Consider the following 235,767-nt stretch of genomic DNA (forward strand, 5'->3'; position numbering starts at 1 on the left):
TCAATTTATGTCATTTCAGGTTAATTGTCATCAACTTTTGACAGATCTTGTCGTTGTCGATTGTCACTTGATATTAATTAATGTCCTTTGATATTTAAAAACATCGATTCACCTCAATTTATGTCATTTGAGGCCAGTTGTCGTCTGCTTTTGTTAGATCTTGTCGATAAGCAATCAATTGATATCGGTTGACACTTGATATTGATTGTCTTTCGATATCTAATAACATCGATTTTTATCGATTCCCGTCAATTTATGTCATTCGAGGTTAATGGTCATCAACTTTTGACAGATCTTGTCGTTGTCGATGGTCACTTGATATTAATTGATGTCCTTTGATATTTAATAACATCGATTCACCTCAATTTATGTCATTTGAGGACAGTTGTCGTCTGCTTTTGTTAGATCTTGTCGATAAGCAATCAATTGATATCGGTTGACACTTGATATTGATTGTCTTTCGATATCTAATAACATCGATTTTTATCGATTCCCGTCAATTTATGTCATTTGAGGTTAATTGTCATCAACTTTTGACAGATCTTGTCGTTGTCGATTGTCACTTGATATTAATTGATATCCTTTGATATTTAATAACATCGATTCACCTCAATTTATGTCATTTGAGGCCAGTTGTCGTCTGCTTTTGTTAGATCTTGTCGATAAGCAATCAATTGATATCGGTTGACACTTGATATTGATTGATGTCTTTCGTTATCTAATCACATCGATTTTTATCGATTCACGTCAATTTATGTCATTTGAGGTTAATTTTCGTCTACTATTGACAGATCTTGTCGATATCGATTGTCACTTGATATTAATTGATGTCTTTCGATATCTAATAACATCGATTGTTATCGATTCACGTCAATTTATGTCATTTGTTGTTAATTTTCGTCTACTATTGACAGATCTTGTCGATGTCGATTGTCACTTGATATTAATTGATGTCTTTCGATATCTAATAACATCGATTGTTATCGATTCACGTCAATTTATGTGATTTTAGGTTAATTTTCGTCTACTTTTGACAGATCTTGTCGATGTCGATTGTCACTCTTGATATTAATTTATGTCTTTCGATAGCTAATAACATCGATTGTTATCGATTCACGTCAATTTATCTCATTTGAATTTAATTGTCATCTACTTTTGACAGATCTTGTCACTTGATATTAGTTGATGTCTTTCGATATCTAATAACATCGATTGTTATCGATTCACATCAATTCATATCATTCCAGGTCGATTGTCGTCCACGGTAAGAAAAGGTAACTGTAAATCATCTTTCGATATTGTTTTGCAGATTTTGTTTGAAGGTATCTTAAAATCTGAATGTCGAAGGTTATAGTCGATATTAACAAATAAGCTCCGAGTTTCATATACTGTAATAAAAGAAAATATAATAAATTATGTCGAAAGAGAATTGAAAGCCAATTCTACCAACACAATATGAAAGGAAAAACATTGTAAAGATAATATGGGCGGGTTGTTTTGAAAAGAACAATAGTAACTAGGTTTTCGCAATTATCTAACTATAATTAAACCCATGCCGAGTAATTAACGAAACAAATAACTTTCTTTTATCTCGAAGTCGAAATGCGTGATTTATAACTTGCTGTTAATAGAGAAAGAGGATCTTGGATGAGTTTCTGGGTACATTTATGAACCGAGAGAAAGAAAAATCATTCGAGAACGAAAATGGAAAAAGCTTTTTATGTACGAATTTATCTAGGAAATAAGATTTTATGAATATCTAGAAGAAAATAGATAAATTTTCATAAACACTCACCATATTCTCAAGTTTTTGGCACAAAAACGCAACATATTTTGAAAATTTATGACTTAGTTATATGAAAAAATTAAAATTTCCTAGCCTATATGAAATATTGATTATTTTTTAGCATTAATCGATGAAAAAAGAATGTGTCCAACTGTATGTGTGAATTTGGTTCCAACAATTCCATATTTGCACGAATTATACAAGTGGATCTCAATATAAAAATTTTTATGATTCATAATTCTGGAATAAAAACATTGTTATATGAAAAAATTAATAGAAAAATGTGGATACTATCATAAAAAAATTGAATGAGCTTCCTGGTGATTATACAAAGTGAGTTACGAAACATCGAATTTGAACTTTCGAAAAAAAATTTGTAAACGAGAAAATTTGTTCTATGATTGTAATGAAATTTCACAAATAAAAATTTTTCGATATGGGGATCCAGAAAAGTACTTCGAAAAATAAGATTTTAAATGTAAAATTGAGAATTCCTCATGAAAACTGTATTTTCCAGAAAACTATAGATTATTGATTGATTAGAAAACTGATTTCATATTTGCTTCAATTATACAGGGTGAAATTATCGTTAATCGATGATAAAAGAATGTTTGATCTCCATAATTTCATAATTGTATTAATTATACAGGGTGGAACTTGAAAAACGAATTTATCTGACAACTCAGAATATAAAAATTTCTATGATTCATAATTCTGGAATAAAAACATTGTTATATGAAAAAATTAATAGAAAAATGTGGATACTATCATAAAAAAATTGAATGAGCTTCTTGGTGATCATACAAAGTGAGTTATGAAACATCGAATTTGAACTTTCGAAAAAAAAGTTTGTAAACGAGAAAATTTGTTCTATGATTGTAATGAAATTTCACAAATAAAAATTTTTCGATACGGGGATCCAGAAAAGTACTTCGAAAAATAAGATTTTAAATGTAAAATTGAGAAAACCTCATGAAAACTGTATTTTCCAGAAAACTATAGATTATTGATTGATTAGAAAACTGATTTCATATTTCATAAAAAAAATGAAACAGCTTCTTTGTGATTATACAAATCTAGTTGTAAAAAAATCAAATTTAAACTTTCGAAACGAAGCTTGTTATTTCAAAGGATAACTTTGGTTGGTAAATAAAAACTAAAAACTATATATTACCACATAAACTTTCACATACCTTCGCAATATGCCAGTTTTTGAAAAAACGCTGAATATTCATAAAAATTTCTGACATGCTTATATAAAAAATTCAATATTTCCCAAACTATACGAAAAGTTAACTATTTTCTACCAGTAATCAATGAAGAAAATTTGTATCTAATGTGTGTATAATTTCACTTTTTCAGCTTTAAGAAGCGTTGCCAAATATCTATATATTTCAATAGTTCTAGCAATCTTGTGAATGTTTAGTTTTCTATAAACGTGTTTCTCAACAAATTTTACGCTTTTGAAATGACATTAACCGTTACAAATAACTTCCCAAGTCCACTATGTTATGCATGAAAAAATGATATACTTATACAATCTCATCAGTCTGGATAAACATTGTTTAGATGTTATTATAGTCGTAAAATCACCAAATTTGACAGAGATGTTGCGGGGATATCAAATTCCATATGTGATGAGATGAATTTTGTATAAAACGTGATCACGAATAGGGGACATTTTTCTTTTTGAATCTGTAATATCGTAAATTACGTTTTTTTATTATATCACAATGTAATTCGAAATGTATCTCTGATAAACTATTCGTTTTGGTGAGTTGACCGTTTTGAAATACTACCTTCTCGCTTCAATTATAGATCACTATTGGTGATAAAAGTACTTCAATCTTCAGACAAACAGTACTGCAAACCTATTACCTCGTCAGCTTCTTCTTAAGTGTTAATTTTAATGTCTTATGTTGGTCAGTGTGGTTCAATTTATGAATGGCATTTTAGGATCTGTATCTATGGAACTTCAACAACTAAAGTTTCTTCATCAGTTTCGTAAGCTTTTGTATATTTTCTCTTATAATTATTGTTTCTTGTTATCAGCAATCTCTTGGTCAAACGCCAAGCAGTACTTTGGTTATTTGCAGTATTTAAGTACTTTCCACTGAACAAAGCTTCATGTTGATTCTAAGCAAGTTTTCTTATCAACTTTTTGTCGTAATTGTCATATAAAACGCACATGAAGTTACAATTCAAGTTTTTTAGCGCTTAGTGTTTTCTAGTTCTTTGGAAAATTCCGGAAAGTCTTCTCGTTTCAATAAGGTGATTGTTTGGTCCTCAAGAAAAGTTCGAATTCAAGTATCTTGTTGTGAGTTGATTCAGGTTCAAGAATCTTTTTAATTTTCTAATTCGTTTATTGTTTTTCTGTAACCTTCTGTATGTTCTTCCGTTTTTATGATAAGAATCGTCCAGCTCGTCAATTCAAACTTTAATTCATCAATTTTGGTCATTCTAATCCAAATGAGGCCATTTTTGCTCAATTTCTTCGCTTAAATGATGCAATAAGTTGATAGTTTTTCGTTTTCGTATCTAGTCAATGAAAATTATTCCACACGTATCTCAAAAAATCGATGCCATGACCTTGTCTGCAGATGGAACGGTCTTTGGGCCAAGTTCTCCCTTTTTAGTTTATTGTTTTGATTGATGTTTTATTTCGGATGTGAAATGATGGATCCACGTTTCATCTATGATTATGAAACACTCGATGGAAACATCTTCACGACGCTGTTTCTGTTCCATTGTGAGCAAACGCGGCACCCATCTTGGGCACAGCTTTTTCATGTCAAAATTCACAGTTAATAAGCGATGTACCGCACTTTTTGAAATGTCTAATAAGCCTGCCAGCTCGAGAACATTCAGTCGACGATCATCCAGTACCTCTTTGTCGATTTTCTTGAACATTTCTGGGGTCGTAAGCTCATTTGAACTCTCCTACCCAATATTTTACTGTTACTAGTAGAATCTAGTTCAACTTCTATCTTTTTTGGGCTAATGCCATTCAAATAAAGTATTTTATCATATAACGATGACCAATTCTTTCCATGTTTACAAATTCACTGAAAACATTCACTAAACAAGATGGCGTCTTCAAACTTGAAACATACGCTATATAGATTGTATTTCAAACAACTACCGCCATCTCTAGGTCAGATCAGGTATTTCTAGAAACATTTTCGTACAATAAAATAAAATTTCTGATAGGAGGCTTTTATTTCTAAAATCTCGAATTTTTCTAGCAGTTCTTTTAAGGTGTACAAAAGCTAATGATATAAATTTAATAAACCTACTCAAACACATAGTTTCAAAAAAAATTTATGAGATTAGAGGTAAAAAACGTCAACTCTTAGAGCTACTATAATGTGTTGTAGAAATCTAATTTCCTACTATTCGACTTCAATTACATTTACCCGATAAATTTCGGGAACGAGCGACCCTTATGATTTAATTTTCACTTGTCCTTCGGACTAGAATTTGTATTCTTTCCATTCCATATCAAACCATGTAAATAACAAAGTAATTAACAACAAATAATCATATTCCTTATAAAAAAAAATGAATCTTGCAACTAATTTCTTTATTCTTTATTGTTATTTGTCGATATAAAACTATAAAACGACTAATATCAAAGACATCCTGTATATAATTCGTGACTCTACCATTAAAAGTAAATAATTTGAAACGGGTCAAATGTGAAGAACTGGGTGGTATAACAAAAAAAGGAGTCGAAACAAAGCAAACCAGATTTGTGATACGGCGAATTCCCAAATACCCTAAACCGAATTGTACGTCCTATGAATGTGGCCCCATTTTCAGGATTTATTGTGATAGCCTCTCCTCCGCCAAAGCCACAATCGGATTTGGTGACACCGCGCGGCGCTGAGCCGGGCCGTGAAAGGACGATCAAGTTTATATCAACAGGATCGTATTCCAAAGGATATATCTAATATTTATGATTATGGTTCTAATTCGTCTCGATTTTAGGGATGTTCTGTTATAAAATTAGATTGTATTCTTCAATTTCTTAAAGACAGATAAAACTTTGACGTTTTGACTACTTTCAGTCTTTTCCAACTAAACTAACCTAAACAAGTTGCACAATTATGGTTCAAAATAATTTATGTTTGGAACTTTTGTTGTATCCTGTATAACGTGTTCTTTTTTATGACTTATATTTTCACTTTGTAGATTCAGCTAACATTTTAGACCAAAATTTTCGACATATTTTTCATCATCGTTTTTATAAAATATGACAGGGACACCAGGATATTCTTATCTTTACAAAAAAACATGAAACCCAACAAGTTTATATCTTTTTTGAGGTTATGTCCAATGAATTGAGTAAATTCAAATGCGGAAACCATGACAGTACATCTGTCAACCAAAAACGATCTACGAAAAAATACATTATAGTGAAAGGACTGATGAAAGATTGTAGACAAAGGAATTCAAGATCTTTTCGTGTTTCAACTGAATAAGATTGTCATTTGTATTCACATAACTTCACACGAGTAAATTATCTTAATTCAAGGTTTGCAGAAAAAACAAATCCATCCAAAATCAACTTACTACTACAAAAAAAACATGAAACCCAACGAGTTTATATCTTTTTTGAGGTTATGTCCAGTGAATTGAGTAAAATCAAAAGCGGAAGCCATGACAGTTTACCTGTCAACAAAAAACAATCTATGAAAGAAGACATTATACTGAAAGGACTAGTGAAAGATGGAACGCAACGAGTTCATATCTTTTTTGAGGTTATGTCCAATGAATTGAGTAAATTCAAATGCGGAAGCCATGACAGTATACCTGTCAGCAAAAAACGATCTACGAAAGAAGACATTATATTGAAAGGACTAGTGAAAGATTGTAGACAAAGAAATTCAAGATTCTTTCGTGTTTCAACTGAATAAGATTGTCATTTGTATTCACATAACTTCACACGAGTAAATTATCTTAATTCAAGGTTTGCAGAAAAAACAAATCCATCCAAAATCAACTTACTACTACAAAAAAAACATGAAACCCAACGAGTTTATATCTTTTTTGAGGTTATGTCCAGTGAATTGAGTAAAATCAAAAGCGGAAGCCATGACAGTTTACCTGTTAACAAAAAACAATCTATGAAAGAAGACATTATACTGAAAGGACTAGTGAAAGATGGAACGCAACGAGTTCATATCTTTTTTGAGGTTATGTCCAATGAATTGAGTAAATTCAAATGCGGAAGCCATGACAGTATACCTGTCAGCAAAAAACGATCTACGAAAGAAGACATTATATTGAAAGGACTAGTGAAAGATTGTAGACAAAGAAATTCAAGATTCTTTCGTGTTTCAGCTGAATAAGATAGTCATTTGTATTCATATAACTTCACACGAGTAAATTATCTTAATTCAAGGATTGCAGAAAAAACAAATCCATCCAAAATCAATTTATTCCGATATAAAAAAAAACATGAAACCCAACGAATTTATATCTTTTTTGAGGTTATGTCCAGTGAATTGAGTAAAATCAAAAGCGGAAGCCATGACAGTATACATGTCAGCAAAAAACAATCTATGAAAGAAGACATTATATTGAAAGGACTAGTAAAAGATGGAACGCAACGAGTTTATATCTTTTTTGAGGTTATGTCCAATGAATTATCATCAGTGTCTTATTGAGCTGCGACAGAGGACAAAAATTCGTTTAAATTTGTATTATACACAGAAGAATCCACTTCCCACAATAATGATCCAATGAATAATCATATCTTTCACTACTGTGACTCTAAAAATAGATATTTTTCCATATTTTCCATGCTGTGAACTATCAGAATCTATGGAGCATCAATGTGTTTGGTGGGGTTACTTCCTATATTCACCTGTATGAACAATAATTTACTATCTCTAGAAGAATATCTCTCTAAATACTAAACCAAAAATGTGGCTGCAGCTAGATAGTACAGAGGCTGTAAGAAATAGGAAGGAAGTGGTAGTTGGCTACCAAGATATCCAGATTCAATTTTGATAGACTTATTTTCAAGATAACACGCGAAACATATTTCCAATCACAAAAAGATTGGAACTAAGACTTTGAAAGACCTTTGTGAGCAGCCTAAAATCCTGCTTGGCGATCGAAAAGGAAGACCATGTCATCTTCTACTCGAACAAGGTAATTGAAGTCTCATCCTTTAAGAGATGTCAGAGGAAACAAGAGGAAAAACAGCTTTTCCTACCTTAGAAAGTTAGAAAAATGGAGCTAGCAGCTCCTCTAACTAGAACTATGTATATTTTATGAGGAGATCAGAATAGAATTAGGATTCATCTTATGTAATGTTTACGTAGAAACAGGTTTGAAATCTCAACCAGGTTTAAGAAAAAGTCGCTTATGGTACAGCTGCTTAATCATTTATTTATTCATTATATCATCCCCTATAATATTTTGTAATTATGGAAAACGAGTCCTGTCCTGTTCGAGCTTAGTTGCCAGTTATATTGCCGTGCCCATATTCAAAAATTGCTTTTATTCCACGTTTTATTTCGCCCTTTCCGAGACATTGTAGACGGCACATAGTCCAATCGCCATGGAAAATGAAATCACTGCGGATAACTTCCTGTTCGATATAAAGAAAAGTGCCGATCTGAAATATGAGTTTTTTTTCACAAATCTTTCTGGAAATGTTATAAAAGCTTAGATGAATCTTATTTTCGTAACGGCGCTATAAATATAATCTAATAATATCAAGTCTATCAATAAAAAAATTTATTGTCGCCAACTACTATTTTATATCGATTTGATATATACAGTGATACAAAAAAGCTTCAGGACTTGAGATGTATCTATAATATGCGATTGGTATTACTTGAAATAATTATGTTTATTTTGTTTTTTTCTCATACTAATTTTACTTAATTCTCGTAAACAAACTTGGGATTCATATTTTTTGTTATAATAAGTTTATATACAGGGATGGTTAGGTATATATATATATAGCCATTAACTGCCGACATTATTGTTGGAAAATCTTTGACCGCCGAGCTATTTTTTTAAGTCTAGGGACAGAAAATAATCCGAGGGGCTAAATCTGGCGAATGGAAGCATCTTCACGACGTTATTTTTGTTCCATTGTGAGAAAACACGACGTCCATTTTGCACACAGCTTTTTCATGTCAAATTCTGGAGTTGTCGCCTCATTTGGTCAACTAATTTTACTCAAAGTAGAATCTAGTTCAACTTTTATCTTGTTTCGGCTAAGGTCTTTCAAATGAAAGTATTATATCACATAACGATGACCAATTCTTTCCATGTTTACAAATTCATTGAGAACGTTCACTATTGATGACTGTCAAATAAATACTAAACAAGATGGCGTCAGTAGTATTTTCAAGCTACCGCCATCTCTAGGTCAGACCAGGTACTTTTGTACTATTTATAACTAAATTAAAATTGGTGTGTAGGTAACTCAGAACCAGGGATAGATCAAAGGATACTTTTTATCCTAATTTATACATGATTAGATTAGAAATAGTTTCAAATTTTGACAACCGCCTTCGTTTATTCTTCTGGAAAAAATATTCGCAATTATATTTAATCAAACCGGATCTGCTCTTTTCATTTTAGAACCTCTGAAACGTCTAACTAAGTTTTTAATAAAAATTATTCCATCACGAAAAAGAAAGCTGCAACAATTTTAATAATAATCCGATTCCGATCTGCCTCTTTTTAGTTAAACGTGGATAATTCTCTATTAAACTGGATAATTTAATATTCCTCATGGAAAAATTCAACGACCGAAAACCGACATTCGTTCACGGTATAAAGCTATATGTTAGAATTAAATGCAACACATATATTTACATAATAATGGTTTACATGGTAGCAATTACATAACTATACAATGGAAAACGTCCTTTGAGTGTTTTAATGACTTAATGTCACGTGAGCATGTGAAATATGGATACACCCACTTCTTTGATGTTATGTTGGGATTCTATAAATTTTAAACCATATATGTAAACATTTAGACGTAAAAAATTCATAAGCTAACGAAAATTTTGGTTTTTTATTCAAAAGAGTTGCATTAGAAAATGATTCGACGCTAATTTTCTATCCAGTTAACATATTCTTGAAGTCTAGGAACACGAAAAAGTCACTGGGGGGTAAATCTGTAGAATACGAAGCCTGATCATGCTATTTTATCAAAATTTCAACTGATTAGGGACACTATGTAATGTCTTGATGAAACAGAACTTTTTTCTTGTTTAAATGGGTCCGTGTTCTACAATTGCATCTTTCAAAAGCATCTAATATCCCTACAAAAGAGTCGCTGTGATTTTTCCATTTCAAAGACAGTTAATGAATATTTTAAATAATATTAATAATACACCACATTAAAATAAATCTAATGGTGTCAAATCACACGATATAGGAGGCTAATTCTGATCAGAGAAACGAGAGGGGCACAACATGGAAATGTCTCATGAAGTATTTGGTCAGCTATATGGCATGTGGCACCGTCTTCACAGTTGACGAAGAAAAAACACTATTCCCATCATATTTTATATGAAATTTTCGAACTACAACCACTAAACGTTTTTTATTTTTTAAATATTTCTAACCCTAAGCTGTCAGCTGTCAATTTTACTGCATAAATGGCGGGAAATTTAATTTGCGCGTTAGTTTTGGGACATTCTTTACTATGCGCATCTTAAAATACTGATGACATAACCTTGCCAATCCACTTTCTAGTCTTTCCAGTTGGTTCATCACGTACAGTCCACACAGCTGACTGTCGATTGGACGGGAGCGAAATCCATCCTAATCGATGAAAAAATTCGGGTTTACTGTTAACAAAACAATTAGCACAAAGGTAGAGAAACTACTAGACGCTAAAATTATTGATTCTTTGGTAAAAAAATGGTTTTGTGATAGTTCATCCATTTTTCCAAAAATTTCTTGAGATAGATTTGGCGGATTTTGATTCTAGGCACCTCAGATCAAAAGTTTTTCCCAATCCTATAGTTTGCGTGACATAAAACAAAGAATAAAACTACAGTCTGTAATTTTTACATATTTATATTCTTGATTCATCGATTTAATCCCTTCTTGTTTTTGTTACTCGTTTAAAGGTAACGTGAGCTGGATTTAGACCGTTTTCAGAAGGTTAATTTTACCCTTCTGCAAAATTTTGGAGTTCTGTGTAACAATTTTGGCAAATAATCGTCGACCTTTTGGTTCCAGGATATTCCAAAACTGTGAAGTGGTGTGACCTGCTTTCTGACTTATTGTCCAATTTATTCCACATCAACTCAATCGGGATTCTTTGTACAGCTTCGAAAAATGCATTGGATCATTGACAATAGTTTGCGTGATTTAAAACAATGAATAAAACTACAATCTATAATTTTTACATATTTGAATTCTTGATTCATCGATTTAATCCCTTCTTGCTTTTATTACTCGTTTAAAGGTAACGTGAGCTGGATTTAGACCGTTTTCAGAAGGTTAATTTTACCCTTCTGCAAAATTTTGGAGTTCTGTGTAACAATTTTGGCAAATAATCGTCGACCTTTTGGTTCCAGGATATTCCAAAACTGTGAAGTGGTGTGACCTGCTTTCTGACTTATTGTCCAATTTATTCCACATCAACTCAATCGGGATTCTTTGTACAGCTTCGAAAAATGCATTGGATCATTGACAATAGTTTGCGTGATTTAAAACAATGAATAAAACTACAATCTATAATTTTTACATATTTGAATTCTTGATTCATCGATTTAATCCCTTCTTGCTTTTATTACTCGTTTAAAGGGAACGTGAGCTGGGTTTAGACCGTCTTCAGAAGGTTAATTTTACCCTTCTGCACAATTTTGGAATTCTGTGTAACAATTTTGGCAAATAATCGTCGACCTTTTGGTTCCAGGATATTCCAAAACTGTGAAGTGGTGTGACCTGCTTTCTGACTTCCCTGTCCATTTTATTCCACATCAACTCAATCGGGATTCTTTGAACAGCTTCGTAAAATGCATTGGATCATTGACAATAGTTTGCGTGATATAAAACAATGAATAAAACTACAATCTATAATTTTTACATATTTGAATTCTTGATTCATCGATTTAATCCCTTCTTGCTTTTATTACTCGTTTAAAGGGAACGTGAGCTGGGTTTAGACCGTCTTCAGAAGGTTAATTTTACCCTTCTGCACAATTTTGGAATTCTGTGTAACAATTTTGGCAAATAATCGTCGACCTTTTGGTTCCAGGATATTCCAAAACTGTGAAGTGGTGTGACCTGCTTTCTGACTTCCCTGTCCATTTTATTCCACATCAACTCAATCGGGATTCTTTGAACAGCTTCGAAAAATGCATTGTATCATTGACAATAGTTTGCGTGATTTAAAACAATGAATAAAACTACAATCTATAATTTTTACATATTTGAATTCTTGATTCATCGATTTAATCCCTTCTTGCTTTTATTACTCGTTTAAAGGGAACGTGAGCTATGCTTAGATCGTCTTCAGAAGGTTAATTTTACCCTACTGCACAATTTTGGAATTCTGTGTAACAATTTTGGCAAATAATCGTCGACCTTTTGGTTCCAGGATATTCCAAAACTGTGAAGTGGTGTGACCTGCTTTCTGACTTCCCTGTCCATTTTATTCCACATCAACTCAATCGGGATTCTTTGAACAGCTTCGTAAAATGCATTGGATCATTGACAATAGTTTGCGTGATATAAAACAATGAATAAAACTACAATCTATAATTTTTACATATTTGAATTCTTGATTCATCGATTTAATCCCTTCTTGCTTTTATTACTCGTTTAAAGGGAACGTGAGCTGGGTTTAGACCGTCTTCAGAAGGTTAATTTTACCCTACTGCACAATTTTGGAGTTCTGTGTAACAATTTTGGCAAATAATCGTCGACCTTTTGGTTCCAGGATATTCCAAAGCTGTGAAGTGGTGTGACCTGCTTTCTGACTTCCCTGTCCAATTTATTCCACATCAAATCAATCGGGATTCTTTGTACAGCTTCGTAAAATGCATTGGATCATTGACAATAGTTTGCGTGATATAAAACAATGAATAAAACTACAATCTATAATTTTTACATATTTGAATTCTTGATTCATCGATTTAATCCCTTCTTGCTTTTATTACTCGTTTAAAGGGAACGTGAGCTGGGTTTAGACCGTCTTCAGAAGGTTAATTTTACCCTACTGCACAATTTTGGAGTTCTGTGTAACAATTTTGGCAAATAATCGTCGACCTTTTGGTTCCAGGTTATTCCAAAGCTGTGAAGTGGTGTGACCTGCTTTCTGACTTCCCTGTCCAATTTATTCCACATCAACTCAATCGGGATTCTTTGTACAGCTTCGAAAAATGCATTGGATCATTGACAATAGTTTGCGTGATATAAAACAATGAATAAAACTACAATCTATAATTTTTACATATTTGAATTCTTGATTCATCGATTTAATCCCTTCTTGCTTTTATTACTCGTTTAAAGGGAACGTGAGCTGGGTTTAGACCGTCTTCAGAAGGTTAATTTTACCCTACTGCACAATTTTGGAATTCTGTGTAACAATTTTGGCAAATAATCGTCGACCTTTTGGTTCCAGGATATTCCAAAGCTGTGAAGTGGTGTGAACTGCTTTCTGACTTCCCTGTCCAATTTATCCCACATCAACTCAATCCGGTTGTAATTTTCACATATTTAATTTTTTTATTAATCGACTCGTTCAAAGGGAACGTGAGCTGGGCTTAGACCGTCGTGAGACAGGTTAGTTAAAATTCGGGTTTATTATGATGAGCTCCAAACACTGTTTTGACTCTCTATTCCATTAATGATTTTTCGAACAGAGCTTTCGCATTTCCAAATATTCATTCACGATTTGTCCAAATATGTTTCTAGCAATATCTATCTTGAACAACGTATCAAGTTTTATTAAAAAAATTTCAAACGAGCTCACTAGATATTAGATTGTATCCATTCAAACTTATTCACCAGACTTAGCACCATGCGATTTCTTTTACTATTTTCATATTTGTTTGTGTTTCGAAATCTAAAAAGTGCTCTGAACGTTCATTGGAAAACTAAGCAAATATTTTTCTCATTAATACAAAGATAAAAGTTTTTTTCACACACAAACTTGTATTATACTATTGTAAATATTTCTTAACGGTTTCCCATTTTTCTATTTTTCGTACTTATTCACATAACGCCATATAATTTCCAAAGTTTACAACTCAAAACAAATCCCTTCGATATCGTGGAACGTTTACCCTATATAATAACCACCCAGTCGGTATTATCCGTTTTTTGTAGAAAACTCACATGTCAGTGTGAAATATACATCGTAATTAAACAACTCCGCTTCGAAATATAAATCACGAAGTTTTTTTTTACCAGAATTCACCTGTGGAATATATATGGATGGATCATTTCCTGAAATCGTAATTTACAGTTGGAAATCACTACGAGATCACGAAACGCTGCTGGAAACGTTTTCTGTTATTTATTACTGAATCAAAAAGAACGTTAAAACTTATCGTATTTCTCTTCTGTGTTCTCTTTTTCTAGATTTCAATTAATTCCTCAATATTTATTGCGAAAACTACGAATTTGTCCTGTATTTACAGTTTTCATCACAAAACATATCCAAAGTCAATCTCATGCAAATTTCGGCAACACAAATATAGTTCTGCCAGTTCTGACAAAGTAGCTAGAGTATACAGTAGACATTCTCGGTCGTAAATTTAAATGAACCGAGAAAATAAATTAGTACAATCGGATATCCGTCATGTTGTTTTCACTGAATAACAACTAAGTTTGCATTTCTAATTAGGGTATGTTCTGTGGTTCTCATCGTTCAGATCTCGTACACTCCGTCTTCCTCATTTTTTGTCCTCTTGGGAGATCCAGTTCGTTGGTTTTTTCTGGCATTATTTCGTCCCCTATCTTTTGCATTAGCTCGTACCAAATCAATTGCTTCTTCTCAATATGTTGCTTTAGGTTAATTTACTCTCGTTTGTGACACGATCTAGTCTTGACGTTCTATTTGTTCTTCTTGAGGCGTCCATGTCCTTGGCTTCTAATTTTTTTCTTTATTTTCCATATACTAACGCACTACTAATATTTTCTTGTATCATCTGCATCTTCTTTGTCAAAATTAACTGGATATTTATAGTTCTCAAGTATAGTTCTCTAATTCAAGTCCAAAGTGACATTTATTCAGCTTTCCTCGCCAAAAATTCAACTTTATTTTAGTTGAATAAGTTTCTAAATGTAAAATAGCTTCGGTAACTCAATGGTTCGTGAACATAGCTTACCGACCTAGATCGAATCTTGTATGCATGGCTAGAAACCAATTTTTCTCTTGTAGATTCCAACTTCTCAGCGTCGAAAATTTACGTCATTATTTGAAAAGTGCTATTTAGACTATTTTCGTTTTCCAGTGTCCCACAAAAATAAATCCTGGATTTCACAAGAATCTAGATATTCGCGTTTTGGTATACCAATGATTCGGGTGGAACCAAAAGATTATGTAAGATCATAATGCCAAATTGCCTGCGCCGAAGCCTCCAAATCAAGCAGAAAATCAGGATTCTCTTTCTAGTCCGGAATTTGTTCTTAGTCAACCCGATAAGGTATCCCAAGATATGAGCTGACAAATCAGATTTCACCATGGCATTTCGTTAATAGAAAAGCGCGATCAAGGTAAAAAAAGTCCAGGAACGCCTGCAGATTACTGGTAAGACTTAAGAGGGACGTACCAGAAGCCAAACATTAACGAAAATCATTGTACATTAAGGAATATTTATTCAAATCAATAATTTTTGTACTTTTTATAAAATATAATGTGATTTGTCTATTTTTTTTCATTGATTGTTATTGTTTGGTGGTCATGTACATTAAAAATTTGATATAAGTTTTCGTGTAACAAAAAATTTTGTTGATCACTCTAATTACGATCTCTCTTGAACAATAATGTTTTATGTACCCAAAATGTAGCTTATTAATTTGATTTTTAGTTTATTAAGCTTTATTAAAATAATTATCCATGAAGAAATATTTCCGAACTATGTATTTGAATGCTCAAATATAATTACATGGAAAGTTTAATAAATATTAAACTGACATTTCATATACATTGTGCTGGTTTATCTGGTTTACATAAATAATTATTTATTCGCCATTAATATTAACTAGCTTTATTGAAATGGTTTCCTGGCATTGCAGCATAATTTTGAAAGTCTGCGGTGTAGTTTAAATTCTGTTTGCAGTTAACGCAATTGATTATCATAGAATGAGACTAAATTTATTTCCCGATATTTTCTTGATAATAATATACACTGAAATTATGAAAATTGTAGTTGCTTTGTTTGATTCTTCACCTACTTTTCGCATTCTCGTCTTTATTTATCATAGTTCGTCATCAGTATTCTGTTTAGTTAGATCTGTGTTCAAAGCTGGTTAGATTTTTATTAAGCAGCACTATATAATATCACTTGTAGAGAATATGAAGCTGCAATATCCGTCCAAAGGCAGTTACGCCATTTTCACTTTCAAAATCCGCCAAATCCAAATCTGCCAAAGGGAGAGCCTAGTGACTACCCATAATCCTCTGCCAGTTGTTTACCCTTCATGCTTTATTTTCCACATGGTGTCTGGATTGATTGAGAAAAATTTGAAAGAGAAGGACACTATTCTAAAGCCAGAAGAAGTTCTGGGGAAACATGGAACAGTTCATCATGTTGGAGACACTGTCCCGCTTAAAGACTTGTGGCGCTTCAAGTTCAATCCATCAATCCTCTAAAAAAGAGCAAGAATTAAAATAACATTCTGGTCCAGGGTGAAGTATTTTATAAAACTGAAACTTGTCAAGCAAAATCTGTCACAAAACCACAGTTTAATATGTCTCTGATGAACCCCAAACTCATCAACAACGGGGTTAACATTAAAGCTGCAAAAATAAAGAATGTTTGCGGAACTGTTAACAAAGAACTTTCGACGAGGGCGGAAAAACTACTAGACGCTAAAATTATTGATTTTTTGATAAAAAAATCAATAGTTTCTTATGATTGGTCTTTTTGTGACAGTTCATCCATTTTTCCAAAATTTTCTTGAGATATATTTGGCGGATTTTGATTCTAGGCACCTCAGATCAAAAGTTTTTCCCAATCCTATAGTTTGCGTGATATAAAACAAAGAATAAAACTACACTCTGTAATTTTTACATATTTAAATTCTTGATTCATCGATTTAATCCCTTCTTGCTTTTATTACTCGTTTAAAGAGAACGTGAGCTGGGTTTAGATCGTCTTCAGAAGGTTAATTTTACCCTTATGCACAATTCTGGAATTCTGTCTAACAATTTTGGCAAATAATCGTCGACCTTTTGGTTCCAGGATATTCCAAAGCTGTGAAGTGGTGTCAACTGCTTTCTGACTTCCCTGTCCAATTTATTCCACATCAACTTAATCGGGATTCTTTGGACAGCTTCGAAAAATGCATTGGATCATTGATAATAGTTTGCGTGACATAAAACAAAGAATAAAACTACAATCTATAATTTTTACATATTTAAATTCTTGATTCATCGATTTAATCCCTTCTTGCTTTTATTACTCGTTTAAAGAGAACGTGAGTTGGGTTTAGACCGTCTTCAGAAGGTTAATTTTACCCTTCTGCACAATTCTGGAATTCTGTCTAACAATTTTGGCAAATAATCGTCGACCTTTTGGTTCCAGGATATTCCAAAGCTGTGAAGTGGTGTGACCTGCTTTCTGACTTCCCTGTCCAATTTATTCCACATCAACTTAATCAGGATTCTTTGGACAGCTTCGAAAAAAGCATTGGATCATTGACAATAGTTTGCGTGGCATAAAATAAAGAATAAAACTACAGTCTGTAATTTTTATATATTTAAATTCTTGATTCATCGATTCAATCCCTTCTTGCTTTTATTACTCGTTTAAAGGGAACGTGAGCTATGCTTAGATCATCTTCAGAAGGTTAATTTTACCCTACTGCACAATTTTGGGATTCTGTCTAACAATTTTGGCAAATAATCGTCGACCTTTTGGTTCCAGGATATTCCAAAGCTGTGAAGTGGTGTGAACTGCTTTCTGACTTCCCTGTCCAATTTATTCCACATCAACTCAATGGGGTTGAGGTCAGGCGACGGTGACGGCCAAATTATTACTTTGTGGTACGAAAAACTTTCAGCCGGGTCGATAAGGATAATTCAGTTTCTATTAAAAGAAGATTCAAAATTTTGTTAAAAATATTATGTCATATGATGAAGTGTTAAAAAGTATTACGCAAAACTAATTGCTGTCAGATGTTGCTTATTTGTGAATATTAAATCTTAAAAACACAGCTCGTTCTGTGCTGCTTATGTTAGAAACCAATTTATAACCAATTGATAAAATAATACTAACAATATATCACAAATAAACTAATTTAAACTTTAAACGTTTAGTTAACATGATAGATAGTCCTTAAAAACCTTATTTCGTATTTTAAAATAATAAATTACCGCACATTAAAAGTCTTGCACGTATTTTCATCTAAAAATAATAACTGTATCTGCGTTAAAACGAAGAAGGGAACTTCGTTCGTAACGCATTCTCCTACATAAACGTCTGAAGAATACAAGTGAAGCACGCTATTGGTTATTTATGTAGAAAAGTCAGACGTCAAGGCTGTGAAACTGATAACAAACGTTGTAACTGTGTTCGTGATAGGACCAGATGAAAATTCTGTGAGTTATGACGACTCTTATCTCTCTTGTCAGTTATCCGTCGAGGTCTGTTAGGCCAGTCTTTTCGAGGGTTGAATACACTCGTTAGCAACAAAATCGACACAAGCAACACTACTGTAATCGCTAGTAAACTACAAAATGCAATTTTTTGAGATAAATGATCGGATGTTTATTTCATTATAAAGAGGAAGGTATGCCGTTAATAATGGAACACAACATCAGTCAAATGGCCGCCACGACTGCGCTTACAGGGTTCATATACTTTTCATGAAATTTTCCGTAACCAAATTGCAAAGCGGCTGCCCTATGTCCTCGATAGCCTCACGAATTCCATCTTCGAGGTCTTGAATCGATGCTGGACTGTTGGCGTAGACCTTATCTTTCACGTGGCCCCAAAGGAAAAAGTCGCAAGGTGTTAAATCACAAGATCTCGGTGGCCAATTGTGATCACCTCTTCGAGAGATAACACGGTCCGGAAATTTTTCCCGTAAAAAATCGATGGTTTCGTTGCTTGTGTGGCACGTAGCGCCACAGTCTTGTTGAAAGTAAACGTTGTCCAAATCAATACCATCCAATTCCGGCCATAAAAAATCATTAATCATCTCTCGATAGCGCAATCCATTCACCGTAACTGTTGCTCCAGCCTCATTTTCGAAAAAGTAAGGTCCAATGACACCTCCAGACCATAAACCGCACCAAACAGACACGCGTTGAGGATGGAGAAGATTTTCAACAATAACTCTTGGGTTTTCCGAGCCCCAGATTCGACAATTTTGTTTATTGACGTAATCAGCAAAGACACGACGTTGTTGATGATCGGCCGGGTTGAGTCTCGTGTTAACTGAACTTTATAGACCCTTAAGACCCAAGTCTTTATGCAAAATACGGTGTAATGACGTTTGTGCAATGGCTAATTCCAAAGAACGACGAGGAATGGACAAACCTGGGTTTTCTTCAACACTTTGGGCTACAGCAGCAATATTCTCAGTTGTTCTTGAGCGACGTGCACGGGTTTTATTCTTCACATCACTAACTTATCCCAACAGCTCAAATTTTTCCACCAATTTCTGTTTTGCGGTCCGAGAAGGTGCTTCACGTCGACCCAAAAATGTTTTAGTTTGACGAACCGTCTCTACCAAACTTTCACCATTTTTATAGTGAATTTTAATAATTTCAATGCGTTGTTGAGGCGTGTATCGTTCCATTTTCATTAATGGCGTAGTTTCTACTTGTCAAATGTCAAAAAATGGCAGCTTCAAAAGTGACATTTACCGAAATAGCGGGCTATTCAAAATAACACCTCTTATTGGAAAACCCTTTATGATCTTAAATCTTAAAGATCGGTAACTACCCTTCTTATGCTTGTTCACAATAGTGCTAATTATGGGTGACTGATCCTTCATCAACCTAACCCACCATTATCATTTAGCCATCAAACGTCAATCGGTACACATCTCCGTTAACAACAAACAAGAACTCTATCTGAAAATGGACATTATCAATTGACTGGTAACTTCCATTAAAAACGCGGTTAATGAAGAGAAAGGTGCACATCGAATAGAGATGATCGATTCATTATCAGCATTGAGAAATCAGAAGTGAATGGCTAAACAATCAGAAGAAAAGCTAACTTTGAGTCAAGAAGACCAGGTACTGACCCCAGTCCGTGCGACTTGAGTCGATTTTTTTGCTCACGAGTGTACTATCTACAAACTGTCTGTTCTTGCTATTATTTTTCTTCAAGTATATTATCAATTATCTTGTTATTTTGCTCAATTTTCCTCTCCCAACTCTCTTCACTGGTCTTGAATCTTCCATTCTTTGTGAATGTATATTCTGAACCAAGAAAGTTTTAACTTAGAGTGAATGCGTAAAGGTTTTCGGCAGAATGGAATAACCACCTCGTTACCAACGCAATGTCCGGAAGTACCATACTGAAATGGCCAGCGCAATCACCTGATTTTACATTATTGCGTTTTTTTCATGGGGATACATAAAAGGCATTGTATACAAAACTAAACCTTTCGATATAAAGACCAAATAAGACCTGATTTGTTAAATGAGGTTAGAAGACTAATTTATTCAAGATTAAGATGTTGTTAAATGTTCTCGATGTAAATTTTAAACATCTAGTTCATTAAAATTCATAGTTTTTGTTAGTGTTTCACATTTTATTAGATAATACCTATACTAGGCCATTTCCTGTAATAAACTTCATCTATTCCTACTAAAATTGCAAAAAAATATTTTTGTTTTGTCCTCAATACGTCCTCAAGACACGACATCAAACGTCTGTTTGAATCTAATAAATATTTTAGTGATGAAGAACTGGCCTAATGGATATAAATGGAATTGAAATTCTACGTACGCAAAATTTCTGCTTTATGGTAACCCTCCAATTTTGATGTTCTGTATATTTATCCATCCAATCAGGAGATTAACTCTTTTCATTTTGATCCAATTATACGGCTTAGCTCGAAAAAAAAACCAGTTTCATCCACCATTAGTGATTTGTTTCACAATTAATAATGTTTTCAACTTTAAATGAAATTTCAAACAGCAAGGGCATAAAAAGAAATAAATATTTCGATAAATTTAATGAAATCTTTTTGAGGTACTCCATTCCAAGATACTCAAACTTAGTCACATCCCTGATCAAATGGGATTAAGTCGGGCTGTCTAAGTGGCCAGAATATACGTTTGAAGACGCAGGCAGAAGGCAACATGGAAAATCAAGAATATTTGGAAGAAACAATAAGAAGATTGCACATTAAATCTAGAGGAAATAAAAACTATAATGTAAGGCACTGGATAATGGACAAAGTTACAATAAAAGAAATAAGCTACGTTGATAACGTGTTCAAAATTGCAGAGGACCTAGGAAGACAAAATTAATTCAGTATAATGAACACAGATAGAACCAAGACGTTGATCATGAGTGCGGCTCAAGTTAAACGAGTCGTATTATAATTACCAGATACCCAAACATACAACTAAAATAAGTTTGAACCTACTAAAATAGCTCAACTCAATTCAGCTCTATTTTTTCTACAGTTAGAGACGACGCTGGGTTGTAATAGTTTTAAGAACAGTTAAACCTATTTTAAAAATGATTTTCCGACATCTGAATTCATCGGAAAGTTTAATGATAATGCACTTTTCTATTCTTTTCTATTCGAGAACAAATTACAATCGTTGAAATGGAATTTTTCCTTACGCCAGTTCCACATACTTCGATTAAATAGTAGTCTTATCTGGGAAATACGATTTTTGACTCCATTGATGCAATCAATTGAACAGACGGATCGAGATAGGCAATTGGAACAAGTTCAAAGATTTAATAGGAATTGCAGCTATGGCTCCATAAAATTGATTCAACACTGGGCAGTTTTAATGTTTTGTATTCATGACTATTTTACTGTATGCCACGTTTTGTTCAATATAATACTGGAATTGATATGGTTGTTAACCTAAACAGATGATATGAGGATCATAATAGCTGGAAAATAATTGAAAGAGGCGCGCAGGGCGTTTCATAGAAGCGGTAAAAGTGACCAGCCTAAGAGTAAGCGAAAATAAATCCAAATTGATTAAAATGACACATGAAACAAAAAGGCTTCTTAGAGCAAATTGGTAAAAGATATAAATTTGGCAGGAACACGGGAAAAAAAGGATGTGCGGAGATCCAAGGAGACTTCTTTGGTTTTCCATAACTACATAATCATCATTTACATAATCCTCTCTAGTGGTACGTCCAGTTTTCGATTGTAAAAATCCTCCCAACCAGTTTAGGGTTTCCTTTTGCCAACTCCTTTGGCAACTACGATCCTCACCAAAATTGAATCTTTGCACAATTTGATCCACTCACTACAGTCTTTGTACAAGGTTTTTATTTAGACATATCCTTCTCTTAGATTCATTAAAATGTTTTATAGAAGATTAAATTTTTTGCTTCAAATCCTTCGTCATCGTTCAAGTTTGCAAATTGCACATTCGAAACAAAAGAACAATCAAAACAATGGACTGATAAAGGGAAACGGCTACAAAGAAGACAAAGACTGCTCCATCTGCAAACAAGATCATAGCGTCGATTTTTTGATATGTTTGTCGTATGATTTTCATTGGCTGTAGTCTGTGGAGCTAAAAGGAGATTACGTTGAGAAATAAATATATTTTTGTTCAAAATGTTTGTGCTTTTTTTGTAATGCCAGATACTTCTGGAACCATCCTCTTGAAATCTTGAATCAGTATATGGCAAATGCGTTCTTTTGATATGCCCAAAGCCTTTTCTATCTCTATAACCTCAATCCGACGCTTGCACCAATTGGCGAGCTGATTTTTTCACATTAATGCAGGATACTTTTCTAAATAGGATAATTTCCTCACCATTCCTTTTCAATATTAATTGTACTATTCATAATAAACATACTGTCGTATTTCAATAGATCCTTACGAATGTATTTCATCAAACGAAAATAACCTGCTAAAACCGATCCATCAAACACGCCCTATTCTCAGCCGATCGCGAAAAACGTTTCGGCTTTCTCATCATCAATCTCACTAAAAGCGTCGTCTGCTGTTAATGCTCGTTCCCGACCATGGAAAATTAATCCATAACGTATATATCTGATTTCCGAAGGCGTGTTTGACAAATGCGGAAATCTAGCTACCCCAAGCTACAACAAATCCGAAAACGAACACTCTCAAACAGCATTGATTGATCCAAAAATGATTCAACAGGTTAAAGTTTGTTTGTTGCATAAGGATTCGTACACCGCCTGTTTAATTTAATCGTCGCTATTCAATATTTCACTTCTTAAATCAGCCTTCAGCTTTGTGAATCAAAAATAGCCCAACGGAGCCAGTTCAGGACTGAAAGGTGGGTGTTCAATATCACATTCGTGTACAGTAATCTTGGAAAGCGAACCAGTGTAAACTAGAACATTGCCATGAACATCTCGACTGAGCAACTGCCTTTCAAACCCAGAGGAATATCCAGCATTCAAGGTTGTATTTTATTCCTTAAATCGAACCAAAAAGATACCCTCGCACTACCAAATAACTTTTTCGGCGCTTCTCGTGACTTGGATTACATTTTCTTTGTCTTCTAAAAACCGCACAGCGCTAATAATTCAAGGCACTCATCTTGCACCAAGTTTCGTCATATTCAAATGCTTATATAAGAACCTTAGGATACTTGTTTTGAAAATACCGGTGGTTTAAAACAATTCCTTTTACTAATTTAATTTCTGGTCCCCTGGGATTGCCAGAAGATAAACATAAATCTCCGAGCAGATAAAGGTTAACAATAATTCGCTAAAAATGTCTAAGGTAATACGAAAAACTCGACTCGAGACACACAAACTATGTTTAAATTTCATTGAGATTTGTCATAAAGATGTTTGAAAACGCACTCTACTGAACGAGACCAAGAACTTTTAGAACGCACTATGTATATTATCGAAACAAAATCACACTATCTACCCAATCATCCGAGCAATTAATTGAACAAAAGTACGCTCATCACGATATAGAAAAGAGTGGTGGAAACCGTAGATCTATCAAAGGGTATCACGCAGGCCATCTGATGGAAGTTGGCACGAGATAGCGGTACATACCGACGGCGGCGGTGATTTACAACTTCGTATTTTCTCGAGAATCCATCACATACGCGTGGAGAAGCCGCCCACTAAACATTGTCATGTCGGCGTTGCCGATTTCGTATCAGTAAACGCAATCTCTTCTATTCAAGTAATTATGTATTAGATATGAAGACGCCTTCAAATTCTATTTACAGGAACTTACAGAACAACTTTTAGAAAATTAACTATGCAGGTAAATAATTCGTGCGAAACAAAGCAGCTTGATCAATTATATAGGAATAAGTTTTACAACTTATAACCCAGATTTAACATTCAGTGACTACTACAAGCGTGTCACGATCGTGCTATGCTTAAAATAGTTTATTTTCTATTTTTGTTTTTCCGCACTTCAGTTGGTATTTCCATAATGTTTTACAATACTTACAAAAAACTAGCTACAATCTTTTTTATTTCACATGTAATTGACATGGGAAATCTTCCCTGGGTAAAACATACATCGAAAAACATAAAAAACATATCCAGAGAAACAAATAGCTATTATCTTGGTCCTTTTCCGAAGTGTCCCCTTGTCACGTCGTCCAGAAATTGAACTGGACCCGTTGTACGTTCTTTTAACGAGAACAGGGAACTAGATTAAATTTTTCATGAGCAGATATTCCGCACCCAAAAATGCAGTGACGGATGCAAACATAACACGAAATAAAAGTTTAAAGACATACACAAATAGATATTTGGTGATACCATTTTGTTAATAAATCAACTAGATTTCTAATCATTCACTTAAATTCACACAGAAGCCGAAAGGAATCCACTTTTGCGGATGTAAAGGGACTATCCTTGTCCGCAAATCACTTTTTCTCGTAACAGGGTCTGTCCAATCGATTACTGCAGAATTCATATGCCTCAAAGTACTTAGAAATCAATCAGTACACTCAAAGTAGCAAAAAATGGATCCATTGATTGTTAATAAATCGAAAAACACACATTTGAGTGAAAACGTCAATTAAAACCTCCCTGTTTTAAACCTACCCTAAAGATCCTCATTTTTGCAGCCTTAAGATAAGGTTTCGATTAGAAAAGAGTTTCAAAACGATGTACTCTTGACTAGAATTGAAGTGCAAGTCCTACAAGAGCTGGTGAATGACGACAGCAAGGTCTAGTTCGAGCAATGACGAAACGGACTCGCTCGCTTGATTGGGATCAGCATATCCACCATTGGATCCAGAACACATCCTTAATTCATTCTAATATAACGTTACTCAAAGGTCTGCTTGCAAGGCTTCCCACGGAGATGGTTAGAAACCAATCTTTCTTATCAATCAACTGCTCTACTCACGAAATTCGACTGGTGACTAAACTTGTAAACGTGCACGGTCATATAAGATGGTATCTCCATGCTATGGACATCACGGAACTGCCCTCTAGTGTATATAGAAAGAATAAATTGCGATCCACGTCATCTGTGAGTGCCCAGCACTTGAATAGGAGGCGATGTTCAAACACTTGGACACAAGTCTCGGTTTGCCTAGTGACATATAAAGGTTGATCCAAAGTATTTGATTGGATTTTTAATGGACAGTAGTCTTTGAAGGAGCAAAAATAGATTTTATGTATCTTTCAAGAGCAATACAATCATTTTACGTGCTTGTGAAAAATAATTTGTATTTTGCCTCAAAATAGACTTCAGTTTCAGCAACTGATTCTCCATTTGAGCGAGCGCGCATTTTTTTGAGATAAGTTAATAGCCAATAGTTACAAGGGGCTAGATCTGGACTATACGGTGGATAAGGCAGCAATTCGTTTAATTTAATTATCGTAACCATCGACTTGTGAATCGGTGCATCGCCTTGGTGACATATGAAGTCGTTTTTCTTTGATTTTTGCATTCAAACGATCCAACAATTCTATGTAGTATTAGCTATTGATTATCTCCCCCTTTTGGAAATAGTCTATGGATAATATTTCATGCGCATCACAAAATAATGAAGCTATAACCTTCCCAGCTGACTATTGTGCCTTTGGACGCTTCTGACTCGGTTCACGGCCTGCAGTCCACTCAGATAATGATCGTTTCGATTCCAAAGTGAAGTAATGGATCCATGTTTCATCCATTGTCACATATCTGATTTATTATATGTAAGACTGACCAAACACTGCTCTGAATCATTAATCCCGTTGTTGTTTTTGATCTACTTTGAGTAAACGCGACACCCACTTTGAAAAAAGCTTTCTCATGGTCAGTAAGAAGATTTCTGTATAGAATAGAAGTGAAAAAAAGAACAAAAATAATCTCGCGAAAGTGCAGAGGATCACCAAAACAACTGCTATGTTAGTGCCTCAATTTCATATAAAAAGACACGATAGATTGTTTAAAATGAATAACAGAATTAGAAATATAAAAAATAAGCTATAAAGCTTTGGTTAAGTTACCAAATGGTGGAAAATGGAGGTGAACATAATGGGTTTGAAAAACTAGAAATGAATCACGATCAATCTAGGTAGCAACCTAACCTAATTGGTTTTCAAGAGACCACAAACGTTTAATATAAATAAAAATTTGATAAAAAATTACAATGAATTGTATGAAATATTTCTTTTAAGTAACGCCACTGAAATTTGTATAAGTGTTTGATCGAGAGGGTGAAAAACTGAAAGAGAAAAAAGCAATACACAAGTCAAATGGGTGAGGGAAGCAACAAGCAAAATAGTTATTGCACGCTTGGGATGTCGTCTCTTCTGATCAAAACAAACATGCCATGAGTCGATGTGAATTTTGATTCTCTAGTTGACGTATTACGAAAAAAATCTCAGAATTAAATTGAGAGAAAAACACTAATGGAAATTCAGATTTTATTGCATGCATTTTTATTGCGTGAGAAATCTAGTTACTTGAACAGTCAAATGTCATATGTCACTAACGTCAATCAAATAATCAAAATAAATTTTAGAGGATTGACATTATGTTAGTTCGATGTTAATAATATTTTACAGATTTCTGTAGCTTTGTACATCAACCAAAGTTCGATAGATGTCGTGATTCAAATAAATATTTGTTTCGTGTTTTTATCACACTAAATAAATCAACACGTGTTTTATTAAACAAACATCGATAAATATAAGAGTTTTGAAAATAAAGCAAAATTTATTACAGATTTATTTTCAGTGTATTTTCGCCAAGAAATGGAAATGGTGGTAGTCGTTGCCAAAAACCTCAGCGGACCATTTTACATTTATAAAAACAGGGTTAGAATGCAAAATCTGTTTCACTATATCAACTTGACGTAGATAAATACTTCTGCAATTTGCGCATTTCCGCAAACATGTAGATGGCAATAAACAACTTTGTATGAAGAGTATGAGCTTTTAGAAAGTTTTTTGGCTGATGAAAGTATGTTGAGTATGGAGAAAATAAACTATATACGAGGATGATCCCAGAAGTACCTCACACAACAAAGAAAACACTAAAATTTTGGGGAAAAACATATTTATTTTCCAACGTAATCTCATTTTAGCTCCATACGGTTTTCCCAGCGATGTTCAATAAGTTCTATACCATTTTTAAAATAAGAATCGTTAAGGGAACAGAAAATAATCCAAGGAGGCTAAATCTGGCCAATATGGTGCATTAGGTAGCAATTCATACTTTAATTCAATAATTTTTTACATGTTTACAAATTCATTGAAAACGTTCACTATTAATGGCTGCCAAACAAATACTAAACAAGATGGCGTCTTCAAACTTTAAACATATGCTGTATAGATTGTGTACTTTCTAATACATTGGTAATTTTGAAGCCACTACCGCCATCTCTAGATTAAGCCAGATACTTCTGGGAAAATCCTCGTATAAATAAAACATTATAGAATTAGCAAATTAAAAATCGAATTGTAACATTCTGACATCGTACCGTCTCCTCAACGTAACTTGCTATAGTCGATTCGGTAAATAAAGCAGGTCAGGGTTATACAGGGTTAATCATAAATTTTTGCAAACTTGAATTATCATGAAAATCTTTATTATATCATATTCAAACAAAGGTTTATTCAATATAAAACATAAAATTAGTTCTACATAAATGTTGTAATGAGTTTGAGACTAAGTTAGGTTGATTCAAACAAGAACTGAACAAGGTATAATGCCGGTCATCAAATTTTTTACAAAAAGAGATAAGAGACGCCCCACTGTGAACTGAATAGTAAACAACTTGTCCAAGTCCGCGTTACAATATTTAATTTTCAGAATCAGTTAATCATTCAAAAGTATAGATAAACAACATTTATTAGTGGTTTCCCATTCACAGTCAAAAGTTAGCTATACAAGTATGCGATGTATTGATCATCAAATAAAAGTTTTGTGAACACAAAGTATGTGGCAACCGTGGATTCAAGATCAACAATCAATTAGTCGATTTGCTGATTCGCTAAACGTCCTACACGTTGAGATACCAAAGAAATGAGCCGGCAACATCTATCGACGACTGCTCAAAAAGAGATTTTAATTGATTTCAAGGAATGTTCAAAAGAGATGCTATCCAGAAAACACTGATTTTGACAAATACTTCTTAGACATGGGGAATACTCCATTTCGGATTTTTGTGGATCACACCTGATATTCCAATAGCACCTCTCACGGCTTAGAAGAACGAATTAAGGCAATTAACAGAGGTACAAACGCCTCTGATATGTCATAATATTCTAAATAACCTATAAATAATTCAGAATACGCGACCTAAGTTCTCAACTTTAAACGGCGATTAATTAGAGCAGTTGGTGGTTTAACGCTCGGTTTTAATAAAAAACATGCTGAGGGATTCCATCTGGTACTATGGTACTTAAACTTATAAAGTAATACCAACAAGAGCAATTAAACTAATCTCAAGTATATAGCGAAATTTCGGTATTAGCAATTTACGTCGTTTCATAACTAAGACTAATCCTCACAAATATATATATGTACGATTTAAGTGGAGTCAATGGTCCATAGAAATTAGGATGCGCAGAGTTGTCGTTTGCCAACGTTTAACTCATCAATTATTGGTTAGCGACGCCTACGGGAATCTCTTGTGTACCTATGTAAATTGCTGTTGTATATGGTGTTAAAGCCATGCGACATTTACACGTCAAGGTTAGAAATACATGGTGGAAACAAAACATAACCTCAATCGTATATAGACGATAAGTTTACGAAGGTAAAATATAACAAGTGTTCTACAACATTGTCGCGTTATTTAAACACGAAATTTATACAAACGTAATTCATTCATTTTCAACGGATTCTATCCTTGATCAAATTTAAAAAAAAAAATTGACAATAATAACCATCTGTCACCTCTATTATGTCATATGTCATCGCAAGCATTTCGTATGTCACCGCAATCACGTCAAATGTCAATTGAATAACGGCAATTGTCACTTCAATTACATCATACGCGACGTTTATCGTTATAAAACAAAATGGCAGTTAATATGATGTGAAAATCAAGACATTTTCAACTGAAACGAACTACGAACTCAAAAAATATGTGGAGGTTTGTTCATTATACAGAATCGTTTGTTCATTATACAGAGTCGTGTTTAACAATTATATAGTGTCGAAGTTGATTATTATACAGGGTAGTGTTTGTTCGTTGAATAGAATTGTTTGTTTATTATACAGTGTCGTACATTCATCGTATATAGACGATAAGCTTACAGATGCAAAATATAACAGTTGTTCTACATCGTCGCGTTATTTAAAGACGAAATTCATACAAACGGTACATCTTACTTACATAACTAATTTATTTTCAACTGTAACGGAATATATCTTACCAAATTAGAAAAAAAATTGACAATGATAACCATATATCACCTCATCACCCACGACATATGTCATTGCAAGCATGTCGTATGTCAATTGAATAACGACATATGTCACTTCAATCACATCATACGTGACGTTTATCGTTGAAAAACAAAATGGCAGTTAATGTTTTTTTATTATACAGGGTCATAAATTCATTATACAGGGTCGTGTTTATCAATTATATAAGGTCGAAGTTGATTATTATACAGGGTAGAGTTTGTTTGTTGAATAGAATTGTTTGTTTATTATACAGTGTCATACATTAATCGTATATAGACGATAAGTTTACAAATGTACATCTACATCGTTGTCGCGTTATTTTAACACGAAATTTATACACACTGTACATTTTACTTACATAATTCATTTATTTTCAGCTATAACGGATTATATCCTTGATCAAATTAGAAAAAAATTTGACAATGATAACCATATGTCACCTCTATCACGTCATATGTCACTGCAAGGATGCCTTTGTCATATATTCATTCTACAGGGTCGTGGGTTTATTATACAGGGACGTTTATTCATTATATGGGATCGTTTGTTTATTATACAGGGTTATAAAGGTTAGTTTATTATACAGGGTCGTATATTGTTATGAGTGAGTATAAAACAGTGTTCTAATGTTTTTGTCTTTGATTGTTGAAGTTTTGAAACGTTTACATTCTGATTTTAATTTATAAAGTATAAGTCAAACGATGTTTGACGTTTTTTTTTTCGTAGATTTGCAGCCGATACAAATAAATCTGCAATATTTTTTTTTGTATTGTTAATGTACCATTTCATTTACTTAAAACGAGTTGACGGAATTCAATCTACAATAAAAGTTTGATTATAGTCAAAAAAGCAAATAAAATTGCATCGAAATTCGATTATACATGCATCTATATCCATTTGGTGAATAATAATTGCTACGCGATATCCGTAAAGGGTTATCGGAACAATTACGTTCCCCTAAATTCCCTTGATTATTGTAAATATAACATGTGGCGAGAATTTCGTTAACGACACTCCATTATATTAACATTTAAATGTTCCCGGAGGCGGAAGGACCTTGGGCTGGATCATGTTAATGTACAAGCTAAGTTACATAAATGTAAAGGAAGCAAGGAATGTTTCCCAATTTAAATCTGTTGGTAGGAACTTCAAACATTAAAACAAATACAATGCTCAACATTTTCTCCCGAAATTATAAACACGTCATGTTAATTATGACGTTTAATATATTCTGTGACTATTATCGTGACGTTTAATGTATTCTGTGACTATTATCCTGACATTTAATGTATTCTGTGACTCTTATCATGACGTTTAACAAATGAAATTGATAAATGAATTTAGAGAATAAGAAATAAGTATGTTAGTGTATTTAATATGAGTTCAAGTTCACTCCAATCTTTAATTTAACACTTTATAGAACTCTTTTCAAAATAACGTAAATGTTGTGAAATACGCCGTATATGCAGAAATTACAAGTCTAGGTGTAAAGGAATAAACAATGCGGAGTTAACTACAATGCTTCATTGATGTTGCAAGCTGCGTCACGTTACTAATTACCTTCTCTAATTAAAACACGCTCTAGTAGCGACTTTATTAACAATACACACTCGCGTTCTACATTCTTCTGACATTAGCATATGTGATTTCAAGGACGAAACTTGGAATTAAAATAGTATCCTTCACTTTATTTTATATGAAATAAAAGGTGAAAAAGTTATTTCTTTTAATAAGTGTACTATGATTTGTAATCTATTTTACTTAAAATGAACGAGACTGTTTATAAAAAAGAAGAATCTTCTATTAGTTTCACTTTCCTCATAACAAACATTACAATACACAAACTTTTCATATTCTATCTTTTTCTATTAACAGTATATTTATATTAATCATTGTTCATACATCTTTCAAGTGATAACAAACTATAAATTTATAGAGTTAAGAAGAGATAGCGATAAACAATATTAATTACATTCTATTCGTTCTGACCTCTTCTGACAGCTGTCATTTTTAAAAATCTTCATGTTATAAACCATTCAGTGGTTTCAAAATACTTTATAAGTTATTGAAATCTTTCTGTTCCTTCGTTTTTACGTTGCTTAACATATTTACTCTTTATTTTAAACATAAGATTATATATTATTACCAACACTTTTATATTCGTTCAAATTTATTGTCTAACCTTCCATGTAACGTAAATATTGTGTAAGTAAAACTGAAAATATTTTAAATACACCAAGAAAATGGGAAGATTAATTGAGTCAACTATAATTGTAAATTAACGTTCGTTTATTTTATTGTAAATTAATAATAGTAACAAAATAATTTTTATTGAATACCAAAACTATATACTATCTTTTATCTAAATTCTTCATTTTATGAAAAAAATTAAGTGAAACAATGCAATTGAAATTATATCAACTAATACGATGTAATTTTATCAAAAAATATTCGGTGAAAATATTTACACATACGTTAAAGTAGTAGTAGCCATTTCAGCATTTTATGACGTTGGGTGTATAGATAACAAACTTTGAAAATAGTATTAAGTTTAAGGTCATTTTAAACATTTTTTGTTCTTGTTTGAAGAACAGTTTTTTAATAATAATATTAATAAAAATAAATGTAATTTTGATTTTTGCAACGAATTACTAATGTATATGTATAAAAATGTCTCATTGTATGAATAAAATTTCCAACTGACAACTGACGCTCATAGATCTTCAATCGGTAAAACCGATACGTCATTAGTGACGTACACGCATCAATTTTCGTGATTCATGACCTAAATTTCTGTATAAATTCTGTGTTTTCATTTTTTTTTAACAATATTTTTGTTTATTGCAACTAGTTTGTAAGATATTGTAGATAGATCGTTTTAAAATGAATACAGTGTATGCGCTCGTCTGTGTATGCAAACAAAATTATTTTTCAAACCATTCAAAATGACTGACGACCCAATAAAAATGAAATGTCGCCCTTTATGCTATATTTATATCTCTTTGGAAATAAATTGAAATATCACTGAACCCGAATATTCATGGAGGCTGCTTGTTCAATTGTTTTTTGATGACTGGTTTTTATTTCAACGAATTCTCATTGTGTTGACCCGACGTTCTCTTTTAAAATGGAAATAATACTCGTTCGAAATTCAACAAAATAAAAACCGTACATATGTGTTAGGTTTTCATGCTACCATATTTTTTATTAGATTTGTTTTTTTCAGAACATGCCATTTTATACTGGTATAAAATCACATAATTTACTTTTGTTTGTGTCACAATCAAGTGATTTAAAACAACGACATCTATGTTATAATAATCAAATTAATTCTGATGAATCGAATATGTAGTTTATCTATGGTTAAATTATATTATGTCAAAGTTATACAAAACGCTATTAGGTTAAAGGAATTGAATTATTTTATTATTATAGAATCTCAATACATTCAAATACCTAGAATGTTTCATATGAAAGACAATAAATCAATTGGAAACTGTGAATAATTTTAATGAATAAACATTCAAGGTCAAGTATGTCAAAAATACATTATAAAAATTAGAATCTGTACCTACATTGTCAAAAAACGTCAATTGCTATAATTGATATAATTATTCAAATTATTTGTTTTATTTATATTCAATTAATTTTAATATTATTAATTGGATCGATTTTGTATTCAAACAAGTGATAACGGAATCCCTTTATGAGAAATCGAGTAGGTATCTGGATATACAAATAAAAACAATGATAACATGTTCGGTTTATACAGAACGTCATAAAACTTTTATCCAATTAAGATACAAAGACAAAGCGGTAACAAACCAGGCCGAGCGAGAGTTAAAAACATAAGCAACCAACGTACATGACATTTCCATCAGTAAAATTAAAGCTCTTTTGTCTGGGGAGGCGGTGTAAAAACTTAGCGAAAACGAAAACTCGTTTTCACAATTAAATTTGTTGTCGTTTCAAATCTCCAATTGTTGTTTTTGTTTGTTTCGGACGAATAACGTCAGTCCCGAATCAGCTGTCAGTCGCAGCAACAAGAGAATACGTTGAGAATCGACTGCTCAAAATAACCGCAAATCCCGGAACAATTAATCACGGTAGTACGAAGTTTGTTTTTTTTTACATACATTAAGTTATAATTGACTAATTATTTTGTGAATAATTCCGGAATGTATTAAATATTAAACATCGAAGTTAATTCAAAATACGAGGGAAATACTGTTAGTTTCATAAATATAAAAAGAAATTTAAACTTGTTGAGTGTGTTTATTACTGCATAATTGATAGTTCAACAATAAAATACTTCCTCGTTGTCTTTCAAAATTAATGTAGATATTGTTATGTCTCTGTATATTTTTTACTCTTATCTAATGAACAATAAGTCATTGATTGTACACATTTGTACATATATCGATCAGCTGATCCGAATGACATTTGACTTTAAACCAAAAATAACTAGATTTTTCACTAGAATTGTATCCTGCATGTGTGATTCATTCAGTTAAGCTTTAACTGCGCCTGCTTTAAATAAAGATATATATTATATCTGTCATTAATATTAATGCAGTTTACACTTTCAACATACGGAGCTACTGATTTGAAACTAATCATTGACGCGAATCATCAACTAGTTCCCGTTGAATAACTATCAATGTTATTCAATGGAACATAACAGATGGCCCTACTAGCTACTACCGTTAGTAACTAGTAGCACCGTCTGTTATGTCTAGATTCGTCATAGAAAAGGCCTAATTCGTACTTTAAGGTTTGTAGTTAGAACCAACTTTATTAATGCTTAGTTAACAAAGTTAGCTGGTAAATAGGTTACAAGAGATAAAATATTAAACAAGTTTGTAATAGCTTTAGTGAAAGAAAGAGAAGAATAAATCAGTGTTGTATCTGTCACGAAAAGTTTAGGGATGTCATTAAGTTAAAGTGAATGGGGTTATTTCTAGTTAGTCGCCAAAAACTAGCTAGTACTGAAATGTCATATTCATTAATCTTTGACATGTGTCGTAATTATGATAGAAGTACATGTTGAATTAAAAAATAAAGACATATGTTTAATACAAGAATAGTTCACCAATAGGATTGATCAATCCCATAAGACGTACATACGCCAATTCTTGAGCCAAGGTCAAGTGATGCTTACGTCACCTGCAGACCTCGAAGGCTTGTTTACCATTTATGCTGTGCGGTATTGCTTGTGTTTTTGTTAATTCGAAAAGGTCGTACAAGTGATTGAAGAGTTGGAAATTCGTTTTTTACTTAGTTCTACGTTTTAAAAACTATTATTTGTGTGTATTATATATGTGGAGAATAGTGAACAAAGACAATATTATTGTTTAAGGCAAAATAATCTTGTGAGACTTTCAAGGGTAGGTAAAAATGTTTTGTTATATTAAAGCTGGATTTAAATAGCAAAATAAAAATTAAAATCCAAGTCAGTTACTGGCTGAAAGAAAACCAGCTGAGCAGAAATGACAATTTAATTGGCTTATTTAAATTTCTATTCTTTATACACCACAATAAAAAATTAAAAAAATGGGCGAATCATAACAGCGTTTTTGGTCGGTTGGTTTGCATTTGTCCAGCAACTAATCTAGATTTTTATTTTACTTTTTTTTGCTAAATGAAACTTTGTTTGTTTGATTTTAGTGCATGTAGTATATGTCCAAAAATCAAAATGCCTGGTACACGTTGTGCTGTGTATGGTTGTGGTAATACCTATAAAACAAGGCAGCAAGAACATGAATATTTTATATTTCATCGGTTTCCCAAAGCTAAAGATCTTGTTTCCCAAACTATGAGAAAAGAATGGATATTACGATGCAAACGGGAAGATAAATTTAACCCTGATACTAGCTACATCTGCTCAGTTCATTTCACAGAAAAGGATTATGAAAGAGACTTACAGAATGAATTATTAGGTTGGTGAATTATTTAATTGTTTAGTGTAATAGTTTATAGCTTTCAAAGTCTATACTGTCCCAAAATGATTTTGGTAATGAAATTTAGTAACTCAATTTGTTCATAAATATATATAATATGTATATGTATTTTAGGTTTACCACTACGAAAAATATTGAAAAAAACCGCTGTTCCTACTTTGGGATTGTATTCAAAAAAATCAACAAGTGAAGCTAGTAGTTCAAGCATCAGTTCCAGAGAAGAAAGACTGGCCAAACGAAATGCAAAGGAGGAAGTGAACAAACTTTTAAAAGTAGCCACGTTAACAGCTCCTATTAATACTTTTTCTGATGATACCGAAGACCATAATCCTAAATCTTTTGGAAGTATTCAGTTTGAAGAGCATGTACCAGAGCCTTCCACTTCATCAACCCCCAACTTTGTCCCGGAAAACTATGATTATAAGGCTTTGTACAATGAGTCTGTAGAGAAATATGAAAAGTTAGAAAGACAGTATGCTCTTTTAAAATCCAGAAGTAATATAAAAAGCACAAATATCAAAAAACTTAATGAACAATTGAAATATTTCAAAAATAAATGCTATAAATCTAGTCCCAAGTCCCCAAAAAGTTAAAACTTGGAACACTTATTTTGAAAGCCATCATGGAGAATCGTTCAGAAAAGGGCCAGGTGTTGTTTTTAATTTAGCAAAGAAAATCTTTAAAAAAGATTCGAACTATCCATTTAAAATAATTAAGGCTTTTTGTAAATTAAGGACTATAATCAGAATAAATTTTAGAAATCTAAAAGCTAAATTTGAAAGCACGAATTTGAAGAGAAAGTCTGTAAAAGGGGATGAAGATGACGGCAGAAAAACTGGAAAAAAAATGTTCAAAATTACTCATTGACAGATTTCTACCTATCTCTTTATTTTATATATATCTGATATTTTATTATTTTTCTTAAATTTAATAATTTAGATTATTATTAGAAATATTTTTCATAAATCAGTTTAAATCATTTCATTTGTTTTTACTTTTTAATGTTTAGTTTAAAGTTTGTTAATGGCTTCTGTTTTACTAATTATAAAATACAGATCATTTTAAAAAATAATTCATTTTCTTTAATTTCTTTTCTTCATTGTATACCTATTATAAATGGAACTTAAAATTAACTGAATAATTGGAAATTGGATTTTAAATTAATATTAATTCATAATAATGAATAAAACTTAAAAAAATAACTGTATTTTTGTTAAAATTGGCCTTTAAACTCATCAAATAGTCTAGCTCAACAAAGAGTTAAGACCGGTCGAGGTCTGCAGGTGACGTCACGTATGGCGTTTTTTCGCACGCACATGGCAGACACATTCAGTTTATTGAGCAATCCTATTGGTGAACTATTCTTGTGTTTAATATAATTATTATTTCACACTATATATCAACATATAAGATTTCAAAAATGAAGCTGGGATTAAAAATAATACTTTACTACATGTGTTCAAAGCACCTTTTCATAGGTCATTATAAAGTTTTTTTCAACATTTCTTCGAATTTGGAGTACTTTTAAGAAAAATCCATAAAAGTTCATCCAATATTAGATAATAAGCATCAATTTTATTCTGAAATCAACAGGTTAAAGTTCTAGCGTTAGTCGCGAAAAACTAGCTAATACGAATATGTCATTGTCATTAATCATTGACATTTATTATTGGTAATATTTCGTAGTAATTTTGATTAAAGTAACAAGTTTAATTAAAAAATAAAGACTTTTTTAATAAAATTGTTATTTCATTACCCGTAATACTCAATTCAAAGACTGAAGCTTTTTGGGGTGAAAAGGAAGCAAATTTTAATATTGTAGTATAGTAATTATATCTATTTAGTACACTTTGGGGAAGTCTCGAGGTAAAAACTCATTTTTGAACTTTTATTAGGACAAAAGTGGTCATTAATTAAGTATACATGGAACCAAAACGACGCTGTTTATTTTATTATAGTATTATAGTACAACTAATGTGGAAATAAGTTTTTTCATGAGATTATGAAACGTTTGAAATATAGCTTTAATTCATGTTGTTCACTATACTTTTCCAATATCTTGATGTTTTATCCTACAAACTAGTCTAGAAAATTATGTAGTCTCTATACATATTAAATAAAATCCTATTTGGAGCGTTAAATTGTGATTGTCAAAAAAATTGAAAAACCATTCATGCTTTACAAACAAGTAAAGAAGAATTACATTTGAAGAAGTACTATTATATTAAGGTCGTAATATCGTATAAAATCTTTGATTGTGATATTTTTCTTAAATCTATCTTAAAATTTATCTTTTTGCAAAAGAAGTAATTGAAATTGGATGATTTTTTGATTTACTAGAGTCATCCCCATCCCTTCCAGGTTTAGAGGAAACCCTATTAAATACAAATTAAACACAATCGATAATAAAACTGAATTTTATTTTGTCATCAACAAAAACAAACCTAAAAGACGCAATTTCCAAATACAAAAAGTATTTTCTTTATGTAATCACCGGACACTTCAATCAAAAACTTTTCACACCGAAGTACAAAAAGTAAACAATCACATAAAAACATTTTTTTTCCACTATTTAAGAAAATATTTTTTGATGAAGGTCACCTAAACGTTGATAATAAAAAAGAAACTACTACTCGCATCTAAAATCCTCAAGCTTGAGGTTGCGGACAAGGCGGTTCCTTCAATTTTTCCTTATTCCAATCCCTCAAACCTTCTGGAAGCGTTGTATCTTCCTCTAACGAACCGGTTCCTTCCACAAACTCTTCGTAAGTCGATTTTTCCGGAAAAGGTCGTTTTCCCAACAATTCAATCATATCCTCCCTACTGATTATCTCTTTTTTCAATAAACGTTCAGCTACTTTAGCTACTAGTTCTTTACGTTCAGTGAGTAAAGCCGTAGTCTTCTTATGGGCCCCATCGATTAATTTCCTAACCTAAAATATTAATTTCAAATATATATATTTTTTTCAATGATATTTCTTTTAATTATTACCTCTATATCGATCATTTGGGCCGTACTTTCCGAATAGGGCTTCTCCATAACCATTTCACCCTCTCTGGGCATATCGAAACTGACATTACCAACTTTATCGTTCATTCCGTAATGTACAACTTGAGCGTAAGCGCTTTGGGTGACTTTTTTGAGATCGTCTTGCGCCCCTGTCGTTATCCTGTTGAAAAATATTTCTTCGGACACCCTTCCGCCCAACGTCATACACATCCTATCAAACAGTTGTTCTTTACTATACAAATACTGATCTTTCGGTAAATATTGAGCATAACCCAATCCTTTTCCTCTAGGTATTATAGAAACCTGAAATATAATTTATACAGGGTGAAATTTAATTGAAAATACTCAAATCTGTTACCTTTAATAATGGATCGGCGTGTTGTAGGAACCATCCGGCTACGGCGTGTCCTGCTTCGTGGTAAGCTACGGTTTTCTTTTCTTCGGGTGATAGAACGTTAGTTTTTTTCTCCATGCCGGCTACAACTCTTTCGATTGCTTGTTCGAAATTTTTCATTGTAATCGAATCGTTTAAATCTCTAGCTGCTATTAAAGCGGCTTCGTTACAAACGTTGGCTATATCAGCGCCGGTGAAACCGGGTGTTAAAGCGGCCATTTTTCTGGATAATTCGCTTTTATCGAGATTAGTTTTGAGAGGACCTGTGGATATTGTTATATCGAAATTATTATTAAAAAACCTGATACATTTAGATATGAGGATAGGGGATTGATTAATTTTCGAAAAATGAAGGGTTGAAAAGTTTTTTTTCAAAATCTAGTTATGCCATCTTAAAGAGCATGAAATTACCTACAATTTTTATATTTATAAGCTTTTTTGTAGGAACTAAAATAAAAACATAAACAAAGTTTCAAATTTTTTTATTAATTTTTGAAAATTTAAGGGTTGGAAATAATTTTTTTCGAAATTTATTTCTCCCATGTCGTTGAAGATTTTCTACAATTTTGTTATCTATTACTTTTTTTTGTAGGAATAAAAATAGAAAAGATAGTGTAAATTAGGTTTTTAAAATATTTTGTTGTTAGAGGGTTAAAAAATTAAGTGAATGAAATTTTGGAAGTTTTTTCGATATTTTGTTTCAAACTACAACCCTTTTTCTGTAAATTACAACAAACTGTATCCCAAAATTGTTAATATTAATAGAATAAACAGGGGTTGAAGAAAATATATATAAATTCAGTTTATGCTGCCGCCATTTTGAATATTTCAAATTTGTTAAAACTAAATTTTTTAGAAATATTTCCTCTATATTTTCATATAATATCAATTTGATCAAATTATTTTCACTATATATTCTGCTTAAATAAAAAAGTTTGAATTTTTTCTCAATTTTCGAAAATTTTGGCGTTGAAAAAAGGTTTTTTCCACAATTTAGTTATACCATCTTTTAGAACATAAAATTCCCTACAATCTAATCATCCATAATAGTTTCATGATATCAGGTCTCAGAATTTGCGCACCAGTTTTAAAAAATACAAGGGTTGAAGAAGATATTTTTCAAAATCTAGTTTTACCATTTTACAGGGCATGAAATTCCTTACAGTTTTGATATGTATAAACAAAAATAAGGGAGATATCAATATAAAAGTCTCATAATATCCTGTCTCAGAATTATCGTATCAATTTTAGAAAATATAACTGTTGAAGGAGATATTTATTAAAATCTAACTGGACAATCTTATAAGATATGAAATTCCCTACAATTTTGATATGTATAATTTTTTTTGTACGAACAAAAATAAAGGAGATATCAGTATAAAAGGATCATAATACCCTGTCTCAGAAATTTTTTATCAATTTTCGAAAATTAAAATGCCAAAGGAAAAATTTTGAAAAATCTAGTTTCGCCATCTTATAGGGCACAAAATTTCCTACAATTTTAATATGTATAATTTTTTTGTACTAACAAAAATAAAGAAGATATCAGTATAAAACTCTCAAGATATCCTGTCTAGGAAAACATTTGCGACTTCCCCGGACAATGCAGTGGAAAAGTATCAATTTTTTGGTAAAAAAATATAGAAGTAACCAGGGCAGCAATTAATGTAGAGTTTTAGATCCAAAAACTTAAAAAAAAAATGAAAAAGAACAAACAAAATCTCCCGAAGAAAAATTATCTTTTTAAATATCTAAAATTTAAAAAAAATATATTAAATATTGGTTCAAAACGTGTCATTAATGATAATTCATGTTTAAATTTCCAAAAAACTTACCTAAATGTACTTTAAAAATACTAGCTCTTCCTTTAATATCAGGTGCCGGTACAAATATCTGTCTATCGAATCTACCAGGTCTAAGAAGCGCCTTATCTAATATATCGACCCTATTAGTAGCTGCTAGAACGACGACATTAGTGGTCGTATTGAAACCATCCATTTCAACCAACAACTGATTAAGGGTATTTTCTTGTTCTGAATGTCCACCGAAACCTAAAATGAATTTTCCCAATTTGAAAACCGGTTTCCCTAATCTCAATTAACTATAATTACTTCTTCCGCCTCTCTTTCTACCAACTGCATCTATTTCATCGATAAACAGGATACAAGGCGCGTGTTTCCTAGCCATGGAAAAAAGATCTCTAACCCTAGAAGGACCGACACCCACAAACATTTCCAAAAATTCTGATCCTGATACTGTAATGAAAGGCACGTTCGCTTCACCTGCTGTAGCTTTGGCTAAAAGGGTTTTACCAGTTCCGGGTGGACCTAAATTTATATAAAACCAAAATAATTTAAACATACACTGGAAAAAGGGGGATTATCTCACCTGTCAACATGGCTCCTTTGGGTATTTTAGCACCTAGATCTATATATTGTTGAGGATTTTTTAAAAAATTTACAAATTCCATTATTTCTATTTTTGCTTCTTCGCAACCAGCCACATCTCTAAAAAAATCATGGAAACGGTATTTATTACCTTGTTTTGATGGTGATGAACGTTACTGATACCATAAAATGATAATTTAACACATTCACTGCCATGTGTAGTACAACTGATACAAAATGTGTATCCAGTACACTAAAGCTATCAAGTGGTGGTTTGAAACTTTTTTAATTTCCAAATAGGTCCATTGCTGGTTCTTATACAATTAGATACATTTTTTTTTTTGAAAATTAAAAATAATGGTGAGCACGATTTTTAAAAACATTTTCCTGAAAAAATCGTTTATATCACTAGGAATATGGTCTAATAGGTTCAAAATTTCAGTTAAGGGTGTTTTCAAAATCAAAGAAGGTCGAGATAAGGGATACGAGGAACTAGGGATTTTGTTATAAAAATTTATGTGAACCTGATACATTTAGATAAGGGAGGATAAGGGATGAATCAAGTTTCGAAAAATTAAGGGTTAAAAAGTTTTTTTCAGAATTTAGTTATGCCATCTTAGAGAGCATGAAATTACGTACAATTTTTATATCTATAATTTTTAACATATATATATATATATATATATATATATATATATGTTTCTCATTCAAAACCGTAATTTGTATGCATCATCTTATAACTTTTGGGAGACCCTATATAATTTAAGCAAGCGAGACACTGTTTTTTTATGTTCTTCAACTAAACAAACTTGAAAATTAATTAAAACACTTTTAATTATTAAAATATTTATTTTGATGACTTAATTGAAGATTTGTTACCTGAATTTTACTCCGATATCACTAGAATTTATTAATTTAGCTGTGCTTTCCATAACGCCTCCGAATAGACCTCCGCCTCGTTTGCCTCGTTTACCACCCATCATTTCAGCGGATCTTCTCATCATATAAATAAGGAAAGCTATAACCAAAATTGTTGGTAGCATACCAGATAAACTTGCTGCTTCTATCTCCGTCTTATAAATAACAGGAATAAAATTAGCTGGTTCCATATTCATATCCATCTGCGCATTTTCCAGATTCCTTTCAAACGAATCTACACTTCCAATATTGAACCATAAAACATTCTCAAATCAAAAAAAAAATATAAAATTAAGGATAAATCAGTGAGGAAATTTTATATTACTTACAGCTCCTTCGATTGTATTTCCTGGTAATAATTTAACTCGTACCCATTTCTTATTTACTACTTCTAGTCGTTCTACTATTCCCCTTTGTAAATAACTATAATAAAATAATATTTTTGTTACATGTAAAAAATCTATTTCATTCTTTATCAAAACACTTTGAAACTTCAATCTTTTTTTGTTAAATCTAATTTTCAATCAGAAAAGACTTAAAATCCAGATAATTTAGCAACAAAAAAATCTAAAAGGGCCTGGGAAATAAGAAATTAAAGGAATTAAAAAAATGCATGAAAAGATATTGAAATATTTTAAAAGTACATTACCTTTGAACAAATTCTTTCCAGCTTATCTCTTTATAGCCCATTTCCCACATAGTCACTGTAGCTAGGAACGCTACAGCAGCAGCTGCTCCTAGGACATACCATTTATCTCTTTCACTATCACCAAATGGTTTGCCACCACTACCTCTGATAATATAAAAATGATTCTGAAAATAATAGTGAAGAAATTTTAAAAACTTACCCTCGTCCTGTTCCTCCAAATAATCCAAAAGACCATTGTTCATAAGGTTTTGAACTCGTACTAGGGCCCGTACTCTTACTAGGAGGAGGTTTTGGAGCTTCTTTTTCAGGCTTAGCTTTACCATCTTTACCTTTCACTTCTTTTGCTTCTTTTGTAGGTTCCTTTGCACTACCTTGTTTAAAATACTTTTCGAAACCTTTTGGAGGTTTCTCGCAAAATAATCGCCATTCAGTTAAAACAGCTTTTTTTAATGAAAAATTGCTCTAAAATTATGACGTTAGTTTTTTAATTTGTTATGAAATACTTTGTAAGAAGTTATCATACCTGAGAAGCATTTACATTGCACTGTTTAAAAGTTTTCCACACTAAATTTTCTAATCCTCTGTAACCTGTTAAAAGCCGATGTGCCATTATATACTTTTTATATATATTGAAATATCCAAAAAGTCAACATCACATAACTTCAAAATTTTCAAATATTCTAACCCAACTAATTTGATTTGTTCTTGTACCAATCCGGATTTGAAGTTAAGAGCACAAGTACGTTTTTTATTAAATTCTAGAAAGTGTACAAAAATTTTATGTAAAAACTGGCATTTAAATCAAACAAAAACTGTAATTTATTCTCCGATCAATAAAAATTAGTACAAATATTTTATTTTTATTAAAAATAATTTATTCTACAAACCATAGATAAAGTATAAAACCATAAAGTTAATTCTTCTTTTTTAATTGTAGTCTAGCCTTTAATTAATTCTTAACATCTCATTCTGTTTTCAAAGAACCAACAATAAATCCCGGACACCCGGATTGGTCCGGAAGTGGGTAATTAGGGTTATTTTGATGTTTTAAGCATACAGTTAATTCTTATTTTGTTATGTAACTTTAGTTTAAGTTTATTTTGGAATGTAAATATAATTATTAAAATATCTATTATTTTGAAAGCAATAATTTTATTTCACAAGGTGAGTAAGCTTTTTTATTTTTAGGTTATTCAATACAAAAATTAGCATAATATTAAGATAAAAATAGTACATTAATCAATTGAAAATATATTCTCACTGTAATTTGTGTATTCGAAATCTACTGTGATAAAAACGCAATTAAATAATTTCAAGTCTGATTGTATTTTATAGTAAAATGGCAACAACGGAACAGTTTTCATTAAGATGGAATAATTTCCATTCAAACATGACTTCGGGGTTTCACGATCTTTTAGAAGCGGCCGAAATGGTAGATGTAACTTTAGCTGTTGACGGTCATTTTTTGCAAGCACATAAAATAGTTCTCTCAATATGTAGCCCATATTTTAAACAAATGTTCAAAATTAATCCTTGTAAACATCCTATTGTGATATTAAAAGATATCAGTCACGAAAATATGAAAGATATTCTACAATTTATGTATATGGGTGAAGTTAGTGTACTAAGAGAGAATTTAACTCAATTTCTAAAAATCGCCGAACTTCTTCAAGTAAAAGGACTAACAGGAGATGATTCTGTGAGTACTAACTTCGTTTATAGTAAAATATTCACATTTTTTTTCAATTTAGAGTGAAGATACTTCATCAACTAAGGAAGCTAAAATAGAATATACCAATGATATCGAAGAAAACGAAATTTATAATGATTTTATTGAAAATAACGTAGAAATACCAAAATTTACTCATTCTCCTGTTACTCAATGTTCTACGGCCACTAAACGAACAAAAAATACAACAAATGGAAGTACAAATTCTAAACGAACTCAGGTAAATTATAGATAAAATTATATTTCAAAAAATTATTTTTTTTCCTTCTTCAGATTGAATCTTATCAGTCTCAATCAAAATTGATAAAATCCGAATTTGAGCCAGCAAAATCGAAAAATGATTCGATTATAAATAATAATACTACTAGTCAACAAAATACAACTGATAATATACTCAAACTCGGTACTGAATTAGAAGACATCAAAGAACCGATGAACTTGAAGACAATGTGGAATTTTAGTACGTCTTCGTCTCCGGAATTTGTCAATGCAGATCAAGGTGAGTACTTAATTAATATAATGCATGATATTGTTTTTTTTCTTGATTACAGAATGTATAAAAACTAATAATAAGGAAGTTTTCAAATGAAAGTGATTTTGTTTAGGCATAAAATACAAGTTAATATTATTTATTTATTGAACTTCTCATGTAATTTATGTATTTTCTACTACATAATTTGTCGATAATAACAATTCACCTTACCAGGGATAGTTGATTATTACATGTAGAAACACTATGACACCAAGATAGCGGCGCTATTTTTGCTTACTACTACTATAATTTATGGGAAATGCTAATGGAGTGAACTGGCAGAATTTTCAATGATATCTATTATTTTACCTGGGTTGATTGGATATTCAGTGATAAGGCCAAGATGGTGGCACTAGTTTCGCATACTACCACAATATGGTAAAATTTCAACTATTTCTTGAACCTTTCTCGTAATTTATGTGTTTTTTTTTCTATATAATTTGTGGGCAATAATAATAGAATCAATTGGAAGAATTTTCAAAAATAGGGGAAAACGACGGCACTAGTTTCGTCCAATACCGCGATATGCGATTAATTTGTTTTGAGATTGAAGTTAACATTATGACAACACTGGCAAAATTTTCAATTATACTTCTTATTTACCAGGGTTTCTGGATATTCGGTATAGGAACAATATGAGGCCAAGATGGCGGCGGTAGTTTCGCCCAATACCGTGATATGTCATAATTTTGACTATTTCTTGAATTTCCCTCGTTATTTATGTGTTCTTTCTGCTAGATAATTAATGTGTATTAAAAATGGGTCAACCACTATATTTTGCAAAAACTGACAGGATTTTCAATTGCAGTTATCATTTTATTAGGGTTGTTGAATATACGTCAAGATGGCCGACTACAGCAATACTTCAAAGCCACAACTATTACCTGAGTTTCCCTCGTAATTTATGTTCCTTTGATGCTATATAATTAATGTATTTTGAAAATGGAGTCTACTGCTTCCACATTTTGAAAATACTGGCAAAATTCTTAATTATAACTCTCATTTTACCAGGGGTTGTTGAATATTCATAAGAAGGTGGCGATAGTTCCACCCACTAGCGCGACAACGAAGCGTCAACTTTTTAGTTAATATTTTACTTATCTACAAATTATATACGCAAACAGAAACACAATTCTAAGAATGTGTTATGGAGATATAAATGTATACAAATTAATTGTAATTTATTAATGTCTCATTCCTTATCATATATCGTTCTAATAATTTGTTTTTCAATTAGATTTGAATTTTCTATACAAAGTTTTTTTAGAAATAGAAATATCATATTTATTGCGAGTATTTGTTGTACATACATTTAGAAAAGGATTAACTTTTTTTCTAAAAGTTAAAATTCAACTTTGAACTTTTACTTTCTTTCTAATTTTTTTCAATATTCGCCACTTTTATGTATTACTTTCTTTATATTTCTCCAAAAACAATTTTTATCCGCAAAAGTCGCTGCGTATAAAACGATTATCTATGGTTCATATCTCAATTTTCTCACTGGCACATTATGGCATCCTTACTACTATTCATGGTACTAGTGTATATTTCGGAAAATAAATTAGGTAATTATAACTCGTATTTTCATCTGATATCAATTTGTTTAAGCTTTAAAATTATTATAACAAGATATGCATTTTTTTTTCTAGTAGTTAAAATATAAATGAAGTTTTTATATTTTGGAACACGTGGTCGTTTAAAAATGGCGATCTAACGTCATCGCTAACTTCAAAATCTTGTCAACTGTCAAATAAGATTTAATAAACAAATATATTAGTTTTATTATTACATTTAGTAATCAAGAATATACGCAGTATTTATTGTTTTCGAATATTGATTATATTTATTATTTTGTACAGTTTTTGCGCCGTTTCTTTTACGTTTTTTACTTTTGTTGTGAGTTGTTGTGTGTTTCTTTATTTTGTTTTTGTTTGAAATATTTGCATGGTAAGTAGACTGCTTTCGTAACCAACCTATTAACATTTTAAATATAGCAATTACTAATAATTTTCTAGCAAAATATCCGACTTGAGAAGAGGAGATTCAGTGATTCAATATTTATTGTGATAAGTTTTATAAGGGGTTTATTGTTACGGGAGGAATACGCGAAATTCTGTAGATATTTGCAGTTATAGGGATTTTATTCATTCTGTTGACACATATGAATAAATCTCGAATGTATTCGTTTATTTTATGAGAAAAATTTATTTATAAAAATGTATTTAGAGAATATTGTGCTGTTTATATATAGTATTCTGAAGAAATATATACTATAATACGTAGGTCGTTATCTAGTTTATTTTTTTATTCTATAGTAAAAGCAATCAGTATCTAGCTCTATTAAGCTATTTTTTTACACTTAGTAAACGTAAAAGTTTATAATTTATTTAGATTTTTCAAGTCCAAACTCAAAAATAAGAAAAAAGTAAATAAAAGTATTAAAATTTTCTTACTGCCTACGTAGATATCAACTTCAGGATAGTATTAAATTTATACGATCGTATGTTTGAATATATAGTGTTGGACTAACATCGGTTGTGTTTTTTTATTGCCTAAAAGGATGGCTTATCTAACCTCAATCTATTAGAATGAATGACTTTAATAACGATTATTAAAATTTAGGCAAGCCCGAAAAACATCCGAACAAGAATCAGTATCAGTGCGGACAGTGCTTGAAAAAATTTTCTAGAAGGGATCATTTGAGGACGCACGAGAAGAACATCCACGGAGAGTTCGCGGGGCCTTTTAAATGCGTCATATGTTCGCAATTGTACAAAAATACTGAGAGTTTAAGGAAACACATCGCCAAATTTCATTTTTCAACTATTAACGATACGATACAAAGAATTGAAGTTAACGCGTAACAAATGATTCAATAACTAGATATGTGTTAATCTATTTCTTCTTCATAGGTTATGTGATGTTATTTCTTCATCCACTTTCATTCTAATAACATAAAAAAAATATTTTGTTTAATTTTCTTCTTATAAGTTTGAGAAAACTGATTTTTCATCAAGAAATCCTCCTCTTCTTGTTATAAGGGCGAGGATGGACCACGATTACGAACGTTCCTACAAAAGTTCAATGGAATTGAGATCGGGGATCTGAGAAGGCTAAATCTCGTATCTATTTCTTTCCCAAATACCGTCTGCATAATTTAGAATTATGCTTGGGATCATTGTAAGTGTGCGGTGGATTGTATATACACCTTTTTTCGTGGGATTCAATCAGTATATAATAGTTTCAATTCATTAATGGACTTTTCTCGTAATAATCTACGTAGAAACGATTGCGTAAAAGTTTTTTATTGGTAATTCCTACTTTTCAATGGCAATTACTGTATGTCGTTAATTGCATATTGTATAATCGTACTTAAACGACAAAAAGTTGTGGTTGAGGTTATGTCCAACAATGTAAAGTTCATACCGGAAATATGGATAACATTTAGAGGCAGTGTTGCCAATAAAACTTCCAAGGTGTTGTCTAGGTACTGAAATGATTTAGGGACTTTCTTGTATTGGTACTACTACGTGACTTTAGAAAATTAACATTATCTAGTTGTAAATCGATGACGAATTTTGTTACCAAAATATTGCGTTAAATTTGTGACCTTGATGCCTTTATACAATATAAAATATTGGGTATTACTTTTGTTGGTGGATTCTACTGAAGATATTTAAGATCGTGGAATACGTAATTAGATATTACTCGATGGATTTTGTACCGAATTTATAGGTTACACCGATATTAGTCTTCCAAATATTCTGTCTTCAAAATCTAACCTCAAACTTACGGTTTTTGATATAAATTTTGATAAAATAAATATATTAGTAATTAGTTTTTATTATTTTATATATTTAAGTTAACTGCATGGACAATTATGTTATACCAAAGTTTATTGCCATAATATAATTAGTTTTTAAAAGGGAATAGATTTTCTCGTGCCTATTATACCGACATTTTTTTTACCAAATGTCTTCATGTGCCATAGTAGATACAAATTAATTATAAACAGCCAGGAAATGACATTTTCATACCGTCTCAGTGGATTGTTTATTAATTTAATTATATTTAATATAATTCCAGTGATTTCGTTAGTTTCTTGTTAAAACTGTGATCAGTATCGTTACCGCAATAGAACGAGAGTTTGGAAATGTCATTTGTCACGTCAAATGTCAATGTTTATTTGTTGCGTTTTTCCACACACGAGTTTATTTAAAGCAGTATTTTTAGACGCGTGATAACAAACTTTGACAGTTCAAAATCGTTAATCCATTCCATTGGTGAGTAGTGCAATCAATTCTGTTGTTAGCGTTGATATTTACTTTGAGTGATTTCCCGCCATCATTCAATAAAATAATACATCTTCAGTCATTCTGGTTTGCACTAGTAATTTCAAGTTCGAAAATTTCAATTTCCTATAAACTTAACTCAATCTCTATGATTTCATCCTTTCTTCCACTTTTAAGAAATTTATTTCACTTGATGTGGAACTATAGATAATGAAATATCATGTTGCAATTCTTTGGAATACTGTTGAGTGATAAATAATTCGAACTGTCGAAGCTGTTTTCAGAATCGGGGAGCGAACTCTCACACCAAGGGTCCATTACTGAAAAACCACACATGACAGGGCCAAAACGGACTATTTTTTTGGAAAAAAACATCTAGATACTTTTTTTGTAAGAATTATTGTTATTGGCGAAATTCTATTTTAATTTTTCCGGTGGTTTTCCCCATTTTCCATGACCGCTCGCGTGCCGAACATTTTTTTTTCCTTGAAGTGCTATATAAAACAATTTGTGTTCCAAAAATCGTTACTATTGGTTATAGTGTCAGTTTTTTAGTAAAATTTTGACTACAGCGCCTGGACTATTAATTGCAAATATTTTTTATCTCGTCTGTATAATTTTTTTAATGAGACGGTAGAAGAAGCTATACCTACTTATTTTCTAGACTCACGTTTTTCTAGTTGTGATAAAATAACCAAAATTTCAGTTCCATATTATTAAATTAATCTTTAAAGTTAATTTTTACAATAATTGTAATTTTATTAATTGTTAATTGGTTATAGTTAATTATCTACTGATAAAAGTCTTTTGTATAAGAGCAATTAAAAGTTTTATATGAATTCAATGGTTTTTTATTAATATACCACAGCCTTTTACATTATTCATTATTATTTTTTGATAACACACAAAGCAATCGATATTGTGCCAATTTGACAGCTTACATTGTCATAACTGTCTAATTTTCTAGTTCTAAATTAGTCCCAACTACAGCACTATTATTTGTAATTTTTTCACTTACCTCGTATAAACATGATGTAAAAATTCCAGTTTGGTAAAATCAAAGGAGAAAAAATTTTATTGATAAAACGATTCATCTTTTTTTGTTCAAACAATTATAAAATTCTTAGACACCAATGTAGAATTTCTTCTTTTAAAAAACATGCTATTTTAGTGAGAAGATTGATAAAATGCACTTTCTCACTATTTTGCGTTTATCTATGTACAAGTTGTCAAAATTTTACTTTCTATTTCCGGTCTATTTCCGTTCACGCGTAAATAGACCTTACGGTAGAATAACGGAGAAACTGTTTTCGCTTGTGCATAGAAATAAGACAAATCTTTATTGCTTAGACACAAAACACAAGGATCTTTGACAATGACATGTTCACGGGATTATAATAAGAAATTAGGATAAATAATTAAAGTATTTTTAAAATAAATCCTGTTAGTTGTATACACATAATACGAAAAATTCTTCATTCCTCGACTTTTAACAGATCAGTGGCGTGCAATGATATTTGTTTACAAAAAAAATAAAGCAGTAATAAATTCACATTAGACAGGACCGCATTTAGGATTAATTTGTATTAGAAAAAATATACTATCTATTTTCTGTATATCTTTATTTGAGATTTAGAACATTGTTGATTGAAAATAATTTGATTTATTTAAATTATTTAATTAAAATAAAATATCTAACTTTCTTAGATATACATACTAATAGTGAATACTCACATTAAACAGTGGTGACGGCATACATTTAAATATTAGAGGGAGATTAAGGTAAATCGGCATTTATTTTAGTGTCTACTCATTCTATTTCGGTTTTTTTCCAGATTACCAAACGTTCCAGAGGGACGTTAAGGGTAAGGTATACTGTCCATATTGTTGTAGAAAATTTGTGAATCGTTACAACTTGAAAGTACACGTAAGGGATAAACATGAAGCAAACGCAAAGGACATGGACTGTCAAATTTGCGGTAAGACTATGCGAAATCAAAGTTGTTTGAGGGTACATTTATATCATCATCGTAAACAAAATGTGGATAACTTAGATATAGCCGCGTCGTTAAGTTGATTTTTTTTTTTAATATTAAGTATGTCATTTCATGTTTCTATCAGGGGTAAGGTCTTCGAAGGTCTCAAAATACAAAAATTGTGTCCGAATATATTACAAAAAACTACTTTTCAAGCAAATTAGTCGCTCAAAACGTAGATTTATAGAGAATTTTATAACCTATAAGTTTATAAATGTCTTCAGCCCTCTATTTTTAAAAGGGCAACGTTTAAAGGGTTCGAAAATGGTATCAGGTTAAGGTACGATTTGTAAGTTCATATCTCAATTACAAAAAATTTGAAAGAAATAAAATATTTGTCAAAAAAAATACTTTTGTTTCTTATCAATTTTTATGTATATCATTTTATAGCTTTTTGAAAGTAATTTTCGTTATTCGTCGTTGAATTTTCGTTCGATAAAAATATTCAACCTTCAATAAATCATAACTCGATTTATAATATGCCTAAAGCAAATTTTGAAAAAACAATCTCTTTGTTTTTTCATAAGCTTCATTTTTGTTTCCCACACTTTTTCCGATAAAATCAAAAATATTTGAGATATTCATCAAAAATCGATTAAAAACGTGGTTTTTTTTCAAGAAAAATTTTTTCAATCGCGCATAATTAGAAAACTATTGATTTTTCAAAAAAAATTTTTTTAACACAACCCCTTACTTGGGGTGGAACTGACCCCTAGTGCAAAAGCACACATCGGCGTAGGGTAGATTTTACTTTTCGACGTATTCCCTACCTGCTGTCATTAATTTAATTAAAATCAATGCAGGTTGATGGAAATCGGTAAAACCTTCGGTAGCCTGTCGGTTTTTATTTACATAATGTGAATACTTATTATTCTATTTGAAATTTTTATTAGCGGGAAAAAAATTACAACGTGGCAACGATGTAAAACATCTATCACGACACATGCAAACTTACAATCAAGACCGTTTATAACCTATACGTGTAGCGGAGACTATAAAATAAAATAGATAGTAGATAAAATGTCTGGTTTCACTGCGTCGTAAATAAACATTTTTAACGATAAGGCTTTACCTAAGAAACAAAGGATCAAATTTTGTTTTTGTTGTGTTTTTTCTTAAATATTTCTGGTTCATAATTACATGAACGATTAAACAAAAAATGGGTGGTTTAGTTGTATAAATAGCAATATAAAAGATATTATTGTACATCACAATATAATACGAGGTAATTTGTAAGTTTACAATTTTTGTTAAACGCAATTTCCATTTGTGATATACGAATTATTGCCTATAGATACAAAAATATTTTTTGCGTGATGCATTTATTACTACTGTGATATAAAACGCAGCTCAATTATCATAATTAGTTGTTAGATTAGATTTATATTTTCAAAACTTTCGCAATAAAAGACGTTAAAATGAACATACATTTTACCCGACAAGCATTTCTACTTTTCATACAAAAAATGAGGTTATGCTCGAAATACTTTCAGTTGTTTTCATAAGGTTAATATTAAATATATCTAGTACAGACTGCGCATGCTTCAGAATGCGCAGAACCTCTAAGGATTAAGAATGATTTTTACTATTAATTTTATGGTAAATAAATCGCCAGCTGTATCGATATTAATAATCGATTAATAAAATTCAATCATTCATTTCAATAGAGAATGTTATTTTTTCCCTCCAGTTCATTTTATGAAGTATTTGACCTTGTGGGTAAATGTAATGTTACCGGGTGAATAGCGAAAGTAGTTACGGGCTCTCAAATAATCGAATAATTATTCAATGATCAATTATTTCTTTAATAATTCTACAATAGCAATACTTATCACAGACATGATCGAAAAATTTTTATTTTTTTTATTGTACCAAAGTTTTTAAAACGTTTACTTGTTATGTTCACCAAAGTTTATTAACAATATAAGTGGGATTTTGTATATCTAAATATATATTTAAATTGTTAATTTTACCAGTGTATATTTTTTATAGTAAAAAATTAAGTGAGTTTGTTATTTTTATTAGAACCTTTTCCTTTTTATATATAACGATGCTTTAAATTGACGACATCTTGAAAAATCTAGGTAAGTATATCAACCATAATGGATAAACTGTCAAAAATCAAAAATTCGATATTAACTAAGCGGAATCATTTTGCAACAAATCGAATTTAAAACATTAAAATTTATACGATTTCGTGGTTTTATTATCACAGGAAAATACAACGGAAACAGATGATTACATTAGATACACGTATTTAGGATTTTTTTCAACTCTTTTAATAACCACAGTCATATTTTTACACTGTTGTCAGATTTCATCATCAAAAAAATTTGTTGTTTCATACCATAGAAATACAATCGTTTTATAGTGGAACTACATGGAGAATATAATTTAAAAAGATTTCTCGGTTTCCCTAATTAAACTCCATATTCAATGAACAAAATTGAAAAAAATGTATCATACACCACTTAATTAAGTTGTGTAGTTTTGAAAAAGTCTACTTAGAATATAACATCGGAAAACCAATTTTTTATGTGCAATAAATATATACAGGGTGTCTCGCATGAGAATCAACACATAAAAGACTCGTATAGAGGAGCCCAAAATATGACAATTGGGGATAATTTACCAAGTTGCATTCCTGAAGAGTTATAGGGGTTCAAAATTTCGAAGCAAGTTGATTTCTTTGCTTCTTACTTAAATATATGGTACACGATGCTCGAGGATGTCCTAACCTTAAAATTTCTTCTCTAATCTATCAGTTGATTTCACTCTCACTTTTTTAGACATCAAATTTGACAGTCTTTCTTTCAACATTAGTTTCTTTGTGAAGAACCAAAATTTTACAGTTTCCTTCATTTATACATAACTACAATAACATCAAATTATTCGCTAAATGAGAATTTGCCACTTATTTAAAAAATTACAACAATTTTACTACTAGAAGAACTGAGTTGCTAATTCTCCTCGAGGATGTAATACGGTATAGAGGTATAATGCCCCTAATCGCCATATTTTGGACTCCCCTATACGCCTCTGCTCTGTGTAAGTTCTTTTACACCCAGTATCGGTTCTTTAAATAAAAATTTGATGTGGCAACATAGTAGGTATGATTTATGACCATGTGTTTATAGAATTTACTTTAGATATTCGGGTTAAAATATTTCGTATTAAATCTGTAGTTAGTTGAGATGTGGTTCGATCTGGGTAGACGTGAAGGTTTTCCCACACAATATGGATCAAACAAAACTCCCGTCACTGTGGATGTTTTAGACGCCGGTTTTATTGCCGCAGGAATCATTTTAGGAATATCATTTTGTTGTGCTTTACCCACTCCAAAACTCAAAGAGGTAAGTTTTTTAAATTAAAACTGATTATTAATACGATTAATATATCTAAAAATTTTTGTTTTTCATAATTTTATCTAATCCCCGCGTTTTTCTAATGATTTTACATTTCTTCAATATTTCTCGTTGATTATTGATTCCGAATCGATTCTAGCGCAGTTATTTATAATCGATGCTACCCACGAACAACGCTTTTTGTGTTTTATTATACGTTGTTGCCAGATTCTATAAAGTTTAAAAGTATTACTACGATTTCAATCTATTCAAACGATAAATTTGTTATTATGTTTGGAATTTACTTAAATTGTTCTAATGTCACATCCAATTAAATATTAATTTCTGATAATTCATATAGAAATTAATAATAAATACTTGCAGAATCATTTTGATTTATCGGTTGGCCGCAATGTGATAATTCATAACCTAACCTAACCCGCTTGAATTTAACTGTAATATAATTAATTGTAATAAAGTTGTTAGAAAATAAAACTCGAAATGCAAAAGATACTTACAAAAACTAATTCAAATCTTATTCATAAAACGTTAAGAATTTAATTCAATTTTGTTCATATCCGACAGCCATCTTGTGAAATGTTAATAATATACATATAAATAAATGGATTACATCACACGTCAACACAAAATTATTTCTTTTTGTATCATTTTTGTCCACTTGATTTTCCATTTACTGTTGGAACCGTTTAGGGCTCTAAATAGTAAATTAAAATATCAATTTGCCCTTGAGACATCTGAGTAAACCGTTAGGTGGTTTCTGATTTGAAGAAATAGTTTTTTTTTTTGTATCTATCCAAGTTCCCACATGTTTTTATCGATATTAGGTTTTTAAACGAATATTTTTAATACTGTAAATTGTTTCATTCGCAATTTAGTCATCAATGTAAGTAGAAATTTTTACCTAAATACAAGTTTCACAAAGTTGTGATGTATTTTTAAGATACTTTCGTGATCATTGTTTTTTTTTGGCTTTCGTGAAATCATTTTTTTTACTTCGTTTTAGAATTCGATTGTTTTTATAAGAGTTGGTGTAACCATCATCATAGGAACGCTTTTATTAAGTAAGTACTGCAATATATAACCTCAAACTAAGCTAAAACTTTCTAAAATTATGTACCAGGTGTGATGAAAACAAAGTGAATTATTTTATTAAGCACAAATTAGCAGTGGTTGTATGTATGTATATAAATCTAGATTGAACTGAACACATACTTAATTTCTGCTTGAAAAATTTCAGCGACTACGCTCCAAAGAAAGGAGACCAGTGAAATTGACGTTCTGGACTTACTAAGTGTTCGTCGGCTATGTTTGCCTGTCTAGTAGGTCTTGCAGATACTGCTCTATATTCTGAGCTTTCCAGGTTCATGGTCAACTCTGAATCGCCTATATAAGTCGAATTGCTCTCTTCTGTATTGATTCGAGCATCCTAGGTGCGAGCAATAATCCAGATACGAACGAATCTGGGCCTTGTAGAGGATTAGAAGCTGTTGTGGAGTTCAGTGTTAAAGAGGGCTTCAAGTTTTTGTGAAATTGACTTAGATTATTCGGCCATGTCAGGACATATTGCTACCAACCCAACAAGCGAATTTTCGGTGATTGTGATATTTTATATCCAGACAGGACCAAATCCTGAAAGGCAGTGCCAACCTTCAGATTGCTTCTGCTTCATCCCTTGAATGTTTTCAATATCTTGGGTAAACAGTGAAGATTTCCCATATTTTTCTATAGCTTTAGTCCTTACGGAGATCCCAGGTTGATCTATATTTATTGATGACCTTAATGATGGCTGGGACTGAAACAATCGGACACGATAGTTGTTGGGAACCGTCTTTTTTTTTCTTTTTTTGGTATGGGTTGAACTCGAGCAAGTTTCCAATCTGGGCCAGTTCAGAGATCTGAATTTTGAAATATTTTGGTCTAGAAGGTGCCACCATGCCAACGATGACGTGGTATCTCTTCACGCGATGCGTGTGGTCTACATCTACCAACCTAAGGATCGTCATCATCAGTTCTAACCAAACTATTCAATTTCAGTAAATAACTTTGGTCAAGAATGGGAAGTTGGACATATATTCACAAAAACTCCTTATAAAGCAGGATCCGGAGAAGAAATAAACGCTTCCATATCTCTAAAAATCGGACTTCGTAGTCTAAATGTAACTTTGAAGGCGAATTCGTCCGAAAGTAGTACATTAAAGTATGAGATAATTAATTACAACGAAAGATTTGAATGGACTTGGGATCAAGGAGTATTTGGATTCGGACCGTATGGTAAAAATGGGATAAAATATGATAATTTTGGGTTATTTGTTATGAAATTTCAGCTGGAAAGTTACAAAGAGAATATAGACAAGCTCAATATCGAGGTGTGCCCCACCCAATTTTATGGGTAGTTGAATATTTTATAATAGACGGTGAAGGTTTCAGATACGGTCGTTTTTATAGAACTGCCGGTTGGTACACGCACATTTTAATGTGGACGGCATTTCCCTGCTGGATTTTGTCTTTAATATTATTCAGATCAGGTATATATTTAAAAAACATATTTTGATAAAAGAAAACATGATATTCTGTCATCGTATTTCAGTGATTAGATACGGAGCATATTTTCTTGGAATATGCGGAGGCCTACTATTATTCGGTAATTTTATATACCTAGTAATACGTAATCCTAATCCACTAAAAATACATTTCGAAGACGACATACTGACTACGAAATTTGGATTTCACTATTGGTGTACTTTTGCTTTAGGTACTAATCAAATTATTACAATCTTATGTACATATCCTCTCGTTTAAAACATTTTTTTAGGAATATTTTGCATTATATTATCCTTAACGGTAATATTTATGGAATATAAATATGATCAACAAATTTGCAGTTTCTTTGGAGTCAATCCGCTTAATAGTTATGATGCAGTAGCATATTTGAGTAAGTAGCGACTACTTATTCAAATATCTGTTTAAAAAACGTAGCATTATTCCAGCTAAAGAAGAACGATTACTTTTGAGACATAAATCTACTAAATATATCAAAACTAACGTCGATATACCTTTAGTTGATATGGAAACTGCACCGAATGAAGACGATGACGATGTTGATTACGTTCCTGTTTATTTAAAACGACGAAATATTACGTCTGTATCAGCTCCTGTTGTTAATAGAACAGTGAAACCAAACAGACATAAATTACCTTTACCACCACCACCTGAATCCAGTAGTAATTAATATTTGTTTATATATTTCAATATTTTACTAAATATATATATATATATCTCATTTTTAATAGCTTTTTTTGTATTTACTACGACAATAATAAATATTATATACTAAAAAAATTGCACATAACCTTATATTATTCCTTACTCGTATTTGATGCAGCTAATCTAACCTCTCTTGTGATGATAGTTAATAAATAAACATTTTTTTTGTCCTGTTTTAGCATTATTTTTAATAATTCTATAAAAATAACACACGCGGGTACTTTTGTTAATTGTACTTCACACGCTTAAATAATTGGAAATATTACACGGTACTTTTACTATACATCAGTTGCACACTTTATCTGTGGTTGTGTCTAATAGTCACAAAGCGCTCTATTTATTCCTTATATACTGAAGAAATTTTGTCGATTAAACATTAAGTATCAATATAACTGGTATTTATATTTATTATTATTATTTTTAAGTTTATGAAAGAAAGTTATAAACGACTCAACTATTATTTTTTCAAATATAATATGACAGATGTTGTACATCATTGCCACGTTGTATTTAACACTAAAATATAATAAGGTAATATCGTATTTTGAATAATATTTATCACTTAATACTGCGACGTAATGTACTTAACTTCGAAATAAAGTTGAGTTGAATTATTCAATTTAATTTTTTTTGTAAAAATGAATTTGGTTCAAATCATCATCATGACAACTTTTGTTTATTTTTTCTATTCAATGAATGTAGTTCACACTCGGGAAATTTAGATTTCGTTTAGTGGCTGCAATGATCATACAAATGTCAAAATTGCCAAACTTAAATTTTAGTAAAGAAACCGTGTAAATTACCGATTTTGAAGTACTAAAAAGTTATTGGAATTTTTGTTTCTTTGTAAGTAAACTTTTAAAAATAATATATGATAACTTAAATCGGATAGGCTGTTGGTAATTAAAAAAACTCATTTTTTCGAAATGACTATAATGAATAAAATATTTTACAATGGCTCATATTCAGTTAGAAAATACAAATAAATAATTAAGAAAGATGTGTGTAATATTAAAAGTGAAAACATCACAATACACATGTACATATATTTTCTTAGATAAAAAAATTTAGATGATATAAAATAGAATAAACTATGATTTCGTACAGGCCTGTATCGATGTAGAAAGCTATCAGAATAAACGACGAATTACTACAGACAATTATTAATTTAGCTATGTATCGAAACACATTAATACGTAGAAAACTCTAATTTTGGATGAATCGCAACTAATATACAGAGCTTTTTAATTTTAATGGAAATTGCCCAAATAATCTGATTTACGTTAGGAGGGGTAAACAATGGATTATTGTATAAAAACGTTACTTCTTTTAGTTTTTTATTCAATAGTGAAATTTGTTTTATGGTATATCCATAGATACTTTTTAAATCAATTTTTGTGTTTCTAATACAGCAGAAACTGAGTATTTTTGCAGTTTTTTCGCGAGTCTGCAAGTAATATAGAGAATTTAGTAAACTTCTTGTTTTATGTTTGAATTACGCTAGTTTTTTAGACATTAGTTTTCACTGTTGCCTTTAAATTTTGATAATGAGTTTATCAAAAGTGATTGGATACCTTTTAAGGTTGTAAGGTGATAACCCGATGAGAGCTCAAAGATATAAGAACAAACTTATAACTTTAGTTGAAATTGACCCTTATTTACCACATGGAAAGAGTTTTAGTCAAACTCTTGTTCGTTTTCTATCAGTTTCCAATATGGAGATTGGTTTTAACAACTAGTTTCTACACCAAAACACAAATACAAGCATTTGAAAGATTTTAAAGTTGGATTTGTAATCGTCCAATCTTTTAATGACTATTTATTTGCTTATTTCTCTGCCGGTACCATTAAAGCAGTGTTTTTGGGAGGAAATTTGACACTTCTTCAAGCAGCAACTCCTCACAAAGCCAATAAAATTGAAAATTATAAATCCAGCAAATAACATGATAAACCTCAAAGAAATTTTGGGCAAAAGCATTTATAACAGAAGTCAAGATGGCTGGATGATATCGAAGAGGATCTTTGGTAATTAGTTGTGAGGTGGTGGAGACGTGATGTTTGGAGGAATGTAGTGGACGAGGCCAAGGCTCTTTGAGGGCCGTGGTAGTAGTATTAGTAGGTTCCCCTGATTAGCTTCAGCTTATTCTTCTCATTTCTTAAAATTGTTTTCCTCCAGTTTCTCCTTTTAAACATCATTTTATCCATTGAAGAATAATAAAAACAGTTTAAGGAATAGAAAGCAGTTGATTATCTATAGAGAGATCAAGTTAGAAAAGTTATGGACAAGAAGACAGTAAAAATGAAGTTAGTTTTTCTATTCTGTATTGAAACTTTCACCAATTTTAGTATTTTTTTGGTTCCTTTTTAATTTTATCTCCTTTTTCCTATTCAATTTTCTATTATCGAGTCCAAAACATAAGAATTGAACATGTTGTCTGAATAATGTATTTTTTTGATAGAAAAAACATATTAGCAGTAAATATACAGGGTATTTCACAATAGGCTGAATTGATTCCTATTTTTATGCAACTCATTTCAGTCGACTACGATTTGTATTTAAACCCGAAGTGAATTCCAACTTTTATTTATTTATTTATTTATTAATGTCTCAGGAAACGAATAGAAACTAGACAAAAATCATCAGCATTTTTCCACAATAAATTATACAGGGTGCTCAGAAATTGGTGACAAAAATCGTGTGATCCAGTTTTTTAAAAGAAAACGCAATTTTTCTCAACTGCAGTGGGTTCCACGCTGAAAATAAGTGTAATTTGTGCTTAAAACCCTATATCTGAAATTAATTTATGGGGGTAGTGAGTAAGATTTGGTCCCTGGATATCGCCGAGAGGGGGTTTTATATTTTATTTCGATAACCATGTCAAAAATAGTCATGTAACTCAGTTACTCAGTATAAGTGACATAAGTGGAATTTGTGCTTACAACCCTATATTTACATTAATTTTGGGGGTGGATATTGCGGAGGAAAGGTTTTACATATTATTTCAATAACAATGTCAAATTTTCAATAAGTAATTGAAGTAAATAGTTTGGTGATATTTTTAGGTTCTAATAAATGTCAGCAGAAACACCCCTATTTTATAAGTAGAATCCACTATCATTGGAAAAAAATGGGGTTGTGAACATAATAATATAGAAAAGTTTTCAATATTTAGGAAGTTTCAGGCATTTTTAAGATCCCAATGTTTTCAAAAAACAATTTTATTGAAATATGTCAAAATTTTCAAAAAATTATATGATAAAGTTTTTCACAAATTGGTACAGAAAGTCGTGTAACTTAGTTTTATAAATGGCCACGCCATTTCTACCAACTTCGATGGATTCTACGCTGATATTAAGTGGAATTTGTGTTTACAACCCTATATTTAAATTAATTTTGGGGCTGGGTATCGCGGAGGGAAGGTTTTACATATTATTTCAATAACCATGTCAAATTTTCAATAAATAAACAAATTGAATTCTAGAGGTTTCTGAAAATTGTCAATATAGGGTTGTAAGCATTGAGATACTGAAATTGTGATGGAACTTTCTCATATTTTGAAATCTTTAGAAATTTTTAGACCCCATTGGTTTTGAAAAAATTTTTTTACAAAAAAATTCATGTCAAAAGTCAGAAAATATGTTCTAAATTGCGATTTTAAATATGTAATGAAAAAAATAACAAAATTAGATTCGTAGACAGCTGAAACGACCTTTCAGGAAAACTTTCCATTGTAAAAATGTTACCAGTGGGGTGGAAAAGGGATTTCATAAAGGAAATGGGAGAAAATATAATTGGTAAGATTAAGGAGCTCAAATTAGGATAAAAAAATAATATTTTTATACGTGTGTTAGTAAAATCTATTATAATATATAAAATTACACGCATATTTTCCAAAAAAAAATTTAAAAAGCTCCTGGATACGTAAATCCTACCGGCCTATATTTTACATTAATTATCATTGTTAACATCAAATTAGTAATTAAATATTCTTTGGCAGTTTATTCCTACGCGACAAGAGGAATGGTAAAAAATTTACAACTGTGAATGACGTAGTTTTTTTTATTAAAAAATTAAATTGTACGATAACTTTTACGAAAAGTTGGTAACTAACCCAAATCGATTAACCCTAACGTAAATATTGTTCATAGTACAATTTATTTTTTTAAAAATTGATAATTAGATTGACTTAATCTACTACAATAATTCTATAAACCCAACCGAAGCTACGCTTGGTCTAAAAGAAACTCTGTAAATATTAAAAAAAAATTATTGGTCATTAAGTCGCACAAAACTTCCATTAAAAAAATAAATAACATGGCACGTTTATAGAGAATATGAAAAAATTAGTAAGGAAAGCATATTTCCTTCTCACTCTATTAGCTACGCGCAAACGCACGTGAACTGATAGTTGCGATCATTAATAGAACGTTCTGGGCATGCGTATATGATTCAAAGTAACAAACGTACTCCTAACTATTAGTTTATGTCCTCCAACATCATCAGAAATATAGAATGAGATGAAGCGATTTTGTTTAATGTAAAAAAGTATGTGGGATGATAAAAAAAGAACTTTAAGGGCATTTTTACTATATGAAAAGTCAAAAATAGAAGTAAACATCTTCCATTTATCTGCAATCTACTCGATTACCTATGCGCAAACACAAAACTCTGATCGTTATTATCAATAAAACGTTCTAGGTTAAGTCCTGTATCTGCGCATACGATTCAAAGTGCCAAATATACTCCTGTACGTCAATTTACGTTATTGTCTAGTTCTTCAACAACGTACTAAATATAAAAATAGCTTCATAGGCATTTTGACCATATGAAATGTCAATTCACTGGTGTGTCAAAATTAGAAGAAAAAAAGAGATTGGATTTTGATTTTATTATACGTCAAAATTTGACAGAAAGAATTGAAACATCATATATATGAAATGAAGTTTTTATTTTTTTTATTATATATTATCATAGTTTATAGTTTTCATCATATTTATAGTTTTCAAAACCGATTTTTTCAATTATTCTCTGAATTATTGGAAATAACGGATATTTTGTGCGACAATATTATTTATTTACATATAGATTTAGTATTCAGCATATCCACAGTTGAGAACTTTGAGCAACGTTTGCAAATTATCAGTACTTATAAATATTCACAACTTGCTCTATTTATATATTATAAAATATAATAGAAAGAACCCAAATAATACCGGAATTTATATGTTTATTGCTCAGATAAACCATAAAATTCTTAATAACAATTTAAATCGATATTAATATCAATAATCGTTACACGTCAATAGTGCCATTGGTATTACGTCACGATGTTACCAAAAATTTTTTTTGTTAAACGCTTTATTCTTCACCATGAAAAGATTATTATTTTTATACGTGCAGTATTAAAAAAAATAAATTTTAATTTAGATTAATTTTTATATTCTGTAAGACCCATAGATGTGATACCATTTCTTTTATATCTATGGTACGCCACTGGAACTCTTCTTTTGTTTACTGGTTTGCTAATATATCAAAGGCCATTCAAGTCGTTTATTTAGATTATGTCAATAATTTGATTGTCACTATTTTCTATGTATTGCTGTATTTTTATTAGTACTTTTTGTGATATCTTTTTTCCCGTTTTTATTAATATTTGTGTAATAATAACTTTTTTCCATTTTTATAAGTATTTTTTGTGATAACGTTTTTTTTCTCGCTAAAAAACTAGTAGTTCAAAAAACCTGTGTATCCATCAAAACGAAAAAGTACCAATATTGTGAAAAATGTAAGTTAAATATGATTATTTTCCATTAGTTCATTGAATTTAAAACTAATTAATCCTTTAGAAACATAGATGTGGTTAAAATACATGTTTTTACCGCAAATAAATCCTTACATTGCCTCACATGTTCCTTTTTTCATTTCCTTGAAATTTTTGTGTGAAAAATCTTTTTTACGTACATTTTCCGCAATAAACTTTGTTTTTGTTACACGGCAATGAAATTATGTATGGTATTTTACCCAGAAATAAAAATGTCTAGAATACGTTTCCTGTTTATATTCTACCTCCACAGTTATCAAAAAAGAAGTCAAAATGGCAGTTGAAAGACGAAGTTTTGGATATAAACGATTTTTTTTTCAAATTTTAAAACAGTTAAAACATACCCAGTGCTTATGTTAATCCAGCAGAAGTTAATAAAGCTTACAGGGTGAGGAAACAATCATCGAAATCTATATTGAATGGAAAGTATAAGAAAACCTGTATAAGTCAAAGAAAAATCTTCATAGGGACTGGTTGAAATATACAGGATATATATGAAAATCGATACTAGTTAAACTGATAGTTGGAATTTTATGTGAAAAGGCAATTTCTGACTAAAAACATACAGAGTAACCCAAAATTTTAGTATATTCACAAATTAATCATTTTTCATTAGATTTCTTTGAAATTCTGTTGTGAGACTTTCCCTACACTGACATTCATGATATAGCAGCTTTAATTCATTATAAGGGCCTGTTAAAATATACAGGACGAACTCATCAAAAGAGATGTTAGTGAACTTGATAACCAAAACTTCATATAAATTCAGAAAAATTTAGAATAAAAACATACAAAGTAACCCAAAATTTCAGTATACTCACAAATTAATCATTTTTCATTTGATTTCTTCGAAATTTTGTTTTGAAACGTTCCTACACTGACATTCATGATATAGCAGCTTTAATTCATTATAAGGGCCTATTAAAATATACGGGATGAACCAATACTCATCGAAATCGATGTTAGTGAACTTGATAGCTGAAACTTGATATAAATTCGGCATAAAAATATACAGAGCAATTCAAAAATTCAATCAAAGACTAATGTATAGTATATTATTCGTATTCTGAACAATAAACAGTGACAATTACAATGATTATATGGGTATTCATCAAATCTAATGTCAGTTAATCTCATTTGTCAATTAGAGAGTGTTAATTACAATTTTTTAAAACTAAGATAATAAAAAATCACAATTAGAAAAAGTGTATAAAATGTATATTTATAAAAAGTGGTAATTTTTGGTAATAATAGAAATTGCTCGACCGGTATATGTTCAGGTATATGTTCCATTTGAAACCGGTAAATAAACTTATTCGAAATAGGAACCAGTCTATAATTTTTATATGGAATGCTTTTGAGTTGGTAACGTTACGATTTTTTTATAATTTCCAAATAAATATACAGGATATTCATAAAGTATTAATATGTATCAATCAAATTGTGCTGAAATAGTTTTGTATACGAACGAAATTGATTTTTAGGATGGGAACTAAATTGGTTCAAGGGTGGTCCGAGACTGAAACATAATAATACTAATAATTACGTGTTAATACATAATTGAGGCCTTTATTCCATATCAATAGTATTATATAAAAAAACATCCTGTATATGGAAATAATTAAAATTATTATTGAGCATTGAATATACGCAGCGAAAAAAAATTATTTGAAACGAAATTAATAGAATAAAATTTGTATCTGTCCTTATCTTAGTTTTTTTTTTCAAAATCGAGATTTTTTTTAAATTCTACTTATACGTCATAATTATAAACAGGCCTAGGCACCTTAAAAAATTAAGTCTTAACATTTCTTAATTATTGAAATTATTTTGCTTTTTGTGTTGTACTTAAATTATTTTAGAGCGATCAAGATGCAAAAGTTTTGATTTATACAGGGAGATGAGGATAGTACCTATTTTTTTTTTTGGAAAAAATGAACTTAGTTCAATTACACAATTATTTTGGATTATTTTTTTTAATAACTAGATTTAGATCGCTCTATTTACCTTTTAATGAGATTACATCGAGTTACAATGACTAATTTCTACAATCAGCGTATAAAGTTTTAACATTTAGTCTATAGATTTAAAATATTTTGCAATATACACTGGTTCTGTACAAAAAATGATCTTTTTCGAACGGTTGGTTTGATGGGTCGATGCAAACCTTTCCGGAACTGATAAAAAATATAAATTTGAATCTATTTATAGGAAATATTCTTAATTATAAGTTTTCTTTTAAATATTGTGTCATTTTTGTTCAACGGGCTTCTCAAACTTCATAATTCAACATACAAATAGTAATAAAATATAAGGTAATCTCTGAAGATGATTTGGTTGCCGAAACAGTCAGACAGTGTAATTGTGAGTGTCGGTGTAGTAGCAGCATAAACAGTGTGTTCTGTATGATTGTTAAGAAGGCCCTGATTCCAAAAGGACCATAAGGTTGGTTAAAGAAGAAGATAACATTAATTAGGCCTGAGATTTTCGTTTATCCATATGAAAAGAGTGGGATTAGAAATAGATCCACCAAGGAGAATGTATTGTTGTTATAATTACCTTTCGTAGGCCATAGTTGAACGAAAAGTATATTGAAGCAGATGTTTTGGAAAAAATGACAAAATATGATACTTTATACGCATAGAGTCAAAATCATATCATTTATAAATTTCTAAAAGGTTTGCATAAGTCCATCAAACACACTGTATAAGAAAAAGTTATCATACATAATTAGTCCATTAAAATGAATATTCTAATTAATTTCAGGAAATGTTTCAACAATTTATAAATTTTCAAAAAGAAATAATTTTCTATCTAAAGGAAATTCAACATTTTCACCTATAAATCCTCCAAATTTAAAATACAGGTTCGTATTTAGAATTTTAATTTGAATTTTCATTTTATTGAACCATATTTCCAAATAAAAATCTATCATACACTTTTATTACTATTTTATCTCAAAAATAATTGTCTTAAATATAAAACATTCATTTCAATTTCTCTGCAGGGCATAATAAATAAAATTCCATTTATGTAAATAATCCTATTTTAATAATTAATGTCAAAAAATGAAATTTGTCCTACAAATAAAAAAATAAGTTATTTTTTTTGAAAATTTTCATAATTGTTTTAAATAAATTCGCTATATATAAATTACCTTCATATATTTATAAAACAACGTACTTGAAATCCGCCCCTGTCTAATAGAATATCATAAAACGTTTTTTACATGAATCAAAAAACTTAATCATATAAATACTCGACGACTAGACAGTTTGTACAGCAATGCACTAAATGAAACCATTCCAATATAAAAAATCACCCTGTATAAAAATATCCCAATCTCCCTTAACAAAATCACCGCAACGAACTTTTTCTCTCCCCAAGAGTTCCCAGTAGTTACTAGGATAACTCGAATCGCTAACAGTGAATTGTATAGTGACTAGTGCATTTAAAATATAAATTAGTGTTTAGTGAAGTTGTGAGTGGCAAGAAAATACACCGTATGTTCAAATTTATCGGTTTGACCAAGAGTGTAGAATAAAAATGCATTTAAATAATTTTTTCTACTATCATAAGATAACCCAGTTCATCAAAAGAAAAATTTTCCTTTTTAGAATCATATATATCCCACATAAAAATGTCCCAATCGAATAAAATTATCCCAGAGAGCTTCTTTTTCTCTCCCTAGAACTCCCAGTAGTTATTAAGACAACTTGAATAACGAACAGAGAATTGGATAGTGAATAGTGCATTTAAAATATAAATTAGTGTTTAGTGAAGTTGTAAGTGGCAAGAAAATACATCGTATGTTAAAATTTATCGGTTTAACTATGAGTATAGAATAAAAAAAAAACATTGAAATAATTCTTTCTACTATCAAAAAGTAACAAAAATTATTGTCTAATTAACAAGATGTAACTAATAAATTGATTTATTTTTAATTTTGTTTAGTCGATAGAAATCGAGCAGAACAAAAAATATTATTTTATCAAACTGCTCACTATACAGGAAGAAATCAAAATTATAAATGAAATTCCATTTATAATAACCCCAAAATATGAAATGAATGTTTCGAAATATATACGACGATGAATGAAGCGAAAAAAATAACAAATCTCGAAATAATAATAAAAAAACAACTATTGTCACTCTGCCTGCATTTCCCAAGAAGAAACGAAAAACTTACAATTCGGTAACAGCATACAATTGACGTTCACTTTCGCTATTGGCGTACAACACCTCGCCCTGTGTTTGATCCTGAACTTTGGCCGGTCTAAATTGGGCGCCTGTTGTCCTTTGCAACGATCTAAATTGCACGTTGGGCTGGAAGGAACTGGGGGCGTCCTGCCACGCGCCTCTCTGTAGAGACCTAAAGTTCGCCGGATTCAGGGGTGTTTCTACGCTTTGGGAGATCGTGGGTGGTACCCTCGGTACTGGCGGTTGTTTCCTGGCCTTCTCGTCCGGTGTTTGTGGTAGAGGTCGACGACCTAGCGAACTGTATTTTTGTATATTGGCCGTTCGCTGGTTGTCGGGATGTTGGGGAACGTTCTGTTGTTGCTGATTCGATAACTTAAAACCTTTGAAGCTTGGGAAGTCCTTGCAGGCAGACCTGGTTAGAAAGGGGAGTTAATAAGGATATTGAAGAAAAATAATTTATATCGAACCTGTCTCAGTAGAAATCTGAACTTTCTAACGTCTTGCACTGTTTGCTTAAAGTCGCGTACTTTCCGTTGTTTGGTCCAGGGAGTACTGGTTCGTGATGGTGGGAGGGTAATCTACCCAATGTGTGTCCCCGAAGGTGAGACATATGGGCACTGTTCCTGTGGTGTTCCGAGGGACGCATATCGCATCCATCTCTGTAAGAAAAATCATTAAATTCCATTTATTTCATTTTTTTATAAAATAATTTGTAGGTTTTATAAAAGAAAAACAAAACAATCCTAAAAACTGATTTTCTCCAAATAATTTTCAAATATCGGAAAAAATGGGTGAGTAAAAGATATACTAAAGAAAAAGGTTAATCGGTTAAATAACAACAGTTATAACAATAAAAAGGCATAAATGTCAAAATATTGTGCAATATCCATAATAAATGAAGAATTACTCACAATAGATAACGTAAAAGTGAAAAAACTGTTCAGTAATCACAATAAATGAAAAAAAGATCATGTAACTGAGGCAAAGGGAAAATATATAACAAATGGAGTAATAAAATGATGCAGTAGTCAGCGACAAAGTGAAAATATTGCTCAATAATCATAATAAATGAAGAAATGGTCGCATTAGACAAAGCTGAAGTTAAAATATTGATCAATAGTTATAATAAATGAAGATAGAGTCATTTGATTGGGCCTAGCAGGGGGATATACATGAAATCAGGCGATAAAAAGGCCCAACGACAAAGAAAAAATAAAAAGATTGTTCAATATCTATAATAAACGAAGAAGTACTTATAATAAACAATGCTGAAGTAAAAATATTATTCAATAGTCATAAGAAAAGAAGAAAGGGTCATGTAATAGAGTTGAGTAGAGAATCGACAAGAAATTAGTCAATAAAAAGGCACAATACACAGTAAAGAAATAAAAATATTATAATGTGGAAAATTGTAATGGAATAAAGCAAAAGAGGTAACCTACTACAAATAGAGCAATAAAAAGTCACAATAGACAATTATTTGAAGGTATAATGCGGTAGACACAATGAATGTGAATATGACGCTGATTCGCTAGTAAACATAACCTTAAAATGGCATGTGTATAAAGAAATTCGATGATCCAACGATTTTAATATATTTGTAATGTACATTTGTCACAGCGATATGAAATAAATCCAGATGAACATACAAGAATGAATGAATTATATGATCCACTTTTAAAATCAACAAAACAATCAATAAAAAAACCTGATTGTCGATTAGATCAGAAAGTTAATTTTCAAATCAGGAAATCATTCCCTATATTTTGCCAAATTTTAATTTTCTTGAATCTAACCAATTGTTGAATCAGTGTCTGCAACTACAAACTACAATAGAAAAGTGAAGTTATGTTTTTGACGTTAGCGCGTTAAAAGTTGGTTATTACAATTTCTCAACTAACTGAATTATCTTATGACATTTATGAACGTCTAGTGCGCGTCAACTAGGCTTCATTTTGTTTATCGCTAAAAAATACAGAAAAAGTCTTATAATACGAGTCAAGTAAGAAATATACGAAAATTGATGCTCTAAATATACATAATAGTAGTTGAATATGAACAAAATTTTGAAATAATTTTTTATTTGACGTTTTCAAAGTTCAGTACCTGATGTGAGCAACTACTAACATATTTGTGTATCATTTTCAACTATTTCTCGAATTATATAATTTTTCAGTATCAGAATTGTAAACTTTTATAAAACCACAAATTTTTCACATAATCCATTGTTATACTAATTCTACTGGTACTACAATTTAAAGAAATTTCCACCATGAACAAAACTGAGGGAAGAATTTAAAAGTTGCATCTACTGACAGTAGAAATAGACAAAAATAAGTGGAAAATAACCTAAAAATTGGACATAACGTAAAACACGCCAAGTTACACCCCATATCATGTAAGAAAATCTGGCAACAACGGAAAGTTTACATGACATGAAAATTTAGTTTTCGAAAATATTTTACATGCAATTCTACAGGGTGTAAAATATATTTAATAATAAAAGTTTGCCCACCATATAACGCTTTTTGGTAACTCACTCCCTATTTTTTTTTCATATATGGTCATCACGCCCCTCGTGAAAAAAATTATTGATAAAACCACCGTAATAGTGGAATTTGGAATTAAAACTTCAATCAAAAATTCTTACAGAAACCATGGAAGTTTTGAGAAAAGAATGAAAACAGAAAATTATAGTTTTCCTATAGATCGAAGAAAATAAAATAGTTGAGAACAAGGAAGAAGATTAGGAATGTTTAAATAAAACTAAAAAGTCAAAAATGATTTACTTCTATCGACTAATGATTCAAATACAAAAAAATAATATAAATAAATTTAGCTCTTAAATGATAACTTTAAATATTATTTTTTTTTATTTTTTACTTTTTGCGTTTTTTTTCAATGAAATATACCCAAAAAAATTTATACACGGTGTCCACGAAAATGAAATATACCAAAAAAAATTTATACACGGTCTCCACGAAAATGAAATAAAAAGAAAATGGATCCGAATGTATTCGAAAAAAAATCTGGAGGGAATTATATGGCGGGCAGACGGCTTAAAAAAGTAGAAAATAAAAAAAAAAGAAAAAAACTAATACAATAGAAAATCGGCTTCATGCTCTTGCGGGGGTGCTGTTGCATTCACATGCAATGATCTGTTATGCAGCAGCAAAGCGGATGTATAACTAGGTGGAGGAGTATCAGGTGGATATGACGACCCTTGGCTGCGTTGTAATGTGCGTGCCGCTATCGCTTGACTGGCCTGAGGTGGCGGAAGGTAAGAATCGTGTTCTGTCACTTGTTGGTAGTCTTTCCTGTAAACAAAAAATAAATAATCATTGAGAAAATATAAGTGATTCAATTAAATTAATAGCGTTGAAATTACACGATTAGGTTGACATTTGACACATATTTTATATACCGTCTAAAAAAGATCTTATGTTCTATCGAGAAGAAATCACATGATTAGGTTGACATTTGACATCCTGTTTATATACCGTATGAAAAAGAAGATCTAATGTTTCGTGAAAAGGGGAAATTACACGATCAGGTTGACATTTGACACATATATTAAATACCATATAAAAAAGATCTTATTTTCTCCCTCGAGAAGAAATTACATGATTAGGTTGACATTTGACATATATTTTTGACAAAAATGTGGTACCAGAGACCCATCGCTATCTTTAAATACCGCGAAACAATTTCATACTATTATATATCAATCTAAGATATTATAATTTGTGAAAAGCTCAACTAATATCAAGAAAGTGTCCACTAGATTGAAGTTCCAAGGTTTCCTGGTGAATCGATTAAAAATATTTCATATTGTTGCAAACTCGTCCACAACATGTACCGCGAAGCCGGTCCTGTTTGATTATTTCGCCAGATAAAAACTTCATAATAATAAGTGGAAACCTTCGATATTTGATTTTTCACCACTTATTTACAGTGGCGATTTTTTTTATAGAATCAATTTCCAGGTAAATATTTTTGTCTGTTTAATTTCTATAACCGAATTATCGAGAAAACATTCTTTTTGTATAAATAGTCGCTTGTTTATTAACTATTAAGTCAGTAAATATCATAATGGTAGACAAATAAATAATGTATTTAAATAAATTAATATTTTTACAATTAGGTAAGTGTTTAGGAAGAAAATAGACGACAGACTGGTAAAAACAGCAAGGGATAAATCTCCAATCAAAACATGGAGTAGAGGTCAACTTCGAGCTAGGATGAGGAAAGAATCGAACAGGGAACAGGCGGTAGTCCTATTATGGAAGAGAAAAGAAGAAGTTTACGAATAAGACTTATAGATTATAGTTTAGTGAACAGTAACTAGTTTAGTGAATAGTAAATAGTTAAGTAAATAGAAAAAAGTTTAGTGAATAGTGAATAATTTAGTTCAGTGAATAGTAAATAGTTTGGTGTAAGTATAAAAATAAATTAAATAAGTAATTAAGAAACAGTGTGTATAAATGTACCCCACCTTGAAAAACAGTTTAAATAAATTAAAAATGAATAAAACATTAGAATATTTATACAGATGGTCAACATTTTTTTTACATTTTGATGAAACTAATCAAAGAAAACATTCCAAAGGAGTAGTAAAGACAGGTATGGGATATTTATATAATTTATTTTCGCTAAATTCAAGTTTAATTGAATAAAAATTCTACTTACTTCTTTCTTATATAGATCCACGTATGAGAATCGACCCAAACCAATACAGTCAAAAGAAAACCGGCTACAGCTGAAGATATCAGCATCAAAGTCAAACCGAGCAGTCCAACATAACAAAGAGCCCTCACTCCTCCCAAATAGTGCAAATACAAAGTGCTACAGTCCACCAAAGCTGTCAAAGAATGTATGTTATTATCCACCGAATTAATATCGTTCCTTAGAGCACTGAAAACATAAAAAAAACCAATAGAATCATGTTAAATCAAACTCGAATATCCATTACCTGAATTTTATATCCAACTTTTTATCCGGAAACAATTTTTCTGCGGGTTTTATCATCGCCGTAAGATTCGAACGCATATTTTCAACGGTCGTTTTTGCTTCACGTAATCTTTGGGTGAAAGGATTCGCTCTAGCTCTTTCGCAGTTAGTGTAATGACGGAGAATCTCTTTAGATAGTTCCGTACTGGCTTGATCCTCGATAAACTTATCCGGAGCCATGCAAAGATCACTTAACGCCACACTGGAAGCTGGAAATATGAATATATAGGGGTTGTATTAAAAATAATATTCATCTTACCTAAATAAACGCTGGCCATTATGTAGGAAGCGATTACTGCTAGTAGACCACACACCGAAAAAGCTATAAGAGCACAACGGTTATGTCTGGCCACACCAACTAGGAGAATCACGCACAGAATGAGCAAAACGCTCAATATTCCCATTGTCAACAACCATCGGATCGATTCTGATTTTTCTCCAATCGATATCGTCGACGATAGGTTTACTCCCACTAAAGGAGAACGGATATCTCTTGCTGCATTAGCTGTTGCATTACGATTACCTGCAAATATTAAAAAATTAATTATCTAGTTTGACGATTCATATATATAAAATACATACTAATGACTTTCTTGAAATAACCGTCGACTTCGTCGAACAAATTTTTATCCTTGTGATGCCCTTGGTATACATTCGATATTTCTTTTATTTGTCTATCGGCTTGTATCCTCAACAGACTTTCAATAACCTCAGTCTGATTACGTATAGTAGATATTAAAATATCCACTTGTCTATAAATAAATAATTATTTATATAACAAGTGTGTAAAGTGGTCTTATTTCGACTAATAAGAATATTGACATGAATCGAAAAAAGGCGTTTACACACAAATCGCATTCAATATTTTTTTACTAGAGAAAAAAATACAGAAGTTTAATGGTAATTTTCCTAATTAAACGTTTTAATCCAGATTAGAACAAATTAACAAAACAATCGACGAAGTTCTGTTTATGAATAAGTGTTAGAATTTGCTACGAAAGTCAAACGGCAACGTCACCCGCTCACGAAGTCTTGTTTATGAATCGGCCTCAATATAATCTCGTTGTTCCGAATTATAGGTTATGTTTCATGAATCGTATTTGATTTTTAAAAAACGAATAGTTTCAAATTTATTATAAAACATTAATTAACGCCAACAATTAATTCAAATAAAAGGTGTTTATTAATGTTGATAATGGAATAATAAACAACTAGGACAATGGTTGCGTGATGTATTCAAATAAAAAATAATTTTCATAATGATAAATAAGCTCGGACTTTCCAATTAGTACGACGGAAAATTTTCATGATTCATAGAGTGGTTAGCTGAAAATGACAGATATAAGAGAAAAACCGAAATGGACAGTTAACAATTTGCTAATATTTTGAAAATTTTTTAATGGGTATAAATTGATTGAAGGTAGGTACTTGACGTATCTATCACATTAAATTGACAGTACATTTGACTTTATTACAGGATGGGATATTGTAAGGAAACCAAAAGGTTGTTATAGTATGTTTAAGCATGTTATGTATAGTACAAAACCTAAATATGAGTGATTATCTCAAAGTTGTGAGATGTAAATGATATTATACGACAATCTGTACAGAAGGCATCCGAATAGACTTAATGTTGAGCAACATAAAGTTTGTTGTAGTTCTTTTTTGTATTCTATTTATGATTTTTCGTAATGTTATACGGAAAAAAGAAATTCATTTCACATTTAATTTTTTATACTGAAATGCTTACGTAATTAAAATTTACGACTATACAAAAACAATACACAATAATAAGTCCAAACAACTTTCGAATAAAATTTGCACAAAAATACAAATTGAAATGTCAAAAGTCAATACAAAACTGAGAGTCCTCTTTCAAGATTCGGAACAAAGAAATATTACTCGGAGTGTTCGAAAATGTATACACCGAGCAGTGGAATCGATATAAAGCGGTTTGCCGAACGATGCCAATAGACAGAATCATCAGATGTACATAGCGGAACGCAGTATATTAGTTACTACTTCATCAAATATGGCCGATAAAGATATATTGAATATAAAAATAAACACGACGTTTTTACGGTTAAAACGGCACTAACAAGAAATACAAATGAAAAGTAATTGTAATTAATAATGTTTAGTCAAATTATAAATATTTTAAAAATAAATATAAATTTTGAGTTGTAGCTGTCTAGAATTTTCGTGAAAAGATCATTATAAAATACATATTCCACGATATTCGATGTTGCCAAGTTTAACTCTATTTACAAAATTATAGGTAATTACAAAAAATGCGAATTGGATGTACTTACTTTCCTTCATTGAGAGTTTGAACTACCCCATTGTGCAAATCGTCATTACCATAAAGTCCTATACCAATACCGGCACAACAAAGTACCGATACGACGGCTAAAGTGATTTTGAGCGCAGCTATCGACTTCGAAGCTCTCGGTTTTCGATCACAACATCTCGTCAACAAGTAAATGAGCAAAACAAATAACGTTAGTATCAGCCATATAGCCGGAATCGAACCGAGAATGCCCAAACTCTGAAAAATCGAAAATTTTCGCAATAAAATCAACGATTTTATTAAAAACGTTGATTTACCTCAAGATAAACGGGATTGTTAGGCTCGAACGAGCTATTGACATATTGAAAACTGACGTTAACGTGGGGCAAAGCGTGTAAATAGCGTGCTATCTCGGGATAGCGGTACGAGTCTTCGGTCGATTGCATGCCCATGCCCTCCGAAATGGAGAGCGGCCCCTCTTTTCACTACAACTTACAATACTTTCGAAAAAAATCGTCTCTTGTATTATCACACCATTTTTTTATCTATTGAGGTTGTCAATGTTGATTATGGTTCTGTAAAAAACTATAATCATCAAAAATATAAATAAAACTTGATGATAATGTATTCGTAATATGCTTTAAGATATAAAAATCAATTTAAAATATACACGGTTTTGGACTAACTATTCTTTCTTACATTATTTATTTTTTTGAATGAATTTCACAATTCAATTTAAAAATGTATCAAATTTAACATCGATTCAATTCGATCGTTTCACACTGTATAAACGAAAACAAGGCGCACAATGAAAATGTAATAAAAAGAGATGAAAGTGAGAGTCATCGTGATATCCCGGACGAGGGCGTGGCCGAAAAGTATTCCAAAGATGCCAAGAACATTTTGTTATATACACATCTACCTACGTTTGAGATCGATTATATCGGGCACTAGTAAAACCGAATGCGAGAACTAGCACGCGCCATGCCGGCCGGTCACGTACTAAAATGAGTAACGACGCTCACATAAATCACACAATAATTAAAAAATTACAATACATAATTATATTCAATAACCAATTGATAGACGAAACACACAAATTTGAGGTTACGTCAACTGTTTGTTGTATTTTAGGGTCATTACTCCTTATAATTGATCCATCCTTTATTATACATATTATTTTTTTATATAAAAATGTCGTACTCTTAACGACTCAAATAAAATTATGGTTGTAGACTTTAATATGAAAAAAATATACTTAAATAATGAAATAAAAACAAAATATTGGTTTCCAGATTAACAACTAGTGCACGTTGCCAATATGTACCACCTATCATTGACTGTACTACGTTTCGTGTATCCGATAAGACGGGCAACAAACAACCCTGCCACATATTATATTAAAATATGTTTCAAAATATAATAAGCTTAAGAGATTCATAAAAAAATAATTATATACCATGTCTGTACTACGTTGAAGTGTTGGCTGTACTCAACACATGAATAGTGACCATCGTGTTTGTTTGTATTAATGATTTTCATTGTTTACCATCGAAGAAAGGAAGAGTGCGTGTCTATTAATAAATATTACGGAATTATGTAAATAAGATTGTATCACAGTCATTAATAAAAACTAATAAATTATGTATTAAAAGTTACGTATTATTTCAGAGTCGTATATAGAGATATTTAATATTTACTAACAATAAAATAAAACCTCTTTAATTGTTAGCCACAGTTTACCAGATTTTTTTGCTATTCTTGTAGGTACCACTAATCGGGCAACGTCGTACAAATTTCATGTAATTTGGAATTGAAATTCGAATAGAAACATCTGCTTAACATGCAAACAGTGTTGCCAACTCAAATTTTAAAAACACTTAACCTCCATCAGAAAATCGCGTAGTTAATAATAATTGCAAGTGAAATAAAGAAGTTGGAGTAGGTGACGGTTCATAAAATGTGCATTTTGTTATACAATTTATTTAAAAAATTGATATAAATTTAGAGATTCTGAGGAGACGCTGTATTTGTAAAATTCTATTATTCTGAATAAAATTAAATGTTCAAATATGTTTATTAAAAGTCACTTTGTGAGAAAAGTAAGCCTATAACTGTCTAGGAAGTAAAGGAAAATATGCTTTTTCAATTTGATACGTAAATTCTAGTACTGAAATTAATAGGTTTGCTAAAATACGTATGTCTACGTGAAGAGACGTAGAGTCGGCAACGCTAAGCGAACACCTGACCTATGAGGTCTTTCTCAGTGTTGCCAAACTTTTACGTACGGAATAAAAATACTAAATACTATGTTTTTGCTTCGAAGAACGATAATTATTTAAATTATTAATACAAGGAAAGTAACATAAAGACAGGTCAAAAATAATCGCGGTATCTATTACATACAGTAGTAATTGATAAAAAAGATTTTTTATTCATATATTTCGTCAGAAAAGAATGATTAGAAGAAAACGCGTGAAAAATTATAAGCTGAATTGTAAACGAAACCGTCGGCAAAAAGATAAACAACATAATTTAATTGCGTAAATCTTTTTCATAAAATTGATATCAGTCTAATTACGTTTAATCAAATTACACGCCATTACTTAATCAGTTTTTATTGTGTTATGCAGTAATTCATTAATTACATTCATGTTTATTTTCATTAATCAAATTGAATTGTATTGAACATTTTTTTAATTATTTTAATTTATAACTATGAAATGTTTTAATAAATATTTAATTTGAAAATTTCTAATTTCTAGTGCACTTTTCTTAACCTTTAAAGGTTGTCTAGGTGTGTTCAACGACATCAATAATTCTCAAGTTGAAATCTTTTATAAAATATATACATACAATCCCTTATTTTCAAAATTTGTATTTTATATTTTTAGGGAAGTTATTTATATCTACACGGCAACATTGTATCCCCTCTTTAAAAATCATGCGCTCCTCAGCATCCCAGCCAACATTAGATTTAGCATTCTACAAGCGACAATAGACAAAGCAAAGTAATGCTTGTTAATTTGTCTCAAAAATGAAAGTTTTTCATACTCATTTTTATCTTGATCTTCACTATATGTAAAAAAAAGTTGAATAAGAACCTGTTGACACGTAATTGAAAGATTTAAGCCCCGAAATATAATTAGGAAGTGGTCAATTAACGTGTACTAACCCTTTGAATTGAATTATTGAAATACACATACCTAAGTATAAATAAGATTTTTTTACAGAAATATCTATCTCTTCTTAATGTTTCACTGTACATTAAAGTTAGTTTTTGATACATTTTTTTCTGCTATTTTTGACTTTTTAGAGAACAGCCTATAGTTAGATTGTGATGTATTAATCTTCTTCTTTCTTGAAACCGGAAGTTGTTAGGTATCGTAAACAGCAACGATGCGTCATTTGTATTTAAAAACGAGAGTGAATTGTTGAGATAATAAAATATCAGATAGAAAACTACAGATCTTAATTGTTCAATAAAACGAAGAATCAAATTACCATCAAAAAGGCATGTTTAAATTAGGCTTACATTGAAAAGATTTATCTTCCTAGGCCTAGCCGCTTGCCAAACTTTCAGTAAATTATAAATTAGACAGGAGCGGCTTCGAGATATAAACAATATTAAAAACATAATAAAATAAATTTGGAAACCTGGCATTGGGAAATTTTTTAACAAATTTGAGTACAAAACATAATCTAACGGGGGTTAAATTTGTTGAAAACGGTGTAAGATGTAGTAATTCAAACTTTAATCAATTAATTTCGAATATTGCCTGTATTTACCAGCAGATGATCATAAAAACACGTTAATTCAGCCTTTTCTAAATGGTAGAATCAATTTATCAAGGTCTAATATATCGGAAATCGGTATTTCCGCTTTAACGAATAATTGGACTGATTGATTTCCGGTTCGGATTATTGATAAAACCGGAAGTACCAATTTCGGACATCTAGGACCTCAATAAATGGATTGTATAACTTCAAAAATGCCAAATTGGCGTGTTTTGATTATGATTATAAGCCTGGCAGATACGAAAGTATTGATATTTTTCAGGGGTATTTAAAATCTATTGTTTATTAAGTACATCCTCGAGATTTGGAAGAACAATTTTCTTTCTAAATCTTCTAGGGTCTAAACGCAGGTTTTACACAATCAAATAGATTGCGAACTTAGTAAAACAGAGATATTTTATTGGAAAATTACCTAAATCTGGCTAAATACGTACGGTATCACCCTTTTATTAATTAAATTAAATTATTTTTCATCGTTTATATATATTGTACACAACTCGCCGTATCTCAAACTGTCGAAGTAATTAATAAAATCATAATAATAATTATTGTAAATAATTTTCCTTGTACAGAAATTTTTGAAACACCACTCTATACATAATACGTTCAAATAATGTTATAATACAAATACCGAAATATATTCACCCTATATGTAAATATATCTTTGTTGACCCTGTAGAATGAAAGGAGTATCTCCGCTAGGAATGGAAAAAGAAATTCAATATTCAAATGACGTGGGTTGGGGTGGTTATAATTAGACGAAAATAGGGGTGCCCGAGCCGGGGTCAAAAAATTAGTATAAACAAGTAAAGTTTCTCGAAAAACCAACAAATGAAGAAAGAAATATGAAACATTTCTCGTCTATCGAAATCAATAGGTGAAAGCTTTTCACATTAAGGTTGCAACATGATTCCCAGGCAATTAGTTCGCTAAAATATACCGAAATAACTAACTACTTATCTTATTTCTAGGGGTTTATATATAATAATTTATCTTTTTCGATGCAAAATTTAAAATAATAAGTTATTTACTTTATTTGAAAACGTCAAAATTATTCAAGGGGCATTACTTCCTTCAATAACAATAATGGAGTATTCACTTTCGACCAATCGGCTTGCACAAAAGTAGAGCCATCTTGATATTCGGATCGTAAATAATTCCAAGAATTTTTCCGATTTATTCAAGTGAATTGTTATAATATATGCAGTTTGTTTATAAATTCTATTTATTACTTAAAAACAGTTGAATAATTTTAATAATAATAATTCAATAGAAATATATAAATGCTTTTGTATTCGTTCAGGGATAAAATATAACCTCAAAATCTAGATCTAGTACACAAACGAAAAAGTTTATGGTGTTTTCCTATATTGAAGGTTACATTTACTGCATTTCAAACATTTCAAACAAATAATCAAACATTACTTTAAAAACATTTGAATAAAAATTAGTGGAAAATTTTCTATATAGTAAACAGGAAATTGTAATTCTGACTAGGAAACAATAAGAATTTTGTACGTAAGAAAGAAAAGAGAAATGAAATATATTTATTTTTTTTTTCTTGAAGTAAACTCCACATTTACAAACATTTCGGTGCAATTTGATTCTAGTATACTTAATATTTGCTAACCCATATCATTTAAGACTTCTTATAATATAATATTCAAGTTTATGTCCACATACTTACCTAACAAGTAATAAATCAAGATTGTTCTACTTTAAGATCAGTTTGTAATCCTCTAACAAGCATTAAATTACAAAATAACTTTATGAGAATTAAAGTTGATTCAATTAGATCCCCCTGACTAAAGTGAATAAATAATAGCTGACTTAAAGGATATTTGTTTCTCAAGATATTAAAATTAAACAGTTTTTATGTCATTATTAAATTTAAAAGCAATGATATTCACTATTAAAATTAATTTTATTTCTATTACAAGCTATCTTGTAGTAGTTTTTCCAGATTTATTAATTTTTTATTTAAAACTGTACAACGGAAGAAAAAAAAATATTATAATATATCAGTCAATCAATTCAAATACAGAATCTAAAACCCCGGATAAGGCGTGAACAAGCGCAACATTTTTAGTGTCAAAATCACAGTATTTATTCTGTGTTTTACAATAATTTGCAGTTTTTTTACTGCTATTTCACTAAAAAAATCGATTCGAATTTTTTATAAAGAAACGACAAAATATATCCAACAAATTATTTACTTTATTCGATAAACAAACAGGCGATATATTTCTCCTTAATCTGATTCATCACTTAGTCATTTCTTTGAAAATGCAATTTACACACAAAAATCAAAATCCCTATTTTATAAAAAGGAGCAAATGAATACGTAATAGTATGTGAATGAGGAATTATTTAAAAAACTACATACTGTTGGATTTCAATCAAAACGAATTCGGAAATATGCACAATGCATTGTTATAAAAAAATTGTTTGAATATGTATTAAGCAAAATAATATTTCAATCACGTCTACAAAGCAAAACATTCACACAAACTCCAAAGCCAAAACGTCAATAATTCTTTTATTTCATAAAACAAAGTACTAGTTTTATTATATAAATACCGCTATTTAACCATTTATAGATAATAAATTTGATATTTTAACAAATAAAATTATATAGAAATCTATTTACCTTTAAAAAAATTATTGGTAATCCATAAAACTGGTACAACTACACCCACCCACTAAAGATATAAAACAAAACTGGAGAAACATTTAGTTTCCTAGCAATATAGATGGCGCTTTAGAAGACCATGTCTAAATAACCTTTATATATATACTTCAAAAGTATTGCATTGATAAGTCATATATATTTTAATATTAAGATATGAAAATGATAAAAAAATCAATTTAATAGTTTTATCCAAACAATCATTGTTATTTTCACGATTTAAATATACGAATAATTAATTGTTAGATACGCAAGTGAAGTGAACCAATCACAATTCATTTATTTCATTTAACTTCGAGCGGGGCTTTAAATTATTAAATGACAAATGTCAAGCTGAAAAATGACAGAAAAATAAACTAAAATTAGACAAATTCTAACCTTTAGAGCATTTAAATTGACTTTAATTTAATTGTAAACATTTGAAGTGTTCAAGAAAGACGAATGTAATATAAGCAGAAATGTCGACAACGGCTTTGCAACAATTCGTTGCAAACCTAAAATCTCGACATGAACATGTCCGATATAAGGCAGTGAATGATCTTTCACTTTATGTGAAGAGCGAACTCAGGGAAGCTACTGCAGATGAAATTAATAATTTTCTGGATGAATTTAATCACCATATTTTTGAAATGGTTAATAGTAATGACATTAATGAGAAAAAAGGAGGAATATTGGCTATTGGTAAGTATTTAAATGCTGAGTAAACAAAAATAATGTAATTTACTTGTGTAGCTTTCTTTCTAAATTTTTTATTTTTTTAGTATGCCTCATTGGTACCGATGTTGGTAATATGACATCGAGAATTAGCAGATTCGCTAATTATTTAAGAAATCTTTTACCATCAAGCGATGTAGTAATAATGGAACTTGTAGCTAAAGCTATGGGACATTTAGCTATAGTTTCTGGATCCAAAGCCTCCGAATATGTGGAATTTGAAGTAAAAAGAGCTTTTGAATGGTTACAAGAAGACAAAGCTGATGTAAGATATAATTTATTTTAAATAAATAAACTAATTCTCAAACATTTTATGTAGGGTAAAAGACATGCTGCTGTACTGGTTTTAAAAGAATTAGCTATAACAATGCCGACATATTTCTATCAACAAGTATCTCAATTCTTTGAACTTATCACAAACGCCATTCAAGATCCTAAAGTAGCTATAAGGGAAGGAGCAGTAGAGGCTCTAAGAGCAGCTTTGGTAGTAACTGCACAAAGAGAAGTTGGTAAAGTTACATGGTATAGAATGTGTTATGAAGAATCTGGTAAACTACTTTTGGCTGATAAAGGAGAGAGAATACGAGACGAACGCGTTCACGCATTTTTATTAATGCAAAATGAACTGTTACGTTTAGCTAATGCTACTTGGGAGAGAAAATACACTGCGATGCTGGAAAAAACTGATACAAGGCGTTCTAACGATCAAGAAAGTTTCAGTTTCAATCGACCCCTATTCATGTATCCGACGCCAAATAAAAAGATCACTAATTATCAAATTTTAGTGTCTATAACGCCTGAAAAACCTGTTATTATAGAATCGCCGGCTTGCCATCAACTTATAGTTGAAAAATTTCCTTATGTATGTATTGATGTGATGCAACAAAAATTTTCCAAGTAAGTATTTTGTTTATTTTATTTAGTTGTATCAGATATGTTCTTTTTTTTTATTTTCTGCTCTAATATATTGATTTTTTGCTATTTTCTTGGAGTATAAACTGAAACAACCCTGGTTTTAGTTGTTTTTTTTTTAATTTGAATTTATTCATCATTATTTCACATAAATTGTTTTTTTATATAAGTTTTTCATATAATTTAAACTTACAAGGACATATTTTTGAAGAAATTTGTATGAAAGCTACACTACCACTGTCTCAGTTAATTTGTTGATGGAGCTTCATAAAATTATAAAATATGGGAAATTTCTCTACAATTAGTAAATAACTTGTTTTACATGTATTTAAGCTGTAGTTTTATAAATTAACAAAAATTAAACCTTTGAACATTAACAATGGATCATGAATTGAAGAAATTGGTAAAGTTTCATGGTCCCATTCCAAATCTAAACTTCTAGCAGGTGTAGAGGTCGCAGTTATTTGTACTGAATCACTTGTGACAAGATACTGAAACTGTACATCTCTACTGGTACAAGATCTGTTAAAAACTGTTTCAAGAAATGACATTTATAATATAAAAAAAAATTTACCCTGTAGACGAGATTCTGAAAGCATACTGTAGCCCGAAGCAATCTGTCAACCAATTGAAGTAGTGCTCTCTGTAAAAATTATGAAACAGCATTAAGAAATTCTATTTGTTAATAATAATTACCTGTTTTCTTTATATAATTCATAACAATTTGAGTTTATTCATTTTTATTTCACATAAATTGTTTTTTTATTGAAGTTTTGATTTTTCACTTTACTATATTAATTTTTTGTTATTTTCTTGGAGTTTCAACTGAATCAACTCTAGTTTTTACTTTTTATTCAATTTTTCCACATTATCTGTTCATAACAATTTGAGTTCATTATAACATAGACTTCTTATTATAAAGCTAAGACTAACAGCTTTGATATACTGAAATCAAAAAAAGAATGAAAGCCACAAATTTTTTGCTACAGACTATTAATCACGAGCGTGCGAATTGTGTCGATTTTTTTGGCTACCAGTGAATACATAATGTTGATATTTTACAGATATTTCTACGTTCAACAAACCTTATTAAATATATTACCACGTTTAGCTGCTTTCGATAAAAAAGATTTTGTTCAAAAGCATTTAGTTGGCGCAATGAATTATCTTTTCGGTATGTTGAGGAGCAGGGAAAAAGAAAGAAACATGGCATTCATAACAGTCGGTAAGCTATCAATTTCTTATTTAATTATCAATCCTTTATTAGCATCCTTTAAGATCCGGATGGTTTCAAAGTATAAATTTTCTCCAATAACATTTTTTTTACCATTTTCAGTATTAGTTAATAATTTATTTCAGGTTTAATAGCTATAGCTGTTGAAGAAGCTATTAATCCACACGTAGATAAAATAATGGAACTCATTAAGGCTGCTCTACCTAGAAGTGAAATGACATTAAAAAAACGTCCCAATATAGATCCTTGTGTTTTCAAATGTATAACATTCCTTGCATTATCCTTGAAGAATCACGATAAAATGGACATCCCCAATATTTTAGAACAAATGTTAGCAACAGGATTATCACCATCTTTAACTATATGCTTAAGAGAACTAGCTAAAAGTGTTCCAGCTCATAAGGTTAGTTAATATATAAATAAATAAATATTAACAATTTTTTTAAATTTTTTTTCAGGAGAAAATAAGTTTGGGATTACTAAAAATGTTATCGCAAATACTTTTAAATAAACCGTTGATACATCCTGGTACCCCGAAACACCTAACAGCCAGTTTAATACCCCTATCGAGTTCTTACGATGTTTACGATACTCAAATCACAGTTCTGGCTCTACATACATTAGGAACATTCGATTTCGAAGGTAAATAACGGAATTATGATGAAATAATTCGATAATTTCATTTATTTTAGGTCAGAGCCTTTTGCCTTTTGTTCAGCGTTGCGCGAATTATTTTCTAGTACATGAACAAACAGAGATACGATTAGAAGCTGTTAAAACGACTTGTAGACTTCTCAGACACGCCATTAGAAGTACGACCAAAAATCCATCGGAAACTGTAACGAAAACTGTAGCTTCAGTACTGAACAGATTATTGAGCGTCGGTCTGATTGATATGGAAGCTTCTGTACGTTTAGGAGTTTTAATGTCACTCGATCCTACTTTCGATCAACATTTAGCTCAAGCAGAATCTTTAGGAGCTCTTTTTATCGGTAAATCAAATTTAAAACTGAAATCAAGACAATTTATCACCAAAAATGTATGGAAGGGTTTAGGAAATTCATATTGTCCAGCCTTTGACATTGTCCCTAACCCACAGGCTCAACCCATTCGGGGTCATACAAACAGTATCTTTGCTTGGCATTAACATTCCTAGATTTTAAATCCACTTTGGACCTTTGATATACCCCCACTTCTGAGGCCCCAACCTTTCTTTGTCTACCTGGGGGGCTCTCTACTTGTATTATTTACTATTGTAGTTCTCCAAGAGCTCTTGTGTAAATCTATTTTAAAAATTAATTTCTAATAATACTAAAATTAAAATCAAGCCGATTTATCAACACAAATATATGGAAGGATGTGAAAAAATGAAGAAATTCATTTTATTACTTATAGTCTAAGATCCGAGAATAGTAAAATATACCCTCATCTGTTAATTAGATATAATAATTTTTTATAGGCTTATTTTAATGTTATAATATTATAAAAAAATGTTTGCCACCGTAGGATACAAATAACAATAATTATTTAATTAACATTTAGTGAAATTAAAATTTTTTCCTTCTCATGTAAATCGCATGAACCAAGCAAAAGTCGTCAATGTTGAATATTGTAAGCCATGTGGTAGTAGGCACCCATCACTGTGACTGCTACACTACTTAAAAAAATTAAATTTCATAATTTGAAAGAAATATATTTGAATGAGAGAGAGAAGCCATCTAACTTTTCTTGCTAGAGACAAGGATACAACAATGTAGTCAGAAATTCATTTAATATTTGATAGATATTTAAAAGATTCTATCAAAAGCTGTGAACGTGAAATCCTCAAAGATTTTGATACTCCATTTTCGATCAAGGGTCCACTTCAGCCCAGACCAAACGATTTTTTAGGAAATATGAAAAATTACAACTTCAAAAATGCTCTCGTTCAGTTCCTGTCCGATTATTGGGAAAATGATTCTTTGATTACAGCTTTAGGAAACAAAAAAGTTTTTATAACAGTTAAAGAAAAATGTTTTTCCTATTATGTAAGTAATGATCATGTGATTAAATCAGAAGAAGTCGACTTAAGTTGTTATCATGAAGAAGCTGACACCCTAATAATAATAATAATTTACCAAGCACCGGAAAACTCTAAAATATTAGTGAAGGCAACCGATACTGATGTATTGGTCATTATACTGGGGAATACACATAAAGTGCCAAACAAAAACATTTGGTTAGTTGGCTCATCTAATAAAAAAAGTAACAAAGAATTCAATTGTATCAACTGTTCCGAGTTAGCGTCAAAATTAGATCCTCAATGATGTCGTTCATTGCCTGCTTTTCATGCTTATACAGGCTGCGATTAAACTGCAGCTTTTTACAATAAAGGAATGTTTAATGTATGGAGTAAAAAATGTTATTAATGTTTATGCGGTTATTGACACTAACGATAAATTTTTAAGAAAAATTAAAACTTTCGATTCTACGGTAATACCACCATGCTGGAATCACTGAAACAAAAGGTTTTGCGTACGATATTCATCAACTCCATGTGGTTAAATGCAGATTGTATTAAACTAAATACGTAGGAGTGTGGTTGGTTTATGGAAGGTCATTTGAAACCTCGATGGTTTGTTGGCGATGCAACACCGATCCAAATTGATTATATTTTACAAGAAACCGAAAGTCATGATAATGATGGAAACGAAAACTCAGATGATGATGAAGAAGAAATTTCGCCGCGTGATAATCGAGATCTGTATAATTACGTTGCAAGTTCCGATGATATTCTGAACATAATTTAATTGTACTATGTTTGTATTCAATATTTTTTGTACAAGAATATTATAGCGGGTTTTCCAATAAGAGGTGTTATTTTAATATTCAAAGAAAAATGCCATTTTTTGAGATAAATGATCGGATGTTTATTTCATTATAAAGAGGAAGGTATGCCGTTAATAATGGAACACAACATCAGTCAAATGGCCGCCACGACTGCGCTTACAGGGATCATATCCTTTTCATGAAATTTTCCGTAACCAAATTGCAAAGCGACTGTCCAATGTCCTCGATAGCCTCACGAATTCCATCTTCGAGGTCTTGAATCGATGCTGGACTGTTGGCGTAGACCTTATCTTTCACGTGGCCCCAAAGGAAAAAGTCGCAAGGTGTTAAATCACTAGATCTCGGTGGCCAATTGTGATCTCCTCTTCGAGAGATAACACAGTCTTGTTGAAAGTAAACGTTGTCCAAATCAATACCATCCAATTCCGGCCATAAAAAATCATCAATCATCTCTCGATAGCGCAATCCATTCACCGTAACTGTTGCTCCAGCCTCATTTTCGAAAAAGTAAGGTCCAATGACACCGCCAGACTATAAACCGCACCAAACCGTCACGCGTTGAGGATGGAGAGGATTTTCAACAATAACTCTTGGGTTTTCCGAGCCCCAGATTCCACAATTTTGTTTATTGATGTAATCAGCAAAGATACGACGTTGTTGATGATCGGCCGGCTTGAGTTCTTGTGTTAACTGAACTTTATACGCTTAAGACCCAAGTCTTTATGCAAAATACGGTGTAATGACGTTTGTGGAATGGCTAATTCCAAAGAACGACGAGGAATGGATAAACCTGGGTTTTCTTCAACACTTTGGGGTACAGCAGCAATATTCTCAGCTGTTCTTGAGCGACGTGCACGGGTTTTATTCTTCACATCACTAACTTGTCCCAACAGCTCAAATTTTTCCACCAATTTCTGTATTGCGGTCCGAGAAGGTGCTTCACGTCGACCCAAAAATGTTTTAGTTTGACGAACCGTCTCTGCCAAACTTTCACCATTTTTATAGTGAATTTTAATAATTTCAATGCGTTGTTAAAACGTGTATCGTTCCATTTTCATTAATGGCGTATTTTCTACTTGTCAAATGTCAAAAAATGACAGCTTAAAAAGTGACATTTACCGAAATAGCGGGCTGTTCAAAATAACACCTCTTATTGGAAAACCCTGTAGTGATAAATACAACTAATATTTTAAACCTTTTGTTTATACAAACACTTAAAATTTTTTTTAATCTATTGTTTTAATTCAAGTATAAAGAAAAATTCATGGTTAGGGTAAATTAGAAAAGAAATAAGTATTGCATAAAATACCATAATTTAAAAAAAAATTGTAGCAACCTTTCTATCTATTTTTTTACACTGTAATCCGCCAGACCTACGGTGGCAGACATTTTTTTTTATAAAATTATAACATTAAAATAAGCCTATAAAAAATTATTATATCTAATTAACAGATGAGGGTATATTTTACTATTCTCGGATTTTAGACTATTATGGGGAGAGATAGAGGGTTTGGATGAGGACATTATCCATGTAGGAGACGGGATTTATTAAGTTTGGCTCTGATATAGGAAAGATTTCTCTGCAAGGTTGGAATTGACTTGAATTTTGACCTTAACTGATCTTTGTCCTTTGACATGGACCCTACCTTCCAGGCTCCAACCGTCCTCTGCCTGACTTGTGGAGCTCCCTACTTATATTATTTACCATTGTAGCTCTCCAAGATGAAGTTTTTGAAATCAGAGAAGTGGCCGTTTTCACCATAGGTCGTTTGAGTTGTATGAACCCGGCTTATATAATGCCCAGTTTGAGAAAAGTTTTGGTACAATTGCTTACGGAATTAGAACATTCCGGAATAGGTAGGAATAAAGAACAAGGCGCCAGGATGTTGGATCATCTAGTCGTTAGTGCTCCTAGACTGATTAGACCTTATATGGAACCCATTTTAAAGGTAAATCAAATATTTATATACATATAAAAAATTGTTTAACGGTTATTTGTAGGTTTTGGTACCGAAATTGAAAGAACCTGAACCGAATCCAGGAGTGATACTTTCTGTTTTGATGACAATAGGAGATTTGGCTGAAGTTACAGGTGGCGATTCGGAATTGCAACAATGGATGCACGAGTTGATGAAAATTTTATTGGATATACTGGGTGATTCGTCGTCTCCTGATAAACGTTCGGCGGCTTTGTGTACGTTGGGTCAGTTAGTAGGTGCAACCGGTCATGTAGTAAATCCTTATAACGAATATCCGATGTTATTGGATGTCCTTATTAATTTTTTAAAAACCGAACAACAATCTTATATCAGAAGAGAAACTATCAGAGTTTTGGGGTTATTAGGTAACTATATAATCAATTAAATTCGTTAATTTATTTAATTTGAATTTATTTGTAGGTGCTTTGGATCCGTATAAACATAAAATTAATCGTGGTCAAATCGATTATCAACCTGAAGCTCCTATGCTTATACCGATGACTGATAAGGGAACGGGTGAAGGCGAAGGTGATTTCGGATTGAATTCTAGCGAGATGTTAGTCAGTATGAGTTCACATACTTTGGAAGAATATTATTTGGCTATGGCCATTGCGACACTAATGAAGATAATCAGAGATCCAGCTTTGTCTCAACATCATACTATGGTAGTTCAAGCTGTAACTTTCACTTTTAAAAGCTTAGGTATCAAATGCGTGCCTTATATATCACAGGTAACGACACAAATACATTTTTAAAATTATTTCTTCCTTAAATTTGCCATCTTTACTCAGTTCGCTTCTTTATATCATTTTTTTAATGTTTATATGCAATTAAAAAAGATTTTTGGATAATTTTAGCCCTTAATAAATAGTTGGAAAATGAAGGACTACAATATTGAGATCTATTTTTAATAGTAAAGGAGATTAATTTGTATTTATTTGATGTCATTCGATAATGGTGGTTTATACATTATAATGGAAATTAAAGACGTAGGATTATGAGAAAAGTTAGATACAAGTGAAAAATTCCATCAGGAAGTATTCGAAAAAAAGTTAACAACAAAAAAATGAAATTATAGAAAACGAATCAACAAGCCACGGGACTAACAAATACAAAAATTTATATAGCGAGAATAAATTATTAATAGTAAATATTATAGATATTTATTATTATCACTTGAAATACAGGATGGTCCTGAATTAATATTTACAATGTACAGGGAGAGTTATTTAGTACATTTAAAGTGGTATTTAACCACAGGAAAAGAAAACATCGGTTAATATAACACCACCTAGTAGTAGGAATCGAAATAGAACTATAAATAGAAGATGTATTTAAATGGAATATATTTGGTCTGCTCCTTCGAGTTTTTCGATACTTTTATCGCGTTAAATCACTCGGCATGGCTTCTTTTCTTCGTCTTTCTAAAAATTTCTATGGCTTTTAGCTTCTTTTTGTTATTCTTGTCTATTTTTTCCTAATTGTCTAACCGTTTTGGAATATTCATTTCTTTTTGTCTCTCCTCATTTTGTCTTGGTCTCTACGGAATCCGGATGCTGTTTATCTAAGTGTCCATACCATTTCAGCCTCTGGGATTTTCCTTCCATTAGCTCTTTCAGTTTCATAATTCATCCTAAATCACTTGTGATATGTACATTTTTTTTCTTTTTTTTTTCTCATTAGATCACCCTGTACATAAATATATATAGTGTACATAAAGTAATGTAACTTGGTAGACATCCAAAATTAGAAATAATTTCCAGTTTTTTCCAAAATCAAGTTCGTTATAAACATTTTTTTCTTTTTTTTGTTATTAAGCCACCTTGTACATAAATATATATATATATATATATATATATATATATATATATATATATATATACAGTGTGTACATAAAGTAACGCTACTAGTTAGATTTACAAGGTTTTTCATATATATACGTTTTTCGTTCATTATTAGGCCACCGTGTACGTAAATATATTATACAGTGTTTTCATAAAGTAACTTAACTTTTTTTTGTTGTAGGTTCTTCCTAGTTTATTGAACGTAGTAAGAACAGCGGACGTTAATTTTAGGGAATTTCTATTTCAACAGCTCGCCCAGTTGGTAGCTATCGTCAAACAGCATATCCGTAATTATTTGGATGACATATGCGATTTGATCAAAGAATTTTGGGTACCGAACAGTTCTATCCAAGGTACCATCATTCTTCTTTTGGAATACATAGCCGTAGCATTGGGGGCAGAATTCAAGGTAAAATATTAAACGTTTGCTATCGATTCTTTCCGTGATTCTCCTAGTTCAATACGTTCTTTGTTGACAGCTGATTGTCACATAAACGAACCAGTAACTTAACCTCACTTTTAGATATGCTAACACCACCTTTAGTCAGATATTTGATGTTTGTTAATGGGATTTGCTGTTACCCCATCGTCTCTTTTTTTAACGTAAGGTCACTGCTTATATAAGTATATAAATTAGTCCATTTATGCTCTATAACTTTCTTCTTCTTTCTTTTCCCCCCGAATAAATCTACATGATCTTTCTGGGATTCCCCTAATTCAATACAATACCAAAATAGTAACTTAATCTCACTTTTAGATATGTTGATAGGACATTTTAAACGCCATCTTGTTTCATCAAGGAAATAATACATTTTGTTTACACATGTCTATAGCCACATTAAAAATTATAAAATTTAATTTTATCCCAGTTAGGTTTATAGATTTTGTATTAGTACCACAACACATGACCTATAAAATCGCCATCTATCTTGTATAATTGAAATCAATATATATTTCGTTTGTTTAGGTCTATTTGCCACGTCTGATACCTCAAATATTGAGGGTACTCAATCACGACACCTCAAAAGATAAACAATGTACCTTGAAACTATTAGAAGCCATGCACAAGTTCGGAAATAATTTAGAAGATTACATGCATTTAATAATACCGCCTATAGTGAGGTAAGTTTCCAATTATTCACCATTATAATTGTTGAACTGATACCGATAAGTTAAATTTTTACCTAAATCCATCAAATAACACCGAAGAATCGTCAAATGTCATGTATAAATTTCAGTCTGTCATTTCCAAGTCTCTGTCATATTTGATGCGTCATACGTCAAATAATATCGTAGAATCGTCAAATGTCATATATTACGCATCATGTGTCAATTACTCTCTGTCATATGTCGTATTTGACACATTAAATAGAATCGGAAAAATATCACACATCAAGTGTTACTTGTCAGTTATCAATTACCATGTCTCTAACATATGTCAAATATAAATTCTGTCATATTTAACGCGTCAAGTGTCAATTATCATATCTCTGTTATATGTCAAATATTATGTATCATGTGTGATACGTCAAATGTCACAAGAGAGATAAAATGTCTTGTGTTGAGTGTCAAGTGTCAATTACTATGTCTCTGTCATGTGGCAAACGCCGTGTAACAATTATTATATCTGTCATATGTTATGTCTGATGTGTCATACGTCAAACAGCTCTAAAGGAACGTCATAAATCGTGTTGTGAGCATCATGTGTCAATTATCATGTTTCTGTCATCTGCCAAATGTCGTATGAGATGTGTTATACGTCAAATAGCAAAGAGATACATCAAATGTCACGTGTCATCTGTCAATTATCATGTGTGTCAAATTTCATGTGTCAAGTATTATATGTCAATTATCATATCATTGTCATGTGTCATGTCAATTACCGTATTTTTATCATAGGTCACGTTAAAAATAACGGAAATAATTGATTGTTTGATTTAAACATTTTAATTTTGTTGTAGGTTATTCGACGCTCCGGATTGTCCGCTCGCCGTACAGAAACAAGCTTTAGAAACAATAGACCAATTAGCGGAAATTTTGGATTTTTCCGATTTTATATCGAGAATTATTCATCCCCTAATGAGAACGATTGACAATTCGCCCGAATTGAGAAACGTAGCAATCGAATGTTTACGTTCGCTCGTACTACAATTGGGTAGGAAATTTTGCATTTTTATACCGATGGTACAAAAAATATTGAACAAACACAAAATTCAAAATATAAAATTCGACGTTCTACTTTCGAAAATCCAAACGGATACGACCATGTCGGACGAAACCGATTTGGGTATTAGAAGGAACAAATTCAAATTTCGCGGTAGAGACGACGCACCGGTTAGTAACGATTCCTCAATGAGTCAAAGATTAAAAGTTTCCGTTAAAAATCTCCAACAGGCGTGGACACCGAGCAGACGCGTATCAAAAGTAAGTATTGGTCCTTCGAGCCGTAGTTAGTATTAATGCGTATTGGTCCTTCGAGCCGTAGTTAGTATTAACGCATATTGGTCCTTCGAGCCGTAGTTTTCATGTCTAATTTTTGTTTATTTTAGGACGACTGGTTGGAATGGTTGCGCTGTCTCAGTTTAGAATTACTAAAACAATCGCCAATACCCGCGTTACGTTCTTGTCTACCTTTAGCTCAAACTTATTCCCAATTACCGAAGGATCTGTTCAACGCCGCTTTCGTTAGTTGCTGGTCCGAGTTGTCCGAAGAGAAACAGAAAAGTTTGATACACGGATTGGAATTGGCATTGGCGGTACCGGACGTACCGGAAATAACGCAAACCATTCTAAATCTCGCCGAATTCATGGAGCATTGCGATAAAGGTCCTCTACCATTAGATTCACATACTTTGGGTGAACACGCGATGCATTGCAGGTATGTACCCACCTCGTAACGTACCGACGAGTAATTATTTTATTTTTAGGGCGTACGCCAAAGCGCTCCATTACAAAGAAGAAGAATTCCAAAATAGCGGCGGTACTAACGATCAAGTAATCGAAGCCTTAATTTCCATTAATAATAAATTACAACAGAAGGAAGCGGCCGAAGGTCTTTTACATTACGTACAAAAAAGATCCGGCGACGTGCAGGTCAAAGTGGCTTGGTACGAAAAATTGCACAACTGGGATAAAGCTTTGGGAATGTATAAAGAGAAGCTGTCAGACGGATTCGATCAAGATGTTTATTTGGGTCAGATGAGGTATAAATGTACTAAAAAAATATTCTCTAAGAAAATCGAGCTTTTAACTATTTCACCTACCTTTACATTCTGGAAACTAACCTTGATGTTTTAAATAAAATCGTCATATCATTTACCTGCTTTTAAATACGTATTGTTACGAGGTTGTATACGTTATTCTTCTTTCCCATGCAACTTAACCTTTGCCTATATAGTTATGCAGCTACAGAATATTTTGGTCTAGTTCTATAGAGCTTACAAGAATATTTTGGGGATTTTTTATTGAACAGTGTTTTACAAATTGGTATTAGGTTTGGGGTTGTTTTTTAAGGAGTAAGGACGTTCTGCAGGATATTAAGTTGATGGCGGGGCTCAGAAGGGAAGTACAGGTACCAAAGGGGATAAGAAAATGGCGAACGCATTGATAAAAAGTGGATTCAAAGTGTGAGATGTCACTTTACATGATTTATTGAACACCGTTCCTATTTTAAGAACGATTTAGTTCTCTTCTAAGGTATTTCAACGATAAGGACGATTGTTGTCACCGTTCAAGGACGTACAACAGTCCCAGAAGGTGTAGGGAAGAGGTAAAGAGCGACGAACTTTCCACAAGAGAGCGTCGATTTTTGTATGAACAAATTTGATCTGAAAACAGTCCAAAATATACATCTGAGAAGGTTCTGCTTATTAGTAAATGAGGCTATAGTGCTTTAATGCAAAATGCAGCTGGAGAGGTCATCATGGGATACCTCTGAAGGTCTTGAAATATTGAGATGCAAGATTCAGCTGGAAATATCTTCAAGTCAGACACCTGTAAGTGTCCTGTTCAGTAGGTAGAGTAGCAGAGAACGCGATCGACTGGTTTGGAGAGATGGAAATAGCCGTCGATAGCGAAAGCGGCACTGCCACGAGTCTTCATTTTTGCATTCGCTCATATGATTAAGCAACCATCAAATATTCCTCAGCAACATACGAAAGTTTTAAATTAGATTCTTTTTAGTTACGTTATATAATATTAATTATTTTTAATAGATGTTTGGAAGCGTTAGGAGAATGGTCAGAACTTCACGATTTAGTTGAATCGAAATATGACATACTATCAGAAGATTTTAGAAACAAAGCCTGTCGATTAGCAGCTGCATCAGCATTCGGACTCCACAATTGGAACTCATTGGAACGTTACGTTAAAATAATTCCGCAGGATTCTCAAGAAGGTGCCTTCTATCGTGCAGTTTTGGCCATACACAAGTAAGTAAGGCTTTTTTTCACTTTATGCTTCGATATATGCCAAATCTAACTCGTAGTGATTTTTTTATAAAAACAGATATAAAAGTATGTATGGGATTGAAAATTTCAATTATATGTTTTTAGGGAACAATACAGAGTGGCTCAAGATTATATTTGTACTGCTAGAGATATGTTGGATAAAGAATTGACAGCAATGGCTGGGGAAAGTTATCAAAGGGCTTACGGTGCCATGGTGCAAGTACAAATACTTAGCGAATTAGAAGAAGTAATATTTTTAACGCTCATTTGTTGTTTTTTCCAAATTTAATATAATGCTTTTGTAGGTTATGCAATATAAGTTAGTACCAGAACGACGTTCCACTATAAAAGCCCTCTGGTGGCAGAGATTACAAGCCGGTCAACGTTTAGTTGAAGATTGGCAGAAAATAATCCAAGTTCATTCCTTAGTACTTGAACCGCACGAAGATATACATACCTGGTTAAAATACGCCGCTTTGTGCAGAAAAAACGGATCAATGGTAACACAAAAATCGATTAGCTTCAATTAACCATTTAGTATTTTTTTTTGTATAGAGGTTGTCACATAAAACTTTGGTAATGTTGCTCGGTTACGATCCCGAAGAAAATCCGCAATTACAACTACCGATAACGTCTCCTCACGTGACGTTCGCTTACACGAAACATTTATGGGCGACGGATCAAAAACAAAGGGCATTCCAACAATTGGAACTTTTCTTGAACGATAACGCTCAACATTTAACCGAATCTAATTTAACCCCCGAGGAACGACAAGCTTTATTAGCGAGGTAAATATGATTTTAATCAATCTCAGTCCCAGTTACTACCTACATCGCGATTAGCCATCGAGCGCGAAAGCCACACTGCCACGAGTTTTCATCAATCTAACGATTCTTTTTATATTTATATTATAGAACTATCACCGTTTTTTATTTTAGGTGTTATTTGAAATTGGGAGCTTGGCAAGAGGAACTCGAAGGAATAACGGAGTCATCGGTTCCGAGCATTTTAGCATGTTATCAACAAGCCACCGAGTATGATAAAGTATGTGTTGTGAAAGTGGTAGGACTGGTTTTTACCCGAACGAACGTGCGGCCTAGAGGCGGTCTGCGCGCGTCAAATTGGAGGGGAACATCGGGAACGCGGAAAATCATGGAGCGTCCACAGGATTTACGTTATTAAATTTTGTGTGAAGCTCGGTTCATAATAGCATATAACCCTTTAATAGGCCCATCGTACCCTACTCGACATTAGTAAAGGCCGATGTACTTTGAGACGCCCATCAGGCTTTTTTATGTCATTTGGCTTGTCCAAGTGTATGGACCTCGATCGTGTCAGTACTGGGACCCACAAGTCTACCCGTAATGCCCATGGTGGAGATGGAATCTTAGATGACCGTCTCCAGTTAAATGTCCTGTAATCAGTCGAGTTTCGAGCCTATTTAATTGGAGCAGTTGTTTGGTCCATCTATACAAGCTTTGGCTTGTCTTATACCAGGTCTCTCCGATCGTAAGATGAGTATCAGAATGAATACTGATGAATTGAGCATTCTTCAAGCACAAGTTTTGGAGATAGTGATAGAAAACGTTGCGAATATGGTCAGAGATGCAAAAATCTAACCAGAAAACGATCTACCAGGATCTTATTCATCACGTGATTGAGTACCTCGAGTTTTTTGACAATTTGGTGACCGGTGATGAAACGTGGGTATTTGAATATGACCCAAAGAGCAAGCAACTGAGTTCAGAACGGCAGATTCCTTCTTCCCCACGCCTAGAGAAAGCAAGAATATACAAATACAAGCAAAAATTTATGCTTTCTTACTTTTTTTATCAACATTGTGTCATCCACAAACAGTTATGCAATTTTTTACATAGAAATCTTCACAAGGCTGTGAAAACCATCACCAACAATTGACTATGCTCCATGACAACGCGCCGAGCCACACAGCATTCCGCGTAGTGAAGTTTCTTGCTTAATATCAAAATGCTGCCTTATCCGCCTTACAACCCAAATTTCGCTCCGACAGACTTTTTTTCTATTCCAGAGAATAAAATCGACGTTCCAGGAGTCGTACAAAAACACTTTAACAGCAGTGTGTAGATGCCGACAGGTGTTATTTTAAAAAATTCGAATCGTTTCCATTATTTTCATGAATAAATATATAAGTAAAATAAAATAAGTCCTACTATTTACAGAACAGATCCTTTAAATAATAATGAATAATCAATTTTTTTTATATTTCATTGTAACTCACCTTGTATGGTGCTTAAACGATAATTTTCGTGAGAAGAGGTGATTCAAAAATGAAAAATTCGTCAAAATCTCACATTCATCTTCTTAATCGTGTCACTAATGAATGGACTATAACAGTACATGTCATCGATTCAGCTTCACACATTAATGTATTCGAAACTGTTTTTTTTTATTACAATTTTATATTCTAATAATTTTTTTTGCTGTAATTTAATTCCTTTTTAAGGATTTGTATAAAGCTTGGCACGCTTGGGCTTATATGAACTTCGAAACCGTCTTATTTTATAAAAATAAAGAAGAAACCGAAAAAGGAAAAGGAGATAGACAAACTAACGATACCGAAAGAAATGTCGATTTAAATAAACATACAGTTTTAGCAGTACACGGTTTTTTCAAGTAAGTCTTCTCATTTTTCCCCATATTAATTTTTTTTTCTTAATCCAGATATATTTTTTGTAATATAATTCAGAAAAATCTAATTCAATAATCGTCGTGGTATATAGTCAATTTGACAACTAGTTATTTACATTTTCGTCGAGGCTTAGGTCGAATCCCACCTCTATACATAAATACAAAGTTATAGTAATTATTAATATATACAACAACATCTAGAATAGACATAAATGAAGTCCATTGTATTCTTTTATGAAAATAACCGCTGTTTAAAGCTTAATATGAATTATTATTACTCACAACCTCAAATAGATCATCGATAAAGTTAGGTATTGGAAAGTTCTCCAAAAAAATGTAGTTCAATAACCGTCGTGGCATATAGGCCAGAAAGTAGAGTTTAAAAACTGGTTATTTTCAAATTTTTCAAGGAATAAGTGCCATCTATGCCAAATGGATTATTATAAATTCTGCCACAGCAACGTTATTCAGGAATATGTAGTCCAATAACCGTCGTGGTATATAGGCAGGAAAGTAATGATTAAAAACTGGTTATTTTCAAACATATCGAGAAATAAGTGGAATCCTACACCTTTACATAAGTATAATGTAATAAACAGAAGCATCTATGCCAAATAGGATAAAATTTAAGCCCATAGTACTGTTTGCTTGAAAATTGCTATTTTTCAGAGCTTATTATGAATGATTATCACTCATAACCTCAAATAGATTAACAATACAACCTGCCACAGCAACGTTATTCAGGAATATGTAGTCCAATAACCGTCGTGGTATATAGGCAGGAAAGTAATGATTAAAAACTGGTTATTTTCAAACATATCGAGAAATAAGTGGAATCCTACACCTTTACATAAGTATAATGTAATAAACAGAAGCATCTATGCCAAATAGGATAAAATTTAAGCCCATAGTACTGTTTGCTTGAAAATTTTTATTTTTCAGAGCTTATTATGAATTATTATCACTCATAACCTCAAATAGATTAACTATACAATCTGCCACAGCACCGTTCTTCAGGAAAATGTAGTCCAATAACCGTGACATATAGTCAGTTTGATAACTAGTTATTTACAATGTTGTCGAGGCATCACCAAAATCCCACCCCTAGAATATGCAAAAAAAGCAATAATGTAATTTTACCTTTAGAAATGAATGTCGATTGTGAATTTTTAGGTCAATATATTTGTCACAAGGAAGTTCCCTTCAAGATACCTTACGTCTCCTCACCCTTTGGTTCGATTACGGTCAAACTACTCAAGTATCAGACGCTATAGCTGACGGTATCCGAATTGTAGCCAAAAACACCTGGTTACAAGTGATACCGCAATTAATAGCCCGAATCGATACCAACAGACTTTTGGTATCGAAACTGATCAACCATCTATTGGTGGATATCGGTAAAACACATCCACAGGTAACGTCAATTCCATAAGACATGTAAAAGTAGATGAAATTTTTATTTTTATTTCTAGGCTTTAGTGTATCCATTGACGGTAGCTACGAAAAGTAATTCTAGCGTTAGAAGGAGCGCCGCTAATAAAATTTTGAAAAGTATGAGCGAACATTCTCCCACTTTAGTACGACAAGCACTGATGGCGTCCGAAGAATTAATTAGAGTAGCCATTTTGTGGCACGAAATTTGGCACGAAGGTTTAGAGGAAGCGTCGAGGTAGATTTTTTTTATTCGCATGAAAAATAGAAAAAAAAATAATTTAAACCTTTTGCAGATTGTATTTCGGAGAACGGAACGTCGAAGGTATGCTGAGGATATTGGAACCTTTGCATACTATGATGCAAAGAGGACCTGAAACTTTGAAGGAGACCAGTTTCAATCAAGCCTACGGTAGAGATTTGAGCGAAGCTCACGAATGGTGTCAGAGATACAGGGTATGACAAAATGATATTTTAGATACAGTTACTAGATATGAATTTTAATATTACAGATATCTGGGAATATACGGGATCTTAATCAAGCTTGGGATTTGTATTATCATGTTTTTAGGAGAATATCGAGACAATTACCTCAATTAACATCTTTGGAACTTCAATATGTTTCTCCAAATTTATTGGTTTGTCAAGATTTGGAATTGGCGGTGCCTGGTAGCTATGCACCTGGTCAGGATATTGTTAAAATTGCTTATTTCAACCGATCTCTTGAGGTAAGTCTCTAGTACACTCTGTATAATTAATAACTATCGTATCTAACAAAATTATTTTTTGCATTTATATTAAATCAATTTCACTATAGAGACTCATACTAAAACCTGTCTTACAGCAGTGGTTTCTAATTTTAAAATAGTTTTCAATAAATTTATTTCACTTTACAATTGAAAATCATACCAAAGCCTAACCTACTGTTTCTAAATTTAATTTTTACTAACTTAATTTCACTTTTAATTTGAGACTAATACTAAAACCTGTCTTACGGTTCAAAATTTTTAATTGTACCAAAATTATTTCACTTTACACAGTTAGGACTCATACTAAAACTCTTCCTACACTTCTAAATTCAATTTCTATTAATTTTTTTCTTTATTTAGCTAAGACTCATACTAAAACCTGCCTTACGGTTCCTAATTTTTAATTTCTAGTAAATTTATTTCACTATATAGTGAAAACTCAGTCCTACAGCAGTGGTTTCTGAATTTAATTTAGTTTTCAGTAAATTAATGTACCTTTGCTGTTAAGACTCATTCTAGAAACTGTCCTACAGCAGTAGTTACTAAATTTATTTCAGTTTTCAAATTTAGAAACCTGTCCAATGGTTTCTAAATTTGATTACTATTGAATAATTTTCACTATACATCTAGGACTCATAGTAAAATCAGTCCTACAGTTCCCAATTTCAATTTTTACCAAATTTATTTCACTTAACTCATACTAAAAGCAGTCCTACGCTACCCAATTTTAATTATTAGCAAATTTATTTCACTATATACTCAAATCTCATAGTAAAACCAGTCCTACGGTTTCTAATTTTAATTTTTTTCAAATTTATTTCACTATACAGTTAAGTTTCGTAGTAAAACATGTACTACAACAGTGGTTTCTGAATTTGATTCAATTTTTAATAAATTAAAGTCACTTTACAGTCCATACTCATACTAAAACCTGTTCTACAGTTTCTAAATTGGATTACTATTGCATAATTTTTACTATACAGTTAAGACTCATATTAAAACCTGTCCTACAATTCCTAATTTTATTTTCTAGCACATTTATTTCACTATTCGATCAAGACACATACTAAAACTTGTCATACGTTTCCCATTTTAATTTTTAATAAATCGATATCACTATAGAGTCAACACTCATGCTAAAAGCTACCTACAGCTGCGGTTTCCAAATTTATTGCTTCAAAACCCCTGCAGGGTTCACAGAACACTTGTACAATTCAAAGATACCATCTAGATTGTGTCAGATACTGTGAAATTGATCATTGTGATTATTTATTTAATTACCATTTTAATACTACTATAATTATTTAGGTAATTACATCCAAACAACGTCCCAGAAAATTAATAATAAGAGGGAGTGACGGTAAAGACTATAAATTCCTTCTCAAGGGTCATGAAGATTTGAGACAGGACGAAAGGGTGATGCAATTATTCGGTCTTGTTAATACCTTACTTTTGAAAGATCCAGATACCTTCCGTCGTAATTTAACTATACAGAGGTACGCAGTTATACCATTGAGTACCAATTCCGGTTTAATTGGTAAGTATAATATTCCGTATGTATGTTGAGGATCTCCATTGATACTCTATTGGTAGTTTTGATTTTTTATTTTTATTTTTTAGGTTGGGTACCGCACAGCGACACCTTGCATATTCTCATAAGAGATTACAGGGATAAGAAGAAGATTTTATTGAACATCGAACACAGGATAATGTTAAGGATGGCAGCTGATTATGATCATTTGACCGTAATGCAAAAAGTTGAAGTTTTCGAACACGCTCTAGAGCATACCCACGGCGATGATTTAGCTAAAGTGTTGTGGTTGAAGAGTCCTTCTTCGGAAGTGTGGTTCGACAGGAGGACCAATTATACCAGATCCTTGGCCGTCATGTCTATCGTTGGGTATATCCTGGGTTTAGGAGATAGACATCCCAGCAATTTCATGATTGATAGGTTTATATATATTTTTATATCAAATTTTGATTACATTGTGTTTCTTTCTACTGAAAACACTGTTCACATCACCAATACTCATATTACACTGTCTAACATGCGTTTCGATAACCAAGTTATCTTCATCAGAGACTAAAGGTAAACTAAAACCTTGTTACTTGGCTTAACTGTTTTATACTGACTTTTCCCACCAAAAAACCTAACCTAACCTAACCAAAAAACCTTCTCCCCTTGACTACTAAACTAATAATTGGCTCTTTGTCCCTATTTAAACTACTATTACATTTAGTAATTTTAATGATTTCAACAATTTATCATTGGATATGTTTTTTATAAATTTTACATTATTATATTGGGCAGACTAAGAGATCGCTTATTATCCGGTTTAAAGAGCACATAGTTTATTTAAAAAATGTATCCAATAATAAATTGTTGGATGCATTTGAAAGCATTGAAATTGCTAAATGTAATAGTAGCTTAAATAGGGACAAAGAGCCAATGCCTTACAATCCACTCTATAGTTTAGTATTCGAGGAATAAATGTGAAGATTCCCACCAACGAGGTTTTCCCCATGGAATTCGTTTTGGCGGGAAAATTCAATATAAAACAGTCGGTGTAATTATGAGTGTTGGTGTGAACAGTGTGTCAGGTTTCACTTTATACTATTATATATATATATATATATATATATATATATATATATATATATATATATATATATATATATATATATATATATATATATATATATATATATATATTTGTGAATTTAGATTAAGTGGAAAAATTCTACACATTGACTTTGGCGATTGTTTCGAAGTGGCCATGACCAGGGAAAAATTCCCCGAGAAAATCCCCTTCAGATTGACCAGGATGTTGGTGAATGCCATGGAAGTGACCGGTATAGATGGAACTTATCGTAAAACTTGCGAATCGGTCATGTCGGTTTTACATCACAATAAAGACAGTCTAATGGCAGTTTTGGAAGCTTTCGTTTACGATCCTTTGCTTAATTGGAGACTTATGGATACTACGTTGAGGAATCGATCTAATACCGGAGAAATCGGTTCGTTGTCAACAGGTATATAATTCAATTTCGAAACAATAAGAATGTGGAAAATTTTGAAATTTTCAGCCACGTCTCAAGACCAAGATTTGATGGAATCTTTGAGTATGACTATAAATAAAAAGAACGTTTTGGGCGACATCGTGAACGAAGGATCTCAACCGGAAGGTGTGAATAAAAAGGCGGTAGCTATTATAAATAGGGTTAGAGATAAATTAACGGGTAACGATTTCAATGCAGAGGAGTCTCTAACCATCGAAAAACAAGTGGATCTTTTGATACAACAAGCGACAAGTAACGAAAATTTATGTCAGTGTTATATTGGATGGTGTCCGTTTTGGTAAAAAAAAGTATGTAAATATTTAAAAAAAAATTTTTCTGTAAATATTTATATAAGTTAAGAATAAAAATATTGGCAACCCACATTCATTTCATATTTAATGTCAATTTCTTATAACATATCAATGAATAACTTAACTGAGTTATGGAGTACGGCAGATTTAACTCACTGAAGCTGACGGGAGGTTCGTTTGGTAAATTTTTGCTCTTTTTGATGTTTTTTAAAGCAAGGACTAACTAAATACGGACATAATATGACGGATATTCCCAAGAAGTATCCAGTTTTGGATTAAAAAATAAATTTAATCTACCAAAACTAGAGTTTCAGTGCTAATGCACCACATACAGGTACCAATCTTCTAAAATGGCTAATTTGGGGTACATTGTAAAGAAATAATGAAGAACACTGATTAAAATTTGGTCATGGTAACTCTTTTCACTGTTTTTCAAATATTTTCTTGACAAAGATCAACTAAAACTGGACATATATGGTCGACATTTCCAGAAAACATCTAATTATCATCTTTATCAGATTTAACTCACCAAAAGTGAATTTTCGATGCTAATTAAGCTACTACTATCCAAAGATGACTGCTTTGAGGTTCTCAGCAAAGAAATATTGAAGAACACCAATTGCATTTGGTCATGGTAGCTCTTTTTACCGTTTTACAAAAATTTTTTTGGCGATGACAAAAAATACTGGACCTGACATGACCTATGTCGTTAGAAGCATTTAATTTAGAGTAGAATGAAGATTTAAGTTACTAAAGATGGAGTTTTGATGTTAATTTACTCTATATAGTTACTAATCTTTAAAAATGAGTACTTTGTGAAGAAATAATGAAGATCACTGATTGCAATTTAGTCATGGTAGCTCGTTTCATTGTTTTAAAGAGCAAGGACTAACCAAATCTGGATTTAAGTTATCAAAACTGGAGTTTCAATGCTAATTCCAATCTTGAAAAATGACTAGTTTGTGGTACTTCATGAAGAAATAACGAAGACCACCGTTTGTATTTGGTCCTAGTTGCTTCAGGGCAAATACTAAATAATTAGTTATTATATAACTAATATATATAGACATTATATAACCGATATTGCCAGGAAATATCTAATTTGAAGTGGAATTTAAGTCAATAATTGATGGACTAACATTATTAGATGCTCCAAAGTGCGTTTGGTACATGGTCGCTCTTTTTACTCTTTTCCAAACATTTCCAGGCAGGGACTAACAAAATCTCGAACAAGATTCCCAGGAAACAAACTAAATAGCCCATTTTTCGGTTAAAAAATTTGTACATCTAGTATCCTGATTTCCTCATAAATCTCCATTTTTTTTTTCAAATAAAACACGAAAAATTGATCAAACCATAATTTTTTTCAAGTGAAAGTGTTACAAATTACATAGCACTGATTTATTAGAATATCAAAAATGTCTCTCAATGTCATATTGGACTTATTTTAGATTAATTCTTACAAAAAAAAATTTTGAATATAACTTTAAAATATACATATCCAATTTGTTCATGAACTACTGGAACTGGACCTCGAATGTTTTCTTCTTCGAGGTGGTGGACTCCTAGTATGTCTTCGTCTCGGTGATCTCCTTATAGGTCTAGGAGATGGTCTCCTTCTAAATCTAAATGAATATAAAAACTTGTTTAGTCAGTCACAAGAATAACAAAATTTTTGAAAAGAAACAAAACATAGATCCCAAAACTAACCTTGGAGGCGTTCTTCTATGCATTGGTGGTCTCCTTATGGGAGCTGGAGGAGATCTTCTTTGGGGTATGGGTCTCGGTTTAGGGATCAATACTGGAGCTGCAGTAATTTCCTGTCCATCTATTTGTCCTCCGTCCATATGTTTCATGGCATTTTCAGCTTCGTCAGCTGTGGTGTATTCCACATAACAATACATTCGTCCCAAGTGCGGGTGATTGTGATCTTTTGGAAATTCAACATGTTTAATGTTACCATAAGTACCGAAAATTTCCAAAATATGATCTTTGTTAACGGTTCTAGTAAGACGACCGATGTGAATTTTCGTAGGACGTGGGGTAGGTGAACGACGACGACGTTTGCGTGGAGATCTTGATCTAAAAACATGTTAAACCAAAACATTCACAAAAAAATATTTAAAATTATATTCATTTACCTAGATCGATTACGGACATGATTTTTATCTTTTTCTCTTTCTTTAGTTGGAGTCAGTGCTCTTCTATCCTTCTCTTTATCTTCTTTTTTCAAGTCAACCTTATCTCTTTCCTTTTCCTTATCTTTGACTTCTTTTTTATCCTTGTCTTTCTCTTTTATTTCGCGTCCTTTGTTGGATTTAACGGGAGATCCTGACCTGAGGAGAATTAATTCTCTTTATTCCCATAAGAGGCACTAATTTGGCATGGAAGTGATTTTCAATGGCCTCACAGAGCATTTTTGCAATGTCTCAAACACATATGACCTTAAATTTGTGACATTCAAGTGTAAAAGTGATCAAAACTGAATATTAAAGGTCAGGAAGACAGTTAGTAAGGCTCTAGTTAAGGAAGAGCTTTTCCCACAACTAGTATGAGTGTCTATTTAAGTTTTGTTATTAGGATAATGGCCTCAAATTTGTGACACTCAGCCTCAAGTTTGTGACATTTGAGTGTAAAAGTGATCAAATACATAATAACCTGTAAAAAGGTTGGAGAGGCAGTTAATGAGGCTCTAGATGAGGAAGAACTTTGTTCCCAACTAGCAATTACTGCCTACTGGATATAACCTTAAATTTATGACACTTGGCCTTAAATTTATGACATTAGAGTGTAAAAGTGATCAAAACTACATAGTAACCTGTGAAAAAGTTTGGGAGACAGTTAATAAGTCTCTTTATGTGGAAGAACTCTAACAGCTATACATTACTGTATACTGGATATAACCTTAAATTTGTGACACTCTGCCTTAAATTTGTGTTAGTCAGGGGTACAAGTGAACAAAACTGCATAGTACATAGTAACCTGTGAAAAAGGTCGGGGAGACTGCAACATTAATATTTTTATGGAAAAATAATACAAAACTAGAAAAATACCATAGGAATTAACCTATACTTACAACTATGGTTTTACTGAATATACATTTTATAATAATTATTAGAAAATAACAAATTTGGAATAAATACCTTTTTCGTGGCCGAGTCCTTTCATTATCACTGGTGGATGACGAAGAACCTGTAGATGAACTGCTGGAAGACGAGCTGGAGCTCGATGTACTAGAGGAACTGGACGACCTCGAACTACTACCAGAAGAACTATAAACATTTTTCATTCGAAAGTAACGTTAAATTTTTGAGTTTTTAAAGCATGAACCTGGTTTAAAAATCGCTTACCTGCTCTTGCTACTACTGCTACTTCCTGATACGGATCGTTTTTTTTTATCCCTGGATCTATCTTTTTTCTTTTCTTTGTCAGATTCGGATTCTGGGCCCGGTTTAGCCCTAAAAGGTTTATTTATATTTCATTTGCTATATATTTGATGAAATATTAAGGCTGCATATTAGTTTGGAGTAATCAATGATCGAAAACGTAGATTGTTTATTAAAAGCTTCGTTAAATAGTATATTCCTGATGTACTTTTAATACTATCGAAATACGGAAAATATACAGGTTACAATAATCATATGAACTAGATCGAGGTGAAAAAGGAGACATAATTTCGACATAAAAACATTTTAAGAATTTTTTACATATATTTTACTTACATTATGAGAAATTGGATTTATTAAGATATTCACCGAGTAATAGATAAAATTAAATAATTTATATACTATGTACTCTCATATCGTTAGCTTTGGCGTTCCAGTTCTACCAATACTTTATTTCACATTTTAAATCACGATTCAATTTTTTATCTTTTTCTTTCATTAATAAAAATGAGAGAAAAGCTCACACGTACGACTATGGGTACGTTCCACTAAATGTTCACGGCGTCTGAAATATTTTTTTAGGCATTTCACACAGCGACTAAGATCGTTGTGGTCGCGGCGAGAACGTCGCTCATATCGTCATGACTAACGTTCACGACGACCTTTATCAAGAGGTGGGTCGAAGTGAGCGTCGAAATAATTAGCGGAATTTTCAAAACTCAAGTAATGCCGGTTGCAACCATGAAAATCTATCTAATTATTTGATGCGATATGGGATATTATAAGTACTTTTGAAGCAATCTTGTGTGAAGTGGAACGGGATTGTCGTGAGTGCTTAGTGGAATGCACCCATAGAGTACGTTTTATTCGTAGTGTGACAAGTTAATACGAAAAAAGAAGAATGATTATGTGACCATACAAACGATTTAAAAGGAAGAAGAACTTGATATTTCAATATTGTTGTTTATTCTTGTAAAGCATATACCCACAACATTGTAGTTTCAAAAATGGTGATTGAAAATAAACGCAAAGCAGAAGATTCGGCCGTTGTGCTAGTATCTAAAAAGCAAAAAAATGAAATCGCACAAAAGAACAAACAAAATTCAGTCTTACAATCGGTAAGTTAATTCCAAAGTACATAACTTCGCAATAATAGATGTTTTTAAGGCGCCACCCAGAACTTCAAATTTATTTGCACCTATTATGCAGTTAGAAGGACACGAGGGAGAAATATTTAGCGTAGAATTCCATCCAGAAGGTCAATATTTAGCTTCAGCTGGCTTTGACAGAAAAATATGTGAGTCTATTCTATATATCTTAATTGAAACACAGGGCCTTTTTTGTTACATTCATCGTATGCTCTTTTTAAAATAGATTAATGTTAGTTTTATTGAATTTAATTTATAGTTATGTGGGCGGTTTATGGAGAATGCGAAAATGTATCAGTTCTGTCGGGCCATACGGGAGCTATAACAGAATTACATTTCTCAACTGACGGATCGAATATGTTCACATCTAGTACAGATCACACCTTGGGTCTATGGGATGTCGTAACATCTCAAAGAATAAAAAAATACAAAGGACACACAACATTTGTAAATTGTGTACAAGGTGCAAGAAGAGGTCCTCAGTTAATGTGTTCCGGTAGTGATGACAGTACTGTACGTATTTGGGACGTGAGGAAAAAACAGAGTGTCTCGTCGATAAATACAACCTATCAGACAACTGCTGTGTGTTTCAGCGATACAGCAGAACAGATATTCAGTGGAGGAATTGATAATGATATTAAAGTATGGGACGTTCGTACTAAAGAACTTTTATATGCATTGAGAGGTCATACTGATACTGTTACTGGTCTATCTTTAAGCAACGACGGCTCTTATCTTCTTAGCAATTCAATGGATAATTCTATTAGGATATGGGACGTACGGCCTTATGCACCTGTGGATAGATGCTTGAAGGTTTTTAGTGGACATCAGCATAATTTTGAAAAAAATTTATTGAGGTGAGTACTTTCAAAATATAATAGCTAGTAGTAATTTTATTAATTAAGAGTTAGACATTCATATCATTTAATTAGAATTATAACCATGTCATTTTATAAAAATACAAAAGTGAAGACATAAGATTTAATGTTGGTTATAAGGAATTAAAGAGCTACAAGAAATGGATGGAAACAAAATAGCTGACAGGCTCCATAAATTAGAGGCAGAGGTGTATAACCAAACTCTTCTTAGTCTGATGTACTAACAAAAATATTTAACCACAAATAGCTCTCGATTTGCGATCAATTTTTGTTTCAGATGTGCTTGGTCACCTGATGGTTCAAAAGTAACTGGTGGATCTGCAGATAGATTCGTATACATTTGGGACACAACTTCCAGAAGAATAATATATAAATTACCTGGTCATAATGGGAGCATAAACGATGTAAAGTTCCACCCAAATGAACCCATTGTTGTTTCAGGATCTAGTGATAAACAGTTGTTTTTGGGAGAAATTGATTCTTAAGTTAATCTACTTAATTAAATATTTTATATAATAAACCTTGTATAAATTACCTTCCCAATATTTGCTAATTTAAAACATTTTTAGAATAAAATAATCCTAATTGTTGATTAAGGATTTGTGCTTGCCATACATCTTTTACATAGCCTCAAAAAGATTATATCTAGATGACGTCTAGTTAATTCAGTGGAGAGGAGGATGAAATTCCAGTTCAACTCGTTCTACAATTCTCTAAACCAAAAAATAATTATAAGCATAAATTTATAGAAGTTAAGACCTAACCTCCTTGAAGTCAGCGTATATTCTAAAATTAATTAGACTTCTAGAAGTGAAAGGTGAGCCGTTGAGGACAAAAACAGCTCTTATAAGGAGTAGAGTGATGATAATGAAACTCCTGTTGACTTAGTCTTGTAAAAAAAAGGATCTAACTTCCTAGAAACTAGCACGGAAATCCGGTAGCTGAAATCCAACTGTAGATGGCAACAATATAGCTAAAAAAAGGAGTACGGAGGTATTCATGAGAATCCTGTTGACTTAGTCTTGTAGGAGAAAGGATCTAACTTCCTTAAAACCAGTACAGAAGTCTCATAACAGAAAGCGAACTGTAGATGGCAACAGTATAGCTCTAAAAAGGAGTACAGAGGCATTATTGAAAATCCTGTTGACTTAGTCTTTTAAGAGAAAGGATCTAAGATCATTGAAACCAGCACAGAACTCTGGTAGCTAAAACTAAATTGATCTCCTTGAAGCTGACAGTTACTGTGGTTAGTTAAAAATCTGGAAGTGGAGCAGGAGCTGTAGATGTCGAATAAGGGGGTGCAATATATGAAGATGGGAGTTTAGTAGAAAATAGTGAATTTTTATGTTAGTTTTAGTGATAAATTGAAAAAGTACGAAAAGTTTAGTGCCATATGGGTAAGAAAATAGTGAATATGAGAAGTATTAATAAAACACAATAAAATGTTCATAAAATTGTCATTTTAATAATCATTATTATTTAACAACTTAAAAAATCTACATTTTCCAATCTCGCCATCAATTACAAAAAGAGGAAAGTAAACAAAGCAAATATGGATCAACAATTTAATAAAAAAATATTTATTTCGGGGATTAGAACGTGTTCGCTTTGTTTAATCACCAGCTTTTTAATAAACAATTTAGAAAAGTTCTTTATCGTTATAATAACAAACTCATTTGCAGTGTTAAAACTATAAATTAATAAGTTTCAATTATTCTGTTTTTGCAGTTTGCGACAGTTATAATTCTTTGCAATAGTAATACTAAATTTCCCCTTTATTTACAGAGATTACTTTGTAGTAATTTCATACAGTTTACACTGACTGGTCCTTCGAGTTGGGTATGAACCTGCAACCTATTGAAGGTTCGAAGCAAAAGACAGTATAATTGTCATTAATGATGTAGCTGCAGTAAATTAATTTTTTTCAAGTATAACATAGCTTTAAAGAAGTGTTACAACCCCATAAAAATATAAATAATGATAATAAACAAAAAATTAAATTTTTTTTGTTAACTAGATTTTGTATACTGCATTTGAATATATTTTCCGGAACACAAATACTTCAATGTAAATTCAATAATAAATAAGAATATGATTTAATTGGATTAAAAATGAAATGTTTTTGAAGAAGAAGTAATTGATAAACTATAGATTCAAAGAAGAAGTTTTTGCTTACTTTCGATGAGATATGCTTAAAGAGACTCCTGTTGGATGTATCAATGGAAAAAAAATAATAAAGTGAATGGAATTATTTGGAGACAACTGAAATGAGGAAACGGTTGCATTGATTCAATAATATATTTAACAAAGTGCCAAATGGTCTTGAAGAACCCAAAGAATATAACCAGAATAATATGACTTGCATGCTCAAGAAATTTAGGTAACACAACAATTATTGTCTGTTCAAGGTTTTAATAACACAAAAATTGATTTTTTAATGTGAAATGTTGTTGAAGAAGTAATCGATAAACTATAGATTCAAAATACTCCAATTGGACATATTATCCATGGAAAAAAAATAAAGTGAATAAAATTATTTGGAGACAACTGAAATGAAGAAACGGTTGCATTGGTTCAATAATATACTTTACAAAGTGCCAAATAGACTTGAAGAACGCAAAGAAGAAAGTAACAACAATAATATGACTTGAACATTCAAGAAATTTGGGTAACACAACAATTATTGTCTTTTCAAAGTTTTTATAACACAAAAATTGATTTTTTAAAGTATAAATTACATTTTTAACCCATTTAAATCAAGATTTATCAATTTTCTTCTCATTTATATACTTTAACGAAATAATTTCTAATAGACGAATAACGTAATCACTATATAGACAACGTTGTGATTTTACATGACATTCCGCATAAAATATTGTCAAATACTGTATTTTACATAATCTCGATTATTTAAAATTAATTATATTGTTTACTACAAGTTATTCTGAAAATTTCAAGGAGAAACAATTCGTTTACTTTCCATTTACACTGAACTTTCTTTTATATCTATGAAAATAGGTATTAATATGTTTATATTTAATCAAATATTTTAATAAAAAGAAATTATCACAAAAATCTAGCTCTTATAGAAAATAATATGATTAAAAAAATATTTTAAAGCAGTAGTTACTATAATTTATAAACAAACAACTGAAGTAGTTCGAAATAAAAACCCCTGCAGATATTTATAGAGTATGACATTTTAATTAGCACCTAAAACGCCGTAAAACCAATATACCTTTTTAAAATATATTCCCATAGGAATTAGTTGTTTCGTAAAGTTATAAAAATCATATGCACGACATTCAAAATGGTTATTACATTTTTCATTTTTTTTTTATAAAATAATGGTTCAAAGTTTTTTTTAACAAATTTTAGGATGAAAATTGTTTGGGGGGAGAAAATAAAATAGAAAAAGAAGGCAAAAGTCATCGGTTTCAAATTTCTTTTTTCAATTTTAAATAAATATTTTTATCAATGTTTTTTCAATAACTCTTGCCTAAAATATAATAATGAACAGTTTGAAACTGCATTTTCATGTCAAATATCACATTTTTTTATACACATATATATTTATATTACATGGAGCCAACAAAATCGATTTTTTTTGAAAGTATATGAAAATATTATTTGGGATAACAAGAAAATTGTGAGAATTGGAATATTCAATATTGATATTAAGAGGTCTATCATAGCAACTTTTATTTTTTTTCTGGAGCGGGTTTTTGTCTCCAAACCATCATTTTTTTTAAAAAAAGAATTTAATAGTTTACAAAAAAAGATTTTTTGTCAGATGGACAATTTTCTCATAACGACGCCTTGAAAATTGGTATAATTTCAGAATTTGATTTTTTAACTTTGGAATTTGGAAAATTCAGTATATGTAAAAAAATCCAATGGAAATTGATTTCTTATAAAAAATGTCACTTAAAATTTTAAGCTAAATTCAATCATTTAAAAGTTATTCAAAATTAAAGTTGGAGTCGAAGTGAACTGAAAATTTTGATCATTTAATTGATAATAATTTTTATTTTATTAACAGAATTTGAAAAAATTAAAGATTATTTTGATTTATTAGCATTGGAAAAGTATTTTCTTCGGAAATTGCATTTGTAAGCTATAAAAACACCAAAAAAAAATTAAATCTACAGCATTTTCAATGCTAATAAATCAAAATATTTTATGATTTTTCCAAATTTTCCATAATTTTGTTGATAAAATAAAAGTAATATCAATAAAATGATTTTCAGTTCGAGTCCAACTTTAACTTTCAAATGAATGGATTTAGCTAAAAATGTTAACGAGACATGTTTTATAGGGAATCAATTTGCCTTCAAGAATTTCCATTGGATTTTTTTACGTTTACTGATTGTTCCAAATTCTAAAGTTAAAAAAACAAATTCTGAAAATCTTTTTCTGTAAACTATTAAATTCTCTTAAAAAAAAAGTCTCCGAATCAATTTCATAATTTCGATGGTTTAGGATTAATGAGACAAATGCTCAAACTCTCACATTTTGTTTTCCCACCCAAAATAATATTTTCTTGATAATTTAAAAACCACACTGCCACTATGACCCTCAAAGAGCCTTGTCCTCGTCCACCACATTCCTTCAGTCATCACGTCTCCACACCTATCTCCCGGAGATCCTCTTCGACATCATCTAGCCAATCACTGGCTTGCTTTGGGCATCCTCCGCTCCTCAGGCATATATAACCATCTGAGTCTGGCCCTCTTGAGTTCACCAGCCTAGGGTCTTCATAGAACCAGTAATGCGCCAATACATCCTCTAGTAACCTCCTAGTGGTAACCTCCCGCACCAGATGAAGATCTGGGAGACTGGAAAGGGATGTTGTTCTTCTACAGAGGGTTGAGCGCGTGGGCTAACTACCCCACCTCGTAAAAATTACACCAAGAGATTAGATATTGGGAAAAAATATATAAAATGGTCGATTTTTTTGGCACAGTGTAAAATATAATAGATATGGAAAAAAAATATTAATACCTATTTGTGAGAATGCAAAGTGTAGGTTATAATTTAGATATATATCTATAGTGTTTATATTAATATTTTCTATTCAGGATCAGAAGAAATAGTGGCATCGCCATTTGTATTAATAACAAGAGTGTCATCTTCATTATAATCGATACTTAGTACCGAAGACCTTCTAATCCGTTTAACACCACGTGTCCGCTCTAACTCGCTGTCCGAATCTGTCTGTTCTCGTTCGCACACACTAGTGTCACCGTTAGCCCTACCGTTGGACGTTTGCTTCAAAGCAGCGTTCTCTTTCTGAAGCGTCTGTATAGAGTCTTTAGCTTTCTTCAATTCTTGCTGAAGAAAGAGAATGGTGCTTTGCATTCCTTCTACGTCTTCGTCCAAATCGGCTAAAAATGAGTCCAATTCGTTTTGGCTCTGTCTAACTTCCTCCGAGAAGCTCTTTTGCAACGCCAAATCACTTTCGAGTTTAGCTATTCGACCGGAACTGGTTATTTTGCCGAGTTCTTCGTTTTCTTGATATAGTAGACGACATTTGGCCATTAGACGTTTTCCGGTATTGGAGTCCGGTGTAAACTTCCACGCCGATAATTCGTTTTGAGTGTCTTCTAATTTTAATTGGGTCGCTTGAAGTTCCGATTGGAGATGTTGCAATATACTATTTATAGCCGGGTCTAGGAGTACGGTTCGTAAAGATGAGGTCGTCGGAACTTGGGAACTTTTTAATTCGTTTAGCTGACACTAAGGGAAAGAAAAAAATATTACTAATAATCCAAATACATTTTTAAATACAATGAATCGATATTTAAAATTTATGGGTAGCTATATAGACCTACTTTTTCCCTTAAGATGAATAAAAATGTTCTTTTCACCTTTAAAACCTTATATTCATCAATTGGAACAAAATTCGTAGTAACCTACACATCGAAATCTAACTTACCTCATAACTTCAAGATTTATATAAACATATACAGGATGCAAAAAATTCGGGAGTTATATTTGATTGTGTTTTAATACCTTCAATAAATAATTAAATTTATGATAATTTTCTTAAGCATGTTTTTTTAAGGCGAACGGTTTCCTTGGTATTTATAACGATCGTTTATTTTAGAATAATTTTCAAATCAAAATATTCCGAAATCGGTAAACTGCATGGAGTTTTATCAACAGTACCTTTTTGGTGTAAAATTAAATGATGTTCAAGTTCACTCCGATTTTGCTTAAAAAATCTAATATTGAAAAAGTTATATTCAATACTACTTGGTATAAACCGTGTAACTACCGCCCTCTATAAGAGTCAGACATAAAAACATATTCATTGGATGTATCAACTTCCAAAACATACTCGTATAAAATTTCAATCCAATGTTACCGTTGCGACAAAATCGTAAAAAAAATTTTTACTTAACAAACTCCCCGAATATTTTTCAGCTTTCCATCTATCCTACAAACAGGATCACCTTTTTTTTAAACACCCTGTATATTAAAAATAGTACTGTTTATTATATAATCGAAAAATTGTTATATAACTTTGTAGAACAGTACAAATGAACAAATTGTTAGAAATTTTTCCATTTTAAACATAAAAATATTAAGAAATGTTCAAAACCTAACCTAACCAACCTAGCTATGATTCGATTTTGTTCAATTTATTAAGCAAATATTTCCTTTAGTATTTATAAGACTGTAAGTACATTCTTCATCATCATCATATAGCTCCTAGTATAACAAAGGGCATTTGTCAGTGTTTCAGAAGCTGTTGGGGTTACTACCCTCATACACCTTTTTTGGTGAGTTCTGTCCAATTTTGTCGACTATGACTTTCCATTTCCTGGTTGTTTCTGTAGCCTCTTTTTACCCGCCACAGTTCTTCTCCATATTTGTACACATCTGCCTCTGAAGTTGAATTCCTAAGCTTCAAACTCAATTTAGAGTAGAAATCACAGTTTCAAAAAAAATTTTCTACCTTCTACTCATCAAAAGTCTTTATCCATAAGATTTTGTTATAAATAAATACCGAATAGTCAAGAAGTTATAGCACATGTACAAAATATTTAACTTGTTCAACTTCATAAGTTTTTGGAACCCAATATTCCTTGAAATGTGGACTTACAATGAGTTGTAGGTACTGGTGTAAAAAATCTTTTCGTTAAAAATATTTGCTTTTATCTGAAATACACGGAAAAGAAAATAATCAATTCAGTAAAACAAATATTGTGATTAAGAATTTTTCCAGTACATCACGATATTAAGCTATTTTATAATATATAATCAGTTGTATAGTATTTCTTAAGTCCAATCATAATCTAAGATTTATAATAATAACCCAAAGTGGTTTTTTGCAGTTTGGATCCATTTTCTTTCAACATTAACATTTATGTTTGTCTCTAGATCAAATAAATTTGTATCCATGGTATAAAATAAGCAATTCTTATGCCTATAACAAACCAAAATGTATTTATGAATTTATACATAAAAAATATTAACAAAAACTAATAACTAGCATTTAAATCTTGTTAGAATATTTCAAATCTATCACCATATATTTGTAGGTTCCAAAAGAGGTAAGAAGTCAAAAATAATCTATCTTATATTACCATAGCCCCAGTCAAGATATTTAAAACTATCCCAAAGTGTTAATTAGATAAACTGACCTTCTGTCACAAAAACTATCCATGTAAGAGTGTTTGTTGCCTCAATCTAAAGTGGAAACTTTTTTGGGTTCCTTGACATGATTGTTTTGCAAAAAAACTCAGTAGCAATTCTAATTGCTTGGCAACATTTCTAGGTTATCAGATATGATACCTTCATGTCATTGGAAACAGGTAATTAATTGACCATCAAGTCAATTAGCAGATATACTAACCCTCTGTCACAAAAAATATCCAAGTAAGAGGGTGGGTTGCCTCAATTCAATTTGGAAACTTTTTGTTGGATTCACTGATATGTTTTTTTTGCAAAAAACTCAAAAGCAATTCTAAACTGCTTGGCAACGTCTCTAGGTTATCACATATGTTAGCAATAATACCTTCATGTCATTCGAAACAGGTGTAATTGACCACCATGTCAAAAATGATCTATTTCATCACTCCATAACCTCAGCCAAGGTATTTAAAGCTATCCCAAGGTGTTAACTAGCAGATAAACTGACCATCTCCCACGAAAATGACTGAGTACCCACTTAAGAGTGTTTGTCGCCTTAGTCTAATATGGAAACACTCTTTATTAGGTTCATTGACGTGTTTCGTAAAGTTAACTGACCTACCATCTATAACTAAATTATGAAAGGTCTCTGAAGAATTTTTTGTTATTACCTGTCAAAGAGAAATCTTGTTACTCCTGTCGATTTCTCAAAATCCACTTTTGTGTATTTTATATTTTAAAAATGACATGAGACCATTTTGATTTTGCTATTATAATTCTTGTATTGTGAAGAATCAACATGAGCAACAAACTTAATTTTTTGATAATTAATTAACTAGTTAAATACGTTTTGTTTTGCTGACCTCTCAATGCTTTTTATAATACCTATATACCATGGTTAGCATTGTAAAAACACTTTTTATGGATCCTAAACTGACTATTTAAAACTATAAAATTTTATATTAAGTAAACATCTTTACTACTAAACTGAACATGAACAAAAAATTTTAATATTAAAGACTTTGAATGTTTTTAGTGTATAAAAAGTAATTATGAAATTAATTTGATAAAAATGATTTCTGAAACCTTGGATACATTTTTTTACAGCATAAGAATATTCACTAGCTACACCCTTTCAAACAATGTTTATTATTAATTATTCAAAGTAAAATGAAAAGGTTATTTGACTAGATCAAATATTTATTAATGTACAAGAACAAATCTGGCAACAACTCATTCCAATCAATATTTTTACATGAAAATAACCAACTTTTTATAACATTAATAAGTCATTAGTTTTTATTGTAATTATGAGAAACTCTTCTCTGGGGTCCCAAAGAACAAAAGTTTGATTTTTACAAGTGCTTGTTTCCCCTATTTAAATAATGATTGATATATTCAAGCTTCATTAACTTTTACTGTAAAATTTTCTATTAAAAGATATCTGTATGATTAAGACGGAATTCACAGTGGGGAAAACATTAGTTTAAGTATAAATGAAAATAATTGGTTATGATCCGTTTGAATAATAGCAGTGTGCTGAAAATAGTAATTTTTCGTGAATTTTAATAAACTGTAGGCCCTAGAGTCTAGGATCTTAACTTATGAGAATTAAAAACTCATGCATATCATAGACAAACTTCAGCCATAAGGTGACTCTTCATAGAAGAATACTTAAGGTTTTGAAATTTTGAAAAATTCAACGAATGTGTTGACTCCGATATAAAAATCTAATACTCACAGAATCTACTGGTCGTACCTTCTTTAACTTTAAATGACTACATCACTTGTTTGTTATTTTCATGTTCAGTTCATAGGTAATTAATACATCAATAACAGAAACTTATTTATTTTTTATATAGAATGTGGAATACAACTATCAGTCAAACACATTTAAAAAATGCCAAATATAACAAAGGACATGTTAAAATAAATATTCAACATGTAATTACTATAATTCAAATATAAATCATTATTCATTGCTGATATTATTGTCCTTGCTAGTATGAAATTTCAAATGGTGTTGCAAGTTGAGGACTAGGGTTGCCAGACGTCCCGTTTTTTAGGCCTAGTTTAAAATGTCTCGCCGGGACCCACTCTGTCCCATATTTGAAACGTGCATTGTTTTTTATTATTAAATCGATCGATCTAAGCTTTACAAAAATACACATTGTTAATTAAGTACTCGATCGCTGCTAATTAAATGCCATGGAAAAAATTAATTTTATCTCAATAGAACACTATCATTGCAGAGGAATCATAAAGATGTGATGCCTTGGTAATTAATTGACATTAGTCAAATATCTTATTTAGAACCTAACAATACCGCACTAGTCTTTATTTCTTCGCTAGTGATAGTGTTCTGCTGCAAAAGTCATTTTTTATAATATCTCCTAAAATTCATTATTTCTTCAGAATTTAATTGAAATTGGTCGAGCACTTCATTATTCAAGCCCTAACGAGACCACACAAGTCTATAAATTCTCGTCAATGATAGTATTTTACTGGGAAAACTAGGAAAAATCAATTTTTTTCATGACTTCTACAAATGAGGTGTGAAATTCACCAATACCATGCAAGAATTTTTTCCATCATTGAATAATGGAGATTTGATAATGGAAACTTTCATTATCAATTGATTTCACACATTTTTTGTAAATTTAGAACAGCCAATTTCTTAAAAAATTAGCACAACAAAACAATTATGTAGAACTTAATTTTCTGATTATTTTTTTTCTATCTGTTCATAATACTTTGCTAACTTTAATGACAAAATTAATAGACAAATATCATAAAGAAATAATGAAAGCTAAGAGGTAATATGAGCAATTACTATCAGTCAAATACAAGAAAACCTGTTTAGGGTCCGGTAAAAAGCAGGGAACATCTGATATTGGTGAGGAATAGGTTTAGACTAAAGCCCAAAAGAAATCCTTTACTTGCTCCCTAGGGAGATCTAGTACCAAATCTGCAAACTATATCCTTCTGACAGATGGATGTTCCATTCGAAGGGTTAATCATTGATTCATTTAATTTGATTAAATAAAAAATATATATGAGATTTTGTATCTGGTATGATGAATATTTTAATAACTTTACCTTTCATAGAATATATATCAAAGGGTATTAGTAATGACATATTAATATAGAATTTTAACACAAATTAACAATGAGGTAACGAAAGTTTCTTTATTAATTTATATCTATATATGTACAATTTGTAGATGCAATCAACTTGTATTTTCAGACAAGTAGTAAAGAGGTTTTCGTTTGAAAAACATATTTCTCATTGTGACAGACAAATAAAAATCAAAATTAATAAATACCTGGCATTTTCAAACTTTATTTGAGAGTAATAAGACCAAGACACTAAGTTTTTAAAATAATCAACTGCCTGATTTATGAATCACTAAGGTTTTTTATCACTTCAGTTGATTTTTCGGGTAAGGCACTTGAGTGTCAGAGGTCTAAATTGTTGGGTGTTTTTGTTAAGTACCGTTAACAATAGCACTCACTGCACATGTTTAAAAAAAGTGAATAGTAACTGTACTAACCACATAATCTTGTGTCTCCTGTTCTTTAGCAGCCAATTTGCGAACTAAAGTTTTTTCCTTCTGCTGAGATTCTAACAGCTGTCCCTTGATCCTCTCGTTGGCTTGTCGTAAATCTGCCAGCTCCCCTGCAATGAGCACACGTTATACGTCTCACTAACACATTTGATTTTCTACACCTCACTGCACTGCACCATCAAGATACAGCCCGGTAAAAACTATCAAACACTTTAAACGTATAATAACTGAAGTTTAAGTACCTTCATGTTGATTTGCTTTCCTTTCTAGATGATTTAAATATATATCTTGTTGCCGCCAGCAATTCTGCCATTCTTGTATAGTGTGGCAATTCGCCTCCTCGTCGGTTATAATTACTCTACTTGGTGGTTTGTCCCTTTCGGCGGGACTTGCGGACTGTGGGACGTCACCCGATTCGGACATCCTAAAATCCACCACCATCAGAAAAAATTAAAGATACAAATAAAATACATGTCCATTATATATACAGTCGGCCATGTTACTATGCAAACAGATACTGTGTCCGCATTTAAAATTTACTTACATGTCAGGTTTGCTCAAAATTAGCATTAAATAACAACCTACAGAAGATTATCATAAAAACGTTCGAATTTTTAACACGAAATAAGTAAAATGCATTATCAAACTATAAAAATATCCGTGATAATTCAACACTACACTGCATAAAAACTACACACTTTTGACGTACGACACTTGTGCGCCTATTGTGTGATTGACACTAAAACGCGTCATAAAAGTATTCTATGACCAATCACCATAGAATTCTATATACACTAAAGTAACCTGCTCAATAAATTAAAACTCTATTTTCTACATCGATGGATCCAAATAAAATTATTTTTTTAGTTTAGAATAACGATATATTTATAGACGACAAATATATCAAGTTATGCCTTAAATTTATATTTCAAGTGTCGTTAATGTGTTTGTATATTTATGATTCTAATCGCATATAGTTTGTATACGGTCTATAGTAGTAATAATCATTAATCTATGTTTTATTGTATAAGTGGATAATACAAATTCATATTCTTTTTGTACTTGATAAAAATACGGCAATATAAAATGTTTCAGGAATTACAATTTATTGACTTTATATCAACTGTATCCACTGCGCCTATATAATATATTGACTGTTCACCAGTTGAAACTGGAATATGGTTTTATGATTCCAGTGTACACTTTCGCCAAAGAACTAAGATCAAAGATGATATACTATATACTGACTAAGATACTAGTTTGATCATCAGTTAGTCACTATTCACAGTTATTAAGTTTATTTAAACCTTAAGACAAGCTGTCTTTGAATAAGGTTCAATAAAAAAAAACGCGAATTTTGTATTTACGTTACGAGAATCGAATTACGTTGTACGTTCATACCAGAGCTATTTACTGTTCCTTTCAAGAGATACGTTCATACAAGTGCTGATTACTGTTTCTGCTACGAGATCCGTTCATACAAGCGTTGTTCAGTATTTACTTTACGAGGTGCGTTTTTTTAGACAGTGTAATATGGGATATAAATGACATTGAATTATATAAGGTGCGCTCATACAATCGCTGTTTATTGTTTCTATAAGGCAGTTCCTTTAAGCAGCGTAGTATAGGAGCCAAAATAAAAGACATCGAATTACACAAATAATCATTTTATTTTCGAATTCTAGTAGAAAGAGATATCGGGAGTTGCAATTTGGTTCTGGGGTATAAATTAGCATTACCCTGTATGGGAGTGCATAAGGATAACATTAATAGCTATTCAAATTACTATAGAGATTAATTTTTTTTTTAAAATTGACAAAAATAACAATAATTCAAACAGTATAACTCTCTATACTTGTTATATCTCTCGTATCACAATTTATAATATTATTTCCACGTTCTGTGTCTCTAGTGTCCGGTGATGATTGTACGGTAGAAGTAGTAAATTCAGTACTAGGCGATTTCGCGTTATCGAAATCCGGTGAAAATTTTTCGGTTCCATTTTTACACGGAATCTCGGAATTTCTTCTAAAATTCACCTGACTTCCGACTATACTAACTAGAACTTCCGTCGAGCTACCAATAGCCATCGCCGGTACACTAGCTAAGCTTATACCCGCTTCCGTAACGTTGTTTCCGGTGAAATAACTCGAAGGATATTGCTCGGATTTCATAACGTTGAGATGTTCTTCGCTTTTTGGTACTTCTCGTGGCTCCGATCGACATTCTCTTTCGAAATTCGGTAAGTATTTCGGTTGAAGTTGTAAAGCATCCATGCTACCTGTCGTGGCGGCCCGTGGCGTTAGTTGATTACTGATCCCCTGTGGTACGGACAACGCTAGAAAATTAATCATATTTATATATAAAATATTTGAGGTTATGTATTTAACTTGTCTAATTTCGAGGTTATCTACTGAAAGAACGAACATTTTTCATCATTTAAAGATAGAGAAATCGGCATCGAATTGGAAGAGAGAGAAAGAGCATAGGTTTACCACTCTCTATCTCTTTCTACTCGCCATTCAAATCAAAACGAAATAGAGATGGTTTATCTATGTTTTTTCTCTCTCTACCGTCAGTTCGTCATACCTCGCTTTTTCTTTCTCTAATATTACCTCTATGAATTTTCCAAGTATACTGTTCATTTTTAATGTTAAGTTAATAATACAACCAAATACCATTAATATATACATTAACATCAAATCAAATTTAATAATATAATTTAGATTGGTATATGCAGAAGTTTTCGTAAACGTGGTAACGTCTACAACTTGATTCATACTGTCTATTCAATATTTTGAATTTTTCGAACGCCCCTACGAAAAAAGTGAATTACCTGGGGAGGTCTGTTGTAAATTGTAAGGGCCGTTGTGATGTAATACAGCTATACTTGGCACTGAAGGACCCTGTAGAGTTAAACTGACAACATTGACACCGTTGGCGTTACCTATAAATATTTAAACAATGTAATAAATCGACATTGGTTCTAGTTAAATATCTTTATGGTACTTTAATTAAGAAAAGTATAACGAAAAGATGGCGGCGATGATGTAATAGATGGTTTTCTATCCAATAGATAAGATTGCAATCCGAATACTAGTTATTTGATTTCAAAGCTTGAGTAGTGTATTCGGAATTAGTTCCGAGGTGCGTTCGTTTGACTTAGTGTGTACTTAGCATTATTTTATTGGCCAATAATGTTATTTGCTTAGTTATATTATGACTAAAACGTTGCAGCAAGGTCGCTTTTGTTAAATTGATTTGATTTTGTTTATGACAGTTAAAATCGTCCGTCAAATTACGACAATACTTGATTTTTATTGGTTGAAAAGATGTTTCCATGTATTTCATTGAGAGAATAATGAAAAAGGAGATGAAATTTGAATATATGGCCAGGGCTCCAAATTCCCAATGTTTAAGAAGTGAAATCGGAATTAGTTCTGAGGTGTGTTCGTTTGACTTTGAGTGTAATTAGCATCATCTTATTGGCTAATAATGTTGTTTGCTTAGTCGAATGATGATATCAACGTTACAGCAAGATCGTTTTTGTTAAATTTACTTGATTTTGTTTGATTCCCAATGAAGACCAGTGACTCGTTTAGTTCTAAAACGATCTATAAAAGTCAAACTCAAACATCACGTTCATTGGTTTATTTGATTGTGATCAGATCTAGTTTCGCCATAGTTAACACCATGTGGCTTCTGGTAATTTCCGAAATTATGAGACATTTTGAGACGTTCCAACGAAGGGTAGTACTTCGAAGGACGTGAATTATAATTTTATATTACCTTGTACTTTGTTTTCAATGAATTAATTTATTTGGCAACCAAACTTCTAGAAATTAACTTGTAGAAAATAGAAACAACGAAAATAGTTCGCTGAATAACTAAGATAAGTTTATATAACAAATATCAATGTTATTTTTCACTTTCCCAAACTTTTCCTAAGAAAACTCGCTATTTGTATGCATTGAGTAAATGTGAAAAGCCTCTAGATATTTTTCCTCGACCACAAAAATACACCAATTCGACTTTGAGGAAGTATTATGAATAAAGTAATGGGTTTTTGGAATTTCAGTGCTTATGCGACCGTATAACATGTTATACGCAAAGAATACTAATGAACCACAGACAAATTTCAATAGTGGAAAAAATTAATGTTGCGCAAAGAAGGTAATGGATAAGTGACTTTTCAGAGATTGAGGATACTACATTGATTACATTATTAGTTTCCGCCATGTTTCTAATGCCACCTGTCAAAATTTCACATAAATCTGACATATAGGTTAGTTTTAATATTAAAAAATCGTTCCTCGGGATCCACCACTTTCAGAATAATATTTACGTATTTTTTCCTTAAAATTTACCCAACAAAAAAATATGAGCATTAAAACTATCTCACACCCCCATTATCATATATCATATTTGTATGGTTAATAAAATTTCTATTTTCTTAATATCCCAACAGCTAGAGCCGGCCCTGTTCATTTCAGCGTGTTTACATGTGCTTGAAATTTTTCAATTAAAAGTGGCAATAAAAAAAAACGTTTTATATCCAATTACGTAGTTTTTTTTTGAAGTTTAAAAATAATTTATTTCATTAAAGCCGCTGGTGCTTTGATACCCTAGTGTACAAAATTTTAATGTCAATATCAAACCAGTCAGTGATTCAATTTATTCGTTGAACTTGACCTTGAATAACAAAAAAATATGGAATAACATTTTAATTAAGTGCTCAAATGATTGAGATTATACTAAACAAAATTGAATTTGTTTCTGATTTACTATATTTTTATATTTCAAACTAATTTTCATCAAAAAAGACCTTACAACAACATGATTTAGCGAGAAAAACATAAAAAGGTCTGAGAAGTTAAAAGAAATATAATCTGCGTCAAAACATTGATGCCATATTTACACATTCAGTTAGTTATATTTAGAGACATATATTATTAGTGCACTGCTGTCAGTTTTATTTTTATTTCAATGGCTACGTTCCATTTAACAAACACAACGATTTGTATCATGCCAATTAAGTTCGTGGCTAGTCATCGTTCAATGTCGTCACTATTCGTCTTGCATGAGTCAAAATTTGGCGGCAGTTTAAACAACTCATTTTTTACAATGACATTACAGTCATTTTTTTCAACTAATATCCGTAATTTTCTGTATTAATGTATTAAAATATTTAAATTCCATCTCTAAAAGTATTTTATAACAAAAAACTAACACAGAAAAACGCCTACAGCCTCAATTCACACCTTCAGCTTGTTTGTTCATAAATGCCATATTGATTCACGTGATTTGAAGTTAAAGTGTATAATTATAAACTCGTTCGGATAATTGTAGCACATATTTAGACATCAATTATTATAAATGAAGTACTTTAATTAAGTATAAATTCTTTTATTTCAAATATTGTTTCTTAACAGAACAATTTCTCAATTATAACAATCAGGTTACATCAAAATGTCAATTATTTTAATTATTGGTAGGTCAAATAATCAATTTTCTTCTTTTTTATTAATTATAAGTCAAGACATCAAAATAAACGTATCGATTATTCCATATACACGATTGATTAGTGATTAATAGATGTCAGTTATTTTTAACTACCGGTAGGGGAAATGAGCATTTTCTTCTTTTTTTATTACTTCAAATAAGTATACATCAATAACAACAAAAGTTTTGTATCGATTATTCGATATACATAATCGATTACTATTTTGTAAACTAGTTTCGCTAATTTCCTACTTATCTATTGGATTAAATGTCAAAATAGGTAAGAGAGTTATAATCGATTATTGTTATCGATAAATGACAAGATTATTATGTCAAGCGAAGTTAGTATAAATATTAATATTTAGTTCATTGTTTAGTGTATTAGTAAAAAGCACATACCTAATTTATCATTTTCGAACCCACTTTTAAAAAGTACAGGATTGTGTTTAATGGCGTTCATTCTTCTATTGGTACCCTGTTCGATTTTCTTTCTTCTCGGCTGTTCTACTGGCAGAACGCTCCTTCTTTGTTTCGGCAGTTTAGCTCTCGCCTTGAAATCATCACGTTAAACTAAATGTCACTAGATTCTAGTCATTTCTATGTCATTTTTGAGGTTATGAAATCGAACATGTTGAGAAAACGGTTGAAAGTAATATTTTTATTGAAAAATAATGACTTTGGATAACGCCATGAAGAAAATTGTGTCGTTCAAGCAACATTTTCAGTAGGCCAAAATGAAATGAGTTAGAGAGGTTGAAACCACAGATTTTGGAAGCGACATTTCGACTGTTAACGCGACCTCGGGGCGACTATAAACGCTCGTTTCGACCTTGTACGATAAATATACTTCATCTTGCGATAAACTCGATTTAGGAGCGTAGAGACTACAAGATTGTAGTTGGAGCAACCTCAAAACTGATTCTTGTACTTCTTCTTTACATTAACGCGCTAGAAAAATTCGAAAAGTTGCATACATGGGTCGCCTGATCAAAATATTGTAATTTGTATTCGGGCGACCATGGGGCGATTAAAAACGTCCGTTTGGACCTTTATAAACGCTCGAAATTTTACTTAAAGTTTTTTTTGACAACTTATACTAATTTTTTGAAATAACAATCGAAAAATCAATGCTTCGTAAACAAACTTTTGTGTAATAAAAGTTATTTTAAGGAAAAATAGTCTTGTTAAAAACTTTGTGGAAAGTTTCACAATTAATATTGGAAAGGTGGTAATGGAAGAAGTCGACTAACATTTTGTGTCCTCAAACCTGGGTCCTGTTCGGGAACTATGCGGTTATAAAACTAACTAAACAGTCGCAAGATTTCGAATAGAAAATGTTCTCAATTTAAAATGATCCGACATTTTGAAGTGTCCAAAAAACGAGTCCGAAGATTCCGTTCTATACATATATCCTGATAATCCTGGCAAGGATAACAGTACAAATTGACGAAATTATCGTAGATTTATGGGTCCTTAATAAATGGACGAAAATTTGAATCCATACATATTGAATTGCCTTAAAAGCGCGTTAAAATGTTTCGTTTTATCCTAGTGAACCTGACAAGGATAATTGTATGAATTTATCAAATTATCATATTGTCGTTTGTCCTCAATAAATGTACAAAAGTTCAAAATGATCCGACATTTTGAAGTGTCCAAAAAACGAGTCCGAAGATTCCGTTCTATACATATATCCTGATAATCCTGGCAAGGAAAACAGTACAAATTGACGAAATTATCGTAGATTTATGGGTCTTCAATAAATGGACGAAAATTTGAATCGATACATAATGAATTGCCTTAAAAGCGCGTTAAAATATTTTATTTTATCCTGGTGAACCTGGCAAGGATAATTGTATGAATTTATGAAATTATCATTTTGTCGTTTGTCCTCAATAAATGTACAAAAGTTCAAAATGATCCGACAGTTTGAAGTGTCCAAAAAATGAGTCCGAAGATTCCGTTCTATACATATATCCTGATAATCCTGGCAAGGATAACAGTACAAATTGACGAAATTATCGTACATTTATGGGTCCTTAATAAATGGACGAAAATTCGAATCGATACATAATGATTGCCTTAAAAGTGCGTTAAAATATTTTATTTTATCCTGGTGAACCTGGCAAGGATAATTGTATGAATTTATCAAATTATCATTTTGTCGTATGTCCTCAATAAATTTACAAAGTTCAAAATGATCCGACATTTTGAAGTGTCCAAAAAACGAGTCCGAAGATTCCGTTCTATACATATATCCTGATAATCCTGGCAAGGATAACAGTACAAATTGACGAAATTATCGTACATTTATGGGTCTTCAATAAATGGACGAAAATTCGAATCGATACATAATGATTGCCTTAAAAGTGCGTTAAAATATTTTATTTTATCCTGGTGAACCTGGCAAGGATAATTGTATGAATTTATCAAATTATCATTTTGTCGTTTGTCCTCAATAAATGTACAAAAGTTCAAAATGATCCGACATTTTGAAGTGTCCAAAAAACGAGTCCGAAGATTCCGTTCTATACATATATCCTGATAATCCTGGCAAGGATAACAGTACAAATTGACGAAATTATCGTACATTTATGGGTCCTTAATAAATGGACGAAAATTCGAATCCATACATATTGAATTGCCTTAAAAGCGCGTTAAAATGTTTCGTTTTATCCTGGTGAACCTGACAAGGATAATTGTATGAATTTATCAAATTATCATTTTGTCGTATGTCCTCAATAAATTTACAAAAGTTCAAAATGATCCGACATTTTGAAGTGTCCAAAAAACGAGTCCGAAGATTCCGTTCTATACATATATCCTGATAATCCTGGCAAGGAAAACAGTACAAATTGACGAAATTATCGTACATTTATGGGTATTCAATAAATGGACGAAAATTTTAATCCATACATATTGAATTGCCTTAAAAGCGCGTTAAAATATTTTATTTTATCCTGGTGAACCTGGCAAGGATAATTGTATGAATTTATCAAATTATCATTTTGTCGTATGTCCTCAATAAATTTACAAAAGTTCAAAATGATCCGACATTTTGAAGTGTCCAAAAAACGAGTCCGAAGATTCCGTTCTATACATATATCCTGATAATCCTGGCAAGGATAACAGTACGAATTGACGAAATTATCGTAGATTTATGGGTCTTCAATAAATGGACGAAAATTTGAATCGATACATAATGATTTGCCTTAAAAGTGCGTTAAAATATTTTATTTTATCCTGGTGAACCTGGCAAGGATAATTGTATGAATTTATCAAATTATCATTTTGTCGTATGTCCTCAATAAATTTACAAAAGTTCAAAATGATCCGACATTTTGAAGTGTCCAAAAAACGAGTCCGAAGATTCCGTTCTATACATATATCCTGATAATCCTGGCAAGGAAAACAGTACAAATTGACGAAATTATCGTAGATTTATGGGTATTCAATAAATGGACGAAAATTTGAATCGATACATAATGAATTGCCTTAAAAGCGCGTTAAAATATTTTATTTTATCCTGGTGAACCTGGCAAGGATAATTGTATGAATTTATGAAATTATCATTTTGTCGTTTGTCCTCAATAAATGTACAAAAGTTCAAAATGATCCGACAGTTTGAAGTGTCCAAAAAATGAGTCCGAAGATTCCGTTCTATACATATATCCTGATAATCCTGGCAAGGATAACAGTACAAATTGACGAAATTATCGTACATTTATGGGTCCTTAATAAATGGACGAAAATTCGAATCGATACATAATGATTGCCTTAAAAGTGCGTTAAAATATTTTATTTTATCCTGGTGAACCTGGCAAGGATAATTGTATGAATTTATCAAATTATCATTTTGTCGTATGTCCTCAATAAATTTACAAAGTTCAAAATGATCCGACATTTTGAAGTGTCCAAAAAACGAGTCCGAAGATTCCGTTCTATACATATATCCTGATAATCCTGGCAAGGATAACAGTACAAATTGACGAAATTATCGTACATTTATGGGTCTTCAATAAATGGACGAAAATTCGAATCGATACATAATGATTGCCTTAAAAGTGCGTTAAAATATTTTATTTTATCCTGGTGAACCTGGCAAGGATAATTGTATGAATTTATCAAATTATCATTTTGTCGTATGTCCTCAATAAATTTACAAAAGTTCAAAATGATCCGACATTTTGAAGTGTCCAAAAAACGAGTCCGAAGATTCCGTTCTATACATATATCCTGATAATCCTGGCAAGAATAACAGTACGAATTGACGAAATTATCGTAGATTTATGGGTCCTCAATAAATGGACGAAAATTCGAATCGATACATAATGAATTGCCTTGAAGGCGCGTTAAAATGTTTCGTTTTATCCTGGTGAACCTGACATGGATAATTGTATGAATTTATCAAATTATCATTTTGTCGTATGTCCTCAATAAATTTACAAAGTTCAAAATGATCCGACATTTTGAAGTGTCCAAAAAACGAGTCCGAAGATTCCGTTCTATACATATATCCTGATAATCCTGGCAAGGAAAACAGTACAAATTGACGAAATTATCGTAGATTTATGGGTATTCAATAAATGGACGAAAATTCGAATCGATACATAATGATTGCCTTAAAAGTGCGTTAAAATATTTTATTTTATCCTGGTGAACCTGGCAAGGATAATTGTATGAATTTATCAAATTATCATTTTGTCGTATGTCCTCAATAAATTTACAAAAGTTCAAAATGATCCGACATTTTGAAGTGTCCAAAAAACGAGTCCGAAGATTCCGTTCTATACATATATCCTGATAATCCTGGCAAGGATAACAGTACAAATTGACGAAATTATCGTACATTTATGGGTCTTCAATAAATGGACGAAAATTCGAATCGATACATAATGATTGCCTTAAAAGTGCGTTAAAATATTTTATTTTATCCTGGTGAACCTGGCAAGGATAATTGTATGAATTTATCAAATTATCATTTTGTCGTTTGTCCTCAATAAATGTACAAAAGTTCAAAATGATCCGACATTTTGAAGTGTCCAAAAAACGAGTCCGAAGATTCCGTTCTATACATATATCCTGATAATCCTGGCAAGGATAACAGTACAAATTGACGAAATTATCGTACATTTATGGGTCCTTAATAAATGGACGAAAATTCGAATCCATACATATTGAATTGCCTTAAAAGCGCGTTAAAATGTTTCGTTTTATCCTGGTGAACCTGACAAGGATAATTGTATGAATTTATCAAATTATCATTTTGTCGTATGTCCTCAATAAATTTACAAAAGTTCAAAATGATCCGACATTTTGAAGTGTCCAAAAAACGAGTCCGAAGATTCCGTTCTATACATATATCCTGATAATCCTGGCAAGGAAAACAGTACAAATTGACGAAATTATCGTACATTTATGGGTATTCAATAAATGGACGAAAATTTTAATCCATACATATTGAATTGCCTTAAAAGCGCGTTAAAATATTTTATTTTATCCTGGTGAACCTGGCAAGGATAATTGTATGAATTTATCAAATTATCATTTTGTCGTTTGTCCTCAATAAATGTACAAAAGTTCAAAATGATCCGACAGTTTGAAGTGTCCAAAAAACGAGTCCGAAGATTCCGTTCTATACATATATCCTGATAATCCTGGCAAGGATAACAGTACAAATTGACGAAATTATCGTACATTTATGGGTCCTTAATAAATGGACGAAAATTCGAATCGATACATAATGATTGCCTTAAAAGTGCGTTAAAATATTTTATTTTATCCTGGTGAACCTGGCAAGGATAATTGTATGAATTTATCAAATTATCATTTTGTCGTTTGTCCTCAATAAATGTACAAAAGTTCAAAATGATCCGACATTTTGAAGTGTCCAAAAAACGAGTGCGAAGATTCCGTTCTATACATATATCCTGATAATCCTGGCAAGGATAACAGTACAAATTGACGAAATTATCGTACATTTATGGGTCTTCAATAAATGGACGAAAATTTGAATCGATACATAATGAATTGCCTTAAAAGCGCGTTAAAATATTTTATTTTATCCTGGTGAACCTGGCAAGGATAATTGTATGAATTTATCAAATTATCATATTGTCGTTTGTCCTCAATAAATGTACAAAAGTTCAAAATGATCCGACATTTTGAAGTGTCCAAAAAACGAGTGCGAAGATTCCGTTCTATATATATATCCTGATAATCCTGGCAAGGATAACAGTACGAATTGACGAAATTATCGTAGATTTATGGGTATTCAATAAATGGACGAAAATTTGAATCGATACATAATGAATTGCCTTAAAAGCGCGTTAAAATATTTTATTTTATCCTGGTGAACCTGGCAAGGATAATTGTATGAATTTATCAAATTATCATATTGTCGTTTGTCCTCAATAAATGTACAAAAGTTCAAAATGATCCGACATTTTGAAGTGTCCAAAAAACGAGTCCGAAGATTCCGTTCTATACATATATCCTGATAATCCTGGCAAGGAAAACAGTAAAAATTGACGAAATTATCGTACATTTATGGGTATTCAATAAATGGACGAAAATTTTAATCCATACATATTGAATTGCCTTAAAAGCGCGTTAAAATGTTTCGTTTTATCCTGGTGAACCTGACAAGGATAATTGTATGAATTTATCAAATTATCATTTTGTCGTATGTCCTCAATAAATTTACAAAAGTTCAAAATGATCCGACATTTTGAAGTGTCCAAAAAACGAGTGCGAAGATTCCGTTCTATACATATATCCTGATAATCCTGGCAAGGAAAACAGTAAAAATTGACGAAATTATCGTACATTTATGGGTATTCAATAAATGGACGAAAATTTTAATCCATACATATTGAATTGCCTTAAAAGCGCGTTAAAATGTTTCGTTTTATCCTGGTGAACCTGACAAGGATAATTGTATGAATTTATTAAATTATCATAAGAGGAAAATAGTTAAACAGTTACGACACAAGAACACGGTGGGTCTAATTTAATCATTTATTATTTTATACTAACCTGTGTATGGGAATAAAACATTGAAAAATTGGAAACTATCACAGGGACCGGTAAAGCTATTGTTAATACGCCAGCTAAGGCACAAAGAGCTCCTACGAACATTCCCGCATATGTTTTAGGTGCCATATCTCCATATCCAACCGTCGTCATAGTCACTATAGCCCACCACAAACCTTCCGGTATACTTTTAAAACTATTATCCTTATTATCCTAAACATATAATTGTCATTTCATAAAATTACCTTATTAAATTTTGTTAACTTACCTGTAGTTTTTCAGCGTAATATACCAAACTGGCAAAAACAACTATTCCCAATACGAGAAAAAATACCAGTAATCCCAATTCTTTAGCAGACGCCTTGAAGGTATGAATCAAGATTTTTAATCCGGGGGAATGCCTAGTTAATTTGAAAAGTCGAAATATACGTATGATGCTAAAAAAATCTAACAACTGATTCTTCTTTTCCGATAGCAGAATCAAATCTATATAGAAGCTTAGAGTTGCTGCAAAATCTATTATATTGACTGGAGATTTTATAAAATCTACTAAATTCGGTGATACCTGGAATAAAGATTATAAAATCAAACAATAACAATTTGAATTCGAATTCCGTTCTCAATTATCGAAAAAATCGATTGGAACGCTATAACCTGATCATTTCATATATAATAAACATACAAATTTATTTTTATCGCACACTTTTGAATTTCATCGTATAACATGTCGATTGAAAATAGTAATAAAGCGAAAACTTTCCTCAAGTTATTCATAATTTGATTAAGTTGCTATTAATAAAGTCAAATTCACAATACTTTTAGACCTCATCGTATAATGGATACTTGGATTGGTAATACGATAAAACAAAAACTGTTTCTAAATTTACCTCAACCACACGCTTTTGGATCTCATCGTATAACATATCGAAGAAAATAGCAATAAATCAAAAACTGTCGCAGAGTTATTCATAAAATTAATTAATACAGTCAACGTACTTTTGGATCTCATGGTATAATAAATATATGTAATGGAAATAAACATTAAGATTTGTTTATTTTATTCCATTGTTTAGTTCAGTATCTTATATTTTTGAAAATAAATTTTTGTTTGTGTTTTTAAAAAACGATTTTCATCTCGAAAACCATAATTTCCAAATAAATTTTTATATAACAAATTTAATAAACAGTTAAAACGCAGATAAATGAAGGTTAAGTTTTTTAATTTCAGTTTAAAGCACTAGATGGAATGGCGGCATAAATATAAATCAAGTTGGCAAAAATGAGCGTGACTGAATAATTTTGTGTTGGTAGGGAGTTGGTTCTTCCGGTTGTTGTTGTTGATTCATAAATATTGTTGGTAAATTGGTTATACATATTATGTGATGTGTTTCAATTTTAGCCTGTTTTGAATTATAGCAATTGTTATAGTGGTAATCTATTTAGTGAAGTGATTGAATATTATCTTTAACTATTCGTCCATTAACTTACTGCATTTATTTCTATATAGTTATAAAGTTTGAATCGTTTTACAAGATGGCTGCTGGATATAAACAACACTACATTAAGGTTTTAATATTTATTTTATTTAATAGTTATATTTTTAACTTATAGTTCTCAAAATTACAACAAAAAACAAATTCTATTCTTGTCACAGATTATGTCATATTAGTGGTTGATGTTTGGATCCCTAGATGGCGTTAAAATTTATTAAATTTAATGTCTAGTTATATGGATATTTAAATATTTTACATTTTGAAATTCATTTCCAAGTATTAGTATTTAATCATTTATATAGATATTTTTTTATGTTAACTACAACTTAGAATACAACTTGAAATTTCTACACTGAGAAAAAGGAATATTTTTTAAAATTCTGTTATACGGTTTTATACGAGGGTATGTAGAGAAGTATATGATATGAGGTTTTGGATAGAAAAATCGTTTTATTTATTCATTAGATCTATATGGATTCAAATTTCTTACCGCCGACTCATTTCTTCTTAATATTAAATGAAAAAATAATCACTTGAAGCTAAATACGGCGGATGAGAAAGTAATTACAAAAAAACATCAGGCTATCTGGTAAACACTACCAAGATGGTACGAGCGAAAGGAACCCTCATGATGTACTTACTTGATTTGAAATTCAAACTCAATCTTCCTTGTAGGGGGGAATGGGACAAAAATTATGTCAACTTGCCTTCATATATTGACATTACATGAATGGATTCAAAAAAGCGAGCTAGCAGAAATATATAAGCACAATGGGGGGAATTGAAAGTTTCTCCCCTAGAAAGACCGAGATGGTGGCCATATACAACGCGAATCAGCTTACTGCTTATTTTAATTTGTTCTCAATTGTATAAAATGATTAATCAAATTCAATAAACGCCTCATCATTGGTCGTGACGTCAATTGACACGTTCTGGATTTATTGAGGTCCATACATGGTGATTCTTCTGACATTCTGGCAGACTCTGAACTTTATCGGATTTCCTTCTAATAGAGTTTTCACACTTAAGTACAATACATTACCAATAGAATTATTTTTTAGCTTTTTACAAGATATTATACCCAATCTGACCTAACCTCTAAAATAACTGTCATACACTGGATGTGGCAATTGGCGTCATTCATGGCCTGCGAAAAATATTTCGCAAGACAAATTTGACCCATACTTTATAAATATTATTTGGACTTATATATAGGTGGCGCAGTATCAATAAACAACACCAATTTAGAAAATATGAAACAGTTCAGGATCATAATGACTGGCCTATTTAATTTTGTTTACTTTTCAATATCTCACCGTATTCACCTGCAACTGTTTAATAAAATAAATTTCCATGAAGCTCGCCAGACTCCGAATAGGAGTGTATCGACCGTAATGCAGTAGAGGCAGATTTTCATACTATACAGAGTGTCCCAGAAGTGACGTAAATTATAATGTCTGCATATTAAACTAATTTTCTTTCAAGAAGAATTAAGTTTGTTGATTTTTACCAGTTTTATGTCGAAATTGTCGATTGTATGATATGAGCTCATTTTTTTCTTAACTTTAAACAGTTGAAAAGGGAAAATACGATTTCAATCTTTTGTATATGCTATAGTCTCCTTTTCTTGATTACGATTGTATTTTCAGTACTTTTTTAGTTCTCCACTCTCTGGACGCCAAATTTCATTCCTCTTTCAGATCTGGACAATACGGTGGGTGCCAGGCAATTCGAAGTTTAATACATTAATTTCTACCGGTTTTTTTATCGTCCTCGTAAATAGTTTTTTTCTTCTGATTATGGGGTTGAATCTTTTTAATTTCTGTTTAATATACGGTAGTGGTCAAAATTATACGCTTAAAAATATCGTGTGATTTGACGTTATCTCCCGGACTATATTAATTCTAGATTAATTCAATCACCCTCGTAGGTCATTAGTAACTCGATTTGTTGTGAAATATCGACGTTGCCACATCGATTTTCATCATTTAGGAGTAAAAATACATCTCTATTTATACAGGGTGTTTCTAAATTAGTGTCTTCGGCTATAATTTTTTCGAATTAGGAAACATTTTGTATAATTTTTGACGTATGGATAGTTTGAATTATCAAAAAGACATTCTTAGATTTATACAGCGTGGATGGTTTTTTAATATCAATAAAAAATATAATTTTCAAATTTATTAAAATTTTTATTATGATTATGATACTTACTATCAATCTTACTGATAATTCGAATGTGAACCAGGCGTTACACAAATGGTCCACCGCTTGAAAATATGGATAGGGTTTAGTGCAGTTTAAATTAGACGGATCTAGGGGTTCGCATTTTTCCCTCATTCCAGGGTGGGTCTTGAGACAAAAGGAAAAAACAGATACGCATATAAAGAACACTGATGCCCCGGCTACTACCTGCAAAAAGTAAATTTCTATACGTAATCATTTATACAGATTAGTCATTGAATAATTTCTCTATATCTGTTATTAAAAAAAATTGACACACTGTATTAATCGGTGGAATACTACGTCATTTACAAGCAGATCAACGAAACTAAATTCTACACTATATTACAAAAATAATAAATCAATTTTCTACTAATAGAAATAAATAAAATTAATTATAATATAGGAATAATTATAATTAATTTAATTAAATAGGTGAATCTATTAATTCTTCTTTTTTTCTTTTACTTTAAATGCATATATCCCTTTCTTCTTCTGTCTTCATTATTACGATACGTCATATAAGGTAATCTAAGAAAACAGCTGATCTACGTCGAAATGACTACCGTGGGGTAAACAATCGACTTCATCTGTTTCAGTGAAATTATTACAGTGGAAACTGAGTTTTTTGCAGTTTTTTAGTCAGTCTGCGAGAAAGCTTTTGATCAATTTACAAAATTCGGACCACTATGTTTTTTTTTTGAAATTAATTTGCAACTGTTGCGTTCAAGCTTATCGAATACGTGTGAATACTTTTTAAAGGCACAAAATGATAAACCAGCTAGAAGGTATAAGAACAAACTCGAAAGCTTTAGGTGAAACTGGGACAATCCAACAAAAAGGCAAAAGCATTTGTTTACCTCACAGCGGCCATTTTTAAATGAGCAACAGTTGATGTTGACAATATGTATTGTTCAATACTTTTCTAATATCTTCTTTTTCAAGTATCTCATGAGGGCTGCTGTCATCCTTTTATCTATTTCTTCTTCTGTTTCTATTTCTTCGATACGTCCATATATAATGACGTTTCTAATGTCTTCTTTTTTAAACGTCTGATGATAGTTTCTTCTTCTCATTCTTTTACCAGCTTCGTCCAATAACTTTTTTGGTCTTTCCCTTCAGTTGTGTTGGTCTTTTCAGCCACATTTCTTCTTCTGTTTTCATTATTACGGTACGTTCATATACTTTTCTAATGTCTTCTTTTTTGGGTATCTCATGAGGGCTGCTGTCATTCTTCTATCTATTTCTTCGTTTGTAGTATCGTATTGTTAAGCAGTTGTTGATGGTTTCTTCTTTTTCTTTCATTTGCCATCTTCGTTCAATAATTTTTTAGTCTCCCCCTTCAGTTGTGACAATTTTTTCAGCCTCATTTCTTCTTCTGTCTTCATTATTACTTAGTTATTGTCTATTATTTTTTTTCAAAGGTCTCCGAGGAACGTTTCTTCTTCTATCTTTCGTCATCTTCTACATTTTTTTGTCATTACTTTATCCATGTAGCAACACAAAGGTTATTTTAGCTCCTCTCTGTACATATTTCATTCTTCAGTAATGATCTTTATTTATAATATTGAGTGAAAATACACGATACACTTGAAGGACTTGGAGTTTAGTATTTTGGAGTTCCATACACTCAATGAATAACTGAGTTTTGGTTAAGTTTCGATTGATAGGGGAGAGAAAGGAAAGGGTGGAAATGACAGTCGGGGGGAGAGAGGGAATAAGCAGAAATAAATTTTTGTAAAGGATTCGTCAAATGAAAAAAGTTCCGAACGATTTATCTTCAAAAAATTTTCTACGTCTGCAAAATTCAAGCAATTTTAAATATTAAATAAAACTGAAAAATCAAATTCAAAGCATACCGTTTAACAAGGAACTAACAGGGTATAAATTTACATTTTCTACTTCAAATTTCTACTAAATATAAACAATGGAAAAAAAATATTAACTTCGAATATAATTATTTTATAAAAAAATTTTAAAAACAGTAATTTTAATTAAAAATATAGTACGTATAGACCTCGAAGCCGCCCCTGTCTAATATAATTCCAGACCACTGAAAAGAACCAAGAGCTCAAATCTGAGCAAGAGTAATTTGTTGGGGTTCATCAATACGAAGACAAAATGACATAACCTATAAATAAAAATAACAGGCAGACGCATAGATGGTGACAGTAAGCCCTCTAGTGGCATAAATAAGTATGAAAAAAGGGGGTTGAATTTATGAATGCTTCTTTCAATTCAACAATTAATCAATCTGTAGACAATGAATAGTATTTTATCCTTTTGTGAGTTTATTTCGATCAGGCGTAGATCGAATCAAGTTAGTGCTTCTACTGGTAAGATACTCTTCTTCTACTACAACGATAAGCTCTAGGATCGCGTTTGGGGTAGGAAGTTTAGCTCAAATTCTTCTTCTAAGCTAATCCCATGAACCGGATTGAAGTCAGGACTGTATGCTGGCCACTCCTTAATCCGAATACCAATTTCTGCAATGTAATCTTGCACGATTATGGCGGTGTGCTGCCTTGTTTTCTCATACATGAAGGTAAATTCGTCTCCAATGTAGTCGAGTCGGGTCGTCCACCCCAGATCATGCAGGAACCATCCGTGCTTCAAAGCAGGAATCTGCATATCGCTTTGGTCTTGGTGGAGGCATATTCTGGTCTCATCTGGAAACAGAACAGATCCCTATCGTTCCAACGTCCAATTTTGGACCAAAGTCAGGTTCTTTTCCTGCAGTCTTCGTCTTATTGTGTCACTAATAGTCACTACTCGCTCCTTAACTGTCGTTGCACGGCATTAAAGTGACGATTTTTTAACGTTGTTGACCCAATAACGAGGTCATCACGTAAATCGCCTTCTGCATGTTCCAGGTCGTCTATGAAAGGATCCAGTCTCCTCATAACGCTGGAACAATCACAATTGTCTAACAATAATTATCTGACCAAGTCCATTTTCGATTAAATAACTTGGAGGGGTTCAAATTAACACGCTTGAACACCATTGAGATTATAAGAAACGAAAAATATTAATATTTGATAGTTCATAATGGGCAAGTTCAATTTTCTTTTCACGACAGTCGCTTAAATTATTAATAATTTTTGTTTTCTCATTCATCAATTTGTGTCCAAATAATGACCACATTCAAGTTGTGATCCCAACCAATCTTTCCTATTTCCGGCAATTCGAATTACTTTTAAACATTTTGTCATTGTCATTGTTTTCCATTACAAGTTTTGTCTACCATGTTTATTGCCGTAACTGAAGTAAAATATTGTGTCCAGTGTCGCGTTTTTAATCGAATCGTACGTCACTGTACGAGATATAATTTGAACATGCAGGATCGTAAAACGAACTGACCAAGTGATGAAAGTATTAAATCACTTGGAAAACAGTTGCTTTGTAAACGCGGCGATGTGTGATGGGGAAAGAGGAGTTATGAAATATAAATTTAACGTTAGTCATTATTTAATTAAATTCGTAGTTAATATTTGTTGAAATTAAGAAAAAATAAAAGCTACGCATATCGAAAACCAAAACCTTAAATCACACCCATGTTAGTTAGAAGTTAATATTCACATTTCGGTGATGCACATTGAACGGTGGTACCTTGGCCTGTGAAGAGGAATAGGGTTCATCGAAGAGGGCCCAAATTTTTGGTTTTAATTTTTGCCACCTTGTTAGAGTGCCGGAGTAGAACGCCTCTTCGTATCCAAACATCCTAGCCACTTCTTCATCCGTTGGACGCGCTGAATCGATATCGAGCTTATCCAAAATTGCCAAAGTTGCCTGAAGTTAATAAATCATCGATCATAGAAATAAATTTACAAAAAGTAACTGTACATCAATTAATTTTAGATTACGTTGGGTTTCTATTAAAAGTATTAGTACGAATTCGTCCACTGACTGTGAAGCCGGCCATGTTATGTTAATAAAATCTTAAAGTTTGACGGAAACTTTCAAATATACATTTACATATGACAGCAATTTTTTTTATTTTTGTTTGTTTACATTCTAGAACTCGAATTATCGAGAAAATCATTTTGTATAAATAGACGCTTGTTTATCGCCCAGCCATAAAATTTTGAAAAGAAATTGTTGGGTCACTTTAACAACATTAGGTGTGTTCCAATATGCTAAACTGGATCGTTCTTGGACGGTTTTTTTTTGGGTTGGAACCAACTTATTGTTTATAAAATGGAACGTTCCAATATACAGGAATAAGAAAATTTTTCAACTTGTACTGAACAAGCAACATTTATTTAACTATTTTATTTATGTTGCACGCAATGTTTCTATGTAAACTCGGCACTAACGGGCCTAAGTTGCCTCGGTTGAACGTGAAATATGAACGTATAGAAGTCAAACGAAGAGCGAAACCGGCATTCAGTGTTTGAAAATGAATATTAATGAAAATATAATTTTCCGCTGCAGATCTCGGAAAAAAACAATTTTTCAAATATTTTTATTTAGGTTTAATCGTATGAATATGGAGAATTTCCTCCCATTATTTCAAATAGAGTAGAAACAACACTTTTTTAAAACTGAAATTTATATTTGAAATAATAAGGCAAGTATTCACATTTTTTGTAAAAAATAAAAAACCAAAGCTAGTTTTTTTAATTTTTAACATAAATTTTGAGGTTGTGGGTCTTTTTATTACCTACAACTTTACTATTTAACTTTTTTCCTTAGTGGTTATGTCTGAAGTCGAGATAAATTTCCCCTTCCCGACTTCAAATTGCCAATAAATTATTTTTTATTCAATTTTTACCATATCCTCCTCCTTTTCTAATGGCTTTCATCCTACTATTATTTTTTTTTGGGGGGGTTTTAAAATGATCCATTTCGAAAACTATATATTTTTCGATAGTTTCCCATTGCTTTTACGCCCCCAGTCCCTAATCTAACGCGACAGGTATATTTCAGACATATAAATAAAAGAAATATGAATAAAACAGAGATATTTAGAAAAAATAAACTAGTGGTTTTTCTAAATTATTTCCATAGTAACCCTGACTCCGGCCCTGTTTATTGTTGTTGTGATTTCGAACGTTATACGAAAATGGTGCGTATTGATCTTTGCCATTGCGGCTTCTTAAATTTTTAATTAACGCGATCCACTTGGAATAGGCGAACCAGCTTTTTAATAATAATTGAAAAATAATATTTTGATATAATAAATAGTAAATCGAACAATTCAATTAGTAACAATCGTTTTGATTACTATAATGGCGGCTGTATGACATCCTGCCAATGAATTCTAGTCTACATAATCATAGCGGTGTTGCCACTATTGCTAGCTTTTCTGTAACTTTCATCGGAAGTACCGTTTTTTTGCTCAAACGTAGTTTCTGAAAATTAATGAAATAAAATAATTTTGTGGTATGTTTGAAACTAATTACGAAATTTACTAAGTGCAGTATTTAATTCTTTCGCAATATACCAGTTTTATTATCTATAATCTATTCTATCGACTATTCTCACGATCCGACAACATCGAAACGTGTATATTTAATTCACTTCAAGTTGTCTGTTGTCATATTTGACAATAGATATTTTCGTTAGTTTTGTCAATATAATACTTCGAATCCGTCCAAAAATATGGCTGTAAGTCCTTTGTGTATAATAAAAATTTTTGAATTGCTCATCGCTATAGTATGTATGGCTCTTCACTGTCACAGTCGTACCGGAGATTTGGATATAGAAACGGTTTCGATAATCGCTTTTGGAGGTTATATAATTATATTAGCGGGAGAAGCACTCGGTTATTTCTTGGGATGCCCTTTCGATAAAAAGATCGACATATTCTATTCCATAGTTGGATGTTTTATGTTTATAGCTGCCGGAGCTCTAAACATTGACACCTATGATGGATATTTCAAATCGGATGTCAGAGATTACGGTTTATCAAAAGGTTCATTAGCTATAATAGACGCATTTCTTTTCCTCGTGGATGCTGTGCTTACGTATAAAGGAAAAACTGTCACTTTTGAATAGAATGTATTTCAGAAATAAATCTTGTATGTTGTAATTATTCCATATAACCATAATAAATATATGAATTATATAATATATCGTTTGTTTTGTATGAAACCCTTTCCTAAAATTATTTAGATTTAAAAACTGCTCTACATTCAAGTTTATTATAATAATTAAAAAAAGGATATCTACAATTAACTAACATAATTTCAAATGTTGTCAAACATCGTTTTATTGAACCGAAAAAAAGAATTTCGGTTCAGTAAACTTTACGTTGTCACATAATTAAAGAATAATTTAAAAAGGTTCGCTTCGGAATTGCATGAAGCCTTCAAGTTTTATTCCCTTTTCCGCTTGTCGAAGAGCAAATTAACGCCATTTCCTTCCAAATAAATGAATCGTTACATTTGAATTGTTTGCTCTAAATTTTAAATGAATTTGTAAGGCTTATTAAATATAATAACAAATATACAAAAGTAATTTATCTCTAACGTAAGTATAAATAAATTAACTCACACGAACAAGTCGCCATTTTCCTCAAAATAACATGTCTTCAGATATTTAACTCTTGCATTATTATCTTCATTAAAAAATGTGTTGCCATGTTATTTTATTAAATTTCTCATTGATGAGCGGTAGCAAGAAATAGAAAGACGTTATGGTATTTTGCTATTCGTTTAAGAACGCAGAGGCAATAAAAGATGTTTATTAGAGTAAAATAAATAACACTACACAAGATATTCCTGAACAAATCACTTAAACACTTTTTCTTGAGTCACTTTAACTTCCTAAAACTATTGTTATTCAAAAGAAACTTTCATTTAACTTCATATTTAGATATAAAACTTTGTTGCTTCTTCCTCTTTCACTGGTCATCGATCGTCTTGTGGTTGATAATTATTAGTTTTCGCGCGAATTTCATTAGTTACCATGGCAACATCGATTTCTGGTCCAATACGTCAATAAGTATCATAGTTAAATATCGATTTTTACTTTAGAGGCGGTACGATATGGGAGTGCAGAGTCGGCTCAAGAAATAATATGATGTTTACTTTTACATTTAATATTTGGATTATATCGTTGTTTTCTATAGTAATCATTTCAGATATTATATGAATTAAATATAAAATAAAATAAAAATTCAACGAATGTGTAAACTAACTGCCGAACCTGAATTTTTTGAAACAAATTTTTATTCAGTAACTCTCTAAATATTAAGCACATTCGGTTGTATATGAATTTAGTTGATATGAAATGTCACTCACCTGTGTGTCTCTATGGACGCTGTACGTACTCCAACAACATGGCTCCACCTGGTTTGAATCCAATCCCCAGAATTCCAATTCTTCCTCGAAAAGAGGTCCGCATACGTTCGTAGGATAGTGAAGCTTGCCCGTTCTATGAATAAAATAATGTTTTGGCAAAAACATCTTAATAAAATAAACGCCTTTTCAAAATTATATTTCTATAAATGTGACAATACAATAGATAATTCGAAAAATAATACATAGACTATTAATTGGTAAGATAGGCAATACGTTAAACATGATAATGTATAAATGGTTGCATAATTTTGGTAAGATTTATGTTTTGATCGTATAAATTTGATTGAAATATTTAAAATTATGTGTTCAATAGTCGGTTTCAAGCGAATTATTTTTTTCCTATAACAATTTGATTAATAGGAATCATTTCATTGGAATTTCAAAATAAACCACTGATTTATCTACAAAATGATAAATTGTTATTACTAAAATTTATACAGGATGATTAATTTACAAATGGTATGTGTGTTATTTTTGGAAAGCATTTTAAATAAACATTATTAAATCTCCGTCACCCGATGGTTCGGAAATGCATCGAATTAAACTCAATTTACAATCCATTCAAAAGATGATTTATACCTAATCAATATTAACCTCGGTAGCGTAGAGAAACGATTTGGAATCCTAACTGGGTCGTAATTAAAGCATAGACTTCTATTTTCCCTTGATCTTAACCTTTTATAGATGTTCGGAAAAGCGGAAGAAAGTCGATCTAGATAATTATTATCATTAGAAGTAATCTGGTTGCCAGACCGTAAATTTATTAATTTCCTAGAAAGTGCAAACGATGAGGGAATTTGTAGAATTAAACTATAAAAAACATACCATTTGAAATCATGATTTTATTTAAATATTTTACCAGATATATATGAAAAATTATTAAAAGTCACTTCTCAGGACTGACCTGTGTATTTTGTTTTAATTGGAATATACGCTCCTATGGCAACACCTAATAATATCTTCTTTTTCCTTTGTTAGATACTCAGATGTTCCCATATTTCTAATTAATAAAATAAAGCTTAAAAAATTCATCTACAATTATTCCTGAAAATACAAATTTCGTAGGAAACGGTCCTGAAACGTTACGATTCTTGGTATAAAGATGATCGGTCAAACTAAACGTCAATAGCAATATGTCGTAACAAGCAATCAAATTTTTAATTTTTTATTTTATAAAATTGGTTGATGTTTTTGATACAATTTCTCTTCAAAAATTAATTTAAAGCCTTATATATAGCTTGCTAGCATATGGAAAAAAATACTTTTTTCTTCTGTTTTATACTATTACTAGTCTCATCCGATAACTATAGCAGCTATCGTTGTATTGTGAGCAAAACGATATTATTTATAGTGTAACCGGTAGTACAATAAATCGTATGTGGACCGTTACACATAAAACATTTCGCTCTATTTTATCGTTTTTTATATTAATTCAGAACAATAAAAAACCAAAACACGATCTAATTAAATTTTTTATCCATTTGTATCAATGACTACCATCATATTATGCAACCACCTATACCTCAGTATGTTTAAAGTATTGTCTATCTATAAGAATTATAATTATTCATATCTGTGATTTTATTTTGAATTATGTAATAATATTTTCAATTAAACATCTATTTACTATTAAACATCTATCGATTTATTTAATTAACTATTCATAACAAATTATAAATTATGATAATATTGTACTGTAAAACACATGTGCCTAAAATAAGGTTGCGTAGAGATAATTTGAGGTTAGGAGCTAAAATAGAGGGAAATAAACTTTTATAGTAAGAAGTTATGAAAGTTGAGACGTAGAAATATTGGAAAAGTTTTATTAGGTGCAAAATGTGATTTGTTTCTTATGGACATATAAAGTGAAAATGTGATTTGTTCGATTACTGGTGTATTTTACCAAATAGATTCTGTTTACAGGTAAGATTACAATCCCAACATGATTATTTAACAATTAAGATGTCGTTCATATTCACGTTTTTTTGGTCCATAAATATTCCAACATAGCATGGTTGAAAACGTTGCTAGTTTAAGAGGACTTAAACTGTTTATAACATTTAATGATAATGTTTTATAACATGAAACTTTAAGATCATGTAACTAAATGAAATAGAACTTTTACTCTCGGAAGTTTTTGTAATGGTAAAAGGGGCAAAGCTTCGTGGAATGTATCTATCTAGGCCGTAAGGCGAGGTAAGGGTCTATTGATATCAAATTAATTCAGAGAAGATAATTTTCTATATTCCTTTTTTTACCAGCCGCCATTGCTTTGAAGTTGTTGACCTATCTGCACGATCCACTAGTGAAATGAAATATAATTTTCACCTGTAATAATTCAAAATTTGAGCAAAAACTCCCGGGTGTCGATCGAAAAAATATTCGTTGAGAATAGGATCGTAATTAGCGAGTGCCTCCGTGAGCCTAGACAACCTTGTAGCTGGAATTTTTTTTAAAGTCGCTTTGTACGTTTCGTATCGTATTCCACCGACGTTCAGTATAATACGATTCTCGCCGTCCATTCTGCCATCGCTTTATCTCGAAAAATATCTCTGAAAAAGAAAATTATCAATAACTTATACGTCTAAAAAGTAACAGCCTTTTAGATATAGGATAAAAGATACGCGTAAAATAACAAATATATTTCGGATTGTCTTAAAGACGGTCAAAATTGGCATTTTATGAGCCCAAACAAAAATAACCACGTCAAAAATCAAGGTGTTGTGATGTGGTTTACCATTCATTTCACTGAATTGACCATCTAGAGTCCTTACGTGAAGTAATTTATCACAAATAACCGGATTTGTTGACAAAAATTAATGTTTCGTGACATTAACGATTTGAAAGTCATCTCACAGCCAAATTTAGTTCCCTGTGACTTTCTCCTCTTTTCGAAACTGCAAAATCCGCTTCGAGGAACGCACCGTGAGTCAATGAAAACCGTAAAAAGTATGATTTACTTTAGATATTGAAGGATATTCCAGCCATGGCTTTTTCGTATCAATCTGAATCAAATATCAACGAAATTATCCAAAGGAATGTGAGCGTACCTCAAAACAACCGTGGATCGAAGAAGGTCGTTCAATTTAATTTTCATTATAAATGATACCCAAAATACGCCCGTCTGAATCAATTCTGTTTTGAATATACAAAAGCGGGATATAAAAATTTCCATATTTCTTTTATTTCGACTGAATTAAACCACGTCTCTTTGAAAAAAAAAATAAAAATACGATTCCCACGTGCCATAACGGTAAATCCAGGATTAATACGAGGGAGATTTGTCGGAAGAGATTGACAGTTGATTTCTGACGTCATCTGTCATATTTTCACATAAATCTGTCAGATGAATTAGTTTTAATTTTCGTTTTCAATTTCCGAAGAAACTAATCTTGTAAATAACGTGATATGCAGACAATACATTGAAAAATGTTATATAAAAATATTTATATAATGAATTCATATAAAACGAGAGATTTGACAATAATGTAAATAATATATTTATATCGGCCGTATTATAAAACTCGTTGTATGGTTTTCTAATTAACTTCTATTTAAATTAGGAATTCTGGAATTCTGCTGCCAACGATTTTGAAAGGCTTTGAGAGATATTATTATCAACCATATGATGTTCTCACTATTTCCGGTTCTTGTTAAATGGGTGCATCAGTCTGTAATTGATCGCAGTGGGTGAATAGTAAGCTCCCAGTGAATACGATATTATAATAATGAGCTAAATACTTAATACTATTATGATTCAAATTAACACATTCGACTAAATTATTGTGATTCTCTCTATTTCTGAATAATTCGATATTTCCATATATTAGAATGATTACAAGGGGTGTCTGAAAAGTTCTTAACTTAAAAAAGAAATAAACCATTTTACACTATTTGGAATACTGAAAAACTGAAACCAGGTATCTTTAAAGAACCTCAAATATGTTAATTTGTGAAAGACGCCACTATGAATGATGTGGAAAGGCTTACGTGGAAATATTTCCTCAGAAAGCATAAGGCTAACAGCTACGTAGATTTATTAGAAGATATGCTGGTTGGATTCAAAGATTTTGGCTGAAATATGAGTTACACTATTCAACAGTCACCTAAATCAATTCCAACATCATTTAGGAGAACGTTACCAACAAGAATAGATACCAAGACATTCTTATTATGGCCCAATACTGCTGCTGGGAATTATGCTAGATTTCCAAAATCGAATCCATTTGGTGTTTACACTGACAGATGCTCTCTTGCCAAACACGTTTTCTATGAAGATCATTCTATGTATTATAAAGCTGCCAAATTTTTAATAACTGGAAATAACTACAAAAACGCTTATTTTTAGAAACAACATAGGTTTATAAAGATGATAAGCGTATTAATAAAAAATTGATTGAAATAATAGCAACCAAAATCAATATTTATATCTATTATCACTTAGATTTTTTTTTCAATTAGATGAAAAAATTTATTATGCTGCAATTCTCGATTTTTTGATCAGCCATTTCCAGTTTTTTATATAAATTAGTTTATGAACGTTATATATCCGTGGGACTGTGGCAATCAAAACCCAAAATATGCTGTTTTAAATATATATATATATATATATATATATATATATATATATATATATATATATATATATATATATATATATTCCAAGCTTTATTTTAACTATCTTTCCACTATCAGGGACTGAAATTATGGTCGAAATATGATGTGAAAATATGAACATTGCTTATATACGAGGATGGTCCCTGGCCCAACAAATAAAACCCAAAATTATATACAATTTTTCAACGTAATCTCCTCCATAGCTCCAAAAACTTTTCCCAACGTTGTTCAATAAGTTCGATATCCTTTTTTTTTTAGTATGGAAACAGAAAATAATCCGACGGGGCTAAATCTAGCGGATAGGGTGCATGGGGTAGCAATTCAAACTTTCAATTCAATAATTTAGTCTAATGCAATAAGGAATGTGCTGCTGCATTGTCTTGATGGAACAACACTCGCTCAAACGCTGCAATAAGTTCGCAAACGCGGCACCCATCTTGTGCACAGCTTTCTCATGTCCAAATTTGTCGATTTTTTTCAACATTTCGGGAGTCTTTACCTCATTTGGTCGACCACTGCGATGCGGTCTTCGCAGGTTGTATGCCTTGTTTAAACTCTGTGAAGGAGCAGTTTCACCAAGAGTAGAATCTAGATATATTGGTTGACCTACACATAACGATAACCAATTTTTTGCTGACAAATTCACTGAAATATTGATGGCTTCCAAACAAATACTAAACAACGTCGCGGTATAATACATTTTTCTTAAAATTTTAAATTCGTTTGGTTCAAAATGACAATAAGACAAACTTATTTATTTTAGTTGCTATTTAATTGTTTTTTTTTTTTTGAAATTAGAATACATACAACGAACATGTATGAGAAATATACGTTGCTTCTAAAAACCGACGTTTTTTCAACTATTTTCAGTTAAAACTTTGGCAGATTTATATATCCACAGAATAACTTTCATACAAAACGTGCTCGGCTAGTGAGTATCGGTCAGGGTATAATTTGTTAGCGGTAATCCGATTGGCGAGCGACTTCATACATTTTTTTATCACAATTTAAGCAAGGAATTTCGTAAAGTTTATTATTTAGTGGTTGGCTTTCTATATTTAATTAAATAGTATAATTGGAATTAGTATTAGAAGTATTAAAATCTTGGAATATACACATTGATTTTTCATTGCCACAATCCCACATGAAAAATTTGTTTTGTTATTTATCTCGGAAACTTCAGCTGCTTTTTGGTTATCGTCATGCTTAAAATTAGATATAAAATCCGTGGTTATAGATCAGTGTTTTATAATCATTGAAAGTACAAGTTCACATTACAAAATTATCGTGTAAAACCAGCTTTTTATCTAAATCAAAAAAGTATTAACTACTTATTATCATTGTCTATTTAACAACCTATAAACGTAGGCGTCTTTTCTACACACATTCCGATCTAAAAATTCAATTCATTCTAAACAATTCATTGTATCGACTTCAAACAAAAGTATCTTGATTAGTGACTGTATTAGAAAATTTATTTTTAGAATTTAGATAGTATACAGATTGTCCATGTCCAAATTACCAGTTAGCTTAAATCGCTTCCAGATTATTAAATTCTACAAAACACAGAAGTTCGGAAACAACTCAAATTTATGAAATTTGTGTGTTTCGTTTGTTATTTATCATTTCTAAACAAAAATTACTTATAATGAATCATTTAAATTCGAAATTTCCAAGACCCAAATTGTATACATTTTATTTAACCAACTAATCTAAAGTTATCTATCTAAAAATAAATAAAATCGATCAGAATCAAATAAATATTATAGTCGAATCTAAATATCTTGAGATATACCAGTTGCCGCGAATATATAAATTTAAGTGGGTTTCAATCAATACGTTAATTTTAATGGTTGGATTTACAGTTACACGTTCGAATCATGGTCGATTAGAAGTACCATCAAACGCAATGTTTTACTTATATTCAAACAATAAACTTATAATTACAAATATTAGGCTCGTGCGTTTAAAAATAAACCGAATACTGGTTCGATGATGAAAGTTCGATAACTAACTACCTGATAAAATAAAACTTAGTCCCGCGCGCCTAATCTCTAGAAGCAGCGTAGCCTTGTATGTTGTTAAAGGAACTGGCTAATGAAGACCTCGAGGAATATGTATGAGAATGTCCAAGCACCAGTTTGGCATACAGCTACTTAAGGTTGGTCCTTTTATAAAGAAGTCTGACACTGAACTAGTTATTATCCCGAGTTAGAGTCTCCTTAACGTTTCCAACCAAAAAACGCCTCGCTTGTAAGTAAGAAATAGAAGGGGGTGACATGAGACCGTGTTGAAATATGTTGGTTTTTCCTAAAACGTGTTAGCAAGTATATCGGAAACGATTAAGTTAATTACAGGCTAGATTTCCGTATCATACCAGTGCCAGATGGTAATGAGGTTTGGTATGTAAGATGAGGTAGGGGGCGGTGACTCTAAATATGAAATATAACATTAGCTGGAGGCGGAGCTATGCGATTTTTTGGCCACATACGTAGCTAAATTTATAAAGGTATTTGTCATTGCGTAACCTGAGGTCTTGGATTCGAATCTAAAATCGAAAAAGAAAACAAAAATTAGGTTAGGTTAGGCTCGTTCTAGGTGTCGTTCAAACTTATTTCTTTTCCAATTATATGTCGTTTATGCGATTTTCTCGGTTGAAAACATTTTTGCTGTTCAATTACAGCTACATAATCACTTTTTCATAACTTCGCCCCAGGGGGATTAGAAAAATGTGACAGCATGTGACAAGGACGGAAGAAGGGGTTCAAAAGTATTAAAATTCGTGTGATGTAGTTTGTGGATGGCCCTTCACCACGTTAGGTGATTCGACTCCAGGAAGAAATTGTTACGTGTTAATCCATCCATACTTGGCTGACCGATACTTGACCCAGGAAATTCCAAGTAACCCTCGTAATGTCCAAATAGCATATAATTAAATTAATGCTCCCCCATATATCTGACCTTGGAAAAATCAAAAACCTTCTACCCGATCTTTGTTCCACGAACCCGGGCGAGGCGTTTATAATCGTGTTTTTTCTCGAGACCGCGAAACCGTTTCCGGAGACTTAGCTATATACATATAGTTTTGTTTAATGTTCTAAATGTTCTTGATTTTAGGTCTCTTCTGTTTTAAAATTAGTTTTTTTTAATAATTTTTGAAAGATTGATAAAAAATTGACGTTTCGACTAAACTTCAGTCTTTATCGAAATATGGTATTGACAGTGACAGTCGAAACGTCAATTTTTTATCAATCTTTCAAAAATTATTAAAAAAAACTAATTTTAAAACAGAAGAGACCTAAAATCAAGAACATTAAGCATTAGAAAGGTCTAAGAAATAAAAGAATTATATAATTTTGTTAATATATTATAGTAAGTCTGGCCAATCTATTTTCAAAGGTAACTTTGGAGGTAGAAATTTATAGTGAAGAAAATGTGTAAAATACGCGTAGACACCTATGGGATATAAGTTTATTATTAAACAGCAATCTCTAAACTGAATCGAGAATACGTGGCAACGTCCTAAACATAGGTGGAATGTCAACTGCAAATAATTTATTTATCAAAGCAATTTCAGTCCTAAGAATGAATACACAATCTTGTAAAGACAGATGTCACGTATGTATTATATTAAAAATATATTTTATATACTTTGACTCGCGATGTAACATCAGTGGAGGGTAAAAAAAATTTAAATAAAAAGGGTATATCCGGTAGAAATTTGTGAACCAACACGATTAAGGCCCGGTCACACCGTGTAACATTTGACAGCTTCGGTATCACCCACTTTCGAATTTCTAACTGAAAAATGGTATGTCATGATAAAAAATTTGATCAAACCTGCTAAATACGTATATGAGAGGAATAGATTGAGATTGTTCGATTGTCCTTGAAAATATAATATTTTGTTAAAAATTCCAATTCTAAAAGATGAAGCACGTGATTATGACGAAAAAACCACGGCGGTTTTCGAAATTTCGACAATTGACATCAGTACCATGACAAAAACTAACAATAAAATCAACATAGTAGAGTTTTATCAAATCACCGCTTCCGTATATAAAAACGAAGCTAAATGAAGACGACTTACGAAATGTATATACGAGGATTATCCCAAAAGTACGTATATATCATATATTTCAAGTTTGAAGACGCCATGTTGTTTAATATTTGTTTGACAACCATCAAAAAGTGGAAACTATCAACGGCGAACGCATTGCAACGTTTGAGGGAAGAAATCAAGCAAAAACAGACGCATTTGGCTAAGAAGAAAGTGTCGTTTCTTCAAGGCAATGCGCCAGCTCATACATCTGTTATTGCAATGGCTAAAATTAATGAATTAAAGTTTGTTTTGCAACTTCATTAACCCTATTCACCCCTCGGATCATTTTCTATCCCCAAACTTGAAAAAATGGCTCGATGGTCGAAGAACTTCGCTGGGAAAAGTGTATGGAGCTAAAAGGAGATTGCGTTGGAAAAGAAATGTACTTCTGGAACGATCCTCGTATATTTAAATTTGGATAAATTATTTACAAAGTGGCACGAAGTATTCAAATGACGAATTTCCTCGTCTACGTTAGGTTTTGTAAATATTTACGTCTACTGTTTGTTAACTAAACAATTTTCCTACTCATTTCCTTTCTAAGACCGTTTTCCTTTCTTATATCCCCTTCATGTACGTATTCGATGTTGACAGTATTTACCGAGCGGTATTATCTTCGAAGCGTTTCCAGGAGTAAATATTTGTCTTAAGGAAATCGGTCTTTTACATAATCCCGACACATCTTGTTTCACCAAGGGTACTGGGTCATCACATATTTAGTAACCGGACATAAAATATTATACCTTGTACATAAGACGTCGCGTTGACCTAGATTTCCCATCTTATATATAGAGTTAGAGCTATAAAGCAGCCTTTTACTCGTTTGCGCTTGGGGAAATGAGCGAAAGTGAAATTTCGTTTATTGAAAATTGTACATTTACTTTGAGCCACTATGTATCGTAAAATATATTAAATAAATACATATTGTTTTACGTGATTGATCATACTGTACAAAACAACCATTCTAATTTAGTGCTAAATGCTAAATTTTGTATACCCCTCGTATACGAGTAAGATGAGTAAGTGAGTTGTAACGGAAAATTATTATTTTATGAACCAGTGTGTGAATATTCTATTATACACTTGGCAACATTGTCAGACAGACAGAGAGAGAAGAGAGAGTGTCGCGGTAATTTAATTGGGGGAGATAGGGACGTTTTTATGTGGTATATAGTTTTTCTTTGAAATCTGACCCTGTTATAGGAAACATTTTTCTTCTGCAAAACGAGGATAATTTTTATGTTGGTATGGCTTGTGCTGTTGAGTGATGACGTTTCCAGAAAGGATTGTAATCCCGGTGTAGATATAGTTGAAAATTTCGCGGTTGAAAAATAGATTTACGTGGCTCTGTCATATTTTTTAAGAAAACGATTCAATTCATATTCAAATTGATGAACTGCTTCAAAAATCTCATTGTCCGTAAAAACTATATATTCAATCTTCTTTGACATAAATATCTTGAGTAAACTTTTTCTAAAATATTCGATAACACGGCCAACAATCGTTTTAATTCCGTTTTTAGTTCATATTTATATTCATAAAATGTCTCGATAGCTATCACCTTAAAAATAACTTTTATACTGCAAAAAATAACACACACTCTATCATAGTATATTGTTATTCTTTTCTACCTCATTAAATATCAAAATATTATGGAGACATAAAAATATTTTGTTGTACTACCAAACATCAGGATGGTTACTTTTTAATAGCCCACCGTATATACCTGTAGAACATAAATCAAGACGGAATCTAACAAGCATAATTTACAGAAACATTAATCCACCTTGTATATTAACAAACGGATGAGATTTCTCAATATATAGATATAATTAGTATTAAAATCATTACGATTTCATCTACTTGTTTTTTATTTTTTCCTTCCCGCTGAAAACAAATTTTTAGTTTATTGCAAATGTTTATATATATAAAAATAATGTTTATATTAAACTTTGCACTGCTTAGTTTCATCCTCATCAAGATATTAACAGATTCTAAGAGTAATAAATTCGTCGAATCATTCATTAAAATTTGGAATTTATTTCTAAACTAACTCAAATTTTAAGGCTGATTATTTCTTAATAAAAACACATCTCAATAAAATGACATACAAATATTTTATCGTTAGTTACGGTTGTTATAATTTTAATAGATTTTATTATCGAATAAAAACATAACACTTAAAAAAATAAAACGCAAACTTATTTTATCTGTAACCGTTAAAATTTCCTTTACATCACTACAAACAATTTCGAGTTAATGGCGTCTCTATACGGTTACGACAAATTGAATTTCCTTTTGTGAGTTTGACATGCTATTCTTCAACATGAAAACATCTCGTATGATTAATGACTCAGAAACAACTTTAGATAAGACGACACGTAGATAAAATGTCACATAGGGAAATACGTGATAAATTCGGAGTAGTATACCATTTTTTATTTCATCAGATCATATAAATCTTATAAGTAAAAAGTAGGTTCACTTGAAATTATGCAACACAACAAGCATCTTTTACATTTAATGACAAACCATTCACTAGCGGTGTTGCCATATGGTCATTTTTTTCAGTAACTAAAATTAACGTATGTAACAGATCCGACGAAAACGTGACTCATGATTCATTTAATAAAATTTAATTACTTCTATAACATAGTTTCCTACAATATTAGAAACAAAAATTAAAGCAACAAGTGAGTCAATCTCGTTAGGGCGTGGAATGAAATTTAAAAGAACTTGACAGTTATGTCACGTGTTGTTTTCAACATAAATAATAGATGCGGTGAATTAAGCTATAAGATTATTTGGTAATAAAAATTATAATCTAAACATAGATGTGCTCGATCGACTTGAAACTCATGAAAAGCAAGACAATTTCAATAAAAGCTGAAGAAACAACGAATTCACTAGGTTACAAAAAAGCCACTGAAAATTTGCAACATCGCGAACGTCTAGTACTTCGTATACATATTTACTAGTCCTTCAACTGCGCGTGAGTATTCAGCCGATTCACGATAATTAACGAAAAATTCTCATTTTTTTTCCGAAAAACTGAAATATGCATTCATTGCGAACGATATTAACTTTTTAAATTATTATGAGACTTAAGGTAACGCTGTTGGAAATAATTGCACTGCAAAGACTGACAAAGCTAACCTTTTGTAACATCCTGTATATAATTGTATGAATCCCTAGTTGTATTGTACGTTAATACGTATTTATGAACTGATTTTTTTTATATCTATCAGTACATATATATTGCATTAGTGAATCATCTTAATATATTTGGGATTGTGTTTATCAAATTACATTTCAATATAGACGTGATTGCTTTTTATTGATTAGATTTAAATATAACCTGATGGAAGTGTTAGTCTTCCGTAGTTTGTTTTGAAATAGCGAGTCGGCAATAATAAATCAATGTCGGCTGAGCCAATTTACCACGAAACTTTGAATACATATTTAAGTAAAACCTTTCATAACGACATATAATATCAATAGTCTATTTGAGAAAAAAACGCTCAAATTAAAGATGGAATTAACAAAAACAATTATTATAAAATCACACTGACTTTTCAGACAAAACAGAGACAGATATACGATAAAAGGCGCTGTTGTCTAATCTACAGACTTTCACTGTATTGTGTTAAGGTATACAGTACAAAAAAAGATTAATTATTTACTGTTTCCTGTTGTAGTAATGAATATAAACGAAAAAAGTAAAGTTGCTATTATTATGAATAACATAATAAAAGACATAACCAGTCATCCATAAATTAGAATGCAAACGATCTGCCAATTCTTCCGTACGTTTTTAATTGAATATAAAAGAAGTAAGAACTAATAATAACATTAAACTTTTCATATTCTTGAGTCGTAATTTAGGTTAGGATAGAGTTATAGTTGGTATTATTATGAATAAAATAAAAAATAAGGACACTAATAAACAAATTAGAATAAAACCAATGTGTCAATTCTTCTTGTATCCGTTCTTAATAGAAGATCAAAGAAGTAAGAACTAAAAAGTTGAGAATATGTGTCAATTCGTCTTCTATATGTTCTCAATAGAATATTAAAGAAGTAAAAACTAAAAAGTGGGGCAATTCTTCTTCCATATGTTTTTATTAGAATATCAAAGAAGTAAGAACTAAAAATAACATTAAATATTCCGATTCATAATTTAGGTTCTGGTTTGTATTATTATAAATAAAATAAAAAATAAGGACACTACTAAACAAATTAGAATAAAACCAATGTGTCAATTCTTCTTCTATCCGTTCTTAATAGAAGATCAAAGAAGTAAGAACTAAAAAGTTGAGAATATGTGTCAATTCGGCTTCTATCTGTTCTCAATAGAATATTAAAGAAGTAAAAACTAAAAAGTGGGGCAATTCTTCTTCCATATGTTTTTATTAGAATATCAAAGAAGTAAGAACTAAAAATAACATTAAATATTCCGATTCATAATTTAGGTTCTGGTTTGTATTATTATAAATAAAATAAAAAATAAGGACACTACTAAACAAATTAGAATAAAACCAATGTGTCAATTCTTCTTCTATCCGTTCTTAATAGAAGATCAAAGAAGTAAGAACTAAAAAGTTGAGAATATGTGTCAATTCGGCTTCTATCTGTTCTCAATAGAATATTAAAGAAGTAAAAACTAAAAAGTGGGGCAATTCTTCTTCCATATGTTTTTATTAGAATATCAAAGAAGTAAGAACTAAAAATAACATTAAATATTCCGATTCATAATTTAGGTTCTGGTTTGTATTATTATAAATAAAATAAAAAATAAGGACACTACTAAACAAATTAGAATAAAACCAATGTGTCAATTCTTCTTCTATCCATTCTTGAGAAAATATCAAAAAACTAAGAAATATTCTATAATTTCATATCAAGTTTACTGTTATGACGTTTCTATATTAACCAAATCAATGTCGTTTGCACATACGCGTTGTCCTTTAAAATTAAAATTGTTAGCTGAATAAATACGATCAAAAGGTATGTTAGCGTAGAAACAAAAAAGATAATTAAACATTGTTAGAACGTAGAATGAATGGAGTGCGGACGTATCTGAAATTTTTTAACGAGTCTTTGTATTATAGTTATTATTAACACGTTCACATTAACATTTATTTGTAAGAAAATTTTTACATAGCTTTAACAACAGAACTTATTATATTATCTCATTTCTTCCATTCGCTCAGTAGTCGGTTGGTCGGACAGCGTTGCCAGTTTTCATGAGTTTTGAATTAATTCTGGCGTGAACATACTCCCCGCGTTGAAAGCATAAGGATGGCTTTCAAAGGTCAACTGGAAGGGGGCAGATTTTTTGAAAGCTTCTTTTGATGATTTCTCCAGAGGGAGTTCTTATAGAAGCGACCCTAGCGATACCGTCAGGGCCTCTATGGAGCTTGCTGATTCTACCTAATAACCACTGAGTGGGCATAGTGTTCTCGCCTTTCACTAAAACGAGAGAATCTTCTACTAGATGGCCTTGGTTGGACTTCCATTTGGTGCGTCTTTGGAGCTCCGCAATGTACTCAGATTTCCATCTGTTCCAGAAGTGCTGTGCTAATTGTTGTACGAGCTGAAATCTGGAAAGTCGATTCATTTTTATGTCGGTGACATCTTGATCAGGTGCTGCAATTATTGGTCTTCCAATCAAGAAGTGAGCTGGGGTAAGAGGTCCAAAATCGTTGGGATCAGAGCTCAGTGGGCATAAAGGACGCGAATTCAAAATCGCCTCGATTTGTGCGAGAACTGTGGCAAATTCTTCAAATGATAAATGAACTTGGGTCAAAACGCGCCTTAAATGATGCTTTACGCTTTTGACAGCTGCTTCCCACAAACCTCCGAAATGAGGAGAGTAGGGTGGTATAAAACTCCACTCTATATTCTGAGAGCTACATTTCTCGATTATAGTGTTGCTGCCATGTTTTAGAAAATCCTTTAGCTCTCGCTGTGCCCCGACGAAGCTTGTTCCATTGTCGGACAATATTTTTGATGGTTTGCCTCGTCTAGAGACAAAACGATATAGCGCCTGAATAAATGATTCTGAAGAAAGGCTAGAAATCAATTCCAAATGGACTGCTTTAGTTGATAAACAAATAAATACGCCAATATAACATTTACTTAAACGACAACCTCTACCTTTCTTATCGTTAATCATAAATGGCCCCGCGTAATCAACTCCCACTATTGAAAATGCACTAGAAGGATTAGTTCTATCGCGCGGTAAGTTGGCCATAATTGGCTGTATGGTTTTAGCATTGAATTTGAAGCATTTCACACAATTCTTAACAGTCTTTCGTGCAAGATTTCTACCGGATATAACCCAGTAATTTTCTCTTATAGTGCTTAAGAGCAGCTGAGGGCCGCCATGCAATAGGCGTTCATGTTCTTGTAAAAATAGTAGCTTTGAAAAATGATGCTTTGAATTGATCAAAATTGGATGCCTTTTGCCAAAGGAGTAATTTGAATGTTTTAGTCGCCCTCCTACGCGTAGCAAACCATCGGGTTCTAGAAAGGGACTAAGACTTAATAGATTACTATGGGAGCTCAAAGGCTTGTTATTTTTCAATGTTTCAATTTCGGTAGAATACGATTGAGATTGACAAATTCGAATGAGACATTTTAGAGAATCACTTAACTCCTGTACTGTAAGAGAACCGCCTCTTCTGCGATTTCTCTGAAGACAATTATCCTTAAATCGTAAAATGTATGCCATTGTTCGTTGCATTCTTGAGAAATTTGAAAAACGTTCAAAGGGAAAACTCAGAGTAGGGGGCGCAACATTGGTCAGAAGACTGGATTTAAGTTCAGGTAAATCATGAAGCACCTCCAGCTTGTCATTGGGCCAAAAACTTGGGTCCTTAGCTAGCCAAGTAGGGCCGCGCCACCACAAATCAGAGTTTAAAATTTGACTAGGATATATTCCCCTTGAAGCAATATCTGCTGGATTATCGTGGGTGGGGATGTGCCTCCAATCGGCGTGTTTAGTGAGAGACTGAATTTCTGCCACTCTATGGGCCGTGAATGTTTTTAGCAGATTCGGGCTTGTGCGTACCCAAGCTAGAGTTATAGTTGAGTCCGACCAAAGTGTGAAAGATTTGAATTGAATTTTCAAAGCAGTTTTAGCTTTATCTGTTAGGCGGGCTAGAAGCAATGCTGCGCATAATTCCAACCGCGGGATTGGTATTGTTTTTATAGGTGCCACCTTTGCTTTGGCGCATAACAGGGATACATGAACCTTTTGATCGGAATCAATACTTCTCAAATAAACACAGGCTCCGTAAGCCTTTTCCGAAGCGTCAGCGAAACCATGCAGTTGTAATTCAACAGCATTCTTGCAAATAGCTTGTCTGTTTAACTCAAGATCGTTCAAAATAAGAAGCTCCTTCTCCAACCTTACCCAATTTTCAGATATAGCTTTTGGAATAGCGTCATCCCAAGCTAATTTATTTTCCCATAATTTTTGCATTATCATTTTTGCGATAATAGTACATGGGCTTAGTAAACCAAGGATGTCGAATATTTTTGATATAGTAGATAAAATTGTGCGTTTTGTGACCTTTGTACCTATAGGATTGGTATGAATTTTATATTGAAGCTTGTCGTTATTGCAAACCCATATCAAGCCTAATGTTTTTGTTTTGCCATCATGCGCAAATTCTAGTATATCGGATTTTAAATCATTTGAACTTATATTTTTGAGCGCGTTGGTGTCGTTAGAGCACCATTTTCGGAGTGCGAAACATCCCGATTTAAGAGTGTCACTTATCGCTTTACATATGTATTGCGCATGCTCAAGTGTAGGTGCACCTGTTAACAGGTCATCTACATAAAAGTCGTGCTTAATGATTTCGGCTATTTCCGGGTTCATTTCTTGAATATCCTCAGCGAGTTTAGCTAAACAGCGTATTGCAAGATAACTGGCAGAGGCTTGCCCGTATGTAACGGTATTTAGCTGGTAGACTTCCAGGTTATCACTCGGATTTTCGCGCCATACAATTTTTTGCAAATGCCTTTGCTCGGGCGTTATTGAAATTTGCCGGTACATTTTAACTATGTCTGCCGAAACTACATAGTTATATTTCCTAAACCTTAAGACTATTGATAGTAAATCGTCTTGTAAAACGGGTCCAATGACTTGAATATTGTTGAAGGATAGACCGTTGCTAGAGGGCGCTGATGCATCGAAAACTACCCGTAGTTTTGTGGTCAAACTCTCTTCTCTCAAAACTCCGTGATGCGGCATGAAATATTCGAAGCTTGAATCATTGCCGTTACAAATTGTCATATGGCCTAGCTCTTTATACTCGTTCATAAATTGTATATATCTGCTGTGCAGCATTGGATCTCTCCTGAATTTTCGTTCTAATGCATAGAAACGTTTTTCGGCTTGAGCTTTCGACTCACCTAAACTAGAAGGTTGTTGCTTCAAAGGTATAGTGACTGTAAAACGTCCGTTCGCGTCTCTGGTAGTAGTTTTGATGAAATTGTCCTCGCAAAATTGTTCATCTGGAGAAAGTTGTCGCGTGCTAGATATTTCCTCGATTTCCCAAAATTTGGCTATTGAATTTAATAATTCCTGGTTTATACTTAAATTACAAGAAGCCTTTTCAACGTTGTTAGTACTTATTTGCCCAGATACAACCCAACCTAGCACTGTATCAATTAATAGCGGCATATTTTTTCCTAACGAAATTTTGTTATTGCTTAAAATTGTCCAAAATAGGTCCGCGCCAATGAGCATGTCTACTGGTCCGGGAATATTGAATTGTGGATCAGCTAGCTTTAGATCACCTGGAATCGCCCAAGATTGCGTGTTGATTCGACAACACGGCATCACACTTGTAATCTCTTTTAGAATATAACAATTGCCATGCGCTTTAAAATTGGTATGTATAGATTTAAATGAAACCTTACACCTTTTACTGACCTTTGAAATATTGTTTGAAATTCCGAAAATTGAAAGATCTGTTTTATGTGTCGCAATATTCAAACGCTTTTGCAAATCCTCCGTTATAAAGGAAGTTTGAGAACCACAATCTAATAACGCTCTTGCTTTGTGAAAATTATTGAAATTGTCTGAAATGAGTAAACAGGCGGTAGATAATAGCACCTGCCCCGCCGCTGGTACCACTACGCCACTGCTTAGTGCTGCGGAACTTGAGCTCGCGTTGTCCGCTATCTCGAGTTTTTCATGCAAAATTGTATTGTGCCAAGCTTTACACACTTTGCAAGGCCCTAATTTACACTGTTTGACAGAGTGACCCGAACGCAAACAGTTATGGCAAAGATTTGATTTTTTGACAAAATCTTTTTTTTGTGTTATTGTTAATCCGAGAAACTCTGCACAACGATATATTGAATGCTCTTTCTTGCAATAGGAGCATGTATATGTACTTGAGGTCAATGACCTTACTCTACTTTGTTTATTGAATTTATTTTCCTCATTACTAAATTTTGAATCTGATTTATTTAAACTGAGACTGTTCTTTGATTCTAACATATTAAGAAAATTGGAACGTTTTTGTAAAAATTGTAGGAATTTATCTAACTTTGGCAATTCTTCCTGATCTCTATTTTCCCTTTCCCATTCAAGGTTTGAGCTAGTATCTAATTTATTAGTAATCCAAAAAATTAGTAGAGGATCCCAATTAGTTATATTTTGCCCCAATTGTTCAATAGATCCCAAATGTTTGTGAATATCGTCAGCTAAATTTTGTAGTTTTTCAGCTGTCGGTTTTTGTATATTTTCTAATGAAAAAATAGCTCTAATATGTTCATATATTAATTTTTTAGTATTGTCAAATCTTTTTGAAATTGTGGCCCATGCCACTTCATAATTGTCGGCCGTATATTTGATTTTGGAAATGGACGCCGCTGCTGTTCCTCCTAGTGCACTTCGCAAGTAATAAAATTTTTGAATATTATCTAATTTTTTACTATCATGAATAAGGCTTTTATATGTGTCCCTGAATTCTAACCAATCTTCAAAGTTTCCACTGAATTTAGGAAGTGATATATCCGGAAGCTTTATACCCTCGTTTTTACAACAAGCTTTGTCTGAAATCACGCTAAGATTTGTATCATTATCGTGATTATTGTAGCTTTGTAAAATGTTTTTAGCAACAGCGATTGCATCATAATATGAATTTTCAAATCTCTCTCGTTCGATTAATTGCTCATCTAAATTTATATCATCCTGTAACTCTATTTCTAATTGATATGATTTGAATTCGTCAAGATAATTTTCGGCATCACGTAACCTATCTTTTAATTTTGTAACTTCTGTTTGGCTTAAATTAGATATAGTTGCAAATTCATTTACCGCTTTTGTGAAAATAGTTAACTGAGCTTTAATTACACCTCTTTTCTTTATTAGTTTGCCAAGTTCTGCCATTTTATATTGTCAAATTGTTCAAGCACAAACAGAGAAGCTTTGAAATCGCAAATGGAAAGAAAAATTCGGAAATAAATAATTTGGAACAAACTCACTCTGATTTCGGTCGAACTGCCTGATTCTTGCAATTGAACTAGTCGGCCAGTTGAGTTGATGTCTGGTCGCCGTGATATTGTATCGACTACTTGTTTGGTCGATCACTTTGCACTCGTTGATAGTTGCTTGCAGCACGTGGTAAATTGTTTTTGGGTTATAGTTGTTAATAATATATTGTTTATTGCGAATTTTCACTGGTTTTGTTTATAATCCGCTCGTAAGGACCATTTTTTGTATTATAGTTATTATTAACACGTTCACATTAACATTTATTTGTAAGAAAATTTTTACATAGCTTTAACAACAGAACTTATTATATTATCTCATTTCTTCCATTCGCTCAGTAGTCGGTTGGTCGGACAGCGTTGCCAGTTTTCATGAGTTTTGAATTAATTCTGGCGTGAACAGTCTTTATTCCGTAAAGTTTTCTAATTTTTTGACGAGCAGCGTGGAAACTTCGAAATCTCTTTTTAACGGCAGTTCGTCGACATTGTTTTTTCGGTTTTATCAATCTACCTAATAATGTCATTAAATTTGAATCGTTAATTTAGAAAATTGTCTACCATCATCTGCATTATTATACAGGATGTCTCAATTTTGATATATATGGTTGAAATTATCCATGTATTGAACAATATTTGGATTTCTAGAATGTGTCCAGTGTAATAGTCCGGTCAAATTAGACCAAAAAAATGGTTGTGAAGCTACAAACTTGTTATTAGAGTTAAAAATATGTTAAAAAAAGTTTAAAACATTATTATTTACGAATTTTAAAAATAAATCACAGGACCCGTACTTGAAAAATAATGTCATCAACGTCAAACGTCTTTTTCCGCGATTTTTAGCAAAATTTTTATAAAAAAAGTATACAGACAAGATCTACAGTTTTCAGGTAATTTTTTTAAATAACTTACAGTTTGGTGAGAAAAAAAAACACAGAATACTTCGAATAGAGCTTTCTTTTCGAATGATTATTCAATTGGAATTATTTATGAAACAACCTCTACATCTACCTTTGTTTTCATTATTATCTAAGCCGAAACTCCTGTTTCAATTAATTCATTATAATATTTAATTAGAAAGTTGAAATGAATGGAAATCGCAATAACAAGTATTCAAAACATCAAAGTCAAAGTAAGATCGATTATTTTAATGAAAAAAGTGTCGAATCAGAAAGTGAATAGAATGAATAACGATGCGGACGAGAAAAATTTATCACGAGTAATTTCAGAATATTCAAATTAGATAAAAATTTAAGAACAAACTTCGACTATACGAGGATGGTCCCAGAAGTATCTGGACTAAAAATTTTGTATTTATTTTTCAACGTAATCTCCATTTAGCTCCATACACTTTTTCCAGCGGTGTTCAATAAGCTCGAAACCCTTTTTATAATAAGAATCGTCCAGCTCCTCAAAATACCCATCAACTGCTTCAATGTTGGAAAATCTTTGATCACCGAGCGATTTTTTCATGTCTCGGTACAGAAAATAATCCCAGGGTGCTAAACCAGGCGAATAGGATGCATGAGGTAACTAATTCATTAATTTTGGCCATTGCGATGCATTAAGACCAAAGCGATTCAGAGTTGACCAGAAACTTGCGACAGCTTAGATGAAAGGTCGCTGACCTGACTCTGTTTTACAGATATTACCACTAAAGATGATCATCCGAGCTATCCAACATAAAGTTATCAAGAGCAGTCTTTTTTAGACAGGCTAAACGTGTCTCATGAATGCCGAGATCGCCTTCAGACGCCCAATTTATCCTTTTTTGTTTTTGAAGATGTACGAACCAGTGGAACCTGATACCAAGGCACCCGAACACTACACAATACAGAAGTTTGAAACCAATATCCAGAGGTATCTCCACACTGAAGCACCACTCGAGCTACTAAAGTGTAATAAGGTTTGTTGGCCCACGGGTATTAAATTTATAAACCGCTAGGTCGAAAATCTATTGAAAAACTGCTTGGAAAACATTCGAAAAGGTTTAGCTGCTCAACAAATGTGATGGATATTAACTACATGAGTAGAAAATATGGAAACATAGTCCCATAAGTAAATTAAATTATGCTCATGGTTGTCGTGTGTTAAGTTTCCGGAATATTTTGTGGTTTAAAGCTAGATAATAAAAGGTTCGTAGCTCCCTAGCGCCTATTAAGGCTAAACAATATGAAATAAATTGTTCTGAAACTTCCACCCACATCAAATTGTCTGTATTTGAATTCTTGGAGATTCATTCAAGCTTTAGAATCGAACAAAAATTTTTAGAAGCTTAAATAATTATTCATTGAATGTTTTAATGACTTATAGTCATTCATATTAATGGATTATAATAAAACATACAAAAAAATTACGAATTTAGTTACTAAATTTTCTCGAAATACCTTATTTTTAATTAAAAGATCGTATGTACAAAAATCGAGTCACTAAAATCATCAACAGTTCGTATCCACGTTTATCGTCACTGATTTTCGCTGAAATTACCGCCGGTTGTTGCAAGCGCCGCGTCTGTTTGCAACTGAGCATCGCGACGGAGGCGATGGTCCATTACTCCGGATGCTGGCCGCTTATTAGCGCATATTTCGATGTGATACGCGTGAGGAAATTCCTCAATTTCGATTATTTGTCAGGTAACGCAGTTTACGAATCGGATAGAATTGTAATGAAAAAAAAAATCTACCGGTGCTGTAAAAGGCTATTATAGTAGATAATTTATCAGTTATCGTGATATCCCAAGTGAACCATGAATTGTTACGTGTCGAATGGATTTGCATGTGTTGAACCGCCATAAATTACTATCCAAAATTGATGAAATATAACTTTTTATTTCTCAGTGTATTTAAATTGTATTTTAAGTATAACTAACTCTAAAGACATGTTTCTCAGTGTATTTTACTTAAACTATAATTTTTTTACTTTTTACTATAAGTAAATCTAAAAGCATTTTTTCCAGTGTATGTAAACTGTGTTTTATCTCCTTTCTACTGTTCTCTGTCTGGAATTGGCCACCCTGAAATTCGTTGTGGGTATTCAGCCATATTTCTTACAATTTTTCGAAAAAGTACAATGTACGATGATGCGTGGAAAAATAACTTATTTGTTGCCCCCACGTCTGCTCTCTGCGGAGATATTCCCATTTCCACTAAATGGATTCACCCAGAAATTTAAAAAAAAATACATTTATCATTATTTCAAATTAATTTTAGTATATTCATACCACTTTATTTAATTTTACGCTCCCAGTATTATATCTCAGTCTTCCGGGTCGTTAACACTGTTGTCAAGACGAATAAAAACAATAATTAGTATAAGAAAGTGTCTAATTGTGGGTTGATTTCTCTTTATTTATGTTAATTTTTTATTCTTTAGCTATTTTTTCCTGTTTACGTAATTAAAAAACATGGATTTTATTTTTGGACCAACTCGTATGTATTTAAATATACAATAACAATAATTGTATAACCCAGCTTTTCATAAAACTCAATCATCACATATTTCTTGTCAGAATTATAGCGTTCAATAATTACAATGAATGATTCATGTTTCGATATTTCCAATCACTCAAACAAATTTTCAAGGCGATTTAACAATAAGAAAAGATATTATAGCTAAACAGAGACAGAAAATTTTGTTATTCTCGTACATGACGCTTTCTTCAATTAATTTTAAACAAGTTTATTACGGTTAGTACAATTATCAAACTATCTAATAATTCTTGAATAAATTCTCCCTTAATGCATTTTCAAAATCCTGATATTATCGTTATGTTAATATTCATCGGCAATATGATCTCGAATATATTTTGAATATAGGCAACTCTTTATACAGAACTACATATAGATTGTGGTTATGAACAAGCGCTGCCATCTAACTACATTATTGTTAACTAAATCGTGTATATTCAAAACTTTTTTTCTTAGAAATCGATTCATTCGACTTTTTCTACGAAATATGAACTATTAGTGCGGCAAATATCTAATGTTACCGTATTGAATGTTTTTTTAAGAAAAAAATTATTGAAATATGATTTATACCTTATAATATGTCTACTTTTACATAGTATAGGCAACTCTTTATACAGAACTACATATATGTTACGAACAAGCGCTGCCATCTAACTACATTATTGTTAACTAAATCGTGTATATTCAAAACTTTTTTTCTTAGAAATCGATTCATTCGACTTTCTACGAAATATGAACTATTTATTAGTGCAGCAAATATCTAATTTTACAGTATTAAATGTTTTTTTAAGAAAAAAATTATTGAAATATGATTTATACCTTATAATATGTCTACTTCTTTTACTAATTAAATTATATCAATTTAGATTATTTTCGCTTAAATAGCCATTAGTTTCATCTCTTTTTCAATACTATTCGTTGTTTTTAATCTAATAAATCATCATTTACGGATTTAATATACAATTTGTTTCTAGTCATAGCCTCAAAACCAGCTTATGCATTTTAATCTGTCAATAGATTAGTTACTTTCCGTTCTATGGAAGTTAGAGAGAAAGGGGAGATACTTTATTTATATGATAAATAATAGTTTATTAATGGAATATGGTATAAATGTATATGAATTGAAGTATGTGGAGCTGAAAAATAAACATTTAACGCCCACCCACCAGTGTTGGTTGGTCTTTTTCACAATCGAGACCATCAACTCCCGTTGACAGTGAACAGTGACAGATGCGAAATATATTAGGCGTTATTTATTTTATAACTGTTGGAACATTCACTTTTACTCCCGCATATTACAGCGATATATACTGAATTTTGGGTACGGTGCACTATCATCATTACTCTTATCCCCCAGATAAAAGAATTATTTTGGGAACACGTGCACCTAAAGTGATTTTATTTCGAATTTTCTCTCTCATAAGATTTAACATTTTTTTTTAAATTTCTCTTGACGCTAATGCTGCGCCACCTTTATTCTACGAATTTCCACGGATACTTTTTATATAGAGATTGTCCTCCTTCTCTCTACCCTCCACACTCCGTTTGAAAAAAAATTTATACCATTTATTAGATAAACAAAACTTAATATGAATATTCAATACTTACAACAGGAGACTTGATAATGAAAAGAAGCTTCTTCGATAAGATCAGATTCTATTTAATTTTTTTTGTATATTATATTTCTATGAACAAATATATAAAAGTATGATATCAGAATTGATCATAACTCGTCCCATCACACAGACCTACATATCAGTTCTAATATACAGGGTTATTAATTAATAAGACAAATAATATCTTTATCTCAGATGTATCAAGTACTTTGAATTTTTGTAATTATACATTTCGAAAGATTCAATTATGAGTTAATTAAATGAAAAAAAAAATGTTTGATTGACTTTTTGTTTTATTTACACTTTTCTCCTTTCAAATTGTTAAGGTATTTGCAACAACACAGTAGAAATAGTTGTGACGAAGATTCTTTGAAGGTCAAAGGGAGTTTTGATTTTAATATGGGCAACATGTTCGGTAGTGAGGTTTTGCTACCCTGGACTGAGTATTTGGAAGCAAGCACGGAGAAGAAGTAATTCGAGAGGTCTTCATGTCTAACAACTGCCAAATTCCTGATCATTATGAGATGTTGCTAGCGTAGACTTGATATTTGAAAGCAAGCCAGGTTAAGATGTCATTGGAGAGGTTTCCAGGTCAAACAACTGCGAAGGTTCTGTTCAGTAGTGAGATGTTACTATCATGGTCTTGGTTTTTGAAAGCAAGCGAGGTGACGATATAATTGGAGAGGCCCCCAGGTCACACATCTGCCAAAAGTCTGTTACATAGTGAGGTTTTGCTACCCTGGACTTGGTATTTGAAAGCAACCACGGAGAAGAAGTCATTGGAAAGGTCTTTAGGTCTAACAACTGCTAAATTCCTCTTCATTATGAGATGTTGCTACCGTGGACTTGGTATTTGAAAGCAAACCAGGTTAACATGTCATTGGAGAGGCCCCCATGTCAAACAACTGCGAAGATCCTATTCAGTAGTGCGATGTTGCTACCGTGGACTTGGTATTTGGAAGCAAGCACGGAGAAGTCATTGGAGAGGTCGTCAGGTCTAACAACTGCCATATTCCTCTTCATTATGAGATGTTGCTACCGTGGACTTGGTATTTTAATGCAAGCCAAATTAACATGTCATTGGAGTGGTCAAACAACTGCGATATTCCTGTTCGGTAGTGTGATATACCTACCATGGACATGGGTTTGGAAGTAAGCTTAGTGAAGATGTGATAGGAGAGGTCTCCTGGTTGGACAAATGAAAAATCCTGTTTAGTAGTGACAGGAGGCTAGAGTAGACATGCTTTGCAATTGGATCAGGTGAAGATACCATTAGATCCGGTTGGATAGACTATGGGTGTTCCAAAAAGGGACGTTGTGATTGTTTGATACCGGGAAATTTGCTAAAGATGGGTTCAAGATGGTAATGTAAGAGTTCAATAAGTATTTAGTGCCTCGTCAATGGTAAACAGCCATTCCAGGAGAAAATATGGGGTAGTATAACAAGGATATATAGTTTTCTTATTTTTCCTGCAACTTAGATTTTGTCTATATAAGTAAGAAGTCATCGTATATGCAAATTGTAAGGAACAATATTTTCAATAGAGCTACGTACTTTCGACCCAATTAAATTCTTGAATGGTGTGGAGCATTGTCGATTTTATGTATAATCAAAAAGAAAATAAAACAAATATTGGTAGTAATTGAATTTTTATTTAAAAAATCTCATATGAAAATAAATGTAAAAATACGAATTACCTCAGAAGAATTTCTTCACGAGAATGTTTCCCCATGTATACCGCGCATGTGTGCATTGTTCTGGTGCAAAATATATTTTTTTCCTATCCAGATGTGATCGTATTTTTCAATACCCTCATTAATCCAATCCAATAGTTTGGCTTTTATCATTTTAATGATAAAACTTTATTGGAGAAGTCTCCTTGCTCTTTTTTGGCGTCAATGCACTTCAAAGTGTTTTCTGTCGCTGTTTTTTTTTCTGGGGTGTTTGATGCTCAGACACAACGTAGAAACTTGTCCATGTCGCGACTAAACTCACAGACGTCGCGACCTACCATTGTAATTAAGGCAATAATGAAGTTTACTTCAAAAAATCGTAGGTCATGTCGAATATTAATCTGAGCTAAGCGACAATACTGTGTATCATTCACCCAAAATTAAAGCATTACCCTATAAATACAAGAAATTTTATTCTTATCATCCTGTGGTGTTTACAAGACCTTAAAGTGGCCTTTCCCCTAGGAATAAGATGCTACAACTCCCAGCGTCTTTCTTCTAATTGAAAAGTAACTTGTATCATAATTCACTTTCCCAATTAAATTGTAATTAATGAGAAATTGAATGTAGCAAGTTTCAAAGATCCAAACGTCATTAACCTATAAAATAAATCAAATTTCTATTTCCGAGAAAGCATACTGGTTTCAACCTGATCTAAACAGTGTAATCGTGAGTGTTGTTCAGTATACATAACCTCTTTTACTTCATTCGATGTATCTCTCAGAAGCTTCAGGTTGCAATTGATAAATAGGACCCACAAGTATTAAGAAACATTTTTACTCCTTTCAACAACGTCATATCTCAAAAATCGGCAATTTCGAGTTATGACTATTTTCTGATTTCTGAAGAATAGTATGTCTTTGCAAGATCGTTATATTCTTAACTCAATACTTGACCTCTAGAGACCAGTAGTGCGGTTTCTGCATTATAAAATATTCCATCAGTGTTTATTTCAAGAGCGTCACAAGCCAGTTGGTCTTGAGTGGTTAAGGAAGAAATGTCAGTGCCTTTTAGTGCAAAAGAGGATTATTTCTTCAGAACACAGTATTGGACAAAAGGTAAGTACAATTTCTATTCTAATTTTTGTATCAAAATGTACTTATTGGATTTAGGACAGTATTGTATGGGAAATGAAAAGCTTATTATTCTGTTTTATACCTGATTTATGACGTTCTTGTACAGTCAGTTTATGAAATGTATTGACTTATGACGCTATTGCCTCATACAAAATGGTTTTTGATCAATTGGTTTTGTGAGACTGTTTCAATAAAAAGTCGGTCGCTTATATTGAAAATGTGCAGGTTTGTTTTGAAATATGTCATTATTGTCAGTGGAAAAACTAATATTTTACGTCGTCACTGAATGTAGTTTGCTACTTTATGGATTGTCTTCAATTAGTAATTAACGTTTCTCATTTTCAGTTTAATCATTATGATAACGTCTCGAGGGAAAAAAATGTTAGCCTTAGCTTTAAACGTCGATCAAAATGAAAATTTATCAGAAAGTGGAAGTAAGAAAATTTTAAGTTATTTAGACTATAATATGAGATTTCATAATATTCATTTCATGTTCATGAACTTTTGTATGAAGACTTCTTCGACTTGAAATGTTTAGCCTATAATACGGGTCCTCTTCGTTTAGTAAAAAATAAGCAAGAACAACCAGTCAAATGAGCCTTTTTCCTGAGAATAGTGCAGCGAACGTGTCACCAGAGGCAGCACTAATAGTAGGGCCAAACATAAAATATTTACATGCAAAGCAATTGTATTTACGTGATATTATTTTATTATATAAACATATAAATCTGATATAAAAAAATTTTTTTAAACTTGTATAATGCCAACAAAGCATTGCAGTTTTGCGAATTGTACGTCGGATAATCGATATCCAGAAGAGAATGTGTTTTTTATACCATTTATAAAGCCTCATGTTGATGAGATTAGATTTAATAAATGGATACATGCTTCGAGGAGGGTGGATTTAACAGTACAAAAAATTAATAAATATTCATATGTGTGCTATCAACATTTTATTGGGGGGAAAGGTCCTACTGAAGAAAATTCAGATCCTGTTTCTGCAACAATTAGTAAAGTAAGTAATAATAAATTTTTTTTAAGTAATGTTTTTGATTAGAGTAAAATAAAAATTTTTTAATGAAATATGAATGATTTAAGACGTAGTAGGCATGAAACAATTCTAAATAAATAAAAATAAGGTAAAAAATACTATTTATTAGCAATACACATACTGATTTAGTAATTTCTTACGTGTTGCTTTTTTTTATTTTAAGGTTTTTGCTATTTACTGGGCTGATTGATTACTTGAGAAAATAAATTAATGTCTGCTAGCGTCAAAGTCATAAATGATTGACTATTTTATGACTGAAATTATGATAAAATGAATAATTTTAAAAACTTTCAACAAAATTTTTCCAACTAACAAACTTTTAATTTTTATAGAAACCAAAAGCACGAAACAAACGTCCTTCAACATCAACAAATGATTTTCTGGGCAGTCCGCTTCAAAAATAAAAAAAAAAAAGAAAGATGTTGACACAGAATCTTCAAATCCAATCCAGCAAAATGATACTCAAGATGTTCTATTAGATAACAGTTTAACTCCTGAATCCATTAAGTCACCGTCAAGTAACGGAGAACACACCAATAAATCCGTAACTCATGCAGAAAGTCAAACTTGCATGGAAGTTGAAAGCATTTTTGTAAAAAAATTACAGAAAGAAATTGAAAAAGTTACGAAAAAACTAAATACATCTACATCTGTGATATACTCATGTATGATACCGTAACAAAATGAACGGGGAATCTGTTTCGACGGAAAGGTTTGCCAATTATCATTAGGATAGAAATTTGTATGAATGGGTAATGTTGTAGAAGAATTTGTCACTGTTGATCCAGATGTAGATGCTGATGTAACTGTTAAAGATGCTTGCAAGCGTTGTTTTTTCTTGACTAGCCATATTCCTTTATCAATACCTTCAAAAATAACTCCTTCTCTTCCATTATTTATACAGTCGTTGACCCTATTGTATACCAACAAAAGATTACTAAAATATTAAATACTAACTAACTGATAAGTTTATCACTGAGAGTCATCATCTGCATATGTGTGCGAAATTATTTTTAAAATTAATTAAATGAATAATAAATTTTTAATTGTTGATTACCATTGATTACAATAGCATATAACCTCTATTTTTTATTAAATTATATTCATTTATTGTATTTAATTAAATTTATTTCATTACCGTAAATGTTTGATACATATTTCACTCGGAAATAAATCTGAAAATCATAATAATTTTCAATTTCTTTTATTACAGTTTGAATCTACCGCTACTATTTTACTAGAGTCTGTATACTAACCTGTCTATTAATTCATTTTTTTTCCACTTATTTTTAAATTACGACAAGCAAGCCAGCGTTTTAATGTTACAACATTGTTATCTTTTACGGTTGCAAATTTTAATTTTGCTCCAGGAACATCGTCCTCTGTTGAAAACATTTTTTTTCAAGTACACTTTACTGTGTGTTTATATGGTGATTTGACAGTGTTTGTCCCTACTGAACTACTAGCGCTGCTAGCGAGTAATTTTTCGTACTTCAGGAAAAAGGCTCATTCTTAGATATTAAAGTAATGAAAGTTCAACAAAATTCGCCAAATTCTGTTCTTTATAAACATTCTTATGCAGAACCTGACTTCATGGAAGCCTTAATCATTAGAAAAAGCGAAGATAATAACATCGCAATAAAACCTGCCTTCGGCGAAAAACCCAAAATATCAAATAAAAAAAAAAGGAATGACCTGATGCGACTGATTGAAAAAAAATTCATACCAAATGTTTAAATTATTTCTAAATGTTATATTCAAATAGTTTTACCTATTATAACTTTTGAATGATTATCTTTTGTACGTACATATTTTCTTATTCTGTTTAATTTGTATGACAAAATAAAACAATATATCTTTTATTTGTGTTTTAATTGACAAAAAATTCTGTTGCCTTTCCCAAATTCATTCTTTTGTTTTATACAGCATTCCATTGGAAGATGAAATAAAAGTAATTATTTGAAATATAAGGAACAACTGCCTATTCGGAATTATCTTTGCAAGAATGGCTTAGCTCAAGATACTTCAATGTAAAACTTTCAAATTTTAATATTTCCCTGACAATATCGACATACTCCGAGCACATCATCAGAAAGTTTGGAAAATAACGTCATAAATAAAAAACAGCTTTTAAAATGTAAAAATTTTGTACAAATTTTTCTTCAAACATAGAAAAAGTATCGGCTATTATCTCAAAAGAGGTGATGCATAGTAAAAAAATCAATTAGAGTCTGAAAAATTATTTTGAATTCATTTTATTCTACTTTTAAACTTGAAAAATCCTGTTTTTTGAGATATGACGTTGTTGAAAGGAGTAAGCGATATGTACTAGATTAAATCTAGTTACTGGGTGTTTGATTTAAAATTTCATAAGCAATTTGACTTATACCTATCTTACTTAGTGAAAAACGTAGATCCTGATTGTAATTTAAAATTTTCGTTCAGTGATGTTAAAAAATACGTAAAATTCCCGAGGTAGTTCAAATTTTAACTCATAAATATCTCTTCTTTGATCAAACCTAGTTCTTAATAATCCACACCTCTTAAGGTGAGCAACAACTTTAATCCAAAAAAAAACAGCTGCACTTAAAGTGATTCTAAATATCCCACCTCTCCCCATAATACTGGATAGCATGGCAGAAAAAAACATCACTTAGAATGTTCAGAGACGGAATCACTAAAGAGAAACCGTCTCTAAATAATGACCAAACCTGATGCATCTAAAAATGTGTGCAGTTCAATCTAGAGAGGAGCTATCGCAAACAGATCATCATCTTGACCTATAGCCAATTTGCGATTGTATACAAAAACTAAACCAGCTAAACAAGAAAAATGAATTTGCTGATAAGCTCGATAAAGAGGTTAAGGACAGTCAAGCCCTTCGCGGGACCTGAATTCTTCTGTAGTATCAGCTGGAGAACAATAGAAAAAGCATTTGAAGAGAAGGTAGATAGGATCAAAACCCATTATTGAGACCACCTACAAAGGCTGAGACAGGTAAAGACCCTTCTGGGAAACTATAACCGGAGAGATCTGCTGAACGTATTAACCTACAATCTACGAATACTAACAGGAGTCCTATCGGGACTCCTGAAGACTTAGCAGATAATGCGGCATCCAGATTTTGTTGCACAGATGATGAAACCTCTATCCACATTCTCTCGAAGTGTGAGATACATCTGGGAGCGTATGAAATAGAGGACGAAGATCTCTAGCAGCTACAGCCATTCCACATTCTGAGCTTTCTTAAAGAAATAGTATTAGCAGACCAGCTTTGAAGACTGGGTCTCCCAATATTGCAGCAAGAATATCGTCGCTGTGTAGGATACTCCAATATCTACATACATGCATCAGGTAGAGCCTATTTTGATTCAAAATAAGATAATAACTACCGCCTCCTGGCAAAAACTAGACGAGGGCGCTGTTTTAATAACAAAATATAACCAGATCCTTAATTTAACTGATTCCTGTGGCTGCTAATTTCTCTCCATGTAAGAATCCACATTTTACCTGAACAAATTATGTTAAATCGAATATATTGAGCTCGTTAAAATATTTTAATTTATGTGTTTATAGTATAAACGATGGAAATCTTACATCACGTGACTCAATCTAATATTTATCGAACATATTTTCTAAATTCTATCTTCTGCTATCAATAAAAATCAAACTTAACAACATGAGGTCGATTGTCTTCTTTAAAAGACTACAAGATATACGTAATAGTTTATTTAAATTGACCGCATTTTGAGGTTATGTAAGATTTGTTTACTGTGTGATTTCTGGCGAATTTTTGGATTGAACGTATATTTATTGTTAAAATCAGTTCTTTTAGGAACTAATTTGAATTTTATATCTAGAATGCCGAGATAGGGAAAGATTACAATGTTTAATCAATGGAAAGTTCCTGGTACTACTTAGATATTAAGGGCTTTGGGTTTTAGCTAGAACTTTTCAAAATTTCGTTTGTGTTGATTCGATTTCTGTATGTATGTATATATACCTGTTTAAATTTTATTTCTGACGTCTGTTATGGAAACGTAGATTTTCATGCTGCTTAGGAATCTTCTATTAAGACCTATTCCCCCAGAAAAAAAAACGTTCCAAAATAAATCAGTTCATAAGGTCAGTAGCGCACATGGCGGTACGGGGAGGGCACACCGTGTACAAGTCATTGTCACAGAAAGGAAAAATCACCCCAAAATCACCCAAAATTTAAACAATTTGTGGTGGTCTGTCAAAGTGAAAATTAATTTACATACAGTAAAATTTGACTATCTCTATTGTTTGTATCAGAAGGTGCAGAGCGTGTGTATACCTGAGATATAGGAATGGCGGAATTGAGTGGTGTATTATGATGGTGGAGAGGTGATCGGCTGGGAGTTACCGCGTCGACTCACATTATATCCGCGTCGCGAATGAAATTAATTGTATTGTATTTGCAATGATTTTCGCTGGAAATTATTGACCTCTATCGCATATTAACCAACAGGTGAGATTTGTTTTTATCCGGGCCGCGAAACGTCGCGGACGCGTGACAGGAATGCGACGTTTTCGTCGCGTGTTTTTAGTGCAGAACAAATTAAACAAGTACACAGTACAAAACGGTGTCCACGTTGCTATTCGCAGCGTTCGCAACGAATTCGCTGCGCGTCTGCTCCGCTTTGAAGACGCTCGCAATCCGCTAGTATGAAAAGGCCCTAAATTGGAATTTCTGGAAACTTTGGTGTTATTCACACTGAATACAATGTTTCCACCAACACTCATGATTACACTAACTGATGCGCGTTTCGATAATCAAGTTATCGTCTTCAGAGACTGGATATCGAAACGCGCATCAGTATAATCGTGAGTATTGGTGTAAACATTGTATTCAGTAAGAAGACATACAGTTAATAGATTAATTATTATGTCAATTCTGTAAATTACATATGTCATCCTGTAAAAAATCAGCTTTCCAGTAATACTAATTTTGGATTTTGTAACTTATACACCCATTATATCGATTTTTTTATTGAATTAGTTTTGCTAAAAAGGTCGATGCTAACCAAACCATTAAAAAAGATTTTACTCACAAATTCATAAAAGATCAACCTTTGGAATATTAGGCATATCGATTATTTCTACCGAGTAGTCATAAATTATGATTTTGTTTCACATGAATATTGTGCTGACGTATTAGTCACGTGATGAAAGACTTCCACCCTTTCTACTTAATGTGCATTGAATGAAAAAACCAAATTTATAAATTTCAAGTCTATTTTAGTATACAGAATGAGTCAACAAGAAACGCGTTTAATCTTTAATAATTTATATCCTAACCGAAATTCCATAAGAAAATCTACTGTTAGTAAATTAGTATGAAAGTTTAACGAAACTGGTTCAATAAAAGATTTATCAAAATCGCGGGGGCGCAAAAAAACTCCATCAACTGAAAACAAGATGTTTAAGACGACCCACACTCGAGAACTAGACAAATATCCAGGGAAATTGATATTTCGCAAATATCCGTAATGAAAATTTTACGTGATAATAAATTCTATCCATACACAGTAGGTTGGTTCAAGAGTAGCCAGATGACGATTTTGATAGACGTGAATAATTTATAGACCTAATGATGGGAAAATCAAAATCGAAACGATCCAAATTTTTTAAGTGATGTTATGTTTTGCGATGAGGCCACTTTTTGTATTGATGGAAACGTAAATCGGCACAAATGTAGAAACAAGTCACGTAACAATCCTCATTGGATGCGTAAATCCCACACCCAATATCCCGAAAAACTGAATACTGGACAATACTAGCGACAAAATAATTGTCATTATTGGAAAATAGTATTATATCTGAGTTGGCTCGGATATTTACAAATCCAATTAAGTATTTTAAACTGCATTAAAAAAAAACTTCATTATAAGAAATTTTTAGACAATAACAATATTTGGTTAGGTTGGGTGCCCCACCTCACTATGTGGTGAGGCAATACCTAAATAATGTGTTTCCTAGAAGATAGATTGGAAGGCGTGGTTTTATCGAATAGCCCCCGCGATCACCCGACATGAATCCTTTAGACTACGAGGTCACTCTAAAAACATCGTCTATAAAACAAAAACTGCCAATATTCAGAAAGTAAAAGATAACCATATAGATAAGAAGTGAGTAGTCAAGGATGTTGCAAAATGTATTGCAAAGTTTGAAAAATCGCTTGGCTTGTTGTATTGAAGTAAATGGACAACATTTTGAGCATCTGCTGTAACTTCTAACATGACACAAACATTTAAATATTTGTCTTCAGTTATTGCTAGTTTTCTGCGACAAGATTTGGATAAATATTTTCCTGCACCAGTTTCGTTAAACTTTTTACTAACTTTCGACACTTAACCTTGTTACGAGATTTATATAAGCACATAAATTAGTAAAGAATATTCAAATTATTCAATCTTGGCCATCTAAATGTACAATATTTATATTGTCACTTTGGTGGAGATATTGAAAATGTAGCTAAAACTCCGAAATTAAGGCAAGGATTTCGAAAAGCGGAAAATCTACAGGGTGATCTATTTGAAATAACAAAATTCATTATTTTTCTGGAAAATGGAAAGATGTGGCAACAATGCAAAATTATAAAAATCGTACAAGCCGTTTCCGAGATAATTGAGGCGTTCCATACATAAAACTCACTCTGTATGACGTTTAAAATTAAAGATCCACTGTGTGAAATTAATTTCGAATATCAGTAATTCAGCTTTATATATTGGAAACGTCACATTTTTTTTTTTGGAAAATTACTAATTTAAAATGGATGAAAAATAAAAAATTACAGACCTTATCATCTCCTGAACTATTTCACAATAATCACTTTCCTTCACACAACATTAGATCGTTATTGTTGATTGACCAAATATCACTTAACGCTTCGTTAGTGAATATTTTCACTGAATATTATTTCACCCCCAGAACACACCAATCAAAAACACGTTTTATTGTAAGAACTATCTATTTCACAACACAGTGTATAGAGTACATTTTTTACATCGGGTAAACATGGGCATGTACCATTGTGAAAAAAAAAAAAAAATCGAAACACGTAACTGAACACAATCGTCACAAATGGTATTTTTTTTGTTTAGTTAACAATATACAATAAAATAATACAAACTACACATCACTACTTTTAAACACAATCTCGAAATGTATACAGTTCTTTCACATTGAAGCTATGCAGTCATCAAAAGAAAAAAATAATCAGAAACTTATGAGAAAGAACTGCACTAACTTTAAGTTTCCTTTGTCACTTCATAAATAACGTTTTAGTATATAACACGTTTTGTTTATTTACCGTTGATCACCAATTTCCTGAAATAAACCCTTTGTTAATTATACTTTTTACATGCCTGCACTAATTAGAGACTCTCTTTCCCTGAAAACCGCTGAATTATAATGTGAATAGATAAGTTCCCCTATACCTATTATCGTTTAAATCCAAAAAGTATAGTAAAAATATTTAAATTACTAGTACCGAAGCAAATAATATAATTCTAGATAAACGAATATAGGATCGTTCCATATCAAATCTAAACGGGATACAAACCTAACCCTCTCAAAATTTAACGAAATTTAGTATGAAAGTCGTAATCACAACCCGTTACAGCAGTCATGTCAAAGATACGGCCCGCGGGCCGCTTCCTGCCCGTATCAATAGGGCCCGCGATCGCATTGGGTCACAGAAAGAAGAATCATGTTTTTGTAGAGCTTTTAGACTTCATTAGATTCCTCTACAGATGTTTTAGATCAAGTCTACGGAGTCATTTCAAGGACAGCGCGTGCCTAGATAAGCGAGAAAGACAGTTTCGCCATTTTGGCCTCTGTTACTGAATCATCTGAAAACTTTGCGAAAGGATTTAGGTGTAAAACGGCTGGTGCGAGAATTGAAGTCACACTATCTCCCACAACGTGTAACATTTGGTGAATAGGCGCTGGCAAAGTTGGAGGGAGATCCACTTTTTTTATCAAAAAATTGTGTTCAGCGACGAAGCTCATTTCTGGTTGAATGGATACGTCAACAAGAAAAATTGCCGCACCTTGAGTGAAGACCAGCCAGAAGCATTGCAAGAGGTACCAAAGCATCCCAAAAAGTCACTGTTTGGTACGGTGGCATCAACGGGCCGTACTTCTTCAAAAACGACGATGGCCGAAACGTTACTGTCACTGTGTGATAATTGATGATTTTTTTTTGCCCAAAATAGAAGAATTGGACATGCATGACACGTGATTTCAAGAAGACGGTACCACATGCCACACGGCACGCCAAATTGAGAGCCGCCAGGGATAAACCAGCAACGATTGACGATTGGAAACCAATATTGAAGCATTTATGCGTGAAATACCGGCAGATATGTTGGAGAGAATGTGCCAAAATTGGACCTTGTGCATGGGCCATCTAAAGCGAATCCGCGGTCAACATATGCATGAAATCATCTTCAAACATTAAATTATTCTGATCGTTCTATCGATTACAATGAATATTTCATCAATTTTTTCAAATTTTTTGTGTTTTTTTTTCAATATCAAATCCTATACCTCTTAAAAAATAACTGATTAAAAGGGCAACGTTCAAACTAAACTTCATTAAATTCTGAGGGGATAAAAAATTTTTTTTATTTTAATATTTGATTTCATATGAAATGACCCTATAAACTTATTGGTGGTTTTCAGAAAAGCTGTGTATAAATTATAATTTAAAAATTTTTGTACTATACTCATTTACATAGTACATATAAATAAATAAACATATTTTATAATAAAATAACAACAATAATTCAGTATGCTTAAAGATTAAATTCAAAAATGATTTTTTTTATAGAAATAAACATACAAAAAGAAATTTCAATTAAAGCAACACTATACTTCAGAATTTCGTAGATTGAAAGAAAAATCCACAAATTTCTCCAGATTTATAACCTTTGGATTAATTTTCAAGAGGTAACCTGAGAATTAATTGATACGAAACCAGATATTTTGATAAATTTTTCAAACAGATTAATATTAAACAGATTTACATACAAAAAAAATATTAGGGAATGCCATAATATCAAATAGTTTCCACAATAGTCAAAATTATAAATGATAATTTCAATTAAAGCATCACTGTACTTCAGAAATTCGTAAATTGAGAGAAAAATCCACAAAGTTTTCCAGATTTGTAACCTTTAAATTATATTTCAATTTAAGATTCAATTCATATGAAACCTAACAATCTAAAGTAAAAAGATGAAGAAAATAATTTTTTAACACTTAATTGCAACCAATTTAAAGGTTAACGAAACTTTTAAAATCTAATTAAGTAAAATATCATTTATTGATAACTGAAATAATATTTATCTATATTTTTTATTACTTTCATTACCTACAACTTCTAAAATAATTATTTGATTTACGAGTATATAATAACAGACTAATTTTGACTAATAAGACATTTTTAATTGAAACTTATTTTGTTGTCTTGGTTATAGAGATGTTACATTTGAATTTTTGAATTATATTTTACTCGTCAATAACAAAGAAACAAAATAAAAAATTAATTTTCCCAACATTATTTAAATTCAATAAATATCTTTGCTTATTATTTTTGAACTTACACATCCATATCAATTAGAGAAAATAAGAAACTTTTCTGGAAACCAAAACAAAATTTTCCAAATATAATGACTATACTTTTTCACATGAGTCTTAATGTATATCAATAAAATTAAAAGGTATAAGCAAAAAAGGAAGAAAAAAAAATAATAATAATAAAAATTAAGCTGTACCACCACGTACCACAACTATAATAAGATGATCTTCCTTTATAGCTTCATCGGATAGGTTTGGACAACTACGTTTTAATAACTCAGTTGAAAAGGGACAGGGAGGGAAGGAATACAGGACTCCAGTAGCCTCGGTTTCTTTGTTTAAAAGTGAAATTACTCCGGCGGCTTCTTTTTGTTTCAAATAAGAAACCAAATTCCTTAAAGGTCTCGTTTGGACTGTAGCATCATCATTAGTAACAGAAGCAGTGGAACCGGCTAGTCCTAGAAATATTGCGTGAGAACTAGCACTGGATATTCTTTTCTGGACATCTTCTAGCTTTGGTTGATCGAGTCTCAGTCTTTGTGTTATTCTCAATTGATGTTTACCCTCTTCATCTTTCATTAAACCTTCAACTATATCCGTATCTCCGTCCATTAAATGGAACTTGGCTGGGAAAAGAGAATTTTTCAATATTAATGCACCTTGCCATATTGTAGTGCATTTCCTCGCTACCTCTGGTAAAGTACGGCTTGATGCTAATAAACCAGCTCTACGTGAACCACTATCTGAATCCGAATCAGGCGACCGCCTCGGTGATCTAGATCTAGATCGAGGAAATCCTCTAGAAGTCGATCTTTGCCTATCAAATTCAGGATCACGTGTTCTACCCCATTCGTCCTCTCTTCCTTCAGGATACCTGTAAGGATCCCTACTACCTCCTCTCTTTTCTGGAAAAGGCCTAGCACGATAAGGATCCCTATCATAATCAAAATCATATTCAACTTCTCTGGCTCTATAGTCTTCAGCAGAAGCATAGGGTGGTTTTGGTCTGTATGTTATGCCAGGAGTTACATCAGCAAAATCAGTTCTAAGTCTTCTTTCAGGTCCACCTAGGGGAAATCCTCTCATTTCCTTAACAGCTGCTGTTGCAGCATCTATACTATCATACAAAATAAGTGCCTGATTATCACCTTTTACATAATCGATTTTTTTTATTGCACCAAATCTATCAAATTCCCGTTCCAATTGAGGTACTGACGTCCAAGGACCTAAACCACCTACCCATATTTTTGTGGTAGGTGTAGCTTTACCGTATCCAATTTTACATTGAAATTTACCTATATACTGACCAGATAATTCGACTTTAGCTCTATGAGCCATGTCCAAAGTATTAAATCTGACAAAAGCAAAAGCATTACCTGTACCTGGAGGTGGTCTTTTTATATCAATATCCTCAACAACCCCATACCTACTGAAGATTCGTCTGAGCTCTTCTTCAGTTATGTTCACCTCCAAATTACCGGCAAAAAGTGTACGAGTAGCCAAAGGATCTTCTTCAGGTTGTATATGATGTAAATAATTAGGAAATTTATCCTTTTTATTTTCCTTTTGTTCAAAAGGAGGGCGTGGCATGTGCTGCCTAGGTGGACCGTACCCGTGCATAGGAGCCATGTGGGGAGGACCGTGGTGTATGGGAGGTCTAGCAAGGTAATCGTGATGGGGAGCAGGCATTGCTTCGCGTCTATATTCGCGGTGTATTGGGACACCCGGCGGTGGCCCATAACCTCTATCATAACGATCGATAGGGCGCATACGTTCAGGTGATCTAGAATAATAATGTCTATCATATTCCGGGGTAATAGAACGTGGTCTACCGCGATATATATCAGCCGAACGAGGTACTTCATACACAGCCTCAACCAAAGCAATTTTATCGTATATTATTATACGAGGTTTTCCATGTTTTGCATCCCTGGCATCTTCAGCATTCCGGAAACAAACATATGCAACACGTTCATCCATATCGTGAGTTACTCTTATACTTAGATCTCCGTATTTTTTATATTCTTTATAAAGAGTATCCTTTATAACCTCATCGCTCGCCTTAGCATGCAAAGCACTAACACATAAGACTTTATATGGGTAAGAACGTTCTGGTGGGCGCATATAATCATCGCGATGTGGCGAAACGTATCGTGCTCGAGGGCTAGGGCTACGTCCACGGCTTCCACGCCGTCGAATTCTATCTGGGGTGATTCTTTCGTCAGAACTATCATCATACCTGCCCATACTTGAACGAGAACGTTTGCTACGAGGCGGAGTGTCCCTATCACTACTTCTTTTCATGTTATGAATTCTAACTGTTATTTTGTCTCTTCCAGAGGCGATCATACGCACTGCACACACCAATTAACTGACAACACAGTCGATGACACGGCACTCCTTCCCTAAAAACACAAGCAAAACACTGTTTTCAACATATTTTCACAAAATAACTATTATAATAATATAAACATCAGGCAAAATGACATACTTTAAACTACACAGCACTGTGTAAAAGATTAATTTAACTTCCTGTAAAGGAGAAAATTGTTTGCAACTATAGACCTCAACGCCAATTCAAAACAAAATGGCGTATTCCTTATTGCCACCTCCGTTACCGGTCAAACAAATTACAAAAAGAGGGCGTGCCACACAATCCACTAAACACCAGAACCTATAAAACAAACGGAAATCTGTTGGCCCGTATACACGATAACGATTTGGTCGTCTAATCTGCCAGTGTACATGTTTTAGGAATGGTACTAAAATTGGTATATGGTGGTACTAAAATCTAAACAAAAATGAATTCTACATTCGTTGTTGAAGTTACTATAGCTGGAAATCCTAGTTGTCAAATGTTTGTTCTAATGAACGCGATAAGGTGTATAATGTAATTCTATGGTATGTTTTTACATACTATCAAAAATCTAATTAAAGATTATATTGTCATAATTAATATTCTAATAACATACCAACAATATAAAAACGTATATCGAATAAAAATAAAATCTTGTTCAATTAATAAATAATCGCTAGGAGCGTTCGTGTGTACACACAGATCATTCGTGGAAACGTGTACATTGTAGTTCTATGGTTCGCACGATTTAGGTTATCCATAACCTAATTTTGTCTACCCATAAATATATTTTAAATATTTCATTTATGGTAAAATAAGAAATCATGGAGTTATTTGTTATTAATAGGTTTGTTTTTTAAAATACTCTATATCATCATAGAAAACGAGAATAAATGTTTAAGGCATGATGAAGAATCGAATGAAGTACTGCAAAGTGAACAGCAAAAATTAGATAAAGTATTGAAGAAGATTCAAAGAAATAAAAAAATACGACAGAAACAGAAGGAGAAATATGCAGAGACTAAACAAGCTATACAAAGAACATTACAAGCGAGAGAACAAAAAAGGAGAATTAAGTCATCCATAGTTACTGTACCTGAAATAAATAACGACGAGTTTATTGATAGGGAAGTAGAAACATTAATCAAACCAGAAAATGAAGATTCCATAGAGGAAAATGTTCCTAAGAAACCTAAATTAGATACAACTGAAGGATTTACAGTTTTGGGTGTTGATAATCTAGTTAATAGGACAAAAGTTAGTATTTCAAATTATATTTTTAAGCAATATTTATCGCTTTAATCATTTTTTAAATTAGGTTAAAAGAGTTCTACCTTCATGGCTTTCTAATCCAACAGTGATATCAGTAAATCTTCAAGACTTACAAGTTAAAATATCAGATATAAAACAACTGGATAAAAGTTTACGTAAACTACTAAAAGCAAACAACATCAGACATTTTTTTCCAGTTCAAGCCGAGGTAATTCCTTGGCTATTGGAAAGTATTAGGCATTCTGACATTATTTTCCCTAGGGATATTTGTGTTTCTGCTCCCACAGGAAGCGGAAAGACTCTAGCTTATGTCCTACCAATTGTTCAAGCTTTAAAAAGGTACACAGTTAAAAAAATTAGGGCTTTAATTATATTACCTACTCAAGATTTGGCGACTCAAGTTTTTAAAACATTCAAATCCTACTCTCAAAATACAAATATTGATGTGCGTTTAATCAGTGGGAACAATTCATTTTCTATTGAACAAGCACAATTAATTTTTGATAGTAAGTACAATTGTTTATATTTTTTGTTATGTATTGATTTGAATATAGTGTAATCTGGTTTTATTTTCCATTTCACATAGAAATTTATATTTTTATTGCTTCTAATAGTTAATCCATTCAATCATAATCTACCAGTGTGAATTTCAACAGAATATTATTAATTAATGGATTTTTACTCGATTTTCCACCAAAGTATAATGGAAATAAAAGTTTTTCTGTTTTTCATTTCTCTCTTACAGATACAGCTTTCGGTTACATAAGCAGGGTTGATATTCTTGTTTGTACTGCTGGTAGGTTAGTTGACCATCTCAAAGTTACAAAAGGATTCAATTTGCGTAATTTAGAGTTCTTAGTAATAGACGAAGCAGATAGAGTCTTGGAAAATGTTCAGAACGATTGGTTGTATCATTTAGAAAAGCACATCTATGAAGGTGATTTTGTCACACAAATTGTTGGCAATTATTTGAAAATTATATTTTTCCAGATTCAAACTCTAATTCTCGCAAAATTTTAAATCTTCAAGCTTTAGAACAAACACGACCTCCTCAAAAACTGTTATTCTCAGCAACTTTATCACAAGACCCAGAAAAGTTACAAAAACTTTCTCTTTTTCAACCGAAACTTTTTACTTCAGTTACTGAAACCCAAGAAGATATCAACAATACCATTGTTGATACTTTCGTGGGAAAATATACAACTCCTAAAGAACTTATAGAAAAATATGTTGTTACAACAGCAGAATTAAAACCCCTATATTTGTACGAGTTGATTAAATTAGAAAAATTGACCAAATCATTAGTTTTTGCTCATTCCGCAGAAAGCGGTCATCGTTTGGCAATTTTACTAAGAGCTCTGTTTAATGATGAATTAAAAATCGAAGAAATCAGTTCGCAATTACAGGGAAAAAACAGAACAAAACTGATTGAGAAGTTCTCTGCCGGGGAGATTGACTTGTAAGTACAATTTTTTCAATATAACTTCAAATTATTCAATTTGTTTCACCCTAAACGTTAATAAAATAAAATTTTTGTGGAATTTAACCTCAAAATATCTACATATTAATTAAAATTACCTTTTTATCCATTCAATATAATGTCTAATTGATTTTTTCTGTCAGCCCAATTCAATATTTGTGCTTTTTATATCAGCAATTGGAGTTATATATTGCGTAACATCACAGATTATAGTTAAAGAATAGTTCAGAGCCTTGTGGAACTCAAATATAACTCTAATGTTGTTTACAGATTGGTTTGTACAGACGCGTTAGCCAGAGGTATTGATTTACCTCACATACAATGTGTTATTTCTTATTCTTCTCCAAAGTATCTTAAAACTTATATACATCGCGCAGGTAGAACTGCTAGGGCAGGAGAACAAGGTTTGGCAGTGACTTTACTTAATAAACCTCAAGTTTCAAAGTTTAAATCCATGTTGAATCAAGCCAAACGTACTGCAGTTAACGAGGTAAATTTTATTCATTCAATTCATTCAGATCCTTATTGCGTTTGTATTTATTCTTTAGTTGGTTATTCCTAAAGATAACTTGGAACCTCTTGGTGAGAAATATAAAGAATCGTTAGAACAACTGAAGAAGATTGTAGAAAAAGAAGAAAAGATGGATTTGGAGAAAAAATTGTTGACGAAAAAGATTAAGAATAATAAATGGAAAAGAAATAGAAAAGAATCTATTAATAGTAATTTTAGTACATAAATGGGATTTTTGTGGAAATAATATAAATTTTCACTGATTCTGTTTGTATTATTTTATCTTATCCCTTTTTAAACCCTGTAGGCTCGCAAATAATCCACAAAATGCCAATTTTCAAAATTTGTAATTGATAATTTCACCTGCTAAAAATCTAACTAAATTTTTATTAAAAATTAAAGAAACTACTTCCAAAGTACACCTACTTATGGTACTTATGACATACAACAAAATAATATGTGTACAAAGTCAAAAAAAACATGTTAAATTGTAAATATGACCTTGCTAATCTATATAAAATCGAATTACTTACCTTTCTTCATCCAATAATAATGTAGTACCCTATAAAGTATAAATACAGATCTTTTCGATCAAAATTGTTTAAAATTTACCTAAACTCTCCTCTTGTATTATACCCTACGTGCAAAAAATTACTAGATGATGTACTTATGAGGTGACATAATTTTTTTTTAATTTCTTGGTAAACACTTAGAAAAATTTTGCAATTTCTCACAAATTGGCAAAAATTTCTAAGTCATTTCAGTCCTCAATGAAGCCACGTATTTATTACAATACCAATATGGGCATAAAGTATCTAGATAAAATCTTTAAATATCTAAAACCTCTTAAGACATTTTGTTTAGGATTGTAACTGAACCAGTCGATAATTAGATCATTTATTTCTATCAAGTACCATTAAAATCTACCATTATTTGCTTACATGGTTTAAATACTCCCTAATTTTGATATAAATTTATAAACGAAAATCTATTTTTGTATGCACAACACTTAAAACATAATTTAATTGTATTCTATTCATCGGAATCAAAATATCTCGAAATTGACATAACCTTTTATAATTCAATACTTAATACATTCATAAAATTGTGGGATCATATAGTTAGTTCAATAATAGAATCACTAATTTTCTGTAATTTAATACTTATTTAAGTTTCTGTATCATAGATATGAAAAAGCATTTCATTTATATCTATGTACATTTTTAATGTCTATGATTTCAAACTTTCATTTTGTTTAATTCAATTGCTTTATTTGAATATACCTTTCGATAATATTTATTTATTTTCAGCATATACTTTATTATTTGATTGTTTAGTTCAATTACTATTTTATTATAAAATTTTATAAGTAAAAAGTTCTATGGAAACATAAAATAGCTAAGAAAATAATTAAATTGCAATCGATACGTGATTTCGGAATCGATTTATTTTGATATATCTCGAGATTGACATTGACAAACAACAAGAGAACCTATTGTCAAACACCATTGTAATAACAAAATAAATAATTGATTATTTTCAATATTTTTCATCGGTGGCATTCCGCAAAAAAATCTAAAATGCCCACAGCGGTTCAAGATACAGGAACCAAATCAACGGATCATGACGAGCAAATGTGGAAGGTATTGAAAGCTCATATTCTTCGAGAAAGGGCAAGGAAAAAACAAGAAAGAGAACAAGAAGTCGAGGAGGAAAGATTGAGAAAAGAACGAGAAGCAAGAGAACAACAAGATGTTATGACTTTAGGAGAAACAAGAGAACAAATTTCGCAACTCGAACAAAAATTGACCCATTTAAAAGAAGAAAAACATCAATTATTTCTACAGCTTAAAAAAGTTTTAAATGAGGATGATAATAGAAGGAGACAGAAAGAAAATACGTATGTACTGAGTATTCATAGAATCAAATTCATATAGCGATGCAGATTTATAAAAAAAATACAGTGATTAACTTTGAACTTGAAGTGAGTTTATATTTTTAGAGAAAATTTGATTTCAATCCAGTCGCTACCAACAAATATGGTACATCCCCAATTATACATTCAACAACCACAACAGCAGCAACTGCAGCCAACACCACAACCAAGACTTGCCCAAATGCCTCAACAACCGCAACCTCCACCACAAGCAGCTTATAAACAAGCTAAAAGACCAAGAAGCCCCAGTCCTCCTCCACAGGTATCCGCCTCAATGTATCATTCTTATGGATACAAACCCACAACATCAACTTCAACATTTCAAGGATCACCTCAAAGTAAGTACAAATATACTATTATATGTCAAAAAAAAACTGTTTCAGGCTAACTTTTTTCAATTTTTTGATTCCAATTATATTGGTTATTTTGAACAAATATTATCTACGTGCTTCCATTTAAATTTTCTTTTTCACTTTGAAAAAAACTAATGTATAATAATGAATCTAGCTTGGTTATTATCCTTTCCTACATGTTTTTGGGTATTGAATGATCTGGATTGCTCTAAATTGTCCTGGTCTCGCGAGAATATTTTAGTGTTTAGATTAGTTATAAAAGCACCATACGACTAGAGGGAAAGAAAGTCAAAAATTTTTAGCAGTATACATAAATTTTGAGCTGAAAAACCTCTAATTTTTGGTGAAAATACTTGAAAGCCAGATGTGTTAATGTCTCTAAACATCTTAAGGAATTGAATTTTGATTAATAATTGTATTTAAATAGCTTTGTTCGCAGTATACTTTGTACACATTCCAATTATTTTCTTTTCATGCCTCAACACACTGTTATTTTTTTGATTTAAAATAAATAATTGCGTAAAAACCAGGTTATTTCAATTTTCTTCATCTTTCTTCTAAATTTTGAAGCTATGTAAATACAAGAGTTGCAAATCTTTTTATTTCCTGCAACTTTGTCCTTTAACTTTTATCTATAGGACTAGTAGTTTTGCAAAGTATTCCATCCTATTTTGGTCACAAATATTATTGAAAAGTTATTGAGAAAATAACAAACTCATAAAATTTTGTTGTTTTGCATCCATTTATAAAACTAACTTTGAACATTTTACCAAAAAAACAAATATTGAGAACAAATTAATCATATCTGTTTCGATGTTATATTGAAGCTGTGAAGTTTGAAAATGAATTACACATACACACATTGCACCAGTCATATTTCCAAGATTAACAATGGAAAACCAAACTTATCCAAAGTGTCGATTATCCATTTTAATTTGTAACATGCCATTCGGCTTGTTACGTTTTTCTTCAAATATTTTAAATATTCCTTTGTTCACGTATTGTGGCACAGTAGTCACTTCTCATTTATTTATTCTAACCTCCCACTTCATTCCAGAACTTCAATAAAAGATTGGAATGCATTCGAATTCGACCTCTACCTATCTACACTTTAAATTAAAGTAAATTTTAGTAAATTTGTGGTGACTTAATTCTTTATATTCGCTGTTCTAAAGCTGCCAGGTTGGAGTTTCAACCACACCCAAAGGATTCAACCGGGACATCACAAATTCAACTACATCAACTGGAAATTCAATTGACTGGTGCAACCATCTCGGATTTCCATAGATAAATCTGAGTTAGGTAGATTAAGAATTCGAATACATTCCGAGGTTTGATTAAATTTCTCGAATGAAGTGGGAGATTAGAATAAATAAATTCGAAGTAACTACTTGCCACAATATGTGAACAAAGGAATATTCGAAATGTTTGAAGAAAAACTCAACAAGCCGAATGGCATGTTACAAATTATTTCTCTACGTTTCTTTTCTTTTATTTTCAGAAGATGACGATAGACGTAATGAATTAGTACGAGCAGTGCTATGGAATAGTGAGTGTCCCACCACTTTTTGCTTTTCTGCTAATATCATCTCGATTCTTGGTTGTGTATGTTTACCGTGTGTTTTATTTTGTACATAAACTTTCACTTCAATAATCATTTAATTATCAAATCGTTATTATTAAAGTAAAAGAATTCAATCACCTAATTTCGAATAGTTGGAAAAAGACATGATATTTTGTCAAATATTTACTTTCTACCAAACTATCACAAATACATGTCACATTGTCACTTCTTTTCTAACCACCACATTGATATTTGTTATTTAAATTGCATTTCCACATAACTTGATCTAGTTACTATATGAATCTACATATTTCTCATGATTAGTACACAATGAAATAATAATAAATGCTTCGATTACTATATTATCTTCCTGGATATAGTAATTCCACCATTTCTTATGTCGCACCATCTCATTATGGACTTTTTTGTTTTATGTTATCTTCACTTCGTTTTCGCTTCATCATACATCGAATTCCATTGCTTTCACCGTGTTTGGATGGTTTTAAATTATGTTTTCTTTCCAGAAACGCCACAGTATAACAGCCAACCGAGCGCTTTTTACCCCGTAGGACCCCAAGATTTACCCATGTATTATTCTATGAGGGAACCATCTAGAACTGTCTATGAAACACCCAGATTACAGAACTTCCATTTGGAACCGAAATTGCCTGATCATTATACCTTAAGAACACCATCTTCTCATGGTCACGTTATATTGCCTGGAGCACTATCAATTACCCAACAACCAGCACCAAAAAGTTAGTATACAAATGTTTTAAATGACATTTAAATAACAAATTATTTATTTTTAGTGGGTGGTAGTATTACTGCTGGGTATTCGGTAAGAAGTACACCTCAGTATCAACAAACTCCTCCAACTTCTTTGTATTCGGGCCAGACTAGACCTTTATACCAGCCAACTGTTAACTACCCTCCGAGGGAATAAAAATGTCGTCATTATTTGAATCAGATATTTTAAAATAAAACTAATTGTTAATGTCTAAAAATGTTTTTTTTTCTATTTTACCTTCTCCTAAATACATTCATGGGGGTTTAAATGTGATGTACTAAAAAAAACTAATGAAAACTGAAATTTGTGAAAAAACTACAAAAACTTGATAAATTATTTCTTCTTAGACCTATTTATTTGTTTTTCTTGGTCAATTTCCTTGATTTTAGGTGTCTGTTAACAGAAGACTCAGAGCCCTTTAATCAAGACAATTTATGAAGAAAATGACAATTTCTCTAACTTTCATCATCTAAGACCTTTTTATATGTTTTTGTGAACAAATCATCTTGATTTTATATCTCTTTTAATAGAAAACTGGTTTTTTATCAAAAAAGACCTAAAACCCAAGCAATTTATCAAGAAAAAAAAACTATTTACAAGTTAAAAAAGAAAATGAAGTTGATTTTGCGGATATCTATCATACTACAGTTTTCCCATAAAAAATCTGGAATATAAAAAAATTAATGAAATATTACCTGCTTTTCTTGTAGATTTAAAATAAATATAAAACAGGAAACCTGGATAAACCATTTACAAGGAGTATAAATATTTTCACACACAAAACTTCTATAAAATGATATACGACACGTACAGGAATTCACTTCACAACTAAGTATCAACATAGAATAAATATGATAAAGTTAAATGTTTATAAAACCGCACTAACTAAAGGTTATTCACAATTAAAAGGTTCCAAAATATAAAGGAAAAAATTTATTTCCATTATTATATACCCCTGATTTTATTAAATATTTCTAAATATATCTATATGTGTAATAACTCGTTCAAGTGAATTAATTTCTATATGATACGATGAAACTAAAGCGTCTAGTTTGTATAACTTACTTTTATATATATGAATTTGAACTTTCTGCGATTTCAAATAGAATTCAAAATTATACTGAACCATAATATATATTTATGTCAAATTGAATGACAAGAGCTTTTCCGAATCTATGATCCATGATCAGATAGATCATCTATCAGCCGATTACGGATCATAACTTAGAATGATATTTATACTAGTATTTCAATTCTGGCAACACTGAAAGGTATAATCTGTAGGTGTTAGAAACGTCCGAATATGCACGAGAACTACCGATCTTCAGATTAGGATTGGTACTATTTTAAATTTTTAATATTTTAAATGGATATTATAACATTGTACATAGATTTTTAAAATAATTCTGAACTTATTTTGTTTATTGCTAACTAAATGTAAGGTAGAGTTAAAAAAGAAGATTATTGTTAAAACATTTTGTTAATAAAAATTACTATAGAAACGACACGAGTTTACTGAACGTTAATTATTCCCATAACTTTGAAATATGGATTTGTCGTTCCCATATCAGAAAAAAAGAAGTGAATTCGGGAGACAATGCTTGTTTTCCGACAAAGGGCCAGAATTAATAGACAACTTCCCTTCTGATAGGAGACTATTTAAACAGTTTCTTCTGAGGTAACCACATTCATATTATATTTTCCAACATTAAATATGTAAGAGAGACGTTACCTCCGACTTAAGCTTATTCTTGAATTAGTAGAATCATTTAAATAAAATTAAACAAGAATTCATACAATACATACAAAGTAATAATGATGCCAGTTATGTGTTGAAACTAAAAAGTGAAAAACCGCAGAATCCCGCTGTTAGATATTGGCAACATCTGACTCATTGGTGTCAGTGAACGGAACAGGGTCGGAGTATAAGTATTATTATAATAGGGTATTTCTTCTTACGTATAACAACTATATTTCTATCTATTAAAGTACTTCATGTTATTTTTTATTACACTATTTTTCAATCTACGAATGCCTACATATTTTTTTCCATATTTGATATTCCATTTAGCTTTATTATTATTATTGTGCTATTTTAGAGATCCCGTTTCAAGATCTCAACAATGCGCTCCAGTAATAGCGGAGCACTACTTGAACACTATGCGTGCGGAGTACTCGAACGCAAGTGTTAATCACGTAGAAGGTGGATGGCCGAAAGACGTTAATATAGCCGATGAAGAACAAACGAAAAGATATAGAAGAAAAGTAGAAAAAGAAGAACAGTTCAATACTATTATGATGTCGTTGTTTAAAGTAAATATCCTTCATTATACTGTTTAATGTTTATATTTGATATTTCTTCAACCCCTTTATGGTGGTGTAATTTATATGTTTTGTTTTAAAGAGTATGGAAAATTGTATTTTACAAAACAATGCTTTGAATATATATCAACAATACTTTTCCGATGTTGAACCAATGCCGTTGGTGGAAAGAAGCTCGGCAAGAACTGTTAATGTTTATCAAGATCAATGTACTCCAACCCGTCCTGTAACTCACATTTCTTGGTCTCCTGATAATCAAACAAAATTGGCAGTTTCTCATTGCAATCTCGTTTTTCAAGCCTATATTCCGAAACAATCCCATGTTTCTTACATATGGGAAGTCGGTAGGTATCTGGCAACGTTGCTCTCACTGCGTCACTGCCTCTCATTAATAGAAGACAATATTGACAAATAAAAAATATTTTCACAAATTATATTTCCTATAACTTTTGTATTTTTATCTCCTCTACAAGTTTAAATAATTTTTAAGCAAGATAAAATATAAACATATATACGAAGTTTAAATAGGATTTATTTTTATCATCCTACCTATAAATATACTAGTTACGGGATAACTATTCCATCTCTATGATTGTAACAAATAATGTTTGTTCACATATATTTGACAACTGATAACTCAATAAATATTCGAATGAAATCATATCGAACGACCAATTCAGAATAGCACAATCGACTGTTCTTCGATTATTTTTAAAACAAATACTATTTTTATTTTTAGAAAATCCTAACAGACCATTATATACGTTAAAACCTGAACAACCTATTGTTTGCTTAGAATACAATCAGAAAGATCCACATATATTAGCTAGTGGTCAAATGAACGGTCAAGTCGCTATATGGGATATTAGGAAAAATGCAGAACCAGTTGATATGAGTATAAGAGAAACTAGTCATTTCGCCCCTGTAAACAATTTACTATGGATACATTCGAAGACGGGTAGTGAATTTTTTACTGGTTCCAGCGATGGACAAATTAAATGGTAGTAAATAAAACTTTTATCCATGTTTTTCAATGTGAATTATAAGTGCTGAATCGATTTATGTTCGACTTATCGAATAGATATATAGAGGATATGTCCGACGTCAGTTATCGTCTATCTCACTTTTAATTCATTATGTAAGCTTTTTATTGAGGTTGATAGCTATTCCAGTGGCGTAGTATATTTAAAATTATTTAATCAAATCATCTAATTTATATTTATTGTAGAAAACAAGCGGAAAAAGCATTTGAATTATGTGTTAGCTCTGAAAAACGTTCTATTTCAGGTGGGATACAAGAAAATTGTCCGAACCCACGGATAATCTGATTTTAGATTACGTGAAAGATGATGAACAGCAATTGTCTCACGCTTATGGCGTTTCTATTTTAGAATACGAGAGTACCATCCCGACTAGATTCATGATAGGTACCGAAGAAGGTCATTTGATTGGTGGTAATCGTAAAGGAAAAACGGGAATAGAAAAAATGGCATTTAAAATACCGTACGCTCATTTCGCGCCAATAGTAGCCCTTCAAAGAAACCCCGCTTCCTCCAAAAACTTTTTGACGGTCTCCAAATGGGCTGCCAAAATTTGGAGTGAGGATTGTCGAGAGAGTTGCATTTTATGGACTAGTTTCCATAAGTGTGTTTTAACAGATGGAGCTTGGAGTCCCACGAGGTTAAATTTTTATTATTTTAAGAAAGGACATACGTTATTTCGGATGTAACACTCCATAATATTGAAAAGAGATAAAGAACGTTAATTACGTTCTATTCACAATTTAAATCTACTGACAGCTGTCATTTTTTAAAATTTGACGCTAATAATATTCATTTTATCATTTACATTTCGATATTATAATATTCTATAACATCTTTTTTTTAAATCTCCTAATTTATTTTTATTTTACTGTAATTTCACATTTACTATATATTTAAAACGCAACGTTAAACTTTGACAAACAAAAATTTGTTTACGTTCATATTGAATATGTCTAAATAAACATGCAACGGGAATATAGTTAATATTGTAAACCTAATATAAATACGAAATCTTCAGTGAATATTAGAACTTGTGTCTTATTTAAATTCTTCATTTTCTAAAAACAGAATGTGAAATTTCATAATTGAGATTATGGCAGCAGTAAAATGTATTTTTATTCAAAAAATTTACTACGGGGATATATACAAATAGTAAAAATATTTATGCATACGAGCATACGACACGTAGCCACTTCGTTTCGATTTCCCTCCAATTTTTCGATGTATTCCGCGTATTTTGTGGGTTATAAGGTAAGAAGTAATCTACTGACAGCTGTCATCTTTTAAAATTTGACTCTAATAATATTCATTTTATCATTTACATTTCGATATTATAATATTTTATAACATCTTTTTTTAAAATCTCCTAATTTATTTTTATTTTACTGTAATTTCACATTTACTATATATTTAAAACGCAACGTTAAACTTTGACAAACAAAAATTTGTTTACGTTCATATTGAATATGTCTAAATAAACATGCAACGGGAATATAGTTAATATTGTAAACCTAATATAAATACGAAATCTTCAGTGAATATTAGAACTTGTGTCTTATTTAAATTCTTCATTTTCTAAAAACAGAATGTGAAATTTCATAATTGAGATTATGCCAGCAGTAAAATGTATTTTTATTCAAAAAATTTACTACGGGGATATATACAAATAGTAAAAATATTTATGCATACGAGCATACGACACGTAGCCACTTCGTTTCGATTTCCCTCCAATTTTTCGATGTATTCCGCGTATTTTGTGGGTTATAAGGTAAGATGTAAATACTTTTAAAATATTGTAGACTATCCGTTTTTTTCACGACGAGATCAGATGGAATGTTTGATGTCTGGGACGTTCTACAAAATCAAAAACAAGCCAGTTTAAGCGTGAAAGTTTGCGACGAGAAATTGAACTGTCTTAAAACTCACGACGAAGGAAGACTTATCGCCGTCGGTAACCAAAACGGCACTGCATATCTGGTAGAACTTAGCGAAAATCTATCAATAATGATTAAAAATGATAAAAATTTGTTAAGTTCCGTGAGTATTATTCATTTGAATAAATAAATAACAAAACAACAAACAAAAAAATACCCATCTACCTTTGTAGATGATGGAAAGAGAGGCACGTAGAGAAAAAATACTGGAGGGTCGTAATCGAGAAATTCGGTTGAAACAGAAACAAGCACAAGATCAAAAAGAAGAAGGCGAAGGCGGCGAAGAAGGAGAAACGGAAGAAGGTGTAGAAACAGAGGAAGACGTAGGGTTTTTAGATAAACACGTGCGAACCGCCGAGAATGAATTTTATCAAATCATTGAAAAAGCATTGGAGAAAATAAGACGTAAGTGCAGTTTTTTTTCATTTATTATATAATACTGGGTGGAAATCAGAACATACTAATTGATATTTGATACTGTATATCTTCTTTTCGATCTAGTCATACTATTATTATTACAGTGTTGTCAGATTTTTTTTCACATTGTTGGATGTAGCAGCAGAATAAAAATATATAATAATATTGATATATTATTCCAGCACCTCCTGAAACTCCCTTGTCACACGCAGAGGAAGAGAGCATTGATGCGACATCAATAAAATAATTTTCATAATTAAATTTCAATAAATTTGTAATTCTAGAATCAATGTAATATATGTTTTTACGATATTTTGATTGATAATTTATTTTTTTCGTCAACTACAAGCAATTATTGAATATATTCCAAGTGTCGGTGTTATGAAGCTCTTAAAAATTAAGTTATAAAACTAATATTCTGGGAAATTATTTGAAAGATATTAATCTACGAGTAAAACAGTCAGTGGCGTCCTAAAAGATGCCAATAACAAGATATGGATTGTTAAAGTAGAGGTGGTCACATTGGTAGAATAAATTTTCTACTTTAAAATCATACATGGCATTATAATATGAATATTGAACATATATTTTGGGAAAGTATTGAAAAAGAATCGATGTGCGTGAAAAAAAATCAGGGGCGCTAAAAAAAGGAGCATGAACGAAATATAGTGCTTCAAAGTAGAAGTATTGAACACGTGAAATGATAGTCTTTTACTTAAAAAATGATACAGTCCAAAATAATGCACATATTGCGTTCATATTTTGAGAAATTATTAATAAATAATCGATCTTTGAGGGAAAAAATCATGAGCGAACCAAGAATCGGAATTAACGAAATATGGTGCTTCAAAGTAGAAGTATTGAATACGTGAAATGACAGACTTTTACTTAAAAAATGATATAGTCCAAAATAATGCACAAATTGCGTTCATATTTTGAGAAATTATTAATAAATAATCGATCTTTGAGGGAAAAAAATCATTAGCGCACCAAGAATCGGAATTAACGAAATATGGTGCTTCAATGTAGAGGTATTGAACACGTGAAATGACAGAATTTTACTTAAAAAATGATACAGTCCAAAATAATGCACATATTGCGTTCATATTTTGAGAAATTATTAATAAATAATCGATCTTTGAGGGAAAAAATCATGAGCGAACCAAGAATCGGAATTAACGAAATATGGTGCTTCAAAGTAGAAGTATTGAATATGTGAAATGACAGACTTTTACTTAAAAAATTATATAGTCCAAAATAATGCACAAATTGCGTTCATATTTTGAAAAATTATTAAAAAACAATCGATCTTTGAGGAAAAAAAATCACGGGCGCACCAAGAATCGGAAGTAACGAAATATGGTGCTTCAAAGTAGAGGTATTGAACACGCGAAATGACAGACTTTTACTTAAAAAATGCTACAGTCCAAAATAATGCACATATTGCGTTCATATTTTGAGAAATTATTTATAAAGGATCGATCTTTGAGGGAAAAAATTATGAGCGCACCAAGAACTGGAATTAACGAAATATGGTGCCTCAAAGTAGAGGTATTGAACAAGCGAAATGACAGACTTTTACATAAAAAATTATACAGTCCAAAATAATGCACATATTGCGTTCATATTTTGAGAAATTATTTATAAAGGATCGATTTTTGAGGGAAAAAATTATGAGCGCACCAAGAACTGGAATTAACGAAATATGGTGCCTCAAAGTAGAGGTATTGAACACGCGAAATGACAGAATTTTACATAAAAAATTATACAGTCCAAAATAATGCACATATTGCGTTCATATTTTGAGAAATTATTAATAAATAATCGATCTTTGAGGGAAAAAAATCATGAGCGATCCAAGAATCGGAATTAACGAAATATGGTGCTTCAAAGTAGAAGTATTGAACACGTGAAATGATAGTCTTTTACTTAAAAAATGATACAGTCCAAAATAATGCACATATTGCGTTCATATTTTGAGAAATTATTAATAAATAATCGATCTTTGAGGGAAAAAAATCATGAGCGATCCAAGAATCGGAATTAACGAAATATGGTGCTTCAAAGTAGAAGTATTGAACACGTGAAATGATAGTCTTTTACTTAAAAAATGATACAGTCCAAAATAATGCACATATTGCGTTCATATTTTGAGAAATTATTAATAAATAATCGATCTTTGAGGGAAAAAAATCATTAGCGCACCAAGAATCGGAATTAACGAAATATGGTGCTTCAAAGTAGAAGTATTGAACACGTGAAATGATAGTCTTTTACTTAAAAAATGATACAGTCCAAAATAATGCACATATTGCGTTCATATTTTGAGAAATTATTTATAAAGGATCGATTTTTGAGGGAAAAAATTATGAGCGCACCAAGAACTGGAATTAACGAAATATGGTGCCTCAAAGTAGAGGTATTGAACACGCGAAATGACAGAATTTTACATAAAAAATTATACAGTCCAAAATAATGCACATATTGCGTTCATATTTTGAGAAATTATTAATAAATAATCGATCTTTGAGGGAAAAAAATCATGAGCGATCCAAGAATCGGAATTAACGAAATATGGTGCTTCAAAGTAGAAGTATTGAACACGTGAAATGATAGTCTTTTACTTAAAAAATGATACAGTCCAAAATAATGCACATATTGCGTTCATATTTTGAGAAATTATTAATAAATAATCGATCTTTGAGGGAAAAAATCATGAGCGAACCAAGAATCGGAATTAACGAAATATGGTGCTTCAAAGTAGAAGTATTGAATACGTGAAATGACAGACTTTTACTTAAAAAATGATATAGTCCAAAATAATGCACAAATTGCGTTCATATTTTGAGAAATTATTAATAAATAATCGATCTTTGAGGGAAAAAAATCATTAGCGCACCAAGAATCGGAATTAACGAAATATGGTGCTTCAATGTAGAGGTATTGAACACGTGAAATGACAGAATTTTACTTAAAAAATGATACAGTCCAAAATAATGCACATATTGCGTTCATATTTTGAGAAATTATTAATAAATAATCGATCTTTGAGGGAAAAAATCATGAGCGAACCAAGAATCGGAATTAACGAAATATGGTGCTTCAAAGTAGAAGTATTGAACACGCGAAATGACAGAATTTTACTTAAAAAATGATACAGTCCAAAATAATGCACATATTTCGTTCATATTTTGAGAAATTATTTATAAAGGATCGATCTTTGAGGGAAAAAATTATGAGCGCACCAAGAACTGGAATTAACGAAATATGGTGCCTCAATGTAGAAGTATTGAACACGTGAAATTACAATCTTTTACTTAAAAAATGCTATAGAACAAAATAATGCACATATTGCGTTCAAATTTTGAGTAATCATTCATAAAGGATTGATCTATGAAGGAAAAAATCATGAGCTCACAAAGAATTGGCATATGGGTTGTCAAAGTACAAGTATTGAGTACGTAAATGACTATCATAAACAGTATGTATTCAATAAATTTGATGGACTTTGTTGTTTGAAATAATCAAACAAAAGCTTGGTTATCCCAAATTTCGTACAAAATGGTTCCCAAAATAAAGACAACCATAGATGTAAGCGAAGGGGAGCAGCTTTGACATTTTTGAATGTGTACATTACTTGATCAATAAAAATATTTAAACATTATGTCACAAGATTATAACTAGTATCGTTGACGTCGAAAATTTTTGTTTTGGTTTACAATGCCTTATCAGAAACATTAGATCGCACTTACCTTGATATTTTCATTAACTAACATCACAATGCACAGTGTCACAATTTATTTGGTAAATTGTCATTCTTTCAAATGTACATTCCACATATTCTGATCAGCCCTCGTAGTATTATTAACACATCCAGGCACACTAATATATGAAGAACTTTGTTTACTGTGATATAAAACCAAAACACTTAAGTTAAAAAAAGACATATTCTCATTAGAAATGAGTAAATTTAGCTCAAATATCACTAGTTTTTTAACAAAATAACTTCAAAGAATACATTTACTTATTATAAATAAAAGTTAGATACTTATGTTATATATTGGAATCTAAAATTTCTATTATAGCAAGGATGCAAGGAATGTTATGTAAAGACTATCTATCACTTCACAAAAAGGTAACAAAAACACGAAGAATCCTACAGACAGGAGAGACAAAAAACTTCATCTTGCCCATGCGGCGTTGCACGATTTAATAATTAATTTAATAAATTCGGAACACTATAGTTGTTATCGTGGATTTTATTCTCACTAAAACATTTTAAAAAAAAGTAACTAGATTCGAGTATTTGAATAAATTATGTGCACAAAACTACCCTACTAACAACTTGTAATAGAGTAAAAAGTTTGCTCTTCCCTCACAATGTATTTAACACAATTATGTTACCAACCAAATCTGATATAGTACCTTGACCACAAAAAATTCTTATCATTTAGTAAATGTTTGTTCGAATGACGTGGCCTAGAAATGTTTATAATTATCCACGTAAAATCTAATTGATAAAACTATGTTTTCATTCTGCTTATATAATTCCGTTACCCCGAAACATTGCATATGATTCGAATTGAAAAATGGGTGCCATTTTGTCTGCTCTAGGCGTCCCAGAACCAAAACTATCACTACAACCTAAGAAAATCGTGGTAGGTGTTTTATTCGGCAATCAAATAACCTCGGCTTATTTATTAAATGTTTTAATTTGGATATTTGGTAAGTTTACAATCTTCAATTATACAAATCATTTTTCAACAAGCACGTTTTCATGTATACAGGATGTCTCATTTATCAAGTGTGCTTAACTTGTTCATAATCAACAATCTTTAAACTAAATTCTATATAGTGTTTAAACTGTAAACAAAAAATTCTCAATGAAATCATATTTGTCAATCAAATACCCTAAATTTATGTTTTTTGTTGTTTATATGGATGGTAGCTATGTAAAAATCGATAATATCGATATTTACATCGATATACTGGCGAGGATCAAAACGTTGAATAAAAACACTATTTGCAAACTAGAAAAACCTTTATTATAAATATGGACATACATGCTATTTGACCGTTATTAAGGTTCAATTTCGAGTAGAAATATAATCCTCATACTTGTACTGAGTGACAACATTTTCACTACAATAGGCTAGCAGCATGAAAATGATATCCAAACCTACTAGTTAGGCAACTTATAATACTGCGGCATATTGTATTAAAATGTATTTAATATTTTATGAAAGAATTATAGGTAATTTTTATTGATGCGTCATTTTTATCTTTTAGATTTTATATAATATTAATAAAATGAGGCTACTGTATTTTTTCAAATTATATTATGTTCATTATTCGATATATGGTGTCATAGTTTTAGAATACGAATATTTTATCCCATAACTAACGACCTCTCCCACTGTTGCCAGATTGTAAAAAAAATCAAACTATATTGTGGATTTCTCAAAATAGCTATTTAAATACATTCTGTAATCTTGTTTCAGTTGTTTTAATGATAATTCTACTTGAATTTGGTGTTATACCTTCAGTACAACAAGGTTTTTACTGTGAGGATCCCGTAATATCACACAAATACAGACAAGAAACTATATCTCCAGTGACATTAGGAGTAACAGCCTTTTTATTACCAACAATCATGGTCCTTTTGACGGAATTCCTCGTAACTGAGTCTATTAAAAACATCAATATATACAGTGTGGTTTTTTATGAAATTGAATGTTTAGTGGGAGTAACTAACACGTTGTTTATAACTTCTATAGCTAAAGTATTAGTCGGTGAACACAGGCCTCACTTTTTGGATAGTTGTCAACCGAATACGGCTAAAAATTGTACTGCAGGACAATTTATACCAAATTTTATTTGTACCAATGAAAATCTTGCAGTTATTGATATAGTTGATGCTTCGTTGTCTTTTCCTTCCGGACATTCTTCCATATCATGGTTTATTGGAATTTTCACATCGGTGAGTATGAATTAAAATTCGAAAATAGAACGAATAATTCTATGGGCGAATATAGTTTTAAAAATAAATATAAAATCTTATCACGATTACTTATGAAAAGGTTAACGAACTGTCATACTGCGGTTACTTTTCGGTTTTTATGATCTAATAGTCTGGCAACGTTGCAACAGTTAATTTATAGTCAGATAATTCGACACTATTTATTTGTTAAATACCACTATAATTAAAAATAACCATTTTTAATATGTTAAAGTATAGATTACAAGTTGAATCAATCAACTAAAATATTTAAAAATAAAACAATTTGTAAGGATCAGATTATCTTCAGGAATATTCACTCGAAGGTTTAGGATGAACGTAAATTGAATCAGAATAAAGATTTTTAGGTTCATGCTTACTATAAGTGTGTATGAAATAAAATTGTTATCATTCTATAATATATATAATACTTAATCGTTTATATACTTGAAATATCTTTATTAAGTAAAACATCAATTAATCTTACTAAAATTGATTTGTTTGAAATTCAGACACTGACCTACACTAAACAGTCTAGTTACACTACTACATGTTTGTTTATAAATAGTTAAACCAAATATGCCCATAAATAATTATGTATGAATTAATTTTATGATATACTTTTTTTCAGTATATAATACACAGTAAAATGCCTGTGGTAAACGCTGGTTATATCACAAAACAATTTTTTATTTGCATATGTATCACGTGGTCATTGTTATGTTCACTTTCGAGGATTACCGATAGGCGACACCACTGGTGGGATGTGCTAATAGGCAGTATACTCGGAATAGGAATTGCATTTTATAGCATCAGAATTATAAGAGAAAAATTGCGTGATCGTAACACTCAAATTTGTAGTATTTGCTTAGAAAGACGTATTTCGTTAGCGAATAAAAAACAAAATTTTCCAAATATTCACGATAGTTCATAGTAAACAATTTTAACAAACGTGTTATTTATATTTTTAATGCTCAAAAATATCCGGTAAAATTTTATGTATTCGGTAAAAAGTTTTTTTTATTGTAATTATTGCATCGGTTAATACACGCTTATTCAAAGAACCAACAAAATGTTTCTATTTCTAATTTAATTTTTTTGATTCCTAAACTTGGCGTTCATCTCACTATGTGTTTATTATTCACTTTAGTTGCCAAATTTCGTCGCGAAACACCATGTATAACATTTAATTTGTAGTAAAAGTAGAATGGTCGCCATAGTCTCAAGTACGACGGAAGTAGCCATCTTAAAAATCTAAGTTTGTCTCATTTAATCTTAGTTGTTAGAGAGCTTGTGTGTGTTTCTGGAAATTTTAATTGATATAACAGTATTTTTAGTAAAGTTATTTGTGTTTTGTTTTGTATTTACATGAGTGTCCGTTACGATTAATTATAATAGTGATTAGATTACAAACAAAATGGTTAGTTCTGTAGTTTAAAGAAGCTGTAACATTCCTAAAAATAAATGGATCACTTTTGACAGGTAAGTTGATTTTTCTTTATTCACTATTATTCAGCTACAATTAATTATAAATATATAAAACGCAAAAGAAAAATTTCATATTTTGATAATTGAAAAGGTTAAGGCATAGGCGTACCATATTACTAAAAATAGTAAAATAAAATGTTTTCCTAAGATTGTTTGAAAAACAAATGTTAAACAAATTTTGTTAATAAATTAAATTGAACACCTACAAGAACTAGACGTACAATAAAGATTATTTGTCGATTCTTCATAATTATATTGTATTGTTACAACTTTTTAAATGTTTTTGTTGATAAAAGACAAAAAATTGATACTTTGATGTATTTCGGTCTTCACTCAAAATATATTTTGATTTTTTACCAGTTTTTTGTAACAAAATAAGCTACCTAATATTAAGACGATTTATCAAGGAAAAAATGGCATTTTCTGTGTTTGGTAATTTAGATTTATAGCTTACAATTCAACTTAAATATACTGTGTCATTTGAAAATAAGATAAGCCTCTACCAGGGCTATCATTAAGAATGGAAACAACTACTGTAGCTACTTTTATAAATCTATATTAGAATTAAAATAGGAACTCATGGTTTTAGAAAAAAAGATGCTTTATCTTTATCAAATTTTATTGGATGTAAGGAAAAAAATTAAAACTGTGAAGGAAATAGTTAGTTTGTTAAAAAAAACTTACTTTCCGTTGACCATGAAAATATTACAATTTAGCTTAAGCAAAAAAATAATTAAAAGACTTCAGAAAAACTGTCGGAAAAAAAGTAAAACATAACTAAAAGTAACAATTGAGAGGAATTGGATAGCTGTGAGCCCAATCCTTTATATTACTTGAGAATAATGCTTCTGATACTTTGAATTTCCTTAAAATACACCGTTTTCTTAAAATTTAACTATCCCCATGAGTTATCTATGACATTACTGACACCCTGACTGCTAGAGACTCGATTTCCTGACAATCTCTAATTTCCCGTAAGCAAATATTCTCAAAAATTGTATCTATAAAATTAGTCACAATATAATAAATAATTTAAATAATAATTTAGAGTCAAGGCATCGCCTTACATATCCAAGAAATAATATAATGAGAGTTAATTAAAGCACGCCTGTGGTAAAGCGGATATTACCATATGCAACCATCATCCTAGGCATCTAACTTTTGTTTATTGTCCCTTCCTAATACTTTTAATATATTAGTTCACAAATTCAATAGAAATATTAATTTATTCATCTCAATGTCCATTATTAATAATAATAATTAAGTTTTATCGTATTTCGAACTGTGTCGATTATAAAATCAAATTTATTATATCCATATAACCAAAACTGAATAATTTCAAGGTTAAAGTTCATTACGCGTTCGCTATTTTCGCGACTGATCATCGATCTCACTATTTCTGTTGAGTTTAAAAATGGTATAACCTTCTGTTTATGCAACACATAATACTTCTACGTATTGTATCATACTTCACGTAGCTTAAATATTAATTGAAAAAGAAACATTTTCAGTTTTATCATATATTTGTTGCAATATTGTCATCTTGTATCAAAAAAAAAAATACGAAGGAGTTTACAATCTTAATAATATTTACATTTTCAAAACTTACAAAAATAAACGATGAAATACAAAAATACAGGTAAAGAATACGATATTGAACGTGTTGGAAACGGCGCTACTAGTTTCCATTATTCCAAAAGCGACAACATCGGTCGGTTCTTGATCATTCAAATAAACTACTTTCCTCGCGTGATTTGCAATAACGAGATTAAAGGTACTATTAAACACCGGTACAAGGTTTGTAGTTAGAGATATCGGTCGATAGAATGAGTAAGAATCACTCGAGATGCTCGTGTTCACTGATATTCTTTTAAATTTAGTCGTAAGTCCCACGTTGTGTTTACCGCAAGTACTTATATCAGAAGTGGCGCAACCAATCAAAGAACATATTTTATGGGTTTTTTTACTACCTAATATTCCAATGGGGCCGGTGTAAGCCATAATTCTGAAAATAATTTATAACCACAAATAAAAAAAACATTTTGTACAGCAATAACCATCCAAAAAATAAAAAGTAGAAGAAGAATCGTGGTTAATAACGTTCGGACTGATTCGTTAGAAATAAATTTTAATTTTAAAAACTGTTTCTACGTTAAAATTAGGTAGCGGCGTTGCCAGATTTTAAAAAGTATCACACATTCTACGGAATACTGAAATATTATAAATATAATTACCTATAGACTTCCTCTGAGTTGACAGGCGCATAAGATACGTTAACCGAGAATTGGCAACAGAAACCCTTGTAGCAAACTTCTTTACTAACATTCAATCGAGATATGTTTAAAGTTTTGAATGAATATTTATCATAATCGAAGAATCTACTGGCGTTGTATGTATCTAAATGATTGGCAACGTTGTTATCCAAATTTTCGAATCCTCTTAATTTCGTTCCTTCTCCCTGTAAAATAACATACTGTTACGAACAAGTTCGCAAAATGGTTCCTTAGGCCGGCTCTGTCCAGCTACTATGGAATTTTAAACATTCACATTATTTATAAATGGCGGAAGCGCTTTTGATTATAGCGGGCGGTTTATTTACAGTATTTCTTTTAAATAAAACTTCGAAAAGAAGCCACTGCAATATTTTGGTTATTCACTTGATTGTTTTTTGGTTATAATTTAGACACTGCAACACAAGGGACATAAATAAATTTCTCAACAAAATTGAAACAAGTGCATATACGAGGGTTGCTACTTGAGTTTCGAGATAGACAAAAATAAATATTTATAATTGGATATGACTCGATTTTTGTTTTGTGTCATATAAACTTACTAAAACTCTCATATCCGGAGTATTTTTAACAGTGGCTATCAATAATTTACTTCCGGCGTTTCCTGAGATGTAATAAGCAAATGCAGTACCATCTGCCCCCCATATCCCACTACCACCTATTCCTACTTCTGGGATATCCAAACCAGCCGCCAAAAGATTTATTCTATTGGCAATTGCGTATCCGGATTGCGTTGTTAATGCTGAAATTTAAATTATTATTTAGTGTAAATCGTTATAGGAAAAATTATATTTAGTATAAACAATATCTTGTTCCTTGTGCCGGACCTGTCCAAAAACATGCGATCCAAGAGTACGAATCAATTTTATTATATACGAGAAAAATTATAACGTGGCAACAATGGTAAACATCCGTCATTTGTCTTTCAAAACTCATACAAACTGTAAATAAAACATAGATAAGATAGATATATATATATATATATATATATATATATATATATATATATATATATATAAAAGCTTGTTTTAAGTGGCACTGGTAGAAAGAGAAAGAACATCGGTATATCACTTTCTATTTATCTCTATTCTGATTGAATCGAAATGACGTCAAAGTGCCGATTATCCCCTAATTTAATTTCACTTATATCACTTTCTCTCTATTTTTGATATTTTCTCTATAAAATTAAATTGAATAGCATGGAATAAAGGAAATTTGATCGTTTTGTATGTACAATTAGTAGGTATTAGTTCTATTCAACGTAATTTAATTTATTTACCCTCTAAATATAATCATTGGATACATAAATATTGAAATAGTTTAAAATATTTGTTAAAAGTAGGGTTATGTTTACCAAATATGAAGAAATCGATAACCACACATCTATTTTAGATAAAATAATATAAGAAAGTTAAAAGTATAAACTAATTTTTTTGTTTTTGTCTACTTACAATGAAAGTAAGGTAAAAATGATGACCAAGAAGTTGGATACACGACATCAGTTACGTTTTTAGAAAGTATAGTTTTCGAAGGATTACTGAAAAAGATGTCCTGACTGGAAAATACACCAAACGTGATACCAAAATCAGTAATGAATGTTGTTTGATTTTGGTCAGGATTTCCTGGTGTTAATTGAGGTTCGGACGAAAGATTTATTTTACGATATCTGAAATTATAGTTATATTTTAAAATTTCATCAAAAATCAGAATTTATAATGCTTAACAATTATCTATAGCATTCTGAAACTCCTTAAAATTAGTGCCTCTTAAACATGTTTTAATTATATTCTGAAACTATTTAGAATACTCTACGAGGTTTGCTATTAAATTGCGAGATATGGCAGCACTGATGTGAATATGTCAAATCTGTCGTTGTTATCATGAAGTTTGACATTTTTAATGGTGAATAGAGAAAGTTGAGCAGCAATCGTCGTAAAATTACACCGAAAAATATATCTAAAATTATCTGGGATGATTTAAATTGTTTTAAAATAGCTTAGAACTATATTTAATGACGTGGATTGTTCCAGAAATAATATGTATGATGAAACTAAGTATAAATATTAGTTCGAAGTACTTACTTAGCAACTATTTTTCCATTTTTATCAAATACAAGGTTAGTACTATAATACAATGTTTTATTGGATTCGTCTATCGCTTTTTCTAATAAATTCGTTACAACATATATTCCATTACCACGAGCTGCGTTTGATAGTTTTTGTAACCACTAAAAAACAAAGCAGGTTCTCAAAACTAGTTATACTAAGCACCACAATGTGTAAAAATGGTTATTTAATTGTGGAACAATCTAAAGTATGTTGAAATCATTTAAAATGTGCCAAAATTATCTAATACATTTCAAAAACATCCAAAATGATATGGAATTCTTCGAAACGGTTTCAGGAAGCATCAGATTAATTGAGAATGTTTAAAAAACAACTTTTACTATTAGAGAGTATTCTGGAAGTGTCGAAAATACTTCAAATACATCTCTTTAATGTAATGTACAATGTCTTAGATGACCAAAAAACATAATAATGCGATCTAGAATGCTCTAGATTGACCCAGAACATTCTAAAATGATATAGAATACTTCAAAATTATTCTAGAATGTCTAAGACAGATTGAGAATGTTTTAAATGATCTGTAGCATTCTAAATATATATTTAAAATGATATACTCAATATTGTACAATATCCTAGATCTAAAATGATATTAAATGATCTAGAATACTCTAGGTAAACCAAAAACTTTGACCTAAACGTTACAAAATGACTTAGAGGACTTCAAAATTAATCTAGAATATGAGATCGAATCGAGAGTGCTTTTGAACGAGTTTGAGTTGTCTTTACCGTTGGAGGGTATTCTGTAAGGCTCTAAAATAATATTAAATGATATAGAATATTTTAAAATGACTCAAAACGTTCTAAAATGATATAGAATGCTTCAAAATTAGTCTAGAATGTATAATATCAAATATAGAGTGCTTTTGAACAAGTTGAGGTGACCCTTACTGCCATAGGGTATTCTGTAATGCTTTAAAATAAGAATGAATGATCTAGAATCCTCTTGAATGACCTAGAACATTTCAAAATAGTATAGAATGTTACAAAATTAGTCTAGAATGTATAAGATCGAATCGAGAGTGCTTTTGAACGAGTTTGAGTTGTCTTTACCGTTGGATGGTATTTTATAAGGCTCTAAAATAATATTAAATGCTCTAGAATATTTTAAAATGACTCAAAACGTTCTAAAATGATATAGAATGCTTCAAAATTAGTCTAGAATGTATAATATCAAATATAGAGTGCTTTTGAACAAGTTGAGGTGACCCTTACTGCCATAGGGTATTCTGTAATGCTTTAAAATAAGAATGAATGATCTAGAATCCTCTTGAATGACCTAGAACATTTCAAAATAGTATAGAATGTTACAAAATTAGTCTAGAATGTATAAGATCGAATCGAGAGTGCTTTTGAACGAGTTTGAGTTGTCTTTACCGTTGGAGGGTATTTTATAAGGCTCTAAAATAATATTAAATGATCTAGAATATTTTAAAATAACTCAAAACGTTCTAAAATGATATAGAATGCTTCAAAATTAGTCTAGAATGTATAATATCAAATATAGAGTGCTTTTGAACAAGTTGAGGTGACCCTTACTGCCATAGGGTATTCTGTAATGCTTTAAAATAAGAATGAATGATCTAGAATCCTCTTGAATGACCTAGAACATTTCAAAATAGTATAGAATGTTACAAAATTAGTCTAGAATGTATAAGATCGAATCGAGAGTGCTTTTGAACGAGTTTGAGTTGTCTTTACCGTTGGATGGTATTTTATAAGGCTCTAAAATAATATTAAATGCTCTAGAATATTTTAAAATAACTCAAAACGTTCTAAAATGATATAGAATGCTTCAAAATTAGTCTAGAATGTATAATATCAAATATAGAATGCTTTTGAACAAGTTGAGGTGACCCTTACTGCCATAGGGTATTCTGTAATGCTTTAAAATAAGAATGAATGATCTAGAATCCTCTTGAATGACCTAGAACATTTCAAAATAGTATAGAATGTTACAAAATTAGTCTAGAATGTATAAGATCGAATCGAGAGTGCTTTTGAACGAGTTAGAGTTATATTTACTATTGTATGGTATTCTGTAATGCTCTAAAATAAGATTGAATAATATAAAATACTCTAAAATGATCCAAAAATTATTCTAGAACGTTCTGAAATGATATAGAATACTTCAAAATTAATCAAAGTTGTCTTTACTAGTGTAGAATTTTTTAGAAGGCTCTGGAATACAATCAAATTATCTAGAATGCTCTAAAGTCACTTGAAACGTATCATAATGATCGAGAGTGTTTTGAAACGAGCTGGGAATGATTTAGAATACTTCTATAAAGTATTAGATTGATTGAAAGTGATTTAAAATGATCTGAAATATCTCCAATGAAATTCTTAAAGTTGTAAAATATTCTAGAAGGCTCTCAAATACTATGACTTGATCTAGAATTATAGATTTTTGGTATAGAAAGTTCTAGAACGTACTAAAATATTTGGAAATCATCGATAATGTTTCTAAATGATCTAAAATGACAAAAAAAATACTATACATTGTATCAATACGCTTTAAACAAATTACAATTTTATTAATGAAGCAGTAAAAAAATTAAAATTCCTGCTCCCGCATACTCACATAATTTTCGAAATCGGTCTCGTTACCAACATTAGGAATTTGAATTGCATATCCAGTTGTATCATTAACGATTCCAGTCAAACCGTATTCGGGAAAAACTATAATTTGTACGTTACTTTCCTGAAATTGATTAAATGAAATGAAATAATCACTTTTTCCCAACAAAACTAATCCAATAATGGAAAAAAATGATTACCTTAGCTTTTTCTATATACCAAACGTATTGAACTAAATTTTGTTCCACAGTTTCGTTTACAGAGCTCAGAATAATCGGTTGATATTCGACAACAGCTGCTATATAATCCTGAAAAAAGCATTCGAGTCATGGGAATGTTGAAGAACAAATAACTATAAAATATACAATAAAAAAATAAAATCTAATGGTTGTTATACACGTTACGGTTCGCCGGCACAGATAACCTCTCCGGTAAACCTACCGATTTCCATTCGATTATCCCGTGTCCTCCCGGGACACGAATATTCCTGAATTTGGAAGTTAAACAGTAAAAATTTGACAGGATAATTGATTTTTGCTACCGAATCGAAATCACTTTGAACAATCTGCGCTCTAGAGGGAACTAAGTGCTTGTCATTAGGCCCAGTTCTTGAGAATGTTTTCAACTTTTATCCTCCTTTCCCTTCGTATTTTCTCATTTGGAAAACTGTCGCCGAAATGCGTTGAAACGCAAGACTTCATGGCCCCAGTTGCACATAAGCAAGCCAGAGTTTTTCACCTTCCTCGTGGTATTCAGACTAATTCTAGTACCCCAAACCACTGTTGCATATGTGATGATCGGTCTAACAATTGCCATGTACATCCACCGTAGGATCTTTGGGTTACAACCCCAAAGTTTGTGCACACCATCAAGGATTTTGTGGCTTTGGTGATTATCTCTTTTACATGGTTGTTCCAGAAGTTTACTATCTAACCCTGGGTGTGGAAGCTTGTTCAAATGTTGATATTTTTGAGTTGATAGGTTGCAAACATTTTTTTCGAAAATTTGAAGCCCTATAACTCCTCATGGACATAACTTGGTAGATACTTTGGACTCTGTATCGTCTTTTATGCGGGACACCCTGTATATTTATTTTTAAGACGTTTTCATTTCATCTCGTCTTTCTACATTATTTATATAATTACTCATATTATACAAATATGACACAATTCTCGTCATCAACATTTCAGAGTAAATGATAAAACAATTCAATAAACTGATAAAATATTAAAAGAATTTTGATCATAATATTTCAGATAATACAAAAAAAAATATCCAATTCGGTATCTTTCTATTATACAAGCAAATCCAGAATTCCGTTCAATCTGTTTTACCACGAAATTATAGGAGTTAGATCTGACAACACTGCATTGTGTAATTAAGTCTCTACCATTGCGCAATTTAGCAAAATGTCAAAATCAGGTGATGTCCATCTAAAAAATGGCCGACGTGGGGTTAACATATGCTTGGCTTTGTTATTTTTTTTGACCTATGTCTGAAAAGTAAAAATATTGGAAAGTGGTTTAAAATGAGCAGGATTCTGACTAAAGCCTTTTTCTATCTAATGAAAAGGTACCGACTCCAAAGCTTTAAGATAAGCTAACAGGAGAAAGTCTATTGTTTACCCCACGACCGCCATTTTGATGAACAACAGTCTTAAATTATTGCAATGGGCATTTGGTGGTGAAAGTGTTTAACCAGAAACTGTGTTTCGCAGATACATCGAAGATGAGGATGAAACGCGTGCTGGTAAAACCTCTTCTTTAGTTTCGAATTGAAATATTGAGAGAATAAGACACATGATGGAAAAATATCCAAGATGTGTTAATGAAACGATTGGGCAACTCGTGGCGTTAGATCCGCAACAGTGGTCGGCGTTATCTCTCGATTTGTTTCCTTGTGATTTTTTTCTAAGAGGTTTTTTGAAAACTCGTATTTATGTTCACGATCCAAGGAACTTTCAAGATTTAAAGACATCCAGAAGGAAATTGGAAACACAAAGTTTTTGAAAAAAAAAAGGGGAAGTTATACCGTCGCAGCTTGTATATTCCCTTGGATGTTTTTAATACCTCCGTAAAAACGATAAAAGTTTCCATATTTTTCTGGTAGGTCTAGAAATTTCCATAAAATTCTCATATATTAAGATTTTGGCAGACAATTTGAAAAGCAACGGTTTTAACACCCAAAAGATGGGTTTAAAGTGAGGTTATGGGTGTAAAACGGCATCAGTGTTGCCGGATGACACATAATTATTAGATTTTAATATAATTTTCATCGTTTCCGATAAAATATTAAATGATAACAAGAAAAATGTCTTGAGCATTTGTTAAGTCGCATAATTTTCAGATAATCCCCATATTTTACAATTCTGACAGAGTTTGAAAAGCAACGGTTTTAGCACCCAAAAGACTAGGTATAAAGGGGATTTTAGGTGTTAAGCGGCATCAGTGTTGCCAGATGGCACCTAATTATCAGATTTTTAGATATTTTTCATCGTTTTTAATAAAAACGAAATGTTAACATAAAGAATGTCTTAATTGTTTGTAAGGTCGCAAAATATTAAGACCATTCAAATATATCAAGATTTTGGCAGACAGTTTGAAGAGCAATGGTTTCAACACCACTAAGACGGGGTATAAAGGGGGGTTATGGGTGTAAAGAGGCATCAGTGCTGCCAGATGACTCGAAATTATCAGAATTAACATGAAAAATGTTTTATTTCATCGTTGGGTCGCAAAATTTTCAAATAATACCCATATTTTATGATTTTGGCAGACAGTTTGAAAAGCAACGCTTTTAACATACAAAAGATGTATTAAAAGTGAGGTTATGGGTGTAAAACGGCATCAGTGTTGCAAGATAACGCTTAATTATCAGAATTAACACGAAAAATGTTTTATTTCATCGTTGGGTCGCAAAATTTTCAAATAATACCCATATTTTATGATTTTGGCAGACAGTTTGAAAAGCAACGGTTTTAACATCCAAAAGATATGTTTAAAAGTGAGGTTATGGGTGTAAAGAGGCATCAGTGCTGCCAGATGACTCGAAATTATCAGAATTAACATGAAAAATGTTTTATTTCATCGTTGGGTCGCAAAATTTTCAAATAATATCCTTATTTTAAGATTTTGGCAGACAGTTTGAAAAGTAAAGGTTTTAACATCCAAAAGATGGGTTTAAAGTGAGGTTATGGGTGTAAAACGGCATCAGTGTTGCAAGATAACGCACAATTATCAGAATTAACACGAAAAATGTCTTATTTCTTCGTTAGGTCGCAAAATTTTCAAATAATACCCTTATTTTACGATTTTGGCAGACAATTTGAAGAGCAACAGTTTTAACACCCAAAAGATGGGTTTAAAGTGATGTTATGGGTGTAAAACGGCATCAGTGTTGCAAGATAGCGCATAATTATCAGAATTAACACGAAAAATGTCTTATTTCTTCGTTGGGTCGCAAAATTTTCAAATAATACCCATATTTTATGATTTTCGCAGACAATTTGAAAAGCAAAGGTTTTAACACCCAAAAGATGGGTTTAAAGTGATGTTATGGGTGTAAAACGGCATCAGTGTTGCAAGATAGCGCATAATTATCAGAATTAACACGAAAAATGTCTTATTTCTTCGTTAGGTCGCAAAATTTTCAAATAATACCCTTATTTTACGATTTTCGCAGACAATTTGAAGAGCAAAGGGTTTAACACCCAAAAGATGGGTTTAAAGTGAGGTTATGGGTGTAAAACGGCATCAGTGTTGCAAGATAACGCATAATTATCAGAATTAACACGAAAAATGTCTTATTTCTTCGTTAGGTCGCAAAATTTTCAAATAATACCCTTATTTTACGATTTTGGCAGACAATTTGAAGAGCAACAGTTTTAACACCCAAAAGATGGGTTTAAAGTGATGTTATGGGTGTAAAACGGCATCAGTGTTGCAAGATAGCGCATAATTATCAGAATTAACACGAAAAATGTCTTATTTCTTCGTTAGGTCGCAAAATTTTCAAATAATACCCTTATTTTACGATTTTGGCAGACAATTTGAAGAGCAACAGTTTTAACACCCAAAAGATGGGTTTAAAGTGATGTTATGGGTGTAAAACGGCATCAGTGTTGCAAGATAGCGCATAATTATCAGAATTAACACGAAAAATGTCTTATTTCTTCGTTGGGTCGCAAAATTTTCAAATAATACCCATATTTTATGATTTTCGCAGACAATTTGAAAAGCAAAGGTTTTAACACCCAAAAGATGGGTTTAAAGTGATGTTATGGGTGTAAAACGGCATCAGTGTTGCAAGATAGCGCATAATTATCAGAATTAACACGAAAAATGTCTTATTTCTTCGTTAGGTCGCAAAATTTTCAAATAATACCCTTATTTTACGATTTTGGCAGACAATTTGAAGAGCAACAGTTTTAACACCCAAAAGATGGGTTTAAAGTGATGTTATGGGTGTAAAACGGCATCAGTGTTGCAAGATAGCGCATAATTATCAGAATTAACACGAAAAATGTCTTATTTCTTCGTTAGGTCGCAAAATTTTCAAATAATACCCTTATTTTACGATTTTCGCAGACAATTTGAAGAGCAAAGGGTTTAACACCCAAAAGATGGGTTTAAAGTGATGTTATGGGTGTAAAACGGCATCAGTGTTGCAAGATAACGCATAATTATCAGAATTAACACGAAAAATGTCTTATTTCTTCGTTAGGTCGCAAAATTTTCAAATAATACCCTTATTTTACGATTTTGGCAGACAATTTGAAGAGCAACAGTTTTAACACCCAAAAGATGGGTTTAAAGTGATGTTATGGGTGTAAAACGGCATCAGTGTTGCAAGATAGCGCATAATTATCAGAATTAACACGAAAAATGTCTTATTTCTTCGTTGGGTCGCAAAATTTTCAAATAATACCCATATTTTATGATTTTCGCAGACAATTTGAAAAGCAAAGGTTTTAACACCCAAAAGATGGGTTTAAAGTGAGATTAAGGGTGTAAAACGGCATCAGTGTTGCAAGATAGCGCATAATTATCAGAATTAACACGAAAAATGTCTTATTTCTTCGTTAGGTCGCAAAATTTTCAAATAATACCCTTATTTTACGATTTTCGCAGACAATTTGAAGAGCAAAGGGTTTAACACCCAAAAGATGGGTTTAAAGTGAGGTTATGGGTGTAAAACGGCATCAGTGTTGCAAGATAACGCATAATTATCAGAATTAACACGAAAAATGTCTTATTTCTTCGTTAGGTCGCAAAATTTTCAAATAATACCCTTATTTTACGATTTTGGCAGACAATTTGAAGAGCAAAGGGTTTAACACCCAAAAGATGGGTTTAAAGTGAGGTTATGGGTGTAAAACGGCATCAGTGTTGCAAGATAACGCATAATTATCAGAATTAACACGAAAAATGTCTTATTTCTTCGTTAGGTCGCAAAATTTTCAAATAATACCCTTATTTTACGATTTTGGCAGACAATTTGAAGAGCAACAGTTTTAACACCCAAAAGATGGGTTTAAAGTGATGTTATGGGTGTAAAACGGCATCAGTGTTGCAAGATAGCGCATAATTATCAGAATTAACACGAAAAATGTCTTATTTCTTCGTTAGGTCGCAAAATTTTCAAATAATACCCTTATTTTACGATTTTGGCAGACAATTTGAAGAGCAACAGTTTTAACACCCAAAAGATGGGTTTAAAGTGATGTTATGGGTGTAAAACGGCATCAGTGTTGCAAGATAGCGCATAATTATCAGAATTAACACGAAAAATGTCTTATTTCTTCGTTGGGTCGCAAAATTTTCAAATAATACCCATATTTTATGATTTTCGCAGACAATTTGAAAAGCAAAGGTTTTAACACCCAAAAGATGGGTTTAAAGTGAGATTAAGGGTGTAAAACGGCATCAGTGTTGCAAGATAGCGCATAATTATCAGAATTAACACGAAAAATGTCTTATTTCTTCGTTAGGTCGCAAAATTTTCAAATAATACCCTTATTTTACGATTTTCGCAGACAATTTGAAGAGCAAAGGGTTTAACACCCAAAAGATGGGTTTAAAGTGATGTTATGGGTGTAAAACGGCATCAGTGTTGCAAGATAACGCATAATTATCAGAATTAACACGAAAAATGTCTTATTTCTTCGTTAGGTCGCAAAATTTTCAAATAATACCCTTATTTTACGATTTTCGCAGACAATTTGAAGAGCAAAGGGTTTAACACCCAAAAGATGGGTTTAAAGTGAGGTTATGGGTGTAAAACGGCATCAGTGTTGCAAGATAACGCATAATTATCAGAATTAACACGAAAAATGTCTTATTTCTTCGTTAGGTCGCAAAATTTTCAAATAATACCCTTATTTTACGATTTTGGCAGACAATTTGAAGAGCAACAGTTTTAACACCCAAAAGATGGGTTTAAAGTGATGTTATGGGTGTAAAACGGCATCAGTGTTGCAAGATAGCGCATAATTATCAGAATTAACACGAAAAATGTCTTATTTCTTCGTTGGGTCGCAAAATTTTCAAATAATACCCATATTTTATGATTTTCGCAGACAATTTGAAAAGCAAAGGTTTTAACACCCAAAAGATGGGTTTAAAGTGAGATTAAGGGTGTAAAACGGCATCAGTGTTGCAAGATAGCGCATAATTATCAGAATTAACACGAAAAATGTCTTATTTCTTCGTTAGGTCTCAAAATTTTCAAATAATACCCTTATTTTACGATTTTGGCAGACAATTTGAAGAGCAAAGGTTTTAACACCAAAAAGTATTAAACTGTGTTGCCAAATGCCAAGTAATTGTGAGATGTTAATATAATTTTCATCGGAAGATCGAAAACTTTTCAAACGACACTCGTAAATACAGCAGTCATACACAAAATGGATGACAATGAGATGATGTAATAATATAATTGAATTATTTTGTTTATTATGATGAATATTTAAATAAAAAACAGTTAATCGTATTTTATTGTAATTAATAATTAAAACTCACCCCTTTTACACATTGAAATACTGTAAGTACAAAGAAACAAACTAAATGGACTTTTCCCACTGCCATGGTTACTTATCACTGCTGCAATTTAACACGATATCTATTCTATCTGCTAAAAATCGTTATCATTACTTTATTATCAATAAACACACACCCTAAATGTATTACTTTTTTTTTTCTCTCTAGATAAGTTGAAAGTATAAATATACGCGAGATTTGACTGGCAAGTTTTTTATTTACTGTATTTATAAACTGTTGAAGTGTTTGTATAAGATATCGATATTTGAAATGTTACGTTGTACTTAAAACGGGAATATGTGCGCCGCTATATCTTCCATAAAAAATTTCGGAACATCGTAATTTATACACAAAAAACCAGAGGCGGCTCAACTCAATGGGCCTTATAGGCACAAGGCTTGGAGTCGCTCTATTTTTCCTTCATCTATTTCTGTTCATGGCTGCTCCACGCCAGTTCTTTATTCCTATTCGTTCTAAATCTTCTCTACTTGTTTCTATCCAATTTTTCCGTGGACCCCCTCTTTTCCTTTTTGCTCCTTGTCCCCTTAACAAGGATCTTTTCACCCAACTATCTTCGTCCATTCTGGTTTCATGTCCCAGCTTGACCAAACAGTACTTGGATCACTGCGTTCCTCCTTGGAACCTTTCACTCCCATATGTTTATTTTGCTCTTGAAATATACTTTGATCTCAATATTCCTCATAGGACTCCAAACGTTTTGGTTCCTCTCGTCACTATTTTGTCGATTTCTCTGGTTTCAAATCCTTCGTTTGTCACTATCTCTTCCAGGTATTCGAACTCCTGGACTATAGCTTTCTTTTCGAAGAGTAGGAACATTTTTTCTGGATCCTTTTTCGTAGACGAGGATTTGTGTTTTGTTAGTGTACATCATCCCCTGGATACAAGGGTAAACAGACAGTGGGTTACCTTCGACAACTACTTCATTCTAGGTGTTATTCAGTGTCATTTTCACCAAATGTTATAATTTCTTAGGTATTCCGAGTGCTGCTAGCGCATGGACCAAATGTTGTCTATTTATTGAGTCATACGCCTGCTTGAAATCCCCAAAGAGGAGCTTAAAGTTTAATCTTTGGTTCCTAATGTAGTCTTTTGATTGTGATTTTTTTTATTGGATCATATAGTACGTAGGACATGGCAAATGACCACCATGGCTTTCCATATACATACGCCCACGTTTCCCATGACTATTCTTCATAATTGTGGACGAGCTTCGTTAATGCCACGTTAAATCTCCTCCTTTAATGCACGCATGGTTGTGGGCTTGTTGATCTAGACCTGTGATTTTAAATAACCTTATAAAAAGAAATCTAATGGTGTTGAATCAGACGATATAGGAGGCCAATTCTGATCACTGAATCTAGAGAGTACACGACCTGGAAATACCTCATGTAGTAATTGAAGTGTTTCATGAGTTGTATGGAATGTGGCACCGTCTTGTTGAATGGCGGCGTTTCGCAATGCCTCTCATTGATCTAGAGCCACCTAGCGACTTGGTAGAAGAATTTACGTCAGCCAATTGGTGGATTTAAGAGACTGAAAGTCTCATTCTGTATTTTTTTATGTGTTGATACCACAAATCTAACGTATTGATATTATTTTGTGAATTTTTCCGGGTTTTCGTATTCCTTAAGGGGGCCCCGTCATTATTTTAGCCCCGGGCCTTATAAATCTTAATCCGGCCCTGCCCCGAATTGTTCAGAAGTAAATACGAAGAAGTGATCAAGGTCGTTGAGTATCCCTTAACTTGATTCTTCAACTTTATCACCAGCTTTTGACTCATACCATCTTCATCCAAGCAAAAAATAAAATAAAAAACAAATTATATAATCCCTTAATCGATTTTTGTAAAACAGATATGTTCTTAAACTTGGCTTATTTCCTCGTAATAATCAGTATTGATCAGTTGTTTTATGTTTGATTTGAATTAGTATTCATTGCCATACTTTGGTTGCAAATTTATGAATCAATGTTAATTTCATATACGTGATAAACCACATCCTGTCTCCATTAAGTTGTAACGCCGTTTAAACGTAAACATGTTATAAAAAATGTACGTAACGTAATTCAAATCTCGATTTCCTTCAAAATCTACCAATAATATCGGAAAGATTGTTTTTATGATGGTTTTTGAATAAATTGGATGAAGTGTATAGAATTAAAAATCATTTTTTTTTCAAATAACCCTCGCATATTTTCGTTTTTATTGTTAAAAGTTTTTATACTTTTTTTTATGACAGTTTTTATTACAGTTTCCCACCTCTATTTTATCGGAAATTGCAGTTGTCGAAAGATGGCGTTTAATATATTTTCATATAGTCCCTGTATAGAGAAGTCTGGACAGGAGCTATAACGCCCATGTGTGTGTGAGAGAGAGAGAGAGAGAGCTCCGTGTCCTTTTCTATTCTGTCATTTCAAGAAATTACTAGCGTCGGTTTCCTATCATGTGGTCTCGCGAATGTAAACAAAATAGTCTAGAATTGCATTTGACTCGTCTCGTTTTGTAATTTCATTATTCATGTCTATAAATCCATCATAAATTTTATATAATTTGAATATATGTGGTAACATATATGTCCCAATAGTCAATAACATTGTTCGATCATTTGAACAGACCACTGTTCCACGAGATGTTCTCATTGGAGCCGCCATTAATTTCGTAATACGAGACAAACCAATCGTTTCTATACATTCCTATACAGATTTAATATTATAAATGTATTTCAAACGTTATTGTATTGACGTGGCAACGCTGGTGAACGAATTCAGATAATCGCGTTATTTCAATACGTTACTACGAATCATTTATAGTCTAGAGATGGAAATTTCTTCTAGTTCTTCTGTCGGTTCCAAAATAACAGCTTCTTTCTTTTTGAAAAACTATTTAAGAGGAATGACTTCCAAGTCTAGAGGAGGGAATTTGTTCTATCCGTCAGTTCCAAAATAACAGTTTCGCAGTTTCTGTTATTTTAATAGATTGCTATAGTAAATTGATGCTTTTTGTAATTTATTTTTTCTCTTTCGATTTTCATTTAATTTAACGAGTTTTATGTTTATTTATATTCGTATCTTTTTGAAAAACTATTGAACATGAATCATTCAAAAGTCTAGAGGAGGGACTAACTTCTGTCAGTTCCAAAATAACAGCTTCTTGGTTTTTGTTGAAATAGCTTTTTTATTTAAAATCTTTTTATTTATTTTAACAGATTTCCATTGTAAATTGATGCTTTTTGTAATTTCTTTTCTACTATTTTCGATTTTTATATATCTTAACACGTTCTATGTTTATTTATATACGTAGTTTTCTGAAAAACTATTTACCATGAATCATTTCGTCGATTTTTATAATTCTTAAAATGTTTCGGGTTTTTATATATTCGTACCTTTTTGTAAAACTATTTACCATGAATCAATTTAAAGTATAGAGGAGGGAATAACTTCTTGCTTTTCTGTCAGTTCCAAAATAACAACTCCGCGGCTTTTTTTTGATAGAGTGTTTTTATTTCAAATCTTTTCAATTATTTCTACAGATTTCTATTGTAAATTGATGCTTTTTGTAATTTATTTTTTCTCTTTCGATTTTCATTTAATTTAACGAGTTTTATGTTTATTTATATTCGTATCTTTTTGAAAAACTATTCAACATGAATCATTCCAAAGTGTAGAGGAGGGACTAACTTATGTCAGTTCCAAAATAACAGCTTCTTGGTTTTTGTTGAAATAGCTTTTTTATTTAAAATCTTTTCATTTATTTTAACAGATTTCCATTGTAAATTGATGCTTTTTGTAATTTCTTTTCTACTATTTTCGATTTTTATATATCTTAACACGTTCTATGTTTATTTATATACGTAGTTTTCTGAAAAACTATTTACCATGAATCATTTCGTCGATTTTTATAATTCTTAAAATGTTTCGGGTTTTTATATATTCGTACCTTTTTGTAAAACTATTTACCATGAATCAATTTAAAGTATAGAGGAGGGAATAACTTCTTGCTTTTCTGTCAGTTCCAAAATAACAACTCCGCGGCTTTTTTTTGATAGAGTGTTTTTATTTCAAATCTTTTCAATTATTTCTACAGATTTCTATTGTAAATTGATGCTTTTTGTAATTTATTTTTTCTCTTTCGATTTTCATTTAATTTAACGAGTTTTATGTTAATTTATATTCGTATCTTTTTGAAAAACTATTGAACATGAATCATTCCAAAGTGTAGAGGAGGGACTAACTTCTGTCAGTTCCAAAATAACAGCTTCTTAGTTTTTGTTGAAATAGCTTTTTTATTTAAAATCTTTTTATTTATTTTAACAGATTTCCATTGTAAATTGATGCTTTTTGTAATTTCTTTTCTACTATTTTCGATTTTTATATATCTTAACACGTTCTATGTTTATTTATATCCGTATTTTTTTGAAAAACTATTTACCATGAATCATTTCGTCGATTTTTATAATTCTTAAAGTGTTTCGGGTTTTTATATATTCGTACTTTTTTGTAAATTTATTTACAATGAATCAATTTAAAGTATAGAGGAGGGAATAACTTCTTGCTTTTCTGTCAGTTCTAACCAAAATAACAGCTTCGCATTTTTTATTAAAAAACAACATTAATTCGATTATTAATTTAATTATAAATAAATTTTGATTATAAATATGTTACAATTCCTTAAATCTAATCTAAAAATAATTCCTTTATAGGAATTCGACTGAAAAACCGTTGGAATAGATCGTTATGGATAGCTAGCATTGCAGCTTTAACCGAATCCTTCAGATCTTCATTGACAATTTCCCAATTATCGTTCAAAGCTTTGTTAATTATGGTACCTAAAAATATAATAAAGAAAAATCCAGACCCCATATTTTCGATCCAAAAAACTTACTCATCCTTTCGTTTCCGTTGAATACATTTTCGAAATCATACGTCACTTTTTTTAGAGTATAATCGAAGTCGCTTTTGACAAGTTTAGCGTATTCTTCACCATGTCTTTGCTCACTTTCCCATTCCAAATCGTATGAATATACACCTTCAGCTATAAAAACCAAAAATCTTAATGTTTTTATCGGAAATACTGATTGTGAATGCCGTGGACTCAATTAGCAATTAGTTGTAAATCAGAGCCGTTTGATCACCGAACAGGGGTGCCATGTTGTAAACACCAAACTATTTAACATGTGCAGTAACATTTTTTTTTCATAATTTGGTACAACTGTTTTTGAATCAATATTTCACAAATATGCACGCCACTCGTACCAAATTAATAAATGAAAAATAATGTTACATCTAACAAACCGTCAGTCCATGTGGACTCATCATTTCCACTGTTTACCAATGAAACCGTCGAATCATAAACATAAATGCATTGGCCGAAGCTGTCGAAATATTCCTGCCAGACAGTCTGCGATAAGCAGTGGCATGGCTAGGTGAGATTTATTTAATTCAGAAATAGAAATATGCCGTTCTTTAGACCATGGGCGATTAAACACAATGAAATTGCACAGTTTAGTGAGAAATATTGCGTCAAGTTTTGTCAGCTTGTGGTTTTAAAGCACAAAAAACTGAATAAACGGATGGTAATAACCGAATCGTCAAATATAGTTCGATGGTAACAAGATTTTTTGCGTCAGATAAAAAACTACTGAAGTTCTAATAGAAGAATGGGGTACAAAAAGGGCTCAGTACACGTCTGGTACTCTGTTTAAACCAAACGCCCTTACAGCTAGGTACAATTTAGTCATCTATTTACGTTTTATAATTTAATATTCAGTTGTAGCGAATATTTTTTCGCATAAGTTAAAAATATTGTGAAAAGTATTTATAAAAATAATAAATTTATAAAATGAGGTATCTACGCCTATGGTAGATCAAACGAAATTGTCGGCAAGGGTTTCCATACAAGTTTTTATAATGTGCAATTGATATTGGAAGAACTATACAAAACACTGAGAAAAATATAGTCTAGAATCTCAACTTACTCATAGTTAATTTTGCTATTCCATGTCCATTTAAATTAAATACCAAAATCCGTCCGGCCATTTCGTATTGACCGGTTACGAATAACATCGGAACTGTGCTGAGCAAATGAGCTTTTTTCTTCTCGAAATTTACACTGGAAAAAAGTCAATATGAACCAATTTTGTATTATTTTCAAAACCACATTTATTGTTTTCCTGGTACAACAAAAATGTTTTTATTAACATATTCATCTTTACTATTGAGAAAATTATGAATCGTCATTATTTTTTAATTCAATACGTTCTTATCAAGAGTATACAGGGTGGTGCCTCGATCATAGAATCATAAAATCCTAAATATTCGTTTCCCAAAATTCGTATTTACCTGAAGTACATTCGAACCATATTGTAATAAAATAATAACTTTTTGATAATAAATAAATTTACAAATTGAAAATCATCGATGTCCTTCAATTTGAAAATTGCTTCCAACCCGAGGCAAATGATAGACACGTTAAAACCGGCCTCTTTTAGAAAGAAGACGAAAGTGCTGTTTCATCAAGACAAACTAATCGATAAAAACGATGGCGTTCTCGTATCACTGTCCGGCTCCGACTCCAATCTTGGTATTTGGTATCAAACCTAACAAGGACTGAACTGGGTATTATGTTGTGCCCTACTTGACATTACCAAAGGCCGATGTCCTTTGGAAAGCCGTGTCGATACTTTGGCCAAAACCTTTTGACCCAATTTGAACCAAGCTGCCTATGTTGAACCACGTCCATGTAAGTTCTGATCTATCACCAATGACGTGGTCTGCAAATTCTTCCTTCTTAATGCAGACAGCGGCATTCCGCATTATCCGTGATGCTCATAGTATGGAGATGGCTTCTTAGATGACCGTGTCTGATCACCCGGAAGTACTACAGCTTCCTTTACCGTATCCGACATTTCGTACGCCAAACTTTTCTTCTATCTATCCCCTCGTTTTCCTGGATATCTCCGTCTTTCATATTTACTTCAATTACTTCCTTCCAGGTCCTTGAGGGTCTTCCTCGTCTCCTTCTATTCTGTATGTTTTCTTCAGTCATCTGTTCTGCTCCATCCTCATCACAAATCCGTACCCGAGCAGTTGCTTTGTCTGTATTCTCGACGTGTTCTTCGTCGTAAACCTTCTGCACGATCTTCCCAAGTAGTCTCTTAACACAGCCTCAAATATTTACTCTTATCCAACCATCAGTTGCCGGCACTCGCATAAGAACAAATTATAGTGGAATATCTTTCGATGAAAAATTGGAAAAAAACAGAGCCTTGTGGATCAGAAAATGGTATACAAAGTTAAATTTATATTTTAATTTAATTCGAGGAATAACTTTTGAACAATTCTGTAAAAAACTTACTCTACTCTCAACGGTTTAACATGTTCTAATCCGTAAACTTTCAAATTCGTCAATTTCACCGAGAAATTATTACTACCATGAACTTCTATCAAAGGAATATCCATAGGAGCAAATTTTGGCAGTTTCAACTTCTTATCACCTGAAAAAAAAATGTTTTCGTATCTAACTGATATTCTCTAAATAAATTATTCCTCAACTGATGTAATGTGAAATCCAGAGACTAAGTTTAAGCTCATATTTCTTCATTGTTCGGTCCATACCTTTGGACACGTACGAGGCTTGTCCACAAAAGGTTCCCAAGGAATTTTCTCAATGAGAAACATGTTTATTGAACAATATATGTTTGGAAAGCTTAAATTTAAACTAGGCGCGTTGTAGCGCCGGGAAGATAGGTTAAAACCTGTTCTTTCAGCTCGGCTTTAGTTGTGAAATTCGTCCCACCCAAATGTTTCTTCAATTCAAAGAAGATATTAAAATCACTGGGGACAAAGTCTAGAATGTAAGGGAATTGCGAGACGGTATACCAACAAGATCTGTACGACCGTCTTTGGATTATTTGCGCGTATTTTGCACGCTTATACACTTTTTTGCATACACCTCAAACGGTTTGGAATGAACGTCCGCTAGAGGAACGATTTTTGAACACAAGAAACGAATAAATCAACAACTCTAGTATTATAAGCGAATTGATTGAAGTAATTAAAACATATGTAGGATCGAGATTATTGCTCTATTCCATCCTACAGCCACGCACGAAACACGAGTTGTCTTCAGCAGACTAAAGCCGACAATAAAAGTCTAGTCAATCGAGAGTAAGACGTAGACCAGCGTAGTCCGCATTCGGCCCGCGATGCCATTCGTTGTGGCCCGCGAAATGTTTTACGGAAAGGATTATATTTTCTTCATCCTTACATACCTTACAACATGAAAAAGCCGTGTCGCTTGATTCTAGCAAAGGCAAAAAAACCTTTTACTGATGGCAATTTAATTAAAAAGTGTGCCGTTGAAATGGCCAAAACTTTCGAAGATTCTAAAATGGCGGAGAAATACAAAGAAGTTGGATAGGATAGTTGCTATGGGTGAGCAAGTAGAAAAGTCTATGCTTAGCCTAGTTAAAACAAGTTCATATTTCTCACTTTGGATGAAAGCACTGATCAATCAGATGTTAGTCAGTTCCTAATATTTGTGCGTACTACTTTTGACGATTTTACCAGTAAAGAGGAGTTATTTGATACCTGCCCTCTTTATGGAACGACTAAAGGAAAAGACATCTATGAGGCTGTGAAGAAAGCAGTTGATAGAATTGGAGGTTTCGATAAATGTTCAGCAATAGCAACAGACGGGGCCCCATCAATGACAGGTAAAAAAAAAGAACTGGATTAGTGGGTCTGCTTCGAGAGAATGGTGTTACTTGTCCTGCAATCCATTGTATTATACATCAGGGAGCTTTATGTGGAAAATCAGTCAAGTTTTTCAAACCGTGAGTAAGATTATAAATAAGATTAGAGATGGAAATCGATCCCTTCTACTCAGGCAACTTAGGCAGTGTTTAATGGAAACAGAGGCTGAGTATGGAGACTTGCTAATGTACAACCATGTAAGGTGGCTGAGTGCAGGAAAATGCATGGAACGGTTTTTTGCCATAAGGAAGGAAATTCCTGCATTCCTCAATGAATACGTTTCATCGGACACAACTGAAATGGAACGAAAGCTTAAGGATCCAGAATTCTTAAGAGAGTTAGCTTTTTTAACAGATCTGACTAATCATCTTAACAATTTATACTTGAAGATACCAGACGGTTTCTGATTTAATCGGAAAAATAAACGGATTTCGGAATAAGCTGAGCGTGTTTAAACATGCTTTGGAAAAGAACAACCTGACATACTTCCCTAGCTGTCTGCAACTAGCAGAAGAATTCAATAGTGAGGAAAATATTGAGTTTTCATGCTGCAGTTCACAAATTCAACAAGTTATTGTTGAATTCAATACAAGATTTGAAGTAATCGAAAGTCTCAAAAGCAGTTTACTGCTTTATAATAATCCTTTTGGAGCAATCATTGAAGATCAACCACCCGACTTACAAATTGAGTTATGTGACTTTCAAGCTGACATGTTCCTAATCACCAGACAAGAAAGGGGACCTGAATTTTTCAAATTACTGTCTAAAGAGAAATTTCCAAATCTGCGAGATTTTGGACTGAAGATTACATCAATGTTCGGAAGCACATATAGATGTGAAAGTTCCTCCATGAAGTACATTAAAAACCACAACAGAAGCAACCTCACCGATTCTTCCTTACGTCATCTCGTGAGACTGTCTACAACTGAACTGGAGGTGGACATTTCCTCATTGGTGGATGAAGCCGATCGACCACAGTCTTCAAATTAGATATGACTTTTCATTATTATTGCAATGTTTCTCTTAGCTCTCAAAAAAAATATGTATAAATTTTCCATTCATTTACAAAAACGTACTCGATGAGCAATAAAAGATATAATACTCTTTTTTTGTTTTAATTATTTTTATACCTTACATTATTTTGTTATTACTTTAACAAAATTATTAAATGGCCCGCTACCACATCAAAGGTTTTAATTTTGGCCCTTGGTGCCTTGCAAGTTGGACACCCCTGACGTAGACGGTAAAGATCAGGCAACTAAGAAGACTTTCCGCGTGACTTCCTAAACGGCGTTTTAAGAAGAAAACAACCACTAAACAACCAAGAACCATCCCTACATATACGTGAAAAGGTCCTCATCTTGATGAGGTTGACACTTCTGATGATGATTTAGTTGTAAGTTTGGGAAGAACACTCTAAATATCTTAAGTTTCCATTGAGAACAAATATTCTGATTTGACATATGTGGGTGAATCTTGAAGGAAATTAGGGGTGCAGAGTATTTATTGAAAATCTTTGTTTTATTGTGGGAGTTAAAAGTTGTTTTGAACTTACCGTTAAGAAGATGTGGAATGGCGAATTTAGCACTTTCTATGGCACAGGCGCTGAAATTTTTCGACGACCTCGAACATGAATGTAAATAGCTGGCTGAAAGTGAAAATACTTATACTACTTATGAAAAGTGTGGAAATATTTGAAAATTTATTGAAAATATATAAAAAAAACTTACGTTTATGTACGAGGGCTTCACTAATAGTGGAAAGTTGTGTAAACGTCAAAGAAACTACCAAAAACAAAATCATTTTGAGTTCTGTTGGTTTCTATAAACTAAATTCGAATGAAGTACCGAACTTTGTTCAAATGATTTTTATACTTTTCGAAAATATAATGACGTTCCATATTTCCTTTCGAAATTTAATTATTTTTTAATCACCAACATTACCAAACAATAAACTATGGAATTTTTGGAAAGTAGACTTCCGGTATGTAAGTAAATTTTGACAGCTCATAATTACACCGAAGATTTTCGAAAAATTTCTAATATTTATATAGGGCGTTCATAATAATAGATAAAGCAATTGGGGAAATTTTGTAGCCAAACAAAAATAATGTACCGGGTTTTTAAACTATAAACTAACCTATAAATTACGAGGATGGTTCCAGAAATACCTAACCCAACTTAAATTTTGGAAAAAATTATATTCAATTTTCAACGTCATCTCCTTTTAGCTCCATACCCTTTTCCCAGCAAAGTTCTTTGACCACCGATCCATTTTTTCAAGTCTAGTAACAGAAAATAACCTGAGGGGGCTAAATCTGGCGAATAGAGTGTATGAGGTAGCAATTCAAACTTTAAGTTATTAATTTTGGCCATTACAATAACGAATGTGTGAGCTGGTGTATTTTATTTATGAAACAACACTTTCTTCTTAACCAAATGCGGCCGTTTTTGGAAATTATCCCACGAGTATTTGCCTTATTTGGAGCCAGTTCTATCTTTTCATTTGATTGTTTTGATTGTTCGGGTATGAAGTGATGAAACGGCGCAAAAATTCAGCTTTATTTCTGTGAAATATTACCAAACACTCGATGGAAACATTTTCAAGACGCCGTTTGTATTCCATTGTGATCAAAAGAGGTACTTATCTTGTCCAAACTTTCAGTAGAAGATCTTCCAGTATCTTTTTGTGAATTTTCTTTAATATTTCTGGAGTCGTCACCTCTTTTGGTTAACTACTGCGATGCTAGTTTTTCCAGGTCGTACGGCTTCGTTAAAACTTTCCTATCCAATATTTTACTGTTGATAACGAAGGATTAGTCTCATCCAGAGTAGAATCTAGTTCCGTTTTTATATAGGTTGGGCTAAACCAGCGTGGCTTCCTCAAACTTGAAACATATACTGTATAGATTGTTTAGTGGTGTTTTTGAAGCAATTCAAAACTTTTGAAAAGGTAATTTCAAATGAAGTATTTCGAAATCAATTCTTGTTGTTATATACATCGCAGTAACCAAAATTGATTTTACAACTGAATATAATATATAATTTCGCACAATTTTTAGTGTCTTCTGTATATAAATCATGACTCGATATCAATTTTCGTTTCAACTAACAGTCTGCCGCACACAAATACGTGATTTGTGAAAGCCTAAACTAAATACTAAACAAGATGGCGTCTTTTAACTTGAAACATTTGTTGTATAGATTGTGTACTTTCTAATACAGTGGTTTCAAGTAACTACCGCCATCTATAGGTCATGCCAGGTCCCAGAGGAAGAACCATCCTCGTAATTCGGGAAACGACTGAAAGGACATGTTGTTTTTTGTTTGAATACGTACGAAGCTATGTTTTAAAATCAAAATTCAGTTAATAATATTAAAAATTCATTATACTTAATAATTTATTTCAATGTGACATATTTAGAAGTAGGAAAATAACATCGATCGTTTATACGAATTATTTATGCAACGCATGTCGCTGTTCAATTTTCTCTGTATTTTATATCATTGGGTTAGTTTGAATAATACATTTTAATTATTTTTCAGTAAAGATTATGCTTAATAATTATGCACAACAGTGTGTAATTGAAATAAAGTGCAAAAAGATTATATAAAAATAATACAGAATAAAAAAAATTATAATATTTAAAGGTAGTTGTGGTTTTTGCAAGATTTTTGAATCGCCATTCATTATTACGATTTTAATGCTCGCAGAAAAAAAATTTCATGCCTCCGAATGTAATTCTGTTTATAATGTTGCAAAAAAGTGAAAAAACTACCGTGCTGATATTTCCAAGTGTACAATATGCAGGTACATTGGTTTGGTACTGTTTCAATTTATGTTTCTGGTTTTAAGTACCTAATAATTATTTTTTTAAAATACCTTATCATTGAATTCTCATCTTGTTTCAGTCTTTTCAGTTGATTTTTAATTGTAGTTATCCATGCAGGCGGGTTTTTTGATTTTTTTTTAATTATTATTTTATTTATGTCTTTTCAGTTAAGATTACGTAACCGGATTAATTCCTTGAATGAGTTTATGTCGTGTGGTTGATTAAGCAATTTGTTAGGGTCAAGAGAACTAATAGCAAGTCCGGAGAGAGTCTTCACTCTGCTCAAAGCAACGTAAGCTTGACCTTTTGCTAATAAGTTTCTACTTAAATCTACAACTGCTCGGTCTAAAGTTGTGTCCTGTAATTTATGCACCGTCACTGCCAAGCATAAAATTAAGTATTCGTCGCTCGATCTTGCCTTTACCACGTAAAGCATCAAATTCTGTAGCACAAGGCTCTATCCGGACTCCAATACCAGGTCGGTTCCCTGTTATATTTGGGTCATCGAACTCCAAATACTGCTTGTGGCAGTTCTCCCGGCTCCAACTGCTCTCTGCGTAGTGCTGGCCAATCTATTCGTCGGATAACACCCATAGCACCTTTAACCAGCCCATGGTTAACATTGATGTTCCGTCTTAGCATGGCTCGAGAGCCTACATCTAATTTGAGTTGGTTTGGTATACCACCTGTTTTATTGGGATCTTCAAGTAAGTATTCCTCTTGTGGAATATGTTTTAGGATCCAATGAGATGTCTACAGCACTAACGGTGTATACTTTTGTGAGCTTTTCCAACTTTTCTGTCATAGTCGCGTTATATGCATCAAGCAGTCTGGTTGTTGGGAAAATTCTGACAGTTTCTCCATCGTCAAATGGCCCTATCAACGGTACTCTGCGATTTTCTATGATAGATAACTGACGCATTGTAAGTTCTCCAACGTGAAGACTGTTTAATATGTCCACAAAAGTTGTATCTCCAGCTTGCCTCATATTTTGGGGTAACTCACAATAATGAAGATATTTAAATCGCACAAGACAATAATTATAGTAACACGTAGGTCCGTCCTCGTAGTAACAAGGTAACAAGAAGTCACAACGATACCGCGTTTTAAAAACCTAGTGGCGCCATCTATCCGCACATGTCTGAATTATTTTAATTAGCTATTTTTTATCGTTCCATTTAATATTAAAACTGCAAGTTATAAACATATTTACAATCAGTGTTTAAAATCCTTCATTTTGATACCCAACTCGATGTGCTTGGTAGTAAAAAAAATTTTTTTACCTCACAACATGGCGTCCAAAATTCGCCATTTTGGTTTTTTTTTAAATGTCTCCTATCCAAGAACACTTGGGCTAATGAAACGAATCTAACGATACCTCAAATGTGAAAATCCGTTTAGCGGTTCTGGAGATACAAGGTTATAAAGAATATTACATACATACAAGATACGCGTTAAAAAAACATAACCCTTCCTGGCAGTCGGGTGAAAATACGACAAAATGAAAAATTAACAATGGATTCTGCCGCCTCAGCGGCGTCGCAAATGAAATCTGCACAAACTCTATTCTGATTGATTCATAGTTGAGGTTTCGAGTAGTGGAAACGACAACTAAGACGATTAACAAATTTATGCGAATAAAAAGAGAAAGATAATGGTGCACCGATACTCTTTCTCTCTCTTCCAATAGCACCAGGAGGGCAAATAACAACGGCCGTAAGCCATATATTGTTGAGAGAAGTCGCCAAACATAAAATATATCATATAACGCCCTCTAGCGTTTTTTCATAACAACGTTCCCTCTCACCCGCACCTCTTCATAGTTCATAGTATCATTGTGGGCGGCGAAGTACATAGACTCGTCGTGTCCCACTCGACGTTACCAAAGAAAGATGTTCTTGGAGAAGCAGACGATTTGACTTCAATCATTTGCTGTCATGTCATGGTGGGAGGCTTGCCCAAGTGTTTATATCGCGTTCGTATCAGTACTGAGCGCTCACAGATGGCGTGGTCTGCAGTTTGATCCTCCTCTATGCACTAGCAGTACTCCGGATCGTCCCTGATACCCGTGGTGTGGAAATGGCGTCTTAAATAACCGCGTCCGGTTACAGATTTCACGCCTATTTAGTTTTAGTTGGTGCAGTTGTTTGGTGAGGTCTATCTATGTGTGCCATGTCAAGGCTTTTAGCTACACCAAGATGGGTGAGTTCGTCTCTTCGTTACCCAAGTGACTGGGCACCCAAACGAGCGGATCTTGCAGCTGTTATTTGTAAAACTTTCTTGCATTCCAGCACTAGCCTAGAGCACACCTTATGACTTGTATTGCAGCTCTGCAAATTGAGCAGATTGAGTGTTCATGTGGCGTCGTTTGAGTATCGAGCGTCCGCACTCCATTACGCTTTGGGTCTATAACTTAATTATTGCGGTTTGATAAGAGATGGCGTAACTTGTATAATATTACATCGTTCCAATATTCCGAAGTGTGTTTGGGTGGAGATCTTCTTCATTACTTTAATATGAAGAAAAATGCTGCCGAAAGTCATGGTATTTTGATGGAATCTTATGGTGAACATGCTCTAGCGGAGCGAACGTGCCAAAAGTGGTTTGCACGATTTAAAAGTGGTGATTTTAGCTTGAAAGATTATAAATGTCCTGGGCAGCCAAAAAAGTTTGAAGATAGAAGCATTACTCGATGAAGATTGTTGCCAAAGATAAGAAGAGCTCGCAGAATCTTTGGGTGTCACTCAGTAGCCATTTCAAAACGTTTAAAAGCAGCTGGATATATTCAAAAGCAAAGAAATTGGGTTCCACATGAACTCAAGTCGAGAGACGTCGAAAGGCGGTTTTGCATGTCCCAAATGTTGCTGGAACGCCACAAAATGAAGTCATTTTTGCATCGTATTGTTACTGGTGATGAAAAATGGATCCATTACAACCCCAAGTGTAAAAAATCATATGTGAAATACGACCAACCAGCCAATTCAACGGCAAAGCCGAATATCCATGGCGCGAAGATAATGGTCTCTATTTGGTGGGATCAGAAGGGTGTGCTGTATTATGAGTTGCTAAATCCTGGTGAAACCATCAACGGAGAACGCTACCGAATCTGTTTGAAGAGAGCAGTAGCCGAAAAACGCCCGAAATATACGACCAGACACGAGGCAATAATTT

General features: G+C 31.7%; 16 protein-coding genes and 2 long non-coding RNA genes across 26 annotated transcripts; 10 read left to right on the forward strand and 8 right to left on the reverse strand.

Moving 5' to 3' along the window:
* Positions 1–35,212: 35,212 nt before the first annotated feature.
* On the forward strand, positions 35,213–36,558 carry LOC130447100 (THAP domain-containing protein 3-like). Its single transcript, XM_056783757.1, has 2 exons — positions 35,213–35,944; positions 36,080–36,558. Exons 1-2 carry the CDS (start codon positions 35,647–35,649, stop codon positions 36,556–36,558), a joined length of 777 nt encoding a protein of 258 aa, XP_056639735.1. The 5' UTR covers positions 35,213–35,646.
* A 1,808-nt stretch (positions 36,559–38,366) lies between these two features.
* Positions 38,367–44,206, reverse strand: LOC130446999 (AFG3-like protein 2). The gene is made up of 11 exons (XM_056783584.1): positions 43,847–44,206; positions 43,523–43,785; positions 43,324–43,467; positions 43,004–43,097; positions 42,636–42,940; positions 41,758–41,876; positions 41,481–41,696; positions 41,205–41,420; positions 39,334–39,632; positions 38,958–39,278; positions 38,367–38,898 (listed from the first exon to the last, which is right to left on the reverse strand). Exons 1-11 carry the CDS (start codon positions 43,931–43,933, stop codon positions 38,614–38,616), a joined length of 2,349 nt encoding a protein of 782 aa, XP_056639562.1. The 5' UTR covers positions 43,934–44,206; the 3' UTR covers positions 38,367–38,613.
* Positions 44,207–44,292: 86 nt separating this feature from the next.
* Positions 44,293–58,616, forward strand: LOC130447000 (uncharacterized). The gene is made up of 11 exons (XM_056783585.1): positions 44,293–44,487; positions 44,659–45,022; positions 45,075–45,272; positions 45,326–45,551; positions 55,102–55,265; positions 56,281–56,338; positions 57,312–57,548; positions 57,602–57,802; positions 57,865–58,029; positions 58,090–58,209; positions 58,265–58,616. Exons 2-11 carry the CDS (start codon positions 44,663–44,665, stop codon positions 58,504–58,506), a joined length of 1,971 nt encoding a protein of 656 aa, XP_056639563.1. The 5' UTR covers positions 44,293–44,487; positions 44,659–44,662; the 3' UTR covers positions 58,507–58,616.
* Positions 58,617–59,463: 847 nt separating this feature from the next.
* On the forward strand, positions 59,464–67,967 carry LOC130446667 (uncharacterized). The gene is made up of 2 exons (XR_008910175.1): positions 59,464–64,327; positions 67,130–67,967. It is a non-coding gene; the product is annotated as an uncharacterized LOC130446667 (long non-coding RNA).
* Positions 64,321–82,396, reverse strand: LOC130446666 (protein tweety). Of its 3 annotated transcripts, none has more exons than XM_056783042.1 (10): positions 82,312–82,396; positions 76,181–76,448; positions 75,886–76,121; positions 74,156–74,325; positions 73,833–74,096; positions 73,536–73,782; positions 73,253–73,477; positions 71,665–71,880; positions 69,031–69,222; positions 64,321–68,975 (listed from the first exon to the last, which is right to left on the reverse strand). In XM_056783042.1, exons 2-9 carry the CDS (start codon positions 76,313–76,315, stop codon positions 69,036–69,038), a joined length of 1,680 nt encoding a protein of 559 aa, XP_056639020.1. In that variant the 5' UTR covers positions 76,316–76,448; positions 82,312–82,396; the 3' UTR covers positions 64,321–68,975; positions 69,031–69,035. The 3 variants fall into 3 exon arrangements, with proteins under 3 accessions (XP_056639020.1, XP_056639019.1, XP_056639021.1); XM_056783041.1 differs by having other exon boundaries at positions 76,181–76,438; positions 82,312–82,393; XM_056783043.1 differs by lacking the exon at positions 82,312–82,396 and adding an exon at positions 76,790–76,859 and having other exon boundaries at positions 76,181–76,438.
* Positions 82,397–82,701: 305 nt separating this feature from the next.
* LOC130446712 (serine/threonine-protein kinase Tor) lies at positions 82,702–104,598 on the forward strand. The gene is made up of 29 exons (XM_056783106.1): positions 82,702–83,031; positions 83,112–83,329; positions 83,384–83,961; positions 85,041–85,201; positions 85,336–85,613; positions 85,669–85,852; positions 85,903–86,202; positions 89,753–89,988; positions 90,041–90,383; positions 90,439–90,749; positions 92,044–92,271; positions 92,830–92,984; positions 93,824–94,286; positions 94,412–94,740; positions 94,790–95,065; positions 96,077–96,292; positions 96,416–96,557; positions 96,616–96,810; positions 96,866–97,098; positions 97,249–97,354; positions 98,793–98,962; positions 100,151–100,391; positions 100,450–100,646; positions 100,705–100,864; positions 100,921–101,136; positions 102,466–102,694; positions 102,778–103,108; positions 103,883–104,190; positions 104,245–104,598. Exons 1-29 carry the CDS (start codon positions 82,809–82,811, stop codon positions 104,517–104,519), a joined length of 7,302 nt encoding a protein of 2,433 aa, XP_056639084.1. The 5' UTR covers positions 82,702–82,808; the 3' UTR covers positions 104,520–104,598.
* Positions 104,599–105,872: 1,274 nt separating this feature from the next.
* LOC130446309 (RNA-binding protein with serine-rich domain 1-A) lies at positions 105,873–108,359 on the reverse strand. Of its 3 annotated transcripts, none has more exons than XM_056782483.1 (6): positions 108,251–108,359; positions 107,879–107,986; positions 107,672–107,788; positions 106,670–106,864; positions 106,239–106,610; positions 105,873–106,153 (listed from the first exon to the last, which is right to left on the reverse strand). In XM_056782483.1, coding segments are annotated over exons 1-6 (909 nt in total). In that variant the 5' UTR covers positions 108,253–108,359; the 3' UTR covers positions 105,873–106,038. The 3 variants fall into 3 exon arrangements, with proteins under 3 accessions (XP_056638461.1, XP_056638460.1, XP_056638462.1); XM_056782482.1 differs by having other exon boundaries at positions 107,672–107,800; XM_056782484.1 differs by having other exon boundaries at positions 105,874–106,153; positions 107,672–107,785.
* Positions 108,360–108,809: 450 nt separating this feature from the next.
* LOC130446491 (U5 small nuclear ribonucleoprotein 40 kDa protein) lies at positions 108,810–110,460 on the forward strand. The gene is made up of 4 exons (XM_056782787.1): positions 108,810–109,032; positions 109,082–109,211; positions 109,322–109,919; positions 110,218–110,460. Exons 1-4 carry the CDS (start codon positions 108,922–108,924, stop codon positions 110,423–110,425), a joined length of 1,047 nt encoding a protein of 348 aa, XP_056638765.1. The 5' UTR covers positions 108,810–108,921; the 3' UTR covers positions 110,426–110,460.
* Positions 110,461–111,387: 927 nt separating this feature from the next.
* Positions 111,388–121,868, reverse strand: LOC130446723 (pre-mRNA-splicing regulator female-lethal(2)D). Its single transcript, XM_056783116.1, has 4 exons — positions 121,695–121,868; positions 121,393–121,574; positions 121,136–121,260; positions 111,388–115,679 (listed from the first exon to the last, which is right to left on the reverse strand). The coding sequence occupies exons 1-4, from the start codon at positions 121,718–121,720 to the stop codon at positions 115,014–115,016; spliced, it is 999 nt and encodes a 332-aa protein (XP_056639094.1). The 5' UTR covers positions 121,721–121,868; the 3' UTR covers positions 111,388–115,013.
* A 933-nt stretch (positions 121,869–122,801) lies between these two features.
* Positions 122,802–166,519, reverse strand: LOC130446686 (potassium voltage-gated channel protein Shaw-like). 2 transcript variants are annotated; one of them, XM_056783072.1, is made up of 10 exons: positions 166,332–166,519; positions 147,039–147,262; positions 144,651–144,783; positions 141,013–141,192; positions 137,395–137,592; positions 133,956–134,252; positions 133,691–133,900; positions 127,052–127,202; positions 123,987–124,097; positions 122,802–123,488 (listed from the first exon to the last, which is right to left on the reverse strand). In XM_056783072.1, the coding sequence occupies exons 2-10, from the start codon at positions 147,230–147,232 to the stop codon at positions 122,983–122,985; spliced, it is 1,980 nt and encodes a 659-aa protein (XP_056639050.1). In that variant the 5' UTR covers positions 147,233–147,262; positions 166,332–166,519; the 3' UTR covers positions 122,802–122,982. The 2 variants fall into 2 exon arrangements, with proteins under 2 accessions (XP_056639050.1, XP_056639049.1); XM_056783071.1 differs by having other exon boundaries at positions 140,983–141,192; positions 166,332–166,469.
* Positions 146,351–173,928, forward strand: LOC130446688 (uncharacterized). The gene is made up of 2 exons (XR_008910176.1): positions 146,351–146,633; positions 173,221–173,928. It is a non-coding gene; the product is annotated as an uncharacterized LOC130446688 (long non-coding RNA).
* Positions 173,929–179,863: 5,935 nt separating this feature from the next.
* Positions 179,864–185,148, reverse strand: LOC130446664 (RNA-binding protein spenito). Of its 2 annotated transcripts, XM_056783038.1 has the most exons (3): positions 184,989–185,148; positions 182,705–184,902; positions 179,864–180,241 (listed from the first exon to the last, which is right to left on the reverse strand). In XM_056783038.1, exons 2-3 carry the CDS (start codon positions 184,844–184,846, stop codon positions 180,221–180,223), a joined length of 2,163 nt encoding a protein of 720 aa, XP_056639016.1. In that variant the 5' UTR covers positions 184,847–184,902; positions 184,989–185,148; the 3' UTR covers positions 179,864–180,220. The 2 variants fall into 2 exon arrangements, with proteins under 2 accessions (XP_056639016.1, XP_056639015.1); XM_056783037.1 differs by having other exon boundaries at positions 179,864–184,902.
* Positions 185,149–185,540: 392 nt separating this feature from the next.
* Positions 185,541–188,379, forward strand: LOC130446724 (probable ATP-dependent RNA helicase Dbp73D). Its single transcript, XM_056783117.1, has 7 exons — positions 185,541–185,700; positions 185,756–186,110; positions 186,172–186,631; positions 186,871–187,062; positions 187,116–187,584; positions 187,876–188,095; positions 188,154–188,379. The coding sequence occupies exons 1-7, from the start codon at positions 185,678–185,680 to the stop codon at positions 188,340–188,342; spliced, it is 1,908 nt and encodes a 635-aa protein (XP_056639095.1). The 5' UTR covers positions 185,541–185,677; the 3' UTR covers positions 188,343–188,379.
* Positions 188,380–189,590: 1,211 nt separating this feature from the next.
* On the forward strand, positions 189,591–192,976 carry LOC130446514 (G protein pathway suppressor 2). 2 transcript variants are annotated; one of them, XM_056782824.1, is made up of 5 exons: positions 189,601–190,016; positions 190,119–190,390; positions 191,907–191,954; positions 192,494–192,727; positions 192,782–192,976. In XM_056782824.1, exons 1-5 carry the CDS (start codon positions 189,697–189,699, stop codon positions 192,913–192,915), a joined length of 1,008 nt encoding a protein of 335 aa, XP_056638802.1. In that variant the 5' UTR covers positions 189,601–189,696; the 3' UTR covers positions 192,916–192,976. The 2 variants fall into 2 exon arrangements, with proteins under 2 accessions (XP_056638803.1, XP_056638802.1); XM_056782825.1 differs by lacking the exon at positions 191,907–191,954 and having other exon boundaries at positions 189,591–190,016.
* Positions 192,977–194,306: 1,330 nt separating this feature from the next.
* Positions 194,307–198,722, forward strand: LOC130447101 (dynein intermediate chain 3, ciliary-like). The gene is made up of 8 exons (XM_056783758.1): positions 194,307–194,437; positions 194,859–195,072; positions 195,164–195,425; positions 195,821–196,082; positions 196,369–196,761; positions 197,924–198,161; positions 198,232–198,463; positions 198,658–198,722. Exons 1-8 carry the CDS (start codon positions 194,307–194,309, stop codon positions 198,720–198,722), a joined length of 1,797 nt encoding a protein of 598 aa, XP_056639736.1.
* A 4,250-nt stretch (positions 198,723–202,972) lies between these two features.
* Positions 202,973–205,546, forward strand: LOC130447020 (phospholipid phosphatase 2-like). The gene is made up of 3 exons (XM_056783620.1): positions 202,973–203,200; positions 203,977–204,455; positions 205,105–205,546. The coding sequence occupies exons 1-3, from the start codon at positions 203,065–203,067 to the stop codon at positions 205,405–205,407; spliced, it is 918 nt and encodes a 305-aa protein (XP_056639598.1). The 5' UTR covers positions 202,973–203,064; the 3' UTR covers positions 205,408–205,546.
* Positions 205,533–220,191, reverse strand: LOC130447019 (vanin-like protein 1). 2 transcript variants are annotated; one of them, XM_056783619.1, is made up of 9 exons: positions 220,143–220,191; positions 219,975–220,086; positions 213,156–213,263; positions 212,960–213,079; positions 210,334–210,479; positions 209,704–209,918; positions 208,795–208,994; positions 208,196–208,419; positions 207,451–207,966 (listed from the first exon to the last, which is right to left on the reverse strand). In XM_056783619.1, exons 2-9 carry the CDS (start codon positions 220,038–220,040, stop codon positions 207,567–207,569), a joined length of 1,479 nt encoding a protein of 492 aa, XP_056639597.1. In that variant the 5' UTR covers positions 220,041–220,086; positions 220,143–220,191; the 3' UTR covers positions 207,451–207,566. The 2 variants fall into 2 exon arrangements, with proteins under 2 accessions (XP_056639596.1, XP_056639597.1); XM_056783618.1 differs by lacking the exon at positions 220,143–220,191 and having other exon boundaries at positions 205,533–207,966; positions 219,975–220,111.
* Positions 220,192–224,684: 4,493 nt separating this feature from the next.
* Positions 224,685–233,032, reverse strand: LOC130447102 (protein takeout-like). The gene is made up of 5 exons (XM_056783759.1): positions 232,774–233,032; positions 227,365–227,503; positions 225,986–226,119; positions 224,893–225,042; positions 224,685–224,836 (listed from the first exon to the last, which is right to left on the reverse strand). Exons 1-5 carry the CDS (start codon positions 233,030–233,032, stop codon positions 224,685–224,687), a joined length of 834 nt encoding a protein of 277 aa, XP_056639737.1.
* Positions 233,033–235,767: the final 2,735 nt, after the last annotated feature.

The sequence above is a fragment of the Diorhabda sublineata genome, chromosome 7 (genome assembly GCF_026230105.1).
Source record: "Diorhabda sublineata isolate icDioSubl1.1 chromosome 7, icDioSubl1.1, whole genome shotgun sequence".
NCBI classification, from domain to species: Eukaryota; Metazoa; Arthropoda; class Insecta; order Coleoptera; family Chrysomelidae; genus Diorhabda; species Diorhabda sublineata.

Excerpts from the sequence above, each read along its gene's own strand:
- LOC130447101 (XM_056783758.1), top strand. The coding sequence starts at position 194,307 with ATGGATTTGTCGTTCCCATATCAGAAAAAAAGAAGTGAATTCGGGAGA. Across the intron at positions 196,762-197,923 it reads GGAGCTTGGAGTCCCACGAG|ACTATCCGTTTTTTTCACGA; the intron begins GTTAAATTTTTA and ends AAAATATTGTAG. Across the intron at positions 198,162-198,231 it reads ATAAAAATTTGTTAAGTTCC|ATGATGGAAAGAGAGGCACG; the intron begins GTGAGTATTATT and ends CTACCTTTGTAG.
- LOC130447100 (XM_056783757.1), top strand. The coding sequence starts at position 35,647 with ATGAAACTTTGTTTGTTTGATTTTAGTGCATGTAGTATATGTCCAAAA. Across the intron at positions 35,945-36,079 it reads CTTACAGAATGAATTATTAG|GTTTACCACTACGAAAAATA; the intron begins GTTGGTGAATTA and ends TATGTATTTTAG.
- LOC130446666 (XM_056783042.1), bottom strand. The coding sequence starts at position 76,315 with ATGGGCATGCAATCGACCGAAGACTCGTACCGCTATCCCGAGATAGCA. Across the intron at positions 76,122-76,180 it reads ACAATCCCGTTTATCTTGAG|AGTTTGGGCATTCTCGGTTC; the intron begins GTAAATCAACGT and ends TCGATTTTTCAG. Across the intron at positions 74,326-75,885 it reads CAAACTCTCAATGAAGGAAA|ACAAGTGGATATTTTAATAT; the intron begins GTAAGTACATCC and ends ATTTATTTATAG.
- LOC130446686 (XM_056783071.1), bottom strand. The coding sequence starts at position 147,232 with ATGGACGGCGAGAATCGTATTATACTGAACGTCGGTGGAATACGATAC. Across the intron at positions 144,784-147,038 it reads CAAATTTTGAATTATTACAG|AACGGGCAAGCTTCACTATC; the intron begins GTGAAAATTATA and ends TTTTATTCATAG. Across the intron at positions 133,901-133,955 it reads ATTACGCTGAAAAACTACAG|GATAATAAGGATAATAGTTT; the intron begins GTAAGTTAACAA and ends TTATATGTTTAG.
- LOC130447000 (XM_056783585.1), top strand. The coding sequence starts at position 44,663 with ATGGCAACAACGGAACAGTTTTCATTAAGATGGAATAATTTCCATTCA. Across the intron at positions 55,266-56,280 it reads CCACTCCAAAACTCAAAGAG|AATTCGATTGTTTTTATAAG; the intron begins GTAAGTTTTTTA and ends ACTTCGTTTTAG. Across the intron at positions 57,549-57,601 it reads ATTTGGATTCGGACCGTATG|CTGGAAAGTTACAAAGAGAA; the intron begins GTAAAAATGGGA and ends ATGAAATTTCAG.
- LOC130447019 (XM_056783618.1), bottom strand. The coding sequence starts at position 220,040 with ATGGCAGTGGGAAAAGTCCATTTAGTTTGTTTCTTTGTACTTACAGTA. Across the intron at positions 208,420-208,794 it reads CTCCGGATATGAGAGTTTTA|GGAGAAGGAACGAAATTAAG; the intron begins GTAAGTTTATAT and ends GTTATTTTACAG. Across the intron at positions 207,967-208,195 it reads AACTCAGAGGAAGTCTATAG|AATTATGGCTTACACCGGCC; the intron begins GTAATTATATTT and ends AATTATTTTCAG.
- LOC130446491 (XM_056782787.1), top strand. The coding sequence starts at position 108,922 with ATGGTGATTGAAAATAAACGCAAAGCAGAAGATTCGGCCGTTGTGCTA. Across the intron at positions 109,033-109,081 it reads AAAATTCAGTCTTACAATCG|GCGCCACCCAGAACTTCAAA; the intron begins GTAAGTTAATTC and ends GATGTTTTTAAG. Across the intron at positions 109,920-110,217 it reads TTTGAAAAAAATTTATTGAG|ATGTGCTTGGTCACCTGATG; the intron begins GTGAGTACTTTC and ends TTTTTGTTTCAG.
- LOC130446712 (XM_056783106.1), top strand. The coding sequence starts at position 82,809 with ATGTCGACAACGGCTTTGCAACAATTCGTTGCAAACCTAAAATCTCGA. Across the intron at positions 83,032-83,111 it reads AGGAGGAATATTGGCTATTG|TATGCCTCATTGGTACCGAT; the intron begins GTAAGTATTTAA and ends TTATTTTTTTAG. Across the intron at positions 90,750-92,043 it reads GCGTGCCTTATATATCACAG|GTTCTTCCTAGTTTATTGAA; the intron begins GTAACGACACAA and ends TTTTTGTTGTAG.
- LOC130446664 (XM_056783038.1), bottom strand. The coding sequence starts at position 184,846 with ATGATCGCCTCTGGAAGAGACAAAATAACAGTTAGAATTCATAACATG. Across the intron at positions 180,242-182,704 it reads ATCATCTTATTATAGTTGTG|GAAATTGGTGATCAACGGTA; the intron begins GTACGTGGTGGT and ends GGTTTATTTCAG.
- LOC130446514 (XM_056782824.1), top strand. The coding sequence starts at position 189,697 with ATGCCCACAGCGGTTCAAGATACAGGAACCAAATCAACGGATCATGAC. Across the intron at positions 190,017-190,118 it reads AGGAGACAGAAAGAAAATAC|AGAAAATTTGATTTCAATCC; the intron begins GTATGTACTGAG and ends TTATATTTTTAG. Across the intron at positions 191,955-192,493 it reads ACGAGCAGTGCTATGGAATA|AAACGCCACAGTATAACAGC; the intron begins GTGAGTGTCCCA and ends TTTTCTTTCCAG.
- LOC130446999 (XM_056783584.1), bottom strand. The coding sequence starts at position 43,933 with ATGGCACATCGGCTTTTAACAGGTTACAGAGGATTAGAAAATTTAGTG. Across the intron at positions 41,877-42,635 it reads GATATCGGAGTAAAATTCAG|AGATGTGGCTGGTTGCGAAG; the intron begins GTAACAAATCTT and ends TGATTTTTTTAG. Across the intron at positions 39,633-41,204 it reads TATTTTTAAAGTACATTTAG|GTCCTCTCAAAACTAATCTC; the intron begins GTAAGTTTTTTG and ends CAATATCCACAG.
- LOC130446723 (XM_056783116.1), bottom strand. The coding sequence starts at position 121,720 with ATGCTAATTTTGAGCAAACCTGACAT. Across the intron at positions 121,575-121,694 it reads ATTTTGAGCAAACCTGACAT|GATGTCCGAATCGGGTGACG; the intron begins GTAAGTAAATTT and ends GGTGGATTTTAG. Across the intron at positions 121,261-121,392 it reads GAAAGCAAATCAACATGAAG|GGGAGCTGGCAGATTTACGA; the intron begins GTACTTAAACTT and ends TGCTCATTGCAG.
- LOC130447102 (XM_056783759.1), bottom strand. The coding sequence starts at position 233,032 with ATGCTTTACGTGGTAAAGGCAAGATCGAGCGACGAATACTTAATTTTA. Across the intron at positions 227,504-232,773 it reads CAAGGAATTAATCCGGTTAC|GTGATAAGAAGTTGAAACTG; the intron begins GTAATCTTAACT and ends TTTTTTTTTCAG. Across the intron at positions 225,043-225,985 it reads AATAGCAAAATTAACTATGA|CTGAAGGTGTATATTCATAC; the intron begins GTAAGTTGAGAT and ends TGGTTTTTATAG.
- LOC130446724 (XM_056783117.1), top strand. The coding sequence starts at position 185,678 with ATGGAGTTATTTGTTATTAATAG. Across the intron at positions 185,701-185,755 it reads GAGTTATTTGTTATTAATAG|GCATGATGAAGAATCGAATG; the intron begins GTTTGTTTTTTA and ends TAAATGTTTAAG. Across the intron at positions 186,632-186,870 it reads AGCACAATTAATTTTTGATA|ATACAGCTTTCGGTTACATA; the intron begins GTAAGTACAATT and ends TCTCTCTTACAG.
- LOC130447020 (XM_056783620.1), top strand. The coding sequence starts at position 203,065 with ATGGGTGCCATTTTGTCTGCTCTAGGCGTCCCAGAACCAAAACTATCA. Across the intron at positions 203,201-203,976 it reads TGTTTTAATTTGGATATTTG|TTGTTTTAATGATAATTCTA; the intron begins GTAAGTTTACAA and ends ATCTTGTTTCAG. Across the intron at positions 204,456-205,104 it reads TTATTGGAATTTTCACATCG|TATATAATACACAGTAAAAT; the intron begins GTGAGTATGAAT and ends ACTTTTTTTCAG.
- LOC130446309 (XM_056782482.1), bottom strand. Across the intron at positions 106,865-107,671 it reads AGGACTCGGCCACGAAAAAG|GTCAGGATCTCCCGTTAAAT; the intron begins GTATTTATTCCA and ends AATTCTCCTCAG. Across the intron at positions 106,154-106,238 it reads CATAGAAGAACGCCTCCAAG|ATTTAGAAGGAGACCATCTC; the intron begins GTTAGTTTTGGG and ends ATATTCATTTAG.